This window comes from Canis lupus, chromosome 1, assembly GCF_048164855.1.
Source record: "Canis lupus baileyi chromosome 1, mCanLup2.hap1, whole genome shotgun sequence".
NCBI classification, from domain to species: Eukaryota; Metazoa; Chordata; class Mammalia; order Carnivora; family Canidae; genus Canis; species Canis lupus.
Window position 1 is genome coordinate 116619792 of NC_132838.1, and position 261419 is coordinate 116881210.

General features: G+C 37.8%; 4 protein-coding genes across 75 annotated transcripts; 2 read left to right on the forward strand and 2 right to left on the reverse strand.

The window, feature by feature from the left end:
* Positions 1 to 13389: 13389 nt before the first annotated feature.
* Positions 13390 to 143511, reverse strand: LOC140640719 (uncharacterized). Of its 15 annotated transcripts, none has more exons than XM_072841094.1 (9): positions 102313 to 104303; positions 101213 to 101272; positions 98388 to 98611; positions 76930 to 77055; positions 74418 to 74512; positions 73358 to 73484; positions 66183 to 67568; positions 37829 to 37851; positions 13390 to 19486 (listed from the first exon to the last, which is right to left on the reverse strand). In XM_072841094.1, the coding sequence occupies exons 3-9, from the start codon at positions 98425 to 98427 to the stop codon at positions 18296 to 18298; spliced, it is 2988 nt and encodes a 995-aa protein (XP_072697195.1). In that variant the 5' UTR covers positions 98428 to 98611; positions 101213 to 101272; positions 102313 to 104303; the 3' UTR covers positions 13390 to 18295. The 15 variants fall into 15 exon arrangements, with proteins under 15 accessions (XP_072697195.1, XP_072697115.1, XP_072697048.1 ...); XM_072840376.1 differs by lacking the exons at positions 13390 to 19486; positions 37829 to 37851 and adding an exon at positions 128862 to 129038 and having other exon boundaries at positions 65707 to 67568; positions 102313 to 102609; positions 103132 to 103322; XM_072840302.1 differs by lacking the exons at positions 13390 to 19486; positions 37829 to 37851 and adding an exon at positions 143392 to 143511 and having other exon boundaries at positions 65707 to 67568; positions 102313 to 103322.
* On the forward strand, positions 33528 to 153995 carry ZNF382 (zinc finger protein 382). Of its 25 annotated transcripts, XR_012036093.1 has the most exons (11): positions 33528 to 35475; positions 54189 to 54268; positions 62603 to 62740; positions 67974 to 68305; positions 69764 to 69907; positions 92290 to 92352; positions 92978 to 93094; positions 94341 to 94466; positions 100324 to 102944; positions 131885 to 131958; positions 132042 to 134136. XR_012036093.1 is itself a non-coding variant. In XM_072837415.1 (5 exons), the coding sequence occupies exons 2-5, from the start codon at positions 131950 to 131952 to the stop codon at positions 153463 to 153465; spliced, it is 1617 nt and encodes a 538-aa protein (XP_072693516.1). In that variant the 5' UTR covers positions 101939 to 102944; positions 131885 to 131949; the 3' UTR covers positions 153466 to 153995. The 25 variants fall into 25 exon arrangements, 20 of the variants coding, with proteins under 20 accessions (XP_072693516.1, XP_072692451.1, XP_072692945.1 ...); XR_012036066.1 differs by lacking the exons at positions 131885 to 131958; positions 132042 to 134136 and adding an exon at positions 103701 to 104308; XR_012036183.1 differs by lacking the exons at positions 100324 to 102944; positions 131885 to 131958; positions 132042 to 134136 and adding an exon at positions 118098 to 118284.
* A 25013-nt stretch (positions 153996 to 179008) lies between these two features.
* On the reverse strand, positions 179009 to 230987 carry ZNF461 (zinc finger protein 461). 17 transcript variants are annotated; one of them, XM_072843221.1, is made up of 7 exons: positions 230794 to 230986; positions 224394 to 224447; positions 213564 to 214080; positions 210560 to 210652; positions 197403 to 197529; positions 196119 to 196214; positions 179009 to 181029 (listed from the first exon to the last, which is right to left on the reverse strand). In XM_072843221.1, exons 4-7 carry the CDS (start codon positions 210566 to 210568, stop codon positions 179639 to 179641), a joined length of 1623 nt encoding a protein of 540 aa, XP_072699322.1. In that variant the 5' UTR covers positions 210569 to 210652; positions 213564 to 214080; positions 224394 to 224447; positions 230794 to 230986; the 3' UTR covers positions 179009 to 179638. The 17 variants fall into 17 exon arrangements, with proteins under 17 accessions (XP_072699322.1, XP_072699618.1, XP_072699001.1 ...); XM_072843517.1 differs by having other exon boundaries at positions 197403 to 197550; XM_072842900.1 differs by lacking the exon at positions 210560 to 210652 and adding an exon at positions 216789 to 216881.
* ZNF567 (zinc finger protein 567) lies at positions 230941 to 258932 on the forward strand. Of its 18 annotated transcripts, none has more exons than XM_072837844.1 (7): positions 230941 to 231064; positions 231613 to 231704; positions 232440 to 232780; positions 234333 to 234406; positions 252187 to 252313; positions 252572 to 252658; positions 256582 to 258932. In XM_072837844.1, the coding sequence occupies exons 4-7, from the start codon at positions 234398 to 234400 to the stop codon at positions 258300 to 258302; spliced, it is 1944 nt and encodes a 647-aa protein (XP_072693945.1). In that variant the 5' UTR covers positions 230941 to 231064; positions 231613 to 231704; positions 232440 to 232780; positions 234333 to 234397; the 3' UTR covers positions 258303 to 258932. The 18 variants fall into 18 exon arrangements, with proteins under 18 accessions (XP_072693945.1, XP_072694460.1, XP_072693858.1 ...); XM_072838359.1 differs by having other exon boundaries at positions 232440 to 232537; XM_072837757.1 differs by having other exon boundaries at positions 231613 to 231674.
* Positions 258933 to 261419: the final 2487 nt, after the last annotated feature.

A 261419-nucleotide genomic window follows, 5' to 3' on the forward strand; every position in this document is an offset into this window, starting at 1 on the left:
CTGGAACATTAAAAAAAAAAAAATGATGGGAGAAAATTTGCATAATTGAGCTGACAAGTGAGTTAAAGCTTGACTTTTGTGTAAAAATTAGCATTTTTATGGAATTGAAATAAAAATAGCATTGTTTTCTTAAATTTTTAAAAAAGATTTTATTTATTCATAAGACAGGTTAAGTAGAAGCAGAGGGAGAAGCAAGTTCCCCGAAGAGCAGGAAGCCCTCTGGGGGACTAGATCTCACGACCCAGAATCACGACTAGAGCAAACGCTTAACCAACTGAGGCCACCCAGGCGCCCTGCATTGTTTTCTTAAAAGAGAAAGTCTGTTTGAAAGGAAGTCTTTGGGTGGTAGAAGGGGAGGAGGGCGGGGGGTGGCAGTGAATGGGTGACGGGCACTGGGGGTTATTCTGTATGTTGGTAAATTGAACACCAATAAAAAAATAAATTAAAAAAATTAAAAAAAAAAGAAAAAGAAAGGAAGTCTTTTTTTTTTCTTTTTTTTTCTTTTTTTTTCCCCCGGATCTTTTTTTTAGTCGGGTGCTGGCTCTTGCTTAGAATACAGATCCTGGAGACAAAGCAGTTCAGTCTTGTGTTCTTTTAATGTCCTGGGGAAGGGGTGTAGGTCTGGGGGAGCTGACTTGTGAGATCCTAGACCAAGAAATAGAGTGTGAAGGGTGGTGTCGACTACTGCAAATAGCAGAGAAGTGAATTAGTGTTATTTTCTGAAGGAAAAACTGGGCTTAGAGAGATCAAGAATTGTAAATTTAGTTTCTCAAGGAGCCTACTAAGATTAGCTAATTTATTAATCCCCTCTGGTTACCCCTAGGCCAGGTGGATTTTGTTGGGTGTAAAAATAGATTGCTCCTAATTGCAAGGATGCATTCTCCAAGTAATTTACTACAGTTGCTTTTAACATAATTTTATTATATTTTACTTTTTTAAAGATTTTGTTTTTTAAGTAATCTACACCCATGGTGGGGCCAGAACTCAGAACCCAGGGATCAAGAGTCTTATATTCCACTAACTGAACCAGCTAGGTGCCCAGCATAATTTTAAATAAAAGGAGAAAGTAAGATAGTCATGTCTAAAAATTTGTGTAAGTAAATTTTATATATACAAACAAAATCTTGGATAAAATTCTTCAGGATAATCTAGGCAAGAAATAAATAAAACCTATTTAAGAAAAAGTTTAAAACCCTGTGAGGGTACACAAAAACTTAAATGAAAAGCCTTACCATATTCTTGGATAGAAATCCTTCATTCTAAAAAAAAAAGAAAAAAAAAGAAATTCTTCATGCTAAACATGTTATTTAAATTAATTTATGAATTTAACATCCTGTTGAAGATAATATCTTTCTCTAGATAGGTAGAGGTTATTTTAAAATTCAAATGGAGAGGTACCTGGGTGGCTCAGTCAAAAGAACATCTCAGAACTCAATCTCAGGGTCATGAGTTCAAGCCCAACATTGGGTGTAGAGATTACTTAAATATTTTTTAAAAAGTAAAGTTCAAATGGAAAAACAAAGGCAAGAATAAACTGGAAGAAAAAAGCCATGTGGGGTAAATGGGACTAATCTTAAAACATATTCTAAAACTTCAAAATTTTAAATAATATGGGATTGTCATCTGACTGAACAGACCAGTGGGTCCAAATAGAGAATCCAAAAATAGAATAAAAACAAAAATGGGGCATGTGAATGGAACATATCAGATCAGTTGGGGAAAAGGTGGACTTTTCAATAAAGGTAATAGGACAACTTGATAGGTTTTCTAGGGAAAAAAGTGGATTACACCATGTACTGAATCCAGAATTAACTCCAAAGAGGTCAAAATTTAAAACTGAAAAAATTTAAGTTACAAAGACTGCAAACTTGAGTGAATTACTTTATAACCATGGAGGGGGGAAAGGTCTTTCTAACTTCAAAATCTAAAAAATCAAAACATAAGAGATTGATTATCCCTTCTACATGAATTAAAAAAAGAGTTGGGGATCCCTGGGTGGTGCAGCCGTTTGGCGCCTGCCTTTGGCCCAGGGCGCGATCCTGGAGACCCGGGATCGAATCCCACATCAGGCTCCCGGTGCATGGAGCCTGCTTCTCCCTCTGCCTGTGTCTCTGCCTCTCTCTCTCTCTGTGTGTGACTATCATAAGTAAGTAAGTAAGTAAGTAAGTAAGTAAGTAAATAAATAAATAAATAAATAAATAAATAAATAATTAAAAAAAAAGAGTTGAAGTGACAAACTGGAAACATTTGCATTTTACGTTACAAACAAATGGCTAACCTCCCTAATATATAAGGAGCACCAAAAAAATTGATTAAAGGACTAATAACCTGGTAAGAATAAAGAAAGAGATTAGCAAATAATACACAGAACAAAGTCTACATGTTCTCAAATGTGTGGAAATATGCTCAACCTCATCCATAATCAAATAAATTCCGTTAAAACTATATAGAGATATTGATTCTTATGGACTAGAATGGCAGAAATTTCCCCAAATTTGAAAAACTATATTGCTAGAGGGATTGCAGATTGGTACAGACTTTTTGGAAGGCAATTTGGCAACATATTTCAAAATTCCAATTGCATTTATTTCGCTGAGCAATCCTACCTCTAGGATTTTATCCTACAGTCATGATGATGTGTATCCAAGATTATTCATATAGCAGTCTTCACAATAGCAAAAACTAGCGATAAATAAACAATTGGACATAGTGCAACATTATGTAATGGGAGAAGAAACTGAGAACACTATGGCCTGGTACAAAAAGTCTCCAAAATATATTAAATAAAAACAAAAACAAGATGAAGAACCTTATATTGTACTAATCTACTTTTTGTATAAGAAAGGGGGGAATGGATAAGAATAAGTATTGTGTTTGCATAAAGAACAAATTTGCAAAAGAAACTAATAAGTTATTTCTTTGGCAGCCTTTGAGGGCAAGAAGATGAATAGGGACAAAGAAGGGAGTAATTTTTCACCATATACTCTTTTGGGACATACTCTTTATTATGTATAAATATTGTATTATGTTTTTATTCATTGTTATCTTTACATGAGAAGGAAGAGTTGTGGGCTCCTGGGTGGCTCAGCGGTTGAGCGTCTGCCTTTAGCTCAGGGCGTGATCCTGCAATCCCAGGATCAATTCCCACATTGGGCTCCCTGCATGGAGTCTGCTTCTCCCTCTGCCTCTGTTTCTGCCTCTCTCTCAGTGTCTCTCATGAATAAATAAGTAAAATCTTTTTTTTTTTTTTAAAGGAAGAGTTGTGTTCTTTACATTTCTTTTCAGAAACCTATCACAACTGGATTCTTCACAGTTTCCTTGGCTTGAGATCACTCTTTCATTTTTCTAATTCCAATCTTCTGATCACAAAAACAAATAATAACAGCAACAAAAACATTCATGAATTGTTTTTCCACTGTCTTTTTAAAGTTAGGATTCTGTCATTGACCATCTTCCCTTAATCTGCACTTTTTTTTTCTTTTTCTTTTCTTTTTTTTTTTTTTTTAGCAACCACGTCCTTACCATTGCTTCAACATATACTGACTCATGAGCGACAAATTTGCTTCCATTCTAGGCCTATCTTTTTTTTTTTATTGTGGTAAATTATACATAAGATCAAACTTACCATTTTAACCATTTTTAAATGTATAGTTCAGTGGCATGAGTACATTCACATTATTGTGCAACCTATCCATTTCTAGAAATTTTTAATCACCCTAAACTTAAACTCTGAACCCATTAAACAATAGTTAGCCACCCCCATCCCTTGTAATCCTTCATTTTTTAAAGAAATAGAAATCCTTTTTTAAAAATGTGTTTATTCATGAGAGACACAAAGACAGAGGCAGGCAGAGGGAGAAGCAGGCTCCTGCAGGGAGCCTGATGCGGTACTCAATCCCAGGACCCATGATCTTGACTTGGACGGGGAGGCAGACGCTCAACCACTGAGCCACCCAGGTGTCCCTCCTCTGTAACCCTTATGCTGTTGTCTATGAATTTGACTGTTTTAGGTACTGCTCATGTAAATGAAAGTACACAATATTTTTTTGTGTCTGGATTATCTGACTCGGCATATAATATTTTAATGTTCATCCTTATACTCTGTATCAGATTTAATTCATTCTGAGGGCTGAATAATATTTCACTGTATATTTATACCACATTTTGTTTATTCATTTATCTGTTGAAGGACATTTGAGATGTTTCCATCCTTTGCCTGTTGTGAATAATGCTGCTGTGTTGTTCCCATCATTTGCCTGTTGTGAATAAGGCTGCTGTGAACATGGCTGTACAGCTATGTCTTAGAAACCTTGCTTTCAGTTCTTTTGTGTGTATACCTAGAAATGGAAAAACCAGACCATATCGTAATTAAGTTTTAATCTTTGGAGGAATTGCCATACAGTTCTCAGTGGCTGTACCATTTTACATTCCCTTCAGCAATGCACAGGGATTCCAATTTCTCCATATCCTCACCAACACTTGTTATATTCTGTTTTTTTTTTCTTTTAATAATAGCCATCCTAATGAGTGTGAAGAGTGTCTCATTGTTTCGGTTTGTATTTTTTAATGATTAATGATGTTGATCATCTTTTGTGTACTTATTGGCCATCTATATATCTATGCAGCTGTGCCTATGGGGGTAGGCATGGGGAGGGGGTGGACTCTCTTCCAGGTAGAGGAGGTAGCAGGTTTTTGAGTGGCTCTGTCTAGGGCTCATCTGGGATATGGGTTGTGGTCAGGCTAGAAGAGAATATGTTCTGTAGTTGTAGTCTATTCAGACAGCCCCATGACCTAGAAAAACAAAGAGTTATGGCCAAATGCAGACACCTGTGAGTTTTGTCTATAAGTGTGGGAGGGGAATTGAATAGATTCCTTTCACCTACTTTTCTAACTCTATGATTGTATTTATTTATTTTTGTTTTTCAAGTTTTTATTTAAATTCCAGTTAATGTTAATGTATAGTGTAATCTTAGTTTCAGGTGTAGAATTTAGTGATTCATCACCTAAATACAACACCCATCACTCATCACAAGTGCCCTCCTTAAAACCCATCCCCCCTACCGAAAAACCTTTTAAATTGATGATTTCTGAAACATATTTGCATGTAAAACCTGATTATTTTCATTGCTTCATTACTGAAGTATTTGCTATTGGCTTTCAGTGATAATGCTTATTTGTTTGGAAATTTTCTTTTGGTCCTGGAGTGGTAGATCTAGTTTTTGTGTTTGAGGTGTTCCTGAATTATTTTGTGATCCTTGACTGTTCTTTCTAATTTAATATAACCTAAAAAATTGATAATAATATTTGAGCCCATGGGTTGAAAGGGACTGGGAAGGTAACTTAGCCTGTTTTGTTGTGGTGGTGGTTTTTTAAGATTTTATTTATTTTATTTGAGGAGGGTGGGAGGAGAAGCAGTCTCCCTGCTCAGCAGGGACCCTGATGCAGGGCTCAATTTCAGGACCCAAGATCATGGCCTAAGGTGAAGACAGACCTGGCCGAGCCACCCAGGTGCCCTTTAATCTGTGTTTTCATCTGCTATCTGCTTAACCTCTTCTCTCCAAGTGAGTTTTCTTTGTGATTTAGGTTTCTCTAGATAACAGATCTGTATTCTGACAGAGTGAAATTATAACAGTCATCTTTCTGGGAAGGTTGAGAGACCCACTGCTCTTTTGCATTTGTTTTCCCAGCCACATTCTCTGTATGCTTTGTAAAAAATCAACTTTATTTAGGTATACTTCACAGTAAAACTTAACCATTTTAATTATTCAGATAGTTTTGCAAATAATTACCTGAGTACAAAGTCAAGTTGTTTTCTTCTAAAAGTTTTAGTTTTACATTTAAAAATATTTATTTATTTACTCATGACAGAGAGAGAGAGATTGGCAGAGACACAGGCAGAGAGGGAAGCAGGCTCCATGCAAAGAGCCCAATGTGGGACTCAATCCCAGGACTCTGGGATCACGCCCCAAGCCGAAGGCAGACGCTCAACCACTGAGCCACCCAGGCGGCCCCATAGTTTTACATTTTATATTTAGATCTATGATCCATTTTGAGTTAATTTTCTCTTTTTTTAAAAAAGATTTTATTCATGAGAGACACATAGAGGCAGAGACACAGGCAGAGGGAGAATCAGGCTCCCCATGGGAGCCTGATGTGGGACCAATCCCTGGATCCCAGATTACAACCTGAACCAAAGGCAGACTCTCAACCACTGAGCCACCCTGATGTTCTGGAGTTAATTCTTCTATGAGGTTTATGATAAGGTTTTATTGTTTGTTCATTTATTTTGCATATGTCCAATTTTTCTAGCACCATCTGTTGAAAAGACTATTTTTTCTATGTTGAATTGCTTTTGCATCTTTGTCAAAAATCATTTGACTATATATGTACACTTCTGTATTCTAATCTGTTCTGTTTATTTTTACACCAATACAACACTCCCTCTGCCCATGTCTCTGCTTCTCTCTCTTTAAAATTAAAAAAAAAATAAAGTAGGTTTACAATAAGTCTTAAAATCTGCCCATGTCTCTGCTTCTCTGTCTTTAAAATTAAAAAAAAAATAAAGTAGGTTTACAATAAGTCTTAAAATCAATATTGTGGGGATCCCAGGGTGGCTCAGCAGTTTGGTGCCTGCCTTTGGCCTGGGGCGTGATCCTGGAGTCCCTGGATCCAGTCCCGCATTGGGCTCCCTGCATGGAGCCTGCTTCTTCCTCTGCCTGTCTCTGCCTCTCTCTCTCTCTCTCTGTCTCTCATGAATGAATAAATAAAATCTTTTAAAAAAATCAATATTGTGAGTCACACAACTTTATTCTTCACATTTGCTTTAGCTACTCTGTTTTTTTTTTTGCATTTCCATATGAATTTAGAATCAGGTTGTTTAGGGACTCCTGGGTGGCTCAGTGGTTGAGCATCTATCTGCCTTCCGCTCAGGGTGTGATCCCGGTCTGGGAACCAAATCCTGCATCATGAACCCTGTGAGGAGCTTGCTTTCTCTCTGTCTACATCTCTGCCTCTCTCTCTCTCTCTTTCTCTCATCTCTCAAGAATAAATAAAATCTTAAAGAATCAGGTTGTTTATTATACAAAAATACTGCTGGAATTTTGATTAAATTACATTGACTCTATACATCAACATGAAGGTAACTTACTCATAAACTATATTTTGTCTTCCAGTCTATCAACATGAATTAATCTTGGCTTTTTAAATTTCTTTCTTCAGTTTTATAGTTTTCAGCATATGGATTCTGCACTTTTTTTTTTTTTAATATATTTACTTGAAAAAAAAAATATATATTTACTTGAGAGAGAGTGCTGCAAGCATACAAGTGCAGGGATGGGCTGAGGAAGAGAGAGAGAGAGAGAGAATCCCAGGCAGACTCCCCACTGAGCCCAGAGCCTATTGCAGGGCTGGATCCCAGGATCCTACATCATGACCTGAGCTGAAGTCAGACACTCAACCTACTGAGCCACCCTGCCCTCCCCCTACACTTGTATTTTTAAATATAGGCATCAGTGTTTTGTTTGGGAGAATTATCAATTGTAGTTTTCATTTGCTAGAGTATAGAAATAAGGTTGATGTTTATAGGCTGACCTTGTATTCAGTCTTGATAAAGTCACTTATTAGTTTTAGGAGTTTTTTGTTAGACTGCTTGGAATGTTCTAATCATCTCTATAGAGACAGTTTTAATTCTTCATTTCCATTTTGATGCCTTTTTTTTTCCTTTTTCTTATTTCACTGGATATGACTTCCAGTATGACATTGAATAGGAGTGATGAAAGTGGACATCATTGTATTGCTCCTGATCTGGGACAGGAAGCATTCAGTCTTTTACCATGAGTGATAGGTCTTCTCTCTTTTTTTTTTTTTTTTTAGGTCTTCTCTTAATGTAAGAAAAGTCATTTCTATTCCTAGATTGCTAGGTGTTTCCATCATGAATAGACATTAAATTTTGCCAAATGTTTTTTCTACATTAATTGATATGATCATATATTTTTATTTTTAGTTTATTACTATGGTATATTAATTAGTTTCCATATATTAAACCACTGTTGCATTACTCAGATAAAAACCAATTTGCTTGTGATGCAGTCTATATTGCTGGCTTTGATCGCTAACTTTCTGTTGAGCAAATTTGTGCCTATATTAATAAAGAATACTGGTCTGGATAAATTTGTGCCTATATGAATAAAGAATATTGGTCTGTACTTTTTTTTGTTACTGCCTTAGTCTGATTTTGGTATCAGAGTAATGCTAGCCTCATAAAAGGAGTTGGAACATTCCTCCCCCTCCCCGCCCGCGCCCCCCCCCCCCCCCGTCTGTTTTTTTGGTAGAGATTGTGCAGAATTGACATTATGTATCCTTTTGAGTATTTGGTGGATTACAATCACAAAACCATCTCAGCTAGAATTTTATTTTTTGGAATGTTTTTAACTATGAATTCAATTTTCTTCTTTTGTCAATTGAAGTATAGTTGTTATATCATTATGTAAGTTTAGCATACATAACATGTTGACTTGGTATATTCATATATTGTGGTATAGTTGCCATTGTAGCATTGCTAGCACTTCTATCATATTACATAATAATGATTTCTTTTTTGTGGTGGGAATAATTTAGATTTCATCTCTTAAAAAGTTAAACATTTATAATACCATATTGTTTGTTATCACTCTGCTGTGCACTACATCTCCAAGACTTATTTATCTACTAATTACAAGCTTTTATTCTTAAACAATAGATCTCTTATTCCTCCAGCCCCTAACCCTTGGTAACCACCATTTCACTCTCTGTTCTTATTATTTTGTTTTTTGTTTTTGTCTTTCTCTGTTGGATTTATTTCATTTAGTATAAAATCTTCAAGGTCTATCCCTGTTGTTGCAAATGGCAGGATTTCCTTTCTCGTGGCTGAATAATATTTGTGTGTGTGTGTGTATACCTGTGTGTATCACATTTTCTTTATCTATTCATTGTTGAAGGGCACTTCGGTTGTTTCCATACCTTGGCTATTGTGAATAATGTAATAAACATGGGAATGTGTCCATCTCACCAATACACTATTTTCATTACCTTTGGGTGTGTACCGCAAAGTGGTATTGTTCAGTCATATGATAGTTATGTTTTTAATTTTTTGAGGAACTTCCATATTGTTCTCCATAGTAGCTGAACAAATTTATATTCCCATCAGCGGTGTACAAGGGTTCCCTTTCTCCACATCCTCACCAGTTCTTATTATCTTGTCTTGTTGATAGCCATTCTAACAGATGTGAAGTGACATGTTGTGGTTTTGATTTGCATTCTCCTGATAAGTAGTGATGTTGAGCATCTTTTCAGGTACCTGCTAGCCATTTGGATGCCCTCTTTTGAAGAATTTCTTTTTTTTTTTAATTTATTTATGATAGTCATACAGAGAGAGAGAGAGAGAGGCAGAGACATAGGCAGAGGGAGAAGCAGGCTCCATGCACTGGGAGCCTGATGTGGGATTCGATCCCGGGTCTCCAGGATCATGCCCTGGGCCAAAGGCAGGCGCTAAACCACTGCGCCACCCAGGGATCCCGAAGAATTTCTATATAGTGCCTCTGCCCATTTTTTAATTGGATCATTTGAGGGATTTCTTTGTTTTGCTATTGAATAGTATTCGTTCTTTATATATTTTAGATATTAAACCCTTTTCCAATGTATACTTTGCAAATAATTTCTCCCATTCTGTGGGTTGCTTTTAATTTTGTCGATTGTTTCTTTTGATGTGCAGAAACTTTTAAGTTTTCTATGGTCCCACTCACTGATTTTTGCTTATTGCTTTTGTTTTTGGTGTCATATCCAAAAAGTTATTGCTAAGGCAAATGTTGAGGAGCATCTTTATATTTTCTTTTTGGAAATAAATGAAATCAAACCAGAAACAGAACTATAGAATGAGAAATTAAACTAAGAGCTGGTTTTTATAAACCTAAGCAAAAACAACAAACTTTTAACTAGACTAAAAAGAGGGCTCAAATAGATTAAATCAATATTGATAAAGGAGACGTTACAACTTATACAGAAACACATAGGTTCATAAGAGACTACTATGAACAATAATATGCCAACACATTAGATGATATAGAAGAAATGGATAAATTCCTAGAAAGACACAACCTGCTAAAACTATATCAGAAAGCAATAAAAAATCTGAACAGACCAATAATGAGTGAAAAAAAATTGAATCAATAATCAAAAACCTTCCAACACAGAACACCAGGCCCAGACAACTTCACTGGTAAATTCTATCAAACACTTAAAGAACTAATGCGAATCCTTCTCAAAATCTTCCAAAAATCTGAAAAGCGAACACTTCCAAACTCAATCTATAAGGCCAGCATTAGCCTGATGCCAAAGTCAAATAAGGACATTACAAGAAAAGAGAACTGTAGATCAATATCCCCAATGAATATAGATTCAAAAATTCTCAACCAAGTATTAGTAAACTGAACTCAAGAATACATTAAAAAGGAACTCAAGAATGCATTAAAAAGGTAACTGATGGTTACCATGACCAACAGGAATTCACGACTGGGATGAAAGGATGTTTCCAGGTCCACATACCAATAAATACAACACATCACATTAAGTAAGAGATAAATAAAAATCACATGATCGTCTCAGTACATGCAGAAAAAGCATCTGACAAAGTACAATGTCCTTTCATGAGAAAAACACTAAAAAGACTGGGTATAGAGGAAACATACCTCAACATAATAAAGGCCATGCATGAAAACCGCAGCTAACATTACACTCAACAATGAAAAACTGAAAGCTTTTTCTCTAAGATAAAGAAAAAAAAGGATGCCCATTTTCATCCCTCCTATTTAATATAGTACTAGAACTCCTAGCTCGAGCAATTAGGCAAAACAAAGAAATAAAAGGCATCTAAATAAAAAAAAGAACTAGTATCAACCTACAGAAATCAGTGGCATGTCTACATACTAACAATGAAACATCTGAAATAGAAGAAAGCTATCTCATTCAGGATAACACTGAAAACAAGAAAATACCTTGGAATAAATTTAATCTGTACAATAAAAACTATAAGACTTTGTTGAAAGAAATTGAAAAAGATACCAATAGAAAGATGTCTCATGTTCATGATTGTAAAGTTTAATATTGTTAAAATGTCCACACTACCCAGAGCCATGTACAGATTCAGTGCAATCCCTTTCAAAATTCCAGTGACATCTTTCACAGAGATAGAAAAAATAATCCTAAATTTTGTATGGAATCAAAATGACCCTGAATAGCCAAAGCAGTCGTGAGAAAGAACAGAGCCAGACGCATCACACATCTTGATTTCAAACTATACTACAAAGCTATAAAACAGTATGATACTGACATAGAAACACAAAATTATGGAAGCAGCCCAAGTGTCCACTGATAGAGATGAATGGATGAAAAAGATATGATATATATATGTAATATATATATATATTACCCAGCCATTAAAAAATAATTAAATCTTGCTGTCTGCAATGACATGGATGGCGCTAGATAATATAATGTGAAGTAAATCAATCAGAAAAACAAATACCATATGTTTTTACTCATATGTGGAACTTAAGAAATAAAACAAATGAGCAAAGGAAAGACAGACAGACAAGCCAAGAAAGAGACTTAATTATCGAGAACAAACTGTTGGTTACCAGAAAGGAGGTGGGTTGGGGCATGGGTGAAATGGTAGGGATTAAGGAGAGCACTGGGTGATGTATGGAATTGCTGAATCACTATACACCTGAAACTAATATAACACTGTATGTTAACTAAACTGGAATTAAAATAAAAATTAAAAAGAGGGAAAGGAAAAACAAGAAAGATTAACAGAATGGAGTGTATAATTAAATACCTGCATATACAAGGACCTAATATTCAAAAGGAGAACCAAGAACACCAAACGGATACTCTCTTCAACAAATGATTTTGGGAAAACTGGATAACCACAGGCAGGAAAATGAACTGGGACTCCTATCATACGTCACTCACAAAAACCAACCAGAAATGGATAGAAGACTTAAACATAAGATAGTATACTTACATTAGTCTGTGTCTCTCATGAGTAAATAAAATCTTTAAAAAAAAGAGTATTTAGGGAATAGATGGGTAAGGAAGATGCATACTCCATTAACATTCCCAAGCTTTTTCTTCCTATAACTCCATGGATCTGGCCGTAACCCTCTGAAATCAATAGTTTATTAGTACAGTTTTGCCTGCATCTTCTTGAGACCAGTACTTCCATACTAACTCTTTTGACTTAGGACATTCTTTTGAACTGCTAATCGACATGTATAGTTTATTTTCAGAAGTCTCTGAAATGGGTCATTAATAGCACATTAGTAAAATTAACCCCAAGGTCTTACTTTTGCCCAAGTGCCAACAATTCAGTGACAAAGATTTTTTGACCAAACTTTAGTCACTTTTGAACTTTCTAGATCTGCGCCTTTACTTATAAAATAAGATTTAGTAAGAACCCTGTCAGTTTAACTAGAACCCTCTACCTTTAATATGTGATCACCCCTGCTACCTGATCAGGTTCCTCACCCTCTGCCTTCACCTGGTGCTGTGTGATCAGGCTGGCCTGCCTTCAGCAGGGATCCTGTTTGGTTGGTTTAACCAGAACACCATTACCCCTGGTGTTTCCTTAGAATTTTTTCAGGCACTGACCCTCACCTTATTCCCTGACTATACATTTCCACTTATCCAATCTTCAGACTGTGAACTTGCAGTCTACCTTGTAAGTTTTAGGAGCAGCACCTGCTCCTTTTCCACCTGCACTTTGAGTAATGTGAAACAGATGATGCTTTCATTGTTCCTTCATGTATCCTCAAGACAGGTTAGAACAGATGTATACAATTTGGAAACATGGTCCAGTCTGCTTCCTCCAGTTTGAGGGGTGAAACTGGGCAGCCCATATCAATACCACGCAAGGGAGAGTTGGGACAAGAGTAAAAATGCCACAAAACATTACTAACATTTTGAAGATGGCTTTTGGCTTGTTTGGGCATTTGCTTGTTTCTATAAACCATTGACTGTTTTCCAGAGGTATTACAAAATTGGCTCAGAAAGTTTTTTTGTTTTTCCAGTTTCTGTAAGGGAACAATAGCTTGGAGATTCCTAGTTCTGCATTTTTAAGATGTCACTCCAGGAACTGTATTTTTATTTCCTGTTCCAATAATTTTTACTTTTAAATGAGTAAGGTCGGGGAAGCTTTATAAACTGCTAAAAATTACAGACCTTATCAAAAATACAATTGGGATTTTACTCTCCAATGAAAAGTGCTTTTGTCTTACCACATATTAGGAGCACATAATTAAGCAGGAAAAGGATTGTCTTAGCTTGGGCATTGTAAAAAAAATACCATAGACTGGGTGGTTTAAACAACAGACATTTATTTCTTACAGTTCTAGAGGCTGGGGAATCCCATGATCAAAGTGCTGGCAAAATTCTGGTGAAGGTCCAATTCCTGGCTTGTGGATAGCTGCTTTCTCTGTGCTGCATTCATATGACCTTTCCTTGGTATATACACATGCAAAGCAACCTCTTATAATCTTTCTTTTCCATTTTATGGGTACTTTTCCCATCATGAGTGTCCTACCCTCATGACCTAATCTAAACCTAATTATTTCCTTACAGTGCCATCTCCAAATACCATCACACTAGAGATCAGGGCTTCAATGTATGAATTGGGGGGGTGGGGAGGGGGTACAACAGTTCCTAATAAGGATTTTTCTCATTCACCCAACTAACAGACTTTTAAAAAATAGGTTAAGCAGGGATGGCATTCAAAGTACTTTGTTCAGGAGCCTCATGCTGAAAGACATGATCATAGTTTGAAAAATGCAAAGGCACACTATAATTTGGGTCAGACTTAAAATCAGAAATGTCATTTCTCCCAAAATAAATAATATAAATTTGATGCAATTCCAACTAGAATATCAAAGCATTTTTCTATTTCAAGAACACAGTCTTCATTTATATAGAAAGAAAATTAACTTAGAATAGCCAATAAAATTATGCAGCAAGGAGGACTTGGTCTTTTATGCAATATCAAAATACAATAAGGCTAATGTTAAATCAGCTTATCAACTAATATATTAATATAGAAGTAGAAAAATAGATTAGTGAAATGAGAATACAGAAATAGGTCTTGGTATAAATGAAAGTACAAGGCAGTTTCAGTTGAATGAAGAAAAGATCATGTGGTTAAAGGATTACATAGCTAAATTTCAGTTGAACAGAAAAGGATGGTATTGGTAAAGAATTAAGAATAGGCCTTTCCCACTGACCCATGTCTGGAAAGATGACCTTTCTACCGGTTTCCTTGAAGAAAATACTATTGTAGATTTCTCATTTATATCCTGTACCTGGACTGAGGCAGGTTGCGGGGAAGCTGTGAATTGGCATGTAGACATCAATAGTCTGTGACTAAGGCATCATAAGTCTTGGGAAACCAAGGCAGCAGCTTCCCTGTGCTTAAGTGGGTATCAGTTTCACAACTGGGTGTGTATATCACACCACGCAGATGCAGTACTGGGTTACCATAAGATGTCCTGGATGAGAATGTTAATGTTTCCCAATGCTTAGGTAAACCACATCCATTCTGACCTTTTCTCCCCTGAACAGTGTGGAGGCCCTGGAAACTGTGCTTACTTGGGCAGTCACAGGACTATGAAGGTGTTTTTGGTTTTTTGGTCAGGGCAAGGCTAATAATAAACTGGGTTAAAGCCTGTTTTGTTTTTTTGATTGGTGGTTCAAATCTGTGATTGCTGTTGGTGGACACCACAAGTTGGTCAGAACAATGTGACCAGCTGCTGAATAGATAGATTATTTTAACAAATTGTGCTTGTATAACTGGAAACCCATATGGAAGAAAATAACAAGGAATCCTCATTTTTATATGACATTAAAAATTAAATTCTAGATAGATTAGATATTTACATATTGAAAAAAGCAAATAAACAACTTGCAAGGAAAACCTAAGAAATATACAATCGAAAGATTAAAATATCTTAACCAATTCATAAGCTTAGAAAAAATTAATACATATCTGGTTACACAGAAATTTAGGGTATTTTAATGGAAAAATCATTTTTTTGTGATTAGACAAATTAGACAAAAATTAGACAAATTCCTAATGTCTTTAATGTCTAAAGAGGTCTTAAAAATTGACAGAGATAAATAATCCTATAGGAAAATGAGCTAACATTATAAAAATTTACAAAGAAGCAAATCTAGGAGCAGGTGGTTATACTCGTCAACATGAATTTAAGTAATATATCTGTTGCAGTGTTAGAGGAGAGTTGTTTTTGAAAATGACTGATAGCATCTATTAAAATTTAAAAAAATAGCATATGTCCTTTGATCTAACAATCTCTTGCCTGTAATCTATCCCCTAGAAATAAACATATCTGATACTTAAGGTCCAATTTTAATTGTAGTGTTCTTTGTGGTGGCAAATAACTAGCAACAAGTTGAATCAGTAAGGGGGAATGTCAGAGTAAATTTGAAGTGTGCAGTATCACAGATATTACTCATCTTACTCTATGTGACTATCCTAATCATTGTTGTACCTTGGCACTAGCCAACTACTGGCACCAAAAGGTAATCCCTCCTAGTTTGGTTTGAATTAAGAGTTTTTGGGATCCCTGGGTGGCTCAGCAGTTTAGCGCCTGCCTTCGGCCCAGGGCGTGATCCTGGAGTCCCAGGATCAAATCCCACATCAGGCTCCCTGCATGGAGCCTGCTTCTCCCTCTGCCTGTGTCTCTGCCTCTCTCATGAATAAATAAAATCTTTTAATAAAAAAAAAATGGGGATCCCTAGGTGGCGCAGCGGTTTGGCGCCTGCCTTCGGCCTAGGGCACGATCCTGGAGACCCAGGATCGAATCCCACATCGGGCTCCTGGTGCATGGAGCCTGCTTCTCCCTCTGCCTGTGTCTCTGCCTCTCTCTCTCTCTCCCTCTGTGACTATCATAAATAAATAAAAATTAAAAAAAAATTTAAAAAAAAAAATGAAGAGTTTTCAGTTGCTCTGGTGACTTCAAAACTGCACAAGCTCAAGGGTGAAACACTTAAGGAACACGAGGGGAATGCTTAATGAGGAATGGAAGAAAATGAAGGATAATTTAGATTCATGTAGATATACAGGTTATTTGGGTACATTACCCCAGAAAACCAATCCCTGGCATTTATAATCTTCTCTCAAGACCAATGTTCAAAACCTCCAACAAGTAGTATAGTGATACAGTTCTATTAGCATTTAATTATTTTGAATTTAAAAGAAATTGATATATGTGAAATATGCCTAAGGTTTAAATGTTGTGTATGCATTTTTATCACTATTCAAAAAGAGCACTAACAACTTTTTCTATGTTAAGTTGTTGTGGAAAGAGATTGAGTAAACAAAAATCCTCAGAAAGATTTGCTTCAAATAAAACAATATTGTTTAGGTCTCAGATCTTTTTTAGCACTACTTTCCCCAAAGAAACAAACAGGGGGTACTGATTGAGTGTATCTGGCAGATAAGGAAAAAAAGTCTGAGGTTAAAATTGAAGGTGAGATACACGAGAATTGACATTTTACTTAGTGGCATGTTTAAAAGTTTGAGAGTAACTTAGTTTCCTTATTTTAAAAATATCAAATTCTTAATGCCAACACTAGTATGTGGACTTTTAAGATTTCTAATAAATATTTCAGTAGAAACCAATTTTTAATATCAAGTCTGTGCATATATTATTAAATGATCTTTAAATGAATGTAATCCAACCAACCTGTTGCACAATCATGCTATAACTTCTAAGAGATCACACAGATTAGTGACGTTACATGCAAGAGTAAATTTAAATAATTTAAGCTACCATCCCAATTTTCAAAAATGACTTATAGTAAAGGTATGATTTTAGAAATATTTCCTATAAAATATTAGCATCTATCTGGACTGTGAGTCTATATTACACGTACTCCATGTACACCTTTCCTAGTCCTATCTTTATCTTTTTTAATTTTCAGAAATATACAAACAATAAAACACATTACTACAACTCAGACATAACTATCATTTTGTTATAGTTATCTGGAGTCTTTTATTTCTTTTTAATCATAGTTATATAGATACAAAACTGAAGTATCTTTTAGCTATTTCTTTTCCACTACCTTTCTTTCTAGAGGCAACCACTTTTGGAAATTGAGTGTGTATCCTTCCAATTCATTCTTTAGCTTTACATAAAAATATTTATTCATAATCAATGCTTAATACTAGTGTTTGTTAGTGTTGATTTCATTCAAATTCAGTTATGATTATATTTATCCCTTCATTTTCACTCTACATGATTTTTCAGGTCTTTCTATGTGTGTGTGTGTGTGTGTGTGTGTGTGTGTGTGTATAAAAAACCTGTTATACTTTACTCAGAATATTCTACTGTGTGCTCTTATCACATTTTATTTATCCATTTCACAAGCAACAGATATTTATTTCCAATTTTTTGCTAATATAATTCGTGCTTCAATGAACACAGAAGTACATGACTCCCTAGGTACATGTATCGGTTTTGTGGGGATATGCATGTATACTCAAGAGTGAGTATTCTGGAATCTATTTTAGAAATTCCCTCCTACTCCAAGGTTTTAAAAACATTCTCCTATAAAATTCTTATATTACTAAGTTTTGCTTTTTGCATTCTAATCTTCAGTACTTTTGGGTTTTATAATAAATAATGTATTACTACAGCAGAGATCTAATATTTTTCCACATGAAGAATCAGTTACCCTGAGACCATTTTTTGAATCATCCATGATTTCCCTACAAACTGGTGATACCACCTCTATCAGTTAACAATTCCCCATAAAGGCATGCATGTTTCTGAAGATAATATTCTGTTCCAATTTCTGATTTCTACAAATGCACCAACAAGTAATTTTCATTACATATGTAGCAAAACATTTTTAAAATGACAGTTCACTTAATGTCAAATCTTTATACCTCTTAATGCATCAGGTAGACCTTCCAGAACCATGTTACTTGGTGTTCATGACTGGATCCTTACTTCAATTAGATTGCTCCTAACAGTACATCATTAACAATGTTTGTTGTGGCAGTTCTGGGAGTACCTAAGTTTTCATGATATTAAGATACTTATTAAAATTGTTAGTATTTAAGTTTTGAGTTGTTGGTGAAGTATTTCCCACATTCATGTCACTTTATTGTAAAACAAATCTTCAGTGTAACATTAAATGTGTGTTCTGATGAAAGTTTTGCTAAATTCAAGGCATTCACAGAGTTTTAGTGAGTATGAATTCTCTGGTGTCTAATATGATGTGACTTCTGGCTAAAAGCTTTGCCACATTCACTACACTGATAAGGTTTTTCTCCAGTGTGGATTCTCATATGTAGAGCAAGAGTTGAGAACTGAGAGAAGGCTTTCCCACATTCATTACAACCGTAGGGCTTCTCACCTGTATGGCTTCTCATATGAACAGTAAGAGATGAGCTTTGACAGAAGGCTTTCCCACATATTTTACATTCATAAGGTTTATCACCCGTATGAATTCTCACATGCACAATGAGTGATGTGATTCTAGAGAAGGCCTTTCCACATTTATTACATTCATAGGGTTTCTCTCCTGTATGAATATTGTGATGTTTAATGAGGTATTGCTTCTGCCTAAAGATTGTTCCACATTCATTACATTTATAGGGTTTCTCTCCAATATGAATTTTCTCATGCTCAGTGAGATTTGATTTGCCACTGAAGGCTTTCCCACATTCTTTACATATATAGGGCTTCTCTCCCGTATGACTTCTCTGGTGTCTAATGAGGCTTGACTTCTGAATGAAAGCTTTCCCACACCCTTTGCATTCATAAGGTTTCTCTCCGGTATGTATTCTTTGATGGATAATAAGGTTTTCCTTCTGGCTAAAGGCTTTTCCACATTCATTACATTTAAAGGGTTTCTTTCCACTGTGGATATTCTGATGTTTAATGAGGTATTGCTTCTGGCTGAAGGCCCTTCCACATTGATTACATTCAAATGGTTTCTCTCCTGTATGGATTTTCTCATGCTCAGTGAGATATGATTTGCCATTGAAGGCTTTTCCACATTCCTTACATGTATAGGGTTTGTTTCCAGTATGATTTCTCTGGTGTTTAATGAGGCCTGGCATCTGAATAGAAGCTTTCCCACATTCATAAAGTTTCTCTCCAGTATGATGTTTCTGATGAGAAAGGAAGTTTCTTTTCTGGCTGAAGGCTTTTCCACATTTATTACATTTATATGGTTTCTTTCCCATATGACTTCTCAAATGTAGAGTAAGGGATGAGACTCGAGAGAAAACTTTACCACATTCAGTACATTCATGTGACTTTTCTCCAGTATGCATTTTCTTATGTTCTATGAGGTTTTGCTTCAGGTTAAAGGTTTTTCCACATTCATCACATTCATGAGGTTTCTCTCTACTATGAATTTGATCATGCTGAAGGAGATCTGCTTCAGGCTGAAGGCTTTCTAACATTTTTATCATGTACAGATATTTTTTCCAACAAGAATTCCTCAGTAGCTCTTGACATGTGACATAGACAAAAGATTTTCCACATTCATCAGATTCATATGGTTTCTCTCCAAAATTAATCCCCAGGTAGCTAATGAAGTTGAATTTATGTTCAAAGACTTCACATTGCTTATCCTGAGATTAGACAATTACAGACTGGGATTAACTATATGACATCACTGTATTCTTAATGGTTCTTTCTTAGATAGCTTCTCTTATATGTTTATATTATGTTCAAAATTCCCTTAAGTCCCATACATATAGTCTTAAAGAAACAGTGTCTGTGCTCAGAGGAAGTACTTTCTGTTACCCAGGTTTTCTGAATTTTTTCTTAGCTGTATTTTCCTGGAGAAGAATGAGACTCAACTCACATGTCTTCCATGTTGTGTCTTTATCTATTTATAAATTTCCCAGTCCTTTTCTAAAAAGGAATACAAAAAAAATCATAATTGAAAAGAGCTATAACTAAAATATTTAGTGGCTCACATGAAGTAAAAATCCAGTAAAGTAGCTGTCATCATCAATACCACTAAAACTTGTGATTTTTTCCAATGTTATTAATAAAATTTCAGAAATGTGATATTGTAAAACAGACTCTTTATTTCAAACCTAGTTTACCAGTATAAGAGAAAGCTTAAACACAAGTAACATTTACAGTTGCATGTAGCTTAAACTGCTTTTTTATGTGGGGCTCAATTCACAACCCTGAGATCAAGACCTGAGCCAGATCAAGAGTTGGACATTTAACTGACTGAGCCATTCAGATGCACCCCCCCCTTTAAAAATGTTTTAAATTTATTTTTTTCAGGTGCCCCTTAAACAGCTTTTTTTTTTTTTTTTTTTAAATTTATTTATGATAGTCACACAGAGAGAGAGAGAGAGGCAGAGACACAGGCAGAGGGAGAAACAGGCTCCATGCACCGGGAGCCTGATGTGGGATTCGATCCTGGGTCTCCAGGATTGTGCCCTGGGCCGAAGGCAGGCGCCAAACCGCTGTGCCACCCAGGGATCCCCCCTTAAACAGCTTTTAATGTAACTTTGTACACTTCATAAATAAGTAAAATAAAACATAAAAACCCCATGACAAACAGGATGAAAGGACAAACACATAAAATTGGGAGAGCCTCAGGTGAAAGGATAAAAAATAATATGAATAGAAGAATTATTAAAGAGGATGTGTGGTTAAATAAGATAATCTCTATCTTTCTGAAAGTCCATTAAAATGACATTAAGAGGATGAAGGGCATATACTCATAAGCATTAAGAGGCTGGAGAGACACCAGTGGATGAGATGTTTTAGGAAATTTTGGAAGGACAGAAAATAAAGAATTATAATTTAACAGCAGAATCGAATGACTTAAAAGCCCACAGAAGATGGTGCCACCTAGAAACAAGGTAATTTGTCAACACAAAGGCTCTATAACTGGATAGACTAGGTGAGAGTGGAAGGTGAGACTTATAAAAAATGATTATAAAAGCAGCAGCCGGGGGGATCCCTGGGTGGCTCAGCGGTTTAGCGCCTGCCTTTGGCCCAGGGCGTGACCCTGGAGTTCCGGGATCGAATCCCATGTCGGGTTCCCGGCATGGAGCCTGCTTCTCCCTCCCCCTGTGTCTCTGCCTCGCTCTCTCGCTCTCTCTATGTCTATCATAAATCAATCAATCAATCTTTAAAAAAAAAAAAAAAAGCAGCCGATGTACCCAATCTTCTTAACTGGAAGGAAATAGGAATTTGTTATCCAAAGTATAAATAGGAGGCTCCAAATTTACTGATAGGCAAAGAAGATTATAATACTGAAAACAAGGTAATGAGTAAAAGTTCTTATGCAGAATAGGGTCCTAACCCCTTTCTAGTGATGCTTGTTAGAAATGCTGGGGTTACTGGTGTTAGACAACAGAAGGGTTCTTTTCTGAAAAAAATGAGAAGACCATGAGAACATTTATAGATACTAACATTTGGAGTCCTATAAAAGAAATATCTAGATATCTGATTGAATGATGCACAGCAAAGCCCACCATTTTATAAGCTCCAACCATGCATACCTACTACAGTAATATTTCTGATACTTCAGTGTTAAATATTAATATAGCACTAAAGATCACAAAAATGTGATGAAAGCTCTAAGGTGAAAGATCAAAACAAGAAGGAAAAAATAAGGAAAGGAATAAAAGAACACACACATACAATACTATAATTAGTACTACAGAAAGCTAAGAGCTTGTATAACACTTAAATATTAACAGGGTTCTATAAAAAGTGCTTTTGCAAATAAACAATATGATGTTTACCTAAAAAATTCAACAGCTTGGGAGAGAAAGGTCCAGGAAACCTCCCAGAATAAAAAAAAAGGAAGGGAGAAAGAAATGATGATTGGAAAATTAGTGGGTTAGTGGAGGCATCCAGGAGATTCAACATTTCTTAAAGGAGTTCCAGAGAAAACACAAAGGAAAATGAATGCAGGAAATTATCTCAATTCCATCTTTCATGTTAACAAGCTGATTATATAAATTACATATTTTTTATTTTTTATTTAAAGATTTTATTTATTTATTCATGATAGACATAGAGAGAGAGAGGTAGAGACACAGGCAGAGGGAGAAGCAGGCTCCATGCAGGGAGCCTGACATGGGACTCGATCCTGGATCTCCAGAATCTTCAGCCCTGGGCTGAAGGTGGCGCTAAACCGCTGAGCCACCCGGGCTGCCCATAAATTACATATTTTAAAAGATTTTGTTTGAGAGAGAGAGAGAGAAGGGGGAAGGGCAGAGAGAGAAGAGAATGTTAAGCAGATTCCACTGAAGAGGACCCTAGATCAGACCTGAAGTGAAACCAAGAGTTAGATGCTTAACCAACTGCGCCACCTAGGTGTCCCTAGAAGATTTTTTTTTTTTTTTTTTAATTTTTATTTACTTATGATAGTCACAGAGAGAGAGAGAGAGAGAGAGGCAGAGACACAGGCAGAGGGAGAAGCAGGCTCCATGCACCGGGAGCCGGATGTGGGACTCGATCCCGGGTCTCCAGGATCGTGCCCTGAGCCAAAGGCAGGCGCTAAACCGCTGTGCCACCCAGGGATTCCCCCTAGAAGATTTTATTTTTAAGTAATCTTTATATCCAATGTGGGGCTTGAATTTACAACCCTGAGATTAAGAGTTGCATGCTCTATCAATTAAGCCAGCCAAGTGCTCCTAAGCTGATACTATCTTAAAATGTTTAAATCAAAAGTAGATAAAATAGCTGTATAAAATGTGGGAATAAACACCAATAGACTCAGTTAAATGAGTTGAAAGTGGTTGCCTATGTGGAATAGGAACTGGGCTAATAGTATTCCACTTTTTTTAAAAATAGTTTTTTAAGTAATATCTACATCCCATGTGGGGCTCAAACTCACAACTCCAAGATCAAGAGTCACACATTCCTCCAACTGAGCCAGCCAGGCATCCCCTATTTCACTTTTAAAAGCCCTATTTGGGATGCCTGGGTGGCTCAGTGGTTGAGTGTCTGCCTTTGGCTCAGGATGTCATCCCAGGGTCCTGGGATTGAGTCCCACATCAGGCTCCCTGCAGGCAGTCTGCTTCTCCCTCTGCCTATGTCTCTACCTCTCATGAATGAATGAATAAATAAATAAATCTTTAAAATAAATAAATAAAAGCCCCTATTTGTTATATTCTCAGAGATGTACTTGATTTGGGCCTCTCAACTCTAACTGATCTAGAATTGTATAGTATCTATAGATGGTCTCTTTATCTGATTGCAGTTGAATTTTACATGGCTAAACAGCAAAGTACATATTTAGTGAAACAAAGGCTAGAAAACAGCCATTCTTGCTTTGAAATTTGATTTTCTGCAGTGTTTTGATTATGATACTATCATTTCTAAATATAGAAACTGTCATTGCCATCAACTTCAGTTTTCATGTTTCCCTTTCATTATGTCTGAAATAACTGGTACCAAAGCTCTCTTTTGTGAAGAGCCCTTTTCTTGTCCCCCTTCTGAATTCTTTCTGTTATAATTGTTTTCTAGTCACTAACTAGAAGTCTCCTATGTGATCTGTCCTGTCCCTCTCAAAATTTTATCCTCATTTTCTTTCCTTAAAAAAAAAAAAAAAAAGATTTTATTTTTTAAGTAATCTCTACACCCAACATGGGGCTCAAATTTACAATCCCAAGATCAAAGTCATATGGCCTACCAACTGAGCCAGCCAGGTGCCCCTCCTCATTTCCTTATGCAAGAACTGACTCTAGTAATATGCTCTCACCCATATCAATGCTATAATACATACTTAGAAAACAAAAGCCCTCTATCATCACTGCATGCCATATGCAAAAATTCCCTCAAAATGAATAAAAAACCTTAACGTAAGTATTAAAACTATTAATATAAAAAGAGAAAATGGTAGACTTCACCAAAATTAAAAATGAATGCCCTTCAAAAACACAGTTAACAAAAAGAAAAGCCAAACTGGTAGAAACTGATAAAGGGCTCATATCCAAAATATATTGAATTCCTAAAACTAAAAAAGATAAATCATCTAGTTTTTAGAATGGGTAAAAGACTAGAATAGACATTTCACAAAATCAGATATGTGAATGGCCAATAAGTACATTAGATGTTCATTTTAACTAGTGATCAGAAATGCATATTAAAACCCTAATGAGGGGATCCCTGGGTGGCTCAGTGGTTTGGCGCCTGCCTTTGGCCCAGGATGTGATCCTGGAGTCCCGGAATCAAGTCCCACATCAGGCTCCCTGCATGGAGCCTGCTTCTCCCTCTGCCTATGTCTCTCTTTCTCTCCGTGTATCTCATGAATAAATAAATAAAATCTTTAAAAATAAAATAATAAAATAAAATAAAATAAAATAAAATAAAACCCTAATGAGATACATTACACATCCACTAATATGGCTAAAGGTAAAGCAACTTTCAATCCAAGTATGAGAATATGAAGCAAGTATAACTCTCAATGGTAACAGTAGGTGGAAATGAAAAGTGGTTTAACTACTTTGGAACACAGAGTATTTTATAAAGTTAAATATACACTTATCTATGCAGCAACCCCACTCCTAGGCATTTATTCAAGAAAAATAAGTATGTTCACACAAAGACTTTGTATATGAATGTTCATAATAGCATTATTCAAAATAGCCCAAAATAGAAATAATCTAAATGTCTACTGACTGGTGAAAAGACAAATTATATATGATAATAATCAATAAAAATGTATGAAATAACATACATAATATGAATTCAAAAAATGTAAAACCAAGTCAAAGAAATTAATGCTAAAGATTATACAGTATATGATCACATTTTTATGAAATTCTAGAAACAGCAAGCTATAATAACATAAAGCCAATTAGTTATCACCAGGGATGGGGGAGGGGTATGGTTCAACTGCAAAAGGGCAGAACTGTTGATGAATCTATTCTGTATGTTTGTTTTGGTTTAGGTTTTATGACTATACAAATACCAAATTTATCAAATAATATATTTAAAGGGGGTGACTTTTATTTAATGTAAAATATACCTTAATAAAGCTGAAAATGTAAATACACACCTGAAGGTCTACAACAATCACTAATTATTTAATAATCATCTTGTACATTATGCTCAAGACGCAGATACGAAGGATAAAATACTGGCCTTTCTCTCAATGAGCTTCAATGTATGTCCTAAACATGAAGTGAAAAACAGAAATATGAGAGAGTACATACCTAGGACCAAGTTGCTCTGGAAGCTATAATATGGTATAGGAGTAGAAAGATTAGAGAAACTGGGCTAAAATGATGAGACATTTTATTAAAAATGAAGCTCAAGGATAAACAATGGATAGGTCTTTGACAGATGGGTCACTGCACAATCAAATTCAAAGACACAAATAATTCCATATATATGAAGAGGGGAGGTAAGAAGGGTACAGCCAATCCTATTTAAAACTGGAATAATTATTGTAATCACCAACTGTGTGGTAGAGAGAGGAGGGAGACTAAAAACATACTAATGTATAAGATATACATCATTCCTTAGTGGGGACTAAAGAAACAGAAGATGAAGACTAAGGAAGTTATGAATATAAAGTCAACCAAGAGAATATTATAAAAAAAAAAGAGAGAATATTATAAAATAATACATATTATAATAAAATATAATAAGCTTTCCAAATTTTCCGAAGACATAATATCCAAGACAAGCAAATCAAAGATGCTACAAAAAAGGATAAAAAAAGATGAGGTCAAATTTAAAACAGAATGCATAATATTAAATAAGAAAACCAATACTAAACATACTGTGACTGTCAATAAACACAACTAAGATAAAAAGAACTACTAAAAGAAAAAGACTATGACAGGCTCATACAGAAAATTCTCAGGCTCCGTACATATGTCTTAAATCAGAAAATCTGCAGATAAGGCCCAGTAATCTGCATTTTTAAAAAAGATTTATTTATTTATTTATTTATTCATTCAGAAAATCTGCAGATAAGGCCCAGTAATCTGCATTTCTAAAAGATTTATTTATTTATTTATTTATTTATTCATTCATTCATTCATTCGAGACACAGAGAGAGGCAGAGACACAGGCAGAGGGAGAAGCAGGCTCCTCATGGGGAACCTGCTGCGGAACTTGATTCCAGGATCCCAGGATCATGCCCTAAGCCAAAAGTAGACACAACCACTGAGCCACCCAGGTGTCTCCCAGTAATCTGTATTTAACAAGCCCTCCCGATGATTTTGACACATGCAAATGTTTAATAACTGATATAACAAAATGCACCTAAACTATATACACATCTAAAACAGTATCAGATATACTGAAAATAAAGAATAAAGATAATCATGATACATAAAACAAAGACATCCAAGATACAAAAACACATTAGTAACTGAGAAGATTACCTTTCCTCAAGCATCAAATCCATAAAGTTGAATATACTAAAGATAGGAACATTAAATAAAAATGTATACTAATTTATAACAGAGAGCTAATCAGTTTTATAACCACCTTTTTAAAGGCTCAAAGAACATTCTTAAAATCAGCCAATACAGTTTGCCTATAAAACCTACAAAACGGGATCCCTGGGTGGCGCAGCGGTTTGGTGCCTGCCTTTGGCCCAGGGCGCGATCCTGGAGACCCGGGATCGAATCCCACATCAGGCTCCCGGTGCATGGAGCCTGCTTCTCCCTCTGCCTATGTCTCTGCCTCTCTCTCTCTCTCTCTGTGACTATCATAAATAAATAAAAATTAAAAAAAAAAAATAAATAAAAATAAATAAAATAAAACCTACAAAACTATTCCACAATGTGGAAAAGGGCAGATAAAATACTTTATCTAAAAAAAAATTACAACAGAAAAACAGAATTTGTTGCTTTAAATTTCAAAATGTACTGGCTTCAACAAAAATATTAAAGAGAAAATTAATTGCAGAATATTCAGAAATATTCAGAAAAATTCAGAAAAAATATATATCAGATCCCACAGAACACATGTGAAAAATGCCTGGATAGGTTTTATTTTTTTTAAAGATTTTATTTATTTATACATGAGAGACACAGAGAGAGAGAGAGAGGCAGAGACATAGGCAGTGGGAGGAAAAGCAGGCTCTATGCAGGGAGCCTGATGTGGAACTCGATCCCGGGACCTTGGGACCATGCCCTGAGCCAAAGGCAGACAGATGCTCAACCACTGAGCCACCCAGGCATCCCCTGGATAGCTTTTAATATAAATGTTTACACTACTTTAAAAAGAAATAACATAATAAACTAAGCATTCAAACTAAGAAATTACAATAAGTAAATATAAGAAAAACAGAAAAATTGGGGCCCCTAGGCGGCTCAGTTAAGTGTCTGGCTCTTGATTTCAGCCTAGTATATGATCTTTGGGCTATGAGATTGAGCCTTGGATTGGGCTCTGTGCCCAGCAAGGAGCCTGCTTGGGATTCTCTCTCTCCCTCTCCTTCTGCCCCTCCCCACCACATGCTCTCTCTCTCTCTCTCTAAAAAAGTAAATAATAAAAACAAAAATAAAAATTATTAAAGATAAGAAAAATTAATTACTGGGGGACACCTGGGTGGCTCAGTGGTTGAGCATCAGCCTTCGGTGCAGGGTGTGGTCCGGGAATCAAGGATTGAGTCCCATATGGGCTTCCCTGCGGGAAGCCTGCTTCTCCCTCTGCTTGTGTCTGTGCCTCTCTCTCTGTGTCTCTCATGAACAAAAAAGTAAATCTTAAAAAAAAAAAAAGAAAAATTAATTATTACAAGTGGCAAAACAGAAGTAATAATAAATTCATAAGTTGATTCTTAGGGAAAAACTAAAGAGAAATAAGCAAAATTACAAAAATAAAAAATGATTATTTGGAAATAATCATAAATAGAAAAGGACTATAGATTATTTGCTCAACTCTATGCAAATAAAATTGAAAACCAAATATGAATACTGAAACCAGGGGTGCTTGGGTAGCTAAGCTAGTTAAGAGTCTGCCTTTGGCTCAGGTCATGATCTCAGAGTTCTGGGATCAAGCCTTGCATTGGGCTCCCTGCTCAGTGGGAAGTCTGCTTCTCCCTCTGTCTCTCAAATAAATAAAAAATCTTGGGGGGGAAAAAAGAAAACTGAGACCAGAAAACACAGAAATCCTAAACAAACAAGTAAACATGGAAAAAAAATATAGATAATTGTTAAAGTATTTTATTACCCTAAAGCCCAAGGCATAAATGGCTCAACATGTGGATTTTATAAAACTTTTACAAATTACAGTAATAGCATTTATTTAAAGATTTCCAATTCTTAAATTTATTACATTTGCAAAAGCATGATGGAGAACAGATCAGGATTAGCCCATTATATTACTAGTAAAAGAAAACAGAGAAATGACATCTCCTTGGTAACTAAAATTCCTTGTAGTTTTATAGGTATGACATCAACATACTTCATACATTATTTATCAGAATTGAATTTTTCATAGTGTAAAATTTTTTTGAAAGGTTTATTGATTTTAGAGAGCGAGACAGGGAGAGAGTGAGGGAGAGAGAGAGGAGGGGGGAGGAGGAAAGAGAATCTCAAGCAGACTCTTCACTGATTGTGGAGCCCCCAACACAGGGCTCAAACGAACTGCCATGAGATCATCACCTGAGTCAAAATCAAGAGATGCTTAATTGACTGAGCCACCCAGGTGCCCCTCATACTATAAAATTCTAAACAGAACTAGGCAACACCATCTGAAAATCAGGCAAAATGGTTCTTTCAATAGCATTTACCTTGTGGTTTAAAAAATATTTTCAAAATAGAAATTAAGATAGTCTAATGTGAAGCAAACTACTTTTGTGCTATAATGCCTGACCTGAGGAGTTGCAGCAGAGATCCTATGGTCTACAAAGCCTTATATATTTATTATTGGGACCTTTACAGAAAAAGTTTATTGACCTCTTGCCCTACAGTGGTGATTTCTCTCTCCTCTGCCAGGCTGGATCCAGTTTCAACCACAACTGAATGATAAATAGACAATCTGGAAAAAATCTGGATGCTTAAAGGACCACAAAGACCAAAGCAACCATGCAAATCAATACACTATTCACTATTCAATACATTACTGGTATGTGACCAAGAAATCAATTCCTATATTCCTTAAAGCAGTACATTTTAGGGTTTATTATAATCACTTAGCTTTACCATGATAAACTTTTTAGTTCTGTCTCATGCTTTACAACATCATGTATCTGCAGATGCCTACTCAACTCAGGCATTGTAGAAAGAAAGTAGTCACAAACAATAAGAGAATGAATGGACAAGATGTACTAAATGTGGCCATGTTTCAGTAACTCTTCATAAAAACACACAGTAGGTTTTAGTTTGCTAAGCCCTGTTCTAACAGGTCACTATTTCCACAGAATATAGTTAAGAGCTTCCTTGACATTTGTGCACTCTGATATTAATATTTTGAAAATATTTTTTTAAAGATTTTATTTATTTATTCATGAGAGACACACAGAGAGAAGCAGAGACCTAGGCAGAGGGAGAAGCAGGCTCCCTAGTGGGAGCCCAATGCAAGACTCGATCCCAGGACCCTGGGATCACGCCCTGAGCTGAACCACTGATCCACCTAGCCATCCCATATTTTGAAAATATTTAATCACTAGCCTGGACCCCTTTCCACAACGGATTCACATATCCACTTGCTACTCAAAATCTATACTTGGATGTCTAATAGGGTTTAATCTTCCCTGCCCCAAACCAAACTCTTGTTCTCCCAAATGAATTCCTCCCAAATTCTTCTCATCTTGTTAAATAGCCACCTCATTTTCACAATTCCTCAAGCCTTGAACAACTGTCTCTTAGATCATACACCTGCTACATCTCCACATCCTGTTAGCTTTAATTTCAAAACACTGTCAACATCGGGCCATTTCTCATAATCCTCAAGGCGTAAGCCACATCATGTCTTGCCTAGATCATTTAACAGGCTCCTCAGTGTTCTTCCTACTTTTGCCTTTGCCACTTTATAGCCCCTCTCCACACAGCAACAGCTGTGTATTCTTGTCACAGTCAAATCATGTCACTGTTCTGCTTGAAAGCCTCCTTGTATACTCCTATAAAGATTTAGAAGAATACACAGTTACTAGTGACTGCTTCCGGGGAACAGATATGGAGAAGTGAGGGCCAGGATTTAGAAGACATACCCATTGTTTTACTTTTCTTTCTTTTTTTTAAAAGATTTTATTTATTCATTAATGAGAGACACACAGAGAGAGAATGGGAGAGACACAGGCAGAGGGAGAAGAGAAGCAGGCTCCATGCAGGGAGCCTGACGTGGAACTCGATCCTGGATCTCCAGGATCACACCCTGCACTGAAGGTGGTGCTAAACCACTGAACCACCCGGGCTGCCCATTGTTTTACTTTTCTATTAAGTATGTGTACTGGATTTTTTAAAAAGTAGTATTATTTCTTTTTAAAAGTAACAGAGAGGTGAACATGTAGGAAATCAGGACTAATTTCCAAGCCAGCCATATTGTTAAAAAACAAGAGGGGAGAGAAATGTTGTGCTATGATAGTTGGAGGTAGGAAGAAAATAAGAAATGAGGATAAAGGGGTAAAACTCAACTCTGAGACATATAACGATGGAAGTGGGGAGAAATGAGAGAAAGTTAAATTTTATATGAAAGAAAATTTTTAAGAGAGAGAAAGAGTACAATCGGGGGATGGGAGGGGCAGATGGAGAGGGAGAGCCAAGCAGGCTTCATGCCCAGTGTGGAGTACAATGTGGGCCCAATCCCATGACCCTGAGATCATGACCTGAGCTGAAATCATGAGTTGGATACTTAACTGACTGAGCTACCCAGGCGCCCCTAGAAAATTCAATTTTAAATTTTTTTTTTTTAATTTTTATTTATTTATGATAGTCACAGAGAGAGAGAGAGGCAGAGACACAGGCAGAGGAAGAAGCAGGCTCCATGCACCGGGAGCCCGACGTGGGATTCGATCCCGGGTCTCCAGGATCGCGCCCTGGGCCAAAGGCAGGCGCCAAACCGCTGCGCCACCCAGGGATCCCGAAAATTCAATTTTAAAGAAAAAAATCTATATGCTAAGATTTGAAAGATTACAGATTTTGTAATCCTTGGCAAGATAACAACCAGGGGAAAGTGAAAAATGGAGAATGTTAGTGAAAGGGAGAACACAACATGTAGGTTGTAAAATTTATCAAACTGAGACTGCAAATGAAGAGGCTGGCATCCAGAATAGAGGTTGGAAGGACAACCAGACACCCAGAATCTGAGAAAAAAACCAGCACTGATCAAGCAAGAGTTATCTGGAAATGCTATTTAAGTATCTAAAGAATTTCCAGCAACTGTTACTCCAAAAGAAAAGGGCTGGTAAGAAAACTGCCTCAAAAAATTTTTCAGAGGGCAGCCCCGGTGGCCAAACAGTTTAGTGCTGCCTTTAGCCCAGGGCGTGATCCTGAAGACCTGGGATTGAGTCCCACGTCAGGCTCCCTGCATGGAGCCTGCTTCTCCCTCTGTGTCTCTCTGCATGAAGCCTGCTTCTCCCTCTGCCTGTGTCTCTGGTTCCCTCTCTCTCTGTGTCTCTCATGAATAAATAAAATCTTTAAAAAAAATTTTTTTTTTCAGAGGTTGGAGGTTGAGTAATTGTAACAAGCCCTTATCCCACTGATACCTGCTAGGTTCTTTCTTGCTCACCTGAAGAGCACCTCCTTTACAGTTCTCTCTCCATTGCTCTTCTTGTTTAAACCGGTACCCTTACACTTCTAAATAGTGACACAGGATTTGGACATTACTGTTGAGGGTCAAAGCAGCATCCTATAATTCAGGTTGAAGCCACAGGACTCTTGGAGGTTTTGAAGGATAAGGCAAGTGCATTTCCTGTAGATGCACAAGGAAGCTGGCCTGTGAAAAAAGAACAAAGTAATGATGACCCTTTGGCTTAGAAGCTGGAGCACATGCATACGTGTGATCACATGGGAAAAAAAAGTATTTATATTTTGCATCCCAGGCCAAACCCATTATGCCATTTAAAGGTCCATACATTTCAGAAATGGGAAATATTCTTTTCAGAATTTAGGTGATACAGAGAAATTACATGAGACCAAGTTGTCAGAGTTCTACAGATTCACAACCTGAACTGGTACCTCTGAGGAAGTGTCACCTGTGGCCTTGCTCCTGATTGAACACAGTTTTGAATATCATTTTCCCCCATAAAATAATTTTTCTTATAAATCTGAAGTCACCAACTTTAAATGATATGGATAAAATGTAAAGGATGTTGTTCCATGTATTTTTCATGGTTAGAGTTCTTAAAATTTTTTAGCAGCTTAGTATTTTACCTAGGTCATGTTACTCTAGGAGAAATTAAGCATTATAAGTACCCTATAATTTTATTGTCATTCATTGATTCAACAAATATACATATTTATCATTTATTATGTGTAACTAAGAAATCTGGCCCTCCCAATTTGTAATGGGGTGTGACAGATAAGAGTCAAACTCAAAAGCTCTTCCCTTGGTCAGTTATAAGAGGCTTTGAATCTGGCTGGACAGTGTTATGAACTGACAAAACAGGTAGTACAAAGGGGAAATGGATGAAGGCAAACCACAAGAGGCAGGAGTTATCAGTAATAACATTTTGTGCATAGTTTGAAGTTCCTGTGCAACCTCAAGGTGGAGCTGTCCATTAGGCAATCAGATATATAAATAAGTAGTTCAAGAAATGGCTCAAATAGGAATGGACATTTGTTAGTTACCTGTTGGTGAAGCTACAGCAGTCAAATTTTGTTCTTAGAGGTAAAAACAAACAAACAAACAAAAATATATATATATATATATGATCAAAGTCAGAAACTTAGGAATAGTAGTGGTTAAGGGACAAACAGAAACATAAATTACTAGTGGAGCTTTTTTTTTTGGAGGGGGGGTGGTTATTCCTTGGTGTTGATTGGAATTATACAAATGACAGTAGTATAATGAAAGTCAAGTAAACATTCAAATGAGGCAGCGAGGGGCACCTGGATGGCCAAGTTGGTGAAGGATCTGCCTTTGGCTCAGGTTATAAAGTCCTGGGATCAAGCCCAGCATCAGGTACCCTGGTCAGTGGAGATTCTGCTTCTCCTTCTCCCTCTACCCCTCCCCCCACTTGTGCTTGTGTGTGGTCACTTTCTGTCAAATAAAATCTTAAAAAAAGTGAGAGAAAGTGATAAATATCTGAAAAATAATGGAGTGAACATAGAAATCTAATTCTTCCATCCTAGTTAAAAATGGAAATAAACAAGACAAGCAAAACTGTGATTCTTACCCCTGCCCTAGCTATTGCATCTCCCTTCTCTGACAACCTTTATTTTCTGTGTAAACTTCAAAAGCTTCTTTATGTACCTTCGAATATACATTCTTATTCCCACTTAAGATATGACGTATATTTACATTTGTTCAAGTTTTCTTTTGGTCTTTTGTTAACATTGAAGAATCATTTTTTTAAGTTTTTTTTTTTTTTTAATTTATTCATGAGAGACAGAGAGAGAGGCGCAGAGACACAGGCAGAGGGAGAAGCAGGCTCCATGCAGGGAGCCCGACATGGGACTCGATCCCAGGTCTCCAGGATCAGGCCCTGGGCTGAAGGCGGCGCTAAACCTCTGAGCCACCTGGGCTGCCCTAACATTGAAGAATAATTTTCATATAGACTTTATACATTTCTTGTTTATCCCTAGGTGTTTCGTCTGATTTTTCGCTATTATAAATAAAGTACCATCTTCATAACTATTACTGATACTTTTTGTATATGTCAAAGCTATTATTTGCATATATGAATTTTTGTACCGTGGTACCTTTTCATTTTATTGAAAAATGTTTGGTGTGATAGAATACTGGAAGCATGCGTCAATAAATATAGATAGAAGAAAATTTGTTTCCCTACATTTACAAAGGCCATTTGGTCTGGGGAAAACCTGGTCAAATTACGAGTCACTGCCACGTCACTCAGAAACAAGGGAGCCTTAAATCTGTTACTTGATATCTCTGCACCAAAGACAGGGCATCTTTCACAATTCTGTGCTGTCTACAGTAGTGGAGACTAGCTCTTAAAGCTCCTCCTTAGTCCAGGGCCTCTCAAAGCTGCCTCACCAAAGTTCCTCCAAAGAATTAAGAAAAGTCAGTACACCGGGGGTGGGGCGGGGGGTGGGTGGGGGGTGTCCTAGATGTCCAAAAACAAGTTTTTCGGAAATACATCTAAAAAATGGTTAATCCTGATTTTGTTTTCTATTCTACAATGACTCTGCCTTTATATAAAATTCGTTTTAAAAATTATCTCTGGATGTCTTAGCCATTTTCCTTTCAGAAAAACGGATACTCCACAAAGATGCATCTTTATTATCATTATTTTGGAAACGAGAAAAGTGAGGTTGAGGTTACTACCCTTCAAAGCTCACCATGCCATCCATCCTCACAAACTTGGAACCATACAATTCTCACCCAAGTTGGACCTCTTACACCCCTCTCACACCGTCCGTCGCCCACCCGCGAACCCGCCCGCGAACCCGCCCGTTTCCTCTTTTACCCCTGCCCCCATCCACACAGGCTTTGAACACTCCACGTCACAGAAAGCGATTCTTCCCCGTCAGCCTCCCCAGCCCTGTCGCAGGCTCTAAGAATCCTCCCCTGCAGCCTCCCTGACCGGATCCGGAGCCCAGAAACCCAGGTCCCACGCCCAGATCTGCGCCTTGCGAGGCAGAAACCACACTCACCGGCAGACAAAGACGACTATGGCGAGCCAGAAAGTCTGCGCCTGCGCACTCCGTGGGCTGGCTGGCTCTCCCAGAGGTCTCCTGGGCTCTGCCAAGCCGGGCTCAGAGCTGGACAGAATCTGTTGGTATTGGCAGGTCTCCCACTTTTCTGACTGCGGACTACATTTCCCATAATTTTCAGTAGTTCGAGTCCGCTTTTAGCGTTTTCTTTCCTGCGCCAGAGTTTGTGGGACTGTCGGCCTGGTAGGGGGAGGAGTGTAAGTACACCGAGTCTCACGACTCCGTTTAATACTCTACCTGTGTTAACTCTACCTTTGGGAGAGGGCAGTGGTGTGCCTTGGGTTATAATAAACTCAGTTCAAGCACGCCGGGATTACTCCTTTGTAGGAGCCAGGGTATAAGGCTCCCTACCCACGGAGCGCCGAAACATTTCGGGGCGCAGTTCTGCCTCAGGGTGGGCGAGGATGGAGGTCTCTGGCAAGGCTCACGCCGGTCGCCGAATTCTGCATCGCGAAGGCAGAGCTTAACTACATTTCCCAGGAGGCATCGCGCCCGACGCTCCTCTCCCACAGCGAAGCGGGCGCTTTGAGCTGAGCTGTGTTCAGACGCGAGCCGCGGTCTCTCGGTCTCTGGTCCCAGCCGCTAACACGACTGAGAGGAGACGGAGGTTGAAAAAAGCCCAGGTACCGCCGTCGGGACGGAGACTAAGTATTAAGTCTGTTGGGGCAGAAGGGGCTGAGGAGAAGCGGTGGTGAAATTTGTGACTGCCCAGTGATGTGTATATATGCATTTGTGAATGTGTGTGATACCTTGTGTGCGGGTGTGGATTAGCTTGTCATAACACTGAGACCCTGTGTTATGGTTGTTAATGTGTGACCATGTATAACACTGGGGTGGGGGTGGGGGGGCTATGGGTCACCTGTGACTGTGTCCCTGTAGTGGGCATGCGGTTGTGACGGTGTGATCGTGTATTCCACTTTGTGTGCTGGTGTAGGGAGCTTTGTGACTGAACCGCCATGGGTGTTGTGACTGGAGCCCTGTGTAGGGAGGGTGTTATTGACTAGGGTGTTACTTTGGGTCTAGTAGTGGATGCCAGGCTGTAAAGCATTTGGGGAATTTGGTGACTGTGTCACACATAATCATAAATGGGAGCACAAGACGGCTCTGCTCCTTGACAGTAAAGGCTTGGACTTTTCTCTCACCCTGAGATTGTTTTGGAAGCCCTGGTGTCCCCTGATGGGGCAGAGGGATTGGTGGCTAGTGAAGCCAGTTGACCTCATCTGGGCCCTCATCCTACTCTTGTCTCTGTCCTTCTCCAAGAAAGGTCTTCATTGGATGAGGAAATAATTGTGACAATTAAGTTATGTTTAAGGTGACTTAGTATTTTTCTTTTTTAAAAGATTTTATTTATTCATGAGAGATACAGAGAGAGGAAGAGACACAGGCCGAGGAAGAAGCAGGCTCCACACAGGGAGCCCCATGTGAGATTCGATCCCGGGACTCCAGAATCACACCCTGAGCTGAAGGCAGACGCTCAACCACTGAGCCACCCAGGTTCCATTCTCTTTGTTTCTGAAATGCTTTATTTTTTCAGGATGTGATTTTTTTCTTTCTTGTCAAATGCTTAACAAAGACCCAGCAAGTAACCAAAACTTACTGTTTCTCCTAGAAAATATCTTAATTGCATTCCCAATTGTTTTAATGAACAGAGCAAATAGTACATTTTTTTTTTTTTTTTTTTTTTTTTTTTATGATAGTCACAGAGAGAGAGAGAGGCAGAGACACAGGCAGAGGGAGAAGCAGGCTCCATGCACCGGGATGTGGGACTCGATCCCAGGTCTCCAGGATCGCGCCCTGGGCCAAAGGCAGGCGCCAAACCACTGCGCCACCCAGGGATCCCCCAAATAGTACATTTTATTTATTTATTTCTAAAGATTTATTTATTTGAGAGAGAAAAGCAGGGCACAGCCTGAGTGGGGGAGGGGCAGAGGAAGAGAATCTCAAGTTGACTCTCCACTAAGCACAGGCCAGGAGACGATCCCTGAACCTGAGGGAAGCCAGTGACACCTGATGGCTCAGGTGGTTAAGACTCTGCATTGGGCAGGGGTCATGATCCCGGGGTCCTGGGATCCAGCCCGTGTCAGGGTCCCTGCTCAGTGGGGAGTCTGCTTCTCCCTCTGCCCCTCCTCCTGCTCATGCGTGCGTGCGTGCGTGCTCTCTCTTCTCTTTCTCAAAATCTTTAACAACAATAACAACAAAAGACCTGAGGGAAACCAAGAGTTGGTTCCTTAACCAACTGAGCCACCAGGCCCCCACAATAGTACATTTTATATTGAGTATGTTGGTTTTACTTAAATAAACATGTAGATTCATATACACATGTATATATACATATTCATTTAAGTGATACTGTAACATCACATAGTTGAAAATTCTTTGAGAATATATATTTTTTAAGTTTTTATTTTAATCACTTGGGAGTGCTTAACACAAGTGCACTCCTTAATCCCCATCATCTATTTCACCCATCACCCCATCCACCTGCTGTCTGGTAACCTTCAGTTTGTTCTCTATAGTTAATAGTCTGTTTCTTGGTTTGTCTTTGTTTTTCCCCTTTGCTCCTGGTTTTGTTTCTTAAATTCCACACATTAATGAAACCGTGTGATCTTTGTCTTTCTCTGACTGACTTCACTTAGCATTGTACTCTGTAGCTCTATCCATGTCCTTGCAAATGGCAATGTCTCATTCTTTTTGTGACTGAATAATATTTCATTGTGTATATATATACATACATCTCTATCCATTCACAGTCAGTGGACACTTGGGCTGCTTTCATATCTTGGCTATTGTAAATAATGATTCTATAAACATAGAGGTGCATGTATCCCTTTGAATTAGTGTTTTTGTACTCTTTGGGTAAATATCTAGTAGTGTGATTCTAAGATTATAGGGTAGTTCTATTTTTGATTTTTTGATGAACCTCCATGCTGTTTGCCACAGTGGCTGCACCAATGTGCATTCCCACCAATAATGCACGAGGGTTCCTTTTTTTCCACATCCTCACCAACACCTCTTGTTTCTTGTGTTGTTGATTTTAGCCATTCTGTCAGTTGTGAGGTGTTCTCTCACTGTAGTTTTGATTTGCATTTCCCTCATGATCAGTAGTGTAGAACATCCTTTCTTGTGTCTGTTGACCATCTCTGTTTCTTTGTTTTTTTGTTTGTTTGTTTGTTTTTAAGACTTTATTTATTTATTCATGAGAGACACACAGAGAGATAGAGGCAGAGACACAGGCAGAGGGAGAAGCAGGCTCCATGCAGGGAGCCTGACGTGGGACTCGATCCTGGGTCTCCAGGATCAGGTCCCGGGCTGAAGGCGGCGCTAAACTGCTGAGCCACCAGGGCTGCCTCATCTTTGTTTCTTTGGAGAAATGTCTGTCCATGTCTTCTGCCCACTTTTTTTTTTTATCAGATTATTTGTTTTTAGAGTGTTGAGTTTTTTTTTTTTTTTTTTTTTTATTGGTGTTCAATTTACTAACATACAGAATAACACCCAGTGCCCGTCACCCATTCACTCCCACCCCCCGCCCTCCTCCCCTTCTACCACCCCTAGTTCGTTTCCCAGAGTTAGCAGTCTTTACGTTCTGTCTCCCTTTCTGATATTTCCCACACATTTCTTCTCCCTTCCCTTATTTTCCCTTTCACTATTATTTATATTCCCCAAATGAATGAGAACATATAATGTTTGTCCTTCTCCGACTGACTTACTTCACTCAGCATAATACCCTCCAGTAGAGTGTTGAGTTTTATAAGTTCTTTATATATTTTGGATAGCAACACTTTATAGGATATGTTATTTGCAAATACCTTCTCCCATTTCAAAGGCTGCCTTTGGTTTTGTTGATTGTTTCCTTCACTGTGCAGAACCTTTTTATTTTGATGTAATCCCAGTAGTTATTTTTGCTTTCATTTTCCTTGCCCCAGGGTGTCTATCTAGAAAAAAGTTGCTATGGCCATTGTTCAAGAAATTACTACCTGTATTCCTTTCTATGATTTTTATGGTTTCAGGTCTCACATTCAGGTCTCTAATCCATTTTGAACGTATTTTGTGTATGGTGCAAGAAAGTGGTCCAGTTTCATCCTTTTGCATGTTGTCCAGTTTTCCCAATACTGTTTGTTGAAGAGACTTTTTCCCCATTGGATATTCTTTCCTGCTTTATCAAAGATTAATTTACCATTTATTTTATTTTATTTTTTAAGATTTTATTTATTTATGAGAGACACACAGAGAGAGAGGCAGAGACATAGGCAGAGGGAGAAGCAGGCTCCATGCAGGGAGCCCAATGTGGGACTCGATCCCGGGACTCCAGGATCACACCCTGGGTGGAAGAAGGCAGGCACTCAACTATTGACCCACCCAGGCATCCCTACATCCCTCCCCACTGACCACAGAGCCTGCCATGGAGTTTGATCCCAGGACCTTAGGATCATGACCTGAGCTCAGGTGCTTAACTGACTGAGCTAAAGGCTCAGGTGCTTAACCGATTTAGCCATCCAGGCATCCTATCCAGCTTTGCTTTTCTTTATCAAGTTTTCATTTCTTTGGCTAAAAAAAAAAAAAAAAAAAGATTTATTTGGCTATTCAGCATTTTATGTGGTTCCTTACAAATTTAGGATTATTTGTTCTAGTGCTGTGAAAAACACTGTTGGTATCTTGATAGGGATTGCATACTTCGGGTAGTGTAGACATTTTAATATTATTTGTTCTTCCAGTCCATGAGCAAAGAATTTCTTTCCACTTCTTTTCTTGTTTTCAGTTTTGTTCACCAGTCTTTTGTAGTTTTCAGAGTATAGCTCTTTTTCCTCTTTGGTTAGGTTTATTCTTAGGTATCTTACTATTTTTGGTGCAATTTTAAATGATATTGTTTTCTTATTTTCCCATCTGCTTCATTATTGGTGTGTAGAAATGCAACAGGTTTCTGTAGGTTTATTTTGTATCCTGACATTTTACTGAATTCATTTATCAGTTCTAGCAGTTTTTTGGTGAAGTGTTTTGGGTTTTCCATATATTGTATCCAGTCATCTGCAAGTACTGAAAGTTGTACTTCTTCCTCACCGATTTGGATGCCTTATATTTCTTTCTTCTTATTCTGTGATTGCTATGGCTAGGACTTCAATTATTGTGTTGAATAAAAGTGGTGAGAGTGGACATCCTTGTCTTATTCCTGACTTTAGTAGAAAGGTCTCAGTTTTTCCTCATAGAGAATGATGTTAGCTGTGGGTTTTTTACATGTGGCCTTTTGTTATGTTGAGGTATGTTCTCTCTAACACTACTTTGTTGAGGGTTTTGTTGTTGTTGAGGGTTTTTATCATGAATGGGTGTTGTACTTGTCAAGTGCTTTTTCTGTGTCTATTTTCATGGTCATATGGTTCTTATCTTTTCTCTTATTGATGTGGTGTATCAGGTATCATTTAACCACGCTTGCAACCCAGGAGTAAATCCCCCTTCACCGTGCTGAATGATTTTTTTAAATGTATTGTTGGATTTGGTTTGATAGTATTTTGTTGATGATTTTTGCATCTCTGTTCATCAGAGATATTGGTCCGTAGTTCCCTTTCTTTGTGGTGTCTTTATCTGGTTTTGGTATCAGTAATGCTGGCCTCATGGAATGAATTTGGAAGTTTTCATTCCTCTTCCGTCGTTTTTTTGAAATAGTTTGAGAGGGCAGCCCCGGCGCGCTAGTGGTTTAGTGCTGCCTTCAGCCGGGAGTGTGATCCTGGAGACTCCGGATCGAGTCCCACGTCAGGCTCCCTGCATGGAGCCTGCTTCTCCCTCTGCCTGTGTCTCTTCCTCTCTCTCTCTCTGTGCCTGTCATGAATAAATAAATAAATCTTTAAAAAAAAATGAAATAGTTTGAGAAGAATAGCTCTTAAGTCTTACTTAAATGTTTGGTAGAATTTGCCTGTGAAGCCATCTTGTCCTGGACTTTTGTTTGTTAGAAGTTTTTTGTTTATTGATTCAATTGTATTGCTGATAATTGGTCGTTCAAATTTTCTTCCTGCATCAGTTTTGGTAGATTATATGTTTCTAGGAATTTATCTCTTTCTTCTAGGATGTTCAGTTTGTTGTCATATATCTTTTTTCATAATATTCTCTTGAATTTCTGTGGTGTTGGTTGATAGTTCTCTCTTATTTGTTTTATTTATTTGGGTGCTTTCTCTTTTTTTCTTGGTAAATCTGGGATAAAGGTTTATCATTTCAAAGAACCAGCTTCTGGTTTCATTGATCTATTCTGTTTTTTAGTTTCTATACCATTTATTTCTGCTCTGATCTTTATTATTTCCGTCCATCTCCTGGTTTTAGGTTTTGTTTATTGTTCTTTTTCTAGCTCCTTTAGGTGTAAAGTTATGTTATTTGAGATTTTTCTTGCTTCTTGATGTAGGCCTGTATTGATATAAACTTCTCTCTTAGAACCACTTTTGCTACATCCCAAAGGTTTTGAATCATTGTATTTTCATTTTCATTTGCTCCTATGTATTTTTTTAAATTTCTTTTATTTCCTGGTTGACCCATTCATAGTTAGTAGCATGTTATTTAGCCTTTATGTATTTGTGGTCTTTCCATATTTTTTCTTATGGTTGACTTCTAGTTTTATGGTGTCAGAAAAAATGTATGGTATAATTTCATTCAATCTTTTCTTTTAAAAATTTAGGGAGAGAAAGAGAGTGCAAGCAGGGGCAGAGAGAGAGAGGGAGAGAAAATCCCAAGCAGACTCTCCACTGAGTGTGGAGCCCACCTCGGGCTTGAATCTACAACCCATGAGATCATGACCTGAGCCAAAACCAAGAATCGAACACTCAACCAACTGAGCCAATCAGCACCTCCAACTTCATTCACTCGTTTGGATTTTGTTGAGTTTTGTTTTTTGGCCTAGTATGTGATTTGTTCTGGAGAACAGTCCATGTGCCCTTGAAAAAAATTTTTGTTTTGTATTTATTGCCTTTTTATTACTTGTTTTGTAGTTTTTCCTGAATATTTTCTCTGATTCTTTCTTGTCTTTCACTCTTTCATGCTTTGCTGGTTTTATTTAGCGATATATTTGGATTTCTTTTTCTTTGCATGTCTATTAGTGGTTTTTTTTATTTGTGGTTTCCATTAGGTATGTATAACTTCTACATGTAGCAGTCTGTATTAAGTTGATGGCCATTTAAGTTTGAACCCATTTTTACTTGTCCCATTCCCACATTTTAGTTATATGGTGTAATATTTTACATCTTTTTTGAGGGGGTGAAATTCTTGACTGATTTTTACAGAAATATTTTTACTGCCTTTATGTTTCCTACCTTCACACTGTCATTTTTAGCTTTTCCTTTCCACTCAGATAGTCCCCTTTATTATTTTCTTGCAGAGTTTACTTAGTGGTCATGAGTTCTTTTAGTTTTTGTTTGTGTGGGAAACTCTTGATCTCTTCTTCTATTCTGAATGATAACCTTGCTGTATAGAGTATTCTTGGCTGCAGATTGTTCCTATTCAGCACTTTGAATATGTCATGCCACTCCTTTCTGGCTTGGATAGTTTCTGCTGAAAAATCTACTGATACCTTGTGGGGTTTCCTTTGTATGCAGCTATCTTCTGTCTGCTTTTAATATTTTTTCTCTGTCACTATATTTTGCCAGTATGTTTACTATGTCTTGGTATGGATCTGCTTTTGTTGACTTTGTTGGGGGTTCTCTGTGCCTCCTGGGTCTAGATACCTGTTTCTTTCCCCCAATTAGGGAAGTTTTTAGATATTGTTTCTTCACATAAATTCTCTGCTCCTTTTTCTCTTCTTCTTCTGAGATTCCTATAATACAAGTGTTATTGATAGAGTCACTGTGTTCTCTAAGTCTGTTCTTCGTTTGCATAATGCTTTTTTCACTCTTGTTCAGCATTACTTTTCATTACTGTTTTCTAGGTCATTCATTTGTTTCTCTTCTTTTTCTTCTTCTTCTTCTCTTATTTTTTTTGTTTCTCTGATTCTTATACATACCCTGTTGTTCATTACATCAAACGTGTGTCTTATTTTGTTTATTTAGCCCTTTATCTCTGCTATGTTATTCCTTATCCCTGGGTTAATTGTTTCACTGATGTCTTCCACTCTTTTGTCAAGACCAGTGAGTATCTTTATAATCATTGCTTTAAACTTTCTATCAGAAAAAAAAAATAACTTTCTATCAGGCATGTTACTTATAACTTTTGCTTAGATTTGCAGCTGTGGCCTTGTCCTGTTCCATGTCTTTGTCCTATTCTTTCATTTGGGACAAATTGCTTTGTTCTTTCATTTTGTCTAAGTCTGTGTACCTGTTTCTCGGTGTTAAGAATGTCAGCTGTGTCTTCTGTTCTTGATTACAATGGCTCTATGAAGAAGAGGTCGTACAGTGCTCTGCAGTGTAATGTCCCCTATTCCCCAGGGCCTGTCACTTCTAGGAGTGTCTCCAGTGTGTGCTTTATGCACTCTGCTCTTATTTGCTGGCTGCTATATCCTTCAGGCCAGTTATCTGCAGAGACTCTCTTTGCCTGTTGTGGGCAGTGTTTGGTCCCTGGCCTGAATGTGGTATGTTTTTAACAGGTATGCTTTGGTCTCCTTGTGAAATCTGACCTGTCACTACTGCCCCTGGAACCGAAGCCTCACAAAACTGCCAGTCAGGAGACATGGTGTTGACAGAGGTTGGAGACTGTCTTCTGGGGGAGGGGGCTCACTGTGCTGAAACAGAGACAAGCAGAATGGGCAGGGCCAATCTGAAGTGCTGGGGCTGGATTGTGGCTTTTGGTGTAAGCAATTAGGTACAGAGTGTGGTCACCAAACTAGTTCCCACAGGTGGCCCAGTGCCTCATGCCGGTCCTCATGCTGAGGGTTAAGGGAGGGAAATAGGTCCTGACAGTTTCTTTGTTCCCAGAGGGGTCTCTCTGTGAATGCAAAGGCTACCTCTCTGTGACACACTTTGAGATGAGTAACTAACCTTCCCACTGTGTGCCCTAGGTGCTCTTCAGATCACAGCCTCCACGCTGTATGTTTGGAGTCTCTTTGCCCTGCATTTTCTCCAAGAGCAGCTCCAGTGTCCTCCAAGCTCTGCCAGAGTCAAGCACACTGATCTTTAAAAGCCCTGCTGGTGGTAGGAACTCACAAAATTGGGTCCTTTCGCTTTCCATGCCAATTACTATGGGGATTTATTTTCCCCATGTGCTCCTCTGTGTGCTATTCTGTCTCTCATCCTTCTCAGCAACAGCAGTTCCCTCTCCACTGCAGTGGCCAGGATCTGCTTTTCTCCCAAGCCACATCTCCAGTCTTCTACCTTCTTCAGTGTGGCCTCTTCTTTAGTTGTGGAGTTTGTTCTGCGAATCTTCAGATCGATTTCTGGTGTATTTAGAATGATTTAAGAGTTATCCAGTTGTATTCATGGGACAAAGAGACTCTAGAGTTCTCCCACTTCACCACCATCTTTCTCTCCTTAAGAATATTACAATATTAGATACTATTGTTTTGTCAGATGTGTGATTGACCCAGTATTCATTCACTCGTTTATTGTAATAAAAATCCTGACTTGGTTTGAAGGAGCATTGTGCATAACTTAAATAAAGAAAAAAGGGAAAAACCTTTTCTTGCACTGAGCTCCTAAAACCCTTGGAATTTACTAAGTGTAGAGAGCGATAAAGATGTCTTTTGTTATGTTAATGAGATGACTTTGGGAAACCCTTATGTAACCAAAGTGTAGGCTGGTTATTAGTGGCCCCAACCAGGTGACTAGAGGGTTGGAACTTTCAATCCCTCTCCAACTTTTGGAGAGGGTAAAATGTCTAGAGGTTGAATCATTTGCCAATGGCCAATGTTTTAATCAATCGTGACTATTGTTGAATTTTAAAAGTTACACTGAGTAAATTTTAAAGATTCAATTAGCTTTATAAAATGATTCATGAATGTGGCAGCATTGCGCTGTTGCTGAGCCCTGAAATTGGATTTGTTTGCCCCATGCTTAGTAAGCCCATCTCTGAGTCATCCGGTTTGAAGCAGAGAAAGATTTATTAAAGGACAACCCAATGAGAAGGCAGACATAGGTCCCAAATCTACCTTGCCTTATTGATCCTAGGGACAGTTTATATATTAGCAGAAGCATGTGGGTGTTAGAGCAGGGGGACTGGATGTGCCTTGAAACCTATGGAGGTCTTAAAACTTCTCCAGGTTACGAGTTATTCTCTGCATCTTGGCCTAGTGCCTTTCAGTAGTCCTATTACATGTTGCCATTGTGTGGGCAAAAGAGATGTTCTTGTTGGAGGGTCATGGAGCACAATGGTCAAGAAAGAATTCTTGACACATATAGTGCAACTTAGTAAGTTTATTCAGCTTCACTTTTGCTGTATGAAGCTGGTGGTTATAGGCTTAGTACTCAAGGGACAGGAGACATGCAGGGAGTATTATAAATATCTTCCTTGTATTTCTACTTGTAAAACTATTTTTGCACAATTTCTCTGGTGTTTATCATTCAGTTCAATATTAACTATCAGTGAAATTTACAGGCAGTCATGAGACCCTTTAAGTATGTAGCAACCAGGGAACCCTGGGTGGAGCAGTGGTTTAGCGCCTGCCTTTGGCCCAGGGTGCGATCCTGGAGACCCGGGATTGAATCCCATGTCGGGCTCCCGGTGCATGGAGCCTGCTTCTCCCTCTGCCTATGTCTCTTCCTCTGTCTCTCTCTCTATCATAAATAAATAAAAATTAAAAAAAAAAAAAAAAAAAAGAATGTAGCAACCGTGGACGCCTGGGTGGCTCAGCGGTTGAGCACCTGCCCTTGGCTCAGGGCATGATCCTGCGGTCTCAGGATCGAGTCCCACATCAGGCTCCCTGCCTGGACCCTGCTTCTTCTTCTGCCTACAGCTCAGCCTTTCTCTCTCTGTGTCTTTCATGAATAAATAAATAAAGTCTTTTAAAAAAAAAGTATTTTAAAAAAATGTAGCAACCAGCATGTATTTGATCCTTATCGGAACTATGCGGGTTATAGGTCAGCTTTCAGGGTTTATTTATTTATTTATTTTTTTTAAAGATTTATTTATTTATTCAGAGAGAGAGAGAGAGAGAGAGAGAGGCAGAGACACAGGCAGAGGGAGAAGCAGGCTCCATGCAGGGAGCCCGACATGGGACTCGATCCCCGGTCTCCAGGATCACACTCCGGGCTGCAGACAGCGCTAAACCGCTGCGCCACAGGGGCTGCCCTAGCTTTCAGGATTTAAAGGAAAACATTTTTCTGCTTCTATCCTTGATCAGTTATCAAGGAGCCTGCCTCCCCATTTCCTGTACCTGGGAAAAAAGAACAAAGTTCATAATTCTTGCAAGGCTGTGGAGGAATATGCTTAGTTGTTCAGAGGACTTTAGTTTACATGAGTAAAGTATAAGTTTACAGTCTAGCAAGTAGGGGGAATCCACAAAGAGCTACAGAAAGGGAAGTTTTTAAAACCAGAACGAGGGAGTCATAAAAAGACAAAAGGATTATTTCAGGTGAGATTGAGACAGAGCAGGGACTGGACTTGGGTCTCCTCCCCCCTAAACACAAATCCAGTGTTCCTTGGCTAGGTCTGTAGAGGAAGACCTGAGCTGCAAGGCTTTGTGAGTAACATACCTCACGGGAATGCAGAAGTACAATATATGTTTAGAAGTGAAGCACGGCTGCCTCTCTCTCTCTCTGTGTGACTATCATAAATAAATAAAAAAAAAATTAAAAAAAAAAAAAAAGTGAAGCACGGCTGCAAGAACTGGAACAAACCAGTCAGCACCAAGATGGACCCAGTGCTGACCTTTCACCAAATTTCTCCCTTGTTAAAATACTAAAAATCATGCCCAGGGTGGAATTAGACATGTGACACATAAAGAAGCATGACTGTTAAGTGTGCAAGTGCCCCCCAAAATCACTGCCCCTACATGTTTAGCCATCACCTTTTTCCTGCTTAAGTCTCTTTAAAGCTCTCCTTGACCTCTGGGGAGACAGCCTGAGGATCTTCCCTCTGTGCTGTCTCCCTTGTGCTGAGCTTAAGTCCCAATAAAGCCTTGCCTGGAACTGCTGTTTGGCCTCTAAATAACTTCTGTTGTTTAGAGAGCCCAAGGGCCCAGTTCCATATCAAAGTCACCATCCTCTTGGGGAAAAAAAAGCATCTCATGAGGTGGATTTCCTCACTTTCCTTTGGGGAGATAGAGAGGCACTATGTGACGGATAACTTTATCCGTGACTTTATTTTTTTCTTTTTGGTGCGACCAAAACCCGGGCTGCCTGGTTTTCTTTTAAAATAGTTATTTTACTAGTAAAATGAGTTTGTTTGGGAATAGCAGAGGAATCACAGTTTGGTACAAGCAAGCCATGGTAAATCACAGACAAGTCTGAAGAAACAAAGGGAAGGTCTTTTTTTTTTTTTTAGTTTATAGTAGGAAATAGGGGGCAGCCCGGGTGGCTCAGCGGTTTAGCACCGCCTTCAGCCCAGGGCCTGATCCTAGAGTCCTGGGTTGGAGTCCTGCATCCCTGCATGGAGCCTGCTTCTCTCTCTGCCTGTGTCTCTGCCTCTCTTTCTCTTTCTCTTTCTCTTTCTCTTTCTCTTTCTCTTTCTCTTTCTCTTTCTCTTTCTCTTTCTCTTTCCCTTTCCCTTTCTCTTTCTCTTTCTCCCTCCCTCTTTCTCTCTCTCTCTATCTCTCTGTGTTGTGTGCCTCATGAATAAATAAATAAAATCTTAAAAAAAATTTTTTTAATATAGTAGGAAATTGGGTGTTTTGAACACAAGTTCATTGGAAGAGAATGAGAGTTTGACATTGTAGAGTTTTCTTATTGGCTGCAAAAAAGTGTTTAGTACATTGTTGCCAGGGCAGAAGAGATCTTCCCTCTTGTTATTAAAAGCAGGAGATAAATTCCTACCTGAAAAGTGTCCTCCCTTGTCAAAATAAGGATTATCTTTCTTCTTCCTGCTGATTATGCAGACTACAAGGAGTGGTACATGAGAGCTTCCCCTTCATGGGAGGTTTAAATGAGGTTTTTACTCATATTTTCATGTTAAAAAAAAATACAGTGTTATGTTAGTTTCAGATGTCATTCTCACACTTTTTAACACTGTAATGAAACCTCCATAAAAATCCCAAAAGGACAGAGTTCGGAGAGCTTCTGGGTTGGTGAACACGTGGAAATGTGAGGAGAGTGCCAAGTTCAGAGGGCATGGAAGCTCTTTGCCTTTTTCCCATACCTTGCCTGTGCAGCTCTTCCATCTGGCTTTTCCTGAGCTATATCCTTTTATAAACTGGTAATCTAGTAAGTAAAATGGTTTTCTGAGTTCTGTGAACCTCTCCAATACATTAATCGAACACAAGGAGGGGTCAGTGGAACCTCCAGTCTGTAAACTGGTTGGTCAGAAGTACAGGTGACAACCTGGACTTAGAACTGATGTTGGGAGGGAGGTGATAGTCTCAGAAGACTGAGACTTTAACCTGTGGAATCTAATACTATTTCCAGGTAGATCATGTCAGAATTGAATTAAATTGTAGGGCATCTAGCTGGGTGCTAGAGAAGTGCTTGGTGGTAAGGGGAGTCCCTATAAGTTCCCAACTTGGAAACGTGTCGGAATAGTTTACTATTCTTTTGGATTATTTATTTATTTTATTTTATTTTATTTTATTTATTTATTTATTTATGTATTTATTTATTTATTTATTTATTTATTTATGATTTTATTTTATTTATTCATGAGAGACACAGAGAGAGAGGCAGAGACACAGGCAGAGGGAGAAGCAGGCTCCATGCAGGGAGTCTGACGTGGGATTCGATGCTGGTACCCCGGTACCCCAGGATCATGCCTTGGGTCAAAGGCAGCCGCCCAGGCTGCTGAGCCACCCAGGCGTCCCTCTTTTGGATACTTTAAACATGAAAAGAGCAGACAACATTGGAAGTAGGGAGATTTAAAAAGTGGGGAAATATTTTTAAAAAGGAAATTGTGATATTCAAGGAAGAGCTAACGATGCCCCAAACTAGTTAAAAAAACTAGTGTGTTAGTAGTAGAGACAGGAATAGATGGATTGGAGATACATTCAGAGGGAAAATGTTAGAATTTGCTGAAGGATTTTATGTAGGAGGAGAAGAATGAAAAATGACTCTGAAATTTCTGTTCAGACTTGAGAGAAGCACAAGCCAAAGAAACATACAGATTACACCTGCTGGGGCCATTTTCCCCAGGAGAAGACTGTTGGCATGAGAGACTGAAATAACTTGTCACATTATTCAGTCTTGAGTTTGGGCCTTCTATTGATTATCACCTGATCTGTCCTTTCAAGTTAAATGTAAAAAATGAAGGTACAAAATATTGAAAGTAAGAAAGTAACAGACTAGTTAGAATCTTTTTGAGGATAAGGACTTGGTGCTTTGAATGTGATTAAAATCATTTGGGTGTTTGCTGGTGTTTCTCAGAAGTGAAAAGCAGTATGAGAATCTTTCCCTAGTACCATTGAGTCTACAGCCTTTCCACCTTCATTTCTTTGGACATGGATTATTTTACCCAGTCCTTTCTGTCCTAATCTATGTTGAGAGGCTCTAACTTCTCTAACTTCCTTCTCCCTGACTATATTGCATCCTGTACTGATTGCACCTTGAAATTTACTGTCACTTCAATTCAGATTATTAACTGTTCTGACTTCATAAGAGTAGCTGTAGAAATGCAGTGACTAAAGGTAGAAAATACACAAGAAAATAAATGACAAGTTTGTGATTTTTTTTTAAGATTTTATTTTTATTTATTCATGACAAAGAGAGAGAGAGAGAGAGAGAGAGAGAGAGACAAAGAGAGAGAGAGACAGGCAGAGGGAGAAGCAGGCTCCGTGCAGGGAGCCCAACGATCCCAGGTTTCCAGGATCACGCCCCAGGCTGAAGGCGGCCCTAAACCACTGGGCCACCGGGGCTGCCCAGTTTGTGGTTCTTAATAGAGAAATATTAGAAGCATTCCTATTAAGTCAGAAAAGAGACAAAAAGAGTCTCTTTTTTTTTTTTTTTTTTGAGTCTCTTTTTTCTACTACTAGTTAACATTTCTTTAGAGGTGCTAGGTAGAGTAAACAAGAAAAAACTTAGAGGTAAAAAAAAATTCTGAAAAGTAATATCATTAAATGCTTGATTCCATGGGGGAGTATGCAGAGGGGAAAAAATGTTTTTAATTTTTTTTTAATCAATCTCTGAAACTGAAATTGAGTTAAACAGCCTCACTAATCATTAATTCATGAGGGGGTCTGTCTTCTTTCAATCTCCACCCTGTTTCCCTTCTTCCTCTATAGAGTCATTCAAAATATCTTTATATTGAATATGTTCTTACAAAGTCATATATTTTACTTGCATGTATTTTTTAGCTATACAAATAATATATCTTCTCTTTTTTGTTTTTCACTAACCACCATGTTTTTACAATCCTTCTGTCACTATGTAAACATATGTCAGGACATCTACCACTCTTTGCCTATCTAGTCTTCCAGGGGTTGGACCCTTGGGTTACCTGCGATACCCAACCACCATAAGAAATTAAGTGAATATCCTTATATATATATGTATTCCTTTATGGACCCGTTTGAGAATTTTGAAGGCCATTGATATCTGGGTCAGGATATGAGTTTACTTGTCTAAGTAGTGTCAAGTCATGTTTAGATTAGTTGTACAAGTCCACAATTCTACTAGCATTGCATATGAGTGTTCCTATAACCCTAAATCTGCAAAGAACACAGCACTATCTAGCTTTTTCATATTTATGAGTGTAAAGTGTCTAAAGAATTACATCTGTGTAGTATATTGTGTAGTATATTATTTGCTTTTCCATGATTGCCAGTGATTTTGAGTATTCTTTAATGCTTCTCAGCTTTTTGAGTTTATTTATAAATTTCGTCTTTGTACCTTGTGTTCATATTTCAATTCAGATTGCTGCCTTTTTGCTGCTGATTTGCAAGTGTTTCTTAAATATTCTAGGTATTAATTTCCTGACAGATTCTGCAAATAATCCTATTCTATATGTATTCTTTTTCTGTTACTTATTAAACAGAAAGCCTTTATCTTAATGCCACAGTTGCATATTTTCCCCCTGTGGTTTATAGTACAAAATTGCTGTTTGTTTTTCTGCTCTATGATCACAAAGAAATTCTCCAGTTTTGTCTATTAACTTTGTAGTTTTATCTTACACATTTAGGTCTTTAGCCCATTCCAGTTTTGTATTTTCAAAAAAAACCCATATTCTCCCAGGGTGCCTGGGTGGATCAGTCAGTTAAACATCTCCCTTTGGCTCAGATTGTGATCCCAGGATTGAGCCCTGTATAGGGCTCCCTGCTCAGCGGGGAGCCTGCTTCTCCCTTTCCTTCTGCCTGCTATTCTACTGGCTTGTGTACTCTCTTTCTCTCAAATAAATAAAATCTTTAAAAAACATATTCTTCCAGTATTGCCTCTGTTAGCCCTTCTCTGTGAGGTTATATTTTTTCTCTAACCCATGGATGAAATGTTTGGCAAGTGCTTTTACAGTCTTTACTAGTAAAAAAAACCTAGTGGACCAGATGGATCACCCTCAATTTGACAAATAAAATGCCTAATGCATTGTATTGATTTAGGACTGTAAACTATTTAAAATGAAAACTTCTCTCTTCCTACAACTCAGTCTTACTTATTTTTTTTTAATTGAGTTTCCTTTGTATTTATTGCAACTGTTAATTAACAATTTAATTAACATTCACAACTTCTTAGCACCTCACTCTTAAAGATAGAAGCCTATAGGGTGCCTGGGTGGCACAGTGGGTTAAACATCCGACTCTTGGGTTCTGCTCAGGTTGTGAACTCAGGATTGTGAAATTGAGCCCTGCATTGGGCACCGAGCTCAGTGAGGAGTCTGCCTGAGTTTCTTTCTCTTTCTCCCTTGCTCCTCCCCCACATGATTGCTTTCTCTAAAATAAATAAATCTAAAAAAAAAAAAAATGCCTATGGAAGAAGGAGAATGTGTACAGTTTATTTCCCCTTCATGTTCTTCTAATCTTTGCCTAACACTACATTGTCTTAACCTCCCTAAAGTTGGAGCACTGGAAGGGAAGAAAGAGACAGGCTTTCCTGTCTCTTATTGACTCTTGCTGTTGTAATCAGTTTTTGGTTTTCTCCTGTGTTGGTGCATATTTAAAGCTGACTTTTTCTTATTGTCTGTTGCCTGTCCGGGTTTCAAAGTAAATACTTGGCTGAAGATACCCATCTGTAAGGGGAAGCCATGAGGCTGGCACATCCTCTTCACAGAGACCACTTAAAATCCTTACATTACCCTCAGATATCCAGGAATACAGTGGTTAACCTTCTCTGGTGATCAGATTGCTCCTTCAGAGTTTCTTTAGGACAAGATAAAAGATTGCCCCACGGCAGATCTAGTAGCATTCCATGTAGTCCACATCTAGTCACCAGGTGGGAATTAGTCTCCCATCTCTCAGATGCATATTTTCCCCAGATGGCATGAAAAAAAGAGAAATTTCTCCTAAGAACTCCTTCTTCTCCTAAGAACTCCCTTCGCTACACTCCATTTTGGATCTTAGAGGCACTGGGATCTATAGGGTCCACTTGGTTGGTTTGAAGAGATGAGGAAAAACCCACCTTCTTTCCCCAGGGGGCTGGGAAGCACTAACAACTCTATCTGTAAATAGTCCTGCCTCACAAAAACAGTCGTCTTCCTCATCTTCTCCAGTTTCTCCAATTTCTCAAATACCTTGAAATATGTTGAACTGAGCATGGCAAAATTTGTGTATAGCCATTTCTTAGTTTTCAAATTTTGTGGAGATATCCAGAACCTCATTTTATTTTTTTTTAATTTTTATTTATTTATGATAGTCACACAGAGAGAGAGAGAGGCAGAGACATAGACAGAGGGAGAAGCAGGCTCCATGCACTGGGAACCCGATGTGGGATTCGATCCCGGGTCTCCAGGATCGCGCCCTGGGCCAAAGGCAGGCGCTAAACCACTGCACCACCCAGGGACCCCCAGAACCTCATTTTAGAATGTAGGGTATGTTGCACCTATTTTTTTTCCTTTGATTGCTCAGGCAAAACATACAGAATGAATTTTAGTTCAACATTCAATTTATAAATCCAAAGCAAGTAGAAACTTCAAGTTGGTTGGATATAACACACCAAAATCAATATACATTAAATATAACATGGATATATATATGAAAACTATAACCAGAGATTAATGGACAAAAACATAAAAGACTCGAATAATAGACACAAAAAATATGATAGTAGTGAATAAAGTCAATAAGAATGATCATCATCTTATGAGGAAACTTGAATAGAGAGGAAGCAACCAGAAAATAAGTAAAAAATAAATAAAAAACATAGGATAGAAAGCCTCAAACAATTAAAGATTTAAAAATAATTTTTAGAGGATCCCTGGGTGGCTCAGCAGTTTAGTGCCTGCCTTTGGCTCAGGGTGTGATCCTGGAGTCCCGGGATTGAGTCCTGCGTTGGGCTCCCTGCATGGAGCCTGCTTCTTCCTCTGCCTGTGTCTCTGCCTCTCTCTCACTCTCTCTCTCTGTGTCTATCATGAATAAACAAATAAAATCTTTAAAAAAAATTTTTTTAGGAGTGCCTGGGTGGCTCAGTCAGTTAAGCATCTGATTTGATTTTGGCTCAGGTCTTGATCTCAGGGTTGTGAGATCAAACCCCACATTGGACTCTGTGCTCAGCTTGAGATTCTTTCCTCCTTTCTATCCCTTTCCCACTGCTCCTCTCCACCAGCTCCTGTGTACCCTCTCTCTCTCTCAAATAAATAAATAAAAGCTAAAAAAAAACCCCTCAATTTTAAAAAACTTTAATATGATCCAAATCTGATAATTATTTTATAAAATGCAGGTTGTTCCTGAAAAGCAGTTTAAAAGCACTGTAGAAAAAATAAATAAATAAAAGCACTGTAGAGTCCTGGAAGGAGAAGAGATGGAGAGCGCGATAGAAAGTTTATTTAAAGAAATAATAACATAAACATCCCAAATCTGAGGAATAGTTTGGACAGTCAAGTTTAGGAAGCTCATAGGTTGCCCAGATTTAACCCAACTATATGTTCTTCAAGATGCATTATAATAAAACTGTCTATTAACGAAGACAATGAGAATTTTAAAGCAGGAATAGGAAAAAAAAAGTTATATACAAGGAAACACACATGAGGCAATCGTGGATTTCTAAAAAGAAACCCTGCAGGCCATGGAAGAGTGGGTGTGTATATTCTAATGGTGAGAGAAATAAGCTGCCAACTAAGAATATGTTAGCTAGCCAAGTTTTGCTTTAGAAGTAGAAGAAAGACTTTCCCAGATGAACAAAACCTAGGGAAATTCATTATCACTATATTTGCCTTACAGGAAATGCTAGAAGGAGTTATTCAAGCTTAAATAAAACGGCACTAATTAGTAACATGGAAATATAAAACACATTAGTAAAGGTAAGTATATAGTCAAATTCCATTACATGAATACTATAATATGGTGCTTTTATAACCATTTGTCTTTAGATACGGTTAAAAGACAAAAATATTAAAAATAACCAAAGAGGTACCTGAGTGGCTCAGTCAGTTAAGCTTTTGCCTTCAGCTCAGGTCGTAATCTCAGGGTCCTGGGATTGAGCCCCATGTCAGGCTCTCTGCTCAGTGGGGAGTCTATTTCTCCCTCTTCCTCTGCCCCCTTTCCTCTGCTCATGCTCTCTCTCTCTTTCTCTCAAGCCTTTTTTAAAAAGGTTAAGAAAATAACCATAGCTATAATCATCTGTTAATGAATACACAACATTAAAAAATGGTAAATTGTGACATGAAAAAATGAAATGACTTAGAACATATACTAAAAAATTGGAATGATACAGAGATTCGCATAGTCCCTGTGCAAAGATGACACACAAAATGAAGTGTGTGCATGGGGGTAGGGGGTCGAGTGTGTATGCAATCTAAATTGATTTATCAGTATAAATTAGACCAGCCTTGTGGTAAGCAAACAACAAAAGCAATAGCAGATACAGAAAAGATAAAGAGAAGGGAGTCAAAGCATAATACTACAGAAAATCATCAATTCACAAAAGAAGATGGCTAAAGAAGAAGAGAGGAACATGGAGACTATAAAACAGCCAGAAACAATAAAATGGCTATAAGACCTTACTTATTAGTAATTACTTAACATGTAATGGATTAAATTCTCAAACTGAAAGCATAGCATTGCTGAAAGATTATAAAAATAAGACCTGATTATATGCTGCTTATAAGAGACTCAATTCTGTATTAAGGACATATATAGGATAAAAGTGAAGGAATGGAAAAAGATGTTCCATGCAATTGAAAACCAAAATATAAGGCAACTGCATTTACATCAGACAAAATATACTTTAAATCAAAAGCTTTTACAAGAGTAGGTCAGTTCATCAAGAGGCATAACAATTATAAATATATATGTATTCAACATTGGAGCATCTCAATATATTAAAAGAATAAATACGAAAGGAGAAATAGACAAAAATACAGTAATAGTTAATGGACTTCATTACCCCGCTTTCAACAATGGATAGATCATCCAGATAGAAAATCCGCAAGGAAACACTGAACTTGATCTATCCTTTAGATGATGTGGACCCTTTTCTTTGATCATTTTCCCCTAGGATTAGTATCTTATATGGGAGTATGGTACTTTTGTTATAACTGATGAACCCAATATTGATATATTATGAATTGAGGTTCATAATTTACATTAGGGATCACAACTTGTGTTGTATAGTTTTATGAGTTTGTAAAGTACATAATGTCATGTGTCCTACAGCATCATGTTACACCATTACAACATGACACAAAATCGTTTTTACTGCCCTAAAGATCCTCTGTGCTCCAGCTACTCATCTCTCCCCTCTCCCTCCTATTGCATGGGATCCACTGATACTTTTATTGTCTTTGTAGTTTTGTTTTCATACAATGTCGTATAGTTGAAATCATACAATATGTAGCCTCTTTAGAGTGGCTTTATAAAAAACTGACTCAGGATTTGTTTTAATTAGGTATGGTAAGACACAGACATGAGAGGGGAGGAAGGGGGGCAGGAAAGAAGGGGGGATGGAGGGAGAAAGGGAGGAAGACATTTTTATACTTATAGGAGGTACAGCATACAACACAGGCTTCTGTGTACCAGCATCTGTTTTGAAGTAGAAAGAATAAGAAAAAAACATGGGCAAGAGACTTTACTGTGATTTCTGCAGGAAGCAATGGGTTGGGATAGGGTAAGTAGGTTTAGGATTGATTAGTTTGAACAATCTCAGAAGGCTTTGTGGAAAAGTGCTATCCCCAGTTGCTAGTGTATGGCCCTGGGGTAATTAGGGCAAGGGAATAGTGGCCCTGAATATGTGCCCAATAAATGAGGTTGTTTAAGTTTGTGCTCTGGCTGGTTAATTTGCATGCTCCCAGTTGAATTTTTACTATTTGTAAGGAATTGGCTACCCTAGGAGGCAGTCTCTCCAGAGTCAGGAAGTCTCCAGGTATGAAAGAATCAGAAATACAGAAAATAAAAAGGCACTTATTTTTTTCACTACACAATGTACATTTAAGTTTCCTCCATGTGTTTTTGTGGCTTAATAGCTTAATTTTTTATGTCATAGCACAATGATACATTATATAGATGTATAGCAGTTTGTCCATTCACCTTTTAAGGACCTCTTGGTTGCTTCCAGTTTGAGAAAATTAAGAATATGCTATGAACATCCAAGTGTAGATTTCTGTGAACATAAGTTTTCTACTTTTTTGGATAAATATCATAGAAGAAAGATTGCTAATTCATATGGTAAGACTAAGTTTAGCTTTGTAAAAAACTGCCAAATTATTTTCCAAGGTGGTTGATCCATTTTCCATTTCTATTGGCAATGAATATTCAGGGTTCCTATTACTAGACATCTTTTCAGCATTTTGAATTTTAGCCATTCAGATAGGTGTATAGTGGTATCTCATTATTTTAATTTGCAATTTCCTAATTGCTATAGGATGTTGAGCAAATTTGCATATGCTTGTTATCTATGTATCTTTTATGAGGTGTTCTGTTCAGATTTTACATCTGTTTTTTTTTTTTTTTAATTTATTTATGATAGTCACACACACAGAGAGAGAGGCAGAGACACAGGCAGAGGGAGAAGCAGGCTCCATGCACCTGGAGCCCGACGTGGGATTCGATCCTGGGTCTCCAGGATCGCGCCCTGGGCCAAAGGCAGGCGCCAAACCGCTGCGCCACCCAGGGATCCCTACATCTGTTTTTTGATTGGAGTGTTTGCCTTTTACTGTTAAGTGTTAAGAATTCTTTGTATATTTAAGAGTATTTTGCATATGTGTTTTGCAAACAATTTTCTCCTAGTCTGTGGCCAGTCTTTTTAGCACTTTTTAACACTTAAGATATTTTTTGCATAGCAGAAATTTTTAATGATGTCTAACTTAACAGGTTTTATATTTCATGGATCATGCTTTTGAGGTTTCTTAAGAAATCATTGCCAAACCCAAAGTTACGTAGATTTTCTTCTGTATTATCTACTAGAAGTTTTTTAGTTTTGCATTGTATAGTTTGGTCTATGATGTATCTTGAATTTTTTTTTAAGTTTTTTTTTTTAATTTTTATTTATTTATGATAGTCACAGAGAGAGAGAGAGAGAGAGGCAGAGACATAGACAGAGGGAGAAGCAGGCTCCATGCACCGGGAGCCCGACGTGGGATTCGATCCCGGGTTTCCAGGATCGTGCCCTGGGCCAAAGGCAGGCGCTAAACCGCTGCACCACCCAGGCATCCCTATCTTGAATATTTTTAAAAATTTAAAGCTTGTCCCTAGATTCATTTTCTTAATGTGGATATCCAGTAGTTTTAGCTACATTTGTTGAGTGATACCTTTCTTCATTGAATTATATTATAGTAGTTCCTTTGTAAAAGATCAGTTGGCTCTATTTATGTGGATCTGTTTCTAAGCACTCTATTCTATTTCACTGATTTATTGTTTTTGATAATACAAAGAGTCTTGATTATCCTTGTAGTAAATCTTGAAGTAAGAGTGTTAGTGCTCCAACTTCTTCATCCTCAGTATTGTGTTGACTTATGTTGGGTCATTTGCCTATCTATATGAATTCAGAATCAAGCAATATCTACAAAATAACATGCTGAGATTTTGATTGATACAGCAATGATTCTATAGCTTGAGTTTGGAATAATTGTCATCTTAACAGTATGAGTGTTCCTATCTATGAATATGGAATATTCATTTATTTAGTTCCTTAATTTCTTTCATCAGTTTTTTAGTTCTCTTCTTATAACTGTTACACATTTTTTTTAATTTTTTATTTTTTATTTATGATAGGCACACAGTGAGAGAGAGAGAGAGAGAGAGGCAGAGACACAGGCAGAGGGAGAAGCAGGCTCCATGCACCGGGAGCCCGACGTGGGATTCGATCCCGGGTCTCCAGGATCACGCCCTGGGCCAAAGGCAGGCGCTAAACCGCTGCGCCACCCAGGGATCCCTACTGTTACACATTTTTTAAAGATTTATTCATTAGTGCTTCTTTATATGCTAAATGGTTATGTGTTTTTTAATTTTAATTTTATATTGCTCATTGCTGGTATATAGGAAAGAACTTGACTATTTTATGTTAACCTTGTAGTTGCAACCCTGGCTATAATCACTTATTCCAGGAGTTCTTTGGTTTTTTTTTTTTTGTTTTTTTTTTTTTGTTTTTAATTTTTTATTCATTTATGATAGTCACAGAGAGAGCGAGAGAGAGAGAGAGAGAGAGAGAGGCAGAGAGAGAAGCAGGCTCCATGCACCGGGAGCCTGATGTGGGATTCGATTCCGGATCTCCAGGATCGCGCCCTGGGCCAAAGGCAGGCACCAAACCGCTGCGACACCCAGGGATCCCGGAGTTCTTTGTTGTTGATTCTTTCGGAGTTTTACATAGTCAACCATGTTATCTGCAAACAAAGATGGTGTTATTTCTTCTTTTTTAATCTGTGTACCTTTTATTTTTCTTGACTTGTTCCATTAGCTAGGATTTCCAGTACAATATTGAAAATAGCAGTGAGAACAGATATGTTTTTGACAGATGTTCCTATCAAATTGAATAAATTCCTTTTCTTCCTAGTTTGCCGTGAATGGTATTAACTTTTTTTTAAGTACTTTTTTTGCATCTACTGACATGATCAATATGAGTTTTCTTCTGTAACCTGTTGATGTGTAATGGCTTAGATTACCTGATTTTGCAATGTTGAGATAGCCTTGCATGCATAGGATAAACCTCAGTTGATCATGTTGTATAATTTCATACATTATTGTATTTGATATTATAGTGTTTTGTTGATGTTTGCTTTTATGTTCATGGGAGATACTACTATGTGATTTTCCTTTCTTATAATGTCTTTATGAGATTTTGGTAGTAGGGTATTGCCTCATAGAATGAGTTAGGAACTCTGTCCTGTTACTGTATTTTCTAGAAGATATAGTAGAGAATTAGTATCGCTTCCTATTTAAATGTTTGGTAGAATTCACCAAGTGAAACCATCTGTGCCTGATGCTTTCTGTTTTAGGAGATTATTACGAATTCAGTTTAACAGGTATGTTTTGCAAATCTGATGTTTTAGGATTTTGTTTGTTATCTTATTTGCTTTCATACAGTTCATAGCATTTTCTTATTAATACTTCTAATTTCTTTGGGGTCAGTAGTTAAGCTCTTTTTCATTATGGATTTTAGTAATTTGAACCTTTTTTATTTAATGGTTGTTTTAGATAAACATTTCTAATTTTGTTGATCTTTTAAAGAAACAAATTTTGATTTTATGTATATTCTTTTTTCTATTCTCTTTTATTTTGCATCTATTCCTTATTTCTTTAATTCCCTTTGTTTCTCCCCCTAGTTTTCTTTTTTTAAAGATTTATTTATTTATTTATTTATGAGAGACACAGAGAGAGGAAGAGACACAGGCAGAGGGAGAAGCAGGCTCCATGCAGGGAGCCTGATGTGGGACTCAATCCTGGGACTCCAGGATCACGCCCTGGGTTGAAGGCAGGTGCTAAACCACTGAGCCACCCAGGGATCCCCATGTTTTTGTTATTGATTTCTAATTCAGTATCATGGGTGGAAGATACACTTTATATGATTTTAATTTCTGTAAATCTATTGAGATTTATTTCATAGCCTAAGTTGTGTTCTCCTCTGGAGAATGTTTTATGTACTTGAGAAGAATATGTATTTTGCTATTACTGGTTAGAGTTTTTATTTTTATTTTTTTAATTTTTTTTAAATTTTTTTTTCATTTATTTATGATAGTCACACACAGAGAGAGAGAGAGAGAGAGAGAGAGGCAGAGACACAGGCAGAGGGAGAAGCAGGCTCCATGCACCGGGAGCCCGACATGGGATTCCATCCCGGGTCTCCAGGATCGTGCCCTGGGCCAAAGGCAGGCGCCAAACCGCTGCACCACCCAGGGATCCCTGGTTAGAGTTTTTATTGATGTCTTTGATCTGGGAGGTTTATAATGTTGTTCACATCTTCTGCTTTTTGTTGAACATCTTCCTAGTTTTATCTACTACCAAAAGTGGTTTGAATGTTCTAATTACTGTTAAATTGTCAGTTTTTACTTCATGTATTTTGGAACTCTGTTTTTAGGTGCATTTTATGTCATTGAAGCATTTTTATGATAGCTTTAAAATTCATGTAGGATAATTCCAACATCTTTGACATCTTATTAGTGTTTTTTTTTTTTATGGTATTTTCTCTTTTAAGTTGAATATCCTTCATTCTTGTTAGGATGAATAAGTTTTTATTGTTCTCTGGTAATTTGTGGTTGACATTTTGGTTCTTGGGTACTTGGTGAACTGGAATTTAGTCATGGTTCTATTCACACGCATGGTATGTGCAAGCTCCCACTAGGTGTAAGGGGGAAGAGCTTTTGTTCCTGCTGTGTTGAGTGGTAGTCAGGGTCTGATTATACATTGCCTCTGCAAATGCCTGTCAACTAGTATAGAGTGGACCACAGCTAATAAATGCCACAATGATAGTCACAATTAGTCAAGGACCTAATCACACTCACACCCTCCCAGGGCAACTGTCAGCCAGGAGATGAGGCTTTATTTCTGGGCTATAATGGCAGTGTTCCATTCACATCTTTGTAGGCTACACACTATTGATGCGCCTGGATTGGTAGTCAAATTTCTTATACAGCAGCTGAATGTACTGATTGTTCGGGAAAAGGGACATTCATTGCCTCCTTATTCCTGGGCTGGGATTATAGGGCTGTGCACACACACAGTCTTTGAATATACTGGCAAGGGAGTGATGCTGCTGGTTATTGTGCAGAATGGTGTGGGAGATGTTCAGGTAATGTAGAGTTGGCATTGTCAATAGGGCTTTTTGTTCCACATGGCCACAGCCTTTTCAGCCCTTTGTGTGAGGAAAACGGGTTGTGGAGGGTGTTTTCTTGTTATTAGTGAGTGGTGTGTTTATTTGGTAGTTTGCATCTGGTGGCATTTCATTTTGCAAGGTTCTTTGGTATTCAGGCTGGAGTCTAAAACAAAAACAAAACCCAACTCTCCTCCAAGGAAGTCACCACTGAGGTTGGTTCCTCAAGTCCCAAGGTCCATAAATAGTTTACCCTCATTTCTCCAAGTTTCAGATTCTTAAGTGTGTTTCATATATTTATCCCCATAGACTTCATGCTTAATAAGTGAGGAGGAATAGGGCAAAATACGTGTACTTCATCATATCCAGAATGATGTTTTGGGGTTTTTGTATCTGCTCTTTTGCATGTAGGAATTTTGGGGGTTGTTTTTTTTTCCTGCTGCTAAGATTCTTTTGTTATTACTCATTTTAATTGGTTGGATTATGATTGTTTTGGTGTGATTTGCTTGGATGAGTTGAACTTCTTGGATATTTAGGTTGTTTTCACCAAATTTGGAAAACTTATTTCTTTAAATGCCTTTTTGTTCCTGCTCATTCATTTTGCTCTCTTCCAGGGGTCCCAGTTATGCATAATTAGATTGATTGCAGTTATCCCGTAGTCTTCTGTTATCTAATTTACTTTTCTTAGTCTGTTTTTCTGTTTCAAGTTGTAGTTTTTGTTGCTATGTTTTTAAGTTTACTAATGTTTTCTTTCAATCTCACCAATTGTATTTATAAATCTTAGAATTTTTATCTCTAGAATTTTGTTTAGGTCTTTTTAATATCCTTCACATCTTAACATGATCAATCTCCTCTTCCTTCTTGGGCATGTGGAAAATAGTTGATGGTCGTACTGCCAGTCTATTTCCAAATACAAAATCTAGCAAATCAAATATAAAACCTATTTTTGTCATTTCTGGATGTGTTTATATTGATTTTTCTCATTATATTCACGCTTTCCTGCATTTTGACACTCCTGTTTTTGTTTTCTTATCAAGCGCACATCTTAAAATTTACCTTCTATGTGCTTGATATTTTTGTATTTCTATAAATATACTCAAGGTTTGTTCTGGAATCTATATTACCTGGTAACAGTTTAATCTATGTTACCTGTTCCTATTAAGATTTACTTTAAACTTTATTAGGTGGGACCAAGAAGCCTTTAGTACTAACTTGCTTCTCTACCGAGGCAGTAACTTTTTAAGTAATCTAACCAGTGCCCTGTATATTATGAAGAGCTTACCACTCTGGCTGATGGGGACACAAACTATTCCTGGCTGTATGGGTTCCCAAGGGTTACCTGTACTTTTTCTAAGCATTTCTTTTGCTGATCTCAGGTGTTTACTTCCATGCACAGATCAAGACTTGCTCTAGTAGTCTGCCTTGCAAACTAGCTATCTCTGCCTCCCTGGACTCTCATCTTCACCTTGGCATCACGAGGCTCCCCCCTGCATTCCTTCTCCCTGTGCTGACATGTGGAAATGCCTACTAGGAAGTAAGTGGAGTCAAAAGTGTGGATGTGACATTTGTTTATACTTTGTTAGGCATTTTGTCATCTGATGTTCAGTATCTGGAAACAACTGCTGCTTGTATTTTACCTAGTGTTTTGTTACGTTAGGCAGGAAGGTAAATCCAGTCTCTATTTTCCATTTTGGCTAGAAATAATATATTTTTTAAAGGTTCTAGACATACAGAAAGTTTTTAAGAAAAAAATTTCCATATATTCTTCTCCCAGTTTGTGTAATACTAACATATTACTATGGTACAATGATCAAAACCAGGACATTAACATTGATTGGCACACTACTATCAATTAAAGTACTGGCTCTTTTTTTTTTTTTTTTTTTAAGATTTTATTTATTCATTTTAGAGATAGAGCAGGGGGCAGGAGAAGAGGGAGAGAGATAACCAGATTTCATTTTGAGCACAGAGCCCCATGTGGGGCTCAGTCCTAAAACCCTAAGATCATGACCTGAGCTGAAATCAAGAGTTGGGCACTTGACTGAGCCATCTACGCACCCCTAAAGTACGGGCTTTATTTAGATTTCACAAAAGCTTTCTCTACTAATGTTCCAAAGATCAAATCTAAATTCCTGCACTGTTTTCAGTTGTTAAGTTTCCTTAGTCTCCTCCAATCTTTTGAGAGTTTTTCACACTACCCTTGCCACTCATGACCTTTGAAGGTCATGGATTTCTGGAAGGTTCATTCTTAGTCTGCAGTTTCCTTCACGATTACATTATAGTTACACTTTTTTAAAGTCAGAATACTACTCATGTGGTATACCCTTCCTAGTGCCTCACTTTGGGTAGTATATATCCCAATATCTTACTACTGGTTATCATTTGATGAAGGTGGTAGGTATATGGAATGTTTTCTCCTTTTAATTATATATTTGAGATAGATACTTTGATACAATTCTCTAATTGCCTGTTTCTCTTTAAATTTTCACCTTCAGATTTAGTATCCATTGATGAATTTTGCATATAATTTTAACTGTTATTAGAGTGATTTCCTATTTGCCTCATTCCCTTTACACTTATTAACTAGAATTCTTCACCATTAAACTGAAAAAGGATTTTATCATTGGAAGATAATTTCATAGTTCACTGCATCAATAAACAGGATAGGTCTGGAATATTCTCTTGTATTTTGGGGAAAAGCCACCAAAGCTTCTAAGTAGACTTGGGAAAATGTGAAAAGGATGAAGGACCAAATGAGAATGGAAATGTAAGTTTTATTAATTTGAACACCAAATAGAAGTAGGAAAAAAAAGTAGCAGCAATAATTGCATAATTGTTTATTGTACCAGCAGTCTGTGAAATGACAGGAGTTCTTAACAAGGGTAAAGAAAAATGTTAATGTAATTTGACCAAAATATAGTTGTAATTACAATAAGGGAGGCATAATAAGGATATGTTGTTGTATTTATTAAGTTTTAATCATTTCAAAAAGTAAGTGCCAAAGTACATGGTTATTTTGTTTCTGTTTTTAATTTTTAAGTGTCTGTGTAAGGTTTAGACAGCTTATTCTTTTAATCTAATCTGTTCAAGCCAGCAAAAGAAAAAAAAAAAAAAACACAAAAAAAGTAAGGCACACAGTTCTAAAGTATTACACCAAGAAGAGATTGATGGTATTCAATCAGTATTGATGGTAACTCAGAATAACAAAATATAATGGGATGAGAGAGCAAAATCAGCAGTGTGGTCACATTATATATTTCAGTAAGTAGAATGAATATTAATAATGACTATAATAGAGTTGAACTATTTAAAAGATATGAAATAGCATATATTCTAATAAAAAGGGTAACAGAGACTCATTCTCTTATTTTGTAGCATATGAAATACCTACCGAGTATATATGTTTTAAAAGTGCTAATTTAAGTAAAATACTAATCAGGAATAAAGAAAACAGCTAAATATATCCAGTAAGAAAATGGCTTACTATTACTGGGTAATGCAAGACTTTAAAAAGTCCAAAAATTCTAGGGAAGACTAAATTGAAAAGTAAAAATCTAATATGTGATAGTGACATAAATGTATCTAAACAATAGGTAAATTTTCTTATAAAAATCTTTTTTTTCTTTTTTTTCTTATAAAAATCTAATAACTAGTGTGGCTCATAATTAACATTAACTGCATAACTAGGTTAGCTCTCCTTAGTAAAGAAATAGGTAGACAGTTAAGATTGCAACTTTATCTCTGTTCGCTAATTTTTTCTTTTGCTTTTCCTTTCCTTTCTAAAAATGAAAGTTCTGTTTATTATTAAGCTGCCAAAACCCAGCAAGGTAACACTGGCAGGGAATAAAAAAGTATAAATATATAAAATCCAGTTGAAACCATGGTGGTAATAAAGTTGTAAACTCTCTAAATACAAGTTTACTGTTTATTTTTTAAATACTCTGAGTTTTTTTTAAAGATTTTATTTGACACAGAGACAGCATAAGTAGGCAGAGTAGCAGGCCGAAGAGAGGGCAAAGCAGGCTCTCCACCAAGCAGAGAGCCCACTGTGGGGCTCAATCCCAGGACCCTGGGATCATGACTTGATCTGAAGGCAGACACTTAACCAACTGAGCCACTAAGTTTATAATTATTGCCAATAGTTGTAGATTTCCCCTTTCTTTAATAAACCTAAGAGACAGATAAGAATGGCTTAATTTTACAAAATATTTAAAAGTGCCTCTTTACTTTGGATCCTCATTGATACTGCCTAGAGGTCAAAGGCTTTTTAAAGAAATTGTGTTGTAGCAGGTATTTAGGCAAGTCTGTCATGTCAAAACAAATTTTAAAAGAAATCATTTGATGACAATGGAAAGGAGCTTACTCATGTACCATTAAAACAGACAATAGAAATGAAACAAAAAATCTACATAAATACCATGCAGGGCCATAAGACTTTAAAACCACATAGGATGTGACTGGAAGTTTAAACTCTCTAGAGAGGAAAAAGTACATCATATAAAACAATTTATAATGCAAAAGATTTATTTGAAAAATATTACAAATTAATAAGCAAAAAGCTGAATAAACAAAAGAACACCAAAATTGTAAACAAAACATGCCTGTAAAAGAAATTCATGTGAAACTGACTCTAATAATTAGTGAAACACATTTTCCATACGTATCAGAAATCAATAGGGACCATCCTATTTAAACTGATAATGACTGTTAACTGATACATAAGGGAGAAATATTTGGCACTATCTAACAAAACAAAGTACACATCACCTATCACTGAGTACTTCTACTTCTAAATAGAGTGGCCAGGAAGTCTGGAAACAAAAAAAAAGCAACATAATCCCCTTGATTACTTCTTATACTGCATGGACTTTCCCAGTGAAACTCAGAAACAAAAGGCTCTTGGTATGTGTCTTTCATTCAAAAGACAAAACACCAGTACAACTTTTTTGATTATTAAGTAAGGTGCTTTCCCACACTAAAGGCATTCCCACATTCCTTACATTCATAGGGTTTCTTACCAGTATGAATTCTCTGATGTTTTGTAAAGGATGAACTATGTCTAAAGGCCTTCCCACATGCCTTGCACTCATAAGGTTTCTCTCCAGTATGAATTCTCTGATGTTCAGTAAGGGCTGAACTATGTCTAAAAGCCTTCCCACATACCTTACATTCATAAGGTTTTTCACCACTGTGAATCCTCTGATGTTGAATAAGTGCTGATGTAAGTCTAAAGAATTTTCCACATTCTTTACATTCGTAAGGTTTCTGACCACTGTGAATTCTCTGATGTCGAGTAAGTTCACTACCTACTCCAAAAGCTTTCCCACATTCCTTGCACTTATAGGGTTTCTCACCAGTATGAATTCTCTGATGTCTAGTTAGGGATGAACTGTTTCTAAAGACCTTTCCACATGCCTTGCATTCATAAGGTTTCTTTCCGGTATGAATTCTCTGATGTCGAGCAAGTTCTCTACAGACTCCAAAGGTCTTCCCGCATTCTTTACATGCATAAGGTTTCTCACCTGTATGAATTCTCTGATGTTCAATAAGCTGTGAACTAATTCTAAAGACTTTCTCACATTGTATACATTTGTATGGTTTCTCACCAGTATGAATTCTCTGATGTTCAGTTAGCTGTGAATGGAACCTAAAGTTCTTGCCACATTCCATACATTTGTAAGGTTTCTCATCAGTATGGATTTTCTGGTGTCGAGTAAGTTGTGCATGCACTCTAAAGAATTTTCCACAGAAAGTGCATTCATAGGGTTTCTCACCATCATTAATTATTTGAAGTGGAGTTATTTCTTCAACTCTTCTAATGGTCTTTTCATATTCCTTACATTTATAGCACCTTTGATCATCATGCATTTTACGGTGTATAGTAAGGTCTTCATAAAAACTAAATGCATTCTCATATTCTATATATTTACAAGGTTTCACATCACTGTGTATACTCAGTTGCAGGGCATGTGGTTCATCTTCAAAGGTCTTCCAATATGCATTATATTGATATGTTTTCTCACCAGTATGTATTCTTTCATATTCATCAAAATTTAAGTCACAGCTAACAACCTTCCCATAGTCCTTACATTCATAGAGCTTCTTGCTATCATGAATTCTCTGATGTGATATAAGAGACTTATGTTTATAATTGGACATTTTTTCAGAGATGATTTTCATTTGGCTGAAATATCCCACTTCAGGTCTTTGTATTTCAGTCTGGCTTTTGCTTTGCCAGTCATTTCTGAAAATGCAGCTCTCAAGACCAATGAATTTATTTTCTGTTACTTTCCCTTGAGAGCCATTGTTTTCAACGTCCTTTCCAGTAGATAAACACTTGGTGTCATATTTGGACTCCAAATCTGAAAGAGAGGGGAAATGAAAAACAATTTTTGTTTTCATGTGCCATAAAAATGAAACATTTATACAATGCAGAGGAGAAAAACTCCCAAGTATAAACAATACAAGTAAATGATTAAAATATCTCAATTAAGTTTTAAGAAAGATTAGATAATGATGAAAGCATAATGTAAGATTGTGAAGTTTGTGATAAGAGAAACAGATGAAGTCAGTGGGTCTGACATTTAGGTGTTGATCATCACTTAATAAGCTTGTCTAGTACTAATGTTTGGGAACCAATCCAAATAAACTGACCTATATCTATAGATGTAGAATTTGTTACCAATATCATGTATAGATACAACTAATGCAAATCACAATTTGATAATCTATACGTACTAACAATTTTGGTTTTGTTTTCTGAGTAGGCTCCAAGCCCATTGTGGAGCCCAATATAGGGCTTAAACTCATGATCCTGTGATCAAGACCTAAACTGAGATCAAGAGTTGGACACCTAATTGAGTGAGCCACCCTGGGACCCCAGGTTTATTTTTTTAACAACAGAATCCAAATGCTTTACTGTGGATAAGGAGCTTGTAAGATCTAGTCTTAATCCATTATCCCTTTTCACCTAATCTTTTTTTCAGCTCTTACAGCAAATACAGTTCCTACCCATAGGATGTTTCATTCTCAGAAATGGGTTCTTTATATACTACTCACATTTTACTGTGATCTAAAAGTTACTACCCTCAAAAACAAGGTACTGACTGTAAGCTCATATTTATGTTTCTGTTCCAATATCTAGTTGCTTGCCCTCACATTCTTCATTCTTTAATTATGTATTCAGTAATTTTCTGTTATACTATTTAGCCTTATTCCTTAAATTCCAAAAGGAAAAATGTAATCATTATATGACACTGAAATAACAAGCCCCAACGGACATAACAGTTGATAATTACAGGGAAAATAAATCACTAGATGAAAGGAATCTAAATAAGACAAAAAAGGAATGTAACAGTGACTGGTAAACACAATTGATCATAAAAATATTATGTAAGTATAAGACAAATGCAGTGGTTTTAGTAATGTCTCCATGCCTTCCAACTCTCACACAGTGATTTATACACACACACACACGAGTAGTTCTTATGAACAGTTTTTTCTAATGGACTCTCCACTTACATATACTGTCTCATCATTGCTGTTAGTTCCTTGCTGTGCAGAACCATGGTTTTCTTCACATGTTAATAAAGATGAGGAATTTTATTTACTGTTTTTCATTAGCTTTTTCACTATCATATATCTATCCTGCTGAAATCCTAGTCTATATTTAAATGTTTTCCTTCATGCTCTTTCCCAGATACCTTTCCATTTATCTGTACTCAAACCCAATCATTGTCATATTCCACAAGGCAGTATCAGTATTTTAGATACTATAGTAGGTATAAATCATACTATAAGGCTTACACAGTCCTGAAAGGGGAATAAGCTAACAGAATGATATAGAAAAGTTGGCAGTATAGATGGGCAAGAATGGAAGGCACTTTGTAATAAAGTATCTGTTGAACACTGGCTAGAGACTGGCAGGAAGATAATGGGATAACCGGAGGAAAATCCAAAACAAATGATAAACATTGCATGATATAGGGCAAAAATAATTTCCTGTGACTCAATTATGTTATATGAAACAAAAGTATAATCAGTATTTGATCAGAATAATAAAATTGTAAATGAATGCCAGTATCAGTAAATAAAAAAGCACTTCTACCTAGAAATGATAAAACTGTCTACCAAATGTAGAAATATAATTGAAATTACAAAAATTTCAGAAAACAATCACATTGAAAACAGCTGACCCTTGAAACTGGGGATAGGGTGCCGATACCCTGCACAATCAAAAATCTTCATATAACTTTTGACTCCCCCCAAAACTATTTATAGCCTACTATTGACTGGAAGCCTTTCCAATAACAAATAGTTGATTAACATATATTTTACATGTTATACATATTATGTACTATATTCATACAATAAACTAAAAAAAGAAGATGTTAAGAACTTAAGAAAAAATACAGTATTGTACTACCTGCATCAAAAAATTCATGTGTAAGTTGACCCACACAGTTCAAACCTGTGTTGTTGAAGGGTCAGTTGTAAAAAATTAAAGTAAGTAATGTATACTTTTTTTTAAAGATTTATTTTTATTTATTTATGATAGACATATATATATAGAGAGAGAGGCAGAGACACAGACAGAGGGAGAAGCATGCTCCATGCTGGGAACCCAACGCGGGACTCGATCCCGGGACTCCAGGATCACGCCCCAGGCCAAAGGCAGGCGCGAAACCGCTGAGCCACCCAGGTATTCCAGTAATGTATACTTTTTAAGATGGCTATGCTAATGAATTTGAAAATGTTGACAAATGGTGAGTTATTTTCTAGGTAAATAGATATTAAAAACCCCAAAAGCCATAACAATTGAAAAAGAGCAATTTGCTAGACAGATAAAACTGTTAGAGACTCACCTCCCATGAAACAGAAAATCATAAGCATGCCTGTTGCTCAGGTGTGGTAATAAAACATGTAATGAGCTAAAGCTCCTAAAACAAAGATCCAAGCCATGATCTGCTGTAGGGAAGGGAGAAGATATGCCCTTGACTGTTGTGACAGTAAGCAAGAAATCTGAATATATACACACTACTACAGTGTGAGGGTGGAAGGCATGGAGACATGATTTAACTGTTGCATTATTCGTAGAGGACACACAAATCACCTGAAGGAGCTAATGAGACCACCATTTTGATAATACAAAAATCAAAGGAAGGGGAAAAAAACTTTATGTACTAAAATGCTAAGTAAATAAGTAAAAATAATACCTAGTATTGATTTTTAAAACTACAACAGAAACCGTAAAACTTAGAAGACTTAAAAGAGCAGAAGAATACACTCTTCATCAATTCAAGTGTCTGATCTGGAATAGGGAAAATATAGAGTGAGCCTGGGAAATTCTCAACAAGCAAGAATAAGTTTAAAGATTAAAGAATGGAGGGATCCCTGGGTGGCGCAGCGGTTTGGCGCCTGCCTTTGGCCCAGGGCGCGATCCTGGAGACCTGGGATCGAATCCCACGTCGGGCTCTCGGTGCATGGAGCCTGCTTCTCTCTCTGCCTGTGTCTCTGCCTCTCTCTCTCTCTCTCTGTGACTATCATAAATAAATTAAAAAAAAAAAAAAAAGATTAAAGAATGGAGTCAGAGGTATGCAAAAATCACCATAAGAAATTTCTTGATATCCATACAACCGGGCATCAAGAATCCACACTGGTGAGCCTAAGTAAACTGAACCAATGAAAATTAATCCATCATGAGACATAAACAAGAAAAAGTCAGAAAATTTCAGATGCACCATTTTAAGTCACTAGTTATAATTGGATGAAGAACATAAATACCCTTGCTAGTAACAGAACATGTGGGCAACTAATAAATACAGAAGGAATGACAGCTTTAGAAAGCATTGATATAAATGTTCTCTGTGTGTGTGTGTGTGTGTGTGTGTCTCATGAATAAATAAAATCTTTATTTTTTATTTTATTTTTTTTAAAGAAGATTTATTTGTTTGTTTGTTTGTTTATTTATTTATTTATTTATTTATTTATTTATTTATTTATGATAGACATAGGAAAAGAGAGAGGCAGAGACACAGGAGGAGAAGCAGGCTCCATGCTGGGAGCCCAACGTGGGACTCCCTCCATTCCAGGACTCCAGGATCGCGCCTTGGGCTGAAGGCAGGCACTAAACCGCTGAGCCACTCAGGGATCCCCAATGAAATCTTTAAAAAAAAAAAAGTGGGATCCCTGGGTGGCTCAGCAGTTTGGCGCCTGCCTTCAGCCCAGGGTGTAATCCTGGAGTCCCGGGATCAAGTCCCACATTGGGCTCCCTGCGTGGAGCCTGCTTCTCCCTCTGCCTGTGTCTCTGCCTCTCTCTCTCTCTCTCTCTCTGTGTCTATCATGAATAAATAAATGAAATCTTTTTAAAAAATGATATAAATGAAGATTTTTAATTGTAGAAATCATTAGGTAAATTGATAATAAGGAACTACATATTTATAGGATGACAAGGTAAGACCATGGAGATTTTCTTTTTTTTTTAAATTTTAAGTAGGCTCCCACAGGGCTTGAACTCAAAACCCTGAGATCAAATTCTGAGCTAAGATCAAAAGCAGGATGCTTACCCAACTAAGCCACTCAAGTGCCCCTCACAGAGATTTCTTTCTTACTATACTGTGTGAACTCGCTGTTTCTCCATTATTCTTTATTCTTTTTGTTTTACCCTTCCTTATAGCACTTATCACTATATATGATACATTTTCTAATTATTTGTTTTCCTGTTTATGATACGTCTCACTAGTGCATCAATTACATAACAGCAAGATCTGTACCATTTTTTTCTCACCATAGGGCTACCACCATATTTATCTCAGTGTGGACAGTGATTAAATGTTGAGTATATAAATGACCATAGTTTTTTGTCAAGATAACTTATAAATCTGAATACAAAACATCGTGGAAAAAATGTTGGTTGCATTGGGGAAGATCTTAATTGGCTTCCACAGGTGTTGGGCTTTCTCCCACAGGGCTTTAAAGGGAGTTTCCCAAAAACATCATAGGAACCCACCTCCCAGACAAGCCTGGGCTTTTTTACTCTGGTGATGGCTTTTCCTCTTACCAGCCCTCACTCACCTGGCCCTCTGTTTTTGTCATATCCCTCACAACCCTCCAGAACAACTTCCCTTCCTCCAATTAGGTGATCACAAATGGCTTAAAAATGGAACAACCTGCTTACAACAAAGAAATATAAGGTTTAAAAAATAACTATAATTATAAAAACACTTAAGAGAATTGGTTTTTAATAAATGAAGTTGAAATGATACTGATAGATTTCAGAGAAGAGAAATGTGAGATTGAAAGACCATTCACCTTAGAATGACCACAGAATTACAAAGTATGAAGAGTCCTTTATTGAAACACATTCCAATTCTTTGTCTTGTGAGGCAATTTACTGTACTACTTAACAACATCAGCTTTTGTGTCAGACTACTTTGGGTAGAAAATCTCCTTTTGACACGAATTAGATGTGTAATCCAAGAGAAGTTGCCTAACTACTCTTTGTCTTAGCAAAATAATATAACTAGTATTCAAGTTAAAGGGTTACTTAAGAATTAAAAGATTCAGTATATTAAAAGTGCTTAGAACAGGGCCTGGTACATGGCAAGAACTATGTGATCTGACAGAAAAACAGGTAGCTTTCTAAATCATTAAAAGATCCTTGCTGGAATACTGTTAAATGCAAAGTTCTTTAACCACAAAACGGGTATAGGACAGTACATGTGAGGCCATGAACATGAATTCTGTTCACCCATCTAACATAAATTATGCAGATTCTTTTAATAATCATAATAAATCAGGACAGAGTTTCTTAGCTATTCTTCAAAAAGGTGGTTTAGAAAATAACAAAACATTTATAGCAATTTTGACTTCAATCACAATATGCTGTATCTGTTCTACAATTCAAATTAAATTCCCTAGTATCACAGAAAGTAGAAATATGAAGGTCCTAAGAAGGTACAAACATCATAAAGAATGATGAAAGTGTTTAATGGAGGTGTCATCTCCTACACAATGTTCAACCCATGCCTCTGGAAACAGGAAGAAGAAATGTACCTATTTTCTTAAAAGATAGCCTTGGGTTTACTAAAAAGCAACTGATATTGATATTCAATAGAGCATATTTTAAATTCTATTAAGCAGATAAATTTACCCAGTGAGACCAAGTTGCTATAGTTCTCCATCATCACATCCCAATATAAGTCCCTCTGAGCTGAATCCAGATACTCCCATTCCTCTTGAGAGAAGCTGATGACCACATCCCTGAATGTCACCAATTCCTGAAACAACAAACCATATATAGGTGAAATTGAAGGAAATATTTTTGAGAAAAAAAGAAAACAATTGTATTATGGCAAGTAAACTAAACAGTAACCAAAGTAGGCCATGGGTGGAAGGTTATGGTATGGAAAGTAGGAAATAAGTGCTCTGAAACAGAACTATACTTAATCCATTTGATTCAGAGAAATCTTGAATACTATAGGATTTTTAAATTAGGTAAGCATGTCTGGAAATAAAAAGTTTACAAATTTAAAAAAATGTATTCATGCACATTGCACACATACTACATGCCTGTTGCATGAGTTAATAAAAGTGAGTTGAAATATCTTAGAAAATGAGATGTGAACACTACTTTATAATTTCTTGCAGACCCAAGTTCAATACTATGTTAAGTAATTATTTAACATGACCTGATCAGAACTTTTACCTCTAATGACAGACTATTTAATAAGTACTTTTTAGTGGCTATAGAGTAGTCTATTTGGTGAAAAAATACCGGCTTAATTTTATTTAGACATTTACACTGGATAAGGTCTTCTCCAATTCTGAAACTCTACAATCCTCTATTTATCTATGACAGAGACCAGTCAAGATTAAATCCAGTCTACTGGAAACTCACATCTCTTCAGGAGAAGTACAGTTTGCCCATATGTAATCAAATGGATATATCTTTTTCTTTATCCAAGAAGTATGGTAAATGCCTGCATCTAGGGATTCCATTTCTACTCTATAGCTGCTATTGACAAAAAACTGAACAAGTAAGACCGCTGAACATCTTCTGGAGAATAGACCGGCACATAGGAGTTTTACTGTTATGCGCAGTTCCAACTCCCACTAGAAAGTGAAAACTTGAGAATGTGGGGCAGGCTCTATTTGGTAGGAAGGTTCAGAAAAAGGAAATGTTCACAAAGGAGACAGATCCAGCAACTTACATGGTCCATGCTTAGAACTGTAAAGAATCGGCCAGGGAATTCCATTTCTGCCATGACAGCCTGAGGAACTCTGATGACATGCTCCCCCGTCAAAACTGGTGAAAATTATATATAAAAATATATAGCAAATGAAAAAACATTTGTTCAGGCAAATCTAAAACTTACTGCAAGCTGAGAGATTGCAGTATCTGAACCAAACACTCCCTTGTTCATCCCATCTTAGTGAGACAAATACTCCATTCCATATTGGTACAGTCAAGAACTCAGGCTTCCTCACTACTAGTTAGATGGCTATCTTTCTGGGAGAAGCAATAGATCAACATTGCTCATCAGGAAAATGCAGCTAAGGGACAGAGATTTTCTTCTGTCTAGCAGCCACACACAAAATGCAATATGTACCTTGGGCGTGGCACTGGAGAGAATACTGGGGATGAAATGGATGAAAGTGTTCAAGGAAGGTACATATTTCCAGTTATAAAGTCAGTCAAGGAGATGTTAACGTCCAGGATAGTAATTATACTTAATGATACTGTGTTACATGTTTGAAAGTGGCTAAAATGGTATATCTTAAAAGTTGTCATCAGAAGAAAAAAGGTTCTCAGGGTGATGGATGTTCACTGAATTTACTTTGGTAATCATTTTGCAGTATATACCTATGTTAAATCATATTGTACACCTAAAACTAATAGGTTATATGCCAATTATATCTCAATAAAGCTAAAAGAAATAAAGAATAGTGGTTAAGGCAACTAAAAGGCAAATATATAAGCCAGTAGTATTGTATTTTGTGTTTGCTGTTCCTCCTTTTTTGCAATGTCTTTAAAGACCTCATAAAATGTAATTAGAAACATATTTAAAGGGCACATGATATATAAAGTTATAATCTGGGACTAACCATATTAGAAAAGAAGATTGGAGCAATTACAGGAGCAAAATATTTCCATACTATAAATAAATAAAATCTTTAAAAATAAATAAAAATTAAAAAAAAATAAAAGTTGATCAACAACCTAAGTATAAGACCTAAAAATATAAAACTCCTATAAGAAACTATAGGAATAGGGGATCCCTGGGTGGCTCAGCAGTTTAGCGCCTGCCTTTGGCCCAGGGCGCGATCCTGGAGTCCCGGGATCGAGTCCCATGTCGGGCTCCTGGCATGGAGCCTGCTTCTCCCTCTGCCTGTGTCTCTGCCTCTCTCTCTCTGTGTCTATCATAAATAAGTAAATAAATAAATCTTTAAAAAATAAACTGAATTAAAAAAAAAAAAAACTATAGGAATAATCCTCATGACCTAAATTGCTATGCAGTGAAGGTTTGACTCACCAGGTTTGAAATGTTTAAGCCCTGCCCATTCCAAACAGAAGTGTAGATCCTTAACCAGCTCCTGGTAGATTACCTCTAGTCCCTGGAATATCTGGCATTTAATGATTTTAATCTTTATCTTGCACTGGAAACAAACATAACTGAATATAACACTTTTCTGACTTCTGTGGGTCCTTCTAGCAAATCACTGAACCTGAGAATGGCCTTAAGATCTCCGAATAAAGTTGGCTTTATTTCAAACAGTTCATCATAAATACAGATCTTTAATTCAAATCTACAGGATAAGTGCTAGTGACCAAATGGTATAATGAATAGTAAATAAAAAAGGAATGAAATGGTATACTACAAAAAAAATCAATGGAACAAAGAGTAAGTCATTGATTAGGGATAGAAAGCAAAGAAGATACAGTATAAATAGAAAACAAGTAGAAAAATGGTAGAAGAGCAAGTCCTCAGTAATTACATTAAATGCAAATCGATTAGACTCTTCAACTAAAAGAGATTGAAAGAATGAAAATATGATACAAATGTACTTAAACTTTTATATCTAAAGATACAAAAAGATAAAATCTTTTTATAAGATAAGAAACCTCTCATATGTTGATAAAGGTCAGCCTATCAAGAAGATAAGACTCGGAAGATATATCCTTAAAGCCCCAAAACAAATGACATGATTGAGGAAAGAAAGGTTGTTTTGTTTTTTAAGATTTATTTATTTATTGGGGCACCTGAATGGCTCAGTCAGTTAAGTGTCTGACTCTTGATTTTGGCTCAGGTCATGATCTTCAGGTCATGAAACTGAGCCCTGCCTCAGGCCCCTGCACTCAGATTCCACTGTCATCCCCCACCCCCACCCCACCTGTATTTGCATGCATATGTTCTCTCTCTAAAGAAAAAGAATTCCATTTGTAACAGTCCAAAAGAATAAAATATTTAACAAAAATGCAAACTGTGTACCTTAAAAAATACAAAATGTGGGACCCAAGAAATTCAGAAAATGTCCCCCACCCCTGGCCCCTAGATGAGTAACAACTGTGGCCTCTAGCCCAAGTCAATTCCAAGAAAAACCGCACAGCATGCCCTTAATGGGAAGTTCCATATCGGGATGAGGAAACAAGGGCTTGAGAAACCCCCCAACCCTTACTGGAAATCCCCTAGACCAGCCTATAAAAATCCAGCTGTAACCCACCTCTGGGTCCAAGTTCCTGCTCCGCTGTGATGGGTATACTTGGACCAAGCTCGAGCTTGCTAAGCTTGAGCACCCTCGTGTGCTTACATTGGTGTCGGCTCAATGGTGGTTTCTCGGATTCACAATCTTGGGGACAAGACAAAACACTAGTGAAAGAACTTAAGTTGAAAGTTATCCCAGGTTTATGAACTGGACTACTAGACCATAAGATCGCAATATTCCTCAAAACAATCTACATATTAAATGCAACCCCTGTCAGAGTCCCAGCTGGCTTCTTTGTAGAAACTGACATGCTTTTAAATTCGTATGAAACTGCAAGAGATTCGGAATAACCAAAAGTCTGGAAAATAAATTATTAAGACTAGCATTTCCCAGTCCAAAAGTTACAAATCTACAATAATCAAACCAATTGAACATTGCCGTATTAGATATATTGATAAACAGAATGGAACTGAACAGAAATTAAACCCACATATCTCTAGTCAATTGACTTTTTAAAGATTTATTTATTTACTTTTGAGGGAGTTGGGGGTAGGGCCAGAGGGACAGGCAGAGCAGGAATCTAAAGCAGACTCCCACTTGAGTGGGGATCTCCATGCCACAGGGCTGGACGGTGAGATCATGACCTGAGCCAAAATCAGGGTCAGATGCCTAACTGACTCAGCTACCCTAGGCACTGCAACTGATTTTTTTTTTTAAGATTTTATCTATTTATTAATGAGAAAGACAGAGGGAGAGAGGTAGAGACCCACGCAGAGGAGAAACAGGCTCCGTGCAGGGAGCCCAATGCAGGACTTGATCCGGGAACTCCAGGATCCCGCCCCGACCGAAAGACAGACACCCAACCGCTGAGCCACCCGGGCATCCCACTGCAACTGATTTCTTTCTTTTTTTCTTTTTTAAAGATTTATTTATTTATTTATTTATTCATGAGAAACACAGAGAGAGAGAGAGAGAGAGGCAGAGACACAGGCAGAGGGAGAAGCAGGCTCCATGCAAGGAGCCCGACGTGGGACTCGATCCCGGGTCTCCAGGATCACACCCTGGGCTGCCGGCGGCGCTAAACCGCTGCGCCACCGGGGCTGCCCCTGCAACTGATTTCTGACAAGAGTTGCAAAAACCTTTCAATGGGTAAAGGACAGTCTTTTCAACAAAGAGTGCTAGGAAGGGGCGCCTAGGTGGCTCAGTTGGTTATGTGTCTGCCTTCAGCTCAGGTCATGATTGCAGGGCCCTGGGACTGAGCCCTGAATAGGGCTCCTTGCTCAGGAGGGAGCCTGCTTTCTCCCTCTCCCTCTGCCTGCTGCTCCCCCTGCTTGTCCTGTCAAATAAATAAAATTTTTAAAAAATGAAAAAAAATGGTGCTAGGAAAACTGGATATCCACATACAAAAGAATGAAAATAGACCCTTTCCTTACAATATATACAATATATATACATAAATGAACTAAAAATTGATCAACAGGGACGCCTGGGTGGCTCAGCGGTTGACTATCTTTGGCTCAGGGTGTGATCCTGGAGTCCTGGGGATCGAGTCCCACATCGGGCTTCCTGCAAGGAGCCTGCTTCTCCCTCTGCCTGTGTCTCTGCCTCTGTGTGTGTGTTGTGTGTCTCTCATGAATAAATAAATTTAAAAGAAAATCGATCAACAACCTAAGTATAAGACCTAAAAATATAAAATTCATATAAGAAACTATAGGAATAATCATCATGACCTTAAATTCGGCAGTGGGTGCTTAAGACACCAAAGCAGAAAAGAAAAAAATGGACAGATTAAGCTTCATAAAAATTGAAATCTTCTGTGTATCAAAGAAAATTACTGGAAAAACTAAAAAGACAATCTACAGGATAGAAAGTATTTGTAAATGATACACTCGATAAGGGTTTAATAGCCACATTATATAAAGACTCCTACAACTCAAGAACAAAAAAGCTGGCAAAAGATTTCAGTAGACATTTCTCAGAAGATATACAAATGTTATAAGCACATGGAAAAAAATTCTAAAAGTCTTGATCAGGGAGGGAAATAAGTATCAGAACCACAATGAGAAAGTGAAAGCAGCAAGATGTCAGACTTGGAAGCTCCAGGCCCTTCAGAATCAAAGAATAAAACTAAAAACTAAAAATTACATTCTAGAACTGGCTAAAATTTTAAAAAAATTTTTAAGATTTTATTCATTTATTCATGAGAGATACAGAGAGAGGCAGAGGAAGAAACAGGCTCCACGCAAGGAGCCTGATGTGGGACTCGATCCCGGGACTCCAGGATCACACCCTAGGCTGAAGGCAGGTGCCAAACCGCTGAGCCACCCAGGGATCCCTAAAATATTTTCATACAGATTTTAGAAATCTTAGACCTATGGCAACAAGGAAATGCTCAATCAAGTAAAAACCACAGTGAAAACAGTAGGAAATCTTTGTGAGGCTTTTACTTCCCCTTACCCTAGTGCTGGCACAATTTGGAAGAATTGTTCTATTTCATAGTTCCCTCCTTTCGGCTGGAAGTAGTAACACACCTCATTTGTAATATTCCAATTGGTCTTTGGGCTGCTCAATGGACTTTTCTCTCTTTTACCTGAGTTGGAGTTCAGACAGGTAATGATGGCATAGCTCAGATGTTTTGCTGTAAAGAGCCACAGAATTTTGTGGCAGTCACCATGGTTCACAAAATCTGCAGGGGGACTACAGACCTATGGATGCCTGGGGCAGGAGATTACAGGGAAAAAAACACAATAGAACCTGTAAGGCCCACAGAAGATGTGGTGAGATTTCTTTTTTTTATTAAAAGATTTTATTTATTCATGAGAGACACAAAGAGGCAGAGACATAGGCAGAAGAAGAAGCAGGCTCCCTCCAGGGAGCCTGATGTGGGACTTGATCTGAGGACTCTGAGATCATGACCTGAGTCAAAGGCAGATGCGTAGCCACTGAGCCATTCAGGTGCCCTGTGGTGAGATTTTTTTTTTAGAAATTAAGACATTATTCTTTTTAAAAATTTGAGAGAGAGTGAGCATGGGCAGGGGAGGAGGAGGCAGACAGACAGAGGGAGAGAGAAACTTTAGCAGACTTCTCCACTGAGCACAGAGCCAAATGCGGGGCTCAATCCCAGGACCTGGAGATTACCACCTAAACCGAAACCAAGTTGGACGCCTAACCAATTGCACCACCCAGGCATCCATAGAAATTAAGCAAGTGGTGTATAAGGAACACCGAGCAAAAAGCACATATGCAGGCACAGGCATAGTATATACCTAGCAAAAAAAAAAAAAACGAAGACCATGTGTTTTCATCCTGGGCTGATTCAAGGCTCAGAACATGCCCTACTAATAAATGAAGGTTTATACCACCAGTCTGCAAAGACTGGGAGAGGTGGCTGTTCTATCAAATTCCCAGTTTTCAACAAAATTCATAAAGAATGCAAAGAAACAGGAAAACATGGTCCAATCAATAGAACAAAATAAATCTCCTGAAGAAATCAACATTAGCATCACTAGACAACGAGTCTAAAATGCATGTCTTAAATATGCTCAAAGTACTAAAGGAAAATAGACAAGGAGTAAAGGAAATTAGAAAAAAGGCATGAACAAAATGAGAATATCCCCAAAGAAACAAATTAAAAAACAAGAACCAAAGAAATTCTGGACCTGATAAATTCAGTAACTGAATTTTAAAATTCTATAAAGGGGTTCCAGAGATGACTTTAAAAGGATGATGAACAAGTCAGCACACTTGAAAACAGCTTGTTGGAAATTATCAAGTCTGAGAAGTGAAAAGAAAAAAATGATTAAAAGCCAATGAAGCATAAGGGACTTATAGGACAACATCAAGCAGATTAATACCTGCAATATGGAAGTCACAAAAGGAAAAAGAAACAGTATGATTATTTGAAGAAATAATACCAGTAACTTCCCAGATGTGAGGAACAACAAGGATTTACAGATCCAAGAAGCTCAATGAACCATAAACCCCAAGAGACCCACACAAAATACATTAACATCAATATGTTGAAAGACAAAGAATGTTTAAAAAGCAAGAGAAAAAGACACTCATCATGTATGAGGGATCCTCCATAAGATTATCAAATTTTGCAGTAGAAACTCTGAAGTCTAGAAGGCAGTGGGATGATATATTTAAAATGCTAAAAGAGGAGCACCAGTTGGCTCAATTTGTAGAATATCTTGATCTTGGGGTTGTGAGTTCAAGCTCCACACTGGGCATAGACATAGACATAGACAAAAAAAAAAAAAAAAAAGAGCACCTGGGTGGCTCAGTTAATTAAAGTTTTTTACTCCATCTCAGTTCAGGTCTGGATCCTACTTAAAAAAAAAAAAAAAATCAGGGGTGTCTGGGTAGTTCAGTTAGTTGAGCATCTGCCTTCCATTTGGGTCATGATCCCAGGGTCCTGGAATCAAGCCTTATGTTGTGTTCCCTGCTCAGTGGGGAGTCTGCTTCTCTCTCTGCCTTTCACCTCACTTGTGCTGTCAGTTAAAACCTTTTTTTTTAAAGATTTTATTTATTTATTTATGACAGACACACAGAGAGAGAGGCAGAGACATAGGCAGAGGGAGAAGCAGGCTCCACGTGGGGAGCCGGTGTGGGACTTGATCCCGGGTCTCCAGGATCACACCCTAGGCTGAAGGCAGGCGCTAAACCGCTGAGCCACCCAGGGATCCCCAAATAAAATCTTTTAAAAAAATTAAAATGCTAAAAGAAACTGTCAACTGAAAAATTTATATGTGGCAAAACTGTTCTTCAAAAACTGAGGGAGAAATTAAGACTTTTCCCAGATAAAGAAAAACTGAGGGAGTTCATTATCACTAGACATTCTGTACAAGAAATGCCAAAGGGAGACTTTCAGGCTGAAATGAAAAGAAGCTAGACAGTAACTCAAGCTATATGGAAATATAAAGAAAAACAGCAGAGGAAAGTACATGAAGAAAATATAAAAGCCAGTATATTTGTAATTTTGGTTTCTGACTCCACTTTTTGTTTTCTACAGAATATAAATGATACATGAGTAAAAAAGTTATATATTTACAATATGTACACAATACATAAAAATATAATTCATGACTTCATTAATCTAAAGTGGAACTGAAAAGGAGTAGAGGTCTTGTATGTGATCAAAGTTGATGTCAATTTAAAATAGATTTTTATTGTATGTTCTTCCCATGGTAACCACAACCAAGATATCTATAAAACATAAAGGAAAATAAGAGGGAGTCAAAAAGTATCACTATGAGTACAGAGATTCACAGTTTAGGAAGGTGAGAAAGTTCTGGAGATGTGTGATGATGGTTGCATAACAATGTAAGTGTACTTGGTGCCACTGAATTGTAACCTTAAAAATTATTAATATGATAAACTTACTTAAATATATTTTGCAGGGTAAAATACTACAGTGAGATACAACTTTATACCTACTAGGATATCTACAAAGAAAAGGTCAGATATAAGTGTTGGGAGGATGTGGATAAATCAGAACCCTTATACACTGTTGATTGGAATTAAAAGTAGTGTGGTCACTTTGGAAAATAGTCTGGCAGTTTTTAAAAATGTTCGAAATAGAGTTACCATATGACAGCAATTCAACTGGTAGGCATAGAGAAAAGAGAAACAAAAATGTACATCTACACAAAAACTTGAACACAATATTCTTCACAGAATTGTTCATAATCATCAAAAGGTGGAAAACACCCAGATGTCCTTAATAGCATGAATAGATAAATATGGTATATCTGGGGATCCCTGGGTGCCTCAGCGGTTACGCGCCTGCCTTTGGCCCAGGGCGTAATCCTGAAGTCCCAGGATCGAGTCCCGCGTCGGGCTCCCGGCATGGAACCTGCTTCTCCCTCTGCCTGTGTCTCTGCCTCTCTCTCTATGTCTATCATAAATAAATAAATCTTAAAAAAAAATATGGTATATCTGTACAGTCGAATGTTATTTGGCCATGAAAAGGAGGGAAGCACTGATTGATATTTCATAACATGCATGAACCTTGAAAACATTTTAAGTGAAAGACCTCGGACACAAAAGACAACATATTAGATGATTCCATTTATACGAAAAGTCTAGAAAAGGAAAACTAGAGACCGAAACTAAATTGGTGTTTTCTGAGGGCTGAGATGTGAAGTAGAAAATACAGGGGTAAGGAAATACAGGGGTGATGAAATGTTCTAATTTTGGTCATGGTGATATGTGCACATATCTGATTATACTAAAGAATACAGTAGTATACTTTGAATGGGTGAACTGTATGGCATGTCAATTACACATCAATAAAGCGGTTATAAAAAAAAAAAAAAGGCAGCAGGGGAAAAAAGTCGATTGGTGGTTCATTGACAGGAAAAGCAGACTCCAAAGAAGCCAGGTCTAGGAGAGATAAAGGAGACTATTAGATTAGATGTGGCTTACAGCCACTAAAATGACTTGAGTTGACACCACTTTTTTCTGTCCTTCTGCTTTCAAACACCTCTTGCTGAACTCACACACGAAGTATACTCAACAAGAGGGACAAACATCAGGGAACAGAGCTCTCCAATAATGGATTCAGAGCAGAGAACATCTGCATTGATAGAGGGAAGAGACAATGTAGCAAAAAGGTTTCTAGCCAGTCCACCATTTGGTTGATATAGATTGGATGTGGGATTATGACAGTCATACATACCCTAGGGAGATGATCTTCCCCACCCCCCCATCCACACCTTCTAGAGCTCATCCACACTAGACCCTCCTGCCTGGCTACCATGGTCAGAAAGTAGAAAATAGAACTAACAAAGCCTACTAGCAAGCCTCTACACTGATACCTGTACTTAGACCTACCCACACAGAGTTTTCGACTCATTGTTGTAAATACTGCTAAAAGAGGTGTGATCAATCTTTAAGCATGATAATGGATTTGTATTTTTTCTTCTTAATTTTATTAATGTGTTTTATATACTTTGAAGCTATATACTTTTGTCAAAACAAAATATTTTACTCTAAAATTAATCTCTTTATTATGAAATATGCTCCTTTATCATTTGTAATACTCTGCTTTACTTTTTTTTTTTAAGATTTATTTCTTTATTCATGACAGACACACAGAGAAAGGCAGAGATCTAGGCAGAGGGAGAAGCAGGCTCTCTGCAGGGAGCCTGATGCCGGGCTGGATCCCAGGATCCTAGGATCAAGACCTGAGCCAAAGGCAGATGCTCAACCACTGCCCCAATACTCTGGTTTCAAATGTACTTTATTTTTTTATTTTATTTTATTTTATTTTATTTTATTTTATTTTATTTTATTTTATTTTATTTTATTTTAATTTTATTTTATTTTTAAAGATTTATCCATTTATTCATTCATGATAGACATAGAGAGAGAGAGAGAGAGAGAGAGAGAGAGAGAGAGGCAGAGACACAGGAGGAGGGAGAAGCAGGCTCCATGCCGGGAGCCTGACGGGGAACTCGATCCAGGGACTCCAGGATCGCACCCGGGGCCAAAAGCAGGCGCCAAACCGCTGAGCCACCCAGGGATCCCCTCAAATGTACTTTAGAGATACCAATATAGCTTTTATCAACTTTCTCATAGTATTAGTGTACAATATCTCTTTCCATTTTTAAAACTTCAATATATCAGGGTCCTTTTATTTAAAATATGTCTCTCGGGATCCCTGGGTGGCGCAGCGGTTTGGCGCCTGCCTTTGGCCCAGGGCGCGATCCTGGAGACCCGGGATCGAATCCCACATCGGGCTCCCGGTGCATGGAGCCTGCTTCTCCCTCTGCCTGTGTCTCTGCCTCTCTCTCTCTCTCTCTATGTGACTATCATAAATAAATAAAATTAAAAAAAAAATTAAATAAAAAAAATAAAAATAAAAATAAAATATGTCTCTCATTGTAAACAGCAATGGCTTTTTTTTTTTTTTTTTTTTTTTTTAATTCCAAGCTCACACTGTCTTTAGTTTGGAGTGTTTAATCCTTTTACCTTTAAAGTACTTTTTACAGGATTTAATAATCCTGTTACCCTTTTGGTTTTCTACCTGTCCCATCTGTACTTAGTACTCTCTTCCTCTTTTCTCAACTTTTTTGGGATTAATCATATTTATTATCCCATTCTACTCCTCTTTTAAAATTTCTGTTATACATCCTCATATAATTCTTTTAGTGGTTACTTACACTGAAGCATGTAGTCTCAATCAGAATAAAATTCCCCCAAATAAGTGAAAATTGATGGAGGAGGGAGAGAGTCTTACTGCTTTTGTTTTTGTTTTTTGTTTTTTTTTTTTTAAGATTTTATTTATTTATTCATGAGAGACAGAGAGAGCGAGAGACAGAGAGAGACAGACTCCCCTGCAGGGAGCCTGACATGGGACTCGATCCTGGGACTCCAGGATCACGCCCTGGGCCAAAGGCAGGCACTAAACAGCTGAGCCACCCAGGGATCCCCTCTTACTGCTTTTATGTATAAAGACAAATATACACAAAGCACATATTTCTTTATGTGTACATCTGTGGTTCTAAATTGTCACAGCAGGGTACTCAGGGGAAAAAAAAGTCTCAAAATGTTTCCTCTGAAGGACTGTAAGGAAAAAATGTCTAGAAACGTGCTAGAGAAAGAATTAGCAAACTATAGCCCAAAGACCAACATATCTGGCTGTTTTTGTAAATAGTTTTATCCAAATATAGTGCACATATTCACTTGGACATGATCTATAGCTGTTGAGTGCTACAACTGCAGAGCTAACTAGTTATGATAGAATGTATAATCCATAAAACCTAAAATAGTTAAATATCTACCCATTTACAAATAAAGCTTCTTGACCCTTGCCCTAAGAGTTTATTTGTACTTTTTTTTTTTTACTTGTTACAACTGTACAAAAGTAAGGTTACTGGTGTTGAATGTGAACTATTCAACCACTTCTGGTAACTATTTGACAGGATCTATGAAAGCAGTATATACATTTTGACTTAGCACTTCCACTCTTGTATATATGCCGAGTAGAAACAATCATTTGTGTCCATCAAAACACAGAATTATTTTCGCTGCATCTTCCAACACTATCCTAAAACTGTTAACACAAATGTCTATCGAAAGAAATAGGGCAGAGGCCTATTTCTGGCTCAGTCAGTAGAGCATGTGACTCTTGATCTTGGGGTCATTGATTTCAAGCCCCACATTGGTCATAGAAATTAAAAAAAAAAAAAAAAAAAGAACAGGGCAAAATAAAATGGAATTTATTCTAATTACAGAATATTACCTAATAATAAAATAGCATAAACAGATAATTCTCATAAATGTGAGATTGAGCAAAAGAATCCAGATAAGAATGTACATTATATATTGGGCAGCCCCGGTGGTGCAGCGGTTTAGCGCCGCCTGCAGCCCAGGGTGTGATCCTGGAGACCCCGGATAGAGTCCCACGTTGGGCTCCCTGAATGGAGCCTGCTTCTCCCTCTGCCTGTGTCTCTGCCTCTTTCTCTCTGTGCCTCTCATGAATAAATAAAAATCTTTAAAAAAAAAGTACATTATATAAAATAACATTTATATGAACTCTTATATGAATCTACTAATTAAAACTAACCTATCATAATAGTGGTAAGAACAGTAGTTAACTTTGTTGAGGGTAGGGGCAAGTTGGTAATTACTGGAAGGAAACAGAAGAGAACACCCTGCTGTGTTAAAAATATGCTTTATCTTATGTATGTGATGGTTAAATGGGTATAAATATATACATGTTAAAAACAAATATCTTTTGCATAGTGTATATTAATGTTTCAATTAGGAAAAAATGTAAAACATGTAACGATAAGGTGGCAGAGGTGACTTTTGAATCCATATTCTTTTTTTTTTTTTTTAAGATTTTATTTGCAAAAGAGCATGCATATGAGTGAACAGGGCAGAGGGAAAGGGAGAAGCAGACTCCCCCCGCCGCCACTGAGCAGGGAGCCCAACTTGTGGCTTGATTCCAGGACCCTGGGATCATGACCTGAGCCAAAGGCAGACACTTAACCGACTGAGCTACCCAGGTGCCACAGAATCCATATTCTTACTAAAAAGCAAGTTGTAACTCTGGTTATTGCTTGTGCAGTTCAGAATTATTTCATTATGGAGTGAAATCTGAGTATAAGTAACTTGCTGGAAAGTTAGAAATAATTTACAACCTACCAAAATACACAGAATCATAAGGGTTATTATTAAATAAATTCACCTCCATGGATATCTCATGGATACAGTAAAAATTAACTTTGTGGGCTTAAAGTACACAAACTGCACTTTCCAAAGAAAGGAATGGCCCTTAACTAGCTCCTGTGAGATAAGCTGGGAGCCCTTACAATATCCTCCTTTTAAAACCTTTTCAGAGCTATACCAGATAGTTTATGCTAACAATGTGACTTACAGTAAACTGTTTTGTTTGCCAGGGGCCCCGGGCAGAATGAATGTGTCAATCTGACCTCTGGAGGGGCTTGAAACTGAGTAGCTCAAGTAAACTGCATAGTTGCCCTGTGCCAATGTTTCTGACCCTCACTAAAAACCCTGGACACCAGAAGTCAGGTGACCTTCACATATGTTTTTACTAATTGCTGCTAGGAGAATTAAGCATTGACTGTGTGACTCAACCAGAAGCTCACATCTAGTTTTTCATGCTATTCACACTATGTGACTTTCCTCCTCGCTGATTAAACTACCATTTTTCCTAATTCTGTAGTCCTGGAACATCATCAATTTGAGGTTGTTTTGCAGAACTTTGACAAACCATGGCTTTAGTGTAAGTTAGTCAAAACCTTAAGCTTTAGGTTTGTCTCCGTAATATCTCTTCTCAACAACTACAAAGGTGCATTGTCTGATTTTTAAAAAATAGTCTTTACCATAACCTACCATAGTTTTAGTCCTATTCATAGTTTATATTTACATGATCAATTATAAACAAGAGATAGAAGCTATGTCTCTTTAATGCTAGTATCTCCACTAGTTACATGAACAATATTGGCATAATGTAGGCACTTAATAAATATCTGATGTTTGGCTTATATGTAACTTCTAGAAATTCCTAAGAAACAGATATGAAAGCAGATAAAATTCTATTATAATGATCTATATATATTATAAAGTAGTTTATGATAATTCTAAGTATCTCTAAGAGTAGCCAATAGGTTAAAGTATGGTAAGCTATATGTTATCAATATCTGCAGTATTTGACATTGATTCATATTAAATGTTGATGAAAAATATTTTTGGGGGATCCCTGGGTGGCGCAGTGGTTTAGCACCTGCCTTTGGCCCAGGGCACGATCCTGGAGACCCGGGATCGAATCCCACATCGGGCTCCCGGTGCATGGAGCCTGCTTCTCCCTCTGCCTGTGTCTCTGTCCCTCTCTCTCTCTCTCTCTCTCTCTGTGTGACTATCATAAATAAATAAAAATTAAAAAAAAATTTTTTTGATGAATTAGTGAGACAATCAGGTTTTATTTTTTATTTTATTTTATTTATTTATTTATTTTTTGACAATCAGGTTTTAAAAGTGATTGGAGGTTGTATACTGTCATTATAAAGAACATAAGATCCATCATCCAAAATTCAGGTTATTAACTTTACCTTTAGTTGTTACTGTGTAACTTTTTACTACATTACTTAACTGTGACTATCATAAATAAATAAAAATTAAAAAAAATTTTTTTTGATGAATTAGACAATCAGGTTTTATTTTTTATTTTATTTATTTATTTATTTATTTTATTTTATTTTATTTATTTATTTTTTTGACAATCAGGTTTTAAAAGTGATTGGAGATTGTATACTGTCATTATAAAGAACATAGGATCCATCATCCAAAATTCAGGTTATTAACTTTACCGTTAGTTGTTACTGTGTAACTTTTTACTACATTACTTAACTGATTTATTTCCTCATCAGTAAAATGGGAAAGCAACAGTGACCTACCTCAAAGTTGCTATATGTACCAAATGAAATAAAACATAAAGGACTTTCAGTGGCATATAATAAACACCTAATGACACCAAGTAAAAACCGCCTATTAATTAATGAACTTATAAAGAATAATTAAGGTCCCTTGTTTATTATTTTTTTAAATTTCCTTTGTGCTTCTCCTTTTTCTTACAGTAAAATTTGACATTCTTAAGTCTATATTTCCATGTAATGTTACCTCATTTCAGGACCCAATCTTCAGATTTCAGTTCTTCCTCATTAATGATATTTGTCACAAAGATTCTCAAAAAGCAAAGGAAGATATATATTCTTGTCCTCTACATAGATCTGCACACATAAAACTAGCTCAAAGAATTGATCTAATAAGTCACAACTTGAGCATAATAAGAAAAGGCTCAGTCTTGTTCCTATGTCCAACACAGGAGTTACGTGCATATTTATTTGTTTCTATTAATCTGTCCTTTCAAATATAATGTGAATAATGATGTGTGTATGATACTTGGATCGCCCAGATCATTCCTATGTTCTATGAAAAAAAACACAATCTCTAAAAAATACGAAATTCTGAATAGCAGTCTTAATTCATACTTTGTTCCCTGATAATTGAAATTCCAAGTTTTGAATTCTTAGATGTGTCAAATCACATGGTGACCACTGCTACTATCTAATAACTACATCCCTAGAAGTATGATAAAACTCTACCTTTGTCTCTTCTATGTGGCAAAAAATTAATGTGGATAAAAAATTAATGTGGATAAAAAATTAAGGATCATCTCAATAGATGCAGAAAAAGCATCTGACAAAATTCAACATTGATTTGTTAAAAACTCACAAAGCGGGTACTGAGGGAACACACTTCAACATAATAAATATCATATATGACAAACACATAGCTAAGATCATCATACTTAATGGTGAAAGCTTTTCCTTCAAGATCAGGAACAAGATATGATGCCCACACTTGCCACTTTTATTCAGTATTAGAAGACCTAACCAGAGCAATTAGTTACCCAAATCAGAAAGGAAGATGTCAAACTGTCACTATTTGCAGATAACATGAGACTATATATAGAAAACTCTATAAAGACTACACCAAAACAAACAGAAACCACAACCCTCTTAGGTTCAGTTAAGGTGCAGGATACATAATCAGTGGACATAACTGGTTTCATTTCTATATGCTAATAATGAATGATCAGAAAGGTATTTTTTTTAATTTTTATTTATTTATGATAGTCACAGAGAGAGAGAGGCAGAGACACAGGCAGAGGGAGAAGCAGGCTCCATGCACCGGGAGCCTGACGTGGGATTCGATCCTGGGTCTCCAGGATCGCGCCCTGGGCCAAAGGCAGGCGCCAAACCGCTGCGCCACCCAGGGATCCCCAGAAAGGTATTTTTAAAACCCTATTTATAATTGCATCAAAAATAATAAAATACCTAGGGATAAATTTAATCAAACTGGTGAAGGAACTGTACACTGAAAACTATAAGACATTGGTGAAAAGAAATTGAGGGAGACACAGATAAATGGAAAGGTAATCCATAGTCATGGATTGGAAGAATTAATACTGCTAAAATATCTAGACTATCATAAAACATATTCAGTATATCCCTATCAAAATTCTAATGACATTTTTCACAGAAATACAACAAACAATTCTAAAAAATGTATAGAATCACAAATGACCCTAAAGAGCCAAAAGAATCTTGAGAAACAAAGTTACAGTAATATGATAAAAGAAACAATATATTAACATAAAATACATTAGTCAATGGACTAGAACAAAGAGCCCAGAAAGGAACTCACATACATATGGTCAATTTATGACAGAGGAGCCAAGAATATACACTGGGACAATGACAGTCTCTTCAAGACATGGTGTTGGGAAAACTGAACCACCACATGCAAAGAAATGAAATTGGAATATATTTTATAGTATACACAAAAATCAACTCAAAGTGGATTAAGGAGTTGAATATATGACTTGAAGGGCAGCCCCAGTGGCGCAGCGGTTTAGCGCCGCCTGCAGCCCAGGGCGTGATCCTGGAGTCCCGGGATCAAGGCCCACGGAGCCTGCTTCTCCCTCTGCCTGTGTCTCTGCCTCTCTCTCTCTCTCTCTGCATCTCTATGAATAAATAAATAAAATATTAAAAAAAAAAAAGAAATAATAAAGTTCCTAAAAGAAAACAGAGGGCAAGCTCCTTGACATTGGACTGGGCAATGATTTTTTGGATCTGACACCAAAAGCAAAGCAACAAAAAGAAAAATAAGTGGGACTACAGCAAATTTAAATGCCTCTGCACAGCAAAGGAAACCATCAACAAAATGAAAAGGTAACCTACTGAATGGGAAAAAATATTTGCAAATCATAGATTTGATAAGGGGTTAATATCCAAAATATATAAAGAAGTCTTACAACTTGGGGTGCATGGGTGGCTCAGTTGGTCTTATAAGTGTCTGCCTTCAGCTCAGGTCATGATCCTAGGGTACTGGGATCAAGCCCCAAGTTGGGCACCCTGCTCAGTGGGAGTCTGCTTCTCCCTCTCCTTCTACCACCCCTACCCCGGCTCATTCTTTCTCATATAAATAAGTAAAATATTTAAAAGAAACAAAACAGAACAGAAGTCCCATAACTCAATAGCCAAAAACCAATCTTAATAAAAATGGGTAGTTTGAGACGCCTGGGTGGCTTAGTGGTTGAGCATCTGTCTTTGGCTCAGGGCATGATCCTGGGGTCCTAGGATTGAGCCCTGCAGGGAGCCTGCTTCTCTTTCTGCCTATGTCTCTGCCTCTGTGTGTCTCATGAATAAATAACATCTTAAAAAAAAAAAATGGGTAGAGTCTGAATAAACATTTTCCAAAGAAGACATGCAGATTGCCAATAAGTAAACGAAAAGTTGCTCAACACCACTAATCATCAGAGAAATGCAAATCAAAACCATAATGACATATCACTTCACACCTCTTTAGAATGGCTACTATCCAAAGACAAGAAATAACAAGCATTGAGAAGGATGAAGAGAAAAGGAAATCTTTCCTTTTGCACTGCTGGTAGAAATGTAAATTGGGTGCAGCCAGTATGGAAAATAGTGTGGAGGTTCCATAGAACATATCAGTTGTATCTCCAAAACAAAATAAAACCACATACCCAGAGAGAAAAAGTTTATTTCTTTTCTTTTTTTTTTTTTTTTTAATTTATGATAGGCACACAGTGAGAGAGAGGCAGAGACACAGGCAGAGGGAGAAGCAGGCTCCATGCACCGGGAGCCTGACGTGGGATTCGATCCCGGGTCTCCAGGATCGCGCCCTGGGCCAAAGGCAGGTGCCAAACCGCTGCGCCACCCAGGGAGAAAAAGTTTAGAAGAAGGTACATGAAATTATAAAAAGTGGCTATTTCTGGATGGCAGAACTATGGCTAATTATTATGTTTGTTCTTTACAGGTTCCTTAAATACTGAATATTTTGCAACAAACATGCATTAATTCATCATCAAAAATATATAAGGTAGCTATTTCCACTTAACAGATTCAATAGTTGGGAGACGCCTGGGTGGCTCAGCGGTTTAGCCGCCTACATTTGGCCCAGGGTGTGATCCTGGAATCCCGGGATCAAGTCCCACATCGGGCTCCCTGCATGGAGTCTGCTTCTCCCTCTGCCTGTGTCTCTGCCTCTCTCTCTCTGTGTCTCTCATGAATAAATCTTAAAAAAAAAAAAAAAAAAAAAGATTTAATAGTTGGAGGCTAGTTTCTTTCTATTAAGAACCCTGTGAGCAAAAATATCTCTAAAATGAATGGGATCATCAAAGATATCTGTAATTGAAATTACTCCTGTAAACTTGTGAACATCCTTTGCTGTATGTATCTCAACAATGTAATAGGGCACATTCATTATTCACATATCTGAATTAACAAAATTCAGGGAGGTGGCATTTTCAGACTGTTAGATGAACTTTAATCAGTCAACATGGAACTTCCTGGCCAATACTAGGAAATTTACTAAGAAACCCCTTCTGCACTCTTTAGAACACAACCTTACATAAGCAATACATTCCTCGCATGGATTCATGAATTGTTCAACAAAACCAGTGAAATCTTCAAGTTTATTTATTTGAATTTCGTTTTTTTAACAGATTTGGTGGCAGCAGTAGAATTCAAAGAGAACTACTGGCATTTGGGGAAAATGAACAAAGTGTGGCAGCCCTTGAACACTTCTAAGTTCACTGTCTTGCCATTTCCAAGGCCTGTTGGTAAGCCCTCTCTTAGTTTGAGCTCTGCTCTTTTTGCATTTGAGCTACCAATCTAATTGGCATTAGAGTCCAGGTTGAACAGGTCAGGCTGGACTGACAGGAGGCTCTAACAGCACTATTCCTTAGCCCTTGGTTCAATCCTCAATTCCATGTTGGAATCCCTTCCTCAGTTCCAGTCCACAGTCCCCATTCACTACCTTTCTCCATTTCTAATATGCAGTCTCCATTAAAGGAGTCTGCTAGTTTAGTCCACACTGGAAATTGCTGGTGGTACACATAGCTTTCTCTTCGCCAGCTCACAGTGACATCTCTTGGCTACTGCTGATATGTTAAGGTGCGGACTTGTTTGTTGTGTTCATGTAAATAAAGGCTTAGCTAAAGGGATCTTTAAATTCCAAAGAGTTAAGCATTCCACCTTCTGGCACATTTAATTTATATCTAAGATCTATGGTCCTAGAAGGTATAAAAACCTACCTGCCAGTTTTGTGTCCTAAAGAACTTGGCTTGGTAACCATCAGGTTGGGAACCCAAGAATAAGGCTGGACAAACACGTTCATTTGCACCTATGGCTGGGCAGACACGTGGGTCAATTCCATTTGTGGCTAGGGTCCTGTTGAACTGCTGCCAACCCTTATGGGAAATACAATGGCCATGATGGGAACAATGCAATTGTGTAAGATCATTTAAGTGCACCTGAATGCAAGGCTTCCCAAATTAAACAGAATTGGCAAGGAGAAGCCTCCAAAAGGTTTAAAAATACCAAAACAGTGTTATTAAAAGATTCCCTGCAAAAGGCTGCAGGAAAATTAAGTATGTAAGAGGTACCTACAACAAAAGACTGTAAGACTGACATAACTCCTACTGCTCCCCTCTATCCTCCTTTGAGTACTCATTCTCCCAATCCTCTGAAATGTTTATCCACTCTGAAGAATAATAACTGTAAACAAAAGTCTGCCAAGTTAACAGCCTTACAGACGCCCCATCTCTATCTTCAAAGGACCCTTCCCAGGGTTGACAAAACTGAAGGATTTTCTGGTAAACATTTACATTTTCCTTTAAATGGTCAAGGTAGGTATCCGGTAGGTATCAGAACATGCAGAGTGGATCCTAGAAAAAGCAGAAGTCAGTAAAGGAGGAAAATTCTTATCAGAATCAGTTCTTCTGAATCTCTGCAATGTCCAGAAAATTTCACATCGTGTCTCCCTTTCCAAACCTAAATCCATTGTGTTGATCCCTTGTCTTCCAGGGATAGCTACTGCCTTCTTGTTTACCTAACTGTGTGACTGGGCCTGGCTTTCTACCTCCCTGGGATGCGCAGGTTGTTGGTTCTTAGTACTGGCTATCTTTGGGAGCAGCCCTGGATTTTGGGAAGGTAATATCCTTTGCATGCTCTTTGGGGACCCTTTTTAGACCCAAGCAGGTTATTCAATACTGCCAGAAATATTTAAAATTAGAAGTATTTACCCATAAGGAAAGAAGAAAATTGAGAATACTATAGTTGAATAGGTGGATCAACTGATGTCAATTTAAGCTACCCCCCAATTCTTTGAGGAATTGAGAACTATCCTTACAAATCTTTTTGCACAACAGAAGTCAGCTTTAAAGGCAGTTCAAAATTCACCCAATCCTTTACCAATTCCAAAACTTCCCTTGTTTATCTCAAAAGGCTAATAAATAAAGGCTATTGGCCTTAGGAAACCAAAGTCCTTCTTTGAAGCACTTTTATTCTTTCTTTGTCCCTAGAAGTTAAACCTCTTATCATGTCTTTGAAATGTAAACCTGAGATTGAATGAAAGAAAAAGGAAAGAGGCCTTTTAAAAATACAAACTAAAAACAAACTAAAAAAACAAAAAATAAAAAATAAAATAAAATAAAAAATAAAAATACAAACTGCTGAAAGGGCTCTTTTACCCAAACTCCAGCACAATCTCTTTAAGGTTTAATTCCAGGGACGAAAACCAATCTTAAAAATCTTCACAGGGGCAGCCCAGGTGGCTCAGCGGTTTAGCGCCACCTTCAGCCCTGGTTGTGATCCTGGAGACCAGGGATAGAGTCCCACGTCAGACTCCCTGCATGGAGCCTGCTTCTCCCTCTGCCTGTGTCTCTGCCTTTCTCTCTCTCGCTCTGTGTCTCTCCTGAATAAATAAATAAAAAATCTTAAAAAAGAAAATCTTCTCCATAAATATTAATAACTATAAGGTCTTCACATCTGTGTGTTTATGTCTTATGTCCATATACAGTTGTATATGGATATATAGGAGATATTCTATCTCCAGATGATATCACTAAAATTAATTTGTAAAAACCCTATTCAATTGACGCACTTGAAAGTATGTGGCATTCTGTAACTCTCAGAAAGACAGAAACTAACCCAAATGTTTTTCAAGTTTATGTTATCGGGGAAATATTCCATATGCAAGCTACTTTAAGGTTGATGTCTAATTAAAACAGGCATGCCTTTAGAGTTAGGATTAAATATACAAATTTTGTTTACTAGTTTACTAGCCAAGTAAGTGCATATTATCTCTTACAAAATCTGTCAACAAAAAAGTAATAGCTTGGGGAAGACTTCTAGGGAAAATGGAGAAGTAGGAGGATCCTAATCTCACCTCATCCCATTGATACTAGATAACACATCAGTACAAATAACCCAGAAAACCTTAAGATTGGCAAAACAAACTCCACAGCTTAACCTAGAGAAGAGGTCACACTGAAGAGGGCAGGAAGGGCAGAGAACAGTGGGAAGCTAACCCCTGCAGGATGGATGCTGTAGGGAGGGAACAGACTATCAAACTGGGGAGCCTGCGCAAGGAAGATGAATCCCCACATTTGGCTTTGAAAATCAGAGGGGGCAAATTTTATGAGTTCTTAAAATCAGTAGTACTTAAAGTCTCGAACTTTAAAACTCAGCAAACTCAGGTTTGGCAGAAGCCAGAGGGTGACATGAAGCTAAGTCCCTGCCCTTAAAGAGTCAGCGCAACAGACAGCCCACTGAGATGCATTTTGAGAAACACCTGGGCAAAACATGAGGGAGAGTAAGTAACTAATCTGAGTATACTGAGGAACTTTTCCAGGAACATAAGCTGGCAGATGCCATTTCTCTCCGCTGGCCCCAGTATTGTGGGAACCTGGGAATTGCAGGCATTCACTACCTACTTTGTTTACATGACATCCTGCCCCCTCCAGCTGGGCCTGTCTCAGTCCCTGTACTGTGGGTCCCCTCCCCAAGAAGAATGGTGCAGACCTTGCCCATACTGCCTATCCTGATCTCCTGTGGAGGATGTGGGCATCTTGGTACAACTGTACCCCTGACCTGAGTGACTTTGCAGAGTGGTCTGGTTGCCCTGGTCTCTACCGTGGCTATGAGTCCAACTGTGGAAGGGAACCAGCCCCAATTTATTAAAAGTGCATGCTTCACCCACTACTTTCAAGAGCAAGCAACACAGCTGACTTTCATAACACACAAAAGAGACACAGAGAGTTAGGCAAAATGAGCAGACAGAAGAATATGTCCCAAATGAAAGAACAAAAAAAAAAAAAAATTATAGCAATAAATCTAAGCAAAATGGAGATAAGTAATATGCCTGACAGAATTTAACATAATGATCATAAAAACTCATTGGACTTGAGAAGAATGCAGAACCTCAATGAGACTCTGAATACAGAGATAAAAAAAGAACCAAACAGAGATGAAAAACCCAATAATTGAAATTAAAAATACACTTGATGGAATAGTAGGCTAGAGGAAGCAGAGAAACAAATTAATGACCTGGAAGACAGGCTAATGGAAAGAAATCAAGCTAAGCAAGAGAGGAAAAAATTATGCAAAATGAGAACAAAGGGAATTCAGCAACTCCACCAAGCGTAATAATATCTGCATTACAGGAATCCGAGAAAAGAAAAGGGGGCAGAAGATTTATTGAAGAAACAAAAGCTGAAAACTTCCCTAACCTCAAAACAGAAATCCAGATCCAGGAGGCACAGAGATCCCCCAACAAAATCACCACAAGAAGAGTCACACCAAGACACAAAGTAATTAAAATGGCAACAAATAGTGATAAATAAAAAATTTCAGAAGCAGCAAGAGAAAAGACAGTTATATACAAAGAAAACCCCATAAGGCTATCAGATTTTTCAGCAGAAACAACGCAGGCCAGAAGGGAGTAGCATGATGATATTCAACATGCTAAAAGAGAAAAATCTGCAGCCATGAATACTCTACATAGCAAGACTATCATTCAAAACTAAAGAAGAGATAAGGAATTTCTCAGCAAACAAAAACAAAAGGAGTTCATGACCGCTAAACCAGCCTTGCAAGAAATATTAAAGAAAATCTCTGAGTGGAGAGGAAAGACTTTAAGTGAGAATAGGAAAATCAGGAAGCAGAAAAGCAATAAAAATAAATGTATCTATAAAAATCAGTCAAGGGATTCATAAAATAAAAGAATGTAAAACATTATATATATATAAAATGTGGGGAATAATGAAAGAGGAGTAAACAATGAATTCAAGCCTAAGTGATTATCTACTTTATGTAGACTACTCTCTGCAAATGTTATATATAAACCAAATGATAACCACAAATCAAAAACCAGTAACAGGGATCCCTGGGTGGCGCCCCGGTTTAGCGCCTGCCTTTGGTCCAGGGCGCGATCCTGGGGACCCGGGATCGAGTCCCACGTCGGGCTCCCGGTGCATGGAGCCTGCTTCTCCCTCTGCCTAGGTCTCTGCCTCTCTCTCTCTCTCTCTCTGCGACTATCATAAATAAATAAAAAATAAAAAATAAAAAAACTTTCTTTAAAAAAAAAAAAAACAGTAACAAATACACCGGGAATAAAGAGAAAGGAATCCAAGTATATCACTAAAGCCAGCAAAGCACAAAAGAGAAAGAAGGACCAAGAAAAACTACAAAAACAACCACAAAACAAGTAACAAAATAGCAATAAATACATACCTATCAGTAATTACTTTTTTTTTAATTTTTTTTCTTAATTTTTATTTATTTATGATAGTCACACACAGAGAGAGAGAGAGAGGCAGAGACACAGGCAGAGGGAGAAGCAGGCTCCATGCACCGGGAACCGATGTGGGATTCGATCCCTGGTCTCCGGGATCGCGCCCTGGGCCAAAGGCAGGCGCCAAACCGCTGCGCCACCCAGGGATCCCAGTAATTACTTTGAATGTAAATGGAGTAAATACTCCAATCAAAAGACATAGGGTGATGGAATGGATAAAAAAAACAAGACCCATCTATATGCTGCCTACAAGAGACTCATTTCAAACCGAAAATCACCTGCAGATTGAAAGTGAGGGGATGGAGAAATATTTATCATGCAAATGGATGTCAACAAAAAGCTGAGGTACAGGGATCCCTGGGTGGCGCAGCGGTTTGGCGCCTGCCTTTGGCCCAGGGCACGATCCTGGAGACCCGGGATCGAATCCCACGTCGGGCTTCCGGTGCATGGAGCCTGCTTCTCCCTCTGCCTGTGTCTCAGCCTCTCTCCTCTCTCTGTGTGACTATCATAAATAAATAAAAAAAAAAAAAAAAAAAAAAAAGGCTGAGGTACAAATACTTGTATCAGAGAAAACAAACAGACTTTAAAACAAAGACTGTAACAAGAGACAAAAAAAGACACTATATAATAATAAAGGGAACCATCCAACAAGAGGATATAACAATTGTAAATATTTATGCACCCAACATATGAGCACCCAAATTCCCTGAAAAGTTAAAGACAAACATAAAGGAACTTGGACTTACACACTAGATACTGGATGGTTTTAACAAATGTATTCAGAACAATCCATTCAAGTGGACATAGAACATTCTCCAAAGAAGATCACATATTAGGACACAAAACATGTCTCAACAAATTCAAGACCCCAGAATCATAACCTTGAAACAAAGGTGGGAAATGAGCCACCCAGGCACCCCTAGGTTAAGAAGTTCTATCCTAGGACATTAGCAAATCTGATGTTTTTTTGTATATTTTTTTTTATTGGAGTTCAATTTGCCAACATATAGTATAACACCCAGTAAGCAAATCTGATTTTCAAAGATTGCTTTTAAATGCTCATGAAAATTAATTTTATAGTTTCATTGTTTTTGATTCATAGAAAATTTATGGTGAATACTTAGAATCTTCATATAACAACAGTTTTATTTGTTACTAGAGGACTTGTGGGGTTTTTTTTTTTTAAGATTTTATTTATTTATTCATGAGAGACACACAGAGAGAGGCAGAAACCTAGGCAGTAGGAGAAGCAGGCTCCCCCACCATGGGGAACCCAATGCAGGACTCGATCCCAGAACCCTGGGATTACCACTTGAGCTGAAGGCAGACACTCAACCACTGAGCACCCAGGTTCCCCTTTTTCTTGAGGTCTTGTTAAGTGCAAGGGTGTTATTAAGTGCTCTAGAGTTGCACCCAGATTAATGTATCCATCCAATACTTATACAAACTGTAGGCATTAATATAATCATTATCTACATTTTACAACATAAAATTGTAAAACAAAGATTAATAGCTATTCACATCCTTGAAATGTGACCAGAGTGAACGAGGAACTGAAATTATTTTAACTTCTAATTTAAATAAAAAAGCAATATAAAATGTTTTTCAATTAAACACAACTTTAGGGCAGCCCAGGTGGCTCAGCAGTTTGGCGTTGCCTTTGGCCCAGGGCGTGATCCTGGAGACCCGGGATCGAGTCCCACGTCAGGCTCCCTGCATGGAGCGTTTCTCCCTCTGCCTGTCTCTGTGTCTCTCGTGAATAAAGTAAAAATCTTTTAAAAACAAACAAACAAACACACACACACAACTTTAGGGACGCCTGAGTGGCTCAGCAGTTGAGCCCCTGCCTGGAGACCCTGGATGGATTTCCGCATCGGGCTCCCTGCATGGAGTCTGCTTCTCTTTTGGCCTATGTCTCTGCCTCTCTCTCTGTGTCTCTCATGAATGAATAAATAAAATCTTAAAAAAAAAAAAAAACTTTATTGTTTGGTTATATTTCACCATAACCACTGAAATTTAGCATCCAAACTGAGAAGTGCTGTAACAGTAAAATATGTATCAAATTTTGAAAACTTAGTATGAAGATAGGAATGTAAAATATTTCAACTTATTTATATTATTAGATGTTGAAATGATATTTTAGATGTACTGGTTAAGATAAGTTGTATTTATCCAACTGAATTTCAACTGTTTAACTTTCTAAAATGTATGCAGGGATCCTGGGTGGCACAGCGGTTTGGCGCCTGCCTTTGGCCCAGGGCACGATCCTGGAGACCTGGGATCGAATCCCACATCGGGCTCCCGGTGCATGGAGCCTGCTTCTCCCTCTGCCTATGTCTCTGTCTCTCTCTCTCTCTCTCTGTGACTATCATAAATAAAAATAAAAATGAAAATAATAAAATAAAATATATGCAAAAGAAATTTTTAAATTACACAAGTGGCTCGCATTGTATTTCCATCAGAGGGTACTGCTTTAGACTCAAATACCATATCATGCTGCCTCTCATGGTCTATACCACTGTGTGGTCTGAAAGAGTCACACTGCCAGATCTCAAGACAGTTATCACTGCTCAAATCTCCTCATGGACTCTCAGGAAAACAACCTGCCCTTGTTCACAGACCTCTATTCACAAAACTCCAACCATATTCCTACTTCTAAAATGTCTTACTGACTGAAATCAATGGAACCATGTCCTGCCTTGCTTTGATTGAAAATCAAGTCTTTGAATAAAAAATCAAAGGTATTTGATGTGTTTTAGTCTACCTAACCACCAGTCTCTTCCTTGACAAAACACATTCTAACATAAGTCCTTAGTTTATTCTTGAAGAATTCAACTAGTTCTATTTCTGTACCAGACTTTGGAAAGAAAAGAGAACATGGGGAGGCTGAATAATTACCAATAAGTACGTGAATATTAATTGGGAAGAAAAAGGGTATTTGGAAAGGCATTGGAAGAGAAGGGGACCCATCCCTATGGTCTTGTTATTAATTGGGAAGGGGTAACCTGGGACGAGGTCACAATTAGGTCATATGATTTAGAAAGAAAGCAAATATTTTATGTTCTGTAAAACATATGACAATAAAAAGTAAATAGGAACTGACCTTGAATGGGCTTTTAAGTAGCAACACTCTCCTCCACTTCAGGGGGCTTCTCTTGCAGAACTACAGGACCAAGAAGAGACTCTTGAGACTCTGGACAAGCTAAATAAGACCACACTGTCCACCATCAGGCATAATGCATTACCCATCACAAATACATTCTGATGGAAGAGTTAACTAGAAAACTGTTGACTTTTACCAGTATCAGAGAAAAAGGTCAGCATCACCTATAACCAGTGCTGGAATCTAAGTTCAAAACAGTTTCTAGGGAGCACAGCTGTGGTTCTGAAATACGTAAATGCCCTCCAAAGTGTATCCAGAAGAGGTTTACCCAGGAAGGAATCCTTCACTGTATGCCCTACCTCTTGTCTTCCCAGACATCTGTCTTGAAGTGAAGTGTAAACCTAAATTCTCATTCCATGAGTTACTTAGGATGTACTTTCCTACTTGCAACTTTCAGGTGAAATCAAGGACTTCTCCTCTAACGTCTATTTCTCTACAGTTAGATCAAACTGGCCCTAGGCTGTAACAACAGAGGAGAATCCAGGGAAACACGTTCCATGCAACCTACAGTGGGCCCTGGGTGGGCAACGCTCACTTTACCAATGTCCCTTCTATGTTAAATACCAGTCTGGGCCCTGGGGACAAGACGATATATATATTTACATGTAAAAAAAAAGTTTTTCACACACTCATAAGCCCATTGAAAAAAAAAAAAAAACAACTTCAAACTCCTATGTGTTTACTGGGGAAAACAAAAACTCTCCACCCATTTCATTCAAACTTAAAATCGGTACAGCCGAGCTGTCACAGGATCACTCGGTCACAGCATTGGATACCCACATCACCGTGTACTGTACTGATAGTCCTGCTAGTCCAATCGTACACCAGTCTGGGCACTCCAGGGCCCATCACACACGCACACGCACACACACTAACACGCCACAATGAACTCGTCGCAGACAATAGCACCGGAAACCACCTTCGTCCGGGTTCACGCAAACCCTGGGACGAGCCTCCTGGCTCCACCTCGCGCCCCCTGAGTTTAGGGCCTCCACACCGCGAGCCTCCCCCGCAACCCCACCTGGGTCGCTTCAACTCACCAAGCATAACCCAATAACCACGATGCCGGAAGGGGAACCCAAAGTCAAAGTTCATTCGTGGCCCTGGGAGCTGTGGGAAACGTAACCTAACACTGAAAATGTCCAGGTCTTCGAGGGCAGCCCGTGGGGCAACGGACGGAGACTCCTGGGAGTCCCAGGGTGCGCGGATCGCTCCTCCTCGGCGGCGGGGGCTTGCAGCTGGCGCTTCGTCAGCAGCCGAAGGGCCGGGTGATGGTTTCTTGGAAGCGAGGAGTCTCGGGCGGACCTAGAGCCCAAGCCGAGGAAGTGATCGCAAACCTGGGCGGGAGAAAGGGAAACAAGGAAGCGGAAGCCTGCTGGGGGCGGGGCGGGAAGACGGAAGCAGCTTGTGTCCGGGAGGACCGGGGGAGAACCGGAATCCCAGACCCAGGAGCGTTGAGGAGAAAAGAGGGAATCAGGAACCTGGTCGAGGAAACCTGGGAGGGAATCGGGAATTCCCTGCTGAGGGAGGTCGAGCCAAGAAGGGCTGAAGAGGAAACCGTAGTTTGGGCGGAAATGGCCGCAGCGAGACCTGGGAGCCGGTGCCCGTCGAGTCTTCTCTTCACTCAGGCCTGTATGTGCGGGATCCCAGATCGGTGGTCGTGAACCAGAAGGTGAGGAGTTTTCAGTTTTGCCCCTTGAAAAAGCCCCAGCACCCATAATGGCATCTGGCACGCAGCAGATTCTCATTCTGTGTACGCCTGTCTGGTATCCTTTTCCAGTCAGTCTCACGACAGAGACAACCATAATTCTGAGATACTCGCTGTAATTTAGTTTTGTCTGTACTGCAATTACACATACCTCCTTTTGCACATCCGAGTTTCATAAGGTTTATTAATGTGTAGTTCATTCTTTTTTATTTATGGACAGCATTCAATTGTGTGAATATGACCCAATTTATTTCTTTTTCTCTTGGTGAACATCTGTTGTATTTCCAGATTTTATATATTATAAATAAAGCTGGCATGTTTCCATTTCTCCTGGGGAAATACCTAGAAGAAAAAAATGTTGGGTAATAGGTCAGCTTATATTTAACTTTCTAAGAAGTTGATAAACCTTGCAGTATTAGTTGTTAGTCATGTGTTTGAGGCTCAATGGGACAATGGAGTAAGTGGTTTTTAAGACTGATTTGGTATTGCATGGAATTATGAGATAGGCTTAGTGGAATTAGCAATGTTATCATGCAATGTCCATGGTATTGTGGCTTTGTGAAGTGGACGAGATACAGAAAACTGAATGTATCTATGTAAACTCTTATCATGATTTTGTGTATTTATTCATGGTGACTGAAATTAAATCACTATGTAAGTGATATTAATGAATTGAGAAACGCTGTGTCTAGTTATGTGTCATTTTGATTCTGCTGGCAGAATTATGACTGTTTCTAATCAAGAAAATACCAATAGAGATATCCAAAGGAAACGAAAACAGTATCAAAGACATATCTGCACTCCCATACTCCCTGCAGCATTTTTTACAATAGCCAAGACATGGAAACAACCTAAGTGTCTATTGATGGATGGATGACGAACAAAATGTGATATATATATCTCCAACGGACTATTACTCAGCCTTTAAAATGAAGTACACCCTACCATTTGTAACAACATGGATGGACATCGAGGGCATATGCTAAGTAAAATAAGTCAGAGAAAAGACAAATATTGTATGATCTTCCTTTGTATGTGGAATCTAAAAAACCAAACTCCTTGAAATAGAGAATGGTAGTTACCAAGGGGTTGGGAGGGTGGGAGAAATGGAGAGTATTGGTCAAAGGATATAAAAGATGCTCGGGATCCCTGGGTGGCGCAGCGGTTTGGCGCCTGCTTTTGGCCCAGGGCGCAATCCTGGAGACCTGGGATCGAGTCCCACGTCGGGATCCCGGTGCATGGAGCCTGCTTCTCCCTCTGCCTATGTCTCTGCCTCTCTCTCTGTGTGTGTGACTATCATAAATAAATAAAAATTTAAAAAAATAAAAGATGCTAAGTTCTAGAGAATCTAGTGTACCGTATAACTAAAATTAACACACTGTGTATTATGTATTTGAAAGTTGTAAAGAGATTAGATCTTAAATGTTATCACCAGAAAAACATAAAAGAAACATATGAAAGGAAACATATGAAAGGATGGAGGTGTTAACTAACCTTATGGTGGTAATCATTTCATTTCATAATATTTATGTTTCAAATCATCACATTGTACACATTAAACATATGCATGTTATTTTTTTTAAAAGAACTGGAAAGTAGCAGGTAAAATAACAGATAGGATTACATACTTGGAACACCATATTAATTAATTCTAATGTGTTGAACTCATCAGGAAAAATCTTTTAAAAAGAAATTACCAGGATTCAATCAGCCCACAAGAAAAATACTTTTTATCTCTATGTACTTTTAACAGATTTGAGAGGTTTCCCCCCTTTTTCTAGATGAAATCATGGAAATAATAACTTTTTCAGACACTCTAAGTCAAGGAAGAGTATCTAAAATACTTCTTTCTAATCACAGCCTTATTCTTTAATAAAAATATTTACTGTAAAACTCAATTCTTTGGAACTTCATTAAAGAAAAAATTTCTTCCATGTGATTGGAGCCCACAAGTGCAGAAAAGTACATAATCTGTTTCTTGAACCTGTATTACTTAATAGCTAATATTTAACATAATGATTCTTAATTAATACTTAATAGTAAATGTTTACTACTTACCTAGGCAGATTTAACCAAGTTATTATGGAAACTCTTACAGTAATTGGGGTTTAACATGGCTTCTTTCAACTCTCCTCTCTCTCCCTTGGTCACTTTTCTAACAAAGAATCCAAAAAAGCAAAAGGTGCTCTCCTGCAAATCTTAAAGCCATGCCTCAGGTGAGATGACATTTCTTCTCTCTTTTCTAAAATATTCTTTTTCTCTCTAGCATATATGAGCATTTTCCCATCTTGAAACTCCCTGGAGATATGATTCCTTTTCATGAAACTGGTCACTTTTTTTTATTCTCACCAGATAAATCTGTGCCTTCTCCAGGTTCTTCTAGTTTAAAATAATGTTAACTTAATGAATTGGGTATTTCACTTAGCATCTCCTTTCTCATGCCCCAAAACATAAATACACTCTCTTTAATTAAATAACTCTATATTCCTTGAATGAACCTGTCTCGTCTAGAGAGTGATTTGATGTCTAAGTAGTGAGTGCTTAGGAGAACCCATACAAAGGCAAGATTTCATCATGTCCACAGAACTTGATTGTCTAGTTAAGTAAAGGTAGAGGTAAAATCAGATTACAATATTAGCATATGGCAATAAGGGAGTCCATATTACAATGTCCTTCCCTTCCTTCTTTTCTCAACTCATCCTTCTAGATCATGTTTCTGCATCTCTCCCTTGGTTATATCCAAGGAATGCCTTGTCCTGTTTATATCACTCCACTCAGTAATAGGCACCAAAGGCATGGAAGTAATCTGTGGCTGAAAAGATCAGATGGGAAAGCCTACTTTCTATACACAAAGCACTGAAGAGAAAGGACAAGAGGAGTGGGTCCATGATCACAAAGTGCCTAGGAATAGAGTAGGCCTTAAATCTCAGTAAGAGAATAAATGGTGTCCTAAGCCTTATTTTGGACATAAATTCAATACTATCCACTCTTTTTCTCTCATAGATTCACTGGAGAGTTTCTAAAGAATGTGCATTAGCAAGAAGTAAATTAAAACGGGAAAGATAGGGCAGCCCTGGTGGCTCAGCGGTTTAGCGCCACCTTCAGTCCAGGGCGTGATCCCCGGTACTCGGGATCGAGTCCCGCGTCAGGCTCCCTGCATGGATCCTGCATCTCCCTCTGCCTCTCTTTCTCTCTGTGTCTCTCATGAATAAACAAATAATTAAAAAAATAAAAAAACGGGAAAGATAGAATGAGATAAAAATGGTAAATATGTTGGGAAGTCTAAGCATATACTAAGTAATAATGATTATTTTTAATGGTATTTCAAACCAGATTAGAATCACCAGATAACAATAGTAAGAATGTACTTAAAGCATTCTCTTTTTTAAAGATTTTGTTTATTTGAAAGAGAGAGAGCACAAGCACAGTGGGGAAGGGCAGAGGGAGGGAAAGGGAGGGAAGTCTCAAGCAGAGGCCACGCTGAGCACTAAGCCAATGTGGGCCCCATCCCAGGACCACTGAGATCACGGCCTGAACCAAAACCAAGAGTTGAATGCTTAACTGGTCACCCAATACTTAAAGCATTCTAAGGTGTTTCTTGAGATGCCAACTAATTATAAATCAAAGATACAAGTTAAAAATTTAAGGGTAACCTCTAAAAGCAATAGAATGGTTTTTAATCTAGGAGAGGGAAAAGAATAAAGAAAATCTGATAGATGCAGTAGAATTCGAAGTGTAACAGAAAAAGCAAGTATAAGCCTGATTTAAAAGACACTAGGGAGGGATCCCTGGATGGCTCAGCGGTTTAGTGCCTGCCTTCGGCCCAGGGCATGATCCTGGAGACCCGGGATAGAGTCCCACATCAAGCTCCCTGCATGGAGCCTGCTTCTCCTTCTGCCAGTGTGTGTTTCTGTGTGTCTCTCATGAATAAATAAAATCTTTTAAAAAAGAAAGAGAGAGCGGGATCCCTGGGTGGCGCAGCGGTTTGGTGCCTGCCTTTGGCCCAGGGCGCGATCCTGGAGACTCAGGATCGAATCCCACGTTGGGCTCCGGGTGCATGGAGCCTGCTTCTCCCTCTGCCTGTGTCTCTGCCTCTCTCTCTCTGTGTGTGACTATCATAAATAAATAAAAATTAAAAAAAAAAAAAAGAAAAGAAAAGAAAGAGAGAGAGAGAGACTAGGGAGATGGGATATGGAGCTAAAAGGAGACTTGGGCAACAACTCTTGGAAGATGAAGGGTTGTTATGGCCAAAGTGCAGTGTCGTTGCCCTTCTTAGTCTATGTATTTGGGCAAATGAACCCAATGCTGACTGCAGAAGAGAAAAGAATTGGCTAAAGATTCAGGGCTGTCACTTTCCACTTCCTGCCCTCCCATTACTCCCAATTTAGAGGTTAATGGGGGCTAAAGGATGAGTGTGAAGTTTTTATATAATTTGATATAGAAATGGGCTGCCTCGTGACCTGCAGGTAGTCCCAAGCTCATGTAGAGACAATCAGTTGCAGGATAATGTTCATGAGTTCTGGGGTCAAACAGATGTAGATCCAGTCCCTACCTGTACCATTTTTAATTGTATATATCTTTTAATATCACTGCGACTCATTCTCTTCAGATAAAAAATACTAAGACAGACGTGCTGCTACTCTACCTATCCTCTATAAAGGATATTTACAAAGTATATAAAGGACTTTATAAAGAATATAAAGTGCCTGTAATGTAGTCATTCAGTAAATTAGTGTTTTTCCACTTGTGTGTCACAAAACTAGAGTTAAAAATGTGGGGAACCAGCTGTAGAGCCTATTTGAGAACTAAATCTTGTAGTCCTGGGCACACTGGGGATACGGGAGGTCCTGAGTCAGCACACTGACTCTTGACCACATTTTTCTCCAGATACAGCTCCTCCAATCCCTCACTCCTTGAGTCAATAGCTTATTCTTTTACCTTTTGAAGTAAACATGTTTTTTCTCTGCTTCCAAAGTTAATCATTCCTGTAGCTAATCTGCTAGCTCTCTTAATAAAAATTGGAGGATACAAAGCCTTGGGGTCAGAGTCTGGTCTGAGTCCAAGTCTGAGTCTCGGTCCCCCCGTCCCCAGATTAAAAGTCAGCGAGACTCCGAGTTTTACTTCATATCATTGCCTCCAACTATCCTGGCTCCGTGGCATAAAAATACCTGGAAAATTCTATAACATAAGGAACTATGCACACCAGAGGCTCACCATGCACACTATGAATTCTCGTTAATAGATTAACTACTTTAAATCACATTGACATGCTCCCTTTCCTTTATTCTTCAGCAGTGACAAAATGAGAGGTTGAGTTTTAGTGGGTTAGGAGGTAATGACAGCCTGGATCCTGACTGAATCCATCATTGAATGTGATGGTTAATTATAACACATAGCTCAGTTGCCAACTGGGTCAGTAACTATGGATCTGTAAGCAACATCTTACAGTTACCTTTGTCTGAGTATTAGTATATGTGGCTTCTTGATTTACGTGCCACATTGTTTAGGTGGCTCAGATGTTCGTCATAAGGCAGAAGAGATAACAGTGAGAAATCAGGCAAAGAGGATTGTGCGAGATGGAACATGAAAGCTCATCCTTAGGGTAGAACATTATATGCTCTATATTACATTGTGTCTTTAAAGAATTATCTTCTGGATTTTCCATTTTCTTATATTTTGAGCTTTTCAGTCCTGTTTCATCTTAAAATGCAAACAAGTAAACCTCTTAGCCTAAGGGTGCAGATCTACCTAATGAACAGTAGTAAATCTTAGGAAATATGAAGAAAATATCTTGGGCAGCGGTTTAGCACTGTCTTCAGCCCAGGGCGTGATCTGAGACCCGGGACTGAGTCCCATGTCGGGCTCCCTGCATAAAGCCTGCTTCTCCCTCTGCCTGTGTCTCTGCCTCTCTCTCTCTCTCTCTCTCTCTCTCTCTTTCTGTCTCATGAATAAATAAACAAAATCTTTAAAAAAAAAAAAAGAAAGAAAAATATCTTCCCTCTCCCTCTGGAACTGCAGAGGAATTAATACCATTTTTGTCATAAAATTTATTTCAAAGAACCTGATATAATAAGATGTTCAATTGAGAATATTTTCTCCTGTCCCGTACCTTCTAAATCTGTAAATCTAATTAGTTATTTCACTATTTGCTACCCTGGTGATAATGTTTAAACTGTCATCTGTGTTTTACTGAAACCTATAAATACTCATAAGATTTTATGTTAAGGGAATTGTTTAATTTCTTTATGCATAAAGGTACAATAAATTCCTGTGACCTCCTTTAGCCAGGAGAGAAATGCAAAGCAAAATAATAATGAGATACTACACACCCACCACCAGGATGGCTATAATAAAAAATAAAGATAATGAATATTATCAAGGACATGGGGATAGCAAAACTCATACACTGCTGGACAGAATATAAAATGGTTAGTTACTGTGGAAAATAATCTAGCCAGTCGTCAAATGGTTAAACATAGATCCACAGTTCCACTTCCATGTATATATTCAAGAGAAATGAAAATTATTTGTCTATAAAAAACATGCAGTTATATTCATTGCAACATTATTCATAACAACTCCTCAAAACGTGTTCAATTTACCATATGACCCACCAATTCAACTTCTCCATATATATCCAAGAGAATTAAAAGCATGTACTCAAGGGCAGCCCAGGTGGCTCAGTGGTTTAGCACTGCCTTCGGCCCAGGGCGTTATCCTGGAGACCCGGGATTGAGTCCCACATCGGGCTCCCTGCATGGAGCCTGCTTCTCCCTCTGCCCGTGTCTCTGCCTCTCTCTCTCTGTGTCTCATGAATAAATAAAATTTAAAAAAAAAAAAAGCATGTACTCAATGAAAACCTTGTAAATGAATGTTCAGGATAGCATTATTCATAATAGCCCCAAACTAGAAACAACTCAAATGTCCATCAGCTGATGAAGGGATAGACAAAATGTGGCATATCTATACATTACTCAACAATAAAAAGAAATTAATACTGATACATGTTACAACATGAACCTTCAAAATTCTATGTTAAATTAAAAAAGCTAGTCACAAAAGACCACACGTTGTATAATTCCACCTACATGAGATATCCAGAAAAGGCAAATATATAGACAAAGTGAATTAAAGTTTGCCTATGGCTGGAGCATATTGAGGGGTACTTAATATGGTCAGTTGATATTTTTCATACCTATGTATACAGTATATCCACATTTTATATCAAAAAGCCCTAAAATACAGTAAAATAATGAGAGGTTACAAAAGAGACATAAGACCAAACATTTACAACTATTTTTCCTTCTCTGGTTCTTGTTTCCCATCAGCTAGGGGTGACAGTGTCTGGAGCTGCAGAGGTCAGCTCTTCTATATTCCTGGCTTGCCTATTCCTCCCTTTTTAATTTCCATGTTGAGGTCAGAAAGTGATGCAATATACACCAAATACTCTATTATAAAGCTCAAATGAATGTTGTTCTTTTGAGCAAGTTTTAAGCCATGAAACCAAACCGTTTCCCAGACTCAAACTTTGTATCCATTTTACTTTGTAAAAAAAAAAAAAAAAAAAAAAAAAAAATCTCTCTTTTATTTTTTTGTTTGGTTTGGTTTGGGTCCATTTATATATAACACCCTTAACTGGTCTTTGTAGCCATGGAACAACAGTTCAGGCCCTACTTCCATCTTTCCTTGAGAACATCATTCTCCTCTGACATTTTCCTAAGCTGGTGCATGCAGAAATAATATATTATCTAAAATGTCTATTTGTGGGGTGCCTGGGTGGCTCCAGTAGTTAAAGATCTGCCTTTGGCTCAGGCCATGACCCCAGGGTCCTGGGATCGAGTTCTGCATTTGGCTACCTACTCTGTAGAGAGCCTGCTTCTGTCTTTCCCTCTGCCTACCACTCCCCCTGCTTGTGCTTGTGCTCTCTCTGTCAAATAAATAAAATCTTAAAAAAAATTAAAAAAATTATCTATTTGCCAACAGAAAATTTGTAAGACATGCAAAGAAACTGGAGGGTATGATCCATACAGTGGCAAAAAGAAAAAGAAACTGCCTATGAAAACAAACATGTCAGGTTTAAAAAAGACTTCAAAGAAGCCATTACAAATATATTCGAAGAACTAAAAGGAATAATGATTAAAGAAATAAAAGTATGATGACAGTGCTATATCAAATAAGGTATATCAATAAAGATAGAAATTCTTGTAAAGAATGTAATGGGGATCCCTGGGTGGCTCAGCGGTTTGGCGCCTGCCTTTGGCCCAGGGCATGATCCTGGAGTCCTGGGATCAAGTCCCACATCAGGCTCCCTGCATGGAGCCTGCTTCTCCCTCTGCCTGTGCCTCTGCCATTCTCTCTCTCTCTCTCTCTCTCTGTGTGTGTCTCTCATGAATAAATAAATAAAATCTTTAAAAAAATCAAATGGAAATCCTAGAAATGAAATTTTCATTAGAAGAGCTCACAATAGGGGATCCCTGGGTGGCTCAGCAGTTTGGCGCCTGCCTTCGGCCCAGGGCATGATCCTGGAGCCCCAGGATCGAGTCCCACATCGGGCTTCCTGCATGGAGCCTGCTTCTCCTCTGTGTCTCTGCCTCTCTCTCTATCTGTGTCTCTCATGAATAAATAAAATCTTAAAAAAAAAAAAAAGAAGAGCTCACAATATATTTGAACTAGCAGAAGAAAGAATTAGCAAACTTGAAGATAGGCAATTAAAGTATCCAGTTGAGGACAGAAAAAATAATGAAGAAAAATGAGCTTCAGAGAAATGTGGGGCACCAGTGAAGTGTGCCACCATATGTGTAATGGGACTACCAGAATAAGGGGAGAGGGAGAAAGAAGGATTAAAAAACTTCAAACTTCCCAAATTTATTTACAATGATGAGAGTCTGGATAAACTACTCTGTGGTATTGCTGCTTTGGCATACAGTTTCTCTAAGTGGCTTGCCAAAATCTTAAACTGACACTAACCCCCTCATATAAGCACATGCCCTACATGGTAGCCTGCAGAGTCACAGTAAGTCAAATTTCCTGATACGACTTTCCCAAAAGTTTTCTGATCAAGTCTCCCCTGCCTCCCAGCATCTGTATCCCTATGTGTTCCTTAGATATGACCCTCGTGGGGCTTACTAAAATACCACTCTTGGTTTGTATTGACCAGTCCAGCCCCAGCCCAGGAACCCTAAAGCTCTCCATCCAGACTCTAATAAAGTCATGTGCCCTAGGTGCTACCTCTCTGTGTCTGCACTCTGCCTTGACCTTCCCATCTGGCCTCTCAGGATATGCTGTGTACTTCCTCCAGGACTTGTATGTAATATACTTCTCTATTTCAATTTCTCTTGTGTTTTGTTGTTGAACCATGACTCACCATCCAGCACTTGGTGTTCCAACTAACAAATGTTAATTTAACAGTTTTAACAAATAACTTATGCATCCAGGAAGTTCAACAAATTCAAAGTAGTAGAAACAAAGAAATCCATAGACACATCAGGGTAAAAATGCTGAAAACAAAGGGAAGGAGAACATCTTGGAAGCACCAAGCCCCAATTAGATTAACAAGTGACTTCATATCAGAAACAATGGAGGCCAGAAGGGAGTGGGGAAACATTAAAAGTCCTGAAAGAAAAATCTTTTAACCATGAATCCTATACCCAGCAAGAGTAGCTTTCAAAAATGAAGGCTAGGGGCAGCACCTAGTGGCTCAGTTGGTTAAGTGCCTGGCTCTTGATTTTTGCACAGGTCATGATCTCAAAGGTCAGGAGATTAGGCCCCACATCTGGCTCTGCACTCGGTGGAAGTCTACTTAAGATTCTCTCTCCCCTTCTCCCTCAGCCCCTCCCCCCACCTGCACTCTGAATAAATAAATACATAAATAAAATCTTTTTTAAAAAGGAAGATTAAAGAAAGACATTCCAAGATAAACAACAACTGAATCTGTAGCCAGCAAATCCACTTTAGGAGACTACCAAAGTAATTGTTTCAAGCTGAAAGCAAATGACTCCTAATTGTAATTTTGATCTACATTAAAACAAAGAGCACCTGTAAAAGTAATTATATAATTACTTTATAAAATTATGTAATTACTGTATAAAATACAGTACAAATTACATTTTTCTACTTTATAGTCCTATTTTAAAAGCAGCTGTATAAAACATGTATATAATGTGCTGGGAAAATAATGTAAAATGTTAATATGTAATATTACCATACTAGTAACAGCACAAAGAACAAAAGCTGTGGGAGGAAACAATACTGCAATATTGTAGGGAGATAAGGAAACGACTCGAGATGGTCACTCAAAACTATAGGAACAAATGAGAACCAGAATAGTAAGAAAATTAATATAACAAAATCTATATATACTTATTCTATCAGCTTTAAAACACATCCAGTTATAGGGATGCCTGGGTAGTTCAGCGGTTGAGCATCTGCCTTTGGCTTAGGGCATGATACTGGGGTCCCGGAATCGAGTCCCACATCAGGCTCCCTGCATGGAGCCTGCTTCTCCGTCTGCCTGTGTCTCTGCATCTCTCTCTGTTTCTCATGACTAAATAAATAAAATCTTAAAAAACATCCAGTTATAGAAAGTAACAATCAGGGAGGGATGCCTGGTGGCTTAGCAGTTGAGCGTCTGCCTTCGGCTCAGGGCATGATCCCAAGATCCAGGATCGAGTCCCACATCGGGCTCCCTCCATGGAGCCTGCTTCTCTCTCTGCCTGTGTCTCTGCCTCTCTCTTTCTGTGTCTCTCATGAATAAATAAATAAAAAGCTTTAAAAAAAAGTAACAATCACAGCAAAGTACTGTAGAGTTTATAATATAAATGGAGTATGTATAACAGTAATACCTCAAAAAGGAGAAAAGGGAATAAGCCTATATAAGAGTAAAATTGTTCTTACTGGATTTAAGTTAACATAAATCTGAAGCTATTTCTGATAAGCCCCAGAATAAGATTTAAGGAAGTAACTCAAAACTAAAAACTAAAACAATATAGTAAGAAGTCATCAGATACATTGAAATATTAGAAAATATTCACATAAAACGATGTGGTAAATTAGGAACAGAGGAAGAAAAAGGACTTGTCACACATAGAAAACCACATTTACAATGGCAGACATGAATCCAACCATGTCAACACTATCCCAGTGAGTCTCACCTAAATGGAGAGGTTTTTAAAAAGAGACAAGCAGCAGTAGCAGATACACTACTGCTGGCCTAGAAAAAAGCAATACAACCATGTTGTAAACTAGAGTTTGGGGCATGGGGCTAGTACCTGAGAGTGGCCTCTAGGAGATGAAAGTGACCCTCAGCCAACAGCAAGCAAAAAACCAGAATCTCAGTCACACACCTTCAGGGAACTGAATTGTGCCACCAACCCAAGTAAATTTGGGTAATCTTGGAAGGAAATCTCTATCTCCAGATAAAATCACAGTCCCAACCAGCAGTGGAATGATACAGATAGATGTATAGTTAAATGTACCTATTCCCCATGACTAGGTAACTCTACTTCTATGTAAAGAATGGCAATAAGGAAAAAAAACCAGGTAATTTTTGGAAACTGAACTGCACCCTTAACTTCTCTGATATGCTAAAGGTACAGGTTTGCTCAGTGAAAATCAGATCCACAAATCATCCATGACAATGTAACAAACACCATAGATGTACATGAAGGGATTGATGGAAATAGCATATTAAGTTATACTGTAGTTTTGTACAGCACCTGGAACTACATATTGATGGTGAAAAATAACACATGAAGTATATGTAATGTCACCAAGTATATATTTTATTGTAACATCAATAAACCATTTACTGTATATATTCACATGTTTCCAGATTTATGGCTACCTTATATACATACCTTAGAGAAAATGCTACCCCACTGTGGGGTCATAAACCATGAAAACATCATGGATGCTGGCTGGACCAGCTATATGTATTAAGTGGTGAGCACTGAGTGATGTATCGAATTGTTAAATCAGTATATTGTATACCTGAAAATAATATAACACTGTATTTTCACTAACTGGGATTGAATAAATAAAAACTTATGAATAAATAAATAACCTCTAGAAAACCACAGTGTTAAAAACATTCAATAATTTTGACTAGTACCTAGAGCATACAACTACAGTGGTCAGAGAAGAAATCATGAACTTAAATGCTTATATTAATATAAATAAATAAAATAATAAAGATAAATAAATGAAGCATCCCTTCAACAAGTTAGGGATAAATAAGTAAAGAAAAGTTGAAGGAATTAATAAACATAGAGGCATAATGTACTGAGTTGGGAAATATTTAAAAGGAATAAAATTAGAGGAGAAATAACCACCACAGACCATGTATTTCCATTTAAATGATAATTCCTATGCCAATCAATTTGAAAATGTAGGTGAATTCTAGTAAATAATCTAAGCCCCAGGGATCCCTGGGTGGCACAGCGGTTTGGCGCCTGCTTTTGGCCCAGGGCGCGATCCTGGAGACCCGGGATCGAATCCCACATCGGGCTCCCGGTGCATGGAGCCTGCTTCTCCCTCTGCCTGTGTCTCTGCCTCTCTCTCTGTGACTATCATGAATAAATAAATAAAATCTTTAAAAAAAAATAAAAAGTAAAAAAAATAAAAAAGATCTTATTTATTAAAAAAAATAATAATAAAAATAAAAATAAAAAAAATAAAAAAATAATAATCTAAGCCCCAGAAAACATAAAAGGTTGAAAGAGATAAATTTCAAGAAAGAGAAAAAAACGACAAAATTAAGCCAAAAAAAGCTATAAGCACCTCTTTTTGCTCATACTGTAGTTACTAAATACCAATGCCCATTTTATGAACTCTCTGGGAAAATATCTGAATCTCTGGCAAGGAAAATACAAGATGAGCCCAGAACATTTTGTGCAAGGAAGAAGCTTTCAAATACTAATTGATCATGTTAATAGGCTACAGAACCATTTGAAATAGTTATAACAAGTCAGTATTTTAAGTCACAAGAATAAAAATTTTAAATGTTTTTAATAAACATTTTAAACAAAGAATAATATCTAATGATACTGAAAAAGGATGCAGAAAAATGCAGCTGTCTCAATTCAAGTGTCTGCCCATGTGTAGGGCAGGTATAAGGTATAAGTCTGGCATATCTTGAGAAAGCAAGAATTATTTTAAAGATTACAATATTAAATCAAATGTCCACAGGAATCAGTTTAAAGCATTCAACTAGCCAATGCTCAAAAACAGAAACATTGTGGTGGAATATGTGGAGGTGCTGCTCCTGGGTAAGATGGAATAGAATAAGCATATTAGAGCTATTTCTCAGGGTCAGAATGGTTACCTAGGTCTTCTGCTTTCAGGTCTTTCACAGTTCTGAAATCAAGGTGTGGTTCAGGACTGGGTCTCATCTGAAGGCTTAACTGGGGAAGGATGCACTTCTAAGCACACATTCTTGTTGGCAGCATTCAGTATTTTGCAGACTGTTGGACTGAGGGCCTCCTGGTTTTTTTGCTGGCTCTTGCCCAGAGGCCATCTTCAGTATTTTGATACATGGACCTCTCCAATTTGGCCACTTGATTCATCAAAGCCAGCAAGGGACAGTCTCCTGGAAAAACTGCTATTATAGTGATATGTAACATAAGGCCATATGTGACAAGCCATAGCTAATATTATACCCAGTGTTGAGAAGCTGAAAGCTTTTCTTTTTTCTTTTTTTTGAAAGCTTTTCATCTAAGAACGGTAACAAGAGAATACTCATTCTCACCACTTATATTCAACATAGTACTGAAGTCTGAGCCAGAGAAATTAGGTCAATGTGTGTGTGTGTGTGTGTGTGTGTGTGTGTGTATATATATATATATGTAGGTATATATACATATGTACATATGTACACACATATATATACACACACATATATATGGCATCTAGAAAGGAAGTAAAATTGGACCTATTTTCAGATGACATGATCTTATATATAGAAAAATGCTAAGGAGTCCACAAAAAAACTGTTAGACCCAATGAATGCATTCAGTAAAGTTGCAAAATTAAAAATCAACATAAAGAAATCAGTTTCTATACACTCACAACAAACTATCTGAAAAAGAAATTAAGAAAACAATTATATTTACATAGCAGCAAAAAGAATAAAATATTTAGAAATAAACTTTACCAAGGAGGTAAAAGATCTTTAAATGAAAATTATAAGACACTGAAAGAAACTTAAGACACAAATAAATGGAAAGATATTCCACGTTCACTGATCAGAATAACTAATACTGTTAAAATTTCCCCAAAATATCTGTCTCCTCAACCTATTCAATGTAATACTGGAAATCCACAGTAATGCAATGAAAAAAAAAATACAAGGCATGTAGATTGGAAAGGAAGAAATAAACTATCCTTATTCACAGATGACATGATTGTCATTATACAAAATCCCAAAGACTCTACAAAAGACTTCTATAACTAATAAGTGATTAAGCAAGGTTGCAGGACAGAAGGTCACACAAAATCAATCATATTTTCGTACATATCTGATAAAGGGTTAGTATCTAAAATATATAAAGAACTCAACATCCCAGATACAAATAATCCAGTTAAAAACTGGGCAGAAGACATGAACAGACATTTCTCCAAAGAAGACATACAGATGGCCAACAGACACATGAAAAGATGTTCAACAACACTAATCACCAAGGGAATGCAAATCAAAACCACAATGGGGTAATGGAAGGGGAGGTGGGCGAGAGGGATGGGGTGAATGGGTGACGGGCACTGAGGGGGGCACTTGAAGTGTTGAGCACTGGGTGTTATACTATATGCTGGCAAATCGAACTTCAATAAAAATATGTGTATATATTTTAAAAAGACCACAATGGACCTCACACCTGTCAGAATGGCTAAAATAAAAAACACAAGAAACAAGAAGTATTAGTAGGATGTGGAAACAAAGAATATTCCTGCCCTGTTGGTGGGAATGCATACTGGTGTGGCCACTGTGGAAAACAGTATAAAGATTCCTTGAAATTTTAGAAATAGGATTGCCATATGATCCAGTAATTCCACTACTGGGTATTTACACAAAGATTATAAAAACACTAATTTGAAAAGATATATGCACCCCTATGTTTCTTGCAGCATTATTCACAATAGCCAAGATGTGGGAGCACCCCAGGTGTCCATCAACAGATGAATGGATGAAGAAGATGTGGTATATATACACAATGGAATATTACTCAGCTATAAAAAAAAAGAATGAAATCTTGCCACGTGCAACAATAAGGATGGATCTGCAGGATATAATACTAAGTGAAATGAGTCAGAGAAAAGCAAATACCATATGATTTGACTCATGTGGAATTTAAGAAACAAAACAAAGAAAAAAAGACAGGGGATCCCTGGGTGGCTCAGCGGTTTAGCACCTGCCTTTAGCCCAGGGCACAATCCTAGAGTCCCCGGATTGAGTCCCCTGTAGGGCTCCCGGCATGGAGCCTGCTTCTCCCTCTGCCTGTCTCTGCCTCTCTCTATATATATCATGAATAAATAAATAAATCTTTAAAAAAAAAAAGAAAAGAAAAGAAAGACAAATTAACAGACTTTTAAATATAGAGAACATGGTATGGTTACGGGGGGCGGGGAGATGGGCGGGGGGATGGGTAAAATAGGTGAGGGGGATTAAGAGTATACTTAATCATGATGAGCACTGAGTAATGTATAGAATTGTTGAATCACTATATTGTACACCTGAAACTAATACAACACTGTATGTTAATTATACTGGAATTTTTTTTTTAAGAGACACACCTTTCTGGCTCAATCAGTGGAACATGTGACTCTTGATCTTGGGGTTGTGAATTCAAGCTCCACGCTGGGCTTAGAGCTTACTTAAAAAATAGAAAGAAATCGGGTAGGAAAAATACTCTTCCTGTGCTTCTTTACTCTTACACTACTACAACATTTCACTCCTGGTCACCAAATGTTTGAGAATTTCACCCCGCCAAGTAATTCTTTACATCAGTTGCGCATCCTACCATTTAACTCAATTCTGATGCTATGTACCTGGAGGTAGCATCAGGCCTCAGAGGTTAAGGGCTCAGTCCCACAAGACTATCCTCCCCCACATTTTCACATGTTAATCCTGAGTCCCAGGTTATTGCCTGTACTTTTGATTGATCAGACATAAATCTGGGTTCCGATGTCCCCTCCTGAGCATTTGCTAGGACAGCTCGCAGAACTCCGAGAAACAATTATGTTTACCGATTTATTATAAAATAAAGGATATCATAAAAGATACCAATGAACAGCCAGATGAGGAGTAACATAAGGCAGAGTTTGGAAGGGTCCTGAGCCAAAGAGCTTCTGTACCCATGTTGCTGGGGTGCACCACCTTCCCAGTACCTGGATGTATTCACCAACTACTCTCCAAATCTTGTATTTTGGGGACTTTTATGAGGCTTCAGCATGAGCATAATCAATCATTAACTCAATCTCTAGCCTTTCTCTCCTTCTCATGGAAGGATAGGGCTGAAAATTCCAAGCTTCTAGTCAGATCTTGATATTTATGGTGACCACCCCCATCCAGGGATCATTAGAAACCCTGTCTCAGAAACCAGGGTCAAAGACCAAATATTAGAACAAAAGATGCTCCTAGTACTCATTACTTAGACGATTACAAGGGTTTTAGAAGCTCTGTACCAGGAACTAGGGGGCAGAAACCAATATATATTTTTCTACTTCATGCAAATTTAGCCTAGAAATATATATAAGGAAATACAGCATGACCCACAAATTCAGAGTTGATTTAACACATTCAAGAGCCAATTTTATTCATCATATTAGTGGAATAAAGGAGAAAAGACATATCACTACAATAGATTCAGAAAAATTATCTTACAAAATATAATATCCCTTCATGATAAAAACTCTCAGCAAGCTAGGAATAGAAGAGAATTTGCCAAATTTGATAGAGCATCTATGAAAATCTTCCAGCTATGTATAATGATATATTGAACACTATCTTTCTATGATCAAAAAAAAAAAACCAACAATGTCTACTCTTACTACTTTTACTCAACACTGTAGTGGAAGTTCTAGCAATTACAGTGGGGCAATAAAAATAAATGAAGGATATAAACACTGGCTGAGAAGAGGAAAAAATTTATAGATGGCAATTGTTTGCTTACAAAATCCTAAAGAATCTGTAAAACAGGAACTAGCACTTAGAGTAGATTTAGTAAAATTTCTGGATACAAAGTTATTACAAAATAATAAACTAATTTGATATACTAGTAGATAACAATTGAAAAGTGAAAATTTTTTTTAAAAAGGCATAACAGGGATCCCTGGGTGGCGCAGCGGTTTGGCGCCTGCCTTTGGCCCAGGGCGGGATCCTGGAGACCCGGGATCGAATCCCACGTCGGGCTCCCGGTGCATGGAGCCTGCTTCTCTCTCTGCCTGTGTTTCTGCCTCTCTCTCTCTCTCTCTCTGTGACTATCATAAATAAATAAAGAAAAAAAAAAAAGGCATAACAGATATAATTAAAGTTCCCTGCCTGGTCAGCCCTCACTCAACTGAGCTGTCTTCTTGACAAACTTCCTAGCCTTCTTCCCTTGTTCCAATAAGGTGGCCACAATGGTACATAAGAAGTAAATAAGGGGATCCCTGGGTGGCTTAGCGGTTTGGTGCCTGCCTTTGGCCTGGGGCATGATCCTGGAGCCCCAGGATTGAGTCCCGCATCGGGCTCCCTGCATGGAGCCTGCTTCTCCCTCTGCCTGTGTCTCTGCCTTTCTCTCTCTATGTCTCTCATGAATTGGTGAATAAAATCTTAAAAAAAAAAAAAAGTAAATAAGAAATGATATATAAATACTTATAAGATAATAAATTCTATAAAATGCTTTGAAAATTAGTTACATTTCTAATGACCTATAGGCAAAAATGAAATACTTCAGAGAAAGGTATGAGGATTAAAAGAATTGTAGGGCAATTTTACAGTGACCACAGAATCACAAAGAATAGGGAAATGAGAGGGGTTAAAAAAGATCATACTTTAATTAGACCCAGCCTGGTTCTTTTTCCTAAGAGGCAATACAGTATAAAGTTAAGTATAAGGAGAACTATGTTAGCTATGATTATTATATATTTGTTAATTCCGAAGAGGAAAAACAGAGCTTTTTGAAACATTCACAGGTCCTTTCTAGAATGCTAAATAAATGTTGAGAAATGCAAAATTTATGGATTATAACTTTCAATGACAGAGTAGATATAAAACAATTTTAGTTTCAGGAAATGAATATGTTCATTTTATTTTTAAATAAATCATTTTTTCCGATCTATGACCATGTAAATTGCAGAGACTATTGTAATAATCAGTACAAATGAAGAATTTTTTCATCCAGCTGTTCTCTTTAAAGGTGGGTCTGAAAATAACATAGAACATCTTTACCAATTTGGAGTTCAAACACAGTATAACACTTGGTTTACTTGACAATGGATATGCCTTAGTTATTCCACAAGTCACATCTAGCTCCCTAAGAATCAAGGAACATAGAAATTATATGATGGGCCTAAGAAAGATCTGAGTATCATGAACAACAATGAAGGTGTTTAAAGGAGGTGTTATCTGCAATATAAAGCTTAACCCATTCCTTTGAAAACAGGGTAAAAAATTCACTTAGCTTCTTAAAAGATAGCCTTGATATTCCAGAGAGCATAAATTTTAAAAGCACAAACCCAGGTATTACTGGTGAAATTTTAAAAATGTTCTCAAAATAGAAAGTAAGTAGATAAAGGTTTGAGATTCAAAAAGGGGCTATTACATAGAGAGCAAATACACTGTGACTAGAAATATAGTAAGAAGAGTTATAGAAATTAGGATTTCAGAAATAGATTCTCTACATATTTTTAAGAAATCTAGTTGTTTTAGACAAAAGTTCCTATGTATTTTTTTTAAGATTTTATTTATTTATTCATCAGAGACACAGAGAAAGAGTCAGAGACACAGGCAGAGGGAGAAGCAGCCTCCATGCAGGGAGCCCGACACAGGACTCGATCCTGGGACCCCAGGATCACGCCCTGAGTTGAAGGCAGACGGTCAACCACTGAGCCACCCAGGCGTCCCCTTATGTATTTTTTAAAAGATTTATTTTTTATTTTATTTTTTTATTTATTTTTTAGAGAGAGTGCACATGCATGCATGAGTAGGGGGAGGGGTAGAGAGAGAGGAAAAAAGAGAACGAGAATTTCAAGCAGCCTTTCTGCTAAGCATGGAGCCTGACATGGTTCAATCTCATGATCCTGAGATTATAACCTGAGCCAAGACACTTAACCAACTGAGCCACCCAGGCACCTCCAAAGTTCCTATGTATAATGTGATTCCTTAATTATCCAAATATATCTAGAATCATGTCTAGAAATGAACTAAATAACCACAATTTGCCAATTAAGTGAAATAGTGAATATATTATAGTGCTTATATATAAGCAAAGTGTATGCCATATACCTACCTCATAAATTATCAGTAAATGTGAATTCTTACATCCTTTTTTTTTAAAGATTTATTTTTATTTTTATTTATTTATGAGAGAGAGAGAGAGAGAGGCAGAGACACAGGCAGAGGGAGAAGCAGGCTCCATGCCGGGAGCCCGACGCGGCACTCGATCCCGGGACTCCAGGATCGCGCCCTGGGCTAAAGGCAGGCGCGAAACCGCTGAGCCACCCAGGAATCCCCTCTTACATCCTTTTCTCCATTACAGACTAAGAAAAAAATGTAATTCATGGAATTTCTTTTCTAATATAGTATTAAATCTCTAGCTTCCATAATAGAGCTCACATAATGATGTACATTAATGTGAGCTTTTCTTCTTACGTCTTCCTACCTGCAAACAATACCTTATGAACATGTGCAAAATGAAGTAGGTAAGGGAAATTCTGGAAAAATCGGAACTTTCCATATCAGGGAATCCAACAGACAGGCATAAAACACCAACCAGAGGTCCTTCTGTCTGAAAGTCGTATCTGTCCCTTCAGTAGGCAGTTTCTGGACCATCTTTGATTCTACTGGTGCAGGCCTGGACCTGAGATTGAGCACGTCTTGAGCACACCCGCCTCCCTCTATTCTATTTTTCAGGGCTGCAAAGGTATGGCAGCATCTGCCATCAAAAATCTCCTCTGCGGCCTCAGGGGCTATCACATATTGTAAATTGCAGTAAGGCCCAGAACATTTCAGGTCCCCCATGTTCTTCCAGAACTTTGCTACTCATTCATGAAGAACTAGTTTATTTCTCTTCCTCTTAAAACAGAGCAGGTCTTTGTGCTTCTTTTGATGAAAAGAATGCTATGGGGATGCCTGGGTGGCTCAGTGGTTGAGCTCAGGGTGTGATCCCAGGATCCAGGATCGAGTCCCACGTTGGGCTCCCTGCGAGGAACCTGCTTCTCCCTCTGCCTGTGTCTCTGCCTCTCTCTGTGTGTATGTCTCTCATGAATAAATAAAATATAAAAGAAAAAAAGAATGCTGTGGAAATGATATTGTGTATCTTCATGGCTAGGTTAGGAAAGGCAATAGAGGACCTCTAAAGATGCTCACCCTAAAACCCAGCCATTTAGCCATGAAGCATCCAACCAGCTACACAGAAAGGCCACAGCTAGATATTCTAACACCAGTCCAGCTGAGATTCTGACTGCCAGCATCAACTGTAAGTGAGCAAGCCTTCAGGTGATTCCAGCCCCAAACTTTCAACCTATTTGACCCCAGATGGAGTCAAATAGAGCAAAGACTAGCTCTGCCCAATGAAAAGATTAAAATAAATGTTATTTATAATTATTCCTTATAAGGCTCAGCCACTAAGTTTTGGGATGGTTTGTTATGCAAAAACTAGGCATGCCTGCTCATCTCACACACAAAAGCAAAAAAACAATGCTGTTCTTGGAGCCTAGCCTGCAGCTAGCACCAGTCCCAGAATCTCAAATTTAGCACTTCCTACTTAATCCCAACCAATTACACTGGATTTCTTCAGTAACATCATCTGTCACTTTTACTTTCCCCCGGAAAAGTAAATTCATGCCCCTCGCAGCATGAAAATATATATATAAATTTATTTACTGAAACTCTATGTAATAGATGCTTTGTAAATCTAAGTGTGTAATTCTCATCAGTGCTCCATAATTTTAGTCTTTCCATTCAACAGAACACAAAAATTAAGTCAAGCAAAGGCAAATTTCAGTTAAGTGGAGGTGACTGTATATGTTTTCACCAGTTATTGGATATACTATTTTATACATGTCAATAAAGTCATTTGCTAATTTCTATCATTAATCTCCTTGTTCTAACCATTACTGAAAGGTATGCTAAGATATTCAACATGTGACTGTCCCTAATTCATACTTTTACTTTTGTTAATCTTTGATTTGCACATCCTGAAACTGTTATTAGGGGATTTTAAAAAAGATTTTATTTATTTTTTCATGAGAGACACACAGAGAGGCAGAGACACAGGCAGAGGGAGAAGCAGCCTCCATGCAAGGAGCCCAACGCGGGACTTGATCCCAGGTCTCCAGGATCACGCCCTGGCCTGAAGGCGGCGCTAAGCCGCTGAGCCACCCGAGCTGCCCCGTTATTAGGTATTCATAAATTTGTGATTACTATGTCATCTTTTTAGATTTAAACATTCATCATTATGAAATATCTCCCTGTTATCTCTCATGTTTCTTGCCTTAAAGTCTTTTTTTTAAAGATTTATTTATTTATTTATTTATTCAGAGAGAGCGAAAGAGAGGCAGAGACACAGGCAGAGAGAGAAGCAGGCTGTACGCAGGAAGCCTGACGTGGGACTAGATCCCGGGTCTCCAGGATCACACCCCGGGCTGCAGGCGGTGCTAAGCCGCTGCGCCACCGGGGCTGCCCACCTTAAAGTCTTAATATAGAGACATCAACTTTCCTTTAGTTAGTATTTGCATTATTATATCTTTAATATTCCTATTTTCAACTTTTCTGTCATTACACTTAGTGTACCAGCTGCTAAATTCATATAGTGTGGTTGATTTTGTTCTTTTCATCCAGTCTGACAGCTTTCTTTTTATTAGAGTGTTTAGCCCACTTTAATTGGATTAAATTACTAATAATTTTGAGTACATCAACATTTGCCTTATGTCCCCTTCGATTTCCTTGTTCTTTTATTCCACTATCCTTACCTTCTGTTGTATTAGTCATTTTATTCTACTTTTCCCCACTAATTTATACTGTCATAACTTATTCTTTTAGTGATTAGCATAAAGACTGCAATATTATGCTTAACCTAGTACAAGTCGAATTCTCATGCAGTGCTTGTGAGAACATGACACACTGGAAATGTACAAAACTAAACACAGATGTATTATATAACCCAGCAATCCTACCTCTGTGGATATCCATGGGAAAAAAGAATGCTTATGTCCACAAAGTACATGTATAATAATGTTCATAGCAGCAGTAACTCTAAAGAAAAAATTAGAAACAGCCCCAACTTCCAGTAACAGAAGAACAGATAAATAATTTGTGCTACATCCTATCATGGAATACACCACAGAAATAAGGTGCCTATTACACGCAACAATATGAATCTCATAAAGATGTTGGAAAAAAATGAATTTACTTATGTGAAGTTCAAAACAGATTTTGAATGCAGAGGTACATAGAGAAGACATTTTTATTCAGTGAGACCCCATTGACAGGGCAAACTATCCAGTTCCAACATTATTCCCTTGAATAAATACATCTATCCAGGTTGCTGTCATCTGCATTTACCCAGTAGAAACCAATGCTACATTGTTGAATGACACACATAAAAATTCCCAGATGGGGATCCCTGGGTTGCGCAGCAGTTTAGCGCCTGTCTTTGGCCCAGGGTGCGATCCTGGAGACCCAGGATCGAATCCCACATCGGGCTCCCGGAGCATGGAGCCTGCTTCTCCCTCTGCCTGTGTCTCTGCCTCTCTCTCTGTGTGACTATCATAAATAAAAAAATTTTTTTTTAATTTAAAAAATAAAAAAAATTCCCAGATGGTACTGGAAGGGGAGGTAGAGTTGGTCAAGATACAGGAGTTACACATCAAGTAGCAGGAATTGCCCAGGTAAAATTCAGATTTAGCAATAGTTGATTGGTTTAAAATAAATTATGTTATTGAGATTTTTTTAAAGATTTTATTTATTCATGAGAGACACAGAGAGAGAGAGGCAAAGACATAGGCAGAGGGAGAAGCAGGCTCCTCACAGGGAGCCCAATGTGGGACTCAATCCCGGGACTCGCTCTGGGACTCCAGGATCACGCCCTGAGCCGAAGGCAGACGCTTAACCACTGAGCCTCCCAGGAATCCCTATTCTTGACATTCTTGATTAGTAAGGTATTCAAAGCAAAGTTATAAAAAATAGAATTTAAAATATGATCAATTATATCTAATAAAACTGGAGGAAAATATAAAAAATTCAAAACATGTTCAATAGTAAAAAGCTCACAAATACTAAATGGCAAAGCTAAGATTTTAATTTAGATACTGTAGACTAGGGGTCAGTAAACTTCTGTAAAGGACAAGATAATAAATATGTTAGGCTTTGTGGGCCTAAAAGCAAAATCAAGGGTATTATGTAGATGCTTATTTAACAAGAGAGATAACAAATTTCCACAAATTTTTTTATTGACCAAATTCAAAACTTTGTGAACAATGAAATTTGAATTTCATATAATTTTCACATGTCATGAAATATGACTCACCTTTGATGTTTTTAATTATTGAAAAATATTAAAACCAGTCTCAGTTCACAGGACTCCCAAAATGGGACAGAATCTGACCTCTGCTCAAGACCAGAAACCATTATATAGTACACTGAAATCAATCCAAACCATCTACCTTGCCATTTTTCCACTCATGTGTCTGAAGAATATCTGAAGTATCTAATGTGTATTTCCACCTAAGCATTGGTCTCTTCCTTAACAAGTCACTCTGTAAAGTAAAAAAGGACTATTTCTGCATCACGAAAACATTTAGACAAAAGCATACAAGGGGAGGTGTTGGCAAGTGGTTATATGAAAATTAACTGTAGGGAGAGCATTTGATGAGGAACTGGGAAAGGAGATTCATCTTCATGGTACCATCATTAACTGGGAAAAGAAGGCTTAGAGACCAGGCAAATGTATAAGTCACTATTTGGCAAGGCACATTTCAGATGAAGTTATTCTATATCCTGAAAAAAATGAAATTTCATAGAACAAAGAGAAAGCTCAAAATGACTTCTAGCTTGGCTATGAGATGTGTAACTTTAACAGTGTTCTCCTCTTATTGTTCTTCTTTTGGAATAAAACAAAAATTGGAAGAAAAAGAGAAGCATAACATACCAGGCCTTTCCTGGAACCCAGACAAGCTAAACAAGAACACATCTCCTCATCACTAGCAGGCCCCCATGGTACATATTAAACATACACTAAATGAAGTATGAGAAAGAATGGAATACTGCTGACTTCCCTGTATCATACAGAAAACCCAGGTTCACTGAAGCCTGGGACTGGAATCTATTTCTATATTCACAGCAGTTTCCTATCAACAGAGCTGTAAAAATGCTGTGGATCTGCAATAAGCAACCGGCCCCCAGGGAGCAGCCAACAGAAATCTTCCCAGGAAGTAATCCTTCTCTTGGTGTCTCAGTATCTGGTCTTCCCAGCACCCTGCCTTGGGGGCAATTCCAGCTCCAAAATCGCCATAATGAACACCGGCTGTACTTTTTTAGTTGTGTAGAACCTTCATTCTAGGTCTCAAATGTTCAACTTCACCGGTTGCCTGGGTAGCTCAGTTGATGAAGCATCTGCCTTGGGCTCAGCTCATCATCTCCAACGGACCCCGCATTGGGCTCCCTGCTCAGAGAGGACTCTGCTTCTCCCTTTCCCTCCCCTTGCTGTGCACGCACTCACTATCACTCTCTCCTTCTCAAATAAATAATAAATAAAATATGTTTAGGGAATCCCTGGGTGGCTCAGCGGTTTAGCGCCTGCCTTCGGCACGGGGCGTGGTCCTGGGGTCGCAGGATTGAGTCCCACATCCGGCTCTCTGCATGGGGCCTGCTTCTCCCTCTGCCTGTGTTTCTGCCTCTCTCTCTCTCTCTCTGTGTGTATCTTTCATGAATAAACAAAATATTTTTAAAAAATAAAAATAAAATATTTTTAAAAAAAGAAGACCCAGTACAAAAAAATTCCAAGTGTAACTTACAATTGGATCCAGAATAGGCTACACTTAATGTACTCTATTCCTTCAATACATTAAGCACTGGACTGTACAATACATACAGGGTGTAATGATGAAAGCATGAAGGCAACAAGAAGCCATCCTTTAGAACAGGGGGCCTCAAAAAAAAAAAAAAAAAAAAAAGAACAGGGGGCCTCGTTGGTTAACTAGGGCCTCGAAGTCTTTCACAGCACAATTTGAGTCACACGGGATCTCGTCCACAGATTCTTCAGCACCAAAACTTCAAAAAATGAAGCTCTACCTTACCTAAAAATAAAAAAGCTACACTAGGCCAATTCTGATTAGCCTCCAGTTGGTCACAACAGCGCTGTTATGGAATCCCTCGGTCACAGTACAACACACCTCACAGTCACAACTGACCATGGTCATGAAAAAGGCTCCGCCCCCACTCAGTCCCTGGAGCCTAATCTGGACCATCCAGGTCCTCCCCACGACGCGCGCGCACACATACACACACACTCTGACACACTCACACACTCTCATCATGACTCCCACGCCGAAGCGGTCACACTATCGCACACACCCACAGTCACCTTCTCCCCGCAGGCCTGCCTGCACCTGCTCCACACGCGCCTGGGAAACTCCGAGCCTCCTGCGGTCAGCTCCTCCCGTACCCAGACCCGGCGCACTTCAACTCACCACACGGAAAACGGAGACGGCAAGCCTAGCGGAAAATGAATCGGAGGGTGAGGTTCACTCGCCCCCCCCGCCCCCCCAGGGCCAGTGAGAAACGCAGTCCTCTCTGGTAGAGCGCGGACGCTGACACAGTCCTGGGAGCCGGTAGCCTGGTCAGCTAGGCGGCTAACGCGCCGCCCCGTAGACTCCTGGGAGCGCCGGCCCACGCGGGAGTGCGCAGGCGCAGACGGCTGATCCTTGGCCGGGGGAGAGGTTGGTAGGTCTTAGGGGCTCCGAGGAGGCGGGAACCCGGGGCTCCCGCCGAGAGGGCAGACTGGGGAGCGGGTCCCGGTGGGGAGGCCAGGGAGGAAACAGGAGTTCAAGCCGGACCTGGTAATTCTGAGGAGGGAACCGGAGCCGAGCCCACGGTAACCAGACCCTCGGATCTGTGCTAGCGGGGCCTCGGGCGTGGCCCGTGGGCGTGACCCTGAGGGTGACAATCGAGTTTGACCTAAAGCGAGCTCCGCGCGGAGGGGCGAGGGGGAGGGAAGTTGACGGTTTGCACCCCGAGGAAGCTCCTTCGGTGGGAGCGGGGCCTCATACAGCGAGCGGTGTGTGTGTGTGTGTGTGTGTGTGTGTGTGTACCGAATTGAGGCGGCCTCCGGTGCCCAACCTGCTGCGTTTTGGGTGCCTACTACTCTGAGATGTTGCGACCGATTGTGTGTGAAAAGTGGACGGAGTTGTGTTGCTGCTTGGGGTTTCCTCCTCCTGTGTCTAATTTCGGACTAGGTGTGAGTCCTAGACACTGTAGACGACTATGGAGAAGCGAAAGTGATTTTGTGACTTTGCCTGGAATTTTGTAATGTGCTGTCTGAGGTTGTAAATGACATATGGATACTGTGAGACGGTGGTTTTCTGAAAAGTTTGATTGAATGTAAGTATGCATGTGTTTATAACCTGTTACTATTTGTAATGGTTTTGTGATTGAGAAACTGCATGATCACTGTCTAGTTGGGCATTGAAGATGTGATTATCTGAAGAGCCGTCATTAAGCCTGCCTCCAAAATTGTACCTCAATAGCAATTAAGCAAATAGAAGTATAGTATTAGAAAGGAAGAGGTAAGATTTCATTTCCTAGATGGTAAGATTCATTACAAGGAAACACTATGTGAAGCAAAACCAATGTGTTGAAATTAATAGTGTTCCATGAATAGCAAGCAGTAAACAATTTTTGCCCATAACTAGCACTTTCAACACTGATATATGAGTGAGTTTTCCTACTTCTGGATGAAATTAGTGGCATGGTCAATAGCTTCTTCAGGCACTCCAAGATAATAAAAAAGTATTTAGTATACTTTTAATCACAAGGCCAGTCTCATTTTATAGTTAAAATAGTTTGCTAATTAAAATATCACTGTAGCAGTCAGTACTTTAGACTTCATTTAGCGCAATATCCTCTTCTTCCCAGGAAGCCTACAGAGTGGAATGATCAATTTCTTTTCTAGTTCTATAACTGTACAACTAAAAAGTGTTGTTCAATAGATAATCTTTAAATTAACTTAGTAAATTAATAACAAATAAGTTAATTTTCAATAACTGTGCATATTAGTTGATACAGATTAATCAAAGATTAAGTAGAAGAAATTAAAGTTCAGATATTCTCAAGCATGTAGGGATATGTGATATAGAGATGGCATTTCACACCAATTGAAAAAAATATGGGTTATGTAATATACACTATTGTTAAACAAGAAAACGTACAAGGAAAAAACCTTCACAAGGTAAAAACACTTTTTAAAGATTTTATTTATTCATGAGAAACAGAGAGAGAGGCAGAGACATAGGCAGAGGGAGAAGCAGGCTCCCTGCAAGGAGCCAGATGCCAGACTTGATCCCGAGCCCCCCGGATCACTCCCTGAGCTGAAGACAGACACTCAACTGCTGAGCCACCCAGGCATCCTGGTAAAAACACTTTAATAGTCATATGAGCAACTAAAAAATTATTTGCAATTTTTAAAAAGGGGTTAGTTTACTAAATAAAAGAAGATAATATCAAGCAATTAGGAAATTAAAACATATGAGAAAAATAGACATACTGTACTAAGATGCCATCATAGAAAAGACATAAAAGGAGCTTATTCTCTCATAATAAGAAATAGTGTAGGGGATCCCTGGGTGGCTCAGTGGTTTAGCGCCTGCCTTTGGCCGGGGTGTGATCCTGGAGTCCCGGGATTGAGTCCCGTGTCGGGCTCCCGGCATGGAGCCTGCTTCTCCCTCTGCCTGTGTCTCTGCCTCTCTCTCTCTCTCTCTCTCTCTCTCTCTCTCTCTCATGGATAAATAAATAAATCTTTTTAAAAAAAGAAATGTGTAGGGATCCCTGGGTGGCGCAGCGGTTTGGCGCCTGCCTTTGGCCCAGGGTGCGATCCTGGAGACCCCGGATCGAATCCCACGTCAGGCTCCGGGTGCATGGAGCCTGCTTCTCCCTCTGCCTATGTCTCTGCCTCTCTCTCTCTCTCTCTATGTGACTATCATAAATAAATAAAATTAAAAAAAAAAAAATAAATAAAATAAAAAAATAAAAAAAGAAATGTGTAAACTAGGACTACAATATATATCTGATAGGCAGGGATTAAAAATGTTTGTCAACTGCATTCATCAGGGTGTGGGGAGGTATTCCCATGTACTGATGCTAATAGTGTAAATTGGTAGAAAGTCCATGAAGAACTATTTGGAAATCTATGATAAACCTGTCTTCCATACGAGATGGAAGGTAGAGCTGCAGAGAGAAAAGCACAATGTTCCCTCTCTCCAGCAACAACAGATTGCCCAGATTCATTATAACACAAAGAGACTAGGTTTCTGGTGGTGAGGGAGCAGGATTTGTCCTTTTTCCCACTAATCTCCACCTTGGATATATGTGGGTGCACATAGTGGGCAAGTGCTGAAACAGTGAAAATTGATGCAGAGTTAACGGAATTATTCTGGGAGATCTAAGTCAAATATGATTTCACATGGCTCTTTCTATCCTCCCATCTCTGCTTTCTCAGGATTCTTCCCTTTTCCAAAAGAAAGGCTCAAAAGAGAAGGTTCATCTCTTGCAAATCTCAAAGCCATGCCTCAGGTGAGATGATATTTCCTCTCTTTCTGAAATAAGTTGTTTTCAGGTGATGTAAACATTTGCTTCCCTATTCTTAAATTTCCTAGATGTTGGCATTTGCTTCCATGAAACTGATCTCCAGTGGGGCAAGCAAGTGGCCTAAGTGCAAAATGTAAGGAGTACTTTCAGGGTTGTGCATCCCCAAATTTTGCACCCTACATTCCTCACGTGTCCTACCTAGTTGTAGCCCTGTTCCCAGATTTTCTTATTCCAACCAGATAAACATAAGACTTCCCCATGTGTACCTTCTAATTGTAGACAGTGTTTACATTTTGACTCGGTATATTATTCATCATCTCCTTTCTTAGTTTTCTCACACAAGTACTGCTGGAACAGAAATGTGTTATTTTGATTTAAAAGGGAATATATTAGTTTAATGAATCTATTCATCTTTAATGAATCTATCTTGCCTAGACACTGATTTGAGATCTAAGTTGGGGGAGTCAAGGAGCAGACATGGAAAAACTTTGATCATCTCCACTGCCCTAGGTTTTGCAATGATACAACAGGAGGTAGAGTTGGTAAATCACATTATTAGTTTGTGGTAAGATGTCTTGTTTTGGGAGGTTTCCAAGGTAGAGATCTGCTTGTAAGCTTGTACAGAAAACTGAGATTTTGTATTTTCCCTCTGTGATCTTCCTATCCATTGTATCCAGTTCTTACAAATGGTGGTCAGCTCATGAAAACCTTTCCAGTATTTCAATCCTGTTACAGATTTATTCTTATCTTTTTAGTTTCTTCTAATTTTTTATATGTAGGTACAGCAGAATGAAATGCATATACTAGTCCATTCTGGAAACATCCTACTTTGAATCAGACATAGTACTTTTTCCTGTTTTCATGTCTTTCAGAAAATTCTTCTTCATCTACCCATCTTCAAAGTATTGGTTTTCCCCCAGATGCCAAGTGGTTCTCTTCTCTTCATGGTCTCTTTTTCTTTATGCACAGATCCACTCTAAAGGTTATACTGATCTAATTCTAGTGACTCTCAAATACCTTTCTCCATCCTAGACTTCTATTCAGAGTGTCAGAACCATATATCCAATCCCCAAAAGTCATAGCCACCTGAATGTCCCATAGACATTTAAAGTACATTTTTAAGGTTTACTTCATTTCCTCCTTTGGTCCAGCTTATTCTTTCTCCTGTTTTCCATTTCCATTTTCTAGTCTCAGCACATCCCAGTTGCCTATGCAGGTAACCCAAGAGCCACACATCTTTTTTCCACTCTACAACCAATTTATGACCAATTTGGTTGCAACCCATTATGTACTAACCAGTTCTCCCCTGTCTAGATCACTAATACCACCTTAATCTAGGAAACATCTCTAACAATGGTTATTTATCTATTCAAGCCTTCTCTAGTCTTCAGGAGAATTGCCTCTGAAGTATAAATTTTATCAAATAACATGTGCTTTTTAACATTTCTTTATATTCCATAAAGCAGCTGACCAAGCAAAGTGGAGTATGCATTAGAATGGAATGTACAAGACAGTATATTGAAAGGGAAGAAAATACTAACATTGCATTCAAGAGCAGATTGTTAACTCTATGGATTGCCATTAATGCTAATGATATAAATATAAATATGTAGAGAGTGTTCTCGGTACATTTTTAAAACCACTGCTCTATAGGAAAATATCTAGTATTATTCAATAAACATGCCCACTGCCTACCTCCATAGGCATTTTTCTTCTTAGAACTCAGAGACTTGCCTAACATACTGTATCTTTTATGGTTTCCTCAAGTTTATTAACTAATTTTCTTATCCCCATGAATTTTAAAAGCTGATGCCCTGTACAAAACATTCATTTTGAGTACAAAATTTTGATGTCCTCAGTGAAGCCTTGGGATACAAAATTAAAATTTTCTTCACTTTGTAGCACTTTCCCTTGTACATATTTCTGTCATTGCCTCTGTAATATCTGTTAGGTATATGTATTTATATGTATGCCTCTCAATCGGTAATTTCTCACGACAAAGGGTTTTATTCATTTTGGTCTACCAGGCAACCAGTTATATTTAAGGCAAATAGTATGATCTTATATATTTTTAGCATGAGCTAGTAAGTAAATATAAAATGTATTATCAGAGAGAATCTTCTGCAAGTCTGACCACTGAATATGGTCTCCAATATCTAGTTCTTACTAGTTCCAATCACTTTAGGATGAACTAGAGTATGCCCTTACAGGGATCAGTGTCATTCAAGGATGTGACTGTGGACTTCACCCAGGAGGAGTGGCAGCAACTGGATCCTGCACAGAAGGCCCTCTACAGGGATGTCATGCTGGAAAACTATTGCCACCTAATCTCTGTTGGTAAGGACACTTCCTTGAATCTTTCAGCATCATACATCTCCTTTCAAGAATTTCTAAAGCATATGGAGCTTTGAATTTTAGAGATCATGAATCCCTTTCTGTTAGCAGATAATGTGATTATGTCCTCACTTGCCTAATGCAAAATATTAACTTGGTAAGATGTTAATGTATACCTTGTCTGTTGCCTTAGAGCTATATCTTTTTCTTCCTTCAATAGTTTTGAAGCCCAAGCAGCTTAGATCAAGTCTCATTTTTTATTACCAGGGTTTCACATGACTAAGCCTGATATGATCCGCAAGTTGGAACAAGGAGAAGAACTATGGACAACGGAAAGAATTTTTCCAAGTCAAAGCTACCTTGGTGAGTCTGTACAGATAAAATCCAGTGGACTCAGGTAGACACCTTTGATTGTTTTGAGGGCTCTTTTTAAAATTGTGGTAAAATACACATCAGATAAAACTTATTATCTTAACCACTTTCAACCATATAGCTCACTGTCATCAAGTACATTTACATTGTGCAGCTATCACCACCATCCAGATAGATGTTCAACCACTGAGCAACCCAGGTACCCCAGTGTACGTGGAGATCTTAAGTTTGAAGTCCTTTGAATTCTGACAGAAGCAAAAACCCATGTATATCACACCCAATATAAAGCACATTTCCATTAACCCATTAAGTTCCTTTAGGCCTCTTCTAAGTCAGTCCCTCCCACTAGGACAATCACATGTGTGATTAATACCAGCATATATTAGTTTTGTCTATTCTAGACCTTTTTCATATCCACTTTAACTCAATATGTCAAATATATTTTTTTGCATACACAAGTAGTTTATTTTAATTACAGAATAGCATTGGTTGTATGAATATGCCAGATTGTTTATACATCTCCAGTTCACAGACATTTGAAATATTCTAATTTGGGGCCATTATGAATAAACCTATTGTGAACATTCCTGTAAACATCTTTTTGTGGACGTATGTTTTTTTTTTAAGATTTTATTTATTTACTCATGAGAGACAGAGAGAGAGAGAGAGAGGCAGAGACACAGGCAGAGGGAGAAGCAGGCTCCATGTAGGGAGCCCAACATGGGACTCAATCCCGGGTCTCCAGGATCAGGCCCTGGGCTGAAGGCGGCGCTAAACCGCTGAGCCACCTGGGCTGCACTGGACATATGTTTTTATTTCTCCTCAGTAAACACGTAGCAGGTGGTATTAGGCAGGTGTATATTTCCTTTTAGAGATATTGTCAGTTTTTAAAAGTTACTGTACCATTTTAAACTTTTACCAGAGTTTTGATTGTCCCACATTCTCTTCTAAATTTGATGTTATCAGTATTTTCATTTTGGTCATACCGAAGGGCATGGTAGTATATCTTTGCAGCTTTAATTTAGATATCTCTTATGATTGATGATGTTGAGAACTTTTTCAAGTGCTTCTTCAAGGTGCCTATTCAAATGTTCTGCCCATTTTTATTGGGTACTATATTTTTTCCTCAAGTAGTAGGAATTCTTTACATATTCTGGATAGAAGTCTTTTGTTTGATAAAGGTATTCTGAATATTTCCTCAGGTCTGTCTATTCCTCAGCTTGCCTATTTATTTTAGTAGTGTCTTTCAATAAGCACAAATTTTTAACTCTGACGAAATCCAGTTTATCATTATTTTTCTTTATTATTACTTCTTTGACCTCTCAAATATTTGCCTTATACTAGGTTGTGATGATAGTTTTCTATATTTTCTTCTAAAAATGTCATGAGTATTTTGCTATTTTTATTAATTCTGCAGACCATCTCACATTAAGTTTGCCTTATGATGTGAGTTAAGGGCTGAAGGTCTTTCTTCCTTATGGATGTCAATTCCTCCCACCACTTGTTACGTTGAATTGCTTGGTGATCTTATAAAAATTTTTAGACTATTCTTTCCTTTGCTATGTTTTAAGTCCCATTGCCATTCTAGTCTTTGATTATTGGAATTTTCTAATAAGTCTTAAAAGTCACAGTAAGTCTTCTAACTTTCTTCTTTTAAAAATTGTTTTAGCTATTCTGGGTCATTTTCTTTTTCAGATACATTTTAGAATCAACTTCTTCATTTCCTTAAACAAATGAGCTGGGATTTTTATTGGTGAGAAATAACATCTTAGCAATATTGAGTCTTCCAGATCATCACTATATCTATTTTAGTTAGCTTCTCTACTTCCTGTCAGTAATGTTTTATTATTTTTAGTATAGAGGTTTTATACATATTTTATTATGCCTAATCTTTTAACATTTTAATAGGGTATTTAAAATTTTTTTCCAGTTTGTTGTTAATGTATGTACCCACAATTGATTCTTATACATTGATTTTGCATAACTTATTGTATTGTTTTCTACTATTAAGTTTTATTGTTGTTGCTGTTGTCTTTTGTTTGTATTGGTATATTCCTTTAGTTTTTTGTATACAAAACATGCCTTCTAGAAAAAAGATATCTCACTTCTACATTTGTATATGTTATTGCTTTCATTTCTTTTTCCTACCCTGTTATTACTCTGTTGTACTGACTAGGATCTACAGTACAATGTTGAATAGAAGTGGATAGAGTGAACGTTCTTATCAGTTCACTAAATTTAGAAGGAAGATATTTAATATTTCATTATTGAGCCTAATATTAACATAGGCTTTTCTTAAGTGCTCTTTATTAAATTCTAAAAATTTTTCCTAGTTTTCTGATGTTTTAATTATGAATGTTGATTTTAACATGCTTTTTCTGCATTGAGATGATCATATGATGTTTCTTCTTTAATCTATTACTATATGTATGACATAAATTTATTTGAATTTTAAACCAAATTTGGACTCCTGGGATGAACCCCAGTTGGACAAGATGTATTATCCTTCTTCTAGATTACTAAAATTGGTTTGCTAACTTTTTAGTTTTAAGTTTTTATGCATGATTTTACCAAGGATAGTGGCCTGTAGTTTTCTTGTAATGTCCTTGAAAAGTTTTTGTATCAGAATTGTGTCAGCGGTATCAAGCGGGGTGTTTCCTCTTCATCTATTTTCTTATAGGATTTGTGTAATATTGGCATTACCACTTCTTTAAATGTTTGATGAACATTTAAGGCTATCTGGGCCTGCATTTTTATAAATCAAGACCACTACTTCCAGCCCTGAGAAAGTAACAGAGTCTGGAATTACACTCCTACAGGAAACGAGAAAACTGGACAAAACTATTTTCAGATGTTGAACAACAGGGAGCACAGGCCTGGATTCCTGAGAAAAGATAAAGAAATAAGATGAGCCCTACCTCATTCCAGGCTTTCATCTGAAGGCAACTTCCAGACTACAGTACAGAGAAAGGAATCCAAAAAGAACCTGGCAATTTTACTGACTTGAGGGGACTGATGTTGGCATGCAAGGAGATTGAGGTTGCTAAAATTTCGAGGACATACTTCCCAAAAGAAGTGAGCTGTGGAGAAAGAGTTCCCCAAATCTGGAAGAGGTTATCCTTGAGTCTTTGGCTAAATATAAGCCTGCACTTATATAGGTGAAACCCTGTGAGACTAGACAAAGACATGTTCTGAGGAAAATACAACTACCATGGTATTGTAAGATGAACAATTTCCATAGCCTGTTTTTTTTTAATTTTTTATTTATTTATGATAGTCACAGAGAGAGAGAGAGAGAGGCAGAGACACAGGCAGAGGGAGAAGCAGGCTCCATGCACCAGGAGCCAGACGTGGGATTCGATCCTGAGTCTCCAGGATCGCGCCCTGGGCCAAAGGCAGGCGCTAAACCGCTGCGCCACCCAGGGATCCCAATTTCCATAGCCTGTTGCACAAAGAATCATTTTATTTCTCTCTAGCCAGAATGGGGAGAACTTGTTGATAAACAGGATGGTAGATAGACATCCTAGAAGGGCTATACCTAATAAATAGGACTGGATTAGCCATAGGTTAAAGACTTTGCAAGATTTGCCATAAAATAACTTAAACAAAAGCATCAAAAGGATTAAACCAACCCAAATATAATTTCTTTGTGTCTGTTGGGTCCTGTAGGATGGAGATGCTGAGATAGTTAGGAGTGTAATAGATTTCTTAGAGGTACATCTGAGAGCTAAAGGAGAAGAAAGTAAGATTAAACATAGAAAGCCATTATCATGACACAGATCTGGTACCTGTGGATGGAAAAAGGGAGAGGCTAGCACTTTTGGGCAGGGAGAGTCTCAGACCATTGGGCAAACCTGGCAAAGTCTCAACCAACCTAGCTACTCTGAAGCAAAGACTGTTGAAGAATCCTCCATGGAGAGAAATAGCCAGCCTCTAGTACCCCCTTAGTGTCCAGTCTTTGGATGGGAACTTCCTGGGGGAAATTCTAGTTTGATTCATCATCTGAAGAGTATCCTGAAGATGCAAACAATTGCAGGCTGTCAGGTAACTACACTTCTTGCACATGAATGGCAAGTTCTTTCCTTAGGTAAGGTCCTGTGGGCAACTCTTCTGGCTGCCACAGAAAGCCAGGAAAAAGGTCAATACTGTTTGTGAAAATACAGCCATGTCTTAAACTCAACAACATTAAACTGATAATGTCTGATATCCAACCAAAAGCTATTAAACATCTGAAGACAAAGGAAAATATGACCCATAAATAGGGAGAAATCAGTCAATTAAAACAAAACAAAACAAAACAAAAAAACTAGTCAATAAAATCAGCCCTAAAAAAGTAGAGGTGATAGAATTTGAAGACAATGATTCTAAGAGTCATTATAAATTATCTCAATATCATAAAGGATGTAAAGCAAAAATGAACATAATGAGGCAAGATAGCAAAGATAGAAATAACCAAATGAAACCTCTAAAGACAATTATTTAATATCTGAAATGAAAAAGAAGCCCTAACTATGTGATGTGTATAAAAACTATTAAATATAAAGACACAGGAGAGTGAAACATAAAAAGATGAAAAAAATATATTATACTGTCTGGTAGTTGCCCAATGGAAGGATGAGATTAACACCCTACCCTACTTATCCAAAATTTGATTTCAGATGTCAAGACTAAAATTTGATATAATGAGGCTTTCTGGGAGAGCAAGGAAGTTTCCCAGGCTGGTCCTAAAATGGCTTGTGAGCGCAAGGGGGAGTGTCTGGAGTTCTTGTTTATTGTGGTTGGGAGGTAGGTCAGGTGAGGGTTCTACATGTGGGCCAGTGATTGCAGTTTAAACTTCCTGCCAGCACCAACAGAGTGAGCATACAAGCTCTCTTTTTTTTATTTTTTTATTTATTTATGATAGTCACACACAGAGAGAGAGAGAGGCAGAGACACAGGCAGAGGGAGAAGCAGGCTCCATGCACCGGGAGCCCGATGTGGGATTCAATCCCGGGTCTCCAGGATCGTGCCCTGGGCCAAAGGCAGGCGCCAAACCGCTGCGCCACCCAGGGATCCCGCATACAAGCTCTCTTATTGCCTTGCCCAGGTGGGAAAAAATAGGGGCAGGACTAGGAAGTTGTCAGCAGTAAGATCTCAAAAATGGAATCAGATTCTAGGACACATGCAAACACTAAGCATAAGAAAATGGGAGTAGCTATACACCCAAGTATATTTCAGTACAGTGGTAAAGAGAGACTCTTCATCAGGTCATAAAAATCCTAACAGCTTTAAAATAAATCATTATTTCTCAGCTTTTTATCATTATCACTCCCCTAAGGAGTCTTTTTAGATATTTTTTCTAATTTCCCCCCAATGAATTTTAATACCATAATTTATATTCTTTTGCCATTTGGAGGGCCACAAACTACTGTAACATCTGAGAAACTTTTTTTCATTTCTCCAGAATAAGTTTTGCATCCTTCGGAGAAACCCCCATTGAGAATGCATGAAATACATGAAACAAAACTGATAGACCTGAAAGGAGCATTATAATTATAGCCTGAGATATAAACGCCCCTCACTCAGTAATTGAGAGAATAAAGAAAACGGTAAGGCTATGGAATGTTTGTCAACACTATCAATCATTTGTATCTAGTTCATCATTATAGAGTATTTTACATGGAATATTCACCAAGATGCACCTTATATGCTAGGTCATAAAACAAGTATCAACAAATTGAAAAAAACTAGAATCATAGTGGACTCTGACAACAACAGAATTATATTTGAGCCTTGAACAATATAAGTTTGAATAGTGCAGGTCCACTTATACATGGATTTATATATATAAATACAGTACAGTACTGTAAACATATTTTATTATTTTTTTAAAGATTTTATTTATTCATGAAAGACACAGAGAGAGAGAGGGGCAAAGACACAGGCAGAGGGAGAAGCAGGCTCCATGCAGGGAGCCTGATGTGGGACTTGATCCCGATCCCGGGACTCCAGGATCACGCCCTGGGCCGAACGCAGGCGCTAAACCACTGAGCCACCCGGGGATCCCCTCCTTAAGATTTTTTAAATAAGATTTTCTTTAGCTAACTTTATTCTAAGAATACAGTACGTAATACATTTAACATACAAAATATGTGCTATGTTATTGGTAAGTCTTCTGGTCGACAGTAGGCTATTGGCAGTTAAGTTTTGGGGGGAGTCAAATGTAATTTATGGATTTTCAACTGTGTGGGGGGTTAGTGCCCCAAATCCACATTGTTCAAGGGTCAACCATAATTCAATAAAAAATATCTCTATGTAAAACTAATGTAACATTGTGTGTCAACTATACTTCAATTTTTAAAAAACATATCTCAGGGGCCCCTGGGTGGGTCAGTGGTTAAGCATCTGCCTTCCACTCAAGGCATGATCCTGGAGTTCCAGGATCGAGTCCCACGTCAGGCTCCCTGCATGGAGCCTGCTTTTCCCTCTGCCTGTGTCTTTGCCTCTCTCTCTCTCTCTCTCTCTCTGTGCCTCTCATGAATAAATAAAATCTTTTAAAAAAAGTTAAAAACAGATCTCTAAATTTCCCAAACATTAAGAAATTAATCATCACATTTCCAAGTAACAGGAATCAGAGAAGAAATCCTAAAGTCAATTTATAGATACTTTGAACTGCATGATAATTAAAACAATATATCAGAATGTATAGGATGCAACTAAAGCAGCATTTTTAAATTTTTATCCTATTAAATCAGGGATCTAAACTGTCACCCTAAGTAACTAGAAAAAGATAAATAAATTAAACTCAAACACTGGTAAAAGGAGGGGTACCTGGCTGGCTCAGTCAGAAGAGCATGCACCTCTGATCTCGGGGTCATGAGTACAAACCCCATGTTGGATGGGGGACATTAAGTTAAAGAGATTAAGTTAAATTATTTACTAAATAAGTGAACTTAAAAGAAAAGCTTTTTTTAAGTTAGTAAAAGGAAAAAATAAAGACTAAAGCAGAAATTAATGAAATACATAATTGAAGAACAATAGAGAAAATGAATGAAGCCAAAAGCTGATTCATTAAAATAATTGATAAAATTAATAAACCATAGCTATATATACTAATAAAAAGTAGAAGACACCAATTACCAATATTAAAAATTAAAGAGGCTATATCACTACATGTCCTACAGACATTAGAAGGACAATTAAGGAATAAACAATTTTATGTCAACAAATAGAGTAGGAGAGAACACTTCCCAACTCATTTTATAAGGCCAGCATTATCCACAACCAAAGGCACTATAAAAATAAAAAACTACACACTAACATCCTTCATGAAGCTAGGAAAAAGAACCTATAATAAAATAATATAAAACAGAATCTAGCAATATTTTAAAAGGATAAAACCTCATGACTAAAAAGTGTTTATCCCCGGGATGCCTGGGTGGCTCAGTGGTTGGGCACCTGCCTTCAGCCCAGGTCATGATCCTGGGATCTGGGATCGAGTCCCACATCGGGCTCCCTGTGAGAAGCCTGCTTCCCGTCTGCCTATGTCTCTGCCTCTCTCTCTTTCTCTGTGTCTCTCATGAATAAATAAATAAATCTTAAAAAAAAAAAAGAGTTTATCCCAGGAAAGCAAAGATAATTTGGTATTCCAAAATCAGGGGTGCCTGGGTGGCACAGTCATTTGTGTCCAACTCTTGTTTTTGACTCAGGTCATGATCTCAGGGTTGTGAGACTGAGCCCCCGTCAGGTTCTGTGATCAAGGTGGAGTCTGCTTGAGATTCTCTCTCTGCCCCATATACCCTCTCTCTGTCATATTCTCTCTCTCTCTCTTCCCAAAATAAATAAATAAATCCTTTAAAAAAATCCATCTATGTAATTTTCCATATAAATGTGAAAATGGGTATAAAATCAAGGATCTAAGGTGTCAAAGTAACTAGAAAAAAAAATTAAGGAGAAAAACCATAGAAGTATCTCAATAGACATGGGACAATAATTAAATTCAGTTCCTATTATAAAGCCTTAGAACAGATTAGCAATCAAAGGAAATTTCCTCAGCTTCATTAAGGATATCTTTGAAAACTTATAGCCACCATCACACTCAAGGTAGAAAGCCTGAATGCTTTTCCTCTAAGATCAAAACCAGAAAGGATGCCCACTACCACCACTTCGATTAAACATTGTACTACACACAAGTCAATACAATAAGGCAAGAAAAAGAAACTAAAAGACTACCAATTAGAAAGGGAACTATCTTTAAAAAAAAAAAAAGTAATCATCTTCATTTGTAGATGACATGATTGTGTACCTAATAAATCCTAAGGAATCTAAAAAGAACTGTTAGAAGTAATAAGTAAATTAGTACATTCACAGTTCTTGTTTCAGAGCAAATTTCAAAAAATGTTGGCCAGTATTTCTACAATTATTTTTCTTCGTTATTCTCAATTATATTTTAAATCATTTTAACCTATTATTCTCTGTAGAGTTTATTAAGTAGTTTAATTTCGGCGGGGGTGGTGGTGGTAATTTCTATTAACCAGACTACCAGAGTACTGATTCTTTATTTTCTTATGTTCCTATGCTGTTAAACCCATCCAGTGAGTATTGCATTTAAGATACAAAGTTTTTAAAGTTTGCATTTCCTCATCTCTTCTGATTCTCTCTCTTCACCCGTACTTCCATCTTTTCTTGTAGATTCTGTAAACATATTTATCATAATTATTTTAAATTCCTTACCTTGTAATTTCAACATAGAGGACATTTATCAGTCTGATTCTGTTTACTTTTTTTAAAATCTTCTTTATTGGTCACATTTTCCTGTTTCTTCTCAGAAAAACCTTGTAGATAATATGTTGTCAGGATGCTGGATTCTTTATCTTCCTCTGAAGATTGCTGAGTTTTTATCTAGAAGGAAATTAAGTTACTGGTGGCTCATGTTGATTCCTTTTTAATATTGGTTTTATGGTTTTTTAGGTGATTTCTATTTGTTTCAATTTTGCCTTTAGTTTTATGGTGTTTCTCTTAGTCTTGGGATATAGCCTTTTCTCCTATATTTGGTCATTCTGGGGTTTCAGTAGAAAGACTAAAGGTTCCTCTTACCAGGTTCCTCTGACATGGCACAGGACTGATACTAAGACTATTTTTCCTTGGGCAGCCCTGGTGGCTCAGCGGTTTAGCGCCACCTTTGGTCCAGGACAGGATCCTGGAGACCCGGGATGGAGTCCCATGTCGGGCTCCCATGGAGCCTGCTTCTCCCTCTGCCTGTGTCTCTGCCTCTCTCTCTCTGTATCTCTAATAAATAAATAAAATCTTAAAAAAAAAAAACCTATTTTTCCAGAGCTAAACAGCTCCTGAAATCTTTAATCAATTCTTTCAGTGCTCCAGCTTTTTTTTTTCTCTTTTTGCCTCTTGCAGTCTTTGCCCTGCAGATGCAGTTAACCAGCCAAGGTTTTGAGGAGGGGTTTACGCTAACTCTGGGGTTTTTCTTCTATGACTTTTCCATTCTTAGACTTTTTCCTCAGTTTGCTCTAGTAGTCTTGCACTTGATCTCAGATTTTTCTGCACAGAATGGCTCCTGCTTTCTCCCAGAGATCTTTCCCCTGCATGCTGCACAAATTACTAGGGCCCACAATGGAAAACCTGGATAAATACAGATCTTATGTAGTGTGGTTTCTTTATTTTCAAATGTTATATCCACTTCAGTTTCTGCTTGCTTTTGATCACTCTTTAGTGCTTTCAAGCAAGTTGGCCATAGTTTATCATTGTTATCAGCTGGAAGGTTGTTTTGATACTAATTTCTTTGCCATTATCAGAATCTGGATGTCCAGTTTTTCAAACTTTTTAATTTTGGGACTTCTTAATATTCTTAAAACTCTTAAGGAGTAAGAGAACTTTGTGCATAAGTGTATGTGTACCCTATTAGAAGTTTTAAAATGTTTACTACTCACTTATTAATTCATTTTAAAACAATATAAAAATAATAAATTTATTACATGTTGACATAAAATCATATTTTTACAAAAAATAACTATTTCCCCAAAGAAAAACAATAGTGAAAAAAAGTGGAATTGTTACGTAATTGAAATTTATTTAATGTCTTGATTAATAAATAGCTGATTTTCACATCTGATTCTGTATTCCGTTTGTTGCAAAATGTTGTTTGAATTGAAATATATAAAGAAAACCTTCCTTCATGCTTTATATGTAGTTTGAATGAGAAGTATTTTATTTTTTTAAAGATTTTATTTATTTATTCATCAGAGAGAGAGGCAGAGACACAGGCAGAGGGAGAAGCAAGCTCCATATAGGGAGCCTGACATGGGACTCGATCCCGGGTCTCCAGCATCACACCCTGGGCTGAAGGCGGCACTAAACCACTGAGCCACTCGGGCTGCCCGAATGAGAAGTATTTTTAAAATCTTTTTAGATTGTCATAGATATTCTTCATTAATACTACACCTAATATAACAATTGGTCGTTCCTGAACAGTTAGTTGCAATATAGAATCTGAAAACTATGATCTTTTATACACTGTTACATAAAATCCAGTGGTCTATTTAAATGGCTATTTTACCCATGCATGTTTTGGGTAATATTTTGTATTAATCATTTAGAAAGTAACAGTTTATTGACATCTAACATCTTCTAAATTTTGACATATTCCCATCTACAATATTAATTTTAAAAAAACCCACCAAAGCCCACATTTGTTAATATCATCCGAAATATCCTCAGGAAAGGATAAGTATTGAGGAGATAACAAGCTCACAGTACAAATACAAGCTTTCCAACGTAATGATCTTTACTCTAAAGCTTGAATTTTATCATTGGTTACAAATATTAGCAGATATTTTCCTTAAATTAACATGCTCACATTGTTCAAGAAAATGTCTACCAGATAACCCACATCTGAATAATAATCAATTATACTCTCAAGTAAAAATGCTGTTCCACAAAAAATAAATTTCCTCTGCTTTTGGAAAGTTTATGTTATGCTACTTTGTTTTTACTAAAGACTTCCATTAGTTGTTTTCACTAACCAAAAGAAATCCAAAGACGACGTTTGCTTTTACAAAACAAGGTGAAGAGCAAAAATAGCCCTTAGTGTTTGGTGCAAGCTGTAGAGGCACTGCCAAGCTCTTTCCCTGGAACTACACTAAGCATCTAAGCATCAAGCTGCCATAGCTTTGAGCATCTGTGCTTTATCTCAATTTATTTTGCACATCCCTCCGCAATATGTGTCAGAAAAGCTGAAGAGAGGTTATTTTCTGGATCTGTGAAGGCTCAAAATTTTTTCTGTATAAATTAATGGTAATTGCTTCTTTACTTTATGCCATTTCAGCTTATGAAAGGGTTCACAGGAACATTCTATTTGTGGATGTAGCAGGAGGGGGTGGAGGGTCCTGTATTCAGTTCTCAACTCAAATAATTATACCAGCACTTTTTCTCACAAAAAACATTATACTCTGGTATTCAACAGAAATCCCTTATGCATGTGTCTTTAACTATCACACAGAATATTGAAAATATGGGTGAAGGGTGAAGATCTAATAAAATTAATGTTTTTTTCCTGCTCTATCAAAAACAGTCTTACATGAAACCTTTTTTCTTATGGATTAGAAATGTAGTGATTACTATTATAGATTGGTGCCCGTGCTTTCATTTATGCTGATGTGCCAGCATTTTGCTCACTGTATTAATCATATTTTTTATATTCTATATTTTATGATGTTTTGAAAACTTTGGAGGGCCTTGCTAGCTGGAGAGAGATTGCTCTTCCCAGAGCTAGCTAATTTGTAGAGACAGTAAACAACTTATTGGTAAGCCCACATTTCATATAAAAACCAACCAATCCCAAGTCCACCTTCAACTACCTCCTTTACTTAGGTCTCACACACCAAACCAACACTTCCCGTGCCCTCAATCACCTAAGGCCAGGTACCATAAAACTAAAGACCACCCTAAAACCCATAGCCTCTAACACTGTTCAAAAAAGCCAATACTAAACTGTTTCCCCTTCCATGCCTTGCCTTTCACATGCAAGCAAGTCCCAAAAAAGGCTCTGGCCTATGCCTTCCCCTCTTTTCTTTCTGCCTCCTGACCGAGCCTGCTGCTCCTACATGTGGCCTAAAAAGGAAATGAAAACCTTTTTTTAAAGATTTTATTTGTTTATTCATGAGAGACACAGAAAGGCAGAGACATAAGCAGAGGGAGAGGCAAGCTTCCCACGGGGAGCCTGATGTGGGACTCGATCCCAGGATCCTGGGATCACAATGTGAGCCAAAGACAGATGTTCCACCACTGAGCCACCCAGGTGCCCCAATGAAAATCTTCTTTTAATGGCATTAGCCTACATCATCAGTTAGTCACCTTCATAAATTAAAATTCCATAAGTAGAAATGAAATACCTTAAAAAGACAAATTGAGTGTTGTTATTAACAAAAATAGCTTTGATTTTGTGAACTACCTCTCCCCCTCCCTGACCCCACATAAGGATTTCATTTACTAAGGTCCATGAATCACACTTTGCTGGTTTAGGCCTTTCTTCTTGTTTTTTGTGTCTTTAACATTTTAGTCATCTACTTTTCTTCTTTTTTTAGTCTATTTATAGGCGACTAAATCTATTCTAAATAGATTCTTAAATCTATCCAAAAAATAGAGAAATCATTGTCTAGTATTTACCTTCATCTTAGTTTTCATTTTCTTTCCTTTCTTTCCATGCGCAAGTCTTAACTGTTTCTTTCAGTTAGACTCACATCCTCTTCTCACCATGACACCTGCCATCAGGTTTCATCAAAATCCATATGCCTTGGACCCAAGTGATAATTTTAGTATCATTTTTCAATAAATTTCTTTCCAATAAGTCTCTGTGTTCCATATCATAGTGTTCAGATTCCTGATACCTACCCACCTTGATTTGGGTAAAAAACACTAACTCATTTTAATCCTATTTCCCTGAGTGCCTTTTCATATCTTCATTGTTTTTTCTCCCTCCTTCTTTATTGCTTAGGAAAATAAATATTGGATAAATGGATTTTATTTCAGTGGTCTCTTGTTGGTATCCTTCAAGGCTCTTTCTTCAACCTCAGATCTTGTCTTTATAAAAGTCCTATAAGTTGGGGCACCTGGGTGATGCAGTTGGTTAAGCATCTGACTCTTGTTTTCAACTCAGGTCACTCAGGTTTTGGTCTCCGGTCATGGAGTCAAGCCTTGTGTCAGGCTCTGCACTCAGTGCAAAGTCTGGTTGAGATTCTCTCGCCCTCTCCTCTGGACCACCCCCATCACCACTGCTTGCATATCTGTGTGCTCTCTCTCTCTCACACAAGAAAAAAAAAGTCCTATAAGCTGTTATAATTTGATCCATTCTCAAGTTGTGATTTTCTTGTTTTATGTGAATGGCTTTCAAATAGACATTTTCAGCCCACTTCTCCCAATTGTGTATATTTTGATCTGCCTATAGCAATACAACAACCAGTTGTCTAATTGTCTCATCCTTTTGATATATTGATTTGTCAGAAATAATAGTCATTGTCTTTACCTCATCCTTACTTATTTTTATTTCCATTTTTCCCCATAGTCAGCCCCTTTTAGTATCAGGTTGATTCCATCATCTCTACTATACTTAATAATATATCCACAATTTGTGTTATTTCACTTTGTGAAATATCTTTACATCCTCTCATATCCCCATTTGCTACTGACCTCTTCCAAAATAAGAGCATATTATTGCAGTAACTGCTCTAATTACAATTTGAATTTGCCATGATTTTACTCAGTTATTTCAGCTTATATTGTCAATATACCAAAAAGATACCACTTTATTATATGAAATTTAAATCCCTTTAAGGGCTGACAGAAAAGTATCCCATCTGATCATTCCAAATTTATTTCTCTCTGTGACTGAGAATTCTTACTCATCTCTCTTTGTTGTGATCTCCCAGATGTACTCCATACAATTGATTTTATTCCTCACAACTGGACCTTTTATTATATAATTGCTAATACATTCCCATATAGATACTTGCAAAGTTAGCCAACTACAGGTTGGCTTATGTACAGTAGTATACACAAGACCTCCCTCACTTCTGACACCAATTGTAAGTTCAAGGGTCCCCACGACTACTGCTAGTATCAATAATATGCTATAAGAACTCATGGAAATTACTAAAAACTATAATACTCAGTTATGGTTTATTATAGAAGAAAAATACAGATTAGAATCAGCCAAGCACAAAGGGCAGAGTCTAGAAAAGTACCAAACATGAAGCTTCTAGTAGACTTCTCTCTGTAAAATCATGGACAGCATTACCTTGCTGGTATGACAATACATACAGAATACTGCCAATCAGGGAAGCATCACGTGAGCCCACTGTCTAGAGTTTATATTGGGGCTCTATGACATAGGCATGATAAACCAACCATACATGTAGCCAATTTTAGTTTTCAGCCCCTCAAGAGGTAAAGCTGATACTGTATAACCCAAAGCCCCCACCCTAAATTGCACTGTTGCTGTGGCCCAAAGACCTCACCCTAAATTAATTATATTGTGACTTTCTGGCTGGCCAAATCCTCCCAGGCAAACAAATACATATTCCAAGGGCTTAGAGATTACCTCACAGAAGCCAAAGGCAAATGTAGATGCCTATTTGGGCAAGGTTATATTCTCTGCTATACAATACCTACATATTATTTAGTTAAAAGATCCAAGTTTTACTTTCTCTGTGAAATGTTTCTTGACTACTCCAGATCATGTCAGTTCCTTTTTTGCTGCATTCATACTCTACTTATGTCTGTAAATTGTAAGCAGACACATCCTCTGGTATTTTTTTAAGATTTTATTTATTCATGAGAGACAGAGAGGCAGAGACACAGGCAGAGAGAGAAGCACGCTCCACGCAGGGAGCCTGACGTGGGACTCGATCCCGGGTCTCTAGGATCATGCCCTGGGCTGAAGGCGGCGCTAAACTGCTGAGCCACCTGGGCTGCACCACGTCCTCTGGTATCATCAAACATTTTTCCCCATCTTTTTTTTTTTTTTAACTTTTTTTTTTAAGTTTTATTTATTTATGATAGTCACACACACAGAGAGAGAGAGAGGCAGAGACATAGGCAGAGGGAGAAGCAGGCTCCATGCACCGGGAGCCCGATGTGGGATTCGATCCCGGGTCTCCAGGATCGCGCCCCGGGCCAAAGGCAGGCGCTAAACCGCTGCACCACCCAGGGATCCCCATTTTTCCCCATCTTATTAACAGTGCCCCCAAATAAGTTTCTCTCTTTTACTTTTCCTTATTGTAGCTTGCAACAGAAGCTACACATTCAATAGTTACCTATCTTTGATATCCTGCAAGGAAGACATCTTTCTCATCCATTGAGAAATAATTTAATGATAAGTTATTTTAAATATAGGACACCTGGGTGGCTCAGTGGCTAAGCATCTGCCTATGGCTGAGGTTGTGATCCCAGGGTCCTGGGATCAAGTTCCATAGAAGGCTCCCCACAGGGACTCCCTCTGCCTATGTCTCTACCTCTCTCTGTGTGTCTCTCATGAATAAATAAATAAAATATTTTTTTAAAAAGTTATTTTAAATATAAATTCCAAGATCACATCCCTTTATCTCAAATAACCACATGTTAACATATATTCAGAAGATAGTCTATAAAATGTTGACATCCAAGAGCATAAGTTTTATTTGGGAAGGCAATATTATCAAATTGAGAATTTTACATATAATATTCATGTTAAAATAGGAGGTGGTTGAAAGAGTTTTTGAAATGAATGGTCCAGACTATCATTATAATCTAATTTCAGACAAAATAGGCATTAAAGGATAGAAATAATGTATGAAGGCTTTTGGATATGTCCTTAAAAGTGGTTGAGGTTCTTAGGAAGATGATGTAACTCTAGTTACTGATACAGATTGATTTTATTGTGTTCTAGAACTGAACATACATGGAATTGTATAATATATATTCTTTTGCATAAAGCTTTCACTCTGAAAAAGGAGATTCATCTCTTTTCATTGTGTATCAGATTTTTTTCTTTATAATTGATGACTGGTATTACATTGTATACACATATGACACAATATTACCATTTAACTTTTGATGGATACTTGGGCAGTTACCAGTTAAGGGCTATTGTAAATAAGACACACGTCAAGGGTAAGATGAATCCATATTTAAAATTGTCCTACTAGACATGGGTGGTAGTAAGGTAGCCATAATCGGACATAGCCAAGAATTTATTTTAAAAAATAATAATTAGGGTCAATCAGTGCTGTAAGCATACAGCTGAAGAATCTACTCCTTCACATCCACCATAGGGAATAGCAGAGTTAAGGTATGTTACTGCATTTGGAAGAAAACTTAAATCCATCCTTTCTGAAAACTGAAAAATTAATTCAGCAAATGAAAGGAGGAAAAGTAGGGTGCCATTGTGGCTTAGTTGGTTAGGTGGCTGCCTTTGGCTTAGGTCATGATCTCAGGTCCTGGGATCAAGCCCCGTGTTAGGCTCCCTGCTCAGTGGGAAGTCAGCTTCTCCCTCTCCCTCTGCCTCTCCCCCTGCTTGTGTTTACATTTTTTTTCTCTCTCTCTCAAATAAATAAAATCTTTTTTAAAAAAAAGGAGGAAAAGTTAGAATTGAGGGTCAGGAGAATTTAGTTATTGACCATCTCTGGAAGAATAAATTGATGGTAGCAGTCAGAATACAACAATGATTATATTCATGTTTCATGTATGCTTTGTTCTCTGGTTTATTTTACCATTCCTAATGGAAATAGGTTTCCCAAAGTCTTCCCTTTCCAGAGAAAATAAGTTGTGTGTTAGGGCCTAGGCTATAAACAGTGTTTCTCTCAACACTAGGAAATGAGTGCTTGAGAAGGTTCATTTGCCATGGATGGGTTACAACCAAGTGAGGAAGAAACAAATAGAAATATTTTATAACACATATTTAGTCATGAGAGAATAATACTTAGGCTTTCATTTCTACTTGAACATTTTCCTTGCTTACTGGTTAGTACCCTTAATAGGCTCACTCACTCCATTATTTCTGAATCTGCCCATTCCCAGAACAATCCCACTCTCATCATCCTTTGGCTTCTGTTTACTTGTCCTTGTGTTTTATATTTGCTCAATGTAGCTCATATTTACAATATGCCAAAGATATGAGTGTTGTTTTCTTATTCCAATTTTTCCTCATTTTAACTATGTAGCAGGATTTGTGTTTATGTCATATGAATTTTCCCTACCCAGAGGTAGTTTATTTGGCCTTTGTGTAGACCATAATAGTAGGCAGACAGTTGCACAATGGGTTGTTTGTTGTTTGTATATACACCCAATTCATAACATTTATGTGAAAACTTACAGTGTTGTTATTCTTTTCTAGAAGAAGATGGGAAAACTGAAGATGTTTTAGTGAAGTTCAAAGAATATCAAGACAGGCACTCTAGATCAGTCATATTCATCAACCACAAAAGACTAATTAAGGAAAGAAGTAATATTTTTGGAAAAACATTTACTGTAGGCAAGAACCGTATTATTTCAAAAACAACACTACGAGAATATAAGTCTGATGGAAAGGTTTTAAAAAATATTTCAGAATTAGTCAGTAGAAATATAAGCCCTGTAAGAGACAAATTTGCTGGTGAAAGTAATGGATGGGAGAAATCATTCATCAATACTAAGAATGAGAAAATTCATTCTACAGTGAACCTCTATAAACAAACAGAAAGGAGTCTGAGTAGTAAACAAGAGCTTATTCAGCATCAGAAGGTTCCAACTTCTGAGCAATCGTTAGATGATAATGAATGTGAAAAATCCTTCCTTATGAAAGGAATGTTATTTACACATACTAGAGCTCACAGAGGAGAAAAACCCTTTGAATACAATAAAGATGGAATAGCCTTAATTGAAAAGTCAAATCTCAATGCCCACTCACAAACTCTTATTGAGAAGAAACCCCATGCATACAGCAAATATGGAAAGTTCCTCTGCAGGAAGTCTATTTTTATCATGCATCAAAGATCTCAAACAGAAGAAAAACCCTTTCAGTGTCCTTACTGTGGGAATAGCTTTAGACGGAAGTCATATCTCATTGAACATCAACGAATTCACACAGGTGAGAAACCTTATGTTTGTAATCAATGTGGGAAAGCTTTCCGTCAAAAGACAGCCCTCACTCTTCATGAGAAAACACATATAGAAGGGAAGCCCTACATCTGTATAGATTGTGGGAAATCCTTCCGGCAGAAGGCAACTCTCACTAGACATCACAAAACACATACAGGGGAGAAAGCCTATGAATGTACTCAATGTGGAAGTGCTTTTAGAAAGAAGTCATACCTCATTGATCATCAGAGAACTCACACAGGAGAGAAACCATATCAGTGTAATGAATGTGGGAAGGCATTTATCCAGAAGACAACCCTCACTGTACATCAGAGAACTCATACAGGAGAGAAACCCTATATTTGCAGTGAATGTGGGAAGTCCTTCTGCCAAAAGACAACCCTCACTCTCCATCAAAGAATTCATACAGGGGAAAAACCCTATATTTGTAATGAATGTGGGAAGTCCTTCCGCCAGAAGGCAATCCTCACTGTTCATCAGAGAATACATACAGGAGAGAAATCCAATGGATGTCCTCAGTGTGGGAAAGCCTTTAGTAGGAAATCAAATCTCATTCGCCACCAGAAAACTCACACAGGAGAGAAACCGTATGAATGTAAAGAATGTGGAAAGTTCTTCAGTTGTAAGTCAAACCTCATTGTACATCAAAAAACTCACAAGGTAGAAACTATGGGAATTCAATAAAGGATATGACTTTTTTGGTAAAAACTTTTAAAGTCATAAGCCTTGTACATGATGTAATTTGCAAGTGTAATAATATTCAACCATTTACGGTTTTATTCCACAAGTTTACCTACTATTTGTGACCCAGTAATAAACAGTTGACCAACAGGCAGTGGTCTGTGGACCACACTGAGCAGAAGTGTTTTAAAAGAAGTGTGAACTGTATTTCTCATTGCAAATATGAAAGAAAAATTAATTGTTACCTCCTTAAAATTTTCCACAGTTCTGATGTCTAACATTATAAATTAGGTTTTGCATATTATGAACCTTTATATAAATTGGATTATACATCATGTATTCTTTTATATATGGCTTGTTCATTCATCATTATGTCTGTAAAACTCATCATTAGTGCATGCAGCAGAAGTTCATTTATTTCTATTCTATATAGAATTCCATCATATGATTAAATTACAATTTATCCAATCTACTCTTGATGGACTTTTTAATTGTTTACAGCTTAGGGTCATAATAAATAATGCTTCTGTTAACATTTGTCTTTTGGTGTACATACATTCGTTTCTCTTGTGTATATATTAGGAGTGGAATTGCTGGGTTCTAGAGCATATGTGTTTGGTCAGTTTTGGTAGATACTACCAAATAACTCAGAACTTTCATAGCATGAGATAATTTACTCTGAAGGAAAACAATTATGAATATTAGTGATATGGTGATGGTTCCAACCAGAGCATTCATGCAAGAGAGAAACTCTGCAAATATGAAAACTAAAAATCCAATTATAATGCATGTACAAAGGCTTTTAGCCCCAGCCCATACTGTAATGTAATACCAAACAAATGTAATAAATATGTGATTGCATCTAGCCACAATAATGTCATATTTGAAATCCAAAAGTCATACTAAGGAAAGGAAGGCTCCTAGTATGCTTCCTTGCATTAGAGAGTTCTAATTGCAGAAAAACTCTATGAGTATAGTAAAGGGAACAGGGAATAATAGCTTTGACCTATGGCCTATATCTTGCTGGATGTATAAAAATGATGAATATGGAAAAGCTTGTAGTCATAATTCAAATGGTACACACCACCATGATATTTACATTGGATGGGAACTCTTTAAATGAAATGATTAGGGGCACCTGGGTGGCTCAGTGGTTGAGCATCTGCCTTCAGTTCAGGGCATGATCCCGGGTCTTAGGATCAAGTCCCGCATCAGCTTCTCTCTCTGCCTATGTCTCTGCCTCTCTCTCTGTGTCTCTCATGAATAAATAATAAAATCTTGAAAAAAATTAATTGGGAGTGAGCTAAGGTGGCTTGTCTCCATAACATTTAGAAGTGATCATAGGAGTGCCTGGGTGGCTCAGTTAGTTGAGTGTCTTACTCTTGATTTTGGCTCAGGTCATGATCTCAGGGTCATGAGATCAAGCCCTGTGTCCGGGTCCTTGCTGAGGGTGAAGACTGCTTTGGATTTCTCTCTCCCTTTCTCTCTATCCCTCCCTCCACACCCCAACACACATGCTCTCTCTCTTAAAAAAAAAAAAAAATAAGAATGACTTTAGCCATAACTCACTCATTATACAATACCAAAATAATTATTTTTTAATGTTTTTAAAGATTTCATTTATTCGTGAGAGAGAGAGAGGCAGAGACACAGGCAGAGGGAGAAGCAGGCTCCATGCAGGGAGCCTGATGTGGGACTTGATCCCGGGCTCCAGGATCACATCCTGGGCTGAAGGTGGGCGCTAAACCGAGCCACCCAGAGATCCCCAGCACCAAAAAATTTATACTAAAGAAAGGGAAATTAAAAAGGGAAAAAAAAATAAAAAAAAAATAAAAAGGGAACAGCTGGGGCAGCCCGAGTGGCTCAGCAGTTTGGCACCACCTTCAGTCCAGGGCCTGATCCTGGAGACCCGGGATAGGGTCCCACAGTGGGCTCCCTGCGTGGAGCCTGCTTCTCCCTCTCTGCCTGTGTCTCTGCCTGTGTGTGTGTGTGTGTGTGTGTGTGTGTGTGTGTGTGTGTCGTGAATAAATAAATCCTTAAAAGGGGGGAGGTGGACAGCTGAGGCTTGGAACTTCTAACTCTGGGGAAAGCTGCTTGGGTGAAAGAAGTCTAGCCATACTGAGATTGTAATGCTAGAGAGTCTATGTGTAGGCACCTGGGTAATAGCCTCAGCTAAGCTCTAAGCCATTATTCAGTACCATCTGTCAACTATATAAGTGAGCCTTCTGGGACACCCAATCAAGTCTTCCAGTGACCATAGCCCCTGCTAACACCCACTTGGAACCACCTGAAAGACCCCAAGCAAGAACTGCTCAGCTAAAGCCTTCTCAAATTCCTGACAAACAGAATGATTACATTTTATCTTTTAAAAGATTTAATGAGCGGGAGTGGGGGAGGGCAAAGGGAGAAGCAGACTCCCCATTGAACAGGGACCCTATGTAGAGTTTGATCCTAGGACCCTGGGATCATGACCTAAGTTAAAGGCAGATGCTTAACTGACTGAGGCACCGAGGTTCCCAAAGGTTACATCTTAAAAATTAAATTGGATTGATTAAAAGAAAGGAAAAATAATCTGAGTGATATGAACATTTAAAAAATAATGATATAGGGGATCCTTGGGTGGCTCAGCGGTTTGGCACCTGCCTTTGGCCTTTGGCCCAGGGCATGATTCTGGAGTCCTGGGATCAAGTCCCATGTCAGGCTCCCTGCATGGAGCCTGCTTCTCCTTCTGCCTGTGTCTCTGCCTCTCTCTGTGTCTCTCATGAATAAATAAATAAAATCTTAAAAAAATAATAATGATATAAACATTTGGATTCAGAGTCAATGAGCAAAAGCATGGTGACTACTAGAGATTTTTGGCATGAAATAAAACTGATCTTGAAACAGTTGAAGATTGGCTGTATTTTTTATTTGCAATTACATAAATAACTCAATGAAGGGTTCATAATGGTATCTTTCTCATTCTCTGACATTAAATTATACTTAACAACTTGGTTAGTTTAGCTATGCAAATGCATTCCTCACAATTTTGCAAAAAAAAAAAAGAAAAGAAAGAAAAAAAGGAAAGAAAGAAAGAAAGAAAGAAAAAGAAAGAAAGAAAGAAAGAAAGAAAGAAAGAAAGAAAGAAAGAAAGAAAGAAAGAAAAGAAAGAAAATAGCCCTGAAATACCTACTGTGGATAATGCAGCCGGAAACAAGTTTATCTTTGAAAGATCCTGTGCAGAGTCATTTCCCTGATGCTCCATGAACTAAGATGCAGAGGGAAATCAAGATACGGAGATAAGTACAGCCATGTCCTTGTAGAAGGTACTTTGAATGCTCTGAAGAAAGTATAAATGAATTTTTGCTTTCTTACAACTAACAATATATAAGCTACTTCTTAGAAAAAGCAGGTCCAATATTTAGGTTTTGGTGTGAAATAGGATTGGGCTAAGTTCCATACTCCTGTATAAAGATATCTTTTGAAGGAGTTGGGCATGTTCTTCTTCATTAATTTTTATGAATATTTTATGAATTGATAAATATATGAAATGACTTTTCAGCTAAATGATTTGGGCACCTCTTAGGAGTGAACATGATTTTGGAATGCAAGTCCACTTACTCCTAAATATATATAACAGAATAGGAATTAATTCACAAATTCATATTCTGTAGACCTAACTGCAAGGTCATGAGACAAAAGAGAGCTAACGTGCAAAGATTCTATCAGTCGTTTGGTAGACAGGACCCCACAGAGCATATCCATGTAATGCTTTCATTTAAAAGCAAAAGGGGGTAGCTGGGTGACTCAGTTAAGCATCTGACTCATGATCTCAGCTCAGGTCTTGATCTCAGGGTTGTGAGTTCAAGCCTCACATTGTGGAGCCTACTTTAAAAAACAAGTAATAATAAATAAAACCAAAGGATGTGGCTCACTAAGAGAACAAAAAGATAGGTAAGCAATTAGGGAGCCAGAACTATCCAGGTGCAAGCTATCCAGTGTCCTTATGCATATACAGACTGCATTCTATCTCCAGATTGAACCACTAAAATCTGTGTAAATCTTTACTTTGGGAGTGCTCAAGGCAGAAGTTCCCTGCAAGGGCTTTTTATGCCCCTCTGTTCACTCATTACATAGTCAAGATAGGCTTTCTAATCATTTACTTGATTAAACAAATTAGTTCTAGGGGTGTACAGGGGAATTTTAACTTTAAATAGCACCTCACATATCTCTGTCCTTATCTCAATTATGAGTCAATGCCAGACATCCAAGCAGCATGAGGATAATGTTAGAGTTTTTCCAACCGTAAATGACCTCCTCCTACAAACATTCATTTCCCATGAATTTTCTGGCAATGTGTATATGTAAACAAGCTTGTTACCTTCCTTCCTGTCCCCTAGTATCAGATTATGCACAGGGCATACAAAATTTGAGACTTTCTTGCCAGGTAATACTTGACTCTCTCCAGTCAATTTGAGGCCCAGCAAGAGAACCTGGCTTGCCAGAAGTAATATGCAATAGCAAAAAACACAGGCATCGATACTCTTGTCTAACATTCATCTGCGATGTTCTACCATTTGACATATTCATCAGTTTATAATCTGAAACTTTTCAAAACCCTAGATGTGTGACAATACCAAGCACTGATGAGAATGTGGAACAACTGGACCTCTCATACGTTGCTAAAAGGAATGAAAAATGGTGAAACCACTCTGGAAAAACAATTTGGCAGTTTCTTAAAAAGTTAAACATCTACTTCCCATATGACCTAGCAATCCCACCTATAGATATTTACACTAAAGAAATGAAAATTTATGTTTACACAAAAACCTACACGAGTGTCTACAGTATCTTTATAATCACCAAAAACTGTAAACAATCCAAATATTCTTCAGTGGAAAAAATGGATACCCTATGGTGGAATAGTAAACAATAAAAATACATTACTGATACATGCAACAGGAAAAGTAAACAAAAATGGATTACTGATACACAAAGCAATATGGATGAACTCCAAATAAATTATGTTAAAGGAAAGAAGTTTAAAAAAAGTCAGAAAGTTGGGACGCCTGGGTGGCTCAATTAGTCGACTCTATTTCATCCCAGATCATGAGATTGAGCCTGCTTAAGACTCTACCTCTCCCTCTGCTCCTCCCCCTGTTCTTAACTGCTCTCAAATCTTTTTTAAAAAAGAAGAAAGTTGGGATCCCTTGGTGGCTCAGTGGTTTAGCACCTGTCTTCAGCCCAGGGTGTGATCCTGGAGACCCGGGATCGAGTCCCACATCAGGCTCCCTGCATAGAGCCTGCTTCTCTCACTGCCTGTGTCTCTGTCTCTGTCTCTGTCTGTCTCTCTCTCTCCCTCTGTGTGTGTGTGTGTGCCTCTCATAAATAAATTAAATATTTTTAAAAAATAAGAAGAAAAAAAAAATAAGAAGAAAGTCAAAAAGTTACATACTGGAAAAGGTAAAACTATAAGGAGAAAGAGTATACCAGTGGCTGACAGAGGTTAGGGGTGGATGGGAAGGAGATGCACAAGGGAATTCTTTGAAATGTTGGAATTACTTTATATACTGTTTGTGGGAAATAAATATAATGAATATTTTAAAATCTAAGCATGTGTAAAAATATCATAGAACTGTACACACACACACACACACACACACACTAATAGTGAATTGAAGCAGTGATGAAGACAGATTGTGGAATAGGAGTTTCCAGCACATGTCTTCATATAGAAATATTAAACAACCATCTACACTTGAAATATTTTCATCTTCACAAGAACTAAGAAATCCAGATTACCAATTATAGCATTTGGGAGGAACACAGAAATAAGAGATGCACCAAAAGGGATAAAAGGGACAATTTCATACTATCTGCCTCACTCCTTTCCCACACCCTCAGTGAACTGTGGAGAAATAAACTATAGTGGAAGGAGTGTGAAGTGAGCACCCATCTTTGCCATGGACCCCAGCACCAGGCTCCCTAGTGAACCCAGGTTCTATGTAAGCCCTTACAGGCCCAAGCTCCAGGTCTGCACAGTACTAGGCTAGCTCCTAGGACCCAGACTCCAGGTCCACCACTGTGACTCAGAATCCAGGCCTACCCCTGTGGAGCCAGATACCAGGCTCCAGTCCAGCCCCATGACTCAAGTTCCCATGCTACTCCAGCACAATGCTAGTTCCTGTAGATCCAGACATCAGGCTGCACCCATGGACCCAGGCTCTAGGCTTGTCCTAGCACCAGGCCAGCACCCATAGTCTCAGCCACCAGGTTCACCTTAATGCACCCAAGCACCAAGCTGGCCCCCAGGAACTCATAACTAGGCCCATCCCAATGAATTCAGACACCAGGCCAACTCAAGTACCAAGGATGGCTCCTGCATACTGAGGTTTAAAGCCTGCCACAAAAATAGTCAACTCCCATGAACCCAAGCTCTAGGCCCATCTCCACAGACCCAGTCACCAGGCTAAGACCAGTGAACCCTAGCACCAGGCCAACCCCTGCAGTCCCAGACTCCAGGCTGGCTGCACAGACCCAATCAACAGGCCCAGCCCAGTAGACCCCAGTGCCAGATTTGCCATCATGAATCCAAGCTCCAGTCCTGTCCTTGCAGTCTCAGGCAGGTACCAGGCCCACCCCATGTACCCAGGTGTCAAACTCACCAATTCATTGACCCAGACACTAGAAACAAGCCTATCCATGAACCCCACTAGCCGACATACCAAGAATCTCTGGAAAGACACTTGTGAGGGGGTTTCACAACTGAAGCATTCTATAAGACTGGAAGAGGTGCCAATTCAAATGTGCAGATACCAAACAGAAAGCCACAAGGATCACAAACAACCAGATGAATATGACACTACTGGAGTAACAAAGTAACAGTAACCAACACAAAATAAACAGATCTGCAAATTCTGATGAAAAATTCAAAATAATTATCTTAAAGAAACTCAATCAGCTACAAGAAAAAACAGACAACTAAAAATGAGGAAAACGATATATGAACAAAATGAAATAGAAGAAAGAGCTAGAAACCACTTAAAAAATCAAACAGAAACTCTGGACCTAAAAAACACAATAACTAAATGGAAAAATTCCAGGTAGTTTCAGAAGGACACTTGCTCAGGCAGAAGAAAAAATCAGTAAGCTTTGAAACTTACTGTTCAGTTGAAACTACCCAGTCAAAAGAGTAAAGAAAACTTCCAGATATTGTGGGGTGTCATCAAAAGTATCTATATATGCATTATGGGAGTCCCAGAGGAGGCAGAGAAAAAAAGAGAGAAACAAATCAAGAATCATACTTTTAATTATAGAGAACAAACTGATGGTTACCAGAGGGGAAGAGGGTGGGAGGATGGGTTAAATAGGTGATGGGCATTGTTGTAATGAGCACAGGGTGATACATGGAACTGTTTAATTACTACATTGTACACCTGAAATTAATATAACACTGTATGTTAACTAACTGGAATTAAAATAAAAACTTAAAATAAAAAAGAAATATTATTTAAAGAAATAATAAGGGACACCTGGGTGGCTCAGCCGTTGAGCATCTGCGTTTGGCTCAGGGCATGATCCCCAGTCTGGGAATTGAGCCCCACATTGGGCTCCCTGTGAGGAGCCTGCTTCTCCTTCTGCCTATGTCTCCCCCTGTCTCTGTGTGTCTCTCGTGAATAAATAAAAAAAAAAAATACTAAAAAAAAAGAATGAGTGACAGAAAATATCCCTAATCTGGAGAAGAAAATGAACTTCCACATATATGCAGCCTATACAACCCAAATAGATTAAACATAAAGAGATCTTCACTGAGGCACATTATAATCAATTCTCAGCAGTCAAAGACAAAGAGAATTTTGAAGTCAGCGAGAAAGTGACTTGTCACATATAAGGGAGCTCCTATAAGACTTCTAGCAGATTTCTCACAGAAACCTTGCAGGTCAGGAGAGAGTGGCATGATATATTCAAAGTGCTAAAAGAAAGGAAGAAAATCTTACCAGTCAATAACACTACACCCAGCAAAGCTGTCCTTCAGAAATGAAGGAAAGAAAAAGACATTCCCATACAAACATATGCCAAGAGGGTTCATCACCACTGGGCCACCACCATACAAGAAATACTAAAAGGAGTTCTTCAACTTGAAATGAAAGGATGCTAAGTAATATAAAAGTATAAAACTCATTGGTAAAATAGTCAAATCAGAATACCTTAATACTACAATGTGATGTTGCCTTAATAACTCTAGTATAAAAGTTGAAGGACAAAAGTATTTCAAATACAGCTACAATAATGTGTTAATGGAAAAACCACATATAAAAATGTAAATCGTGACACTGATAACAAAAATGTCGGTGGAGAAGTTAAAGTGTAGAGATTTTATATATGGCCAAAGCTAAGTTGCTATCAGCTTACATTTAGCTTTATGTCTAAGAGATGTTTTTTTGTGAGCCTCATGGTAAACCACAAAGCAAAAACCTAGAGTAGATATGCAAAAGATAAAGAGAAAGAGAGATCAGGGGCACCTGGGAGGTGTCTGACTTTGGCTCAGGCCATGGTCTCTGGGTCATGGGATCAAACCCCACATAGGATTCCATGCTCAGCAAGGAGTCTGCTGGAGATTCTCTTCCTTTCTCTCTCCCTCTGCCCCTCTCCCTGGCTCATGATCTCTCTCTCTCTAAAAGAGAGTGAAAGAGATCAATGCATATTATTATAAAATAGCATCAAATCACAGCAAGAGAGGAAGAATAGAAGAAAGGAACCACAAAACAGAAAACAACAAAATGGCAATAAAAAGATCCTATCTATCAAAAATTACTTTAAATGTAAATGGAGTAAATTATTAAATCAAAAGATGTCAAGTAGCTGAAGGGATTGAAAAACAATCTAACTATATGCTACTAGAGGGGACTTACTACTTTAAAAATGAAAGGATGGAGAAAAATATTCCATGCAAATGACAACTAAAAGAGAGCTGAGGTAGCTATACATATGTCAATAAAATAGACTTTCAGTCAAAATCTGTCACAAAAGACAAAGAAGGTCACTATGATATTAAGTGGTCAATTCATAAAAAGGATATAACAATTATAAATATAGGTACACCCAACATCAGAGCACCTAAATATATATGGCAAATATTAACAGAACCAAAGGAATAAATAGCAATTTGAGAATAGGGAACTTAAATACCCCATTTCAACAAGAGAATGCTCATCTGACAGAAAATGGGTAAGAGTGTACTTAACAATCCTACAGATCAAATGGACCTAACAGATATACCCAGAACATTCCATCCAACAACAGAAGGATCCACATTCTTCTCAAACACATACAGAACATTGGCCACAAAACAAGTCTTACCACATTTAAGATCAATACTGTATCTAGTGTCTTTTGTAACCACAATGGTATGAAACTAGAAATCTGTGACAGTAAGAAAACTTGAAAATTCACAAATATGTGTAGATTAAGCAACATACTCCTAAAGAACCAATGGATCAAAGATGAAATCAAAGGGAAATAAAAAACATCTTGAGACAAATGAAATAAAATGCAACATGGTGTGTGGCAAGAGAAGTTCTATGAAAGATCTCAAACAACCCAAGGTTACACCTCAAAGAACTAGAAAAAAGAACTATGAGGACCAAAGTCAGAAGAAAAGGAAATGTAAACATTAAAGCAGGTATAAATGAATACAGACTAGAAAAACAATGAAAAGTTCAGTAAAACTAAGAGTTGGCCTTTTGAAAAAAATCCTTTAGCTAGATTAAGTTAAAAAAGAGAGGGAGACAGGACATAAAGACTGCTAACTCTGGGAAACGAACTAGGGGTGGTAGAAGGGGAGGAGGGCGGGGGGTGGGAGTGAATGGGTGACGGGCACCGGGTGTTATTCTGTATGTTAGTAAATTGAACACCAATAAAAAAAAAATTAAAAAAAAAATAAGTTAAAAAAGAGAAGACTGAAATAAAATTATTAATGAAAAAGGAGGCCTTACAAATGATACCACAGATATACAAAAGATCCTGATACTATTATAAATAATTATGACAATACATTTGATAATCCAGAATAAATGGATACATTTCTAGAAACACAGTCTACAAAACTGAGTCATGAGGAAACATCTGTACAGACCAATAATGAGTAAGGAGACTAAATCAATAATAACTAATCCCCTAACAAAAAAATTCCAGGACCAGATGGCTTCACTGGTGAATTCTACCAAACATTTAAAGAAGAATTCATACACATACTTCTCAAACACTTCCATATTCAAGAGAAGGAATCACTTCCAAACTCACTTTATAAGGCTAAAATTAACCCCAGAGTAAAACCAGACAAAGACTACAAGGAAAGAAACTTATAGGCTAACATCCCTGATGAACACAGATGCAAAAAGTCTTCAGCAAAATACTATCAAACCAAATTCAAGAGCTCATTAAAGGAATTCTACACCATGGTCAAGTGGGATTTCTCCCAGAGAAACAAAGATGGTTGAACATATACAAATCAGTAAATGTGATAATGTGTGATAGCCACATTAATAGAATGAAATATAAAAATTATATTATCTCAATAGATACAAAAAAAGTATTTAGAAAAAGTCAACATCTTTTCATGATAAAGACTGAAATATATTGGGTGTACAATGAATGTACCTCAACAAAATAAAGGCTCCATGTGACAAGAACACAGCTAACATCACACTAAATGGTCAAAAGCTAAAAGTGTTTCCTCTAAGATCAGGAACAAAAAACAAGGATGCCCAATCACCACAGCTATTCAATATAGTACTAGAAGTTCTACCCAGAGTTATTAGACAAGAAAGAGGAATAAAAGGCACTCAAAATGGAAAGGTAGAAGTAAAATTGTCACTGCTGAGGACTAATCTTATATAGGAAGAAGCCCTAAAGACCACACACACACACACACACACACACACACAGAAGTAATAAAAAGTAAATATGCTGGGTACATAATCAACATATAAAAATCGGTTCATTTTTATATACTAACAATGAATCATTTTAAAATTTTAAGAAATCACCCCTACTTATAATTGCATCAAAAAGAATAAAATAGGGCAGCCCAGTGGCTCAGCAGTTTAGCACCGCCTTCAGCCCAGGGCGTGATCCAGGATCCAGTCCCACATCGGGCTCCCTGCATGGAGCCTACTTCTCCCTCTGCTTGTGTCTCTGCCATTCTCTCTCTCTCTCTCTCTCTCTCTCTGTGTGTGTGTGTGTGTGTGTGTGTGTGTGTGATGAATAAATAAATAAAATCTTTAAAAAATAGAAAATATCTGGAAATAAACTTAACCAAAGAAGTGAGGATTTTTATGCTGATAATTATAAGATATTGATGAATTGAAGAGGACACCAGTAAATGGAAAGGTCTCCCATGTTCATGGATTGGAAGAATGTTAAAAAGACTATACTACTCAAAGCAATCTACAGATTCGGTGCAATCCCTGTCAAGACTACTCCTTTCAGCAGCCCCAGTGGCGCAGCGGTTTAGCGCCGCCTGCGGCCCAGGGCGTGATCCTGGAGACCCTGGATCAGGCTCTCTGTATGATGCCTGCTTCTCCTTCTGCCTGTGTCTCTGCCTCTCTCTCTCTCTCTGTCTCTATGAATAAATAAATAAAATCTTTAAAAAAAAAAGACTACTCCTTTCATATCTCTTTGCTTCTAGACCAATAACTAGACTCAAGTTCCAGCGCACCCAAAAACTTAATTAGGTACAACATGTACCAGAAGAGTTGTGCTTTGATTTTTCTAATTTATGCAAATATAAATCTGTGGGTTGTGTTTGGAAATGGATCTTAAAGAGTGTGATTATGATGGAAAGAATATGTTATCAGGCAGACTTTACTGATACGGGCCCAGAGATTCTGGAGTCTTGATAAGTTAGGAAAGACTCTAATTGTTTGGTTGGCTGGCTGAGACATGGACCCAAAGGTGGCCTCCACTAAATGAAGTTATAACGCTGGATCTGCCTTAATATCTGTAGAGTGAGGTATCCAAAGGCTTAGGGAGACTGGAATGTTAGACTAGACATAAGACCTGCTAACTTACTCCAGCAAATCTAGAGGACAAACCTTTCACTATAAATGTGAGGAGGAATCTCAGCAAACTGAAGAACTCTGTTTTCTCTGTACATTGGAAATTATGGTGGACACTGTTGCCAAACTGGTGCATCCACTCTGGAAAACAGTATGGAGTTTCCTCAAAAAGTTAAAAATAGAATTTCTCTATGACCCAGCAATTGCACAACTAGGTATTTGCCCAAAGGATATAGATTTGAAGGGGCACACACACCATGATGTTTAAAAGCAGCATTATCCACAAGAGCCAAACTATGCAAAGAGCCCAAATGTCCACCAACTGACAAATGCATAAAGAAGAGGTAAGATACATATGTGTGTGTATAGATATAGATATCACATATAATAGATATATAACAGATATATGTATGTGTGTATATATATACATATACATATATAAAATAGAATATCACTCATCTATCAAAAAGAACAAAATCGGGACAGCCCGGGGGGCTCAGCGGTTTAAGTGCCACCTTCAGCCGAGGGCCTGATCCTGGAGACCTGGGATCGAGTCCCACATCAGGCTCGCTGCATGGAGCCTGCTTCTCCCTCTGCCTGTGTCTCTGCCTCTCTCTCTCTGTGTCTCTCATGAATAAATAAATAAAAATCTAAAAAAAAAAAAGAACAAAATCTTGTCATTTTGGAGGAAGGAGTTAGAGTGTATTATGCTGACTGAAATAAGTCAGAGAAATCAAATGCCATATGATTTCACTCATATGTGGAATTTAAGAAACAGAAGAGATGAACATAGAAGGAGAAAAAAAAAAGAGTGAAGCAAACCATAAGAAACTTAGCAAAAGAGAACAAACTGAGAGTTGATGGAGGGAGGTGGGTGGAGGATGGGTTAAATGAGTGATGGGTATTAAGGAGGGTACTTGTGGGAACCCTGGGTGGTGCAGCAGTTTAGTGCCTGCCCTTGGCCCAGGGCGCGATCCTGGAGACCCGGGATCGAATCCCACGTCGGGCTCCCGGTGCATGGAGCCTGCTTTTCCCTCTGCCTATGTCTCTGCCTCTCTCTCTCTGACTATCATAAATAAATAAAAATTAAAAAAAAAAAAGGAGGGTACTTGTGATGAGCACTGGGTATTATATGTAATTGATGAATCGTTAAATTCTACACCTGAAACCAATTTTACCATATAATGTTAACTAGCTAGAATTTAAATAAAAACATGAAAAAAACAGAAACTGTTGCCAATGAACTTCAATCTCAAAATACAATGGGAATAATGAGATACTGGTGTAGCAGGGGCCAGATTGTGACACTTAATCACAAAAGAAGGCAGGTGTGGTTATGTAATGGAGAGCAAAGCTAAAGCAGTAAATAACGTAGTCTGACTCACAGAGACCTATGGTGTTTGCTAATTGATCACAGTATATCTAGAAAAGACAAAGATGGCTAGACTACTAAATTCTTAATTGATTTAAATAAGCAGAAGACATCTAGGATGAGTGAACAGAAGTCTGACTTGAATTACCACAGTGATTCATAACCCTTTAATTCCAAAACCTGAGCCACTTTACAGACCCAAAGGCCCCTTGAATAAAGAGGGAGGTCTAGGTCTCTTTGCGAAAGGATACTGCTACACTGCCAAAAATTTATGTTGTTAACCTTTCTCCTATCCTTCTCCAAAGGAAACTTTGGCCATTTACCAAGGTAGTTGCACTGGGGAAAAAGAAATAATCATACTTTTTAGGAATCACTGAACATTGGGTTGAATTGATGCAAATTTCTGGAAACCCAAGATGTTATTGTGGTCCATCTGTTATAGTAGGGGATTAGGAAGGTCAGGTGATCAATGTTTTAGCTCAAGGCTGTCTCACAGTGAGCCCATTGGTTTCCCAGCTCATCTTGTGGTTATTTCCCCAATTCCAAATGCACAATTGGAATAGACATATTAAATTAACCATCACAAAGGTATATCAACTCTCCAGCTTTAGGTCATAATTTAGTTCATCTACACCTCACTAATGTTTCCCTTGCACAAGTCATCATGCTAGTGCATTACATTAATCAGGATTCTAGACATATTGGCAAGATATTTGTACATCAGAGAGGGAGATAACTTCAGCAAAAATTCAGGGGCCTTCCACATTAGTGGAATTTCTGTGAAGTCAATGTGGTGCATATTGAGATATCCTTTCTAAAGTAAAGAATAAGTTGTTGCATCTGGCCCCTCCTAGAATAAAAATAAAGCCATGACACATAGTGGACTCTTGGATTTTTAAAAAATATTTTATTTATTTGACAGAGAGAGAGCAAAAGTAGGGGGAATGGTAGGCAGAGGGAGAGGGATAAGCAGGCTCCTCGCTGAGCAAGGGGCCTGATGTGAGGCTTGATCCCAGGACCCTGGGATCATGACCTGAGCAGAAGATAGATGCTTAACTGACTGAGCCACTCAGGCACCCTGGGACTCTTTGGATTTTAGACACAACATTAAAAAAAAAAAGTAATTTGGAAATGCCATAATTTCCCATTTACTAAATGAACTGAAAAACTGCTAGTTTTGAGTGGGGCCCAGAATGAGAGAAAACTCTTCTGCAGGTCCAGGCTTCCAGGCAACCTGCTTTTCTACTTGGTCCATGTGACTCAGAATACTTAATAGTCTTGATGTATTATTAGTGGTAGATAGAGATGCCATTTTGAGCCTTTGGCAGGCCCCTATAGATGAATCACAGTGTAGACCTTTCAGACTTTGGGGCAAAGTCCCACCATCCTCTACAGCTACTCTTCTTTTGAGAAATAGCATTTGATTTGATACTGAGATTTTGTAGACTCAATTAATTATAGGCCATCAGGTATCATGATATCTGAGCTGCCCACCAGGCCACAAAGTTATCAAATGGGGTTGTATATAGTAGATTTGGCTCAAGCAGGCCCTGAAGCCAAAGTTGCATGAAGTGGACTAAAGGGGCCCAGTCGGTTTAGCATACAACTCTTGATTTCAGATCAGGTCATGATCTCAGGGTCATGAGATTGAGCCGTTTGTCAGGCTCTGTGCAGTGTGTGGAACCTGCTTAAGATTCTCTCTCTTCCTCTCCCTTCCTCTCTCTTTGCCCCTCCCCCTCCACACACACACTCTGTCTCTCAAAAGAAGATGATAATGACAATGACTAAATAAATGCACATGACCCCTACTCATAAGATATTGCCATTCCCAGCACCCTCCCTATGATCTCATGGGGAGTACTTACAACCAGCTGGCTGAGGGAGAGAAAAATGTGAACATGGTTTACAGATGGTTCTGTATGACATGCAAGTACCACCCAAATAAGGAACAACTGCAGCACTACAGCCCCCTTCTGGGACCTCCTTGAAGGACAATGATGAAATATTCCCAGTGGAAGAAATGTGAGGAGGGCATCTGGTTAATTTTTGCCTGGAAGGAGAAATGGTCCAAAGCAAGAATCTATGTTCATAGGTTGTGGCCAATAGTTTGGCTGGATGGTCAGGGACTTAGAAGGAACAGGACTAGAAAATGTATGATAAGGAGGTCTGGGGGAATGGTATGTGGCCAAAGCTCTCTGAATGGGAAATGATGTGAAGATACCTGTGTCCCATATGAATGTTCATCTCAGCAGAGGAGGATCTTAATACATGTATAGGATATACTCTGTGGAAATCAGTCAGCCTCTTTTCTCAGCCACTTGTATCATTGCTCAGTGGGTTCATGGTGATGAAACAAAATGGCAAGGTCCCAGGGATGGAGATTATACATGGGCTCAGCAATATGGACTTAAACTCACCAATAATGTCCTGGTTACAGCTACTGCTGAGGGCCCAGTCAGCCACTAGCCGACCCACACTGAGTCACCAAAATGCAACATTCCCTGAGTGACAGGGCTTTTTTCCCCCCACATTCAATGCTTCCACTGAACTACCATTTGTGGACTTACAGAGCACCTTATGCATCATTGTGGTATTTCTTTTTTTTTTTTCACTGTGGTATTTCAAATAACATTTGCTTCTGATCAAAGGCCTCATTTCATAGCAAATGAATTGTGGCAATGTGTCCATATTCATACTACTCACATGGTTTTACTATGTTTTCCATCATCCTAAAGAAGCATTTTTCCCCCAGAAAATTTGTCTTGATAGAATGTTAGAATGGCCTTCTGAAGCCTCAATTTCTATGCCACTAAGCTAGCCGTATCTTGTGGGACTAGGGAAATATCTTTGAGGATGCTGTAAATGCTTCAAATCAGCATCCAATATGGTGCTGTTTCTCCCAGAGTCCAGGAATCAAAGAGTGCAAATGGGAGTGGTTCCATTCATTATTCAACCCATAGTGATTAACTACCAAAATTTTTGCTGTCCATCCCTACAAACTTAGGCTCCACTGGACTAGAAGTCTTAGTTGCAAAGAGAGGAATGCTTCCACCAGAAAACAATAATTGTTCCATTAAACTGAAATTTGAAGCTGCCACCTTGGGTTGAGGCCACTTTGGGCACCTCATGCTTCTGAATCAACAGGCAAAGAAGGAGGTTACTGTACTCAAGGAGTTATTGGTCCTGATTACCAAGAGGAAATTGGGTTACTAATATCTAGTGGATGCAAATAATCTTATGTCTGAAATAAAGGCAATCCCTAAGCATGTCAGTACTACCACATCCTGTGATTAATGTTAATAGAAAACTACAAGTGGATTCAGGCAGGATTGCTAAGGGCTGAAACACTTCAGGAATATTTGGTTTATCCTGACAGGAAAGAATCAAAATCAGCTGAGATGCTTGCTGAGGGCAAAGTAGATATGGAATGTGTAGTGGAAGAAGGTAGTTATAAATACTATGACCACATGACCAGTTGTAAAAATGAGAACAGTAATAGCATGCATAATTCTTCATTTTGTTGTTTGTATATATATTAACCAAATATTTATGTTTCCTTCCCTCTGTTATCCTCTTACTGTCAAACATAAGATTTATTAGTAACAGTTAACTTTATGCCAAAGTATTTAAGTTACAGAATATAAGAGTGAACTTCACCCAAGGACTTTGTGTCCTCCCTCTCTTGAGGAAAGAGTTAATGTGTTTTCAGCTGTATACAGGATAGTATTTCATGTTAGTTGGAAGTATGACTTATTGTCTTCATTTGAAGAATGTGATTAAAGGAAATGTGTATGGGTGCCAAGCTGATAAGCAGCGAGCAGTTAAAGTCATTTTTATGTGTCAACTTGGCTAGACTACAGTTATTCAATCAAACACTAATCTAGGGATCCCTGGGTGGCGCAGCGGTTTAGCGCCTGCCTTTGGCCCAGGGCGCGATCCTGGAGACCTGGGATCGAATCCCATGTCGGGCTCCCGGTGCATGGAGCCTGCTTCTCCCTCTGCCTGTGTCTCTGCCTCTCTCTCTCTCTCTCTCTCTGTGACTATCATAAATAAATAAAAATTGAAGAAAAAAAAAACACTAATCTAGGTGTTGCTGTGAAGGTATTTTGTAGATGTGACTAAAGTCCATAATAAGAGATCACCCTAGTTAATCTAGGAGGGCATTAAGAGCAGAGCTGAGGAATTCCCTACCCACGGATAGCAATTTCATTTCATGTCCAAGAATTCTAGCCTGCCCTTCCTGATTTCAGACTTGCCTAGGAAGCCCCCAAAATCACATAAGCAGATTCACTGCAATAAACCTTCATATATACTGTTTCTGTTTTCTGGTTAAATATTGACTGATGTGACAATCTTGCAACCTTTATTCTTTCAGGCCTCTGACTAGGCCATTTACCCAAGGAGTATGATTATTCTTCTCTTGGTCCATTTCTCCTTCCACATGAAGTGGATGACCAAAATGCAATACCTGAAGTTCCACCCACTAGGAAAAATTTCTTTCAGAGCCACCCCTGTGTGAAGCTTCTGTATAACACCACTGCTTTCCATTTCAGTTTAACATTCACATATAAAGCCAACAAACTAAGCCAAGCTCAGCCTTTTTCTTTCTTCCTCATGTGGTTATATGGGGCTCCCAAATGTCTATATCAGTGATCTGACACTAGTGGAAGTGATGGGTGACATGCTCATGTAGATTGTGTGCCCTTAGTACTTCTTGTGCTCAATCCAGTTTTTTCAAAGATTGTACTCACAGCAGGCAATTCAGGGTGCATGGTGACTTGGTTTCACATGGTCAAGCATTCTGTCCTCACAGAGCCCAGTAGCACACCAGGAGCTTATTTTCAAAAACTGTGTAATTATCTGTGATAGATGACATGTCCTCAGTCATTCTGCTCTGATTAGGCTTGCCATGAACTCCACACCACATCATTTTCCATCACTCATATTTCCAATAGTATACAGTACTTCAGATCATATAGCTCAAGTAGAAGCACTATTTGCACCTCAGCTGGGACATGCTACTTTACTGGCAACATTCTTTGTCACTCTGTATATGGAGTTTCTAAAATGTCAAATGTGTTGCTTTCATAGCACAAAGAAGTTTGCCTGAAAGTGCACTTTCTTCTCAACAGTAGAGGATACAAATAGAGCAATTTCTCTTTTACTTTACTAAGTGGAATGTCTCTGAATCTTTGTAGGTTTTTCTTTCATTCTCTGGGAAACATGTGTCTTAAGAAGGCTTCCCGTTAAGGTTGCATGACATCCTTTCTCTATGCTGTATTATCAAATTGATGTCATCGATAAAATTATTTGCTGTGACGGTCCAGATCTCCTCATTGTATATTTTGACAGAGGTTACAAAATCATAAATACACATTTTGTCTGCCACTTGCAAATGGTCTTTGGTTTTCTTTTGTAATTGAGATAGAAAAGAATAGTCATTCAAATAACGTACTGTATACTATATACTTGCTATAACAAAAATACCAATTCCAGAGGCTACTAATTGGTAGGGCTTGCAATAGCCTACAGTCATCTTCCTGTTACATTCACAGACTAGTGTATAAAATAAACATATGATCATGAGATATAGTGACTACCAACTTTACATACTTTGATCTTTAGGGTGGGGCTAATCTCTACTATCTCTCTGCAATGTGACATAGTTGGTTTTTTTTTTTTTTTTTTTTGTGACATAGTTTTTAATTCACCATTGTCCTTTGAGGGGATGGAGGTAATCTCAGAGATTTCCATTTGGTCTTTTCTACGATAGCTCAACACTTACAGGCCAACAATTGCACATCAGAGTAACTCCAACTCCAAAGTATGTCAATACTTATTGTAAATTAAGGGATATACAAAATTACCACCAGTTGGTCTGTGAACCCAGTAGATCCATTGTAAGATAGACATTGGTCAGGAATCCACTTATTACCTGACCCCCGCATATGACTTTTAATATGTGGACCATGAGAATGCTTTTAGGTCTCTGGATATCATTGTTAACTCAGGCCCTTGTGTGGGAGACTTCAAGATGTCTGGGTAATTTCCTTTTTCTAATGTACAGTTGCTCAAGTAAATGGTCATAGGTCCCTGTGACAGAAAGACTAAGATCTTCCTCAATGATCTCTGAATTCTGATAGGCAGTCTTTGTATAATCCCCTTCTCTTGAGAGTGGCCTAACTTAGCAAATTATTTCTAACCAATAGAATATGGCAAAGGTCATAGGAAGCTACTTCCATGATTACAAAAGAGAACTTCTTTTTGTTGGAAGACTCTTTATTGACTGTCTTGCTTGCTTTGATGAAGTCAGATGCCATACTGGAGAAGCCCATTCAGCAATGAACTGAAATTGGACCCGGGCCAACAACCAGCATGAAACTGATGTCCTTAGTCTAATAGCCTATAAGGAACTAGATCCTGCAAGTAACTATGTGAGCTTGGAAGTGATCCTTTCCCAGTTGTTCCTTCAGGTAAAATTTGGCCCATATCTTAACTGTAACCTTTTTTTTTTTAAGTTTTATTTAAGTAATCTCTACATCCATCACAGGGCTCCACTCACAACTCTGAGATCAAGTGTCATATGCTCTTCCAACTGAGCCAGCCAGGCACCACTTGATTATAGCCTTATGTTAGACCTTGAAGTAGAGGCCCCAGCAAGGTTGTGCTTAATCTCATGAACCTCAGAAACTGTGAGATAAAGACTATGTGTTGCTCTAAGCTGCTAAATTTGTGGTAGCTTGTTACAAAGTAATAGATAATACAGTGTAATAAGGGGTATGATTCCATTTTTGACATTTGACTGCTGTGTATGGCTTGCTTTAGTGAAGGTAGGAAAGTTCAAACTATGCAAACCCCAACCTCTTCATGGGAACCCTTACAGAGCCCCATCCCTAAGCACAATAAAAACCCAAGCCACTCTCCCCTCCCTTAGTGCTCAATCCATTCTGAGACCTACTTGGAATCCTGCCTTATTCTCCCCAGAGAAATCTCACTATGTAATAAGCCTTTCTATATCCTGTTGGTGCAAATGTGCTACTATCAATTTTGACACCCAAACCGAATTCTGAGTTGACAGTCTATCCCACATCTGTAGGGTGGCTGCAAAAATTAGAGCAGTGGGCAGAATGTCTAAGCAATAGCTACTATTATCAGGGGTCTTTCTTCTCATGCTTTGGTTTGCTATCAAGCTCTGTCGCCTTTTGGCAACTATGCATTTTCAGTTGTTGCCAACTGGAAAGCATGTTGTTTGATCTGTGCTGCTGTCTGGAGAGTTTGTGCTTTGAGCTTTGCCACTTTGCACTGTATTTTCTGAGTCCTACCAAACCTCTATTATAGATTTAACTGACCTAAATCAGAAGTTTTGATAATGAGCTTTTACAGGAGTGAGATTGAGGCCTTCCTTAAAGTAGCCCTGGGTCATGTGTCTTTACCCAAATCTCTATCTCAGATTGAGCCTGCTTCTCCCTCTACCTATGTCTCTGTCTCTCATGAAAAAAGAAATAAAATCTTAAAAAAAAAAAAAAAAAAAAAAGATGGTGAGGGGTGCCAGGGTTGCTCAGTCAGCTAAGCATCTGACTCTTGGTTTCAGCTTAGGTCATGATCTTGAGGTCATGGGATCAAGCCCTACATCAGGCTCTGCACTCAGCATGGAGTCTGAGATTCTTTCCCTCTCCCTCTGCCCTTCACTATGCTCACTCTCTTTTTCTCTCTAAAATAAATAAAGTCTTTAATAACTGAATGAATGAATCAATTAATAAAAATTTTAAATGGTGAAATACATTGCAATCAAACCAAAACTGAAGGAATATGTTTATAGCAGACACTAAAGAAAGTTCTTCAGAATGAAAGCAAGTACCTGAGATTGTACCAAAAAAAGCACTGGTAAAGGTAATGATGTAACTAGAAAAAGACAGCACAAGAGCATATTTCTTCTCTTAACTGATCCAAAAAGCAATTATATATAGAAAACAGTATTTTGTGTCAGTCCCAACCTATTGATAACCAATGTTGTAGACTGGCCCTTGTGATTCTTATTATGATTATACCCTTAATAATAAACATCAGGAAACTTTAAAAGAAAATATTACTTGCAAGACCTAAAAGTTACATGACACCCCTGGAGCCACACAGTAAGGTTGCAAGGAGAGACAGAGGGTGAAGGGTTCTACTTTTATTGGGGTTGTGGGTGGGGGGCCTAGGGTTTTGTGGGCATACTTTTTATTGATGAAATTAGAACATAAGAGCAGGAATTTAAAGCTCAGGAAGAAAAAACAAAACAAAACAAGTAGCCCAAATGGTTAGTTATTGAAATCAACCAAGAAAGATATCTAAAACAAAAAAGCCTTGGGAGAGGGGAAGTGGCTGGCAATGTGTTCAAAATAGCCATCTTGCAGTGGATGCCTCTTTGAAATGGATGCCTTGGTTTAAGTCAGGCACTTGCATTATTTATTTTTTTAATGACTTTATTATTATTATTTTTAAAATATTTATTTATTTATGATAGACATAGAGAAAGAGAGGCAGAGACACAGGAGGAGGGAGAAGCAGGCTCCATGCAGGGAGCCCGACGCGGGACTCGATCCTGGGACTCCAGGATCGCGCCCTGGGCCAAATACAGGCACCAAACCTCTGAGCCACCCAGGGATCCCCAGGCACTTGCATTATTAAAGAAAAACTGCCAGGGCTTATACTATACAATATTTATACAATTGTATACAATATAACTGTATTGGTAGGCAGAGAACATACTGAAATGTACTATATTAAATAATAACAGCACGAAGGTAAGTGGGAGCAAACTTGTATTAGAATAAAGAAATGACTCTAGATATTAACTTGAATCCACTATAAACAAAGAGTAATAAAAATGGTAAATAAGGTTAATATAATAAGCTCTATACTATATACTTTGCATCTTCTTTACTCAGCATCTTTTTTTAAGATTTTACTTATTTATTCATGAGAGACATAGAGAGAGAGAGGCAGAGACACAGGCAGAGAGAGAGAAGCAGACTCGTCATGAAGAGCCCGATGTGGGACTCGATCCCGGGTCCCCAGGATCACGCCCTGGGCCAAGGCAGGAGCTAAACCGCTGGGCCACCGGGGCTGCCCTTTACTCAGCATCTTAATTGACACAAATATAAAGTTTGGGTTCATGAACCCATATATATATATAATATATAAAATAACACAAAATGGAGAAGATGAAATAGAAGTAATGGGTAACATTTCTATATCTCTATATTCTAAACTGGAACTACATTAATCCACAGGTAGATTTTGATAACTTAAGATGTATATGGCAGGCTACAGAGGTGAGGGGCACCTGGGTGGCTCAGCAGTTGAGCATCTACCTTCGACTCAGGGCATGGTCCTGGAGTTCCAGGATCAAGTCCTACATAAGGCTCCCTGTGAGGAGCCTGCTTCTCCCTCTGCCTATGTCTCTGTCTTCTCTCTGTGTCTCTCATGAGTAAATAAATAAAAGTCTTTAAAAAAAAAAAAAGCTACAGAGGTGAGATTAAGAGATTCTCCAACACACAAAAACTGTGGGAGTTCATCACCAGTCTAGAACTGCCTTAAAGGAAATGCTAAAGGGAATTCAAGTTGAAATAACAGGACACTAAGTAATGACACAAAATCTTAGGAAAGTATAAACTGAATGGAAAAGGTAAACAGTCAAATTCAGAATACTCAGATATTGCTAAGAGGGCGCATAAATCACATTTGAGTGTAAAAGTTAAAAAACAAAAAATATTTTAAAATAACTAGCTATGACAATTTAATATGTGATATAAAAAGATGTAAAATGTATCATCAATATCATAAAACTTGAGGGGAGGGGAGAGCAGAGGTAAAAGGAGGGCATTTTTATGCAACTGAAGTTGTTATAGCTTAAACTTATGTTTTACATAAGCCTCACAGTAACCACAAAGAAAAAAAATATATAGTAGATATGAGATAGAGAAAGGAATCAAAGTATATCTCTATTTAAAAAAAATCACCAGGGGCACCTGTCTGGCACTTTTGGTGGGGCATGCAACTCTTAATCCTGGGGTTATGAGTTCAATCCCCATTCTGTGGGTAGAGCCTATTTAAAAAATTAAAAATTTGAAAAAAAATTAAAAAGCATCAAATTACAAAGGACGATAGCAGGAGAGGAAGAAAAGAACAAAAGACCTACAATACAGTAAGAAAACAATGAATGAAATGGCAATAAAAGATCTTATCAATCATTAATTAACTTAACTATAAAGAATTAAATTCTCCAATCAAGGCCATGGAGTAGCTGATCAGACCAAAAAGAAGAAAAGAAGATCCCAAATAATGTTGCCTACAAGAGAATCACTTTAGCTCTAGGATACACATAGGCTGAAAGGGAAAGGATAGAAAAAGATATTCTGTGCAAATGATAATCAAAACAGAGCAGGAGTGGTTATACTTCTATCTAAAAATTGACTTTTAGTCAAAATCTGTCACAAGGGTCACATTAAGTGGTCAATTCATAAAAAGAATATAACAATTATAGATATATGTGCATCCAACATCAGAGCATTTAAACATATAAAGCAAAACTGACAGATATGAAGGGAGAAGTAGACAGCATTACAAAGATAGTAGAGAAGTTTAATACCCCACTTTCAACAATAAGCTCTTTCAGACAGAAAATCAATAAGGAAAAAGTGAATAACACTTGAATAACACTTTAGACCAAATGGAACTAATGGACATACACAGAACATTCCATTCAACAGCAGCAGAATACACATTCTTCTTAAGAACACACACAACATTCTCCAGGATACAACCATTAAGACAAGTTTTACCACATTTAAGACTGAAATCATATCAAGTAACTTTTTTGACTACAATGGTTTGAAACTACTAACAGAGGCACCTGGGTGGCTCAGTGGTTGAGCATCTGCCTTTGGCTCAGGTCATGATCACAGGGTCCTGGGATCGAGTCCTGCATCAGGCTCCTCACAAGGAGCCTGCTTCTCCCTCTACATAGGTCTCTGCTGATCTCTCTGTGCCTCTCATGAATAAATAAACAAAATCTAAAAAAAAAAAAAAAAAAAAAAAAAAAACACCTGAAACTACTAACAGGAGGAAAACTGGAAAATTCACAAATATGTGAAAATCACATATTTTCAAGAGTATACACTCCTGAAAAAACAATGATCAAAACAGAAATCAAAAAGTATCTTAAGACAAATGAAAATGGAAACAAATGTATGGGATAAAACAAATACAATTCTAAGAGGGGAGCTTACAGGGTTAAAAGCCTACATTAAGAAAAAAAAAACTTAAGTATGTAATTTCATACCTCAAGGAACTAGAAAAAAATAACTAAGTTGTAAGTTTGCAATAAAGAAGGAAATGATAAACACTTATGATCAGATATAACTGAAAGAGACTTTTTAAAATTTTATTTTAAAATTTTATTTATTCATGAGAGACAGAGAGAGAAGCAGAGACACAGGCAGAAGGAGAAGCAGGCTCTTCACAGGAGCCCAATGCGGGACTCCATCCCGGATCCCGGGATCACGACCTGAGCTGAAGGCTGCCACCCAACCGCTGAGCCACCCAGGCGTCCCAAAAGAGACTTTTAAAAAGATAGTAGAAAAGATCAATAAAACTAAGACTTGGTGTTTTTGAAAAGACCAAGTTGAAAAAAACAGAGAGAGGGTTCAAACAATATTATACACAAAAGAAGAGTGTTCCAATATTGCAGAGCAGGCAATGAAAAGAGTTGGAACAGAAAGAAAATAAAATGATGGTACAATGTCTGTAAATCCCTGGGAAATACAGAAAATAAATTAAAGAGGGCTAAATTTTGAATAACGAGAATTTCATGAGTAAAAGATCATGAAACTATGATTACTCCACTTTTATCCAAATAATTAAAAAAAATTAATCCCTGGAAGAATACAAAAGAATTGACAGCTATTGTTGACCTCATGTAGGTAAAGCAGGTAGCTATAGAACCAGATATTAAGGAAGCTTTACTTTTTACTGTTTGATAACTTTTGAACTTTGTAGCATGTACTTTTATTACCTAAAACATTTTTTTAAATTAAAAAGTCAACGTAACATCAAAACATGGCTGGTAATCTAATCAATGGAAATAAAAGAATGACAAGGTAGAATGTTTATTATATGATCATTTGTGATGAAAAACAGAAATGACTGAATATCTACAGTAGGAAATGGCTTAAAATACAGACATATATCCCATATTAGAAAATCCTAAAGCTTTAAAAACAATGAGCTAGAAATATTCTGAAGCTTTAAAAATAATGAATTAGATCCATATGTAGTCACCTGGGAAAATGTCCACAATTATTCAAATGCAAAAACAAATTGCTATGCCACTACAGGTGGTATGACCTTCCACACATATACAATAAACACTTCATATTTGCAGGTATGTTTGAACAGGAAGGAGCAACACACACATATTGGCGATCTCAAGGATTTGTGTGAGGGGAAGAAATTGTTTTCATTTTATTTCTGCCATGTTTTACTGGTTTCATTAAAAACACTTTCATAAAATTTATTTTCAATACTGGTTATTATAACTCAGAAACTGCACTGAAACCAGAGCAATTTCAGTTTTTTACCTGTTAATTACTTTTCCATTTTCCTGCTTGAAGGTTTTTTTTTCAAGAATTACTGAAATAAATCAATACTAATGAAATTCAGTATTTTACCAACTTTTACCTTGAAGAAAAAAAAAAGAAAACCTGTATTTCTAAAAATAATATCATGATGTTAGACTTGGGTGAGCAGAGAGGAAAGGAAGCCTTACTGGCACCTTAACGGTATGAAGTGCCTTATGTAGATTAAACTGCAAGCCATGATTAAAGGCCTTTCCACACTCATAAGGTTTCTTCCCAGAATGAATTCTCTGATGGTGTGAGAAGCTTGAATGATAGCTAAAGGCCTTCCCACATTCTTTACATTCATAGGGCTTCTCACCAGTATGTATTCTCTGATGTTGAATAAGGTGTGAATGAAGTCTAAAGGCCTTACCACATATCAGACATTCATGAGGTTTCTCACCAGTATGAATTCTCTGATGTCTTTTGAGGTGTGAGCACTGTCTAAAAGTCTTCCCACATTCCTTGCACTCATAGGGTTTCTCACCAGTATGAATCCTCCGATGTAGAGTAAGTTGTAAGCCATCACAAAAGGCCTTTCCACATTCACTACATTCATAAGGTTTTTTGCCAGAATGAATTTTCTGATGGTGAGAGAAGCTTGAGTGATAGCTAAAAGTCTTTCCACATTCTCTACATTCATAGGGTTTCTCACCAGTATGAATTCTCTGATGTATAGTAAGGTGTGAGCGATGCCTGAAAGTCTTTCCACATTCTTTACATTCATAGGGTTTCTCACCTGTATGAAGTCGTTGATGTTCAGTAAGCTGAAAGCCACGAATAAAAGCCTTCCCACACTGCTTACATTCATAAGGTTTTTCACCAGTATGAAGTCTCTGATGTTGAGTAAGCTGTGATCGCTGCCTAAAGGCCTTCCCACATTCCTTACATTCATAGGGTTTTTCACCAGTGTGAATTCTCTGATGCAGATTAAGTTCTGAGCCGTAATTAAAGGCCTTTCCACATTCTTTACATTCATAGCGTTTTTCACCATTGTGGATTCTCAGGTGTTGTTTAAGTTGTGAACAATGAATAAATGCCCTCCAACATTCCTTATATTCACTGCACTTGCTACTATCTTGAATTCTCTGTTTAGTAAGATATGATGTATTAACAGTTTCTGCACATTCCTTACATTCAGAACGTTTTTCTTTAGAATGAGTTCTTTTGTGATGACTAAAAAATAAATGGTAACTGAAGTTTTTCCTACATTCTTTACATTCAAAGATTTTTTCTCTATTATAAAATTCCTGAGTGAGTAAAGTATGTTGGTTAAATATAGGCAAGTGTTTGTGGTTGATAACAAATTGCCTGAAATAGTCTTCCTGTTCCTGTTGTGTCTCAAACTGACTACTGCATTCCCAGATATCTCTGAAAATGGACTTCTCAGGATTATGACTTTTAAATTGTTCCATGATAGTCCATCGGGATGGCTCTGTCTCATAAATGTCTCTTTTTGGAGATAACTTCTTGGCCTCATACCTGGACACCAAGTCTGAAAGATAAGAAACACATTTAAATTGCTAGCTTTGTGTTACAAAAGAAATAAAATATCTATGGTAGAAAAGAGAGGTAACTGAAAAATAAGTCACATAAGAAATGAAAAGCTTGGAGAGCTCTTAAATACCATCATGCAACTAAATGAAAAAAAGGGTATGAACACAGATAAATGAGAGTTCATAGGACAAAGTGAAGGAGTTAACAAGTCAGTAGTTCTGAAACTTTTAAAAAAATATTTTATTTTTAAGCGATCTCTACACCCAACATGGGACTCAAACCCACAACCCCAAGACCAAGAGTCACACACACCACTGACTGAGCCAGCCAGGTGCACCAATGGTTCTGACATTTTGATCTATCTCAGAGTTTGTTGCAATTATGGGTGTTTAGGAAACATTCTAGATAAAATGAAACAGTATCTACCAGAGTCAGTTTTAAAATGAGATCAACTGGGCAGCCCCAGTGGTGCAGCGGTTTAGCGCCGCCTGCAGCCTGGGGTGTGATCCTGGAGACCCAGGATTGAGTCCCACGTTGGGCTTCCTGTATGGAGCCTGCTTCTCCCTCTGCCTGTGTCTCTGCCTCTCTCTCTCTCTGTGTGTGTGTTTCTATGAATAAACAAAATCTTAAAAAAAAATGAGATCAACTGAATCAGAATGTACAAGAGTATATGTTTAACACTTTACACCAAGCCAAAAGATTTTGATATGGAGACTGCTAATTGCTCCCAAATGTATATCGTATATTGATTGAACCTATGGTTTTTAATTGAGAAAAAGGCTACCCAATATAAACACTGCATTTCTTTTGCAGAAGAATATGCAATATAACTGGATTCTGCCTAAAAATATGTGTATTATATAGTAGTTTCTGAAATGTTAAAAGCCAGGTGATCCATGCCCTATATCCTTTATTTTTCCATTTCCTCAGACTGCAATGTGGATGTGGTATCGTGTCACATTATGGTTTTGCAGAGAAGAGCTTCCAAACCAGCTTGGACTTTATTTTTTTTTAATTTTTATTTATTTATGATAGTCATCATAGAGAGAGAGAGAGGCAGAGACATAGGCAGAGGGAGAAGCAGGCTCCATGCTGGGTCTCCAGGATCGCACCCTGGGCCAAAGGCAGGTGCTAAACCTCTGCACCACCCAGGGATCCCCAGCTTGGACTTTAATACAAGAGAAAATTAATCTGCTATATCATTTAAGTCATTATTCTCTGTCACATGCAACCAAACCTATAACCAAACTAAAGTAGCTTCCATTGAACTGAAATGTAAAAATCCAATTCTTTATCATGAGAACACACGGCCCTCTTTTTACTTATATGACCTCATTTTGAGTCCATTCCATTTTATTCATGTGCTACAACAACACTAACCTCCTTTCAACAATTAGGATATCCCAAAGTCTTTCTTGGAGCTTTTCAGAGGCTGTTTCAGAAGAAAAAGCTTAAGACTGATAGCTGTATAAAGCATTCTACTCTAACACATTTTCCCCCCATTTTCCTAATGATCAGCCTTTGGGTTGTTTTCCATTGTTGGCTATTATGATTAGTACTGCTATGATTTCTTTAGGTGGAAATAGGACTTTCTGCTAAATATATACATTTAGGAATGAAACTGTTGTATTATGGGATATACATTTGTTCAGAGTTGACAGTATCCAATAGTTTCATTTTCTTATCACACTGTAAAAGAGTTCCAGTTCCTCACATCCTTACCAACACTTGTTAATGTCTATCTTTTTTTTTAATTAATTAATTTATTTATGATAGTCACAGAGAGAGAGGGGGGGAGAGAGAGAGAGAGAGGCAGAGACACAGGCAGAGGGAGAAGCAGGCTCCATGCACCGGGAGCCCGACGTGGGATTCGTTCCCGGGTCTCCAGGATCATGCCCTGGGCCAAAGGCAGGCGCCAAAACGCTGCGCCACCCAGGGATCCCCTGTTAATGTCTATTTTACATTCAGGCAAACTGGCAGATATGTTATGATATTCTACTGTGGTTTAATTTGCAATTTCCCTGATGACAAGTGAGGCTGATCATTTTTCATATGTTTATTGGCCAACTGGGTATCTTCTTTAATAAACTGCCAACTCAGATATTTTGTCCAATTGTGGACAAAATTTTGTGTGTGTGGATAAATTCATATAAAATCTGCCAGTTTAACCATTTTGAAGTGTATAATTCAGTAACTTTGAATACATCCTCAATGTTGTGCTACCATCAGATCACTAATTCCAGAACATTCTCATCATGCCAAAAAGAAACCCCACATCCAGTCATTTCCTCTTCCCTTCTTACTCCCAGCCCCTTGGCAACCACTAGTCTGCTTTGTGTCTCTATGAATTTGTTTTTTCTGGAAATTTCATACAAATGGAATCATACAATATGTAACCTTTTGTGTCTTTTTTCATTCACTATAATGTTTTCAAGGATCAACCATGTTGTAAAATGTATTAGTACTTCATTCCTTTTTCAATGGCTGAGTAATATTCAATTGTACAGATGTAACATTTATTGTTTATCCATTTCATCAAGTGATGAATTCATTTCATTCAAGTGTCATTTGGATAGTTTCTGGGCTATATTGTTCTTTGTAGGAATTCTTTTTTTTTTTTTTTTTTTTATTTATGATAGTCACACAGGGAGAGAGAGAGAGAGGCAGAGACATAGGCAGAGGGAGAAGCAGGCTCCATGCACCGGGAGCCTGACGTGGGATTCGATCCCGGGTCTCCAGGATCACGCCCTGGGCCAAAGGCAGGCGCCAAACCGCTGCGCCACCCAGGGATCCCTGTTCTTTGTAGGAATTCTTAATATATATTCTGAATATAACCAACATATTGCAAATATCTTCTCACACTCTGGGGCTGGCGCTTTTACTCTCTCACAATACTATGTTTTGATGAATAGAAGTTTTTAATTTTAAGGCAGTGTAATCCCAAGGTCATGAGAATATACTCATATTGTTTTCTTGAAGCTTTTACTATTTTGCTTTTCATATTTAGACCTATAATCTACCCAGATTAGATTTTATGATGTGAGATAGGACTCAAGATATCTAGCTTCTGATGTAGTTATGTACCACTATTGATTGAAAAGACCATCCTCTGCCTTTCTCTGTAATTCATTCCAAAATATTTCAACTCCCATACCTGTTAAAACATTTCTAGCTAAAGTCAATAACAAAATCACTTTGCCAGAATCAGTGCTCTAGTGCTCATCATCACTCTACTTGACTCATTAGCAGCATTTGACACAAATGACCAGTCCCTTTGCTTCCTATATACCATATTCTCCTGATTATCCTACCTTTCTACTTTTTTCTTTTTTTCTTTTTACTTATTTTTTAAATGTTTTATTTATTTATTCATGAGAAACACAGAGAGAAAGAGAGGCAGAGACATAGGCAAAGAGAGAAGCAAGCTCCATGCAGGGAGCCCGACGTGGGATTCAATCCCGGGTCTCCAGGATCACGCCCTGGGCTGAAGGCGGCGCTAAACCGCTGAGTCACCGGGACTGCCCTACTTTTTTCTTTTTAAATATTTTATTCATTCACTCATGAGAGACAGAGAGAGAGATACAGAGACATAGTCAGAGGGGGAAGCAGACTCCCCACAGGAAGCCCGATGAGCACCTCGATCCTAGGACTCCAGGATCACGCCCTGAGCTAAAGGCAGATGCTCAACCACTGAGCCACCCACGCGTCCCCCTACCTTTTTACTTGTACTCAGTTCCCCTTAATGTATCCTCTTCTACTACCTGACCTCTATATATTGGAATGTTGCGGAACCCAGGCTCTGGGTAGCTGTCAATATCTACTCTTTCCTATAACAGGTCTGACTTAAATTCCAGTCATAAACTCCTAAGTCCTAAATTGATAACTCTGACTTTATTTTAAATTGTGGCAAAATATACATAACATAAAATTTACCATTTTAACCATTTTAAGTGTATAATTCAGTAGTGTTAGGAATGTTCACATTGTTGCACAATCTGCGTAACTTTTTCAACTGAAATTCTGCACTCATTAATAACTGCCCCCCCCATTTCTTCCTCCCCTAGTTCCTGACATCCACCATTCTACTTCTATTTGACACACACCACATTTTCCTTATCCACTCACCTGATGATGGGAGACCTAGGATGCTTCCAAACTTTGGCTCTTGTGCATGATGCTGCTAAGAACATGGGGTGCAAATATCTTTTGAAGTTGCTGTTTTCAATTCTTTTGGGTATATATCCAGAAGTAGAATTGCTAAATCATATGATAATTCTCTTTTTAACTTTTTGAGGAATCATTATATTGTTTCCCACAATGGTGGCATTTAAACGCCTACCAACACAAAGGTTCCAATTTCTCCACATCTTCACCAATATTTGTCATTAAAAAAAAAAATTTATTTATTTATTTATTTGTTTGTTTGAGAGAGACAGAGCATGCACACATAAGGGGAGCAGCAGAGGGAGGGGGAGCAACAGAGTGAGAGGGAGAAGCAGGCTTCCCGCTGAGCCCAGTGTGGGGCTCAATCCCAGGACCCTGGGATCATGACCTGAGGTGAAGGCAGATGCCTAACTGACTGAGTCACCCAGGCGCTCCTTGGTTTTCTATAGTAACCATCCTAATGGATGTGAAGTGATATTTCATTGTGGTTTTGATTTGCATTTTCCTAACGGCTAGTAATGTTAAGCATCTTCTTATGTGCTTACTGGACACTTGTATATCTTCTTTGGAGAAACGTCTATTAAAATCCTTTTCCCTTTTTAAATTGAGTTGCTTGGTTTCTTTGATGTTGAGTTTTAAGATTTCTTTCTTTCTTTCTTTTTAAAAATTCCATTTATTTATTCATGAGAGACACACAGAGAGAGGTAGAGGGAGAAGCAGGCTCCATGCAGGGACCCCTATGTGGGACTCGATCCCAGGACCCCAGGGCCATGCCCAGAGCTGAAGGCAGACGCTCAACCACTAAGCCACCCAGGTGTCCCCTGTAAGATTTCTTTATATGTCCTGGATATTAACCCCTTGTCAGATATGATTTATAAATGTTTTCTCCATTCAAGAGGTTGCCTTTTTACTTTATTGATTGTATTCTTTTATGTATATACTTTTAGCTTTTATCTTGTATTCAATACAAATCTAACAAAAATCTCTACAGTATTGCTTAAGGAACTTAAAAAATATATTCAAAAATATATTTGGAAGAACAAACATTTAAGAACAGCCAAAATACTACTGAAGATCAAAGTCAGATAATTCATCCTGCCTATGATAAAGACATCATAAAGACTTAAAAATTAAGAAAATGTGGTATTCAGACAGGCACTGAGCCAAGGAAAGACAAGAAGCAGACCCACATAGGAAGCATTAGAGATCAGTGATGAAAGACTAATTTAATAAATGATATTAGAACTAGCTACAGCTATAAAAAAAAAATCACTCAGGTTCCCTACCATATATTATAAATACATAAACTCTAGGTGGATTAAAGACCTACAAGTTAAAGGAAAAGTTGTAAAGCTTATGGGAAAAAATGTGCATATATATTAAGAGCATACCTAAAGGTAGAATGGATTTCTCAAACAAGACACAAACTGGCTAACTAGAAAAAAGATAACCTAAAAGAAAAATTGGCAAAATATATGTTTAGGCATTTCACAGAAGAGGAAACACTAACAATCATGCAAAGATGCTCAAACTCATTAGGAATTAAGGACATTCAAATTAAAATATAATGAGGTATCATTTTATACTCATTAGATTGGTAAAACTTAAAATATCTAAGAATTTTACTCATTGTTAAGATGTTGAACCAAAATTATTAAACATTGCAGTGGTAATGTAAATTAGTGCCAACACGCAGGAAAACAATTTGGTATAACATAAAGTGGAAGATGAACATGTTCTATGATCCAGCAATTCCAATAGTAAATATAGCCTGGAGAGAATCTTGTATTATTTGATTCAGGAGACATGTAAGAATGTTCATTGCACCATTGGGCATACTAGCAAAAACTTATGAGCCCAAATTGTAACAGCCAGAAATTTGTAAAATGAAACATTATACAGCTGTGAAAATGAACTCAGGCATAAAACAATATGGGGAAATTATTATAAACCATGTGGTATGAAATAACTAAATCACAAAAAACACATCTCAGTATCATCTTTGTAAAACTTAAAAATAAGCAAAACAGAACAAATAGTATTTAAGGGCATATGCAAATGTCATGAGCTATTTTTAAAAACAGAATAATCATAATAAAATTCAAGATAATAGTTACCTTTAGAGATGTAGCAGGGAAGGGACCAGGGAAAAGCATATAGGTAGCTTGCATTGCATTGGTAACATACCAATTCCTAAATAATTCACCAGATAGACTCCTCAGATTAAATAAAACATCCCATTCTCTTTGGAATACACTGTGTCAGGATCCAGCAAGATCAGTGGTACTAGTTAGTTGGCTACAAGTATCCAAGATGATCCCAATGGTCAAGTTGTATGCCTGCCAGAAATCAGCTGTGTTTGTTCCCCTCCCTATATATACCAAGAGATGAAATGAATATGAAACCTGGTTGTTTCACTAAACTGTTTTGGAAAGATCACATAATGGCAATCATTTAAGAAAAGGGAAAAAAAAACGCTACAAGAAAAAGACTGGTGGTGGTGACATAAAAATGAAGTACTCCACACACACAGTCTTTATGATCTTCCCCTTCTTTAAAAAAATCAAAGCAAATATCACACAAAATGAACATTCTAAAGTTCATTTTATTTTTATTTAAAAAATATTTATTTTAGAAAGAGTGTGCGAGTGCACAAGTGGAGGGAGGAGCAGAAGGAGATGGAGAGGAAGAGAATCTCAAGCAGACTCTGTGCTGAACACAGAGCCTGATGAGGGGCCTGACCTCACAACCTGGAGATGATGACCTGAGCCAAAACCAAGAGTCGACACTTAACCAACTGAGCCACCCAAGGACCCCTAAAGTTCATTTTTAAAGGAAAATTTAAAATCTCAATAACAAAGATTGTGTAGAATCCCTCTTCCCTGCTTCTATCCTAGATAAAACCAAAAACCCTCAAAATTACCTTTCATACAACAGTAACTTTGAAAGCTGGAAGAAGGTTAATTGATTTGGACTCCGTGGACTTGAGGAACTACCACACGGTGAGTTCCCTGGGTTTTCTTTTCTTGCCTGTTTTTTTATTGTTTAAATCCACTATAATTAATACAGAATGTTAAATTAGTTTTGCATATACAATATAGTGATTCAACAATTCTATACGTTATTCAGTGCTCATCACATTTAAGGGTACTCTTAATCTCCTTCACCTATTTCACCCGTTGCCCCAGCCACCTCTGGTAACCATCAGTTTGTTCTCTATATTTAAGAGTGTTTTTTGTTTTTTTGTTTCATTCTTTACACAAGTAAAATCATATATTTGTTTTTCTCTGACTACTTTCACTTAGCATTATACCTTCTAGATTCATCCATGTTGTTACAAATGGCAAGATTTCATTTTTTTTATGGCTGAATAATATTCCATTATATATATATATTAATATATGTATACATATATATTACATCTTCATCCATTCATCTATTGATGGGCACTTGCATGCTTCCATATCCATGCTATTGTAAATAATGCTGCTATAAAAATGCTGCATATATCTATCCAAATTAGTACTTCCACATTCTTTCTGTAATTACCCAGTAGTGGAATTACTGGATTACATGGTAATTCTATTTCTAGCTTTCTGAGGAAACTTCATACTGTTTTCCACAGTGGCTGCACCAGTGTGCTTTCTAACCAAACATGCATGAGAGTTCCTTGTCTCCACATCCTTGCTCACACTTTTATTGTTTTTGTGCCTTTGATTTAGCCATTCTGACAGGAAAGATGTAATAGATACCTCATTGTGGTTTTAATTTGCATTTCCCTGATGATCTGTGACGCTGCACATCTTTTCATGTGTCTGTTGGCATCTATATGTCTTCTTTGGAGAAATGTCTGTTCATGTCTTCTGTCCAATTTTTAATTGGATTATTTGTATTTTGGGTGTTGAATTGTATCAGTTCTTTATATATTTTGGATACTAGCCTTTATCAGGAATGTCATTTGCAAATGTATTCTCCCATTTGGTAGATTTTCTTTTAGTTTTGTTGATTATTTCCTTTGCTGTGTAGAAGTGTTTTACTTTAATGTAGTTCCAAGAGTTTATTTTATTTTTACTTTTGTTTCCCTTTTCTCAGGAGACATATCTAGAAAAATATTGGTACAGCCAATGTCAAGGAAATTATTACCTATGCTCTCTTTTAGGATTTTCATGGTTTCAGGTCTCATTTTGTAGGCTTTAATCCATTTTGAGTTTATTTTTGTGTATGGGGTAAGAAAGTGGTCCAGTTTCATTCTTTTGCATATGGCTGTGCAGTTTCCCCAACATTAGTTGTTGAAGAGACTATCTTTTTCCCATTGGATATTCTTCCCTCCTTTGTCTGAGATTAATTGACCATATAAATCATGGGTTTATTTCTGAGTTTTCTATTCTTCTCCATTGAACTATGTGTCTAATTTTATGCCAGTACCTACTGTTTTAATTACTACAGCTTTGTAGTATATCTTGAAATCAGCTATTGTTTCTTCAGATAAATTTTCTGCCCTTCTCTCTCTCTTCTCTTTCTGGGATCCCTACAATGTGAATATTATTGTGCTTGATGGTGTTGCTGTGTTCCCTTAAACTATTTTCATTTATTATTTTTTTCTCCTGTTCAGCTTAATTGGTTTCCATTATTCTGTCCTCCATGTCACTGATCCATTCTTCTACTTCCTCTAGTCCTCTACTTATTCCATGTAATGTTTCTTAAATTTCAGTTGAGTTCTTCATCTCAGATTCGTTCATTTTTATACCTCTTTGTTGAGGGTTTCACTGAGGTCCTCCACTCTTTTCACAATTTTAGTTAGTATTTTTATGACCATTACTTTAAATTCTCTATCAGTTGTATTACTTATCTCTGTTTCACTTAGGTCTGTCATTGTCATTCTGTCCTACTCTTTCATCTGGGACATATTCCTGTCTCCTCCTTTTATCTAACTCTCTGTGTCTATTTCTATGTGTTAGGAAAGTCAGCCATGCCTCTTGCTCATGAAAGTGGTGGCCACGTGAAAAAGAGGTCCTCTAGTACCCTGCAGTGAAGTGTCCTCCATTCATCAGAACTTGGCACTTCAGGGGTGTCTCCTATGTATGTTGCATGTGCCCTACTGTTGTGGCTGAGCTGCATTTGCCTTCACTCTAGTCATCTGAAAAAGTTCTCTTTGTCTGTTGTGAGCTGAGTTTAGTCCTTGTGTTGTTACTGAGCCAGTAAGAGGCTGCTTTGGGCTTAGGTTGGCCCAGAGCAAGTGCTTGCCAGAGATGCAGTAGCACTGAACTTCAGGGTGCTCTCCTTGTGTTTTTTCTGAGAAGCTGTCATTGATGAACAGGGCCTGCAGTCAGAGCAGATGTCTGCCCCCAGCCCACTGCTAAAGCCTCAAACTGATGTGGTTATCTTCCTCTGTCCACATGGCAGGATACTTTGGAGTGGTGCTGGCCCCTGTTGGAAGTGTCTGCACACAGTCATACTTGTGGTACTACTTTGGAGAACTCCTGCCAGGCCAAGTTGGAGAAGTGAGGTCCACAGGAGAACAAAGGGGAAGGCGTGTAGTGTTAGCAAGGTTTGCACTGGTCTGCAGTGGGAGAGAACCTGTAGCCACTCTGAAGAACTGCTGAAGGAGGGTCCATAGGAGAGCATGGGGACAGGGTATGCTGTTAGCAAGCTAGACTGTTTTGGCAGTCTTCGAGTCATTTTCTGAATTATTCACATTGATGTGTTATCTAGGTGTATCTAAGGGATGAGATAAGCTTAGGATACTCTTACTCCACCATCTTTCCAGAAAGTTTTCCCCTGGGTTTTCTTTTTATTTCTTATATACCCTCATAATGGGCACTGGACAGCAGCCCTGCAACCTGGAACCATTTAGAGGTGCACACACACAAGCCAAGAGAAATCTACTTTCTCCAGCCAAAAGACCAGGATCAGGGAAGCCCAACAGACTTAGTGGGATCCCCAGTACCTGCTGCACAACCTAGACCATAGTAACAGTTTCATCAGCCAGCTGCAGTTGGAGCAAGAATTCTGTAACTGATGTATCAGTAGCTGCAGCAAGAGGAAGTCTTTTGATGTTCAAGCCCCCAGTTCACAACCAGAGCACTGGCTGACAGATCAATTCACCCAGAAAGGAACCATTATAGAGTCTTGCATCTCCCTGACCTCTGCCCAGTGGCATAAGGAAATCCATGACCAGTGCCTTCTGATCTCAGTGAAGCTAAATGTATCTCAATGACCTCTGCCTCCCTCATCCCACAGAAGATAGCATAGCTACACTGGGGATCCACAGAAGCTTTCTGTCCTTGCAGAAAACACTATCAGAGATTGAGCAGGACTTCCAGCAGTACTAGAGATTTAAAGCATATCAGAAGAGCATTGAAAGGGCTCTGAAAACTAAGCTTCCATTAGAACCAAGACTTATTAAAGTACACCAGATCTATACGCTAAAACAAACAGCATGACTCCCTACTAAAATCGATTTAAATAGAATCAAAACTCACTTCACATAAAAATGAAAATGTTGAGGATACAACAAATCACTTGTCATACCAAGAGTAAGGGAAACCAATATCCAAAGGAGAAAAGACAATCAACTAAGACCAATACCAAGGTCTAGCTGACAAGGCTTTTAAAGTAGTCTTCATAAAAAATGACAATTACAAACTCTTTAAACAAATAAAAAACCAGAATATTTCTTTAAAAAAAAAAAGACTTTATTTATTCATGAGAGACAAAGAAAGGGGCAGAGACACAGGCAGATGGAGAAGCAGGCTCCATGTAGGGGAGTCCTGGGACTCTAGGATCACACCTTGGGCCAAAGGGAGGCGCTCAACCACTGAGCCACCCAGGCGTCCACAAAAACAGAATATTTCGTAAAAAAATAGTACTTATCAAAAAGAAGGAAATGAATTGAAAAAATATAATGGCTGTGATAAAAGACACGCTAAATGGTAGCCAGAGTAGACATAACAGAAGCTGGAAATCAGTGAACTTAAAGACAATTTATATAATCTGAAAAACAAAGATAAGAAGGCTTAAAGAAAAAAATAGTCTCATTCCTTGTGGGATAATAACAAAAGATCCAACATTCATATTATCCAATTCCCAGAAGGACAGGAAAAAGACTGTGGGGCTGAAAAAAGTATTCAAAGAGGTAACAGTTGAACTTCCAAAATTGCACACAAATCTATAAATTCAAGAAACTTAGCAAATAGCTATTAAGAAAAATCCAAAAACAAACAAACAAAACAAAGACACCCATTTCTAAAAACTAGACAAAGAAAAACATTTTTAAATAGAAACATACATTATATATTGATGATAAACACCAATTCAAAAGACTGGATTTCTCATTTGAAACTATGGAGACCAAAATGAAACAGCACAACAGTCTTCAAGTTCTAAAAGAAAAGAACTAAAAAAATAAATAAATAAAAAATAAATAAAAGAACTGTGAACCTCAAATTCTATACCCATTGAAACTATTCTGATTTTTAAAAGATTTACTTACTTATTTTAGAGAAGGAGAGAGTGCGTGGGGTGGGGGAGAGGCAGAGGGAGAGGGAGAGAAAAACTCAAGCAGACTCTGAGCTGAGCTTGGAGCTTGATGTGGGGCTCAATCTCACAACCCCAAGATCAATCTGAGCTGAAACCAAGAGTCAAACACTCAATTGACTGTACCACCCAGCCACTCCTCCATTGAAACTGTTCTTAAGGAATGAAGCAGAAATAAAGGACAAAGGAAAACTAAGAGAATTTATTGTTGCACACATGCCCTTAAAGCATGGGTAAAGGAAGCTCGCCCCACACAAAGAAAATAACATTAGAAGGCTTAGACCTTCAGATAGGAAAGAATAATAGAATGAACAAAATAGAAGAAAACATATGATGCTATCTTTTACACCATGAGTTTCTTTAGTCCTATTTAATGGTAAAGCAAAAATTTTAACACTATCTCTTGTAGTGATCTTCAATGTATGTAGAAGAAATACTTGAAACAAATATACCAAAAAAGTGGGGAGAGTAAAGCGATCTAAATGGATGTAAAGTTTCTACATTTTACTTGAAGTGGTAAAAAATAAAAACCAACAGGCTGTGATAAGTATGTACATATATGCTAATACTTAGAGCAAACAATAAATATAAAAATACAAAAGCAACGTATTAAAAAACATAAATCAAAATGGCACTCTAATAATGTTTAAGTAACCCACAGGTAGGCAAGAAAAAACAAACAGAAGAACAAGAAACAGAAGAAAATAACAAAATGGCACATTGAAGCCTTAACATATCACTAATTTTTTTCAATAATTATTTTAGAGGTAAATGGTATAAATCACAATTAAAAGACAGACATTGGCACAATGGACAAATAACATGGTCCAACATGGTGACTATAAAAATCTCATTTCAAACACGACATAGAGGGTTTAAAGCAGGAGTGGAAAAATACATAGCATGTACACATTAATCAAAAGAGCAGAAATTGGGCAGCCCTGGTGGCGCTGCGGTTTAGCGCCGCCTGCAGCCCAGGGCGTGATCCTGGAGACCCTGGATTGAGTCCTACATCAGGCTGTCTGTATGATGCCTGCTTCTCCCTCTGCCTGTGTCTCTGCCTCTCTCTCTCTCTCTCTCTCTCTCTCTGTCTCTATGAACAAATAAATAAATAAAAATCTTTAAAAAAAAAAGCAGAAATTTAAAAAAGAAAGTAGAAATAGCTATATTAATATTAGGTAAAATAAACTTCAGAATAAAGAAAACTAATAACCACCATTGACAGAACTTCAAAATACATAAGCAAACACTGGGATAGCTACAAGGAGAAAGAAACAAAGCACTTTTATACCTGGGGATTCAAATACCTTACCTTCAGCAACTGATAGAACTACCAGACAGAAAATCAGCAAGGACATAGAAGAACTGAACAAGACTATCAATAATAGGATGTAATCAACATTTATGGAACATGTCACCCAACGACAGCAGAATACACAATGTTTTCAAGCATACAATGAACATTCCCCAAGACAGACCACATTCTAAGTCATGAAGCAAATCTTAAATATAGAAGAATCAAAATTTAAAAAAAATGAAAAATGAAAAAGAAATAAAAGAATCAAAATTACAGTGTATGATGTGTAGTAAAGAATTTAAGCTTGCCCAAAGAGAGATCTGGCTTTGTCTTCATCTCCAGGGAGAAAATCTCCACAAATAATGTCTTTGTTTACGACCACAACTAACAATGGGATTTATGATATAGACTTTGAGCCACATGGTACCAATTCTCCTCCAGAAAGACAGGAATCCAAAGGTGTCAGCTTCACCTCCTGAGAAGCTGGAAACTAAAGGCCAACCACATGGGCAAGCCAACCCAGAGCCCAACTTTTGTTCTGGACACCAAGATTCAGATTAGTTTTCTTATTTGGCAATACTACATGCATATAGTTACACACAGTTGATAGGAAAAATTAGCACTGTCCATGACTCCACTGGGTGAGTCCAACTGGAAGCTCCATGTCTGGAAACCTTCTGGGGTCTGCCCATGTGTTTCTTCTCTTGGCTGATTTTAATCTGTATCCTTTTGCTGTAATAAACTATAACCGTAAGGATGACAGCTTTCACAGTAAGCTCTATGAGTCCTTTAGTGAATTATCTAAGGATGTTCTTGGGAATCTCTGAAACTGTTATTGGGTAAAAAATAAGAGAAGACTGTGGACTGTTCCCTCTTTTACATGGGCCATAATGGAATCAAATTATAAATCAATAAAAGAAAGGCAATAGGAAAATCCCTAGACATCTCCAAATAACACACTTCTAAATAATTCATGGGTGAAAGAGAAAGTCTCAATAACAAGAAAAAATTTGTAAGGATTATGAGGACATGTATATATCCTTTATATATATGGATATATATATAATGAATTATAAGGATAATAAGAAACCGCATATAACTTTACGTTCATAACCCCTAAAACTTAGAAGAAATGGACCCAACTCCTTGAAAATCTGAAACTACCAAAACTCAGCCAATATGAAATAGGTCATCTGAGTAGTCTGGCAACTATTATACTACACCATTAGAACATATGTTCTTGATCTACTACTATAACACTTAAAAAAAGGTATTCCTGTCAGCTAGTAAAGAACTTTGTGGGAATTTTTTTAAAGATTAATAAACACTCTTTTGATTGTGTCCTTTGATGAATTGAAGATTTTAAGTTTAGTGTACTCCCATTTGTCTATTTTTGCTTTGGTTACCTGTACCTTGCTTGGTGTCATATCTGAGAAATCACTGCCAAATCTAATGTCCTGATATTTTTTCCCTGTTTTCTTCTAGTTTTAGGTTTTAAATTTAGTTCTTTAATCTGTTTTGAGTTAATTTTTGTATATGGTATAAGTAAGGATCTAACTTTATTCTTTTACATATGGATATCCAGTTTTCCCTACACCATTTGTTAAGGATACAGTACTTTGCCCCACTGAATGGTCTTGGAACCCTTATCTAAAATCATTTGGTCATATATCTGAGGGTTTATTTCCAGACTTTCTACTCTATTCCACTTTTTTTCTTAAGATTTTATTTATTTATTTAGAGAGAGAAAGAGTATGCAAGTGAGGGGAAGGGCAGAGGGAGAGAAAGAGAGAAAGAATCTCAATCACATGTCATGCTGAGCATGGAGCTCCATATGGGGCTTGATCTCACAACCCTGAGATCATGACCTGAGCTGAAATCAAGAGTCAGACATTTAACTGACTGAGTCATTTAGGCGCCTTTATTCTATTCCTCTAATCTATATGTCTGTCTTTATGTTTGATTATAGGTAATTAGTTTTGAAATTAGGTTTTCCCTCATTTGTCTAAAATAGCCTTACTGCTCAACATTCTGGCCAATTGGCCTACTCCTTGAAATAGCTTCCTGCTTCCTGATCATTACTCACTCACCTGTGCACCATCCTCCTGTCACTTCCCTCTCAACCATCCAGGGCTCCTTCCCTTGCTCTAATGAAGAGATCACAGCTGGCTTAGATATAGAAAGTCCTGGTTGTAGGAAAAGAAATGGAGACAAGTGGAAATCAAAGTACCCAAATGCTGTGATTCAGAATTGATAAAATAATAAACTACAGCACAAAATGGTATTTGATAAAATCTAAAGAAGAAAAAAAAATTAAACACTCATATTTAGGTAAATTCATGATAAAAAACAAAGCAAATAAATAGGTTATAAAATACTATTTAAATCAGATAAGTTTTCTGTCCCTACTTTGCTATAAGGAAAAAACAACTTCCTGAGTATACTTATTTCAGATATTTTTCTTTTTTTTTTTAAACTTTTATTTATTTATGATAGTGAGAGAGAGAGAGAGGCAGAGACACAGGCAGAGGGAGAAGTAGGCTCCATGCACCGGGAGCCCGATGTGGGATTCGATCCCGGGTCTCCAGGATCGCGCCCTGGGCCAAAGGCAGGCGCCAAACCGCTGCACCACCCAGGGATCCCTATTTCAGAAATTTTTCAATGTTAAATGAAAAGTTCTTAGAATGTAACTCTCAAATTGTTTAAAAGAGCACATTTGTTATAGGAAATAGAATAGTGTTCATTTGAGCACTAAATAGTGATATTTCTTGATCCAGGCCATCATTACATTGGGAAAGCTAAAAAGTTTCACACCCAGGATCCACGTGTTTAGTTTGAACCTACACTAGTGCACCTGCAGGTTTAGCAGAGCACAAATGAAACAAAAGATAAAGTGGTTTCTTTCATCATTAACTAACTGATAACTTAAAAATTAACATTAGTATTAAATAATTAAGTTATTAAGCATAAGCTTTCATGGCAGGGAATTCCAGTTCTGTTCTTTAATCTTCAAGAAAGAACATCAATGATAAGGACCAGAGGTGGGCAGCCCTGGTGGCTCAGTGTTAGTGCTGCCTTCAGCCCAGGGCGTGATCCTGGAGACCCGGGGTCAAGTCCCACGTCAGGCTCCCTGTATGGAGCCTGCTTCTCCCTCTGCCTGTGTCTCTGCCTCTCTCTCTCTGTCTCTCATGAATAAATAAATAAAATCTTAAAAAAAAATAGGGAAAATGAAAATGCACCCCCATCTAGGTGTGCTCATTTCTACACAAAGAAAAACTCATCTAGTTATTTGAAAGGCAGTCCTAAAATTCATGGTAAAGAAAGCAGAAATTCAAAGAAACAGATTCCAAACTATACGAGGCAGATAACTTTACCCAGTGAAACCAAGTTGCTATAGTTCTCCAGCATCACATCTTTGTACAAATTCCTCTGCGTAGGGTTCAAGCATTCCCATTCTTCCTGAGAGACATCTATAGCCACATCTTTGAACATCACCAACCCCTAAAATGATAAATCACAGTACTATTTTTGAAATTATAAGAATATTTTTCAAAAGGAAGAAGAGGTGCTAAAAGAAAGCATGCAGGAAAAGGATAGTATATATAGTATATAGTGAGTATACAGGCAAAGGTTGGAAGCTTGTGACTAAAAGCAATTTAATGGAAATGAAGCAGAGTGCCTACATGCTCTCAAAAATTCAATTTTTGGGGCAGCCCGGGTGGCTCAGCAGTTTAGCGCTGCCTTCGGCCGAGGGCGTGATCCTGGAGACCCGGGATTGAGTCCCACATCGGGCTCCCTGCATGGAGCCTGCTTCTCCCTCTGCCTGTCTCTGCCTCTTTCTCTCTCTCCTCTCTGTGTTTCTCATGAATAAATAAATAAAATCTTTTTTAAAAATTCAATTTTTGCAGACACATCCTCTGGCATAGGACGGAAAACTGTTAATCAGTCATCTAGAAATTTAAAAAATTAAGTAGAGGCTCCCAATTAACTAGTTGGAAATTTTTTTAATGTTTCCAGAATGTCTTATGAAAACCTCCGTCTTGAGAAAAAGGACTCAAAGATTTTTCTTCATCATATGCATTTTTACTTCTCATGCAAATTATTTAGTCAATATCCAGTGCAGATTGTATTTTCCAAGGATAGATAGAACAACTCCCATCCCATATTTTCTTCTTCAGTGTAACCTTGACATGCTCTCATACCATTGTTGTAAGGTCTATGTCCTCTGCCCTTGAACCTGATCTTGGGAAAACAGTTGTGACTTACCCAACTTATAAAGTATAGCAGAAATGACTATGTGACTTCTGAAGCGATTATAAAAATGCCTCTCCACCCAGTGAGAATACCCTACATCAATTCCCAAAACGTCTATTTAGAAAGATTAAAATTGTGGAAAAGTTCAAAGATTTCCCGTGTATGATTCAATTACCCATTTTTCCCTAACAACACCATTTCCTGTGAGGACATCTCAACTGGATGGCTGGTTTTTCTCCTATAACCTTACTCTGTCCGCAATTTCATTGTGTCCTCTCTTCTCATTGCAGGTGCCAACAACTGTCCCTTCTTATCTAAAATCTAATGTCATCATTTCATCAGACTATACGTGATTATCTTTACCTACTGCAGTGATGTAGTAACATCCAGATTTTTCCCCCTCAGGAATTTTAGCTCCTGGCTCAGTGCCACTATCTCCAATATGACTTCTATCTTAATTGTCAGTGATGATATGTCTTCCACTCCAGTTCACTCTTTATATCACTACCCTATACCTTGTCATCAATAGTAACTTCAACATCTCCAAAATATCCTTCTCTGGTCACTTTTACATTGTCACTTACCACATTCATACCTCTTCTCCCAATTTAAACTCTGTATCAACTAATCATCCAACTTCATAATGGCTCCTAATGTGAACTTCCTTTTCACACTTGCTTAGGAAAGCTTGAATCTTAGATAAATCTCTCTTCCTCCTCTATTACAGTATCTATGTAGCCAAATAGGACTAGAGAAAATCACTAACCTTAATGACAATTTTTTATTTTTATATTTTATTTTCCTTTCTTAAATGGCTCAGAACAAAAAAGAGAAACATTCAGATGTCTTACTGCTACCTTTGTCCTTTCCATTTTGTCTCCCACCTCCTCACCTGTTTTAGATAAGCAATTTTATAAGTTCCTTTGTATGGCTTTGCAATGTTTTTAAGCAAATACAAATACACATACGTATTATTTTTTAAAACCCTTATACAAGGGATCCCTGGGTGGTGCAGCGGTTTAGCGCCTGCCTTTGGCCCAGGGCGCGATCCTGGAGACCCGGGATCGAGTCCCATGTCGGGGTCCCGGTGCATGGAGCCTGCTTCTCCCTCTGCCTGTGTCTCTGCCTCTCTCTCCCTCTCTCTCTCTCTCTGTGTGACTATCATAAATAAATAAAAATTAAAAAAAAAACCTTTATACAAAAAAAAAAAAAACCTTTATACAAAAGATAACATACTATAATATATACACTGTTCTGTATTTGATTTTTAAATTCTAAGATTAATGGTTTCCTTATTTTTCTATAGGTACATATTATTTTTTAAAAATAATTTTAAAAAATTTTTAAAAATTTATCATAGCTTATTTAACTAGATGTCTATACACAGACACTTGGTTGTTTACAATCTTCTGCTCTAACAAACAATGGTGCAATGAATACTCTTGTAAATACGTTATTTTGTATACATAAAGGCATATCTGTAATAGAAAGTCTCAGAAATCAGATTGTTAGGTCAGAATGGAAAATGCATTGGTCATTTTAGTAGATGGTGTCAAGCTGCCCTCTACAGCAACTGGACCATTTTGTCAGGTGCAGCAATATATGAGAGTATCCATTTCCTCACAGCCAAGGCAGCAAAGCATTTTTTAAAAAGATTTTACTTATTTATTTATGTATGTATGTATGTATGTATGTATTTATTTGAGAGAGAGAGAGAGAGGCAGAGACACAGGCAGAGGGAGAAGCAGGCTCCACGCAGGGAGCTCGATGTGGGACTCGATCCCAGGACTCCAGGATCGCGCCCTGGGCTGAAGGCAGGCGCTAAACCACTGGGCCACCCAGGGATCCCCTAAGGCATTTTGTTAAAACATTTTGTTTCTATCAATTTAATATGATAAAGAAATCATATGTCAGAATTTTAATTGGTATTTCCTGAATTATGAGTTGAGTATTATTCTTTTTTAGGGTCTTTTATATTTATTTTTCTTAGAAATTTCTGTTCAGGTACCTTGACTCTTTTCCTACTGGGCCATCAGTCTCCTTCTTAAATTTCTTAGTCTTTATAAATCTGATAAGTTCAGTGCCTCTATATGAATTGAAATACTTTCTACATTTCGACATTTCTCTTCTGACTTTGCTTACTAGTTTCTTGTCATGCAGAAGCTTTTTATTTTTATATAATCAAATCATTAAATACTTTCTCTTTAGTTCCTACAATTTTGAGTCCTAGTTAGAAAGTCCTTCCTCACATCAAAGTTATGAAGAAGTACTCCCATGTTTTAGTCCAGTAATGTTATGATTGCATTTTTAAAACTTAAATCATTCAATTTAATTGGGGTTTACCCTATATGGTAGATGAGATATAGATTGGGCTTTATCTTTTCCAAAATGGCTACCTAGATATCCAACACTATTTATCAATAGTCTATCTTTAACCAAGGAGAGAAAAGAATTGTATACGAAAATTGTAATATGCTGATGAAAGAAACTTAAGACACAAAAAATGAAAAGATATTCCATGCTTAAGGAATGGAAGAATTAACATTGGTAAAATGTCCATACTACTCAAAGCAATCAACAGATTCAATGTAATCCTTTGAATCCCAATGGAATTTTTCAGAGAAATATAACAAATAATCCTAAAATTTGTAATGAAACCATCAAAAAGACCTCAAATAGCTAGAGCAATTTTGAGAAAAAGAAACAAAGCTGGTGGGCAGGCCCGGCTGTCTCAGCGGTTTAGCGCTGCGTTCAGCCCAGGGCATGATCCTGGAGACCTGGGATGGAGTCCCACATAGGACTCCATCTTCTGCCTCTGCCTGTGTTCCTGCCTCTCTCTGTGTGTGTCTTTCGTGAATAAATAAATAAAAATCTTAAAAAAAAAAAAAAAGAAACAAAGCTGGACACATTACATGTCCTCATTCCAAACCACATTACAAAGCTATAGTAATCAAAACAGTAGGATATTGCCATAAAAATGGCACATAGATCAGAAAAACAGAATAGGGGCCCACACATACATGGTCAATTAACTTATGACAAAAGAGCCAAAAATATACTATAAAGGAGAGTCTCTTCAATAAATGATGTTGGGAACACTGAACAGCCACATGGAAAAGAATCAAATTGTACCACTATCTTATATCATACATAAAAATAAACTCAAAATGGATTAAAGACGAATATAAATTCTGAAATTACAAAACTTCTAGAGGAAATCATAAGTGCTAAAGATACTTGGCAATAACTTTTTGGATTTGATACCAAAAGAGCAAAGGCGGGATCCCTGGGTGGCGCAGCGGTTTGGTGCCTGCCTTTGGCCCAGGGCGCGATCCTGGAGACCGGGATCGAATCCCACATCAGGCTCCCGGTGCATGGAGCCTGCTTCTCCCTCTGCCTCTCTCTCTTTCTCTCTCTGTGACTATCATAAATAAATAAAAATTAAAAAAAAAAAAAAAAAAAGCAAAGGCAAGAAAAGCAAAAATAAACATATGGGACTACATCAAATTAAAAATCTGCACAGCAAAGGAAACCATCAACAAAAATAAAAGGGAACCTACATGGAGGAAATTTTTGTAAATCATGTATCTGATAAGGGTTTAATAACCAAAATATAAAGAACTCCTACAACTCAATAGCAAAAAACCCCCAAATAATCTGAATTAAAAATAAGTAAAGGATCTGAGAGTAGACATTTCTCCAAAAAAGACATAAAAATGGAAAACAGGTACATGAAAACATGTTCAAAATCACTGATCATCAGGGAAATGCAAATTAAAACCTAATGAGATATTGCCTCACATCTGTTAGAATGGCTATTATCAAAAACACAAAACATAACAAGTGTTAGCAACAATGTGGTGAAAAGGGAACTCTTGTCCACTGTTAGTGAGAAATACAAATTGGTGAACTTACTACAGAAAATAGTATGAAACTTCCTCAAAAAAACAAAACAAAAACAGAACTACCATGTGATCCAGCTATTCCACTTCTGGGCATTTAATCAAAAGAAATTAAAATATCTATTTGGAAATATATTGGGACCTCCATGTTCACTGAGGCATCATTTAAAATAGGCAACACATAGACACAAATTAAGTATCCTCCAATGGATGAACAGATACAGAAAATGTGATACACACACACATATACAGGAATACTATTCAGCCATTAATAAAAAAAAATAAAGGAGGGGCACATGGATGGCTAAGTCAGCTAAGTGTCTGACTCTTGATCCCAGCTTAGGTGTTGATCTCAGGGGCCTGAATTCAAACCCTGCATTGGGCTCCACACTGGATGTAAAGCCTACTTAAAAGGTGGGGGGGGGGGGGTACCTGGGTGACTCAGTCAGTTAAGAATCTGCCTTTGGCTCATGTCATGATCTCAGGATCCTGGGATCAAGCCCTGCATTGGTCTCCTCACTCAGTGGGGAGTCTGCTTGTCTTTCTCCCTTTCCTTGTGCCCCTCCCCCTGCTCATGCTCTGTCTCTTAAATAAATAAAAATAAATAAAACCTTTTAAAAAAAGGAAATCCTACCATTTCCAACAATTTGGATGGACTCTGATGGCATTATAATAAGTGAAATAAGTCAGACTGAGAAAGACAAATACCATATGATCTCACTTATATGTGATATCTAAAAACAGAAAATAAAAATCAAACTCATAGATACAGAGAACATATTGTTGGTTGTCAGAGGCAGGGGAGGTGGTGGTGAAATGGATGAAGCTGGTCAAAAGGTATAATCCTCCAGTTATAAAATTAATAAGCCCTGGGGATACACAACATACAATGTGGTGACTATAGCTATTAATACTGTATTGTATATTCAAAAATTGCTAAAAGACTAGATCTGGAAAGTTTTCATCACAAGAAAGAAACCTTGTAACTATATGTGATAATGGATATTAACTAGACTTAATGTGGTGATCATTTTGTAACATATACTAAACCACTATTTTGTGCACCCAAAACTAACAATGTTACATGCCAATTATCTCAATAAAAAAAGTCTATCTTTAGCCTGCTCTTTTAAGATACCACTTTTATCAATGTTAAATTATCATATGAAGGTATATTTCTAAATTTTTCAATTCCGTTCCCTTGATCTATTTATATACCAGTACCATGATGTTTTAAGTGCCATACTTTATATTATGTATAATTATATGAATTATCGAGTAGAGCTAACTTCTTCTCTAAGAAGAGATTAACAAGATCCAGAGTCATAGTTAACAAAATATAATATATAATGTTGAGTATACAATTAAAATTATTAGAAATAATTACTAGTAAAAGATTATTAGAAATGCAAAAAAAAAAAAAAAAAAAGATGAGAGAAACTCACTTACTAGAAACACCAACAAATGATTCAGGTGTTGAAATTAGCAGGCAAAGATTTGAGAAATTTAGGTACTTTAAAAAATAATCAAAGGCAAATCATGAAATCAAGAAATAAAAAATTCACTAGAAGGATCTACAGCAGATTAACACAATAGAAGAAAAGATCAGTACAGGACAAGTCAACAGGAATCACCCACTGAGGGTCCAGAGAGAAAAAAGACTGGAGAAAAAAAAAGGTAAACAGAGCCATAATGATCTATGAGACATTATCAGTCCAACATACATGTAATTGGAGAGTCAGAAGAGAAAAACAAGGCAAAAAAATTACTTAGAGGGCAGCCCTGGTGGCGCAGCAGTTTAGCGCCACCTGCAGCCTGGGGTGTGATCCTGGAGACCCAGGATCAAGTCCCATGTCGGGCTCCCTGCATGGAGTCCGCTTCTCCCTCTGTCTGTGTCTCTGCCTCTCTCTCTGTGTGTGTCTCAATGAATAAATAAATAAAATCTTTTAAAAAAAAATTCTTAGAGTCATTGAGCAAAATATTTTCCAAATTTCATTAAAAAAAAAACAAACAAACAAACCCACAGATTCATGAAGTTCAATGAACTATGTTACCCAAGTAACATAAAAACAGAAGGCTAGGGGCACCTGGCTGGCTCACTTGGAAAAACGTGGGACTCTTAATCTCAAGAGTTATGAGTTCAAACCCCACACTGTGTGTAGAGATTACTTACATAAATAAAACGTTAAAAACAAAGAATACTATACTTATAATCATTATAACCAACCTGCTGAAGACCAACTATAAGGAAAAAAAAATCTTAAAAGCAACCAGATTCTCTTCCCCACAAAAGGCACATTATACAGAGGGAAACAACAATGAGAATCAGAGATTACTCCCCATTAATAACAATGGAGGCAGGACAACAAAACAGTTTCTTTAAAATCTGAAAGAAAGCTGTCAGTCTATAATTCTATACCCAACTAAAATCTTTCAGAATTATGGGGAAATAAAGCTTTGGGTCTGTTTTTTGTTTTGTTTTGTCTTTCAAGAGAAACAAAAGCTGTGAGGATTCTTCACCAAAAGACTTGGGCTACAAAAAAAGGTTAAAGCAAAAAAAAAGTTAAAGCAAGTTCTTTAGGGGGACAAAAAATTGATACTAGGCAAAAACTTCTAACCACAGAGGAATGAAGAGTACTATAAATAAATAAATTTGGAGGTAAATAAAGATATTTTCATTTAATAATTTCTTTAAAAGATAACTAATCATTTAAAGAAGAAAAAGCTTTGTGGTTTTAATGCATGTAGAAATAAAATATATGACAACAATAGAAAAAAGATGTAAAGGGAAAATGGAAGTATCTAGCTGTAAGATTTTAGCATTATTTGTGAAATTGCATAATTACTGGAAGACTGTAATAAACTCTTTTAAAAGCATATTGGAAATCTTAGAACAACCCCAAAAACAATAAAACAGTAAAAATAGTATAGCTAATAATCCTATAATGGAGATAAATGGAATTCTAAAAAGCAGTGAAGATACATGGAATACTAAAAAAATATAAAACTTGTCCAAGAGAAGGCAGGAAAATAGGGGGGAAAAGGAAGAATAGATGACAAGGTAATAGATTAAAATCTAATAATTACATTCAATATAAACAGTCCATGGAGAAGTCAGCAAACTTTCTGAAAAGATTCAGACAGTAAACATTTTAGGCTCTATGAATCATATACAGTCCCTATCACATATTATTCTTTATTTGTAACCTTTCAGCAATGCAAAATCATTCTTAGCTTGAGGCTGTGGGCTGGATTTGGCCAGCATGCCACAGATTGCTAACTCCTGATTTAGATACTCAAAGGCAGAGATTATCAGATTAGATAAAAAAATAGAACTGAGGGCAGCCGGTGGCTCAGAGGTCGAGCTTCTGCCTTTGGCCCAGGGCATGATCCTGGGGACTCGGGATCGAGTCCCACATTGGGCTCCCTGCATGGAGCCTGCTTCTCCTTCTGCCTGTGTCTCTGCCTCTCTCTCTGTGTCTCTCATGAATAAATAAAATCTTAAAAAAAAAAAAAAATAGGACTGAACTATATGCTGTTATATGAGATACACTTAAAATAAGTTAAAATAAAAGATGGAAAAAGATATGCCACAAAGTAACAATAAAAGAAAGCTGAAGCAGTTATATTAATAAATAGAATGCAAAGAAAAAAAAAAAGAATATTACCAAAAGGACATTTCATAATAAAGGAGTGTCAATTCAGCAAGAAGATATAGGAATCTTGGAGTACCTGGCTGGCTCAGTTGGAAAACCATTCAACTTTTTTTTTTTTTTTTTTTTTTTTAGCATGCAATTCTTGATTTCAGGTTGTGAGTTCAAGCCTCACACAGGGTGTAGAGATCATTAAAAATAAATAAATAACCAAACAAACTTAAGGAAAACAAGGACATAGTAATCCTAAATATACATGCATCTACTAACAGGATTTCAAGACACATAAAGCAAAACTGACAGAATTGTGTGGCGAACGTGATAACTGCTACACTATGGAAACAGCTATCAAAACTGACAGAACTGTAACAAATCGACAGCTGTATCTATAATCTTCAACAGTCCTCTCTCAGTAATTGATAGACTAAGTGACCAAAAAAAAAAAAGATACAGAAGAGTTGAGCACTCTTACGAAACACTTAACCTAACTGATAATCACTCTATCCAACAATAGTATAACACCCTTTTTCTTTCAACTTTTTTTTTTTTAATTTTTATTTATTTATGATAGTCACAGAGAGAGAGAGAGAGAGAGGCAGAGACACAGGCAGAGGGAGAAGCAGGCTCCATGCACCGGGAGCCCGACATGGGATTCGATCCCGGGTCTCCAGGATCACGCCCTGGGCCAAAGGCAGGCGCCAAAGCGCTGCGCCACCCAGGGATCCCCACCCTTTTTCTTTCAAATGCACATTGAGCAGTCACCAAGATAGTGCACATTTCAGGTCATAAGTTTCAATAAATTTAAAAGGACTGATATCACAGAGTATGTTCTCTGACCACAACAGAATTAAATTATGAATTAAGTTAAAAATGAATTCTCAGAAGGATCTGAAAAAGTCCCCCTAAATTTTTAAGTTAAAGAACACTCTTCAAAATAGCGCACGGGTAAAAGAAAAAAGGGAATTTGAACTCAAAAAAGAAGAGAAAATTAAACCCAAAATACACATTAAAAAGGAAAGAATCAGATCAGTAATTAATGAAATAACAATCAAGGCAAAGGCAAACTGTAGAGAAAAATTAATAAAACTAAAAGCTAGTCTTTGAAAACACCAATAAAATACTAATGTATTTTAGAATACATATACAATCAAGAAAAAAGACATAAATTATTGACATCAGGAATTAAGAAGAGGGCATTACTATAGATCTGACAGGCATTAAAAGGATAATAAGGGAATATTATAAACAACTTTATGCTAATAAATTTGACATCTAAATGGAAATAAATGAATTTCTTGAAAGACACAAATTACTAAACTGATTCAAAAAGAAATGAAACCCCCAAAAGCCCTAGATCAATTAAAGAAATTAAAGCCTCCCCATGAAGAAAACTCCAAATTCAGATGGTGCATTTACTTACTACTGCTGCTGTAACAAATATAGTAACTTAAAACAACAAATTTATTATCTGACAGATATATATGTTAGAAGTCCAACAAGGGTTTCACTAGACTAAATCAAGATGTCAGCAGGGCTGTGTACCTTTCTGGTGGCTTTAGGAAAGAGTCTATTTTCTTGCATTTTCTAGCTTCTAGAGGCCTCTTACATGGTTCATGGCCCCCTTCCTCCATTTTCCTTTTTTTTTTTTTTAAGATTTTATTTATTTATTCATGACAGAGAGAGAGAGAGAGAAAGGGCAGAGGGAGAAGCAAGCTCCATGCAGGGAGCCCAACGTGGGACTCGATTCTGGGTCTCCAGGATCATGCCCTAGGCTGAAGGCCGCGCTAAACTGCTGGGCCACCGGGGCTGCCCCCTTCCTCCATTTTCAAAGCCAGTAACATTTCATTTCACTAACAGGAGTATGCACATTCCATTCTCACATCTCCCTCTGATCCTGATTCTTCAGATAATCAAAAATAATCTCCCTACCTCAAAATCATTAACTTAATAACATCTGCAAATTCCCTTTTGCCACATAAGGCACCATATTCACAGGTTCCAGGATTAGCATGTAGACATCTCTGGGGGTCATTATTCTGCTTACTACAGATGCCTTTGTTGTTGAATTCTATCAGACAATAGAGGAAGAAATAATACAATTCAGTAAATTCTTCCAGAAAAGAGAAGAGGATGCATTTCCTGACTTATTTTATAAATTAAGGTGGAATAAAGACATTTTCAAATAAAGAAAGCTGAGAGTATTTATCATGAGAAGACGCAAACTGTAGATGCAGAAGGAAGATCTTCAAGTTAAAAAGAAATGACACCAAATAGAAATTCAGATCTCAAGAAGCAAGAGCAATTAAAAATGGTATATATGTGGATAAATAAAATGTATTTGCAAATAATCCAATAATGTACTTTTTCCAGATTCTTTTTAATTCCTTTGTTTCTGTGGATTTTCTGCTTTTTAAATTTTTATATTATGCTTTCTCTTTCTTTCCTAATTTAAGATTTGTATTATTATCTCATTGATTGTAAGTTTTTCCTGTTTTCTAACACATAAAATTTTTATCTTTATAAATTCCTTCCATAATTCCTTCTACTTCTTTTCAATTTATATATTTTCATTATTTTATTAGAAGCATTAAAACTGTAACTTTGCCCTTAAAGTCTTACTTTAACTAAATCCCATGGGTTCCAAAATGTAGTGTTATCACAGAGTACCAGAAATTCTTTACTTTTATTTTTTTATTTTTATTTTTTTTAAGATTTTATTTATTTATTCATGAGAGACACAGAGAAAGAGAGAAAGGCAGAGACACAAGCAGAGGGAGAAGCAGGCTCCATGCAGGGAGCTCGATATGGAACTCAATCCTGGGACCCCAGGATCATGCCCTGGGCCAAAGGCAGGCGCTAAACCCCTAAGCCACCCAGGGATCCCAAAATTCTTTACTTTTTTTTTTTTTTTAAGATTTATTTATTTATTCAGAGAGAGAGAGAGGCAGAAACACAGGCAGAGGGAGAAGCAGGCTCCACGCAGGAAGCCTGATGTGGGACTTGATCCCGGGTCTCCAAGATCACACCCCGGGCTGCAGGCGGCACTAAACCGCTGCGCCACCAGGGCTGCCCCCAAATTCTTTACTTTTGGATTGTATTTCATCTTTGATCCAGGAATTGAGACAGATTTTATAAATTGTTGGTAAGAGTAACTTTATTTTTCTGATTTTTTTAAAAGATTTTATTTATTTATTCATGAGAGACAGAGAGAGAGAGAGAGAGAGAGGCAAAGACACAGGCAGAGGGCTCCATGGAGGGAGCCCGATGTGGGACTTGATCCTGGGACTTCAGGATCACGCTCTGGGCCAAAGGCAAGCGCTAAACTGCTGAGCCACCCAGGGATCCTGATTTTGTTATTAAATCCTAGCTATATTTCATTGTGTTCAGAGAATATGGTATATCATTTCTTGTTACTTGGACCTTATTATAGCCTAATATTATGTCATTTTTCCTGATTGGTCTATGGACACTTGAAAAGTACATATATTTGTTATTACTAGGATACAGAATTGAATATATATCAATTAGGTAGATTTGATGGAGTGTTTCATCCTTACTAAATTTGTCTACTTGGCTTGACTTTGACTGAAAGGGTTAATTAGTGTCCTCTACTACTTCCTTCTTCTATCTGCTTTCCTATTTGCTCAAGGAAATTTGATGCTATAATATTTGATATATGTGTATTTACAACTATGTTATCTTCATTTTGAAATGTATGCCTTAGAATTACATACTACCCTTTGCCATGTTTAATGGTGTTATGTGGCCTGAATTTTTGTCTGTTTTTAGTTTCCATTTGTCTGGCATAATTTATCCATCCTTTCATTAAACTTTCTGAGTCACTTAAGTATCTCAGAGTCTCTGAGTGCAAAGAGTTGAGTTTTCCTTTGAGACTCAACCTAAAAGCCTTTTTCTTTTGTGAGTTAAAATTCATATACATTTATTGATAGGACATAGATTTGTTTTTTGGTCTTAGCTTTATCTTGTAATTGTTTTGTTCATTTGTTCATATATGTGTGTGTGTATGTATCTGTGTCTTAAATCTTAAGTCTTGGGGTGCCACGGTGGCTCACTCAGTTAAAGCGTCTGTCTTCAGCTCATGATCTCAGGGTCCTGAGGATCGAGCCCATGTCAGGCTCCCTGCTAGACAGGGAATCTGCTTCTTCCTCCCCCTCTCTCCCTCTAACCCCCACTTGTGTTCCCTCACTCTCTCAAATAAATAAATAGAATCTTTTAAAAAATTCTTAAGTCTGGTAGTACTTAAGTTATTTTTGTCTCTCTCACTACAAGTTAAGTTCTAAAAGGGATGATTTGTATGTGTCTGATTTTTTTCCCCCACCAATTTATTCATAGTTACCTAGAAGTATGCTTGTCACATAGTAGGTACTCAAAAATATTTGTTAAATCACCTCATCAAACCAAAGTTCTGACAAGAGAATCATCAATATTTCCCTCAAAAGAATACTATTTCTGTTCTCTTCCCCTGGCAAAAGTCTGAGCATATGGGAAATGAAAAATGATGTATTGAATAAGCATAAGAACACTGGTTAGAAAGGAGAGGAGCAAAAAAGGAAGACCTTGAAGTTTTGAAACCAACACTTACTCACTTGTAACTTATTGTAGGGTATTCACTTAGGCAACAATATCAGGATAAAGAATGCAAATATTCATATGACTATGGAAAAAAAGGACATCAATTAGGAACCAAAAAAATCAACTTACACTGGCCATGGCTTTTTAAGAATTCAATGTATTAGTCCTCTTCTTAGTTTCACTTTAGAAGAAATTCACAGTCCAAGTCCAAAGAAAATGTTGCTGGATGAGAGGGGTTTAAAAAAAAAGACATGAGATGATCTTGCTTCTTAGATCCTGAAGTGCTAATATAGAATGACATTTTTCTTCCCTCTTCATATCTCCTATGCCCAGTCCCCATACACATAAAAAGTAAGAGGGATATTGGACAAATCCCAACCTTACTCAAAACAGGAAGGAAGCCAGGGATAATGGGATGGATTCAAGAAAGACTGGGTCCAGGCTTTTCAGCAGGACAGATTTAGAGAGGCAGACCAGTGTCCCTATAACAAAAAGGTCCCAACCAACCTATTCAGACGTCTACTGACAAGATCCTCAATGAGTTTAAGAGGAAAAGGAAATGGTCATTACAAAAAGATTAAGGAAAAAGAAAACGATCTAAAAGACCTACTGAATAACTCATAGGAATTTCAAAAATAGAGACTGATGGAACACAGACAAAAAAGAAGAAATAAATAGAACAAAAATTTCCTGACCAGGGCGCCTGAGTGGCACAGTCAATTAAGCGATAGAGTCTTGATTTTGGCTGAGGTCACAAGCATCAGCCTACAGGGCAGCCTGAGTGGCTCAGCAGTTTAGCGCCGCCTGCAGCCCAGGTTGTGATCCTGGAGACCCGGAAACTAGTCCCACATCGGGCTCCCTGCATGGGGCCTGCTTCTCCCTCTGTCTGTGTCTCTGCCTCTCTCTCATATTCTGTGTCTCTCATGAATAAATAAATAAAATCTTAAAAAAAAAAAAAAAAAAGAATCAGCCTACATTGGGCTCTGGGCTGAGCCTAGAGCCTGCTTAAGATTCTCTCTCTCGGGCAGCCCCCGTGGCGCAGCGGTTTAGAGCCGCCTGCAGCCTGGGGTGTGATCCTGGGGACCCGGGATCGAGTCCCACGTCGGGCTCCCTGCATGGAGCCTGCTTCTCCCTCTGCTTGTGTCTCTGCCTCTCTCTCTCTCTCTCTCTCTCCATCTGTGTCTCTATGAATAAATAAAAAATCTTAAAAAAAAAAAAAAGATTCTCCCTCTCACCTCCCTCCCCACTCAGCTCCCCCACACATGTGCACATGTGATCTCTCTCTATATATATATAAATATATATATATAATTCCAGACCAAATGAATACTTGAGACTTTAGTTTGGAGTACTGGTGAGAATTTTAAAAAGTACACCTGGAAGCATCCTGGAAAATCTTCTGAAATTTATTCCTGAATACAGACAAAAGACCTAAAAATCCTGTAATAAAGAATTACAAAACCAATGTGTCTAATCTTTTTTTTTTTTAAGATTTACTTATTTATTTATGATAGACAGAGAGAGAGAGAGAGAGAGGCAGAGACACAGGAGGAGGGAGAAGCAGGCTCCATGCCAGGAGCCTGACGTGGGACTCGATCCCGGGACTCCGGGATCGCGCCCTGGGCCAAAGGCAGGCGCCAAACCGCTGAGCCACCCAGGGATCCCCGAATGTGTCTAATCTTTTAGGGAAAAATACATACATATGTAGGCATATATGTATGCATATAAAGAAGGTGAAAGTATTTGTAATAAGATATTCAAAGTGAGGGTGCCTGGGTGGCTCAGGTGGTTGTACGTCTCACTCTTGGTTTTAGCTCCTGCATGATCTCTGTAGGATCAAACCCCATGTGGGATGGCTTGGCCCTCTCCCTCTGCTCCTCCCCCTGCTCACTGTTCCCTTTTTCTCTCTCTCTGTCAAATAAATAAATAAATAAATAAATAAATAAATAAATAAATAATTTTTAAAAATGCTTTGAGTGGCTGAAGAATCATAGACAACTTTTACTTTAAATTAAGTAATATAACAAGGAATTATAAAAGTTTTTATGAACGTTTCAGGTAAGAAGCAGCTCCTAATCATTAGACTGATTTTGGATGAGCAAGAGTACCATTCTTTCCTCCTACTCTAAGGTGTTTCTAAGGAGAATGGCAGAAGTAGTGAGGTATAGAAGTATGAAGGACATCTGAGTGGCTCAGTGGTTGAGCATCTGCCTTCGGCTCAGGGCATGATCCCGGAGTCCTGGCATCAAGTCCCACATCGGGCTCCCCATAGGGAGCCTGATTCTCCCTCTGCCTGTCTCTGCCTCTCTCTGTGTCTCTCATGAATAAATAAATAAAATCTTAAAAAAAAAAAAAAAAAAAAAGAACTACGAGACACGAGGCCTTTCCTAAGTAATCTCCAAACCCAAAGTGGAGCTGAAGTCACCCCAAGATCAAGAATCCCAAGCTCTTAACTAAGTCAGCCAGGTGCCCCTAACCAAGACTTTCTTGAAGCTCAACATTGTGTGACCTTGTGGGTGATGTGGAGTGCGACAGTGTCTGTGACCATGGTAATTATGACTCTTTAACATTTGGTGATATGCTTGAGTTCTTCAGATAAGTGTTGGGGATGAGGGCTAAGTGGGCATAAAGTCAGTTTGTGGTTGGGGAGTGACTGTTCGGTTTGTTTTACTATATAATATATATGTGGCTGTGTCTGAGGTTGTGTGATGATGATTAACGTGGGTTGGATTGTCTTTTTGTCTTTGGTTGTGTGAATCTACAGGTGAATATTGGAAAGTCTCCCTTATTGCCTGACTCCGTGAGCCTGAGTGTAACGGCTTGTGTAATTGTGCTTTTTTCCTTTTATGCAAGTATATGAAGCTTACACAAATAGCCACCCGCAGTCATGGTCACCATCACATACAAACTCCATTCACACAAATGGTCACGCAGACAAACTGCCACAAAAGCACGATCCCGAACCCAGTCGCTATCACCAGAACCAAATACACTCAGTCCAGAGACAAACTCATAGTTTCCTTCACGCACTCAAAACAACCCAACCTATCCTCCCTAAGCAGCTCCCGCACTTTGGAGGCCTAACACTCCAGATACTCCTCTTACCCAGGCCTGGAGCTCCAGGATTCCTTACCTTAGCATCCTCAGGAAGGGCGCTGGTCCAAACTCGGATTCGCATTCCAGGCGAGGCCGCGCGCCTAGCCTTGCACGCTCTGCTGGTCGGGTAAAGTCCTCACCTGCCTCAGCCGCCGACCATTCCACAGACGTTCCTACCGGAAGTAGCTTTGCACCGCTGTGTCCTCTGGGAAACGTAGTCCGAAAGGAAAGAGCGCAGGCGCTGAAAGAGGTAAACCTTCCGCCAGGTTTCGGGATGCACCTGCTCAGTTTCACGCAGTCCTGGAGTGACGCTACAACCTCTTCGTTTCCAAGGCTCAGTGCCGAATTTTGGGTCTGAATTTGGGACCTTGGATTCCTCTGATGGAGGATTTCGAGCCTGGCACTGTGGCTGTCCCTACCCCCTTCAAGGTGGACGCGCACGTGCTGTAGTTTGAGAGAATTGTTGTCTGATGCGGAGGGATCCGGCCTTCGTCTGTAAGGTGGCGGTGCGAGATTTGTTTTGAGTCCGAAGAGGGTGAGGAGTCTCAGGGTGCCTGAGTGAGGATATTGGTTCGTGAAACGTTCTTGAGGCCGTTGGAAATAGTGGAGTGGTTGTGCTGTTTACCCGTGTGGGTTCACGCGGTGAACTCGGCCACGTGCAGGGATTGTGTAGTGCTGTGATCTAACGTGGTTTAGGAGTGAGGGGACTGTGTGATTGATTACACGTGCCTATGGGCGGCGCGACTCTGCGGGCAGTGAGCTTGTAACGTTCTGTGGGAGGCTGTGTTGGGTCCACCTATGACTAGGAGCGGTTGGCTGCGGTGGGTGTCTGTCGCGAGAAGGGAGGAGGTTGGTCTCCCTGAGACCGGGATGTGTGTGTGTTTGTCTGTGTGAACCCTGATGGATGAAACCGATCCCTGGGCCAGGCAGAGCTGACCCTGATCCTTACACTCATGCGTGGGAGAGGCATGAAGCGACACTGTGAGCTCTGTGTGTGTGTGAGAAACCAGAGTTGACTGAGAGGGTGGAAGCCAGTACAGATTATCTGCTAGAAGGGGCAAATCTAAAGATTTTTTTTAACCTTAAGTCCAGAAACCCTATCTCAAAGTGCCATGTGAAGAAATGTATCGGTGAGAACAAGTGGTTGTGTTCCTGGGTCTGATCCTTGGTCACATGTATGCGTTGGTTGCACTTGGTATTGTCAAAGGTGTTGAGTGAAATGTACAAGTATGGGAAAGTGGTTTGTGATTGTACTCATCTCTAAATGAATTGTATGATAGTGCAAGGGCAGGTGATTAAACATTGTGACTCTAAGGTTGATAACGTGTCGGTTTTAAGGAGTACGATTGGGAGATCACGTGAGATCTGGTAAATTTGTTTTTGTGTGTTTGAATGCAACTGAAAATCTGGATTTTGGAAGATAATGTATTTGGTTGAGATCTGAATATAGTAACTATATAAGAGACTGAAATATTATGTGTGAGATTGAGTATGAGGTGATACCTACTCTAACCTTCTTTACCTACCTCAACAAGATGATCGTTAAGCTTCCTGAAGCATAGATTTTACTTGAAAATTAAGTTTCCAATAGAAATTTTTAACAATCTAAGTAACTTGAAACATGGATTTTTAAAATATGAAATTATTATGAATGCAAAATGATCATGAAAGAATTTTTTAAATCTCTGTTATAGGGTAATTGGGAATATGGTTATTCTTTGGTGGAAGTGAAATAGATGGGAAGTCTTTTTTTTTTTTTTTTTTTTTATGATAGGCACGCAGTGAGAGAGAGAGAGAGAGGCAGAGACACAGGCAGAGGGAGAAGCAGGCTCCATGCACCGGGAGCCCGACGTGTGATTTGATCCCGGGTCTCCAGGATCGCGCCCTGGGCCAAAGGAAGGCACCAAACCGCTGCGCCACCCAGGGATCCCTAGATGGGAAGTCTTAATTCTTACTCTGTATAAGTGAAAGAGTTCCAGTCAAGTGAACAAAAGCCTAACTTGAATAATAAAAGGTCATGGACTGTCAATCAATTCTCAGACATGACCCAGTATGCAGACCCAGAACCTCTTGAGTGAAAAGGTTACACTGCCAAAAATTTATGCTGATAATTTTCCCGCATGCTTTCCCCAAAAACCCACAGCTTTTACCAGGGTGACCATACATTGAGGAAAAGGAAATAATTAGACCTTAGACACTGGCTTTGAGCTGACACTAATTCCAGGAGACCCAGAACCTTACTGGTCTACCAGTCAGGGTAGGGACTTAAGGAGGTCCGGTGATCAGTGTTGTTTTAGCTAAGGTCCATCTCACAGCAGATCCAATAGGTGCCTGAACCCATCCTGTGGTTTCTCCTCCAGTTCTAGAATGGATAATTGCAACAGACATACTCAGCAACTGTCTCTCTGGCCTGTTGAGTGAGGAAAGGACAACTGCAAACTACTAAAACTGCCTCTATCTAAAAAAAATAAAATAATAGACCGAAGAATACTGCATTCCTGGAGGGACTACAGAGATTAGTGCCACTATTAAGAATTTTGAAGAGGGGCTCTTAGGTGGCTCAGTGATTGAGCGTCTGCCTTTGGCTCAGGTTGTGATCCTGGGGTCCTGGGATCGAGTCCCACATCAGGCTTCCTGCAGGAAGTCTGCATCTCCCTCTGCCTCTGTCTCTGCCTCTTTCTGTGTCTCTCATGAATGAATAAATAAAATCTTTTAAAAAATTTAAAAGAACTTTAAAGATGCAGGGGTGGTGACTCCCACCATATCCCCATTCAACTTGCCTATTTGGCCTCTGCAGATAGAGAAATCTTGGTGAATGGCAATGGGTTATCATAAGCTGGTTGTTGACTCCAACTGCAGCTGTTTTACCAGATATGATTTCATCAGTTAAGCAAATTAACACATTCCCTGGTACCTCCTATATGATTACTGATCTGGCAATTTTCCCCCTCCATCCCTGTTAATAAAGACAACCAGAAACAACTGTTTTCACTTGGCAAGAACAATATACCTTCTGTGTTCTATCTCAGGGGTACATCAGCTCTTCAGCCCTATAATTTAGTTTGCAGTGATAATAATTTAGTTCACAGGGATCTTAATTGTCTTTCCCTTCCACAAGATGTCACATTGGTCAGATACATTGATGACACTATGCCATTGGGCCTAGTGAGCAAGAAATGGCAACCACTCTAGATTTGCTGATAAGACCTCTGTGTGTCAGGTTTGGAAAATAAATCCAACAAAAAGTTAGAGGCCTACCTACCTCAGTGAAATTTCTAGGAGTCCAGTGGTGTGTGGCATGTCATGATATCCCTTCTAAGGATGAAGGATAAGTCATTGCATCTGGCTCCCACAACTAAAAAAGAGGCACAAAGCCTAATGAACCTCTGGATTTTGGAGGCAATCTATTCTTCATTTGGGTGTGTTACTTCAGCCCATTTACCAAGTGATGTGAAAAGCTGCTAGTTTTGAGTAGGGCCCAGAACAAGAGAAGGCTCTGACTCTGCCGCAGATCCAAAAAATACAAGCACTTTGCCTCTTGGGCCATAAAGCCCTGTATCCAAGGTTGTTTGAAATATCAGAGGCAGGGGCACCTGGGTGGCTCAGTTGGTTAAACATCTGCCTTGGACTCAGGTCATGATGTGAGGGTCCTGGATTGAGCCCCTGCATTGGCATCCCTGCTCAGTAGGGAGCCTGCTTCTCCCTCTCTTCCCTGTGTGCTCTCTCTCCCTATCTCTTTCTCTCTTCCAAGTCTTAAAAATATCAGAGGCAGATAGTGATGCTGCCTGGAGCCTTTGACAGGACCCTATACATGGGTCACAGTTCAGGCCCTTAGGCTTTTGAAGCAGTCTTGCCATTCTCTGTAGTTCTCACTTTTTGAGAAACAGTTTTGGCCTGCTACTGGGTCTTAGAGACTAAACACTAAACCATGGGCCACCAAGTTACCATCATAAACTGGGTGTAATCTGACCCAACAAACCATTAATAGGGCCCAGAACAAGAGAAGGCTTTGGTGTGTGTAGGGTGTATAGAGCAGCACTCATAAAATCGAAGTGGTATATAAGTGATTGAGCCAAGTACGCCCTGAAGGCACAAGTAATCCTACTGGTCAGAGCTTTGAGCAGTGCACCTGGTTGTTGTTGTTGCTTGGAAGAAAAAATGATCAGATGTGCAATTACATACTGATCCACAGGCTGTGGCCAATGGCTTGGCTGGGTGGTCAGGAACTTGAACGTGATTGGCAAATTCATGTGAAGGAAATCTAGAAAAGAGGTACAGAGCTCTCTTAATGTGTAAAAGTGAAGCTATTTGTGTCCCATGTTAAATGCTCAGCAGAGGAGGATTTTAAGAAGGTGTATAGAATGATCCCGTCTGTGACACTACATGATTTCTTTCCTTAGCCACCCTTGTCATAACCCAATGGGTTCTTGAACAAAGTGGCCGTGGTGGCAGGGATAGCAGTTATCCATGGGTTCTGCAACATGAGTGTCCACTCATTAAGGCCAACCTAGTTACAGTCACTGCTGAATCCCCAATCTGTCAGCAGTAGAAACCAACACTGAGTCTCCGATATAGCACCATTCTTTGGTGGCAGGTTGATTACATTGGACTGCTTCCATTACGGAAGGAGCAATATTTTCTTTTCCTTATCAGAACAGACACTCTGGATACAGATTTGACTATACTGTACATAATGCATCTGCCAAAATTACCATCAGTGGATTTACAGAATGCCTTATCCACTATCATGGTATTCTAAACAGCATTACTTCTGATCAAGGAACTCCTATCACAGTAATTGAAGCACAGCGGTGGTTCAATCCTCATGGAATTCACTGGTCTTAACAAGTTCCCCACCATTTTGAAGCAGCAGGCTTGGCAGAATGGAATGATGTTTTGAAGACTCAGTCTCAATGCCATGTAGGTAGCAGTATCTTGCCGGGCTAGGGCATGGTTCTACAGAAGGCTGTGTATGCTCTGGTATCAGCATCCACTTTCTGGTGCTGTTTCTCCCAGTCAGGATTCATAAGGCTAGGAATCAAGAGGTAGAAATGGGAGTGACACCGCTCACTACTACCCCTGGTGACCTAATAGCAAAATACTTGCTTCCCCTCCCCACAGCCTGTGCTCTGCTGCACAGAGGTCTTAGTTCCAAAGGGAGGAATGCTTCCACCAAGAGATACAATGATTCCATTTAACCATAAATTAAGCCTGCTACCCAATTGCTTTGGGTTTCTCATCTCTCTGAATCAAAACGCAAAGAAGGGAGTAAGTATGCTGGCTGGGTTTATTGATTTTGACTATCAAGGAGAAGTTGGACTGCTACCCCAAAACAGAGATAAGGAAGAGTATATAGAGAGTATAGGAGATCCTTTAAAATGTCTCTTAATATTACCATACCCTATGATTAAAGAGAATGGCAAACTACAAACTATAAAGGTGGGATTATTCATGGGCCAGACACCCAAGAATGAATGTTTGGGTGACCCCACCAAATAACCATGACCAGTTAGGAGCTTGCCGAGGGCAAAGGAAATATGGAATGGGTGGTAGAAGAAGGTAGTTATAAATGCCCACAACAACCATGTGATCAGGTTCAGAAATTAGGACTATAATTGTCATGAATGTTTCTTTATTTTGTTGTGTTTGTTTTGCTTGTGTTTGTATGTATATAAATATCTTTGCTCCTTTTTTATACTGTTATGTAATATGATGTATTGAATTTACAGTATGTACTATTAACTTTACATCATAATATTTAATTTGTGGGATATAAGGGAGAAAAGTAAATATGCAAGACTTTGCATCCTCCTCTGGGGAAAGGATTCATGTATTTTTTTGTTTTATGCAGAATAGTTGTGTCATGTTAAGTGGAAATAGGACCTTGTTATTGTTTTTATTCAGATATTAAGTATGGTTTAGGGAGATGAATATAGGTGCCAAGGAGACAAGGGATGGACTTATAATGCCTAATTTTATGTAACTTGGCTGGGCCACTATGGTCAAATATTTAGCCAAATATCGTTCTGAATGTTTCTGTGAAGGTTTTTTGTTTTTTTTTTTAAGATTTTATTTATTTATTCATGAGAGACAGAGAGAGAGGCAAAGACACAGGCAGAGAGAGAAGCAGGCTCCCTGTGGCGAGCCTGATGTGGGACTCGATCCCTGGTTCCAGGATCATGCCCTGAGCTGAAGGCAGGCGCTCAACCCCTGAGCAACCCAGGTGTCCCCTGTGAAGGTGTTTATTAAATGAGATTAACATTTAATTTAAATTAGAGCAGATTACCCTCCAGAATGTGGGTAAACCTCATCCAGTCAGTTGAAGGCCTTGATAGACTAAAGGCCGCCTTCTCCTTCTCTTCAACTGAAATATCAGTTGAAGGCCTTGATAGACTAAAGGCCGCCTTCTCCTTCTTCTCCTAGGATAGAAAGGAACTCTGGCAGCAGAGCTTTTGGCTCAAACTGCAACTGTTCCCAGGGTGACATACTGACCTGACCTACAGATTTTAGATTTAACAGACTTGCACAATCTCATGAGCCAATTCCTTAAAATCTCTTTCTTAACCTCTCTTCTCTCTCTCTCTCTCTCTCTCAACACACACACACACACACACACACACACACACACACACATCCTGTTGTTTTTGTTTCTCTGGAGAACTCTAATACAATGTATGTACTAATTTAATCCTCAGGAGAACTGTGAGGAAGGTATTACCATTCCCAGTAAACTATGTAGGCAAGCGAGGTATCAAGGGCTGAAATAAGTTGTGAAATGTCACAGATTTCCTGAGAGATGGAACTAGAACTTGAATTCCAAAGCCCTTAATCTTTAACTAACTACCAGATTCTACTATTTTCTAACTCTATATCTTCTGGTGTATTTTACTAAGCCATTCCAGATGAGTATCTCTCTTTGACAATTAAATTGAGGCCCAAATCATAACGATAATAGTGTGGTCTGTCATATCTTATTTAACACATTGTCTATTCCAAAACATTTTTTTTACCCATTATTATCAGGAATTCTTTTTTTTAATTACTTATCTGACAGAGAGAGAGTATGTGAGCGCACACAGGAGCAGGGGGAGAGAGAGAGAAGCAGACTCCCTCCCTGCTGAGCAGGGAGTCAAATGCAGGGCTTAATCCCAGGACCCTGAATTCATGACCTGAACTGCAGGCAGATGCTTAACCAACTGAAGCCACCCAGGCGCCGTTATTATCAGGAACTGTTCAGTGAACATCCTTGTTTCCTAAGACAAAGTATCCTAGAAATGGGATTTCTGTATAAGACATTGCACATGCCTACAGTATGTAAGAAACTGTGCCTATGTACTTGGAAGAAACACAGATGAATTAAGATATAACTGCTACCTTTATGATGTTCATAATCCAACCGGGGAAATAAAAGTAGGTCAATGGCAGAGCATGACAAAAACCTCTGGAGAAGTACAGATGATAAACCATGGGAGTTGACAAGAAAGAATTCTAACTATAGCAATATGTCCAACTTTTATGAATTCACGGGAACTCTTTGAGTGTGAATTTTCCTTAGTCAAGTTTATGCCCTATAGTTTTGATTCTCTTGATGTTGGATCTAAAGGGAAACTATGAGCACAGTAATTCTCTCACTGATTACCACAGGGCATTATTGCTAAAGTTTCAGAAGTAAAATAAATTCTTCCAAACAAAGGGTTGCAGAAGGGGAGGTGAATGGGGGAATAGGGTAACTGGATGACAGGACATTAAGGAGGGCACATGATGAGATGAGCACTGGGTGTTATACTATATGCTGGCAAATTGAATTAAAAAAACAGTCTTCCATCAAAAGACATAAAAACAACTAGAACAGTGTTGGAGACTCTTAGCTCTTTTCTAGGCAGAACACCCATAGGTATGCTTGGAAACAAGTAGTTTGTTAGAAGGGAACATAAGAGAAATCATTCAAAGTCCACTATATTTAGAATATGCTGAACTATAAATCTAACATAAAGACCCACAACAGAGGGTTTTTTCAGCTATTTTTTTGAAGAACTTCCCTTTAATAAAATTTCTTAAAACATAATCTAAACTCAAGACATTCTTGGTTCTTATAAAGAATGGGAAGTGTAATTATTAAAATAAATTTATATAAATTATGGAAGTATACATAGGACAAAAAATCAGTATAACAGACTAGAATTCAACAATGTTAACATTTAGAGGTATAAACCCATATATTTTTCTTTCTATTGCTGATGTTTGGCATTTTATCCATAATGATATATATGTACCTTTCAGTAAATGGAATGGTTGTACATGTTGTATAGTAACCTGCTTTAGCTACTGTCAGTGTATTATGAATTTTTCTATATTTTTTGATTAGTCTACAATTTAATTTTTAGTGACCACTTAATACCTTATTGTGAGGGAGTTCTGATATCTATTGAATTTGTATATTCTTGCTGGACTCAGCAAGCTGATCCGTGCCAGAGAAATTCTTCTATGTTCTGCCTTGCTCCCACATCTGGCCCACCTTCCCCTTTCTTCCAGGGTCATATGGGGCTAGGGTTTGTGGAGTTGGAATGTTTTGTCATTTGCAGGACTGTCACTTCCAAAGATGTCCATCAGGTTCTCCCAGGTGAAGAGCGAGTGCCTGAACCCTCTTCAGAAGGATGTAACTACAAGGGTGAGATGTTGGAGCCTGGTTTTGCCCATTAAGAATATTTTCCTCATTATTTATAGTCTGCCTATTGGAAGTATCTTCCTTCAGTAGGAATCTCAGGAGAGCCTCTGAAGAACTGATTTGGCATTTGTATAATTGGAAACAAACAACTGCATTTTGTTGTTACTGGGGCTTCATTTACTTGAAACGTAAGGTGACTTGATCTTCCCATAACCCTTCTATTCTTCCCTGATTGGCAGCACCTCAGCAGACCCAAGTTTCATTTCATTTCCTATATATAGGATTGTATATGTCTAAGCCAGATGTGATTTCCTTATTAAAAGAAAGGAGACAGCCCTGAATGGTGGAAAAACCAGTGAGTAAATAGGCTCCAGAAAGAGGAAAGGCATTGCCTGTAAAAAGCCCAGCTGGTATGAAGAGCTAGAACTTAAGAGGTGTGAGAAGCTTTCTTTAACCTGAATTCCCAAAGACACATCACCATCATCCCCATTCTGTCACTGTGTTTGTAGCTACTTCTATAAATCCCTGAGAGAAATTAGCTTTATAGATTTTGTTAATATAAAAGAAATATATACAAAGCATTAAAATTCAGAAAACAAGGAATCCTAAAATAACAATAGCCCACTAAGAACATTTATTGTAAATTCCCTCCTTGTATACATAGACTTTCCTTTCAAAAATAAAATTGGCTACATGAAGCTATTCTGAAAGCTACTTTTCTTACCTAACAGTAGTGAATGTTTTTCTGTGTCAACAAGTAAAGGTCTAGAACATCCACTGTAATGTAAAAAACTTCGATTTTTTTAAAAGATGGAAGTGTATCTTCAGAGTAAATTCCTAATATTGGATGTCAGGTAAATATATACTTGAACAGCAGTTTGAACTGTGCAGGTCCAATTAAAGGCAGTAACTTTTATTATTGGTAAGGATTCTGGCCAACAGGCTATTAATTAGTATTAAGTTTTGGGGGGAGTCAAAAGTTATACATGATTTTCAACTGCACAGAAGATAAGTGTCCATAACCTCTGTGTTGTTCAGGGTTGAATATAGATAGTTGTTTTTTTTTTTTAATGTAGTTTTTAAATATATTGTCATATGCCCCAGTGTAAGGCTTGTCCTAGCAATATATGATACTGCCTAACCCCCTATGTATTAATTTTCTGCGGCTGTTGTAAAAAATCACCACAAACTAATTATTTTCTCTCATTGTTCTGGGGCCAGAAGTCCAAAATCAAAAAGTCATCAGGGCCAGATTCCCTCTAAAGACTCTAGGGAAGAATCTGGTTTTTTGCTCCCACGTTCTGGTGGCTGTAGGTATCGCTTGACCTGTTTGGACCCATCACTCCAATTTCTGCATCCATGGTCACATTGCCTCCTCTTCCACTGTCAAATCTTTCTCTGCCTCACCCCTACAAAGATACTTGTCATTGGATTTGGGGTCCACCCAGACAATCCAACATAAACTCTTCATCTCAAGGTCCTTAATTATATCTAATTTAACTAATTATTAATTTCCAAGTTAGCATTCATAAATTCCAGAGATTAGGACCTAGACATATCTTTTTTGGAAGTCATCATGCAGCCCATTATGCCCTGTCTTACTTAACAGAATATTGTTAAAATTTAAAATTTTTCCATTCTGATAGGTGAAAAATGGGCTTATCATTTTAATTTCCATTTCTCTTTTCATATATTTAAGTGTTACTTTTACTTATTTTTTTGTGAATTGTTTGTTCCTTTTAGCCATTTTTTCTGTCAAATTTTTTGGTATTTCAATTTTAAGAGTTCTTTTTAAATTGAGGTGTATAATTGACATTTAACGTAAGTTTCAGATGTACAACATAATGATTCAATATTTGTATATACTGTGAAATGAAGAGGTTTTTTTAATATTAGGAATTCTTATGGACTGAATTTTGTCCCCACCCGAATTCATAACGTTGAGGCCCTAATCCCTTGCACCATACTTTAGAATGTGACTTTATTTGGAGATAGGACCTTTAAAAAGTTAAAATGAGGCTGTTAGGGTAGATCCTAATTCAATCTAACTAGTGTCCATATACGAAGAGGAGATTAGGGTATGCAGAGAGACATACCAGGGATGCATACACACAGAGAAAAGACCACATGAGGACACAGTGAGAAGACAGCCATCTTCAGGCCAAGCAGAAGAGACCTCAGGAGAAAGTAATTTGCCAATACCTTCATTTTGGACTTCAGCTTCTACACAATTGGTGGTATTTTGTTATGAAAGCCCTAGAAAACAAATACAGGAATATCAGCCCTTTATTTGTGATGAATCTTGTGAATATTTGTTTCCTAATTTGTAAGTTGTCTTTTGATTTTCTGTTTTTTTTCTAATGTAGTCAAATCTTTGAACATTTTCTTTTATTGTATGTTTTCTGAATTAGAAAGTTCTTTCTTACATCCAGGTTAAAGAGGGATTCACTGATGCTTTCTTCTAGGATCCATATGGTTTCATTTCTTATATTTACACTCCTAACCTTTTGGAGTTTATTCTTGTAGTATGATAATGTAAGGTATGGGAAGTTTTTATTTAATTTTTGCAAATGGCAAAGCAGGAAACTTGTTCCAATTATGTGCTTATATTTTTAATTTTTTATTTTGAGATCATTGTAGATTTACATGCAGTTGTAAGAAATAATACAGAGATCTCACATAACCTTCCCAGCTTCCCTCAATGACCATTTCTTGTAAAATTACAGTACAATATCATGACCAAGGTAATGATATTGATATAATCTACAGAACTTATTCATATATTTTGCCAGTTTTACATGCACCCATTTGTGTATCTATGTGTATATTTAGTTCTATGCATTTTTATCATGTTTAGAGTCATGTCACAACCACTACCATCATGATTAAGAACAGTTTTAACCCAATGATCCCTTGTGCTACCCTTTTATATTCACAGCCATCTCTCCACCCAATCCCTGGTATCCTCTAACCTGTTCTCCTTCTCTATAGTTTTGCATTTTAAGAATGTTATATAATGTATTCATACAGATTATGACTTTTATGAAATTGGTTCTTTTTCAGTTAGCATAATTCTTTTGAGACCCACCCAAATTGTGTATTTCAATGGTCCATTCCTTTTTATTGCCAGTGTTTTTCCATGGTAGAGATACACCCTAGTTTGTTTAACCATTTACCTGTTAAAAGACATTTGGTTTATTTCCAGGTTTTGGTTATTACAAATAAAGCTGCTATGAGCATTCATGTACAGGTGTTTTTGTAAACCCATGTTTTCATTTCTCTGAGATAAATGGCCAAGATCACATTTGGCTGGGTTGTATGGTAAGCTATGCAATTTTTTTATCGTGAAACTTCATTTCAATTTTTGTTCACTCCCTGTTCTGTGGATCAGGGAATTATTATCCATAGGAATTTATGTTTGCAGCATCATTGGTCATAAGGGGAATGCAAATTAAATATAAATGTACCACTACACACTCATGAGAATGTCTAAAAGTCAAAAGACTGACAATAATATTGATCAGGTGAGGCAATGAATTCTCATACACTGCACATGGGAGCATAAAATGGAACATTCACTTTCAAACACTATTGCAATATTTATTAAACCTAAATGTGTATTTTCTAACCAAGCAATTCTATTTTTGTGTACATACCCCAAACAGTTGATTTCATATGCATGCCAAAGACTGAGACAAGAATGTTCATAGTAGCTTTACTCATAATAGCCCCAAATTGGAAACTCAAATACTCCAGCAACAAGAGAATGGATAAATAAGTTATGGTACATTCAGACAATATAATACTGTACAGTACTATGTTAAGTTACAAACTACTGCTGTGTACAGCATGGATGACTGTTATGGATACAATGTTGGATAAAAGAGGCCAGACACAAAAGTACATACTGTATGATTCCAGTTCTATAAAGTTCAATGTGATGGAGGTCAAAATAATGGTTAACTTTGAGGTATACTGATTAGGAAGAGACATGAGCCTTCTGTGCTAAGGAGCCTTCTGAGATTTGACCTTTATCAAATGGTGATTGTATGGGTTTATAAAACAAATCATTAAGCTATGATTTTAGACCTGTGTCCTACATTGTACTAAAGTCTTTTTTAAAATGGAGGAGAGGGGCAGCCCCAGTGGCTCAGTGGTTTAGCGCCACCTTTAGCCCAGAGCCTGATCCTGGAAGCATGGAGCCTGCTTCTCCCTCTGCCTGTGTCTCTGCCTCTCTCTCTCTGTCTCTGTGTCTCTCATGAATAAATAAATAAAATCTTAAAAAAACTAAAATGGAGGAGAAATCATACATATTCAGCAAAAGGCTGAAGATTTTATTTATAAAATCTTAAAAAAATGGAGGAGAAATTGTACATATTCAGCAAAAGGCTGAAGATTTTATTTATAAAATCTTAAAAAAAAATAAAATGGAGGCGAAATCGTACATATTCAGCAAAAGGCTGAGATTTTTATTTTATTCATGAGAGACAGAGAGAGACAGGCAGAGACACAGGCAGAGGGAGAAGCAGGTTCCATGCTGGGAGCCCAACGTGGGACTCGATCCCGGGTTTCCAGGATCAGGCTCTGGCCTAAAGGTGGCGCTAAACCACTGAGCCACCCAAGGATTCCCAAGCGAGTCTATGTTTTGAATCCATATTTCTCTAACTACAAAACCAGTTCTTTCAATTCTGTTTTTTGTCCCAGAAGCCCAGATTTTATTACATTAAATGAAACCTCAGCATAGGTAATTCATTTAAACAAACACAACTTCCACTAAATTGGTAGATTTCAAGAACTGTTGATATTAGAATAGACACTCTTTTTTTTTTTTTTTAATGAATAGACACTCTTTATGGTATATTGGTGAAACTTTAAGCAGGGCAATTGATGAAGGTATATAAGTCAGTTTTAACTTTGAAAGTCTTATTCTCAACAATGTTTAAGACTTTAAGATATAATTACACATGTTCACAAAAAGGAGCGTGCAATGAAATGCTTGCTATACAATAATGGGGAAAAGCTAGAAAGAAGTTAAACATCCTTCAATAGGGAAATGTCTGGATAGTATATCCAGACAATGTAGTCAAAACATTATGACAGTTTGTAATTTGATGACATGAAAAGCTGTTCATTATATTTTGTTAGATGAAGGTAGATTACAAAATAGTATTGTATTGTAGTATGACTGTTTTGAATGAAAAAATGCTATATGCCTATATCCATGTGTTAATTTACAGAGAAACAGATGAAATGATTTGGAATAAAATGTTCAAAGAAGCTTTTTTAAGATTTTATTTGAGAAAGAGCACATTTGCGTGCACTCACGTGTGCATAAGCAGGGGGAGGGGCTGAAGGTGAGGGAAAAGTAGACTCTCCACTCAGCAGGGCCTGAGCAGAAGGCGCTTAACCAGCTGAGCCACCCAGGGGCCCCAAAGAAGCTGTTTCTAAATGAACTTTATGGGCAGCCGGGTGGCCCAGCGGTTTAGCACTGCCTTTAGCCCAGGGTGTGGTCCTAGAGACCCAGGATCCGTTCCCACGTCAGGCTCCTTCCTTGGAGCCTGCTTCTCCCTCTGCCTGTGTCTCTGCCTCTCTCTCTCTCTGTGTGTCTCTCATGAGTAAATAAATAAATAAATCTTTAAAAAATAAAAAAGGGATCCCTGGGTGGCACAGCGGTTTCGCGCCTGCCTTTGGCCCAGAGCGCGATCCTGGAGACCTGGGATTGAATCCCACATTGGGCTGCCAGTGCATGGAGCCTGCTTCTCCCTCTGCCTATGTCTCTGCCTCTCTCTCTCTCTGTGTGACTATCATAAATAAATAAAAATTTAAATAAAATAAAATAAAATAAAATAGCTCTTACTAAATGAACTTTAAGCTTTTCTGTATTTTCTGAATTTCTGAATTAAGAATTTTACAGTAATTTTACAGTAAGAAAAATAATAGAACTAATCCCTCCCTCTTTGAAAGCAGAAGAAATAATAGAAGGAGATTGAAACATAGAGTATAGTGCTGTAGTGTTTGAATTCTAGCTTTAAGTGGCCCGAAGTTTCTTCATAGATATAAACCTTTCAGATTCTACTACTTTAACAATCTTAAATCTTGAAACCTAAGATTTTGGTACACAAGATTCCTCTTGCTGGTTGCCCCTCACCTCGGCTAAGATCTCTTAGTGCCAGTCTCTCCACCAGTCGTTTCTCCAACAAGGAAATCACATCTGCCTTGGAAATTAATTAATACTAAACCCTGCAAGTAGGAGAAGAAATGGGATTTAGGCCTGATGTGGCTATGCAGAAATTCAGACCATTCCTTTGATGATGAGGCAGAAAAGGAAGTTGAGAAAGTAATCTGAAGTATCAGGATGATGACAGTTTAGAAAACACAGCAGAGATGCCCATTTCTACCTCCAGGAAAATTAATATCAGTCCTTCAGAAAATTAGCTAAGTACCCTAAAGAGTCACAGTGAAGAAAGTAAGATGGCTTCAGAATGCAGATTTTGAATTGGAAAATGGAAAAGAGTTTTGTAATCACGGAGTCCCAGTTGATTAGTTTAATAAATGTATATAGATCCTATATCACACCCTTGAACAAATTTCTCTGAGTGGGGTGAGTCATCTGTACTCCACTCAGCAGAAGTCATTACCACATTCCCAAGTCTACATATCCCTGAAATGACAGGAACCCATGTCCTGATAAGTTTCTGGAAGGAAATGTAAAGTTGGTGAAGACATAGGAATCTGAACAGTAAGAAGGAATTGCACAGCAAAGTTAATATAATTTATATTATAATATAATATAATAATATATATTATAATAATTTAATATAATACATTAATATAATTATAATAAATTATAAAATATCCATGTAAAGGAATACCAAGATAAACAAATGCAAAGCTGTAGAAAATAAGAAAATAGAAAAGAATATAGAAAAAATTCAAGATACAATACCAGTAGAGAAATCACTTTACAAAACAGGTTGATCAATACCATTATATCAATACGGAGTGATAGATTAAAAGTCTAGAAAGTGAAAAAATGTGTTTCAGTTATCTACCACTATGTAATCACCCCAAAAGTTTGTGGCTTAACGCAAAAAAAACATTCATTAGCTCATTATTCTGGGGTTGGCAATTTGGGCTTGGCTTGGCTGAGAGGTTCTAATGATGCCACTCATCTGACAGCAGCCAGTGGCTTGGTAGGGGGTGGATGGTCTAAGAAGAAATATCTGGCAGTTGTTGCTGAAAGTCAGCGGGGCTTCTGGCTCCAAATGATCTTTTGTCTTCAGGCAAGCTAGTCATAACCTTCAGCTTGATGCTCTCAGGGCAGGAAGAGGAAAAGAGCAAAAGCTGCAAGACCTCCTAAGGCTTTGTTTGGAAAGTCTCACTAGGTCACATCCACAACATGCTATTAGTCAAAGTACATCACAAGGCCCTGACTAATTGTAACCTAACTATTTCAGGAAAAGAATAATTACTCCCTTTTCTGAAAAACAAAAAGAGAACACCAACAAAACCCCTGACCTTGAGCTTGGTTTCAGATATGCCCTGTAATGTTGTCCTTTATTCAGGGCCCTTCTCTCAGGGAAGAGCACTACAAGGGGAAGGGGAGGGAATCATCAGACACCAGACCTTCTTAGAGCACAGACTACTAAAATTGGAAGAAATTCTTCAACACCACACGGCCTCTTGCTATATACCACACACATACTCAGAAGTGAAAGGGAGATGAGAAGTACTGCTACTTCTTTTTAGTGTCAAAGGGAATACCAGGGTCACTGACCTCCAGGGCTGAAACTTTCTCTAAGTTCACAGCAAGTTTCCTGGGAAGACAGCTTTGGGGTTGATGTGGTTCTGAAATGTGGAACTTGACCCCAGCTCCCAAGGGAGATACTCTGAGGAAGGAATCCTACTCCTAATGTATCTCCAAAGGTCTTCCCAGGACTCTGCCAAAGCGATTCTTCCAATTCTAAAATTCATTCCAAATGAATGAATTTGTGCTTTTTTGCTTGTATGTAACTCAAATATCTGACTTCCTATTGGTGACCATTTCTCTGCAGCTGGGGTGGGTAGGATAGAACCTAAAATTGGTCCCTAGGTAGGCAACACCATCTTCACTGATACCCCCACTGTATTAAGCACGAAACTAGGCGCTGGCGTGGGAGGGGGGGGGTGTGCACTGACAAGGCAGCTCAGGCCATGCTTCAGTGCAGGGGAACTCTGGTTAACACAGGCATTGCAGTCTTCACAAGCACGGATATACTCTCCGAGATCTTCAACAGACCCCCTCAGTCTCGACGTTAGGCCCAGAACTGAAGAAATGAAGCTCTGTCTCAATACACAACCAAACACGTACCGGTCAGAGAATTAAAAGCCTCTTCGATCACAATAGGTAACAACTAGGTTCTACCCCACAGTGTCACGTGCCTCGCATCGCAGCCAACTGGTCACTCACAATATCTACTGCATCCGATCAGGGTCACACAGGCACACGACACACCTGTCAAGGGTACGTCACCGCACATTTGGCCACAAACGCGCATACACAGGCTTGAGCCCCGGGCTCCACACGCCCTGTCTGCACCGTGGGGGCGACGGGCTTCCTCACCGTGCGCGACGGTTGCCACCTGGAGCGCGACGACTTTCAGCGTTTCGGGCGATAACCAGAGACGACCCGGGATGGAAGTTCTTTTCGAAAGCTGCACAGGGGCTGTGGGAAATGTAGTTCAAGGCCGGAAAAGCCCGTATGACGAAAAGGCGCGCGAGCGGGCGCGCACCCGCACGGAGGCTGCGGCCTCAAAGACCCAGCCGCGGAGACCCTTGGGAGGTACGGGCCGCGCGGGAGTACGCAGGCGCAGACGGCCGGCCAGTGGTCGAAGGTGAGGCTGGTGGGTCCTACGGAGGCAGAGGAGGCGGGTGATGGCGGGACCCGGGGGGAATGCCGAGGAGGGAGGCGGCAACCTGGGCCGGGAAAAGCAAGGAAGGAAGAGGGAGCCTGGGCCAAGAAGGTCAGGGAGGAAGGCGAGAGTCTGGGCCCTACAGAGAGCGAGGAGGGAAGCGAGAACCTAAGCAGAAGAAGGAACCAGGAGCCGGGGCCGGGAAATGCCGAGGAAGAAATAGGGAGCCCGGCCCGGGGAGCGCCCTAGAGGCAACCGGTAGTCCAAGCTGGACAGCGCCGAAGAGAGAACTGGAAGCCTGTGGCGGGTGTGAGGTTGGGGAGGGCAGGAATTTTGTCTGTTTTGTTTTGTTTTGTTACCCCCATGAGGAAACCCCAACTCTGGGAGTGCGGCCTGGCGCACTCGGGCGTTCAGTTCGTGGAGCTTTTTGTGGCTGTCCTTGCGTAGTTCGGGCATGTGTTACTTCGTGTGACGTTGTGGAGCCGGCTGTTTGTGAAAGTGATAAGGTCTGTGTCTAATTTTTCAAATAGGTTGCGAGTCGATTTATGTTTGAGACTGCATGCGACTTTGGAGAGACGACAGTAAGGGGTTTGTGAGTAAAATTTTGCTACTTTGTGTAGAGGTATGTTATGGGCTCTGTGAGATTATACATGACGTGTGCCTATGGGATTGGGATTGTGTCTTGGGTGATATAACTGTGTCTTTGTCTAATTTTTAGTGTTTTGTGTGCACAATATGTGGTAATTCATGAATGTTTATTGTGACTGAGAGCGCTTGAGAAATTGGTTGCATGACCAGTTAAATATGTATTGTTTAGATTATCTGAATATTGGCCTTTTTATACGCTTGTAGAATTTGACTCTGTGGCAGTTAGACAAGTGAAATTGATTTTTTTTTAATGGAGAGAAAGTAAAATAAAAATAATTTTCAGATGCTAGAATTATGTATTGGGAAACCCCACACTGTCTAATAACTGGTATGGTTAAAATGAGTAGAACAGCATTTGGGAGGACACATACAAAAATTTTCTCCCATAATTACCACTCAAATTTTCTGTTCGGGTGAATCTCTTCTTTTCCCTGCTGCTGGATGCATTCCTAGACAGATTTAGTAATTTCTTTAGTCATTCTGAAGATTGAATCTGTTGAACATTCAAATACAAGATCAGTCTCATTTTATAATAGCTATTTAGATAAATAAGATATTCACTATAGAAATCAATACTTCAAATTTGTTTTAAACGTAGAAACTCTCCCTCCTGCTGGAAGCCTGTGGGGATGCGGGTCAAGGGGAGTACATGATCAGTTTCTTTTCTAATTCTTCAACTTCAATTTTGTCTCCTCTTTAACCCCTCTAGGTGGGTAGTCTCTAGCTGGAATGGATTGGGAGCTGGAAAACAGGAGACAAGTCAGGGACAAGAAGAGGCTAACATGATTGGTACCATTATAATTTAGTGTAAGTCATGTCTTAACGTTCTGAGAGAACCCACTGCTGGGAACTTCCAGACACACTTCCCTTCTCATGGGTACAGCCACTTCTCCAGCTGTCTCCTCAGTGTTTCCTCTGGGCATGCAGTAGTCCACCTGCTCTGGTCCACCTGCTCTGGTGGGTCTTGTCTCTCCAGTGAGTCCTCTTGGACAAGAGGATCCAAGCCAACCCAGGCAGGCTCCATCCATGGGTTGCCCATCTAGAGCTCAGGTGAGAATTAACCCCCTCAGTCACTTTGCCCTCTTACATACTGGAAATATGTACATTTCCCCAAAATTCTCATACCACTTTGGTTCCCAGTGACATCAGCATCTCAGAGGCCCTTTGTTTATTATAAGAAAACACCCACTTTTCTCCCCCCAGAAAACTATACCCTATAAATAATTTTTACTCTCTTAGACATTTCCTTCTCTCAGCCTAAGTAGGGTTAAATTAATAGTAGCAAAACCTAAAAAAAAACTTCCTTTTTTTTTTTTTTAAGACTTTATTTTAGAATGACAGACGCTTAGAAGCTTGTTTTGCTCACCATCTTTGGGACATCTGCTGAGACTGAGAGAAAAATTTTAAGTTACCATGCTATTAAAAGCAATACAACAATTAGAAAACTCAGAAGTTTGCTGGGAAAAAACATTGACAAATCAATAGGCTTCATATGTGTGCTTGTGTGTATATATATGTATCATAAAACTATGGAAAATGGCTAGGGGCCATCGAAAATATGAGATACAAAGGATTTTGTAGCCTGTGAAAAAAGAATTAATGTTTCTAAGGGACTCAAAAAGTAAGACTTGAATAAAAGAACAGGAAGAATTGTGATAAAGTGTCAACTCCCTAACATTTCATGCAGTCCCATTAAAATTCAGTAAAATTTTTGAACTTTCTGAAGTTCTTAGGAGAAAATGAACAAGCCAAAAATTCTAAAAGAAATAAACAGGGAAGTAGCCCTAACCTGATACTAAAATGTGTTTTAAAACTGTAATGACTGCAGAGTCATCGAGACAATCAAATGAACAGATCATTAAACCTAAATAAAAAATCCAGATCTACTCAAATATATAAAGGAAATAAAGATGGCAGTTTTGATGAAGAGAGGAAGTAATAGGTTATTGAACACCTGACAGTACTAAACCAAATGGTAAATAATATAAGTTGTTTTGCATAGGAAAAACACATCAATTGAGAAACCATAAAAAATTAAGTGAATATAATATTTCCTTCCTTTAAAAAAGATCTAATAACCAATCTAGAAAATAAAAATATGATAGAGAAGTGAAAGAATTATAAGAGGTCATTTACAGATAAACTAAGGATATTTTTTTAAACTTCTGAAAAGAATCTTATTTTCTGTCATAATAAGAAAAATAAAACCTAGAACCACAATTTTCTACCTATTGGATACGCCGGCATCAAGGAGATTATATTAGTAGCATTTGTCAGGGCATGAGGTGATAAGTATTCACATACACTTCTGGTGATAGTATAAAAGAACATTATGGTGAGCAGCTTGGAGGTAAGCTGCTAAGAGAGAAAGGAGGGGAACTTCCCCAAAATCTAACCTGTTGCCCAAGAGCTTATTTCTCTGGATTTGGGGATAAGGATGTCTAGGTCATTCTCTCCCCAAGATTATGTGGAATATGCGGAGTGGTCAAGGGCCAAAGCAAGGGAAATGGAAGCAATTTCAATTGAGTCTTAAGTTGTAAGAGAGCTGTAAGGCATATATAGTGTCATGTGGCTTCTTTTCATCTTGGCTTTGCCTTCATAGGAACTGCCTCTTTTCCAAAGAGGAACCCAAAGGAAGACTGGTCACCTCTTGCATATCTCAAAACCATGGCACAGGTGAGGTAATGGTTTCTCTCTCCAAAATTGTGTTGTTTTTATTTTGTTGTTTTTTTTTTTTTTTTAAAGGATATTTGAGCATTTGCCTTTCTTGTACTAAATCCTCCTGCCTATCTTCCCCTTCAGGGAAGTGGTACTCATTTCTTCCCTTATTGGCCAGATAAGCCTTTTCCTTCCACAGACTGCTCCTTCTAATTTTAGCTAGTGTTCACATGTTAAATTGGTATATCATTGAACATCTTTCTCAGTCTTCTCCTAGGAGCAGAGCTGGGACAAAAAAATGCATTTCCTCGAATGAGAGGATATTACTGCATGAACTTGTCTTGTTTAGATAAAAACAGTCAAGATGGAGATGGAACTAATAGATTGCTTTTAGTAAGTGGCAAAGAATCTTGTCTTGAGGCTTTGAGAATAGAGCTATGCTGGGCAAATTGTACAAAGAACTGAGAACCTTGCTTTTCTCCGGTCTGATTCTTCAGTTTTGCTCATAGCTGCTAACAGTTCCTGAAAATCTGTGGCCTGCCAGTAACATTCCTCTGTTATGCTAATGGTGTTCCTATGTTTAAATTTCTTATAATTTTATATTTGGGTGCAGGGGAAGTAAATGAATATGCTTAGATGACCATATTGAATTACAAGTGTAACTCTTGAAATATTCTGCCCTTGGTTTCAAAGATGTTACTCTTTTGGTTTTCAGAAAATTCATCTTTAGCAGCATCTGGATGTCTCAGTTGGTTAAGTGTCTGACTCTTGGTGTCAGCTCAGGTCATGATCTCAGGGTTATGGGATTGAGCCCCTCCTCTGAGTCAGCTATTCTCCCTCTCCCTCTATGCCTTCCCTCCACTCGTGCGCACATGCTCTCTCACTCTCTCTCTCTAAATAAAATATTTTTTAAAAAAGAAAGAAAATTCATCTTTATATCTGGACCTCTTAAATGCTAGTATCCTCCAGATTCTTTATTCGTTCTCTTCTCTTTACAGTCTCCTATTCCTATTCACAATCTACCACTATTCTAATGATGCTCACATAATTTTTAACCTAAACCTCTGTCAAAACCATATTCAGTCTCCAACTATGTATCACCACCTGCATGTTCCACAGATACTTCATCCCCAAGATTTATCTCATTATCTCCTGCCCATCCTATTCTTCCTGGTTTTGTTTTCAATCTGCTTTGACCCTTGTCCCATACCCACCTGCTAATACAGCTGTCTTCAGTTAAATAAATGTTTCTCTTCCACTGCACAATTTAGTGGTTAATCTTATTCCTTATAAAACAGTTCCTTCATCCCCACTGATATCTTTGAGTACCTCTGTCATATCATGGTCACTTGTCCCATTTAACACCTTTGCTCCTTTTCCAGTCCTCCAAGTGCTCACCCCAATTCTCACTGAGGGATCTTTGTGTTCTGTGTTTTTCTGTCTAACCCTGTGCATGTGTGTGTGTGTGTGTGTGTGTGTTAAAATATACATAATATAAAATTTCACCATTTTAGCCATTGTTAAATTTATAGTTTAGTCCCATTAAGTACGTTCACGATGTTGTGTAACCAGTACCACTATGTATTTCTATAATTTTTTTATCATCCCAGACAGAAACTCTGTACTTACATTAACCAATGAACTGTTATCTTCTACTTTTTACAGCATCAGACCTAAAGCACATTAGAAGAATGTGTAAAGACAGCCCATTAGGGGAGCAGAAAATGTCAAAATGCTTATTAACAGTTTAAAATCAAGACTGTCATCATTAAAAATAATATGATTTTCTAATTCATGAATATGATGTATATCTTTATTTAGAACTTTAAATTCAGTAATGTTTTATTGTTTTCAGTGTATAGTCTTGCACATTTTGATATATTAATCCCTAGGTATTTATTTTTGTATGTTATTGTAAATGCTATTCATTTTTATTTCAAATTCTCACTGTTTATTGCTGATACATGAAAATGCAGTTGATTTTTTTATATTGACTAACAGTCTTTCTAAAGTCACTTTCTAAGTTTTTTTTGTATATTATGTAGGATTTTCTACATAAATAGTCATGTTATATGTGAATAATGACTGTTTTCCTTCTTTTCAATGTTATTTATTTACTACATTATCTAGAACCTTTAGTACAATATTGAATATGATGTACTTTTTTAACCTTTTGATGTTTGTACAATCTGTAGCAATGCCCCTCTTTCATTTCTGTTATTGGTAATTTGTGTCTTATTCTTTTCCTTGGTCAGTTGGCCAGTTTATCAATTACATTGATCATTTCAAAGTACCAGCTTTTGGTTTTATTGGTTTATTCCATTGTTTTTTTCCCCCTCTAATACTTTGGGTTTAATTAAATCATGTTCTAGTTTTGCAGATGGAAATTTCTATTACTAACATGAGACCTTTTTTCTGATAGAAGCATTTAATGCTATAAATTTCCCTCTAAGTACTGTTTAAGTGGTCTTCAAGAAATTTGAACATAAAAAAAAAAAAAGATATTTGAACATGTTGTATTTTCATTTTGATTCAGTTGAAAATATTTTCTAATTTCTCTTGTGATTTCTTTTTTGACCTATTGGTTGTTTAGAAGAAATGTATTTAATTTCCAAATATTGGAGATTTTCCAGATAGCTTTCTGTTGTTGATTTCTAGTTTAATTCTTTTGCAGTCAGGGAACATACTCTATATAATTTCAGTCTTCTTAAGTTTATGGAGCTTTTTTAAAAAAAATATTTTATTTATTCATGAGAGACACAGTGAGAGAGAGGCAGAGACATAGGCAGAGAGAGAAGCAGGTTCCGTGCAGGGAGCCCGATGTGGGATTCAGTCCTGGGACTCCAGGATCATGCCCTGGGCCGAAGGCAGGCGCCCAACTGCTGAGCCACCCCGGTGTCCCAATGGAGCCGTTTTTTGTGGCAGGATTATAGTTTAAGTTGATGACTGTTCTATGTCCATGTGTAAAGAATATTTATTCTGGAAAAAAAAAAAGAATATTCTGGTGTTACTAGTTAAAGTATTCTCTAAATAATCAGGTCAGATTGCTTGATTATGATGATAAAAATTTCGGTTTCCTTACTGATTTCCAGTCTTGACTGAGAGGAAAGTTGAAATCTTCAATTATGATTTTGGTTTTGTCTATTTTTCCTTTTCTGTTCTATCAGTTTTTGCTTAATGTATTTTGAAGTTCTGTTTTTAAGTACATTCACTTTTATTTTTATTTTTTAATATACTTTTAAAGATTTTATTTATTTATTCATGATAGACACGGGGGGGGGTGGGCAGAGACACAGGCAGAGGGAGAAGCAGGCCCCATGCAGGGAGCCCGATGTGGGATTCGGTCCCGGGACTCCAGGTTAACACCCTGGGCCAAAGGTAGGCGCTAAACCGCTGAGCCACCCAGGGATCCCCTGCATTCACTTTTAGAATTGTTACATTCTCTCATGAATTGACCCACTCTTTCTTTTTTTTTTTTTTAAGATTTATTTATTTATCCATAAGACACAGAGAGAGAGAGAGGCAGAGACACAGGCAAAGGGAGAAGCAGGCTCCATGCAGGGAGCCTGACATGGGACTCGATCCCAGGTCTCTGGGATCACGCCCGGGACTGAAGGCAGCGCTAAGCCATGGAGCCACCTGGGCTGCCCGACCCACTCTTTTATTATGAAATGCCTCATTTAATCCCTAATAATATTTTTTGTTCTGAAACCTATATTGTTTGATATTATAGCCATTTTGGCTTTCTTATGAGTAGTAGTTATACAGTGTACATATTTTCCCTCCTTTTAAAAAAGATTTATTTATTTTAGAGAGAGAATGTGAGCAGGGGGAAGGGCAGATGGAGAGAGAATCTTCAAGCAAACTCCCCACTGAGTGCAGAGCCTGATGCAGGGTTCAATTCCAGAACCCTTAGATCATAACCTACGCCAAAACCAAGAGTTGGATGCTGAACCTACTGAGCTGCCCAGGCACCCCTCCATGCTCTTTACTTTAACTTTCCTGTGTTTTCACATTTTTAGTGAGCTCCTTTTTCAAAGATTTGATTGATTGATTGATTGATTGATTGATTTGAGAGAGAGAGAGTACGAGCAGGAGGAGGAGCAGAGGGAGAGGGACAAACAGACTCAATGCTGAGACCAGAGCCTGATGTCAGCCTCAGTCTCATGACCCTGGGACCATGAACTGAGCTGAAACCAAGAGTTGAATGCTTAACTAAGCCACCCAGGTGCCCCTATAATGAGTTTCTTACAGATAGTATATAATTTGTTCTGACTTTTTTCTCTAGTCTGATCCTACTTTTTAATTGGAGTTTTTAGTCCATTTTCATTTAATGTGATTATTGGTAACTTAAGTTTAAATATACCATATTGTCATTTTTTCCATTTCTCCCTATTGTTATTTTACTGTTATTGTTCCTTTTTCTATTCTTATTTTCTTTTGGATTGAGAAATTTTTTTAAGATTCAATTTTTTCCTATAATAGTCACATATTACAAGTACTTTTTTGTTTTTTGGATTTTTTGGTGGTTATTCTAGGCCAAGGATTAGCAAACTATTGCCTGAGGACTAAATCAGGCAGACCACCTGGTTTTGTAAATAAAGTTTGGAAAGCTTATGTTGCTTTCTCTTCAATTTTACTCCTCTTTCCTTCTTCGGTGTCTAATCTGTTGTACTCCCATCCATTGTTTTTTTCATGTTATATATTTTTCTTGTCCAGAAGTTCTTTTTGATCCTTTTTTATATCTCCGTTTTCTCTCATATTCATCTTCTACATTCTTGAGCTTATGGAGCATGTTTAAAATATCTGCTTTAACATCCTTATTTATAAAATCTATCATCTGTTTCTGGTTTTTGTTTTATTTTCCTTCTGAATATAGGTCCTATTTTCCTGCTTCTTTACATGCCTGGAATTTTTTAAAAATTATTTATTTATTCATGAGAGACACACAGAGAGAGGCAGAGATATGGGCAGAGGGAGAAGCAGGCTCCTCTCAGGGAACCCGATGTGGGACTTGATCCCCAACCCAGGATCACGACCTGAGCCAATGGCAGATGCTCAACTGCTGAGCCACCCAGGTGTCCTATACCTGGAATTTTTATATTTGAATTTTCAAATTGCTGAATGCTGTATTTTGTTACATTCCTTTAAAGAGTTAAGTTACTTCAGGTCGTGACCCTTTTGAGGGTTAATCTTTTGTCACTGTAGAGCAGCATTTAGTCTAGGGCCAGTTTAGTCCCTAATTACTAAGGTTAACAACTGATAGTTTACAGCGAAATCTAGCCTACTGCCTGTTTTTGTGAATAAAATCGTATTGGAACACAGCTATACTAATTTTTTTTTTTCATATTGTCTATGATTACTTTTGCACTACAACCATAGAGTAGTGTAACAGAGACCATATGGCCCACAGGTCTGGCCCTTACACAGAAACCTTGCCAACTCCTGCTCTGCCCAAAGTCTGTGTATTATCAGCTCCCTCTGTTCTGGCTAGTGAGAATACAGACCGTTCTCATACCTATTTGAGCTCTGGGAATTGTTCACCATATTACTTTCTTTTTCTTTACCCAACTCCACAGAGTTTTACTCCCATGGATTTTGCAGACTAGTATTCAGTCATAGATTCAAGGGAATCATTCTACAGATGTCTGGAGTGGTCTTGGTATATGCATATGTCTGTGTGTCTGTCTCTGTCTCTGCTGTTCTCTACTCTTAATTATTTTGCCTGGTAGTTCTAGCCATCTTAGACCCTCCGAACTCTGATCTGTTTCTACAACTCAGGGATACTGTTGGGCTCTGTGTATTCTCTCCAAGTTCCTGACCTAGAAACTGTTTTTAGGTGGTAGGCTGGGGCAGTTATAGAGCTTACTTTGCTTCCCTTTTTGCAGGATTACTGTTTTGTCCTGTCAGTTGTGCAGTACTTGAAAACAGATGTTTAATATATTTTTATAATCTTTTAGTTGTTTATGGTAGAGGAGAATTTCTTATAGCAGTTAATTCCCATGGGAATGATAGTGTGAAGTACCGATTTGTTTTATTGGACAGTTAATTTAGCTCAACTCAAACCTCAGACTTCTGACTCTCTAATTGATTGGTGGCAGCTTGAATCCCTGCTTTATTTATTTTATGTTTAACCAGAGTGCTTAGATTCTGGCCCACTCATGCCTAATTCAGTTATTAGCCAAGAATATGAACAAAGTTTTTTTCAAGCTCCTTGGGGCTCCCTTCTGTCTTTCCTTTCTGTGGGATTTCCCTACTTCCTTTCTAGATGCTGCTGTTGCCCTAAACTCTGTCTTTTGGTTCTTCAAGCCAGTAAGACCATGGGTTTCCACCTCAATTTTATTTGCCACTCACAATCTCTTCTTGGGACTTGCCCTCAGGCTACAAGTTGTATAAATTGGCAGTTCCCCCTTTGCTCTTCTGTCCTTCCAAATGTAAACCCTCCTCTCCAGTTTCTGTCTGTTTGGGTCACTTTGCAGTGCAAAGTGTATACACTATATATATGTGTATGTAAATGTATGCACTGTATATATACGTATGTAAGTGTATACGCTATATATCTATGTATGTATATATATATTTATATAGGATTTTATTTATTTATTTGAGAGAGAGTGTGTGTACAAGTGGGGGAGAGGGAGAACCAGACTCCCCCCTGAGCAGGGAGCCTGATGCAGGGTTCTATCCCAGAACTCTGGGATAATGACCTAAGCCGCAGCTGCTTAACCAACTGAGCCACCCAGGAGCCCCTATGTATTTTTTTAATCTGGAGTTTATAGTTGTTATCTACAGTAACAGTCAAATAAGACATATTCTGCCATTCTTGAAGCAGAACCCCAAACCCACTATCACTTTTTAATTAATTTTATTGCAGTGTAGTTTATATACAATAAAAGCACACATTTAAGTATAGAGTACATGAGCTTTGGAACTTAACTTGTAGTGAGAGAGTCAAAAAAGAAAACTAATCCAGGGGCACTTGAGTGGCTCAGGGGTTGAGTGTCTGTCTGCCTTTGGCTCAGGTCATGATCCTGGGGTCCTGGGATCGAGTCCCGCATCAGGCTCCCCGCAGGGAGCCTGCTCTCTCCCTCTGCCTATGTCTCTGCTTCTTTCTGTATCTCTCATGAATAAATAAATAAAATCTTAAAAATAAATAATTTATATAATATCAGACTTAAGATTTTTTTTAAGATTGTATTTATTTGAAAGAGAGCACACACAAGCGGGGGTGGGAGAGACCAAGGGAGAGGGAAAAGCAGGCTTCTTTTCAGCAGGGAGACTGACAGGGGGCTGGATCACAGGACCCCGAGATCATGACCTGAGCCGAAAGCTGATGCTTAACCAGCTGAGTCACCTAAGCACCCCATGGTTTTTTCCCTCCTACTTTTTGATGGCTACATTTGTAGCCATGCTATTTGTCCTCAATGTTCCTATGAACATTTGCCTAGAAGTCTGTTGGACTATATTTTCATTTCTTTGGGATAAATACCTAGATGTGGAATCAGTGGGTTATATGAAAAACATACGTTTAATTATTATAAGAAACTGCCAGATTTATGGAGAGTGGTTGTGCCATTCTACAATCCCACCAACAATGTATAAGACTTAGAGTAGTTCCATATCCTCACCAACACTTGGTATGGTCACTTTTTATTTTTAGTTATCCATGAGAGTGTGCAATGGTATTTCATTATTTTAATTTTCATTTTCCTAGTGTAAGTAAAAATAGCATTTTTAATTTTGCTTAGTTGATGTTTATGTAGTCTTCTGAACTTGTTAAGAACTTTTGCCAATTTTTAATACGTTGATTTCTTATTTTTATGCTGTGAGAGTTCTTTATATATTCTAGACAGAAATCTTTTGTCAGATAAAGGTACTGTGAATAATCTTTTACCAGTCTGTGTTTCAATTTTTTATTTTCTTAAAGGTCTCTTTCAGAGCTGGTTTTTTTTTTTTTTTTAATTTTTTTTTTCTAAGATTTTATTTCTTTATTCATGAGAGACACAGAGAGAGAGGCAGAGACATAGGTAGAGGGAGAAGCAGGCTCCATGCAGAGAGCCCGATGCAGACCTCGATCCCGGGACTGCAGGATCACGCCCTGAGCCGAAAGCAGATGCTTAACCATTGAGCCACCCAGGTGTCTCTCAGAACTGAAGTTTTTTTTAAAATTTTGACAAAATCCAGTCCATCGGGGTTTTTAATTTTATGATGTGTGCTTTCTGTGTCTTAAGAGTCTTTGCACACTCCACGGTTGTGCATATTTAATTTTTTTGTTTACTATATGAGTATTATGGTTTTATTTTTATTTTTTTTAAGATTTTACTTGTTTATTCATGAGAAACACACAGAAAGAGGCAGAGACACGGGCAGAGAGAGAAGCAGGGAGCCCAAGTGGGACTCGATCCCAGGACTCCAGGATCACACCCTTAGCTGAAGGCAGACACTTAACCACTGAGCCACCCAGGCGTCCCAAGTATTTTGGTTTTATATTTTCTCTCTCTTTTTTTTTTTAAGTGAATGATCTATTTCAATATAATTCTTTCGTATGCTATAAGAGTTGAGGTTCCTTTTTAAAATTTTTTAAATGAATATTCAGTTTTTCCAGAGTAGTGAAAAGATATCCCTTCTCTACTGAATTATCATGGAACCTCTGTTAACAGTTAACCATACATGTATGTGTAGGAGTCTTTCCATAGTCTGTTTTATTGATCTGTATTTTTACCCCTTCACCAACATACACGGTCTTGATTATTCTGTTAGGTCACAAAATCAGGTACTGTGAATCTTCCAACACTGACTTTTTAAAACTTGTTTAGATGCTAGGTATTTTACATTTCCAGGTAAATTTTAAAATCAACTTATCAATCTCTAAATCAGTCTACTAAGAGGTACCTGGGTGACTCCGTCAGTTAATCATTCAACTCTTGGTTTTGGCTCAGGTCGTGATCTCACGGGTGATGAGATCAAGCCCTGCATCGGGCTCGCATTTAGCAGGGATTATCTCTGACTCTTCCCCCATTTGCATGCTCATACAATTGCATGACCTCTCTCTCTCTCAAATAAATAAATAAATAAACAAACAAACAAATAAATAAATAAAATCTTTAAAAAAATCAAACCATGTGTTACGAGATTATTATTAAAGTGGTACTGTAAGTGGCACCTGGCTGGCTTAGTTAATGGAACATGTGACTCTTGACCTCAGGGTTGTGAGTTTGAGGTGCACATTGGATAGCCATACTTAAAATCTTTAAGGGGCACCTTGGTGGCTCAGTTGGTTAAAGCATCTGCCTTCAGCTCAGGTCATGATCTCAGGGTCCTGGGATCAAGCCCCACATTAGGCTCCCTGCTTAGCAGAGTCTGCTCCTCACTCTTCCTCTGCCCCTCCCCTCCTCACTCATGCTCTCTCTCTCTCTCTCCTCTCTAATAAATAAATTCTTTAAAAACAATAAAATCTTTTTTAAAAAAAATGGTGCTCCGCTAATATGGAATGAGTTAGATTGTTGTCAGTATTCTTTAGAGATTCTAAATCTGTCCATATTTTCACCCCTTTTGATCTAGTTCTTTCATTTACTGACAGATATTATCATCAACAATGTTTTGGACTCGTTTAAGTCTCATGTTACTTTTGTCAATTTTTGCCTAATGTATTTTGAAACTTTTTTTTATTTAAGTACATATACATTTGTAATTGTTTCATTTTTCTGGTGTATTTACTTTTGTATCATAAAATGCCCCTCTGTAATCCTCAACTTTCTAGTGTTTGTGTGTAATTTTCCATCCATAACTTTCAGCCTATTTTGTCTACAATATTTAAAATATCTCTCTTATAGACAGTTATATTTGAGTCTTGCTTTTTCGTGCATTCTAATAATCCTGGCCATTTTATTGGAGTATTTAGCCCTTTTATATTTAATAAAATTAGAGGTATATGGATATAGGGCTACCATTTTGCTGTTTGTTTTCCAAATGCCTAACCTGTTTTAAGTTTTTATTTAAATTCTTACTAGTTAACATATAATGAAATATTGGTTTCAGGAGTAGAATTTAGTGACTTATCACTTAAATATAACCAATGCTTATCACAACATGTGCCCTCCTTAATACCCATCACCCATTTAGCCCATCCCCCACTGACTTCCCCTCCAGCAACCCTGTTTGTTCTCTATAACTAAGACTCTATGATTTACCCTCCACTCCTTTTCTTTTTTTCCTTTCTCCTATGTTCATCTGTTTTGTTTCTTAAATTCCACATGAGTGAAATCATATGGTATTTGTTTTTCTCTGACTTATTTAGCTTAGTATAATACACTCTGTGTCATTGTGAATGGCAAGAAATATTCCATTATATACACACACACACACCACATGTGTGTTATATATAAACACACCACATCTTTGTCCCTGCATCAGTTGATGGACGTCTGGACTCTTTCCATAATTTGGCTATTGTTGAAAATACTGCTATAAACATCAGAGTGCATGTACCCCTTTGAATCTGTATTTTCATTAGTGCATTAGCCTTAGTAGTGTATTTGCTGGGTCTTAGAGTAGTTCTATTTTTAGTTTTTTGAGAAACTTCCATACTCTTTTCCATAGTGGCTCCACCAGTTTGCATTCCTACCAACAGTGTAAGAGAGTTCCCCTTTCTCTGCATCCTCACCAACATCATTGTTTAATGTGTTGTTAATTTTAGCCATTTTGACAGGCATGAGGCAGTATCATGGTTTTGATTTGTATTTCCCTCATGAGTGATGTTGAGCATCTTTTCATGTGTCTGTTAGCCATCTGGACATCTTCTTTGGAAAAATGTCTCTTCATGTCTTCTACCCATTTCTTAACTGGATTATTTTTTTGGGGGGGGGGTTGAGTTTGATAAATTCTTTACAGTTTTTGTAAACTAACCCTATATCAGGTATGCCATTTGCAAATATTTTCTCCTATGCTGTCCATTTCCTTTTAGTTTTGTTAATTGTTTCTTTCACTGTGCAGAAGCTTTTTATCTTGATGAAGTCTCAATAGTTCATTTTTGCTTTTGTTTCCCTTTCCTTTGGAGACTTGTCAAGTAAGGTTGCTATGGCTGATGTCAAAGAGGTTTCTGCCTGTGTTTTCCTCTAGGATTTTGATGGTTTCCTTCTCACCACAAAATGGTCTTTAATCAATTTTGAATTTACTTTTGTGTATGGTGTAAGAAAGTGGTCCAGTTTCATTCTTTTGCATGTTGCTATCCAGTTTTCCTGACACAATTTGTTGAAGATACTGTCTTTTTCCCATCGGACATTCTTTCCTGCTTTGTTAAAGATTCGTTGGCCATAGAGTTGAAGGTCTACTTCTGGGTTCTTTATTCTGTTCCATTGATATTGTGACAGTACCATACTATCTTGATGACTACAGCTTTGCCATATAACTTGAAATCTGGAATTGTGATGCCTCCAGCTTTGTTTTGCTTTTTCAAGATTGCTTTGGCTATCTGGGGTCTTTTGTGGTTCCCTACAAATTTTAGGATTGTTTATTCTAGCTCTGTGAAAAATGCTGGTGGTATTTTGATAGGGATCACATTAAATGTGTAGTTTTGGATAATAAAGGCATTTTAACAGTATTCTTCCATTTCTCTATGTCATCCTCAATTTCTTTCATAAGTGTTCTATAGTTTTCAGAGTACAGATCTTTTACTCTGGTTAGGTTTATTCTTAGGTATCTTTTGGTTGTTGGTGCAACTGTAAATAGGATTTGATTCCCTGATTTTTCTTTCTGCTGCTTCATTATTGGTACGACAATTTCTTCATGATGATTTTGTATCCTACGACTTTGCTGAATTCATATATGAGTCTTTTAGGTTTTCTACCTAGAGTATCATGTTATCTGTAAATAGTGAAAGTTTGGCTTCTTCCTTGCTAATTTAGTTGCCTTTTATTTCTTTTTGTTGTCTGATTGCTGAGGCTAGGACTTCCAGTACTATGTTAAATAACAATGGTGAGAGTAGACATCCCTGTCTTGTTGCTGACCTTAGAGGAAAAACTCTCAGTTTTTTCCCCATTGTGGATGATACTAGCTGTGGGTCCTTTGTATTTGGTCTTTTTTGATGTTCCATCTATCCCTCTTTTGTTGAGGGTTTTTTTTTTTTTTTTTTTTTTTTGTCAAGAATGGATACTGTATTTTGTCAAATGCTTTTTCTGCATCTTTTGACAGGATCATGTGGTTCTTATCCTTTCTTTTATTAACATAGTGTGTCACATTGATCGATTTGCAATACCGAACCACTCTTGCAGCCCAGGAATAAATCCCACTTGATCGTGGTGAATAATCCTTTTAACGTACTGTTAGATTTGGTTTGCTAGTATCTTGTTGAGAATTTTTGTGTCCATATTCATCAAGGATATTGGCATAGGGGACACCTGGGTGGCTGACTGGTTGAGCATCTGCCTTTGGCTCAGGTCATGATCCTATGATCCTGAGATCAAGTCTCACATCGGGATCTCCTCGGAGAGCCTGCTTCTCCCTCTGCCCATGTCTCTGTGTCTCTGCCTCTCTCTGTGTCTTTCATGAATAAATAAATGAAATCTTAAAAAAAAAAAAAAAGGATATTGGCCTATATTTCTCCTTTTTAGTGGGGTGTTTGTCTGGTTTTGGAATAAAGGTAATGCTGGCCTTGTAGAGTGAGTTTGGAAGTTTTCATTCCAGTACTATTTTTTGGAACAGTTTGAGAAAAATAGGTATTAACTCTTCTTTAAATGTTTGGTAGGGATCCCTGGGTGGCGCAGCGGTTTGGCGCCTGCCTTTGGCCCAGGGCGCGATCCTGGAGACCCGGGATCGAATCCCACATCGGGCTTCCGGTGCATGGAGCCTGCTTCTCCCTCTGCCTGTGTCTCTGCCTCTCTCTCTCTGTGACTATCATAAATAAATAAAAATTAAAAAAAAAAAATAATAAAAAAATAAATGTTTGGTAGAATTCCCCTAGGAAGCCATCTGGCCCTGGACTTTTGTTTTTTGGAAGATTTTTGATTCCTGATTCAATTTCTTTACTGGTTATGGGTCTGTTCAAAATTTCTATTCTTATTTCAGATTTGGTAGTTTATATGTTTATAGGAATTTACCCATTTCTTCCAGATTGCCTAGTTTTTTTGGCATGTAATTTTTAATAATGTTCTCTTTTAATTGTTTGTATTTCTTTGGTGTTGGTTGTGATCTCTCTTATTTGTAATTTTATTGATGAGTCTTCTCTTTTCTTTTTGATAAGTCTGGCTAGGTGTTTATCAGTTTTATTAATTCTTTCAAAGAACCAGCTCCTAGTTTCATTGATCTGGTCTGAGGTTTTTTTGTCTATCATTTATTTCTGCTCTAATCTTTATTATTTCCTTTCTTCTGCTGGCTTTAGGCTTTATTTCCTGTTCTTTTCTAGCTCCTTTAGGTGTAAGATTAGGTTGTGTATTTGAGAGTTTTGCTTCTTGAGATAGGCCTGTACTGCTATGCACTTCCCACTTAAAACCACTTTTGCTGTGCACTTCCCACCTAAGACCACTTTTGCTACATCCCAAAGGTTTCACTTTCATTTGTTTCCATGTGTCTGTTTTTTTTTTTTTAAATTTCTTTAATTTCCTTGTTAACCCATTCATTCTTTAATAGGATGTTCTTTAACCTCCATGTATTTATGTTCTTCCCAAATTTTTTCTTGTGGTTGACTTCAAGTTTCATAGTGTTGTAGTCAGAAAATATGCACGGTATGTTCTCAGTTATTTTGTTCTTGTTGAAGCTGGATATGTGACTCAGTATGTATGTGATCTATTCTGGAGAATGTTCCATGTGCACTGGGAAAAATGTATTTTGCTTTAGGATGAAATGTTCTGAATATATCTGTTAAGTCCATCTGGTTTAGTGTGTCATTCAAAGCCATTGTTTCCTTGTTGATCCTCTGCCTAGATGATCTCTCTATTGCTGTAAGTCATGTTAGAAATCTCCTACTATTATTGTATTTTTATCAGTGAATTTCTTTATGTTTGTTATTAATTGATTTATATATTTGGGTGGTCCCAAATTGGGAACATAAATATTTACACTTGCTAGATCTTGTTGGATAGGCCTCTTTATTATGAAATAATGCCTTCTTCATCTCCTATTACAATCTTTGGTTTAAAATCTAGTTACCTGAGGGGCATCTGGGTGGCTCAGTGGTTGAGCATCTGCCTTTGGCCCAGGTTGTGATCCTGGGGTCCTGGGATCGAGTGCCGCCATCAGGCTCCTGTGAGGAGTCTGTGTCTCTGCCTGTGTCTCTGCCTGTGTCTCTGCCTCTCTCTCTCTCTCATGAATAAATAAATTAAATATTTTTTAAAAAGATCGAGTTTACCTGAAAATTGGCTACTCTAGCTTTCTTTTGATGTCCATTAGCATGATAAATGGTTCTACATTCCCTCACTTTCAATCTGTGTATCTTTAACTAACCTGTTTTTTAATCATTTTAAATATATTTTAAGACAGTTTTAGGTTCATGGCAAAATTGTATAGAAAGTACAGAGTTTTAGAGTACATGGCTGGCTCCGTCCTTGGAGCATGTGACTCTTAATCCAAGATTGGGGTCAAGCCCCACATTAGGGATAGACTACTTAAAAGTAAAATCTTAAAAAAAAAAAGATGCCTGGGTGGCTCAGCGGTTGAGCGTCTGCCTTTGGCCCAGGGCATGATCCTGGGGTCCTGGGATCGAGTCCTGCATCAGGCTTCCTGCAGGGAGCCTGCTTCTCCCTCTGCCTATGTCTCTGTCTCTCAAAAAAAAAAAAAAAAAAGGTAGAGTTTCCATTTACTCGTCGTCCCCACACATGAGTAGCCTCCCCATTATCAACATCCTGCAACAAAGTGGTACATTCGTTAGTGAACCTACATTATTAATATATCATTACCTCCTAAAGTCTGTAGTTTACATTAAGGTTCACTCTTGGTCTTATATATTCAGCGGATTTTGACAAATATATAGTGATATGTCCGCCATTATACTATTAGACAGAATAGTTTCATTGCTCTAAAAAATCCTCTGCGCTAAACCTATTTATCCTTTTTTTTTTTTAACTGTCTCCATAGTTTTGCCTTTCCAGAATGTCACATAGTTGGAATTAACAGCCTTTTGTAATTGACTTCTTATGTGCATTTCAAGTTCCTCCTAACCTGCTTTAAAAAAAAAAATCTTTTTTTTTTTTTTTTTTTTTTTTTTTTTTTTTTTTAGTTTTAGGGAAGGCAAGGGTGGTAGAGAGGGAGAGAATCTCAGATGGACTCCCCACTTGATCCCACAACCCTGAGATCATGACCTAAGCTGAAATCAAGAGTCAGATGCTTAACTGAGACAGTCAGGCACCCCAAGCTGTTTTTATTCATCTGTTTTTATATTCATTGTATTTTGTGTCAATCAAATACATTTTAATAGTTAATTTTCATTCATGTATTGACTTTTTAGGTATATCTTTTTCCATGCCCAGGTTTTTCATTACTTCTTTGAACACATTAAGAATAACTGCTTTGAAGCCGTTTTTGGTGGGTTGTTTTTTTGTTTTTTTTTTTTTTTTTTTTGGCACAACAACATTGGGGCCCATTAGGGATTACTTTCTATACCTGGCCTTTTCTTAATATAGGCCATATTCCCCTTCCTCTTCTTTTGTTTTGCTTGTATGTTTAGTAATTTTTGTTAGAAACCTGGATGTCATGAATAATATAGTAATCTGATTCTGTTATGTCTTTTTTTCTGAGGATTATTGGTTCTATCAGACAACTAACTTGCTTGACATCGAACTTTAATTCTGCCCTCACCTCCAAGTGTAAAGCAGCTAATATATCAGCTCAGTTCTTTTTTTTTTTTTTTTTTTTTTCAGCTCAGTTCTTTAAGCTTCCCCCTGCTGCTTTTGACCTTAGCCTCCTTGGGGAAAGGATGTAGGTTTTCCTTGTGTTCATGTAGTTTAGCTCTTTATTAAGGAATTAGTAAGTGTTTACACTTATATTTTAGGGCGTACTTTCTGTAGGTCTCTTTCTTCCAGTGTTTCACCACTTATATTTCTTTTTTTTTTTTTAAAGATTTTATTTATTTATTCATTGACACAGAGAGAAAGAGGCAGAGACACAGGCAGAGGGAGAAGCAGGCTCCATGCAGGGAGCCTGATGTGGGACTCGATCCTGGGACCCCAGGATCACACCCCAGGCGGTGCCAAACCGTTGCGCCACCGGGGCTGCCCACCACTTATATTTCTTGCTGCAACTTCTGACACCTCCATCCAGTAAGATTTCAGTTTTCTTCTGCTTGAGCTATGAGCAGGTTATGTAATACTATTTATCAAAAATGCAGAAATCTCAGAATCTCACTAAGTGTAGTGAAATTTTTCAAAACTCCTTTTTGTCTGCTTTTTCCCAAGTCCTCTGTGATTTCTCCAACAATTGCTTAGTTTAACTCTCACCCAGGAGTTTTTGAAGCATTTATACTCAGGTTCTCATCCTTTCTGTAGTTCTCTCACTTCAAGAATTTATTTCCAGGAGTGCCTTGGTAGCTCAGTCAGCCAGGCATTCCTTGATCTCAGTTCAAGTGTTGATTTCAGGTTGTTTTGTTTTTAAGATTTTACTTATTCATGAGAGACACACAGAGAGAGAGAGGCAGAGACACAGGCAGAGGGAGAAGCAGGCTCGATCTCGGGTCTCCAGGATCAGGCCCTGGACTGAAGGCGGCGCTAAACCACTGAGCCACCCGGGCTGCCCTGATTTCAGGGTTTTAAATTCAAGCTCTGTGTTGGGCTCCACACACTGTGCATGGAGCTTACTTTAGAAATAATTTTTTTTTTTTAAAGAATTTATTTCTAAATCTTTAGCTCATCTGCCAGCTCTCAATTCTGCCTCAAGAGCTGTGGGATTTCTGGTACCTTTATGCAAAAAAAGTCATGAATTGAACAGTTCTTACTCATTGTGGTTGCTGTCCATTAAAAATAAATTCTTGGGGATCCCAGGGTGGCGCAGCGATTTAGCACCTGCCTTTGGCCCAGGGCGCAATCCTGGAGACCCGGGATCGAATCCCACATTGGGCTCCCAGTGCATGGAGCCTGCTTCTCCCTCTGCCTATGTCTCTGCCTCTCTCTCTCTCTCTCTCTCTCTGTGACTATCATACATAAATAAATAAAATTTTAATAAATAAATAAATAAAAATAAAAAATAAAAATTTCTTCAATTTTTGCGTGCTTTGATTGTTTTCCAGTACCATCTGTCATTATTGTGTTCAGATGTATGTATTGTGTTAATTATAAATAATTATTATCTGAGGGATCATTTTCTTGACCAATTCACTATATTCTTTTTGGATGCCAGAAGTTGTTCCCACGCATTTTAAAACCATATTCTCCCTGCATAACACATTAATCTTGACAGGGAAGAATTTTACTTCCTTAATTGTGCTGGCCTTGTAATATACTTCGTCTTGTATATTCTTCTGTTGTAGTACCTGTAACACCTTCTAGCAGGTTTATGTTTATACATACTTTCTTGAAGGTATGTGTTCCTTGCTTTGAGGCTATGCAGGAATAGTGTTTTGTATATCTTGGAACTCCAGTAAACTAATGCAGTTTTGGGGTACACAGTGGCTTTATGTAAATATTTTTAGAATTAATTATTAAATAAATTAAGTGATAGGTACTTCTACTTTCACTTTTGTTTCCCTTATATGTAAATCACAAAACAAAAATGATTGGCTTTCTTTATATTCATATGAATGCCCCAAAGGAACAGGATCAAAAGTAGTCTATAATATCTAGTCAGTTTATTCTGATCATAGTTCCAATCCATTGCAGGCATCAGTGTCATTCAAAGATGTAACTGTGGACTTCACTCAGGAGGAGTGGCAACACCTGGATCCTGCTCAGAAGACTCTCTACATGGATGTGATGTTGGAAAACTATTGCCATCTCATCTCTGTGGGTAAGAAAAACTCCCTTCAAAACTTTCAGTAGTATACATTTCTTTTCAGAGTGCCTGAATTATGCCTTGAAGTTAAGGCTTAGGAGGTGATGAATTATTTGTTAACAGAAAGGATAGTTGTGTACTTTACCTAGAGCAGAGTGTTAAGTTTACTCTTACATGAAGAAATATCTTAATTTGTGGTATTGAAAATATAGTTTACTAATTTTTCAAAAATATCAAAGCCTAAGCAACTTAATTCACATTTTTCTTGATCAGGGTGTCACATGACCAAACCTGATGTGATCCTCAAGTTAGAACGAGGAGAAGAGCCATGGACATCATTTACAGGTCATACCTGCCTAGGTGAGTTTCTGACTCTTTAGGTGGATGAAATCTAGTGGAGAATAAATTTTAAAATGGTCACATGATGAGTGGCACCTTTGAAATATTTTGTCTTTTTAAAGGCTTCTAACCTTTGAAATGGTCATCATGCCTACAAAAACTTAAACTTTTAAATATCACTCTCCTGATATATTCTTTTCTAGTTTGCTTGATGTTATCAAAGATAGTTGCCACTCTTAATCAGAATTTACTATAAGCCTTTCTTCTTTCAGATCTTTTTTCTTGATTTGTGTCTTTTTCTAGCCTTCTCAGTCTCTTATCTTCTTGCCATTTTATATATTTCTTTTAGGGATTCTTAAATCTATTTTTAAAGAAGAGAATATTCTTGGTTAATATTTTTCTTCTCGGTTACTTTCCATTTTTTTTATTTTTCTTTCTTTCTATTACCTCAGATTTTTTTTCTGTGCTAAGTCTAATAAGCTCCCCTTCTCACCACAAATCTAACCGCTAATCTTAAAACTCACTGGTCTTGGTCCAGATTGATATTTCCACAGTTATCATTTTCTTCCAGCAAACTTTTTGTGGTTCATTTTATATGACTGATCATCGTTCCTGAAATCAACCCTTGGTGTGGGTTAAAACATTAACTTATTCTTATCCTGATTCCTTTAGTGATTATTTCCAACTTAGTCTGTTTTCTTCATTACTGGCCATATTGTCTGGAACAATACCTGGCATGTAATAGTTACTAATACATATATTTTTTAATGTATATTGTTTCCCTAAACTCTCAGTCTTATTTCTCTGATTTGACCTTAAGGGATCTACCTTTAAATTACAGTAGTCTCATCTATTCTGCGGACTGAAACTCTTTATGTAGATGTCTCTAACACAACATACTCAGCATATTTCTCCCACCTTCACTATAGTACTTCAGGAGTTCTGCACACTAACATTTCACCTATTTTGTGATAATATATTAGAAATGAAAGTCAAGGGATGCCTGCATGGCTCAGTGGTTGAGCATCTGCTTTTAGCTCAGTTTGTAATCCCAGGGTCCTGGGATTGAGTCCTGCAACAGGCTCCCTGTGAGGAGCCTGCTTCTCCCTCTGCCTATGTCTCTCCATGTCTATGTGTCTCTCATGAATAAATAAATAAAATCTTAAAAAAAAAAAAAAAAAGAAATGAAAGTCATGAACTTCCCTAGCTTTTAAATTCTTCCCCATTGTTTATTTTCAAATTATATTATTTTTACCATATGGTAGCAGCTTTTTCTATCTCTGTCATCTCTTGTGAATCTCTTCACAATTTGTATTATGTTTATCAGCCTGTGAGATAAATTTATGTCTTCCCATATTTTCGTTTTTCACTGATGTCATTCAAAATGATGTTACGTTATTTCATGTCTTGACTACAATAACATTTGGCTTTGATGTAATTTTGTCCTCTTTCAATTTATTGTTCCCTATTATTTATTTTTTTTTTTTAATTTTTATTTATTTATGATAGTCACAGAGAGAGAAAGAGAGAGAGGCAGAGACATAGGCAGAGGGAGAAGCAGGCTCCATGCACCGGAAGCCCGATGTGGGATTCGATCCCGGGTCTCCAGGATCGCGCCCTGGGCCGAAGGCAGGCGCCAAACTGCTGCGCCACCCAGGGATCCCTTCCCTATTATTTATTATATGAAATTGAAGTTCTTCATTCAAGGACTACTAAAATAAGCCTTCATCCTGTCTTTTCAACTTTATTTCTCTCCCTTGTGGAAAACTTGGTAATTACCATTTGTTCCAGTCTCAGTGTTCTCCACACATCTGTGATTTGTCATAATGTCTGTACTTTTCATTGTATTGTGTTCTCCTTTTCATATACTATATATCTTTTAAGTTAAGTCTTGAGATTTCTTTTCCATAAATTATTCCTTAACTACTCCATATCCTTTTTCTGAATTCCCATGCTACCTACTAACTAAAACACAACTTTTATATATGGTTATGTAATTTGATACCCGATTATATGTGGTTTATGCTTAGGGATTCTCTCCCTCAAAGGTAAGATCCTCTGCTCAAGTCTTTTTTGTTATAGTTGCTTCATTAACTGTGGAGCTATACAGGGGAAATAGGTTTTTCCTCCATTCAGAAAGGTTATACTGGTAAGTTCCTTTCAGATGTATCTGCTCAGGCCAGGGCCGTATAGATTCTGATTGAAATGATTGAATTCTACCAAACAGTACCTATCTAGGTTGGACACACATTGTTTATATACACTTAGAGGAATTCAAAGGAGATAGCCAATAAAGTATTACTTTCTATGAAAAAGGATTACTATCAAAAGCTACATTTTTCATTAAATATTTATGACTTGATTAGGCTTGTAAAAAGATTTGTTATAAAATGATTTTCTTAGACCATAATCACTTTCAAGTTATAAAGAAATAGTGCTTAAAGTGGTGGGAAATAAGTGAAGGGTTTTTGATATCATGGAATGGTAGTATTTTCTTGAAGATTCTCTAAGACTGGAAGGCAAGCCAAGTGATTAAAAAAACATAAAGTGTGTGATTAGGAGTAAGTGAGATATTTATAAGGCAATAAATATGAGGCTTTACTGTTATTATCTGTGAGATTTGTCAGATATGAGAACAACTCTGAAAATTTGAATATAAAAAGTGAATCTAGGTGATTTAAAGTCTTGCTTACAGGGGAAGTTCCTTTTATGTTGGTATTGAGTTTAATGGACTGAAGGAAGAAACCTGGATTTTTGAATCTAGATTTAACATTGTTCTACTGAAAGTGGATGATTGCAAAGTAACAAATTAAATACAGCTATAAAATTATAAGGAGAAATGAAGGTTAAAGTTAATGATTTAGAGTGAGAATGAGCAATCTAATTTTGTTCACCATATTGGAATACTAGAGTTTAAAAAGGTTACTATATTTGGGAAAGACTTGCAGCAGTCTTTCTTTAAACCTGAAAAAAATAAGTCTGCAAAGAAGAATAGTTATAATTGATGGTCATGAGATTTTTGTTAATGAACAGTCCTAAAAGGATTAAAATAGCAATATGAATATGCCAGCAAATCTATCTCTAGTCAGTTTTAAAGTTCTTGTTGGAAGTGTTTTCTTAGCTCTTTTCTCACAAAAGAAAATGATTCCCAGTATAGGGAGGATTAGAACCTGGACTCTAGATTCTCTTTCTAAGGGTGCCTGGCTGGCTCAGTCAGTTGAATGTCCAACTCTTGATTTTGGCCCAGGTCATGATTTCAGGGTCCTTTGATCAAGCCCTGCATCAGGCTCTGCAATCAATGGGGAGGCTCCTTGAGGATTCTTTCCCTCTCCCCCAACTCATGTGTGTGCCCTCTTTCTCTCTAAAATAAATATTTTTTTAAAAAAGGTGTCTCTGAACACTAGGAAATTGGTACTTTGAAAGGTAAATTAGTCACTGATAGCTACATGGAAGAGGGTAGTGGAACAATTATTTATTGTTTTGCCTCACAGTCTAGAGATGAATGTGTTAAAATATATGCCCTGATCTGTGTTCTCCGAAACTAATCCTTCCTCTAATTTTTTTCTTGAACAAGTTTTCTACTAATTTTTCTTGTCCATTCTACTTAAAGTTTACTATTCTTGATAGGTTCACTTCATTACTTCTGAATCCACCTATCCAAATATCAGTCTCTCACTGTTCTTCGTCTTCTCACTGCTTGGTGTAATTGTTTCACTTTCCATATGAAGTCCTAGTACAAAGTGCAGAAATTACTAGTGCTCATTGCTTAATTTTCTTATCCTTTGCCACACTGAGGCAGTTTTTAGGTTTTGTATTTTTTCCCAGCCAGGGAGTAATTTGATCTGGGTCTTTTTTTGATCTCATGTGGTAGACACTAGTACAACTTCTTTCCATAGCAAATATGTGAAGATTCACAAATTGTTATTAATTATATTCTTTTGTAGAAGAAAATTGGAAAGAGGAAGACTTTTTAGTGAAATTCAAGGAACACCAAGATAAGTTTTCTAGATCAGTTGTATTCATCAATCACAAAAAACTGATTAAGGAGAACAGTAATGCATATGAAAAGACATTTACTTTAAGCAAAAATCTTATTCATTCAAAAAATCTACCTCCTGAATATGACACCCATGGAAAGATTTTTAAAAATGTTTCAGAATTAATCATCAGTAATCTAAGTCCTGCAAGAAAACGACTTGGTGAGTATAATGGATATGGGAAATCACTTCTCAATACTAAAGCAGAGACAGCTCAATCTGGAGTCAAATCCCATAATCACCATGGCAGGGCTGTCGGTCATAATGAAGTACTTATGCAATATCATAAAGTGGAAACTCCAGCACAGTCATTTGTATATAATGACTGTGAGAAAGCCTTCCTTAAAAAGGGAGGCTTAATGACACATAGTAGAGTTTACAGAAGGGAAAACCCATCTGAATATAATAAAAGGAGAAGAGCGACCAATATTGAAAAGAAACATACATGCACTGAATGTGGGAAGTCCTTCTGTAGGAAGTCAGTACTGATTCTTCATCAGGGAATTCACACAGAGGAAAAGCCCTATCAGTGTCATCAATGCGGAAATTCATTTAGAAGGAAGTCCTATCTCATTGACCATCAGAGAACTCACACAGGAGAGAAACCCTTTGTTTGTAATGAATGTGGTAAGTCCTTCCGCCTAAAGACCGCCCTCACTGATCATCAGAGAACACATACAGGGGAGAAATCATATGAATGTCCACAGTGTAGGAATGCCTTCAGACTGAAATCACATCTCATTCGGCATCAGAGAACTCATACAGGAGAGAAACCATACGAGTGTAATGACTGTGGGAAGTCCTTCCGCCAGAAAACCACACTCTCTCTACATCAGAGAATTCATACAGGAGAAAAACCCTATATTTGTAAAGAATGTGGAAAGTCCTTTCACCAGAAGGCAAACCTTACTGTACACCAAAGGACTCATACAGGGGAAAAACCCTATATTTGTAATGAATGTGGAAAATCTTTCTCTCAAAAGACAACCCTTGCTCTTCATGAGAAAACTCATAATGAGGAGAAACCCTACATTTGTAATGAATGTGGGAAGTCCTTCCGCCAGAAGACAACCCTTGTGGCACATCAGAGAACACATACAGGGGAAAAATCCTATGAATGTCCTCATTGTGGGAAGGCCTTTAGAATGAAGTCATACCTCATTGATCATCACAGAACTCACACAGGAGAGAAACCATATGAATGTAATGAATGTGGGAAATCCTTCAGTCAGAAGACAAATCTGAATCTACACCAGAGAATTCACACAGGGGAAAAACCCTATATTTGTAATGAATGTGGGAAGTCCTTTCGCCAGAAAGCAACTCTCACTGTACATCAGAAAATACATACAGGACAGAAATCCTATGAATGCCCTCAGTGTGGGAAAGCTTTTAGCAGGAAGTCGTATCTCATTCATCATCAAAGAACTCATACAGGAGAGAAACCATATAAATGTAATGAATGTGGGAAGTGCTTCCGCCAGAAGACAAATCTCATTGTACATCAAAGAACTCACACAGGGGAGAAACCCTATATTTGTAATGAGTGCGGTAAATCCTTCAGTTATAAGAGAAACCTCATTGTCCATCAGAGAACTCACAAGGGAGAAAACATAGAAATGCAATAAATGATGTGACTTCTTTGTAAAGCCTTTCCAAGTTATTGTAAAACTTTAGTTTAAAAAAAAAAGCATGCTAAAACATTTTAATAAGTAATTTTAATCACAAATGTAATAGTTAACTTAAAGTACCAATTACATAACTACTGTTTACTAGCATATATAACAGATATGATCATTGTTATTGAACTCTATCAGAAATGAAGCTAATTTTTAAGTTTTCAAGTTCTGCTGATTCCATTTATTTTTTTAAAAAGTACTTAACATAATACATGCAGACACAAGATACAAAATGGTATAACATCAGTCTCTGTAAAAGAAAATATGAAATATATTTCTTTTTATGCTTTGGAATAAAGAATAGTTGTTACTTCCCCAAATTCACCATGTACCTGACTTGTAATGTCTTTGCATGTCTTTAAACTTTATGTATGTTTTATCATGTATCATGAATTCTTTTGTGTCTTGTTTCACTCAACATTTTTAAGATTCATACATTATTGCATATGGCAGTAATGTGTTCATTTTCATTGTTTACTCTTCCATTTTAAAAATATACCACTATTTATCCTCTGGATGGATTTTTGTATTTTTTATAATTTTGTGCTATAATAAAAATACTGCTGTAAATGCTATAAATATTCTTGTATGTATGTGTGTATTTCTGTTAATCTTACATTAAGATGAACTACTCAGTCCAAGGTGTATGTAAGTTTTTTCAGCTATGGTAGGTAACTGCCAAACATCCCAGACCTTTCTTACTATGAGATGATTCATTTTGGAGATAACAGCTCTGATTATAAGTAGTTTGGAGAAAGGTCTTTAGCAGTCATTCAACTAGAGAATTCTACTAAAATATCCATATAATAAAATTGGAAGAAGACTGTTAGCCATGAATTATGAACGTAATACATTTTAAAAGACTCTTTATCTGTGCCTTATATTTTACACAAAACCAGAGAAATCATATGGGAAGGAATCCTACGTGAAAATAGTTCAGCAGAACTTTGAACAGTGTTACTGAAGGCCCTTAATTATTTATAACATATATTTACTACATACGTTGTTACTATTTATAATAAAATGCAGTGGAGGGATCCCTGGGTGGCGCAGCGGTTTGGCGCCTGCCTTTGGCCCAGGGCGCGATCCTGGAGACCTAGGATCGAATCCCACGTCGGGCTCCCGGTGCATGGAGCCTGCTTCTCCCTCTGCTTATGTCTCTGCCTCTCTCTCTCTCTCTCTGTGACTATCATAAATAAATAAAAATTTTAAAAAAATAAATAAATAAAATAAAATAAAATGCAGTGGAAATTTGAATAAGCTTACACACACACACACACACACACACACACATATAATTTAGGTCCTCTGTCTTACAGAAGGGGATAGCAATTGCCAGTGGATAATAAATGGAAACATGCTTGTCCAGGGCTTGCAGATAATTTGGAAGGAAAAAAAAAATGTGAGGGATAAGGAAAAATCAGACATGATAAAAATTCAGACTTGAGAGGGTCATAGAAAATATGCCTTGTCTGACCAGAATATTATGAAATTTAGCCTTTAGTAATAATTATCTATGCTTAGAGGGATTTGAGGGTTTTCTAGGTGTTGGGTTGTGTTTGTTTGTTTGTTTGTTTGTTTGTTTGCATGTCGGCAGTTTGAACATACTAGAATAAAATAAATAGGTAAGATTACAGAGTCTATATTCATAACTATGAGAATCTAGTAAGTTTCATTTGAATAAACCTATATCTATATAAGTAAATAGTATATGCTAACAATGGCAACTGACAATTATATTCACAATTGAGGGTGCAAGCCTGTGTATGTAGTGAGTGGGGAGGTGTGTTATAACAATCTGTTCTAACCTCAACCAACCAAAGATGTTGGGAATGTGTAGGTCACTTTTTCTTGGATAGTCTACTCTCCTATGTTTCTTCTCCTATACATTTCAAAAAAATAGAAATTATCTGGCATCCCTCCGTGTGCTATCCTGCCTCCTGATTTACTGATTATATCATGAAATAGTCTTGTTTTGTTTGCAATAGAGCATTGTGTGTAAGTAAGCATACTTACTGTTACACATATACATAGTATTTATGTTTTATACATCTTGTGTATAAGGTACTAGAAAATCTGGACTAATGGACAGTGTTTTAAACAGCTAAACTTAAAAGTACAGTTATAAACTCACAGATGACTAGGTTGTTTTTTCACCTAAGAGAACTTCCAATATAGGAGGTTATATAAACAAATCAAAAGTATTTTTATAAGTAAGATCTTCAAAAAAAAGGGGGGGGGGATCCTTGGGTGGCTCAGCAGTTTTAGCCCCTGCCTTCGGCCCAGGGCATGATCCTGGAGTCCTGGGATCGAGTCCCACATTGGGCTCCTTGAATGAAGCCTGCTTCTCCCTCTCCCTGTATCTCTGCCTGCCTCTCTCTTTCTCTGTGTCTTTCATGAATAAATAAGTAAAATCTTTTTTTTTTAAGTATAAAAAAGTATTTTTATAGTAATCATTGAGAATCTCTACATATTTATGCTCTTAGCTATTTCCCAAGATCTCCCCAATTTCTATTCTCCTATCATAATTAATTCATACGCCCACCAAACTATATATCACTTATAGGAGGGGATGGAATGGGATGTTATTAGAAGAGACACATTGCAACAGTATTCATTGTAATGAAAACTTTAAAAACAGGTAGGCCAGTCCCAGACTCCTTTGGTATCCTAGGACAAACCAAATATCCTAAACCTATATTTCACATTATTTCCTTGATTGCCAATCCTATAGTAAGCCCTCCTCATTCAAGTCTCAGCAATGTAATGTATCTCAGTTGGCTGAAGAGGGAAGGGGCAAAAAAGATATTATGCAAATGTTTGGTCATAAAAACTTACCCTACTTGAAGTGTCCCTGCCAAAATTCAAAGAAATGGCTGATGTGAAGTTTTCTATATGATTTTTCTCTTTAAATTTATAATGTTTAACTTTTCCATTTAAAATCAAGTCCACTCAATTTAATTTTATAAATACACTACAGTTTTCTTGTTTTAACCACCAAATTTGTGGTGATTTTTATGGCAGCTCCAGGACATTAATACAGATTTTGGTACCAGGAAATGGGGC

Excerpts from the sequence above, each read along its gene's own strand:
- LOC140640719 (XM_072841094.1), bottom strand. The coding sequence starts at position 98,427 with ATGATAAATATTTCTCCATCCCCTCACTTTCAATCTGCAG. Across the intron at positions 73,485-74,417 it reads CAGTTCTAAGCATGGACCAT|GAATTGGTGACATTCAGGGA; the intron begins GTAAGTTGCTGG and ends TTGTTGTTTCAG. Across the intron at positions 37,852-66,182 it reads GGAATGTGGGAATGCCTTTA|GATGTGGAAAAAAAGGAACC; the intron begins GTGTGGGAAAGC and ends GGTGTTGGTGAG.
- ZNF382 (XM_072836195.1), top strand. The coding sequence starts at position 128,707 with ATGACTCCCACGCCGAAGCGGTCACACTATCGCACACACCCACAGTCA. Across the intron at positions 128,909-131,884 it reads AGCGGAAAATGAATCGGAGG|GATTCTTCCCTTTTCCAAAA; the intron begins GTGAGGTTCACT and ends CTGCTTTCTCAG. Across the intron at positions 131,959-134,183 it reads ATCTCAAAGCCATGCCTCAG|GGATCAGTGTCATTCAAGGA; the intron begins GTGAGATGATAT and ends ATGCCCTTACAG.
- ZNF461 (XM_072843153.1), bottom strand. The coding sequence starts at position 213,608 with ATGCGAATCCGAGTTTGGACCAGCGCCCTTCCTGAGGATGCTAAG. Across the intron at positions 196,215-197,402 it reads TAGCAACTTGGTTTCACTGG|GACTTTCTATATCTAAGCCA; the intron begins GTAAAGTTATCT and ends TCCTACAACCAG. Across the intron at positions 181,030-196,118 it reads GACAGGAGGATGGTGCACAG|ACTTGGTGTCCAGGTATGAG; the intron begins GTGAGTGAGTAA and ends CTTATCTTTCAG.
- ZNF567 (XM_072837844.1), top strand. Across the intron at positions 252,314-252,571 it reads TTGCCATCTCATCTCTGTGG|GGTGTCACATGACCAAACCT; the intron begins GTAAGAAAAACT and ends TTTCTTGATCAG. Across the intron at positions 252,659-256,581 it reads TACAGGTCATACCTGCCTAG|AAGAAAATTGGAAAGAGGAA; the intron begins GTGAGTTTCTGA and ends ATTCTTTTGTAG.